Source organism: Streptopelia decaocto (assembly GCF_964273445.1).
Source record: "Streptopelia decaocto genome assembly, chromosome: 1".
Classification (NCBI taxonomy): Eukaryota; Metazoa; Chordata; class Aves; order Columbiformes; family Columbidae; genus Streptopelia; species Streptopelia decaocto.
In genome coordinates, this window is record NC_138663.1 from 114,157,063 (window position 1) to 114,409,170 (window position 252,108).

A 252,108-nucleotide genomic window follows, 5' to 3' on the forward strand; every position below is an offset into this window, starting at 1 on the left:
GACCCTGAATTTTAAATCTTTAAAACTAGGCTCACATCCATCTTTATTCGTCAAAATAGGAATCATTACAATCAACACAGTTTTGCCAATGAGAAACAAGTTTGTTTCTTCCTGTAGATTAAAAATCCAACCTTCAGGATCTGATGAATTCTTGGAAAGCATTTTCTGCATCCTGCTGGTTGTGGAAGCGTTTTCCCTACAAGAAGTTGTGAAGATGCTTGAAGAAGCGGTAGTCTGTTGACGAGAGGTCAGGTGAATACGGCGCATGAGGCAAAACTTTGTAGCCCAATGTGTTCTCCATTGTCATGGAGAAGAATCAGACCCTTTCTGTTGATTGCTACCAGCTGCATGCATTGCAGATTTTGGTGCATCTCATCCATTTGCTGAGCATCCTTCTCAGATGTAATGGTTGTACCAGGATTCAGAAAGCTGTAGTGGATCAGATCAGCAGTGGACCACCAAACAGTGACCATGACCTTTTTTTGGTGCAAGTTTGGCTTTGGGAAGTGTTTTGGAGGTTCTTCTCAGTCCAGCCGCTGAGATGGTCATTGTCTTTTGTCGTATACAATCCGCACTTTGCACATTGTTTCTTTGCAAAACTTCTTGAGCCAGATACATACTCAGATTTGTTTTTTGTCTAACATCATTTCCATAGTCTAAAATAAATATAAGCAGCAAGTATTAAGTCAGTAGCAAAAAAAAAAAGTCAAGCAAGCAAAGCGCATTAAAATGATATATAACATAACCACATTTACTTCAGAAGGTAGTCCAATATTGAACGGCAAATGTCAACAATGCAAAAACCACAATTCCTTTTGCACCAACCTAATAGTTTTATGGAGCTTTCTCTCAGCTACTTGTAATTAGAATTTGTTTCCTGCAATCTTTGTAAACTCAAACAGTCTCAAAGGCAACCTGCAGGACACTCAAATGCGTGAGGAGAGCAAGTAATTTAAACTTAGTTTCAAGTAAAAGAATCCTTCAAACCCTCACCTTGATTCAGCTCCTTGTCTGACTGTTTGCAGGGCTCAAAAAAGCCTCTTCCCCTCCTTTTTGTATTAAGAGAACCTTTAACACGATCAATATTTGTTATCTGTAAAGCCAGAAAGTCTATTGCAGTCATGTGGGATGGCTTTTTGGATAGTTGAAAAGTTGTGTTCCCACTTGATGCTAGCTAACATTGCTATGACAGATCTGTGGATCACTTCAGAACTGCCTTTTTTTTTTTTTTTCTTTCCTTTCTTTGTATAATTCAATTTCTCTCATGCTTGTCCCACAAGCAGGTTTAGCAGAAATAATCCTGGGGTTCTGTAGGGTGTGGAGTCACTGCAGCACTTTTAGTGAAATAACTGAACAACCAAATCTTCTGCAACAATGAAAATCTACAAATAGTCCCAATGCAGCAGGTGGATGTGACATCTGGCTACAAGAAAACTAGACTGAACACATGAAAAATGAAATTTAAAACAGCACTTGTGAATGCAGAGTCATTTATTTGAAAGGAACAAGTGTCACTGGTCAGTGGGAAATGCTTCCTTTCACTAGTAGCATTTTCCCTAAAAATTTAAGCATTTAGGAGAGGCTTAAAATGTGGTGGATGTTAAGAGGAGTGGTGTGCATAGTACAAAATAAAATTCAGTCTTCCCATAATCTCAGACTGGGAATGTCAGTTCATAACCGTCTGTCACTAGTTCACGTATTTTGTTTTCTCTGCCCCATGGGGAGAGACCTTCCCTCTTCCCACCCCCCCCAGTTTTACCTTCAAGTGCTACCGCTCTGACAGCAGGGGAGGCTTTGCCATGAGCATTCGCCTGCCCCTGAGCACAATGAACGCAAAGCTGCTTTCAGGTATGGGAATGCTCAGACCTTGAATCCAGACTAGTAGCCAGCAAGACAGTCAGTCTTTTTCAGACGTACTCACCTCACCTCACAATTTTAACATCAGTTAAGCTGTGAAAAGACAGAAATAGAAAAACCTTTCCAACTGAGTTATAGAGGTGTCTATAACTACAAACTCCATGACAGATGATTAAAAGTGCTTTCTTCCACTAAACTTCTTTATGATCATAAGAAATGAAGCATCTTTTTAAGTAATTACTGGTTATTTACACAATAAGGAAAATGAACAAACTCTGGTTTCCTATGACTTGGAACAAATCAAACCCGCAGAATAAATAAAAAAAAACACCCACAAACAACCACAACCTGTTTGTTTGTTTGTTGTTTTTGTTTGGTTGGTTTTGTGTCTTCTTTTTCTTAAATTAGCAGCACATGTGTGCGTGTGTGTGTGTGTGCGGAAACAAGGTCGCATACAGACAAATCCAAGTAAATATGAATACAAGAGATCTGGCCAGTGGCTACAGTGGAGAGGAGTAATATTTAAGGTTATACAACACCCAGGCTAAGATTTTTTAATCCAGTTTATTAAATATTGCTTTTTGGGGACATGTTTACAACAAGCCCAAATAAATTGTCTAAGGATTCAAAGCAGTCATATTAAAATACAGCTTCAATATAAAGTTTGTCACAGTTTTACAGTATTCAAAAATGACAGACCTGCCTTAAAAAAAGACTATTACACCAAAACATAAGAAAAACAGAAAAACAAACAAGTTTGGCATTTTCATAATCTTTATAGTATAAAACAGAATATTAAATCTATTACCAGCAAGCTGATACTTCAATCTGTTACCTAGTCTGAAGTGTCTCCCGTTAAAACACACTATACAACAGCACTATACAAAAGTCGTGGTGATACTCATTTGATGAAAGTGCATCCCTGAAAGTTTGCCAGTTTATTATAGTTAGCTCTTAAAAAAGGTAAAATTAAAACGTCCTCTTTTAACTGAAGGCTTTATAATTTTTTTTTTTTTTTCTGTTTTGTCTCACTTTCAGCCTTCTTTTAAAAGTGTCTAGGGACGCCCACCAGGGGGCAGCGTAAGATTAACCATCAAATCACGAACGGCTGCAAATATTGTGCATTCACCTGGAACAGGGAAAAGAGACAGGTTAGCATCGCTCCCCAACAGGCCGTCACGCCAACAACCTCCCCAGGCAGCGCCCGACACCGGCTCCGACCGCACCGGTGACCCCAGACGGGCACGGGCTGGCCGTACGCACAGTGACCGGCACCCGCAAATCCCAGTGACCGCCAAGGATGCTGGGATTTGCAACTTATTTTATACTGAAGTAACTCCGGCTTTCCCAGCAGGACAGCTCTTGTGGGCCGTGACATTGCAAGAGGCTCTTAATGTTTAATTCCTTTGGAATGTCACGTTGAATCTATACGAGAATTTATCATACGTGGCACTGCAATCTGAATTTTTCTGTGTGTTATTAATTAAAAGGACTATAACTTATAGAGAAAAAACCCCAATTTTTTCAACTTCTATTTGTTTAGTTTCTGCTTTTAATCAATACATTTCAAAAGACTCATGTCTGAAGCAGCTGGAAGATGTTTTCTGTCCTAAGCCTAGTTCTAGAAGCATTTCTAATTCCAAGACTGGGCAAAAGGCAGAAATCTGTTTCTTCCAACCAAATTGCTCTGGCTATACCCTTGACATCTAAAATGCAAAATAAAATACAGAGAAAATGGACTTTTATTTCAAACAGCTGAGATCTGATACACAGAGAAAAAACCAGCCACAGCCATCTAAAGATCTGAATACCAGCATTTTTTTATAAACACACACACACATTCAGAAAGAGCTTAAAAAAGTTAAAACCAATAGCATCAAAAGGGTTTGATTAGAACAACAAAAGGTGAAGTACGAGGCAGCTGTGACTTTCATCTACTGAGAATACAATTAATACCCAGTGTCATACCCTGGTCACTGTAGGTTGAATTTTTCCTGTGTATTTCAAGAAACATCAGTCAGAAAACACTGAATTTTGTTGCTGAAGGAACAACAGTGTGAGAAAAGGGATGTGAGTAGAGCCTGTTGGGATGCATCAATCCTAACTGCCAAACTAGGGATTCTCAAGATTATTTGGGGCAAGTCATTACCATATCAAAGCTACAACTCTGGGCTAAATATCATCCACTGCATCACTGAAAATCAGACACCGAAAAATGCTTAGTCGTGAAGTGCTTTAAGAAATATCATGAGTCTCTTGAGCTCCTCTCTAAGGGTCACCTCCAGTATCTGTAGGGATTTACATTTCCTTACCAGATTGATGTCCACTACATAATACAGGTTGCAGCCTTACAGCTCAAATTTAACCCTATTATTCCAGGGCTTGATTCCACCTCAGTTCCTATAATTACTTCCCCAAATAAAATATTTTTTCCCATGGAGACACAGGTAAAGTGATCTGAGAAACACAACATACTCACAATGAGTCAACATTTTACTGTTAAACTGCCCACAGATCGGAAAAGAAAACTCTTCCAAAAGAACTTACTTTTCAGGCACTACCATTTTATTAAGAGGAAAATTAAGCTGAATACAAAATACTTTCTCACAAAGAGAGAAAGGTAAAAAAAGATACAGCCAAAATGAGGCAACACTGATTACGGGTTACAATGAAAGTGCCAGTAATATCATACGTGCATGATGGGAAGCCCTGGTCCTTTCTGACTGAAACAGTGAAAAATTCACTTAACCAAGCAAATTGCAATTAGTGCAGCAGAAGAGCTAACACAGGTAGGAAAATCCTGGGAACAGCACAATAGCATCAGGAGAGAAAGGATACGCATGTGGGATCTCCCTTGTACTCCTGTTGTAAAAGAAGTCTCCCAACTATCTACTTGGATCTGTTGGCTCTGCTATCACCTTTCAATGGCAAATAAGGTATCTTGTTCTCTTTTATCAGATAAAACAACATACGTTTTAATAGTAAGAACACAGGAAATTGCATTTCAAGTGTCCTCAGGGAAAATCCTACTTCAGCTGGTGGTATGTAAACAAATAAATAAATAGATAGATAGATCCAGACAGACTCAGCCTTTACTTTAGAAATCAGAGGAAAGACTACTAGAAATGTCCTCTGCTCAGCTAGGTACACTCTTCCTTGCCTGGATAAGGTCCTGCTTGGGGATACAAGATCTTTTTATACACATTTTTTCCTGTCTCTACTCTGCTTCCTGTACCGCACTCCAAAACTACATAAAAACTTGTGTGACAAACACAAATTGTCTATCCTGATCTATCTAATGATCATCAGAAGACACCCCACCTGGGGTACTCAAAAGCAGCTTGACGATTACTCCCTATGCTGCAGCACTTTTACCTTGAAGCATAACTTAGTGCAATAACAAAGAGCAAAACAAATTATTTACCCCTCCCCACAATAGGGGAACTCAATGGGGAAGCACCTTCCAAAAGAAACACCTGAAGCTTAGTTAACATATCTTGAAAGAGAAATGCTACACAAACAACAGTTCTGTACCACATACAGAACTCTTACAGGTAACCCCACATGCCCTGAAGGCTATTCTCTCTCTCCTATTTACCTATGCTATTACTATATGTAAACCAGAAAATGCATGTTAATTTAAATCTCACAATTTTCAGAAACGTATGCATATCCACATCAATTTAAGATAAACATTGCTCATTTTCTAGCAACCAAAATAAACCATCAAGCATAGTTAAAATTACCGCATAACAACAAATAATTATACAGAACAGAAGCAGAATTCAACTTCTGGATTCACAGCTTCAATCTGTTCACTGGATTACTGAAAAAAGGCTTTGTTCTTCAGCATGTCACTATAGCAGAACTGAAAGGTACTGTTCTTATGAGCCATCTATGTATTAGGACCCCACACCACTGCTTAAAGACAACATGCTACCCAAAGAACCTGTCACCATTGTTCAATGTTTCAGATATTAAAAAAAATAAGTAAAAAGCATGACAAACAAGAGGGAAAGCAAAGCACACCATCACTCACAGCACGCTACCTATAGGCCAACGAACATTCAGAACAACCTATTTAGATCTAACACTTCACAGCACATTTGGTGGACAGAACTGCATGCGCCTCTGTTAGTGTACACACTGACAAAGGAGTATACAATCGCTCCAACTACATTTTAATCATTCACAGCACGTGGACAAGTTCTCATAACTATTTTAACATCCCTTCATATTCTACTGTTAAGCTCAATAAATTAATAATTAACCATGAAATCTGACACTTAACCATAGCATATTTCTTGTGACTCATTCTGGGCCCATTTGTTAAAAAGTATGACTCCTACTGCACAGCAAGAGCTGGGCCAACAAAAGGTGCATTCTATCACTTGGGCAGAACAGCAAAATCCAGCCTGAATCATCAGTATAACCTTCTGCTGCGTTGCCAGTACCTGCTATTAACTTATGTATTGCCTGTTGCATCAGGAGTTTGTAATCACTTAAGAGGTATGATAGAAACTGAGAAGAATTCAGACTCAAGAGAGGTTTAGTTTTACACTGGAGATTTGTCACAGATGTCTGGGTGAAGAGAATATATCTACTGGACATGTACAGTACCTGGTCGTGATGAATTCAGTTCAGCAAACCTCTTTAGAATATTGCTAACCATCATTGGAGCAGCAACAGAAGAGTTCTGTTGCCTCGGAATGTCAGCCTGTTGCGTTGTACCCGAAGCCATATCATAAATAATTGGGACAATAATACTAACAGCTTCCTGTGGGACTGTTGTTTTCTGTGTTAACTGGAGCTGCGAGAAACAAAAAGTGTGTTAAATTGAAAGACCACGTAGTTCAGCACAACTTCAGATAAACATTCTAGGCCTACGGATGTGAACTTCCACCCCCTCAGTTTTCACACATCAATTCTGTAACAGAGAAGTTATCAATCAGGTGTAGACTATTTTCTTCTCAAAAGCACCCTACAGTGACCATTGCCTCAGGGAAGACACTAATATAGATTTGTTCTAAACATCTCATTCCTGCTGTCCCTTCTCAGCACCACTGGTGTGTGTATCACTTACTCTAGGGTGGTTAGTGCCTCAAAGAAGAACAAAACACCCAGAGGTTGAGCATCTGAAGATATCCACAGCCCAGAGGGAACTGAATTTATATATTGGCAACTTCTCACCAAGAACACAAAACATGAAGAGTTGCTGGGCTTTTATAGGAAGGAGAACAGGAATACTAACTGAACTCATTACAAAAGAGATGAACACAAATCTAGGCTTCCAAACAGCAGAACATTTTTAGCTATTACAGTTGTCAGATACAGCCTGCTTATGTTTTGCTACTAACTTGTGATTATTTCAAAGACATGCAGCCCACAAAATTTTAAAACAGATAGCTCTACTTACAAAAAACAACATTTTGGATTTCAGCACAACAGCAGGTGTTCCTGGAGGCGCAATTGGCGGTGCACTGGGAGGAATTGTTAAACAAAACTGCACATTCCATTTCAGCTGACTTGCCTGATCAGGGAACTATTTAGAAAGAGCAGCACAGAGAAAGAGCAGCAAAGGTTTCATGTCAGTAACATACGTTGATATGAAGTAGGGAAGCATTAAAAAGTAGCATGTATCTCCCTAGCTAAACCTGCAGATGTTGCCAAGTTTAGCATAAGTCAAAATAACTCTGAAAGAATTGAGCACAGGATAAACAAGAATACGATGGGAATTATTCCAGCCAGCCCATTCATGTGCCTATAGTGCAGCAATGTGGCTGCAGTTTCTCAAAATCATCAGTTTAAAGGAGAAATTTTGGGAGTTTCAGGAGAACTAGCGGTAAAATGAAATCTTCTGTATTAACACTACATAACTTATATAAACTTAGAGTAATTTAAGTGTTTACAGATAAAGATACAGTACCTTTCTTAAAAAACATAACAACCGAAGTTGGGTGAACTAAAGGGAATGGTTAACTTACCAGCTCAAGTTTCATGATGTGGACACAGTCCCTGAGGATATGCGTTGGAGCCCCTAGTAATTTTGTGAAGGCTATTAGGGTGTTTGCTTTAAAAGGTGGTCCTGCAACCTAAAGAAAGACATTATTTAGTACTGCCTGCTTAGCTAATAACTATGTAATATAATATGGTAACCAGCATACATGGGTGTTAATTTTATATTTTGCAGTCCTTACTGCCAATGACAGTCAGCAGTACCACTCACAACACCACCAGAGATTAAAAGCAATGCACAAAAATGTAAGCATTACTGATCTGAGTACATACCCTTGTTTCAAAGAACTTCTCCAAAACCTGTAACTCCTCCGATTTCCACTGTCCTGTATTTTCAGGTGTTACTTTCAGTTGCAAGGTCTGGTTGGTTTTGGGATTGAGAGCAACCCTGCACTTCAGTGCCTCCGTCTTAAACATAATTACACCTGGTTCATTGGAGTTTATTAACTGTAGCTGCATAAAAAGAAGTATCACTTTCAGTCAATCATTCATTAAATAGCATGAACACACACACACACACACACACACACATTCACTTCCAAGACTGTAATGGTTAATCTGCTCTCTTTCCAGAAAGAAACATGCTATGTTTGTAGACAGGTAAAACTGCCTTGAGAATGAAGCTTATGCAACATCTGGCTTATTTCTCAGTCACTGAATCAATGCCAAAGAAGTGAAGAGGCACACACTGTCTGTCCCAAACCCTAAAGCAACATTCATGACTGAGTAGTTCAGTTATTGTCAGCTAGTAACTAATTTTTTGAACGTTCCTTGCCAAGTAGTGGCATCCATAGTAACCCTGTGGCTATTCTATTACAGTTCTTATATTTGAAGCATTTCAGTTTGTGCCTGATTTGAAAGACGCGGTACAGAAGCACGGAAAAGAATAGTTGTGAAGTCATACTTGCAGGTCAACATTAAAACAACATAAACCATACCGTTTCTTGTTGTATGATCCTTTGAAGATGCCTCCTCATAATAACTGATCCAAGGAATCGCTCAAGAGGGGAGCAAAGATAACTGCCAGCTAGTCCCGGCACAAGCCCAGGGGTAGGAGAGGGCAACAGCAGAATATTCAAGGCACTGTGGGTGAGGATTGTAGGTATGGATGCAGCCCAAGAGCGCTGAGGTAGTTTACGAGGTGGAGGCATGCTAGTCGGCATTGCTTGGGAACCTATTGATACGGAAAAAGTACTTGCAGTAAGGGAGGATTTAAGCAGAAACATAAGATGTGTTCACTTTATTTGTTGTCGCTATACAAGCAATGAGTTCTCTGGGCCAAAGCTAATCCTTCTTATTCAAGAAATTTGGCTGCCTAGTGACAGGCAGACAGACAAAGTCAAAGAATTAGAGTTTTGACCCTCCACCTGTGCAAAAACTCTCAATAACATTAAAATCCTACTCTCTTCTCTTTTTGCAGCATACCAGCAGATAGCAGGTTTGTATAAGAAACTCAATGAGATGCAAAGATGGCTAAATCAATCGTGCAAGAGCAGCATTACAATTCTGTGATGCGAAAAGTTAGTTATTTGTTTAGGCAAATATGCCTATCATCGCTTTCATTCTGAAGAATTTTCTCTCAGTCATAGAGCTCCATAGCTTAAGATTAATTTCTGCAGTGCAACAAGAGGTATCAGTCCTGATGACATTTATACTGTATGATCTAACTTGTTTTCCATTTTTTTTAATAGAAGATTTTAACTAGGGCAGAATAAAGGCTTAATTTCATTAGGTACTTTACTGCACAGGGCAGTAATGACTGTTAGGCTGATACACAAAACGACCATAAAGAACAGAACTAGCGATGTTAAATATGAGTGTTTCACAGTTATAACACCGATAGAGAAGCCTACTTGTTCCAGCTCGTGGGGAATGAGAGGCATCTGGGACAGGTGAATGAAGGGAAGGGTTGGCTGGTGACATTCCAGGCATCCGTGCTGCTGGTGATGGACCAGAGACCTGGGGAGATCCTGGCCAGTTCCCTGCACGCTGACTGGGTGACATCATGGTGTACGGTGAGCTTGGGTCTATGGTACCTACAGATGTTACAAAACCGTTACTATTTTTAAAATAAGTACAAGGTTTTCTAATCTAGAAATCTAAAAAGAGCTTACCAAAATCTGTAAAGCATGCAAGTGTCTGCAAGCTTTCAGACTATACTTTACAATCATACAGAAAACATAATTGGGAGGGGGGGAAGGAAATCAAGATACAGATTAAAGGGTTTTCTGGTTTCATTTTTTAAAAAGTACAATAAAATTGAAGGTTAAGGCGAATCAGCATGTTCAGTACATAATGGGATCTAAACTAAAAAGAGCTCTTGCCTATGGACCTGGACTTCTACTGCTCCTTAGCAAATAAAAGCCTCAGCTGGACTGTTCCTCATCTATTCAGTATCTCGCTGTTATTTCTGCTATAAAGACTGATCAGAACAAGCTTCTTAAAACACTCTGTTGTATCTCTGTCTCACTTTGTTCATTCTGACAGTTAAACTTGTGTGCTAAAATTACAATCTGAATTGTTCATTTATTGTGCTCTATGGAATGGTTTCCAATGCACTGTGATTACAACAAACAATTGTTTTGGCAGATTTCCAAAAAGACTTAATAAAGGAAGCAACCGAAAGCCATGTTGCTTGGATATAGGTATGTCAAACCAGCAAGACACTGACAATGTTTTCAAATTGCACGTATTTGAATTTCTAACCTGTTCCAGCTATTTTTCCAGGAAATGTAGGCAGTGAAAAATCATTCCCTAATCTAACAAGAGACAATGCTCATTAAAAGCCGCAGCTGCTGTTCTGCTACAAGACCACACAGAATTTCCCCACATTAGTAAACATGAAAGAGGGACTGACAGTCAATTTTTAAAATGTTAGGGACACCTCAACGTGCCATGTAGCTACTTTTGACTACTGTTAAGAGTTACAGCCACAGGTATGAAAACACCTACTTAAGCCATTACAAAACACCAATTTGAGTTCTCAGTTAACTTAGGTCTGTTCTGGAAGACTTGAAGAAGCAAATGTGCCCTCCCTGTCACTACAGATACACCTGCCAGTAAAGAACTCACCATGTGGGCTGGCAAAGTTAGCTGTTTGTCCCATTGTGATTCCAAGAGAGGAAGGTGAGGGAGTTGGACCAAAGGACGCTGGTGATGGTGCTCTTAGAGCTCCACTAGGTGAGCTTGCAGCATGCAAATTTCCTAATCAAAGACATCATGTCATTCAACATAAGCATTTCCCATTTTTCTCTGATATTTTTTTCAATCAACTGCTATAGCTATCTCCTTTATAGGGAGACAGCAAACAAGATTCCTGAGAACTTGGTTTTGCACTCAAAGGCTTTATTTTGTGCATGGATGAGTGTTATATTTTCCAGATTGATTCGCCACACAAAGGAAACTCTCCAAGATATCTGGCTTGAAGAATGGCATTTCCCACATGCCCAGCCCTTCCCCAAACTTAAATATTTTTCAGCTGTTGCTCTATAACAGCTGTGAGCAGAAAGCAGAGCTTTGGTGATTCAAAGTTTTTCTGAAGAAGCATGTATTTAAAATTAACAGGTTTTGATCTGAGCAAGTTGTAAGCTGTAAGAGTGAAACAGTCCCAAATATCACACAGCTAAAGATAACAGTTTCACTGAATTAATTTTTTTCTTTTAGCTTCAAAATGTACTTTCCAAAACATGCATAGCATGACTTTGCTTTGCTATTTTTCCACAATATAAGGTGCATTTTCTTGGCTAACCCTGAGTGAAACACAGCTCAAATAACAGACAAAAACATCCACATTTCCAAAAACGTGCACATTTCCAGCACATGATCAGCACACAAGCTCTCAGCCTCTTACCTGGTGACTGTGTGTGCATCATAGAGGGAGACGGTGTCACTGTGTTGTGATAGGAGGTGGGTGGAGAAGTGAGAGGGTAAGCTCCCGATGCTCCAGCCTGTTTTGCAAATGGCTGAAATTGGCAACACAGAACAAAAACTTTTGATCATTTTGTACTAAAACTAAAATTAAGTATGTGCAGAAGAATACTAACGAGAGTTCAGTCACCAGATATGAAATCTTATAGGTCCATCAACATGGTTGTTTAATTCTCTCTATCACACTGTTCAGTGCTCACTATTTTTTTCAGTGACTTTTTGCAGTTTTTCCTTAACATATAATATCTTTGCACCTCATTCTATCTGCCACCCTATAACAACAAAGCCTCCTGACTCCCCTCCTCATCTTTTATCTTAACCAGTCGTTTCCCCTCCCTCAGTCCTTTGCTTCTAAGACAGCAAGTCTCATGTGACCTTCCAAAGCTGCTGTTCATATGCCATGGGCTGTTTACACCGGAATGAGAAATGGCAAAATAAATTAATACATTTTGCCCCCAGGGGAATTCCACAGCAGAGCAGTTTTATAGTCTCGCTTCCAATTTTTTACTGCTAATCCTTTTAGAACATAAGTTCTTCAAAACCTACAGGTGTGGAAGACAATAATGTTTCTTATTTTGCTTGGAGGGTACCTGTTGTTGTGGTTGCTGTGGTTGCTGCTGGGGTTGAAGCTGCGATATCAAAGAATCCATCATGTCTCCTCCAATAGGAGAAGGTGGATTATCGTCCTCATTTACAGATCGTCTTCGTGCATCCTGATTGCTGTCAACAAACATGTTCAGGAATGTCTGTGGAAAAATCAGTTTTGTTAGCAACTTCCCCATTTAAATTTTATTTCATAAATGAGTACAGTATTTGCGGAGCTGTAATACTATCTTTATCAGCTACAACACATAAGAAACGGGCAGGTGTCTAGAACTGAATACTAGTGGGCATTCATTATATACAGTATGAATAGTTTGCAAAATGTATCACTTCGTAAACAGAGCTTCTCAGTGGATTTTTAATTCCCTTTTCCTTTTAAAAAGGGATCTTGCATCACCACCAAACAAGAAACCTTGCTCACTGACACAAAATATCTCTAGTTAATTGAAATATGAGCATCTTTCTTTTTCCTGAGAAAAAAAAAAAAAGGAAAAGCCTACACTTGGAAACAGCTGTTCCAGAACAATTCATCAGTATCCATAAACTATTGAGCTGTGGTATCACACCTACCACTGCTCTGTTTGGGTAAGCATGACCAGGTACCCTCCTCCATAGTATTCTCTTGTACCCAGAGGAATTTGCCAACCATCTTGTATTTCCTCTTCTACCTTCCCATTTTAATTCTCTTATACCTTCCGCTGGTATCTACAATCCCCCTTCTCTTCCCATTAGCCTTCCACTTGTTACTTGTGAAAGAGAGAGATGCTTACGATCAGCTAAAAGCAGTACCACAGAATCAAGCGTTCAGTTGCAACTGTCAGAAGAAAAAATTAGCAAACTATTTTGTTTTACAATGCATGCAACTTTCCAGTATTTCAGTATAACTAGCACTGGTGCAAGCTGTCCTCAGCTAAAGTATTGTGTCAGTGTGCACAGATTCATTTTTCAGGCCAGCACTTTATTCAGAAGCAAAGCCACAGGCTCCTGCCACACACCAATGGAAACTATTTTAAAGCAGAAGTTTCCATCTAGAATCATCTGACATGAAGCATTTCCTCATCTGCAACATAGGAGCACTGTCCTGCCACACAACATAGTTTGTGAGGAACAATTATTGTCAATCCTGAAGAATACATGTAGTCTAGTCACAAAGCTTCATTAAGTTTTAACAAAAGGATGCCTGAACTCGCCTCTATGTTATTTTACATAGAAAAGAAAAAGACCCCTTACACTTGATGCTAGTTTTCTTAAAGGAAATATTTTAATTCAAAAAAAGCTTCACAAAGCTCTTTGCATCAGATCGGTACTTCAAATTAGAAGCTCATTTATTTACACCATGCCAGAAAACACAGAAGAGGTCACCTTTAATCCAGGTGCAGGGTAAAAACCTTCAACTATTTTGCTGTTGTCAAAGAGACTGTACGCCCCATCACGTATTGCTACGACGCCACGACTCCGGCAGTAGATGTCAATGCAGTACATATTCCTGAAAGCCAGCCTGATATGCGTAGGTGACTGTGGCAGAATTGAGAAACACTGATAGGCAGTGTTGGTGCGTTGAGTCAGACCCAGCATGGGCACAGTTGGAAGTTTGTTGATGGCATTTAATGGAGCCTGAGTGTCAAACAAAACCTGAAAGACAACAGATAGTGAGAGATCAGGTAGCTTCCTTTTAAGTAAGGTCAAGGAAAAGGGGGCACAGGAAGGAGACAATCTTCCCCAAGCCACCTTCTGCCAATGAGATCTATAAACAATCATAAAATATACAAGTAATTTTGAAGACAACAGTTTAAACAGAATTCAGCTCTTAATTATCTTGTACTTCTCTTGAGAGTAGTTTTTAAAACATTACCTGTAACAACTGCACCACATTTGGTGTTTTATTAAACATCTCCTGGAGCTGGTGCAGAATTGTGTTGTGACAGTTACTGCAACCTGAGTTTGGGCCAACAGTTCCCAGCGAAATGTGGAACTTCTGGAGTATGGAGTTCCACTGAATGCTGATCTGCAACATCAAGAACATAAAGTGGTCTTGGAAACTAGAACAATTATGAAGTTATAACGAGAAAGCTGGTTGGCTGTCATTTTTAATCAAACCTCAACAGATTTCTAACTCATCCTCCTCAAAAGTTGTTGAAGTTCTGAAAAAAAGTGCTGCTAGCTTTAACATTCATTTAGCTAGCTGGATTGTTGGCAACCACAAAACTAGAAAATTATTTAGCAAGCCAATCAGAAAGAACAAAAGCTTTTTCTGCCAAAGGTGAGATAGAGAAAATTGAACTTCAGAGATTCATGCCACAGAGAACCGATGGTCTGCTTTTCTCAGCTACAGCACACAAACCCAAGAACTGGACATGCTAATATGTAAGGAAGTGACCTCCACAATCCACACTGCTCCTCCTGCTACTTATTCACTGTGCCAATATAATGCACATAGAAATACTCTCAAAAATTCAGCTTAGAGCATGATCCCAAAAGCCTTCCAGGAAGCAAATTTCAAATGCAGCAGCTACACACAAAAGTACATTCTCAGTCTGTAATAACCATGCACACGCTTTCTCCTCTACCTTGCATTTAATGCAAGGGTGTGACCAAGTACACATTTCAAGTAATTAATAAGATGTAAATTCAAACACTAAAGAGTAAGCTAGAGTTCTGAACAAGGGAACATGCATTGTTACAAAATAACTAAGGACCACCTCATTTCAAAGCACAGTACTACATCTAAAACTTTAGTGTCCTTTCTTCTAAGGCAGTATTAAGCACACAGCTTAGATATATCCATATACCCCCAGTATACAACAGTGACCAGTAGCAACACTTGCCATAAGTTTGTCAGAAAAAGGCTGCCACACTAGCTTTCATCAATCAGCAGCACACAACTGTCCTTCCACACATTTTGAAGCATCTTATACAAATTCTCAAAAATTGTGAACATCTAGTAACCTAGCAAATGAGTAATCTGGCACTCTCTTTCACTCGTTTCTACATTTTTCAATAGTAACTCCACAATAATGCAATACAAGGAAATACGTTGTAACACAACTCAGATCTCTAGGCCTGTCCATTTTGTTTTCAAACATACATTTTAAGTGTGCTTAGGAGTTACTTACTGAGCTCCCCTTGGTAGTTCCATAACAAAGGATAAGTTTTCGGTAGTTGTAGATACGAACTTCTGAAAAAATGTTTAAGTGGTTGGGTATGTCTTTGAAGAGAGACGGAAAAAAGAGTGAGAAAACCATAGTAATCTGTACACACATCATTTCTACGAAAAGGAAATGATTTCTGTACCTGGTAAGGATCGTGCAAACTCCAGGACACATTCATACAGGCGAGCAATACTGTTCCAGTCATTAAGGAACATCTCGACAACTTTGCGACCTCCAACTGGTTCAGATAACTGGTTTTCATACGTCAGGTAAACATGACGGGTTGGTCCTGCAGTGTTAGGAGGTGGTAAAGACTGATTAAACTAGCGGTTCCTAAACCGTGGTTTACACACTATGAGTAAACTGTGGCAAGTGACCAGAAAGCATATTTTAATAATAAAAGTGCATCAACTCAGCAGTCAAAATTTTGATTCAGATACATTGTGGTTTATTAAAATTTTAAGAGCAGACAGTTGTCCAGTAACACCAAAGTAACACCAAAGCAAAGAACTACTGGAATAGACAGTGTAAACCACAAACAAACAAAATTCACCACTCTTCCTAAATAAAACTTACCTTGTTCCCTGGATGAAGTGCTATTAAGTGGACAGTTTGCAAACACCAGCTCAGCCACCCACGTGCGGTTATTTCTACCTTGTAATCGGAAAGTGCAATCAAGAAGAGATCGGTCCAGAGCCTTCTGCGTTTCCTCGTTTACACCTTTACAGGGAGGAATTCTATTCATGAAAAAAAACAGATCTCAGTTATACACAGTACAATTCCAAAACTAAAAATACTACCTTATAACATTTCCTGAAGGACTTCCAAGTCTGGACATGAAAGAATAAACAAAACAACAGCAAAGATAGCTGGAATGCACAGTGAGATATCCTGTTCCCCTTCAAGGACTGTAATAAGTGTGTTACAAAAGCACTCTGCGTTAAGACCAATTTTTATTTGGATTTAACAGCTGCAAATTACAAACTGTTAAGGGATCTGCTGAATTGCCCTGATCTCCTGGTGAAAGAGGACAGCGACATAAAGCTTTTATACAGAGAAACAAATAAGAAAAAAGATGAAAACAGATAAGTTCTGTGGCAAGCTGAATTAATAAATAGGTTTGCTTCTAGAACAAGCTCACTCTAAATGCAATGAACCACCCGGTTGTTTAGTACCCACTAAATTTATTCATATCTCAAGGTGAGAATTGAGCTCAGGGGCACAGACTAAATAAAGTTTAAGTAAAAATATGCTGAACTTTTTCAAATCCCTTGAGAGTCTATCAAAGAAATTCCATGTACCACCTTTAACTTCAGCTCACAAGTTCTCAGTACTTCTCTGCTTATATGCAAAATTAAAAAGGTAGGTCCTGATGCACTTAGAGACTCATGCCTTTATATCACTGTACATTTCTGCAGCACAAAAGAAGAGGCTTTTACTCTAGAACATATCTTTGTTGTTTTGGGGTTCTCTCTTCCTTGTGTTTTGGGGTTTGTTTCTTTTTTTTATGTTTTAAACGGATATAATCTGTTTCAGTTTGTAACACAATCCCAAGTTTAACTGGTGAGGCTTGCAGTAGGCTCCAAGAAATGTGAAAAACTGGCTGGACTGTCAGGCAGAGACCACTATGGTCACCAGTTGCAGGTCCAATTAGTGGCTGGCTGTGGCTGGCATTCCTAGGGGTTAACACAGGCCAATACTGTTTAACAATTTTAATAACCTACGTGATGCAAAGGAATAGCAAGTTTGCAGATGACACCAAACCGAAAGGAGCACTTAACATGCTGGAAGACAAGGCTGCTATTCAGAGAGAGCTCAGTGGGCAGGAGGAACCTTGTGAAGTTCAATGCAAAATGCAAACTTGCACTTGGGCCCAAAGAACCTCAAGCAACAGCACAGGGTGGGGACTGACTGGCTGGGGAAGAGCTCTGCAGAAAAAGAACTTGGGGGCCTGGGAGCCAGACTGAACAGGAGTCAGCAGCGAGCCCTTGCAGCAATGACAGACAGACGCATCCTGTGCTGCACTAGCTTGGCAATCAAGTGACTGCTCTCTCTAGTCAGCATTTGAGATCGCTGTGCCCAAGGAGGGGACAAAAACCCTTGGAGACTGGAAATGCAGTTGATCAGTCCTGCTCTAAGCAGGAGGTTGGACCAGATGACCTCCACAGGTCCCTCCCACTCTTAAATTACTGTGCAATTCTCAGATGTTTCCTCTGCAAGTTTTTTAGCATGCACTTGTCTTTTCTGGGATTCCTTACATTTTTCTTTGCAGTATCCCATACTAGTAATTGTCAAATAACATATGGAGTATGTAGGCCTCTGATCTGATATTGCAATTACATGTTTGTCAATCATCACCATATCTTCCTTAGCACCGCCTCGATTTTACGATTGAGGACAGTCAGACTCTTTTCAGAGCTCCCCAGTTTAGGCTAATGACGGAAGCAAATTATAGTTGGCTCTGTGTCTACTCTTAATTCTCCTTTCTCCAGCACTGCTTCACAAGAGAGTGCAAGACACACAATAATTCAAAAACAAACCAAAAATCCAACCCCCCCCAAAGTCCCCTGCCCTGATATTTTTAGTGTTACTCTCCAACAATCATTTTTTTTCTCTCAAGCGTATTTAGAGTAATAAAATGAAACACAGGAGTATATCCTCTTACTTTAATAAACGTATTGAATGGCTGAAGCCATCTCCTTCTACTTGTACTCCTTGGTGGGGAATGTCCATATTAGATAACTAGGAATGAACAAGAAAAATGTTACGCCAAGCAAAAAGTCCAGCAAAATAACTAACTTTCTCAAGGATTCTTTTTTTCCCTTAAGGGTGACAGATGTTTCACATCGTCAAGCATTGGAAAGCCAAAAAATAGTCTGTGCAAATCTGGTACAAAGTTGTCTCCCACCCCCTCCCACAAGTGTGTCTTTCATCCTCTCATTTTCCCTTTTCCCACAAATTTTCAAGCTTTTTGCAGCACCTGGTATTAGAGAACGAGCTCTAGCAAGACAAGACCAACCCAATGGGGAACATCAGTCACCACAGCTCAGCTGGCGGGGAAGCTCCAAAGTGCACACATGACCACAAGTTTGCCAAATAGTCGCATCCAGGCAAAAGAATCAGAAGTAGTAGAGGGGAGGAAGGGAACAAAATATTTAAACACATACCTCCAAACGAAGCCCTATAAATGGCATATTTGTATCACACATGGCTACAATATGAGCTAGCACTTTGTTGAAGGCACACATTTCTCCCGACCGTTTTGGTTTCTTAGGTTCTACGGAACATGGATCACCAGACAACTAGAATTAAAATAGAGATAAATGTATTTGCACATTTGGAGTAAAGATTTTGAAAATATGGCAGAAAATCACCTCATTCATTTAAGTTTTAAATTAATCACACCCTGAGCACGAACTTCTCACAGGATCTGGTCTGCTTCAGGACTGAAGCAATTCAGTTAAAGTAATTTTACAATCACCTCCTTCCTTAAAACAGTATTTACCTATCACTAAGCCGTGTCAGCCTGACCCCAAGAATTAATTTGTATCAGCCCCTGCAAGTCTTTCAAAGACTACACAAAGCATATCACATAGATACCAATGCTCTGTGTATACAAGCTACTCCGGCCACCTCAGCAGAGTGCTCTGCCTGGGCTCTTTAGAACAGCTGAGAAAGCCTGGCATGAATTAAACGACAACTGTTGCAAAATAGTTTCCCAACATCTCCCTGGGGAAGCAGTCAGAGAACCAAGCCACGATATAAGTAAGATGTCAGCCATAGAAACTTTTGAAACAACACTACCTGGTGTTGGTGCTCAGAACATGCATTCAGCTTTCACACTCTATAATGAGCTCGGTGGCTTTTGAAGCACGTACCTTGCGCTTGACACCACTTTTCATTTGTTTCCCACTTTTTGTGTCTAGTACCAACTCTTCAATGTTTGGTTTGAACTGCTGTAGTAGAAGTGCAGTAGCAGGGCTGTCATCTCCTTCAGCATAGCTCACAGAGAGAAAATGGTATTTGTACTCTAGTTCTGTGGGGTTGCCAGGAACATCAAACATCTCCACAACCTATAATTAAATGAAGCAATAAATTGAGAATACCCTCAAGCTAAGAATACATCTACATCATTTCCTATTACCCCCCGTCAAAGAAAAGACATCAGTCTTCTTGAAGATATTAATACTGTGGCTAGGAGAAGGATCCAAGGAGAGAAGGAAGACTAAACTTTCATGAAACAAAGAGAATGAGAAGGTTGCTGAGTAATAAACCTTAAGTTCCCTCCTCCCTATGAGCCTGACTGCTTAACAAAACCACTGCATGCGAGAAGCGAGGGAGAGAGGAGCGTCAAGGATGACATTGGTCCCTTGGTTCCCATGTTAGAGTTAACAGTACAACACAAAAACTGTCTGGTATATCCAGGCCTAGGAGTAAAAGAGAAGTATTTTTCAGTTACTTACAATGTAGTACTGTGGAAGGCGAGTGAGCTTGATAAACAATTTGTGTTTGGAAAGGTTTCCCACTGGATGGCTCGCATAATTAGCTAGTTGAAGAGTTTCACTGCTCACGGTAGGCAGATGTTTTATAGACTGTTTGCAACGTTGCTGTCCAAGCCAGAACCTTACATTGAAATAAAGGCATTAGTAGCCTGAGACTTTTAAAAATTATTCTAATATAGTGCTGTGTAGAGCATTAGTGTCAAATTAGAGTCAGTCATATTCTAAGTCAATATCTATCATTGCTGCACAAGTTATACATGGAACATTTCAGTAGTTTATATTTTGTTATTCCTATCATTACATATTGCTTTCATCTTGACAGCTGTTATTTTCAGAAGAAAAGCTCTGAATAATTTGCTGAAGGAATAAATACTTTTTGTACACCACAATATAAAATTACAATATAAAAGAGAAGGGACAAATAAAACCACATGCAGATTACAATTATTTTACCATTTGGAATCTTTGATTAGTTTTTGGTACAGAAAATAAAATCTTTGCTCCCATATGCTCGTAAGCAATATAATAAAAAAAAAAGTCACCGAAGCTGGATTAATGTCTCTCCTGTTTATGTTATAAACAAACTCATTCACCTGAATAAGTTTGGACACAAAGAACCACATGACGACACCAAATTTATTCTAATGTTTGGAATTAAACTTTTTCTACATCAATAGATTTCAACTACAGTGGCGAGGTCAGAAAGCATAGCTAGGCTTGAAAGGGGCTCAGAAAAGTGTGGCTTGGCTTTTCAGTGAAACTTCCACTGAAAACAGTAGTAGAAAGTGTGGGTGCTCAGCATCTCTCCATCATGACACCCCATTTATTCTTGCAGATACATGTTAGATATAGCTGTCCTAAAAAGACATTTTGTGGAACTGTTTAGCTTCCTCAAAACCTGCAGCGCTACCCAAGCCATTATCTTGAGTACATTATTTATAACAAAGGGAGGTTGATTACTTTCTCCAGGGTGCCAATGCTTCATGCGTCATCACGCTTCTTTTATAAGCAAATTCCTCAAATGGAGGTTTCACCCTGCCATTAGCTCAGAGTACAGGGAATTTCCAAAGCGACAGAGCAAGTGGAAAAGGTTTTCATGCAGATGCAAATTGTATTTGTATTATTTGCTACAATCTCTTATACAAGCCAAATGTATCTTGTGCCTAAATCTCAGAGCTTTATGGAAGGAAGATTAGAGGTTTAAACCAGTAAGGGCTGAAGTGTTAGAAGAAAAACAGATATTTAAATCATCCTAGGCCACTTCCTGGTTTTCCCTCTGTATTGTGAGAAGGGAGATCATTCTTGCTGAGAAACAAGCAGAGTTCAGCTGTAGAAACAGAGTGGAATAAAGGAGGTGAAAAGAACATGAACACAAAATGAGATACTCAGTGAAGCAAGTGGTTTGCTGCTGACTTAAACTGAAAAGACTTCATGCAGAGTGTGCACACAGCAATGCATGAGGTGTAATTTTCCCCACCCATTTAGAGGAGATGACAAATAAAGTTGGTTAGAACAAGGAGAAAGTATATTCCCTACTGTAGTAAAAAACAAAGCCATGCAGGTGTGATCATCCAAAATAAAAATATGGTGATTCATTCCATGTAAACTAAGTGAATCATTCCAGTCACTTACTTGAGTTGCTGGAGCCAAGGAATGATACGCTTCATATCATCATTAACAGACTTCTCTATGTCATCGAGTGTCAGTTGATCTGCAAGAACACAAGGTGAGTGAATGATCTTAATACCTGCTCTTCACATAAAATTTTCACCTTTCCATCAAAGTGTCTCATCTAATCTAACAAACAACCACACAATCATAGAACAGGCCAGATGGGAAGAGACCTCAAGAGAACATCTGGTCCAACCTTTTGTGGGAAAGGGAGACTAGATTAGAATACCTAACACCCTGTCCAATTGCATCTCGGAAACCTTCAGTGATGGGGAGTCTCCCCCAACCATGGGGGTTGTTCCAGTGATTGATTGTTTTCACTGTAAAAAATTTCTCTCGTATTGAGATTAAACCTCTCCTGTACACCTTGTAGTTTTTGCCCCTTGTTTTCCCCATGTGGCTCATCATAAAGAGATTAAGACACATTATAAATTATCCATAATGCTTTAAAACCACAGCAGCATGTTATAAGGCAAATAAACTAAAATAACTCCTTTTCTTAAGTAATCTGAAACCTGAAGTTATATTGAACAGTAACTCGTGATGCATAAGGTCACATAATACAATTTTCAACCACGCTCATATGAAATGACTGCAGCCATTAATAGCACAACCCAGGAATCATAAGTTATAAAGAATGTGCCTTGCAATGATGCCTAACAATATTTAGCCTGCTGTCCTCTTAAAATACACCTAACTGAACTGTGACTCTGAAGCACAAAGATCCACTTCTCTGTTCCTCAAATGCAAATACCTAGATGATGACCCAAGTGTGGTGTTCATTTGCATTACCATTATTTACCTACAGAACTTCTCAGATTTGACAGAACTGTTCACATAAAAATACCTCCTAATGCAGGATTCTTGCAAAATATTCAATAGAATGTGGTTTTGCACCTACTTACCAACACCATACAGCATCAGTTGAAACATGCCAGAGTGGAGATCAACAAATACATGTAGGCACTCTGATCGCCCACATGGTTCCAAAATTGGAATTACAAGAGTTGGAAGAGCTGTCTCAATGAATGCTAAACAAAAAATAAATGTTAATAATTTGGCACAAAATTCAAGCTCATCATATTAAAACTTAACCCATTATAATCACAAAACCTGTTTGTTTTTATAGAAGCAATCTTCACTGGCACAGTATTATACTGTTAACATCATGAAGAAGGAAGTAAATATGAGAATTTATCTGCGAAAATAGTGCTAGTAACAAATCAATGAGAAAAGATAGACCAAATTTGGAGGATGTTATTAATCCTTGAATATGTTTTAACTCACTGCTTCACAAGTATAAGCTCAATTTGAATTCAATAGTTTCAACAACAGCTTAAGCAAAGTCTTATCAAAGCTAGCTCAAGACAGTGAAGAATTTGCTTGCAATTCTGAACACATAGAAGTTTTCCAGGAGACAACTTTTAACCCTTCAATCCAGACTATAACGTTCTATCAGCTTAATCTATTATACCTCATTTAGAGGTATGAGTTATTTTACAGTTATCAATGCAGAATAATTTAAAGCTAAGTTGTATTAATTCTGAATGGACCTCCCTTTTTTTTTTTTTAAATTTATTTAAATGAAGGAAAACAAGAAATACCAGAAAAAAAGAAAATCATTCCTAGGCACAAATGGAAATTAACTTGAAAGTGGAAAGCACATACAATTGTCATTAGTGTTGTAGCTCTTTAGAATGGCTTTCAGCTCCTGGAGTTTTTGATGAGATCTTGCATGGACACTGTCTATTAGGAGTTTTTCTATTGATAGGTGGTCAATCTGTAAAAAAGGAATGTATTTGAGCAAGTTTAAATTCAACGTGTAGACTTTATGCATTAGCACACTAGAACAAAGCTACTTGACTTAACAAAACAATCGCTTAAGAAAGAAATTGCATAGAATTGTGGTGACCCAAAGGAGCTATTAACATGAGTATTTAGATCACTATAAAATACAACAAATTAACATAAGATTCTGTCTGTGCAGCAGGCAGTGGGAGGGTTTTTCAGAGAGGACTAGAAGAAAGTGTAAAAAAAAAAAAAAAAAAATAGTTTCACAAACAGTGCTGTTACCAGTTCATTTGCAGACATACTTGCTCTGGATCAAGGCCAGAGTATAATATTTTCCTGCTTAGCATCCACCTGTTTAGATCTACCCTAAGCTAAGGGATAAAAAACAACCAACCAACCCAACCAAACAACAAAAAACCCTAAGCACCCAACAAAAAACACCAAAAAACCCCCACCACAAAACAAAACAAACACACAAAGAAAACCCCAAACACAAAGCAAACAAACCCCCCCCCCCCCGCCCCCCAAACAAAAACAAGCAACAAACCAACCAAACCGCGCCCCCCCCCCCCAACAACACAGTATTAGGATATGATTGCATCTACGCAAAACACATATGTAGCTATAGCGTGAAATACAACACACTACTTCTAGTCCTGGTAACAGGGTGACAACACACTGAAGATGCAGTGGGAAGACAGTGAATATGAGCAACCCTACTGAACCTAGGAGTGTCTAGAGGCTTGTTGCGCAGCCAGCACTGAAGTTTATGCCACCACGTATATTAACTGTAGCTTACCTGTGCAACTTTGTATTTATATCCCTTCACATTACAGTCATATTATTTACATAATTTGCAGAAGCAAAACTACAGATTACTGCAACACCTTTCTCTAATTAATCTCACATTGCTTTGAAAACTATTCAAGGTGAGCTGACGTAAAATTTTATTCTAGCATAAGAGATAAATGCAGAAGAGGTTTATACCAGAATTTCAGCACATGCCATTGTGCATACCAGAATGACTTTCCCCTAAATAGTAGCTTTCCAAGACAAGGACTTAAAAATCAAGTGTTTATCCATCCACAAGAGCATTTAAACTCAGCAGCTGCTACGAGTTAAATCTTCCTCAAAAACAAATGACTACAGCTTCTATAGCTACATCCAATTTTCAGTAGGTTAATGTATAATAACCTGCTTAGACAAACATATTTGTTCATGCCACTGTTTTATATAGTATCTTAAATAAACAGAAATACAGTGCGCTATCTACGTCATTACAGCTGAGATCATTATTCAAACACTAGAACAGCAGTGTATATACCATAGCTGATAATTTTTTTTAAGCTCAGAGCAAGTAATTACAAAAGGAGTTAGCATTAACTTTGATAAATTTCAAATTTACAGTGGCCTCATATCTTAATCTACAGACTGTAGACATGATTTATTGAGCTTAGACTGCATCAGCTCCAGTGGAACTTCAGCAGATGTTTTAGATAAAGCACATTTTCCTAAATTTAGGCATAAATGCAGTATCTTAACTAAACGAACTGTCTATTTAGTAGCCTAAATATGTTAATTTATGCTCTTAAATTAGTAAATTTAGTTAATACTAAAATTTTTACTCTAGAAATAGGGTAGAAGGCTACTATGCTCCACTAAGTTTCCCACATTCCTCTGTTGCCCAAACAGATGAAGTTCTTGACATTCACCATACAGAGACTTGTCTGTCAGACATGGTAAACAAGATGGACCAAGAGGTTCAGATACAAAGTGTGTATAGCCAGTGAAGGCTATGATCAGTGGAAGGTTCTGCAAGACAGGTGAAGCACCTGAGGTGGAGAGTTTGTTCCTGTGCAAAAACTGTACTGAAAGTTTGAAAACTACACCACTCACTCCAGTTTATGAACTCTCTTAAAAAACTCCAATACTGCAAGAAATAATGACAAACACACATACTGATATATCACAGCCAGACTTGCTGAGGAACTTACGGAAGACTTGTTATAAAACCTAAAATGCAGTGTCTCTTAGATATCATTAACCAAGGTCAGCATTATCACCAGTGAAGCCTTATCCAAGTAGGAAGCTGGCTGCATTGCTCATTTCAGATCATTTCAACAATTCCACCTTTAACCTATGGGAATTTGATCAATACAGGCACGTGGAGGCACGTGCAAATAGGCCACACAACATAATGTGGTTAATGATAATGTAAAATCAAGCTTCACCTAACACTTGCAACAAGCAAACCAATTAGCTCCTTTACACGAGATTTCCAAACCATAATGTAAGATTTTCTAAAGTGAACAGCACTGCTGGGTGGTGAACTCAAGCAACATGGGGAAGCTGATTTTCAGAGGAAGTTTGCACATCAGCTTCGAGACATAAACGGGAAGAACTAGCTCTCTGTAAAGCATTTCAAGCCAAACAGAAACCATAACTGAAACTTTGCTGTTGTTTCCTCCCAGTCTCAGCACTCTGTCTCATATGTGATATATAATGCACTGCAAAGTAGGTGTAATTTTTAAGATGAAGTCAAGGCAAATAATTTCACATAATCACAGAATGGTTGGGGTTGGAAGTGACCTCTCAAGATCATCTATTCCAACCCACCTGCTAAAGGAGGTTCACCCAGAGCAGATCACATAGGAATGTGCCCAGGCAGGTTTTGAATATCTCCAGAGAAGGAGACTCCACAACCTCTCTGGGCAGCCTGTTCCAGTGCTCTGGCACCCTCAAAGTAAAGAAGTTTCGCTTCCTGTTGTTTGTAACAACAATATAAGGTCCAAATATAAACACAGCACAACCTAGAGTAAGTGCGGACTAGAAATGGCTCTTTAAAAAGAATCAAAGTGAAACAAACCAAAAATGCAAAGCATTTTTAAGTTTTTGATTTACAAAACTCGATGCCTACTGCAAAGCAAACCTTTACCTTCATGGCTCTTTCCATCAGCTTGGAATCACAGGCTGGCAGTGGAGGCTCATGAGATATTTGTAAGGGTTTTGAGACATCAGTCTCATCAATCTTAATAGTGACCTTATGAACAGATGCAGTCCCTGTTTTCCTGCCAAGAACCTGTTGACTTAAAATAAAGAGAATAATTAAACCATATAACTGGAATAGAAGAAAATAGACTTTTTCAGCAGCTGATCCTTGATTCTGAGTTATGCATAAAAATAAGATTATGTCAGCTGAACTGAAGAAAGGCATTTGTTTTAGTCTACACTTTAATGCAGAACTGTTGGTAAACTATAACTACATGAAGAAGTTTTAGATGGCTGCAAATTCAACACAGAATCAGATTGCTTTTCAAAGTTTTTTCTAGTGCAAGTCAAACAGTAAATACAGTGAAAGAATGGCAGAGAATATTCTAATTCACTTTTTAAGTTAGATATCCACAAAAATACAAGCTGATTTACGACCGTATCTACTGTTCTCCTGTACATTAATGTACACCCCTCTTTGCACTTCAAGCAAAATGTTTAGATAGTTACAGGAATTTAGGAGTCTCACATCAAAAAGAAAGTACAATTCTGAAAATTCTGGCTCAAGCTTAGTAAATGAAACCCTCCTACCACTTAATTTATTGTTTCTTAATAGCCCTTTTACAATTAACTTACTTCCAAACAGAGAGTGAGAGACATTTCCCTGCATGATATCGCTCCACTTGCACAAGGTCGCCCCAGCGCTCTCGAATCAGCATTAGTGTTTGTGAATGCAAGACTTCCAACTGAAGTGCTAAGCAGAAGGAGTCTAACGAATGGAGTTAAGAAAATATAAGAGCTCCAGAGAGTCTGTACACTACACAAATCCATTCCCGTACACTAAATAAATCCATTTGTCACGAAAGTCAGATGAGACGCTGTCTGAAAACACACTAATGTATTAATAAAAGATAAAGACAGATAAAAAGCATCAAATATTTCTCAAATTTTTTTCCCCTTTTAATTTAAACTCTTATCTAGGGCAGAGTCTAAGACAAGTGTGGCACAATAGCTTTGTTTTATAGATTTTAACTCTGATCACCTTTTACAGAAAAGAAGATTACTAACAAAGAAATTCAATTCACCTGATAGTTAACACTAACCCCACCCTTCCATGGTCACCCTAAAATAACATGATTGATTGTTTCTGCTGAACCTGTTCCACTGAAAACCATTTCACATCATCAAGTAATTTGCCTTTTGCACACAGAAAGTCACTGCACTACTTCGTGCACGTGCTATATCCCATTTTATTATTCACACAGGTACAGTGCAGTTAACACACCATCATCACCTCACTGTCATTCTTGGTAGTAAGAATTGTCAGCTCTGGTATCTTCCAGGTCAGCACTGTGTTCTCTCTCCAAAAATCAGCACGTGCAGTCAGCTGCTGCTGCACTGACTTACCACACAACCTGCTGTCTTGAGTACCCCACCTTTACCTTTGCTGATTAAGTGTAGAATCAAATTTTACATACTGCCCCATGAGATTGTTTCCAAGGTCATCATGTTTACTCCACATCCAGACATTCCCCCCCTATCTTAACAGGCAATCCATCATACTTGGCTTCCAGCTACTAGGAAGAGTAAGGCTAAATTACACAGCTTATTTGGAAGCAACTTTCAGAAGGATACGCAGACAGTTGTACATGTCCTGAAGTGGTTTTTCATCAGCAAACAGCCGTGACTGGACCAACTGATGGATGAAGTTGATCTGCATGCTGTGAACCAAGGCTCGGCCATCTTTCATCAATTACAAATAATTCACATTAGACATCATGAAAACAGGTATTTAAAATAATTAAATAAGTTAATAAATTACAAAGGAAAAAAAGATACAGCTGTACTGAGCAATTTCCATACCAGAATTTCTAACAGAATAACAAAATCCTTGGTTTACTCTGCTTATTTCAGTCAGTCTACTACACTGTCACAGTCTACCATTATTAAGGTATCAAAAGTATATAGAGCAAGGTGAAAACAGCACAAGTATATAGAGCTTCATTATCTTAAGTTGTGACATGAAACAGACCCTGTATGAAGAAACCTTACACAGCATCAGAGATGGACATGATAAAAAGAAAGTGTAAAGGTTGGATTTTTTTACCACCAGTTTCCTTGTCTTCAACCAAAATTTCCAGTTTGAGAAGGCGCCAGGGGATGTCAGGGTCATCACCCATCACTGTCAAGGTGGCCTCAAACTCACCCTCAACTCGAAACTTCACACGGCCATTGGCTAAGGAAGAAAAAAAAGTTTTATTTCACTCACTCTCCAAAGGTGCTTCAAAATATCAGTGTGGTAGCTCCTGGCACTCACAATATATTACTTCCCTACAGTTTCCGCTCTGTTGCATAAGTTCCTGTGCAACTGTGAAGATTTGCAGTTGTTTCTGCAACAGAACCAGTGCCAATAAGCAGTATTGACAGACATCCCAAACTGTCCTGAACAGCACTACTTTAGTTAAGGTAAGTTGTTAACACTTGTGCTACCATAACATTGAGCTGAGTAGCAGCCTGACAAGTTACACCAAAACCCCATCCAGCTTAATTTTTCAAATTCTTTGTTGTATCAACAATGAATACCTTAAGCAAAAGAGATTCAGAATGCAGATCAGTCCAAGCTGAAATCTAGCACGCTGGAAACGTATCTCACTGCAAACCATTTATTTAACATTAAAATAACTCCTTTTGCATGTGAGGAAGATAATATTTTGCCTAATTCATATATATACACACAAGCAAATATTATGCACACTTTATCTAATGGCCATACATATCCTCACATTTTTGTGAACACTACTATCAGTTTCAAGAACTGGGAACAAAGACTTAAAACTATGTAAACAAGGTCATAAAGAAAATGAGCATCAGAGCAAACAATTTACTTTAAGTCCTTACTATAAACTGTGCATCAGCATTCTTCTCAGTCACTTAACAAAACATGCCATACACCTTTACAATTATAGACATATGAAATACTCCTATAGAAGTTTTAACCATTTAAACTCATGCAGTTTCATTTTCAAAAGAATCACAGACATGCTCTTAAACCAAACCAAATGCCAAAACAGAAACTAATAGTCATTGAAATGATTAGTTAACTGAGAAATCTGAAGAGCTCAGACACATATTCACTTACACTTCTGTAAGACAAAAATGGCTCTAATACTGATATTGTGAGCATTAACATAGGGACCAGCGAAAACTACTACCAAGATTTTTCAAAGACATCTTTGATCTAGGTCTGTGGTGCATGGTTTACAAATAGCTAACCTTGTCCTAGTTAAAAGCATGGACTATGTCCATTCCAGTGCTATTATCTGCAATTCTGCAATAACCTAGTCCAGTTTATAGCCATACTTCCTGTAAAAAAGGTCATCTGAATGTCTACCACTACTTGGTCTAAATGAAGACAGAGATCTGAAAACAGATTAAGAGATCTGGCACTGTAGCGAGCCACAGAACAAAAGGCATGCATAAATATGAACAGATTCTGTGCATGAAGATGAATATCAAAACAAATTTTAAAAGCAACATTAGAGTGATTTAAGCCAAAGTTCAAAGAGTTTCTACAGAAACACCTAAGAGTTTAATTAAATTGCATTTCTAAATTAACTTAAGATGCACTTACATTGTTAGGCTTAAGATTCTTTCACAACACATTTGCTAAAAGAGCAAGACAATGTCTACGACCTTTTGCCATTAGCTGCACAGGATTTCTTCTTGAAAGTAAATAATATTTCAGCAATATTATCAGTGTCCTCACTTTTTAAAAGACATATTTTGATGTCATACAGAGACAGGATCCCAGTCTTAAGAGATTAAGTATGCCTAATCATCTCACTTTAGGTATCTTTTAGTTTTGCTTTAGCACTAAACCAACAATTTTCAATCAGCCTGCAATAATGTATTCTTAAAAAAGTAATTCCAGTTCTTACCAACTGTAAGATTTGCCAGCTGTGGAGGGAGATCTGTAGTCACTAGTCGATGTCGAAGAATCTGGTTTAGCTGGTGAAGTGTGGTTTGCTTCTCACTCTTTGTTATTGGGTCAGGAGGGATTATTTTATCCTGTTAAAATAAAGATGAACAAGTCTATATATCACAAACATGTATAATACATTGACAGTAGCAATGGTAAAAACTAACCAGACTAGAAGTCTAAAATAAATACTACAGGCCATTAAAGACAAGTGAAGTTTTATAACTTATATTCAGATTTGTTTTCTAGTTGATTACATTTTACCTGAAACTGACCACTGAATAAAATTACTCAGTTTGGATCAAGTAAGTAAATTCAAGGCCTTCTATCAGGCTAAACTTGTTTTAAAATACTAAGACTTGAAAGCTAATCCTTATTTGTAGCTATATCTCTCAGTCACAAATATTACTGTTTCTATCATTTCACAAAATCCTGTTATTCTGCATTTTATCAGCAAGAAAAGGCAGCAGCATTAAAGAGAGCTGTAAGTATTTCAGTATATTTTCAAATACAGGCAAAACCTCTTAGCACAACAGAAGTCAGTATCTCCTTTTCACACTTCACTTTTCTAGGATGGTGGCTTGCCACATGCAAATACTTAAAGTACCAATGAAGAAGAGTTGTTACTATACACATCGTAGAGCAGAGCTAGGTTTAAATGGAGAGAATGCTTTACTGGGAGAGCATAACGTTTAAATAGGAAGTGCCCTGCATGAGAAACTCACACTACAGAGACTTGGCACTAGGCCTGTGTTAAACTACAGTTGCATTTGCACATAGACAATTAATTTCATATGTTTTTGATACTGTACAGGGGATTCCCCCCACCCAGACACACAGTAGCATTATTTACCCTAATGCAGGTTGGCAGACGTGGGTATGATCCAGTTGTCAGAACATCAATAGCATATGGGATAGCAAAACTAGGCAGACGAGCGTGAACCAAAGCATCTCTAGCTAGCGATGCCAGACGATCAGCAGTGTCCACAAACAGAATAGCTTGCTGATCTAAAAAACTTGATATCATCTGTAGAGGACAAGGAGAAAAAAAAAAAAAAAAGGTCCAAAAATGCATAAATCAATGCCCCTTTATATTCAGTTCATCTAGTGCACATGACTTAGATGACTTCATCTATCATTTCCAATTCAAGTAACCACATCTATAAAACAAAGAATGAACATTCTGGCCATTTCTTATGTTTGTATGCAAGGACACTTTAAAACTACATGCCATTTCTGATGCTGTGAAGGATCTGTAAAGCTTCACAGCTCTTTATCTGATGACCGCCACTGGAATGCAACCATACTTGTTTGTGATCACTTGGGGCCATTTTTTTGCAACATTCTGGACTTCATTCTTCTTTAACCAAGAGCAGGATGAAAGTGATAATAAGAGCTAACACACTGAGATCACTATCTTCCCTGTCCTATCACCTAACCCCCCAAGCACTCCTGAAACTATGTGCAGACCATCCTTTCATTTTTTGCCACTGATGAGTTTTTGGGAATAAGAACTGTTAAAAGACAAGATTATACAATTCCTAAATAGGAAGAAACTGTTTATAATCTAATATTCATCTGCATATGAAGTAGTATTTTATGTAAACTTCTAAAGTAAGGAGAAGCTTGAGTATACCAAAATCTCATATCACTTAGAGATTACTTCATATCAAAGTCTGTTGTTAACTTACCGCACATTTTTCCACCTTTCCAGCATTATTAGCCCATTTGACTAAGGCTAACAAACGCACAAACAGTTGACGAGTGCGACTTGCAAACTGCACTATTTCTATTTTTCTGGGGAAAAAAAAAAAAGTACATTAGGCTAGTGCTCAGACATATAATAAAGCTGCAATTCAACTCCGTGTCAATAAAAAAAGCTGTAATGATAACTCCTAATTGTGTTAACGGAGGCATCACTAACATATGGTTTGTTTGATTAGAACATTTAGAAAAAAAAAAAGCTCCCTGTTTTGAATACCTAAATGCTAACAACATATACGGATTCTAACCAACCAAGACTGTCTGGGGAAACAACCCCCCCCATACTTACACAAATTAATCACTGATTTTAAGAGAAACAATTCCATAGTGAACTCAACCAAATTATTGTTTACTTTTACAGGATTTCCCCAGAGTTTACGATTAAGTTTAAAGTAGACAAGGCAATATACCTAAGTGTTCCAGGACCTGGTAGTAACATTACACTAACATTCACAAAAATAAACAAATAAACAAATAAATAATGCTAAAAATATCACCTTAGTAATTTTGAGATGTCTTTACACAGTATGTTACAACATGCTACCATTTTGCCAGGAAACAGGGTGTGGTGGGGAAGACCACAAAAAACCCCCCCCCCCATTTTACCTTCTTCTCCATCCCTGCCTTGCAAAGAAATTGGGATAAGGAGAAATAACTGATAGCAAATTTTCCTCTCACCATGCTCTGTATGAGATAGTCAAAATAGTCAGTATCTGTTTGTATGTATTAAGACTTTTTTTTGTCTAAGAGAACATAATAGGGGCACTCCCAGCTTTTCCCCCTTCATTACAGTTCTACGTTGTAGATGCATTAGACCAGACACGCAGCTCTACAATGTAGATGTGTAATACCACACACTGAAATATGAGTTCATCTACTGTTTATAGAGGTTTTCCTCCCTTTCTACATGTTCAATTCACTAACTTTGTCATGGTTTTGTAGTTACTTTGAAAAACAAACAAACAAACAAACAAACCAACCAACCAACCAAACCCAAGATGTTTCCCTGATAAGATTTTCTAGAGGAAAAAAAAGTATTTGGACAAAAAGAACAGTAATCAGTGCAATAAATATTGGCCTCTACCAAAGAAAAGATGCACCTCCTTCTGATTCTAATCTTTAAAACACATATTCATAATATAGATAGAGCCTGTTTCTGCTGGAAGCATTAGTGTAATGAGGTTAACTCTTTTGTGTAACATAAAGCATAATATGCTTGTAGCAGATGAACATTTAGGCCAGAAGCACAATACCATCTGGTCCAGTTTCTTTCATTACATCCTAAAAACCTCATCCAAAAACTTGGGCATTGAGCCAATAACTTCTCGACATTCTATAGCATATGTTTTAGAATGACATTCAGCACAATATTAAAATTTCAAGTGGTGGACAAGCCGCTATATGTATATACTGCTCTTATAAGTAACTACGCTATGAAAACAAGATGTTGAGAATTTTGAAAGATTCAGGAAATCTGCATGGGATTTGAAAGATGTCTACAGTGAGACTTCAGAAAGCCAGTAGTCGCTCAGACAAAGTCCATAAAGAAGGTGCTGAAATCTAGAAGTAGCTATGTCCATCAAACTTCTGTGGTGAAAACAGCACGATAACAAGAAAAGCTCTAACTGTTGTTCTGTGGCCAGAAATTAAAGATAGAAAAAAACTAAAAAAATACCCCAAACCACACAAAATGCCAAAGAACCCACCCAAAACCAACAAAAACAACAAAAACCAAAAAACAACTACCACCAACAGCCCAGAAAAAAGTATAGCAATTTAATAACAAAAGTTATTAATAAAACTAGACACAGGACTCCAGTAACTGTTCCAGTAATATCACACATATAAATTTACAGAAGACTTGTTACTTCTACTTGTCAGAATCCTGCTTCCAGAACTACCACCATCACCCCAGAGTGACAATTGTGTTGGGAATTCACATCCATCTACTTCTCTACTACAAATCCAAGTCTTTCAATTTTGCTGTGTTCCTTTGTCCTTCATTATAGATATAGGACCTTGTGCTGAGCTGCACAAAAAAAAAAAAATCAAGGAAGATGAAACTTAAGGAAAGAGTACATTTACAAGGCCTATAAAAGCAAAGCACATTTAAAAACTTTTTACAGACCACAGTACTCCGTGCATTCTTTACCTTGCTCTTTCTTGGTAAGTTCTGATTTTGGATGTTTCAGATCCTTCAGCCTAGTGGCTGAGTCTGGGGGAATGAAGCATTAGCTACAGGAGAAGAATATCAAGTTAAGGACCACTTAGGCAAGCTTGACATGTAAAAGTTCATCAGAGTAGATGAGATGCATCCAAGGGTGCTGAGGGAGCTGACCACTATGAAGTTGCTCTCTCTAATTTTCAAAAGGCCATAGGGATCAGAGGAGATCTTGATGCCTGAAAAAAGGCAAACATCATGCCCTTCTCAAGGCCAAGAAAGATCCAGGAACCTACAGGCCAGTTGGCCTAAGCTCAGTTAAGAAGAAAATGAGTGGAAGAAATCTTTCCAGAAGCTATGTCCAGACAAATAATGAACACGAAAGTAGCCTGGGAACAGCCAGCACAGCCGCTGAGGGCAAGCCATCCCAAATCAATGTGACTGCCTTCTACATGACAGAGAGCTGTAATCAAGAGAAGAGCAGAAGCCACATTTGCACTGACTTTTGCACAGCTTTTGATATGCTCTCCCATAGCATCCTTGTAGCCAAACTGGTGAGATATAGCATGAATAAGTCAACTACAAGGTAGGTGAAAAACTGGCTGAGATTGCCAGGAATAAAAGACTGGGGGAGCTGGGTCTGTTCAGCCTGGAGAAGACAAGGCTGAGAGGGGATCTCGTCAATGTTTACAAATATCTGAAGGATGGGTGTCAAGAGGATGGGACCAGACTCTTTTTAGTGGTGCCCATCAATAGGATGAGGGGCAACAGGCACAGACTGAAGCACAGGAAGTTCTATCTGAATTTGAGGAAAAACTTCTTCACAGTGAGGGTGCCAGAGCACTGGAACAGGCTGCCCAGAGAGGTTGTGGAGTCTCCTTCTCCGGAGACTTTCAAAACCTCCCTGAACACATTCCTGTATGATCTGTTCAAGGTGAATCTGCTTTAGCAGGTGGGTTGGACTAGACAGAGGTCCCTTCCAACCCCAAACATTCCTGATTCTGTGAAAAGGTTGTAACTGGACACCAGCTGAATTTCTGTAATGCTGGTTAATAGTGCTGTTTCTTAAGGGTCAATACTGGGGGAAATACAATTTAACACCCCCATCAAAAACCTGCGTGATGCAAAAGAATGCACTCTATGGAAGCCTCCAGGTGATGTCAAACTGATGTCAACAAGCAGAAGGACCTCAGCTGACTGGAGCAACTGGTTGAAAGGAACCTCACGAAGTTCAGCAAAATCACATGCAAAGTCTGGAACCAATCAGTCTCATGTAACAGCACAGGCTGGATACTACGCAGCAGCTGGGGAGCAGCTCTGCAGAAGTGGTCCTGGAGGTCCTGGTGGACAGGTGAACAGGCATCAGCAATGTGTCCTTGCAACAATGACAGCCTGTATAAGCACCAGTGCAGCCCAGGTCAGGGAACGTGACTGTTCACCTGGAGCCAGCATATGTGAGACTACACCTGAAGCGCTACATCCAGTTTTATACTCCCTAGGCAAGATAACACCATATAAAAGTGGGTTAGGAACACATGACACGCAGGGAGGGACTGAGGGAGCTGTGTTTGCTTCTGCTGAAGAAGAGAAGGCTACAGTGAGATCCTACAGCCACCTTCAAATATCTAAAGGGGTACTGTAGTGAAAACAAAGAAACACACAGTCGGGCAGTGAAATACTGCAGTAGGTTGCCCAGAAAGGTTGCAGGATTTCCATCCTCAAAGATATTTAAAACTCAACTGGATATGACCCTGAGCAACATGAACACCATCTTTTACTTTAAGCAGAGGGTTGGAGTAGGTATCTCCAAAGTACCATTCCAACCAAAAATATTATCTGTGTCTATGAAAGTAGTGTAATAACAGTCATTTTATAATCAGAAGAGAATGGAACTCAGTGCTGCACAAAAATTAGGTGTGCTATTGCACTGCTATTGAAGTCACAAATAAAATGCTTTTACATGCAAAGTCTTTATAATTCAAGATCCAGTTAAATTTTATACAGCCTTAACTGTATTTAGATAAAAGTTTCCCACATATTACACTTTAGAGTATATTATAAAAAGGAAAAGCTAAAGAATACTGAACAACAACAACAAGGTCTCCACTATCAAGCAAGCCCTTAGATTTCCCCCAAAACTCAGCACTACTAATTTTACACCACAGTACTAATGTTTTTTTAATCCAAACACTTCTTTCTTTTTTGCAAAAGTTATTGATTCCCATCATTGATAACTAACAAATGACCCTTTACAAAGAAAAGCCATATTATGCTACGATCCATAATTTCCTATCAGTTTTTCTTACCACATCATCTTTTAGCTAGGCACTGTGGAAATGAATGTAGACTTTATGTGAACTTTATTAGAGGATAATATTATCATATCTTCACCAAAGTATGTGAGACAGCTCACCAAGAAACAGAGCTTTAAGCCCAGCTACTGATGCCAGTACAGCTGTCGAAGTTAGGAAAAACAGAATAATATGGATAATTAAACTACATTTCTTACAGATTTCTTCCAAGAGCTGGAAAGTCGCTTCAACAAGAAGTATTGTAAGTCAAAGCTAACAAGGATGTGAACAATTAATTTCAAGACAATTTCATTGCAGGATATTCTTTGTAACCATTGAAGGCTGTCTTAGTTTCTTTTATCTGTAAACCGTTAGGACTTCAGTTGCTGCTCCAGACCTGTATGCCCCACAAAGCAGATCCCAGCTTCACCAAGAAATGCTAGATGGGAGAAGTCCCGCCACCAGTACGAGGGAGCTCTGGACCTCAGCAAATAGAGTGAAAATTTAAAAAACAAACAAACACCACCAAAACCAACTAAACAAAAAAACTCAACAACAACAAAAACCCCAAAACCATTTCAGACCATTTCTCTTCATAAAATATTATGCATAAGGAAAAGCTGCACAAGGAATCATCCCAGATTATGATTACTTGAGAATGTGATTAATTCTACAACACGTTATGACAGTTTTGGAAGATTTGAGATAACTGAATTAATGATTGTCCTGGTACACAGAATTCTTTATTAACATTCTTAGGAATATCATAGCTGTTACATGCCTCTAAAGAAAATGAGGTCAATTAGCATGTCAAGACAAATAAAGGAAACAATTTTCTGACAACTTCCATAACATTTCTTCAAAGAAACAAAAAAGTAAATAAAGTTATTTCATCCGGGGGAGGGTGGGGTGGGAGTGGAGTAAAAAACAAAACAAAACAAAAAAAACCCAAACCATAACATAAAAACACCAAACCTGCCTGGTCTCTTACATTTGTTCTCTAATAATCTTCATACTTCAAAAACCCATAGAACAGAAGAAGAAAACAGTGCTCATGATAAGATAGATCAGGTAATATGGAAAAAAGCAGAAAATAGGTTTTTACCTTGTTCTCATTGTTGAACTAATTCTTCTGGACAAAAAGTTTCTTTATCACACTAATTAGAATCTATTTAAATTCTCCAGTACCATTTCACATCAACTTTACTGTCACTTCATTGCTTCAAGATTCATTAAAAGAAATATACCTTTAACAGAGTTCACCTACTATAACAGCAACAGTATGTTACTGAAAAATGCACCCAAAAAAGCCCAAACAACAAAAACAAAACCCAACAAAAACTAATACTGCCATTGAGGCTGAGAAAAATCTTGAAACTACGTAGTGACAGCACAACAGACAAGCTTATTTTCTTACATAAAATCTAAAATTAGGAGAAAAATACTTTATTTAAACATTTCTATATTAATCTTAACACCCTAAACAAAGTGCTATGTTTTAACATGCATTACAGATTGCCTTTGTGTAACTCACCTTTCCATATCAGTCTTTCTTGGTAATCTACATTAAAAAGAAAAAAAAAATGCATATTATATATTGTTCTACTACATTTCAGACTACCAGAAATTTTATTACTAACCTTCAACTACATACAAGAACTCCTACATACATATAAATAGCATTTCAAAATTCCTACAATTGTAACTGTTTCCTAAATACAGCAAAATTACATGTTCGATAAAGGAAGTACTTTGACAGCTCTAGAAAGCAGCCTAGTGAAAGAGGAAAAATCAATACAATCAGGTATATAATACCACCACAGGACACCTAACACTACTCTGTACCAGGTAAGATGGAGCTAGTCAAATTAATTTAAAAGCTTGATGAAGGGTGCTGAAATCCCAACATTTCTGTTAATTTAGTGAGCCTCATAGTATCAGTGCCTGTGCTTTGTGATTGATTCTCACTAAGCATCCATGACTGGAGTTAATTAATTCATCGTAGCAGTTCCAGAACATCTGCAGCAAGTGTTAATATTGGCTGTTTCCTGAGTTGCCTGAAATGAGTTTCTCTTCCCTTTTTAATCAACCTAAAAGTGGAGAAATGCCATACTCCAAACTTTATCAGTGACCTGTGTGACAGATACTACCGCAGAGATGGGACTGTACTTCTGTAATGTTCTACAAGTATCACAGGTATCTCATTTTAAAAGTTATTTTTTGTATTATGGGACCAGCCTGATGCTGGTAAAAAAATTAGAAATCATTTTGTTGGAGGGGAGGAGAATACTTTCCAGCTGGGCTTTCTACCAGCCAAATCCATACTTTATGGGGAAAATAGAAAAACCTAGCTCACTCTGCTTTTGGTGGGGACATCATATAGCTTATAAACTACTTGGTGAATCAAAGTGCCCAAAGTATTCCCCATGTGTTGTTCACAGCACCAATTTTCTTTTGTACCTTAATTATGTACTTAAGTCAAAAGGAACTGTTCTACACGTGAAAACAAGAATAAAGGACATCACAGGCACATGCTCCTACAAGAACACAAACAGCATCTATTACTGTTTACACATACCATAAACTACACATACCAAAAACTTCTTGACTGCATTTGGAAGCTCTTACAAGGAAAACTAAAATTCTAAAACTCCTTGTCCTTCCCAGAGTTTCAACACTCTTAACCCCAAGTAAAGCAAAACTCTGTTTGCATACTCAGCAGATACGGTATTTTACAAGGGCTATCCCTATTTTTTTTTCCATTTGTGCCGTATGTCACTTCTTAAAACATACAGGTTCCTCGCAAGAACCTCTAAGGTTAAACAAAGTGAAAGGAAAACAGGTTTATTCGGAGTCCACATGCTTTCAGGAAGGTATTTCTTGGCCCAAAAACATTCCTTTGTTTTGCCACTTCAAACACAACAACGTTAGCAGAGCAGATCATAATGTAAGTGTAAATAATTTATTTCCCCCAAAAAATCAAACGGTATTTTACAAAGTACACAGGTAACTCAAGGAGCATCTGAAAATACCTGTGTTTCTCACATCTCAGTTTCATGTATTTTGATATCAGTGCAAGTACTACAATTTTTTTTTTTTGACAGTAACTTGGTGGCAAACTTAAGCACTAAACCAGAGTGACTGCACTCGGCTGCTCTGTGCTCCTCACAATCCTTTTATTTCTTTATGGCAGATCCCTCAGGATCTTTCGCTAGGCACCAGCAGAGATAAACTTGCATGAACAGGGCATTTATTTCCACAGGGTGGGAGAAGGGAAAAAAGCAACCCCTTCCTCCCCACCGCAGCGCTGGCCGGAGACCAGCACTGATCCCTGGCGAGGCCGCTTCATCCTGCCGGGATAAGGGGAGGCGGCACCGCCACCTCTGGCTGCAGGACAGGGAGAGGCGCGGGCCGGGGGAACGCGGGGCACTCACAGGTCGGCCAGCACGGTGAGCTCGGCGTAGGTCCGGTGCAGCAGGAAGTCGATGAGGGTGCTGAGGCGGTAGCCGGGGCTGGCAGCGGCTGTCACGGCGCCGGGGGCCGGCGGGGCCGGGGCTGACGCCGGGCCCCCGCCGGCCGGCACCAGCTGGTTGCTCTCCAGCTGCACCGGCGCCATGGCGGCAGCGGCGCCTCAAGCCCGGGCAGGAACTGCTCGGCAGCCCGGGGCGGCCGGTGCTCCCGGCGCCACCAGCACCCGGCCCGGCTCGCCTCCTGCGGAGGGAGCGGAGAGGCCAGCGGCGGGGCTGGGCGCGGGCCCCGGCGCTGGGGCGGCGGCACCGAGCGAACTCCGCAGCGCTCAGAGCCCGCTTGGCGCAGGGACCGCCGCCATGTTGGGGGCACGGAACCGGAAGCGAACAGCTGTGGCGGACCGGAAAGAGAACCTTTCCGGGAAAACCTCGCTCGGGGTGGGGAGGAGGAGCTGGCGGGAGGGGCGGGCGGGATTCGGGACCATGCTTGAAGCGGGCGGGACCTGTAGGTGGCGGCGGTGCGGGGCGCGCGCCAGACGCGTAGCCGTTGGGGCGGGGCCGTTGGGGCGGGGCGTGGCCGCCGCCTGAGGGGCCGCGCGCGGCGCCAGGGGGCGGGGCTGTCTCCTTATTCAGCACCACCGCGCCGGTACTGCCGTGCACGGGTGGCGAGGCTGGAGGGGCTGAGCCCGGCCGCTTCGTGTTGCGACACTGTGGGGGCGGGGGGGAAATGGCGGAGCCCTCGGATGAAGGGCTGGGAGCCCCCGGCTGCCTGCTCTGGAGTGCTTCGCGGCAGAGCCGCGGTTGAAACCTGTAATAGATAATGGAGGGGAAGCAGGGGGTGACTCCGCCATTGTGTGTCTGCCCGCGATAATGAAATAGGGGGTGCGGGAGAACCAGATTCCAGATTCGGTGTCTCAAAGAGCCTTTGATGCGGCTCTTCGGGCCATGAAGGAAACAACGGTCTGTGTTAGGCGCTGGGCTGGCTAATCCCTTTCTAATGACTTGGGAAATGCGAAGCACTTGGAAAGGGTGCAGAGCGATGCTGGGTAGTCGAGACTAGAGGTAGCTACCTATACGTGCTCCTTTGGAGTCGCTGTGAAAGCTCGGGAAAGGAGCAGCGAGCAGCAGGGTGGTTCACGGGGTCTGGTGGTCAAAGTATGGGAACGTTTGTCTGTTTCCATCTTCCAGATTAACCAGCGCTTCTGAAGGGAGAGAGAGAAGATCTGTAAACAGTTGAACGTGTTTGAGGTTTTTTTTGGTTTTCTGTGTGTACTGGTTACCGAACTGGACTGCGTGAGGGAAGAACAGAATGCATCCTGAGTGCTTTGTATCGTGATTCACTCAAGTGTTAAATCATAATTTCTTGCCTTATGTTCACAAGGAAATTCGCAAAATAGGTACGTTGTAGGCAATAAATATCAAAACTCCTCAAAGTTTAGTAAAAGCAAGGTCCTGCTTGTATTGTATAATATTACATGTAGTCTTGTAAAAGCCTCTTCTTCTCTCTTTCCAAGTGGAAAGTAAGCAAGAAAAGGAAACATTTTTTTCAACGTGAGTAATGCGTTATTAACAGGTTAATTATTAAAAACAAAACAACACCAGGGAATCTACACCACCAACAGAGTAGTCAGTTACATTCCTTCCGGGAGCATGTTTCTCGCTCCAGGTTAGGAGTCAGTTTCCTGCTGATGAGGAGCAGCTTGGCTGGCAGGCAAACTCTCCCGTAACCTCTGTGGAACGTAAAAGGGTGTATTGAGCAAGGTGGACTGTTGGCTCCATGCTGGCACGTCAGCTTCTGCCTCGCTGTACGGGCTGCCAGCCTGTGCCTCGGCTCTGAAGAGGGAAGAGGCACTGGCTGTATCAGAGCGCTGGTCCTCACCTCTCTGCATGGGAAGAGGCGTGATAGTGACAGATGTCAGCTGTGCCAGCCCGCAGGTTTGCAGGCTGCTTCCATGGCCCTGAGATGAACCTGTGAGCCTTAGGGCAGGGGTGGGTGCTGGTAGTGGTTTGAGGATTTTTTACTCCTAAAGTCACTAAAATGTGTTTAGACCTAAGTTTCGCATTTGTCTTTTTTTTTTTTTTGGTTGGTTGGTTTGTTTTTAGATTAATGGAAGTTTTTTTCACTAAATATGAAAGAAATGTCTACTTTGTGCTGTTTAAAAAAAAAATCAATCTATAAAGGATGGAATGACTCTCTCTGGAGCATATTTTGCTACAAACAAGTTATTCATTTAGTGTGTTTTTAGTTCTTCCCTCCCTATTGCAAAGATGTGTTTTTCCAAATGTATGACATTTTTTTTTTTCCTTTATATGCATTAATAAATGCAGTGTACCCATTTAATGGCCAGCTAGTTGCATGGTTGAAGAAATTGCCGACTTACATGCACTGGAATTCGATTAGGCTATCTATAAGAATTATAATTTAGACATACAGAGGTTTTTTATTGTTGTTTTCCCTTCTTCCCATATCTTCCAATTCAGTCCATAATAAAATTCTAACTGATTTCACCAGCACAGTCTCAGAATTTGTTGAAGGAAAGGCAGGTGGGAAATTGTTGTAATGCAATTTGCCTCTACCCCTGTTAGAGCTGTTGTTGCTTGGAGATGCTCTGGTCTTGGTGAATTTTTCAGCCTTGGCTGGGGAGGGGGAATGTCCTCAGCTTGACCGCCTTTTTCCACTTCTCTTGGGGAGCAGAGGTTCATCAGAGCTGTAGCAGGGATCATGCTGAGCTCTCCTCTCACATGGTTGTGTAGCAAAGAAGCTGTTGATATTATTTTCAAAGAAAGGAGGAGCAGCCACAGAGAAATTTCAGAAGCTTATGCTTGTATGCATACAGCAATCAAGCTGTTGGGAGACTTGGCAAGATTAGTTGTTCTAACAATAAAATGGAGATAAGAATTAGGAGATCAAAAATCAGGTGACTGGCCTACACAATACTAATGTAAAAAAATGTATGTTTGTTCCTCCAGCTTTTCTGAGGTTGACAGTGCTACTGCTCTTTGATAGAAGTGCTTCTAAGAAGGATGAGCAATGTGTCTGAATTCAAAACCCCAGCTTGCAGGAATTGTAAATAGGTTTCAGAAGGGGGGTTTCAGAGGGGCCTGGAGCACAAGTCTGATGAGGAGCGGTTGAGGGAGCTGGGGCTGTTTTGCCTGGAGAAAAAGAGACTGAGGGGAGACCTTATTCTTCTTTACTACCTGAAAGGAGGTTGTAGCAGGGAGGGTGTTGGTCTCTTCTCCTGAGTAGCAAGTGACAGAAGAGGAAATGACCTCAAGTTGTACCACGGAAGGTTCAGATTGGATAGTTGGAAAGGGCTGTCAGGCATTGGAACAGGCTGCCCAGGGAAGTGGTAGAGTCACCATCCCTGGAGGTGTTTAAAAGACATTTAGACGAGGTTCTTAGGGACATGGTTTAGTGCTAGAGTGGTGCGGGTGGCCCTCAGGAATCAGAACATCAGCTTCTCCTTCCAACATTCTTACTAATATACTTTGTGACTCCAGGCAAGCCATTTCTTCTCCACGCTTCAGTTTCCCCACTTGTGAAATAGGTACAGTAGTGATCGCACCCCTCTGTATGTGAATATTTATCCAAGCGTGCAGCCAAATATTTTAAATTGGCTTCTTGTTATTTTATAATGGGGAGCTTAGAAGCCTACCTTCAGATAGGGATTTGTTGGTTGATCAAAACCTGTTGATATTTAGCTGTGGAGCTAATGGGAAGGACAACAGATGACTTTCTATTTCCAGAGAGGTTAAACATTTACTGTTCTTTGGAGATATGGGACAAATGTTCAGTGGGAGGGAAGTAGACGTTATCACGCTTTATGAGACAACCTCATGGCTGTCCTGTGTGTGTCTTTTAGAGCTTGGTCATTCCATTTCTCTGTCATTTTTTTAATCAGAGAACTGTATAATCACACAGGCACCTCCTGGGCTTGACATTGAAGCATTCTTTTAATAATAAAAAATAATAACACACAAATATAGTGCAAAGATTTCTTGTTAATCACTTAATTTATAAAGTGTTGTGACATTTAGCAATGTTATATCCAAATGTCTATACATATTATGAGTAATAAGAGTTTGATATCTTTCATCCTTTTCAGAAGATGTCAGAGAATCAGATATGGTGTGGGAGAGTTCCCACGCATATTAATTGCTGCGATGCTGCATATTATGAACTTACAAAGCTTCAACTTTGTATTCAATAAAAATTAAGGTATGCATTTTAATTCTAATGAGATATCATGCATCACTATATATCAAACACACACCAATAGCCAAAAAATATTTAGACTTTTTCCTTTGTAACACTTGCATAAACATAAGACTTTTTCTGTGATGTTATGATAAAAGTCCAGTTGAAAAATACTGATGACCTTTTAATCACAAATGATTTTATGGCCTGTATCTTTATTACTGATTACATTATTTGTTGACAAGTCAGTACTTCATAACACAATTGCTGGTTTGGGAATTATACAGGGCTATTGTACTTATAGCAGAGCATTCTTTGCAAAAGCATATGTGTGTATGTTAGAGGAAGGAGGTTCTTCGCTGGTTACTGCACAAGTGCTGTGCTTTTCTCTGTTTATTGAAAGGGATACAAAGAGAACCAGTTAAAAAAAAAACAAGCTTTAAGTTTTAAAATTATAAGTTGCTGTTCGTTTTTGATCTACTTTGTTCTTAAGATTAACTTTGGCAACTATTTTCTGAATGGTAGAAAACAGAGTTCTCTGTCAGTCAGTCATGGCTTGTGAGACAGCATGCCACTGTGACACAGAGAATCTCTTGTGCAGTGTGTAGTAAAGTACACTACAGTTTTAATTATATGTAATGAACAACTTAAGAAAAGAAACATTCTCTAAGTCATAAAATAGAATCTTTGATTTTATTTGAATTTACAAAAGTCCCTTTTCTTATGATAATGCAAAATGGATTATTTTTTTAGATGCTGAACATAGCTGTATTAGTCCGAGCTTCTTTTTGGTCATCTTTACTAACAATGTTGATATCCACTGTAAATTTTAAATTGGTTTGTCTCTGTCTGACTGGAACCAAAACTAGCTAAAGGCCTTCCTATCCTTAAAAGAGTTTATTTTCATTATTATTGTAATTAAGTTAATTACAACTCAATCTACTATTTCAGCCATACAAGCTGCATTTTCTTCTGTGGGTAAAAAAAATGCTTTGTTCACAAGTAATTCTGAAATAGGAGCAAAACAGTAACATCCTTTCTGGACCCCACATCTTTGAAAAGCTAACAAAGGGGAAAGAACCCCTGATGTACTGCATGGCAGTGAAGTGATGAATTGCACTGTTCAATCATTGACTTGAACAACTTGACAATACCATCCATAACCTGTGATTTTTCCTGTCTACCAGTCCCTGAGTGTTACAGAAACTTGAAAAAAATATACATATGCTGGAAAAATACAAAGTGAGCACTTATTTCAACATGAAAGTACTTCTGACCAAAAGGATTTATCTGTGCAAACACCTAAAGAGATGGAGAGAATATCAGGGAAGTAGATCTGATTAGTCATACCCAGTGGGAGAAGGACTGCAGCTGTGAAGTATTCTGTCCTAAACTTAGAAGTAGACAGCTCAATTGTACTTAGCTGCTGCTGGCTAATACATTCAGACAGTGCAAACTCTCATGCTCTTCTAAAGACAAGGATGGGCACCAGAACATGCTTAATTGCAAACGCTTTGTAGATCTGCAACTGTGGTCAGATAATGTTCAGACGCTGACCCTTGCTCTCAGAAGTGAGGACACACAGAATTATGCCTGAGCTGCCATTCTCCACGCAGACTTTGGATGTGAAGGGAGTTGGGGAGTTGTCCGAGTTTCTGGGCTAAGATAGTCTCTGAGAAGTTTCTTTCTTGCACAGCTTCTGGAATGAGTGTGGTGGTGGTGGTTTTTGTGGGGTTTTTTGTTTGTTTGTTTGGTGTGGGTTTTTTGTTTGTTTTTTCTTTCCAGAAAGGTTAAACCAGCACTTTTTGTAGCAGCTTGGAGAAGCTTACCTGAACTTCACCTGTGTTGTGAAGCTGAGAGAGGTCAGCTTTGGTAGAAGGGGATGCTAGAACAGGTTTGGCTCTGGGTACTGAAGAGCTGACTACATGTTTAGTTGTGTGACTGCAGACTTGGTTGATTGTTAGTGAACTTTGGCTACTCCTCACTGTCCTTTAAAATTGGAAGAAAAGTACGGTGAAAAGGCAGAAGGTTATATCTGCAGCAATCCTCTGGTGGATTACATGATTTTTTGCATATGGACAAGAGGAGCAGATTGCTCTCAAGTGCCATAGGGTCATGCACACAGGCAGAAATTCTGGCCAGTGCCAGTTTTGAAATATCAGACAATGTGGGTTGAGGGTGGAATCACTTTTGTGTGAGTATCCTAGTTCTCCTGGAAACAAGCTTCTTATACCTAACTGAATACTGCATGTTCTGCCGGAGGGATATATATGCAGCGCTGCATGTGGGGTCAGGCAGCACCCGGCTGAGCAGTTGTTCAGAGATTTTTGTGGGGCACAGAGCACATCATGAGATCTGCATATAGCCTACAGATCGTGTAACTTACATTTCAGCTTGGAAGAAGGTTCCCAGCCCGACTGATTGCAAAGGTAATTGACAGCATGTGGCTTGTTGCAGTGCTGTCCAGATCTGCAAAATTTGAAAAATTGTTACATTTCTGCACAGCTCTAGAATGCAGAAGACACAGTAGAAACTCAGTAAAGGACAACAAGAAGGGCCTCTTCAAGTACATCAGCAGCAAAAGGAAGGTCAGGGAAAATGCAGGTCCGCTGCTGAATGAGGAGAGTTCCGTGGTGACAGATGATGCAGAGAAGGCAGAGTTACTGAATGCCTCCTTCACTTCTGTCTTACTCCTAAGACTGACCCTCAGGTATTCCAGACCCTAGAGATGGGAGAGAAAGTCTGGCAAATGGAAGTCTTTCCCTTGTTTGAGGAAGATCAGGTTAGAGATCGTTTAGACAAACTGGACATTCACAAATCCATGGGCCCCAATGGGAGCTGAGGGAGTTGGCAGATATTATCGCAAAGCCACTCTCAAAGATGATGATCTTTGAAAGGTCTTGGAGAACAGGAGAGGTGCCTGAGGACTGGAGGAAAGCCAGCATCACTCCAGTCTTCAAAAAAGGCAAGAAGGACGACCCAGGAAACTACTCGCCAGTCAGCCTGACCTCCATCCCCGGAAAGGTGATGGAGCAGCTCATTCTGGATGTCATTTCCAAGCATGTGGAGGTAAAGAAGGTTATTAGGAGTAGTCAGCATGTGTTCACCAAGCGGAAATCATGTTTGACCAACCTGATTGCCTTCTATGATGGCATGACTGGCTGGGTAGATGAGGGGAGAGCACTGGACATTGTCCACCTTGATTTCAGCAAGGCTTTCGACACCGTCTCTCACAACATCCTCATAGGCAAGCTCAGGAAGTGCGGGCTGGACGAATGCACTGTGAGATGGATCATGAACTGGTGGGATGACAGAGCTCAGAGGGTTGTGATCAATGGTGCAGGGTCTGGTTTGGGGTCTGTAGTTAGTGGGGTTCTCCAGGGATCAGTGTTAGGTCCAATCCTGTTCAACCTGTTCATCAATGACCTGGATGAAAAGACTCAGCAGGTTTGCTGATGATATCAAACTGAGAGGAAGGGCCAACACAGCAGAAGGCTGTGCTGCCATTCAGTGAGACCTGGACAGGCTGGAGGACTGGGCAGAGAAGAACCTGATGAAGTTCAATAAGGGCAAGTGAAGGGTCCTGCACCTGGGGAGGAATAACCCCAGGCACCAGTACAGATTATAGGGGCAGACCTGCTGGAAAGCAGAACTGCAGAGACGGACTTGGGAGTTCTGGTGGACAACAGGTTGACCATGAGTCAACAATGTGCCCTTGTGGCCAAGAAGGCCAACGTTATCCTGGGATGCATTAAGAAGAGTGTGACTAGCAGGTTGAGGGAGGTTATCCTCCTCCTCTACTCTGCCTTGGTGAGGCTGCATCTGGAGTCCTGTGTCCAGTTCTGGGCTCCCCAGTTTAAGAAAGACAAGGAATGACTGGAGGGAGTCCAGCAGTGGGCTACAAAGATTATTAGAGGCCTGGAGCATCTTTCTTATAAGACTGAGAAAGCTGTGTCTCTTCAGCCTGGAGAAGACAAGGGTGAGAGGGGATCTTATCAATGTTTACAAATATCTCAAGGATGGGTGTCAAGAGGATGGGACCAGACTCCTTTCAGTGGTGCCCAATAAGAGGATGAGGGGCAACAGGCACAGACTGAAGCATAGGAGGTTCCATCTGAATTTGAGGAAAGACTTCTTTACTTAGAGGGTGCCAGAGCACTGGAACAGGCTGCCCAGAGAGGTTGTGGAGTCTCCTCTGGAGACATCCAAAACCTGCCTGGACACATTCCTGTGTGATCTGCTCTGGGTGAACCTGCTTTGGACTAGATGATCTACAGAGGTCCCTTCCAACCCCAACTATTTTGTGATTCGTTAAATCCTAGCATCATTTTAAGTTGAGGTTCAGCTGGGAAAGCTGTAGCTCCTTCTGTCTTTCATTTGTTTTTTAGGAAATGATCTGATTCTGAAAATGAGCACTTGTGAAAATGCCTTCTCAAAAGAAAATACAGCACTGTGCAATGGCGCTGTAGTGCACACAGAATAAATCACATGGAGAAATAACTGAGCTTCCCTTCTGTACGTCACTTATTAAAATTGGTTCCTTCAGGCTTGAGAGCATGATTGGCGAGAAGAGCAACAGCAAAGCTATCTCTCTCCCTCTAGTGCCTACAGAGCCAGACTTTTCAGAGTGTGACAGCTCAAAGCAAGACTGAAAGAGATGCAAAAAAATAAATGGTGTCTCTCTGCAATGAATTTAGGGCAAGTAAAATCACATTCACAGCTAATTTTAAGCAGCCTTCAAAATGCAGGATAACACCTTATTAACTCTCTTGTACTTAATCCTTGCATTCTGGTATTTTTAGAAGCCGTCATGCAATTCAGCAGTACTTTCAGCCCGTATCTCTTTTGTAATGGATGACACTGCTCTATTTCTCATTTTAATTTAGAATTCGCTTTCTGACAATAAGCCTTGCTCACACACAGAAGTTATACTGATTTAACTAAAATAGTTTTGAAATTTAATTAGTTAAACATGAACACTCTTCCTTTTCCTCCCCTTCATGTGGCCTTTTGGATAAAGAGTGCCCTTGGTCACAATTTAGGTTAACCTGGTGAAGGCCTGCCCTCACTGCTGCCTTGGCTGATCCTCAGCAATATCATGAGAGTTTGGTCTAGTTGAACCTTTTACCATCTGGAACTGTAGGACGGTGAAGTCACCTTTGCCATTGAGCAACCTCCTTTGACCAGTTATGTGGTGCAAGTGCCCCTGCAAGTACTGGATCACAGCAATTTGAATGGATGGAGTTTGAGACCTTTGAAGACAGTGCCTCTGCCTTTGGTGGCTTATTATTTTTTGATCACATGGGAACTCAGGGTACAGCTGTATCAAGTGTAAACAATCCTGTTTTGTCTGTGCCTGGTTTTATCTTGATCCAGTATCTCCCAGTCAGGAGGCTTAAGTTAGCTTTGGGCTGCCTCTAATGAGCTGCAAATGAAAACAAGTCCTCTAAACTATAGTTTCTATTATGTATTATCTAATCAGGACTCTCTGGAACAGGCCTTTGCTACCCTGTTCTGTGCACAAGTACATGAACTGGACTTATCAGGTAGTTTGTGTTAAGGCTGCCCTGGAGCAGAAAGAAACTTAAAGAGGTCTCTTTATGTGCTTAGTTACAGAGGCATACACACAAAAAACTCCTTCTCTCTTCAGTGTCTCATAGAGCACTAGTCAGAGGTACAGTACCTAAAATACCAGTACAGAGGTAAGAATTTAGAACAAGGGACAGTAATGCCCCACTGAACATTTTCTGGAGGAAAACAAGGAATGCAAACCAAACCCAATTCCTATTCCTTTAGCTTGCTAGAATGCAGATTAAAAGAAAACATTTCTAGGAATGGGTTTGTGTACATGAGAAAGCTACTGGGAAATCAGCCAACATATGTACTTAAAACATAATTATTCTGCACCTTTTCCTCCACAGATCCTTTCTCTCTGTATGAAGAGTGCATTTTTGCACTTTAGCTTAATCTCTTTCTAAAAGGTGAAAGAAAAGAGACCACATGGTCCACTAGTGCAGACTATCTGCTGCAGAACAGCTGGTCAGACCCACTTCTCAATGCAAAGAAGTTCTAGCTTAATTGTAGTTAATCCAGTCAGAAAAGAGCAACAAATAGCTATGCATGAGAGGTATTTATCAGTCTAAAATGTGACAAGAAAACAATGAAAACTTCCCCACAGAGTGCTGAGTCTGAGCCCTAGTCTGGACTGCTCTCTTCATTTTACCCCAAAGTTAATCTGTTAAAGAGATTCACAATTCCTGCTTCTATTATATCACAGCTTGCTTTGTTACGTTACATTAGATGAGGAAATTGTTTCTAGGACTTCACCATATAAGTTGTATACCCACCTCCTGGAGAGGGAGGTAAAAGGACAAGGGAATGACAGGGCAAGTGTTTATCAATTGTAAGTATTTTACACGGGTGCCTGAGCGTGGGAGAACTTTGACTCTTCACATGCTCGAATCTTGGTGCCCAAAGGAGCTGATGTGACCAGAGCTGCTGTGCCCATGTGCAGACACAGGTAGTGCAGGTGTGTGTCTGTGCACACAGTACACAGCAGCAGGGAGGGCTGAACCTGAGCAGGGCCATTGTTCTCTCCTATGGTGAGAGTCATAAATATTCAGAAAGTGCAGGAGAAGTAGCAAAGAGTACTGAAGATGGGGGCTGTCATCCTTCCCACCCCATGCCCAATGTAGGAAAGCCTGTCTTCTAGCTCAGAACAATTTCATTCAGTAGTCTGTTTAGTCCTTTCCTTCAGAGCACTGTTTCATTTTCAAACACAAAACACTCAAACTATCTTGAAGTGATTAACTCCTCTAGGCAGAGCAACCTGCAAATGGTATTTCTCCCATTCAACTCCAGCATCTCAGTATGTCAGAAGGCCTTCCCTACTCTCCTAAGTTTATAAGGAGTCATCTGAGCCCTTTCTCTCAGTGACTGATAATCTACAAGCCACAAATATCTCTTCTTAAAATGGGTCCATCTCTGAACAGATGTGGTTTGCATTAATACATGTGATGCTACAACAGCAAAACCAACTTGTTACAGAGCCAAACTTGCTATTGACAATAGCCCTGGACCATAGATGGCAACTTGTGACAAATTTTGACTTAAAAAAAACCAAAGTTAGTCACAGGAAAAAGGGAGAAACAGAAATTAAGAAACTGGAGGAAAACAGAAGAAGCCAGGCCGCTTTTAAATCAAGGCAGGAGAAATGTGATCCATAACTTGTCATGACTGATGGGATTGAGAGCTCACTAGGATACTGATTAGACCACTGGAGGACTCTGGTTTAAGGAGTATTACAAAAAGGTGCTTTTAATCAAACCTATTGCTAGGGCAGGCACCTATTACTTTAATATCCCCCGTTCAGACTATATTTTCCTGCATGCATTCTGGATGTAAAAAGTTATAATGAAGATAGGAAGTGAATGTATTTCTGCTTAACCCATGAAGAGAGGCTAAGTGTCTTACTGAAATAAATTATCTTCTACAGATTTTGTTATCAGAACAGAGATTATGTTTTGAGGGACTCAGAGGTCTCCACTTAGTGTGTGATCATGCACCCTTTGGAGTGTGCACCCTGCATGTGCTCCTGTCACCATGTGAGTGTGAAGGGCTGGGGCAGAGCACGTAACTTCTTACTGTCATGGTAGGAGCAGAGATGACAAAAGCATTTACAGTATATTGCTAGGAGAATGCTCAGATGCCACATGCACATTTAAAAATGGCTCTTCTAAAGAGAGAGAGGACCTGCAATTTCTGTAATTGCTAGTCTGGTGCTCGTGTCCACAGAAGAAAGGAACTCTCCTCCTGTTAGGTAAGGGAGGGTGGTGGTATCAGGAGGGACAAACTACTAATCCAAGATGTTTTGGAAGAACAATGGGAATTTTTTGTGCTCATTACCCAAAAAGTCTTGCTTTAATTTTTTTTGTGTGTGTGTGTAATCTGCACTTTACAGATTTACTAAGATTTACTTTAACCTCCTATATATCGCAGACCCTTCAGTTTCACTGAACTAATCCTGTTACTAAGCATAACATGTTCACTGAAGAATACCTTGTCTTTGATATAGAATATCTTGAAGAATGTGTCCGGTCTTGGTCTGAAGATATTCTTGGTCTGAAGATACCCTTGGTCTGAAGATACCAAAAGGTGGAGCAGCCGAGGTTTCATTTCAGAGAGAAATCACTTTCACAGTTAGACAGTGCTGCTGTTCTTCACTTATGTGCTCCTCCATGTGACTCCATAACAGGGCAGGTTGTAGCTGATACTTAATGGGTTTCAGTGTTTCACATGTTTGCTGCAACATCCCGAGAGGCAGATTTTCCTAGAGGTATAGAGTGCTGTGCTTGAAGGGAGTCTGTAACATTCTCATACTATGAACTGTGGTAGAAAAAAAATGAAATATAAATTTGTTACTGTATAGCTAGAACAGTGAGGATAAATTCCCTCTGTTTACAGGCATCTATATTACATTCCCAAATAGGGATACCATCAGGGAGACAAACTGAGCTCATTTGATCACTTTCTGCTGTGAAAAGGGTTGATCCTCCTTGTTCTTCACACTCCCTCCTACATGATCCTGACTCACCCTTGGACCGACTTCCAGATTCACAGGGCTGATCCAGCTCATTAACCCATCAGAAAACTGTCCCTTTTTTACTTCTCTGGATTTATTTTCTGTCAGTTCAGTGAGCTGAATCAGCTCAGCGAGGGGTCAGCTGAGTGTCAAAAGTGCTGTAAGGAAATGTAAGTGGGCAACATAGAGGTGCAATTAGGGGAAGAAAGAGGAAAAAGACAGGAAAACACACAAGGTGAAGGAAGAAAACTGTGGTGCCAGAAAGCCTTACAATCAGCTAATCTCACCTGGTCTGATCACATCTTTAGGAAGGTAATTTCCTTAGAGTTCCTGTGGATTCAATGTAGAAAAGAGAGTTTCTGTAGAGTGTGGTTAAAAGGGAAATAAAGGGAAGTAATCTGATTTGGACTTATGGGCTAGGCAATGTAAATATGCTTGTTCTTTACTGCAAAGCCCCCTGTGGATTAAAGCTTTATAACACAGTTATTGATTACATGACTTAATGCTGGGAAGACCAAAATAATGGTGTTTAAATGCAGAAGTAGTGTTCTGAGAGCTCTAAAAGGCCTCAAGCACAATCAAAAAGACTGTGTAAGTCCAGAGAGCAGAACATGGGCACCAGGTGAATCAGCTGTGTGAGGTCAGTGTCGAGCAAAGGTTGGCGAAGCTGATGTCACTTGGAATTTGCTCGGGCTCTGCCTGAGGAGAAGACCAGGAACGATTCTCCAGCGTACATCTTGTTTTCAGCAGAATAGCCTTTCCCCTGCCATTCTCTGTATGCCACCAGCTCTCTCCCTAACTTGTTTTCTCTCTTCCTCTTTTAACTTCCGACATTATTTGTTAAACTACTACTGGAAATGACCTACATAAATAAATAAATTGAATGAATAAATTATGAGGGAGAGAATGAATATGTGAGTGTGTGTAGGTGGATGACACAGAGAACCAGGCTGGTGGGAGCAGCAGGAGCTATCGGTTCATTTGCTGTCAGTGGCAGAGCCCCAGGGAGGGTAAGGACATGAAGTACCTGATTGTGCAAGGTGCTGAGTGCCTTAATCTTCTGTCATTTTTGGAGGTGATTGAAACCACTTCCATACCTTGCCAGTAGAGGCTTCAAGGAAGGAAGGACAGGGCAGCAGCTTAAACTTGTGATTTTCAGCCTTTTTTTTTTTTTTTTTAGTTTGTAGATCCCTAAGGTTTTCTTCCCTGTAACGAATCTTTTCATAATTACTTTTCATGGAGCCTTTTAAAATAATCAATGGACCCTCAGGGGCCTGTTCAACTGAGTTGCTGGCTTTCAGATAATGCAATACAGGAGAAACTTCCCTCTTGGAAGAGCAAGGATGTAAGTGTTATCGTGGTTTAACCGCAGTCAGCAGCTCAGCCCCACGCAGCCACTCGCTCACTCCTCCCCAGTGGGATGAGGGAGAGAATCAGAAGAGTAAAGGTGAGAAAACTTGTGGGTTCAGATAAAGACAGTTTGGTAGGTAAAGCAAAAGCTGCACATGTAAGCAAACCAAAACAAGGAATTCACTCCCTGCTTCCCATCAGCAGGGAGGTGTTCAGCCATCTGCAGGACAGCAGGGGGTCCATCCCATGTAATGGTTACCTGGGAAGACAAAAATCATCAGTCTGAACATCTCCCCTTCCTTCTTCTTCCCCCAGCTTTGATTGCTGAGCACGAGGTCCTATGGTCTCAGATATCCCTTTGGTCAGCTGGGCTCAGCTGTCCCAGCTGTGTGCTCTCCCAGCTTCTTGTGCACCTCCAGACTGCTTGCGGGTGGGGTGGGGTGAGGAGCAGAAAAGGCCTTGACCCTGTGCAAGAACTGTTCAAGCATTGTTCCATAACTAAAACATCCCTGTGTTATCAACACTGTTTCCATCACAAATCCAAAACATTGCCCCATACAAGCCACTGTGAAGAAGTTTAACTCTATCCTAGCCAAAACCAGTACAATGTAGTTTCGGAGTTGATACTGGTTGTATCCTCTCAGGCACAACCTTTTCTCCATGGAAGACACCAGCCATTATGTTAGTCAAAGAGCTGAGCCACTGGCCTCTTGCCACGCCACCAAACCCCGGGGCATTTTCTGTACCAGAGCATGAGGTAAACTCTGCGGTGCAGAAGGGATGCGATGCTCCCTTGAGATTTGCCACATCTTGCCCCAGAGGTGAAATACACCTGTTGTGTTGTGTTGTGTTGTGTTGTGTTGTGTTGTGTTGTGTTGTGTTGTGTTGTGTTGTGTTGTGTTGTGTTGTTGTGTTGTGTTGTGTTGTGTTGTGTTGTTGTGTTGTGTTGTAGAGCCATGCGTGCCAACAGCTTTACTGTTCAGGATGGGCACATACAGCTGGAATTCAACTGGCTGCAGAAAGATATTTGTGTTATTAAATGGATAAACATAGAAAAAAAAAAAGGTTTAATTATCAGTGGCGTTTGCAGTAAGTACTTAGTAATCCTGACGCTGCAGCAGTCCTCTTTTATTTATTTTTTTTTTTCTGAAGTACTTAAAATCTTTGTATGATATATCCAGAGTTTAAGATGATATTACTGTACCTGGTAGACTGAGCAGGTTTTTAAAGAATCCTTGGAGATGTGTGTTCATAGCTGTGTATTTTATAGGCATACAATTTCCTCTTGCCTTTTCTAAGTATGTGGCTCTACAGCACTTTTCATAGGAATTTAGGTATCCCGCATAAATGGTAAATTATAGGGCTAGAGCTAAGGAAATAAGTGCCTTGAATTTTCCTTCAAAACAAGTGTAGCTTGTTCCTGATCACTTCTAAAAGATCCAGTTGTTGCCCTGACACAAACTCTTTATAGTTGTCCATTGGAGTTCTTGTGTGAGATCCAAATGACACACTGTGCAGCCAGCTCTCAGGTAGATTATCCACTTCCCTGGAGAGCACTGGGAAGGAAAATAGAATTTTTCTCTTTTTGCAGTATTCAGGGTAGCAGCAGAGGAGAGAAGAGGACATAAAGGATGAGGTATTGTTGGTTGCAGGCTGTCTTTGAGAAGATGTGATGTTGTGAATTGATTTTCACTTTAAACTTGGCGATTATATATGCAGGAATAGGGTATTACAATAATAAAGCCTGGAAATCAGAAATACACTTACAGCTTGGGTCAAGTTCAAATCCCTCAGACAGGAAGAAAGAGGCATGGGTCTGCCTATCAGTCACAGGTACAAGAGTCTTTACAGATTCCTCTACAGTGATTGCTCTTAATCAACCTTTTATTCAGCCTCAAGGTGCTGTTAACATGTAAAGTAGGGCAGGTCATCATCTGACTGTTCTTGACAGCCAGTCCACCAACTGAGTCTAGAGTTTGTTGCAGGTGTATGTGTTAAGTCCAAGGTTACCTAAGTTAATGCAAGAAGGAGACAATTAAAAGGAAAATCTGGGCAGTTGCACCAGAAACCTCATAAATGTGGATCTGGGAGCCTCCAGAATGACTTGTGAATCACCATCGATTCAAAGGATGTCACCCTCTACTCCTGCTGAAAATACTGCTTTCTCTAGGACCTGCTTTCTCAGCATCTCCTACGTACCACATGGGCTTGCTTCGTGCCAGGGTGACCGAAGGGCCTGTGCAGCAGCATGGTCAGCCCTACCAAGTAGTTTTAAGCCTGTGATCATGGGCCATGCCAGTACTGAGGCAGAAGCTGTGCTCCTTGCTGCCCTGTATGTGCCACCACCTTTCTGTATTTTTCCTTGGACGTTTTCTATTTATCCTCACAGCATCATGTCTTGAAGCAATGGAAGAGGAAGTAAATCTTGGACGTAGGCTGATATGGGCAGCAGTAAAAATGCTGCTCTTTTAGAGATTATGTGCGTTATCTTCAATTTGATTGCTTATTCAGGTGTCTGAACACAATAGAAATAATAAAAGTAGATACATGATACAGAAACCTGCATCCCCTTTTCAGAGAGAACTGGGCCATACAAGTACTTAAGGCCTCACTGACAGTGGGCCAGATCTTACTGAATATTTAGAGGGGAGACCAAACATCATGCTGAGTGGGATTTCTAGATGGATTTAGTTCCTTAAAGTTTACATTTATTTAAGAGTAGGTGCCTAATAATGTAAGCACTTTTATAAACCTATCAAGTGTGCATTTGTATGTGTAGATGTCTAAATATTTATTTTTGTATGGCACTTAGAAACTCTGAAAATAAGGCTTTGGTCCAGAAGCCTGTACAGTCATGTAAATGTGGCACTGCGTCTCAGTAGGGGTTATTAAGTCTGGCACTACATGGCGCTAACTCAGACATACGACTTCTCAACCAGAACTGCACTTCGATGCTTTTAAAAATGCTACCTCATTCAGCTAGAACAACAGAAATGGAGTTAGAACACCACCCTGTCAGTGCCCTCTGCTCCTTTGGGTAAGGATTATCATCATGTCACTGTGTTGAATACAGCATCCATGGGCAACAAGAGAGGCAACTGCTCTGTGCTCTTTTCCAAGTATATAACTGCAAGCTTCCTTTTATGTTTCTCAGTTCTTGAATCTAAAAAAAAAAAAATAAAATAAAATTAAAAAAGCTTAAAAGGATCAGAGATAAAGTGTTATTTACACACCTATTTGAAGTTAAATACTTCACACTGCCGCAGTTACCTTGCTTGATAATCAGGACAGCAATATGGAATAGTATTGCTTCTCACTTTCACCTCTGCTCTCTCCATCAGTGCTGCAATTGGGTACCCAGAGCACCATCCTGAATACAGATTTTCTTTCTCCTGCTACGTTTATTTTCTTTAAGGTATTTTTTCCCCTCTTGTGGATTGATAGACTTATCAACACTGGCTAAGATTCATTTAATATGCCTAACATAAGCCCAACAGTATCCTGTCCTGTCACTCCATATTCTTTTCTCAGAAAGAATTGGTTTTAGCTGCAATTATTTGCATTATCTGCTTAAATATTTAGCAAATGCAGTAGTTTGGTAGTCGTGCATTGTGGTAATCTTGTTTCAAATTTCAACTCTATAAGCCAATTCCACAGCTGCCCGGTTGGATTTTTGTCTTGTTTTTCCTCCTGGCTGTAACGAGACCCAGGAAGCAGGAACAAGGTGGCACCTGGGGCTGGATGCTGCGCTCCCTGTGCCTGTGGCCCCGGCAGAGATGTAGAGGGGGATCCGCACCCAGCAGGCCTGCAGAATCAATCCCAGATGCCGAATGTGGAGATCAGTATCACACAGCAAGGCTTGGAATTTTCATTTTTCATTCACTAAAAGGCAGGCAGAAAGAAATAAACTCTATTCTCATCCTCCTAAGTGCTGTCACACTCACCCATTTGCAAGCACATACACTGCTGCCTTTATAGTTAATGTTGAGGGATGTAACAGCACGGTAAGGAGACAACCTTACCAAAATCACTTGGATTATGGAGTATATTTTTGTACAGCCTGTTGCAGAAGGGTAATTCCTTTTTTCATTTTTATTTTTTTTTAGGTTTTAGTATCTTGCAAAAAACATTTCTTCTCCTTTCTCTGTTCATTTTAAAACCTCCTCCGACATTAGGCAAAATGTTTCCCTTATTAATCCCACAGGTATAGTCCCAGTTTGCTGCAGATTCTCTGCTGGCTGCCCTGGCTTTTCCCAAAATCATTGTAAACTGTTATTCTGAATGTGCTTATCTATGTGTAGGAGTACACTCCCAGGCTACTACAGCCTTCCTACGGGAAAGACTCAATGGAGCAGTGAGCTGTCGGGCAGCAGCGTGCCCGAGCGCTTTAGAGTCATCCCTTTAATCTGAGGCTACAGGCCACCTGCAAGTGCTGGTGGACAGAGAACAGGGAAGACTGTCAGAGGTGCCAGCTGAATGCAGAGCAGTCACATGGATATCACATCTTGGTGATAACAGCAGAGGAAAAAATGCCTTTATTCACTGTAAAGACCATGGCAAGGCATGCCAACTCACAGTCTTGAAATCGAATGGAGAAAAGGAGGGACTTGCATTTCTTCCCCCTTCTTGCTGTTTATAAAACCGCCTCTAACACACGCCAGGGCTCCATGTTCTGTTTCTGATAGATACGTAAAAGCCTGCGAAGTGTAACTTTGTCCAGCTTCCAAGCTAACGCACGACCATATCTGGGACATCCTGGTTTTTATGCCCTTGATGTTGGCACATGAGTCTATGTGACATCAGAGGATATCCTGCCTGCAGCTGCTCAAAGTTACTGGGAAAGCTCTGTGGAAGAATGCATCTTTTTACAGAGTGTGTCACCGACAGACAGCGGTGACACTGTCACTCTTACGGAAGTGACAGTGTTCATACCTCAACAGCATGTTCACCTTGGTGCGTGTTCTGACTTAATAGTTAAAAAACCCTTCTTAGAGAAATTCTCTCAGTGCAAAACTGATATTGGCGCATCAGGAACACAATTAACATTCTGCTCACATGGAAGCGAAATGTTAAACAGAGCCCTTCAACTCATTCCTAGTATTTTTTATTTATCATTCACCAAGTGTACACTTCTAAAATTTTAATACTTCCCTAAGTGTAGTATGGTTTTTAGATTGTTTTTAAAGTTGTTTTTTTTTTCCATGTCTATGGTTATTTTATCACAATTTGTAAACAAACTTCATTTCATTCTGGTGGACTATGCCCAAATTTAGTGGGCATCACCTGGCATGATGGAGCCACTATCATTACGTGTGTATATATATGTGCTTCATTCATGAAAGCAGCAGTCTCAGCTCTTAGGAACAGCCCTTTCTCTGCCCTTAGACAAATGGCTGGGGAAAGTGCCCACACAAGGTAAGTCTCTTAGGAGCGCTCCTTGAACGTTCAGAGTTACAGAGCAGCATTCACCTTCTCTGGCAAAAGCTGCCTCTGATCTTCAGGACAGCACATGTCTCATTGGCTATTTTTGCTATCATCAATGTTACTCTTCTACTCCCTTCTCTCTCACGGGTACATCCTTAACATCTCCAGATACTCCTTTACTCCCATCTTTCTCACGGGTAGGCCTTCATATCTTCAAGGCTAATTTCTGTTCCCATGCCCTCTGTCAGGGAATCCACAGACCCACCGTAGTCCCCCACAATCAGGAAAACATTTTTTTCACGCATTTTTGCATCTCCATTGGCTTCAGCTGAGATGATAGGTCTCAGATTAGAATCAAGCCAATGGCTGAAAAGTGTTTTGTCAGCACAAGCAAATTTTATCTGTTCCTTTTTCAAGTTGTGTAACTCTGCTGAATAGCCTCCATAATCTATTTCACCATTAAGAAGCAAGTATAAGCCACATACCGTGGATTATATGCTCCATTCTGGTCAAAGGGTGGCAGATGGAAATGAAAGTTGGTTCAGCAACCAATTAAGAGAAGGTGCTTGTCATATAACAAACAGAACTGACTCATACAATGTCCCCTTCCCCCTCCAGTCACTGAATGAATCACCTCACCTGCATCCAAGGAAAGGCCAGTTCAGTTTCTCGGTTCTTGAATGAGTTTTCAGTTTAAAAGTATCGCAGGATCAGGGCATTATTTAGTGTGAAGAGCTGTACAAGCTGTTATTCAGTTTTACCATGCGATTGCAGTACAATTCTATTAGAACTGTGTCTCAAATACACTTAGTGTGATAAACACACATCTTGACTAGCGCTCTCACACACTGCTGGCACAGGTTTTCCTCTTCCAAACTGTTTTGTGCTCTGTCTTGCTCTGCCTTGTTACTTTGAATTGTTTGCCTCTAGAAATGAAGAGTGACGAAACAACATTTTTCTTCCTTTTGAAGGAAGTTCAGACTCATTTTAAGAGGACCAAGGAGTTGGAATTAATAAAATATTACTCTTCGTTGTATCAGCTGCAAACCTTCCCCAACCCAGTTAAGAGGGGCATTCACTTTTTTTCTTCTCCCTCACATTTCGGCTGTACTGACCTCTTCTCTGTATCATTCAGAAGATAAAGGGAGAATAAGTGCTGCTCTGGAAAACTTCAACTTGTCAGAAGTGACGCAGTGTTGGTACCAGGAGGGCTTCTTTCATCCCATTGCCTGGCTTTTCCATGACTCTCCTCCTGCTCCCAGCCCCATCTATTTCTATATTACATGCCTGTTACCAGGGACTAGAACAGTACAGGAAGAAATTCATCCTAGTACGGATATATTTCAAGGTAACTTTCTCTCATTCCCATTTTGTCTTGATCTTCTGTTAACTGGCATAAGATAAAATCAGGCAGCTTGACATTTTTATTGTGTTCTCTGCACAACAGGTTGGGTTAACCTATATGGGATTCTTGTACGCAACTTACCCAACTAATTTATGTGGAAAATACCAACTTTGTTGTCCTAGCTTGGATTTGAGTTTGAATTAGCTACCACAGTGTAAGAACAAACCTCATTTCAAAATGAAGAAATGCTTTTCCCCCATCTGAAGTAGTTTGTGTCCTGCACAGATGTAATATAAAGGAACTTATATATCTTTCTACTGTTTCACTTTCCTTTATTCAGCTGTAGACTCAAAAAGCAGGAGGTGAATAGAAAAGAGATGTCCTGGCAAATCTGGCCATTGCCATTACCATACACATCAAACGAATAAGGAGGCAGTCAGCCTTTTAAAATAAGGTGTTTAGATTCTATACATATGATCATGCTTGATATTTGAAAGAAAATCCATGTATTTCTGTCTGTATCTCATGTAAAACTGCACACATCCTGGAAAAAATCAATCGAAAGATTTCTGTGTTATACATAGGCATTTTTTAAAAAAATTATTGCACCTAGCTTCAGGCTATGCTTCTCTGTGACTGCTTAACCTGGATCAGTTAAAACTCCTTTACAAATAAGAATTTAACAGCATTAGCAGTTTTGATTGCATTAAGTTGTTACTGGAAATGCTTGTGCTGAGTCTGACTTCAAATATAACTAAAGCAACCAGAATGTAGCTCTTCCTATTTATTATTTAGCCTGAATACAAATTAATAAGGATATAATCCTCCCTCTTTATGTTGGAAAAAAAGAAATAAATGAAGTGGAAAGAGCACTTTTGCCCATTAGACTAGTGGTCTGAGATTGAACAAAATCATTGACAGTTGTATCAAGCAGGTTTGAAGAAGCCCATCAAAATGTCTGTACACAGACTGGCCCTGCAGCGCAGGAGCAGCAGAATGCACTGCCACAAGGGAGATCTGTCTAGGTATTTATACCATGCTCATTGCCATGGTAACAGAAAGCCTTATGGCATGTAGACGTTACATACAGAAATGTTTGTGCTTTTCTGCACTCAGTCCTTCCTCCCCCAACACTGGAGCTTTTATGGATGCTTTTATAGCGAGGACGCTCAGTGTCACAGAGTGACTTGCACTGATTCCCACAGCCTTGGGATTCCTGGGGCAGACTGGTCCAGTGCCCCCTGAACTGTGTCCTTCGGCACTGGATCCTCCAGTTCTGCAGCCACCCACCCATCACAGGTGCTTCTGAGCCCCCCACACGTGTGCCTGGTGATTTCAGTGTATGGTAAGAAGTCCTTCAGCAATGTCTGAAGGGCATAACTGTGGAGAAGGGTCACCAAGACTTTGCTCATAGTGTGTCACCTGCCTCCCTGGGGACGTGGGGCACAGCAGCCACAGGCAGGACACACAGACCTCAGAGTTCAGTGATGGGCTGTCTGCCAGATGTATGGAGCAGTTCTGAAGGGATGAGTCTGAGAGACATATCCTCACTCCTATACTGTGAGGAAAAACTGATGTAACCCCATGCTGCTTTCCGGGCCTTAAAACAGTTTAGAGCACGGATGTACCCACCCCACGCAGATGAGCATGGTTTTCAAACCTTGGACCAGCACACACCCTGGATTTCTCCCTCTTCTTTAGAGAAAACATTTTCTATTTAAGCAGCCATACTCCAGAATCATTCAAGGTGGGAACTCTTCTTTCTATGGTCTCATTTGGCACTGACTGTGTGAATTTTACATAGGTATTAATCATGCTTTTGCAGCTCCGTACCTCACTGGCATGCCTTGAGACTTTTTTTCATTAATATTACCATTAAGTGCTTGGGAGCTTATCGAACGAAGCCGATATCAATAGAAGTATCCTAACTGGCTTTAAAATAAATTAGTCTGTTTCTACTTCTGTCTATAAATGAGTTCCACCCTAAGAGTTGGTTAATTGTTAAGCATTGGCCCTCCTATACCCATGTCTACATAATTTGCAAAGCTGGGCTTAACACAATGCTTCAAGTTAATAGGCTGATACAACCTCGTTTTCTAAAGAAAAAGGCTGACTACAGTCTTCAGAAGGAAATATTTAGAAATGCTCTGCTTAGTTTTATGGCAGTCTGTTGTACTAGGCAAGAAAAATGCAAGACCAGGTTTTGGGCATTTTGGAGCAGTGAGAGTCAGGAGTGCTGTGGAAGGAAAATGCACATTACCTCTTGCTTCCCATGGAATTCTTCTCTGTGCTATAAAATATTGCTGTGATGGGTTTCAAATAAATATACCTCACTCTCCTTGACCAGATGGAGAGTTTATGAATGGCAGGCAAATTAAGAATCCAGGAGATTCTGGAATGGGGACTGGAGATATCTAAAGCCAATGGAAATGTGCATTGCAACTACAGTATATTCTTATTTTTATTAATCTGTTGGTCTATTGGTTTAAAAATCGTATTGTTAACATAGTACTTCTTTTGCTGTAGCTACACAGTTAAGTAGGCATGATACAACACCAGAAATTACTACCTAGAGATCTGGTATTTTGTACACAGTATGATTTCTAATTGCTTGAATAATACTGCACAATGGAATAATTTCTTGCTCAGTGAGAGCAGTTTCTCACTGCTTGAGATATAATAACCTCTTGGGAAGTCATGGAGCTGCAAACTATAATGATCTATATAGAGCATTTTTGCTCAGTCTGTGCTCTTAAAATGCTCAGCATTCAGAAAAAAATGAATCAGGAGAAACTGGTAAAGTAAGTTCCAATGACTGAATGAGATGGCTCTTCAGAATTATATATAGAACCCTTTTTAGACGCCCACAGTCCCTATGTTAAAAACAGTGATTCAGAAAATCAGCCAGCAGATTCCTGAACCAAAGTATTGTGTTTAATTTTTGCAGTTCACATTTAAAAAGACACATTGTTTACAAGAATGAAATAAGCATTACAAGACACTTTTTCAATAAAGCCATTTTGTGGTATGGTCTCTTTACTTGCTAAGAGCTCTTTGGATGTTGCTATTTTTAGGATACCACTTTAATTTTTTATATGCATCCATGCATTTGTAAAAATGAATTTTCTTCTCAGAAATATATATGAAACAATTCACCCATAAATGTACACAGTAATATTAAAAAAAAAAAGCGCCAACATCGAGTGAGCCTGAAAAGAGTAGCAAAGTCCTATATGCAATGCCTACAGGAAAGCACCTGGAGTTAGGAAGCTATTGTGGTTAAGCCTGCCAGCAAGTTAAATATTTGCCATCCAAATCCAGAATCACCTTTTGCTTTTTAACAGACACATACCGCACTCACTGAGCAGGGCTGAAGGGACTCACTGCAGCCCAAACCCTGTGCCTCACTCTTCCAGCTGCCATTACAGGTGAGGGGCCACTTCAAACATTTTGGTTTGTCGGTCAAACCACAGTAGGGAAATGTTAGTTAAACTCCCTGGAGGGACAAAGGTGTTTTTTTCACATCAGCTGAGTTGAGCTACAGGAGAGGTATTTCTGAAATTATACTACCTTGTCCCTGGGCACAGGACCTCCCAGGGCTGGGAAAGTGCCAAGGACCTGCTTGGCACCAGGACCAGGTACAGGGGCAGCAGCTGCGCTGGCCCCATCCCCCAGCAAGATTTAGGATGCAATCTGGAATAGGAGCTGTAAAATTATTTAGAAAGCTGCAGCTTTTCTGTATTAAGGTGTTCTTGCTTCTTACCAAGCAGCAAGACAGATCAGAGCAAGAAGTCTCCTGCTGCAATACACAGCAAACCCTAAAGGGCAGGAGTGCTGCCAGGGAGACCCACAGACCCTGGCCTGATGCCAGGAGTCAGGCGGCAGCTGCTCTTTGCACAAGGAGCCCAGGGAACTGTGGGTCCTTTCCCTTTGCTTCTTTGTCATTTACGGCAGGGCGAGGGGCTGCTGATCCAGTACAAGCAACACCGATGGTGGTTGTGCACATTACACAGGCACTTTGGCAGACTGGAAGCTAAGGCAGTCCAAATGCGAGGTAATACATTTTGAAAGGTCATGTGCCTTGAAACAATTTTATACTGGTGTATATTGATGAGCCTAGGACTACTTTATCCACCTGCCTATGAGCACGAGCCCAGGTTGCAAAGCTCTGAGCAGACTGGTAGCTCAGTCCCCACAGTGGCCACCCTGCTTGCTCGTACCATGAATCCATTGTGCAAGAGGGCCAGCAGCTGCCCGGAGTGAGGCGAGAATTCCCCGGAGGGACGGCTCCTTGCTCAAACCCTGCTCAAAAGCCACAAGAGAGGAACTACCTACCGCAGAAACCCCTCTTCTCCACCAGAGAAAACCAGCATGTGACCTTTTTAAATGCCCGTGCTGTGCTGAGAATTCCTCTTCTATTCCAAGTTATATTTTAGACTCAGTATAGAGCAACATCGATTGTGGCTGTGCGTATCACACAGCCATGTAAGTAGACTGCAAGCTGAGTAACAATTCAAAAAAAGATACACCCTAAGGACTTTTTAGGCAATTAGTGCTACCTAGTTGGAGTGAAAAACTGTAGCTATTTATTCCTTTCCTGGCTCTGCTGCTCCAATAGCAGTGGAGGAACTTTCTAAAATATCAGTCAGTGTTTCATCCACTGCTATGTGCGATGTTTCTCTGGGCAGAATAAATGGTGGAAAGGGCTTTTCTGGATGGAAACTAAGAGTAACTCTAGTACGTCACAGAAACAACAAGCCTTTGTTTCCCTTCTAATGTTAGCAAGGAAGAGAGATCTGACATACAGGTAGCTCTCATAGAGGATGAAATAAGGTCAAGAATAAGGTACCTATTCACAATAACTTTTTTTGCTGTTTCAGACTAGAAATCAGTGCTGTGCCATCTTCTGAGTTAATGTGGAGATCAGACTTTGCTGGGCACTAATATAAAGGGAGAAACCGTAGTGCAAGGGCAATTCCTGGCAGAGTTCCCATAGACGTTAAGGAAAGGCAGAACTCATACAGAAGGAATTTAAAGAAGTCGGTTATATTTTGAGTGTGGCCTCTTGTGTACTATTTCTCCAGGGCTTTTCAAAATGAAGCTGGTGCTTGCAGAAAGGGCTGTCTTGCAGGTCTCAATTCCCCTGCAGAAAATCCCCTGGCCATGCACTAGCAAGACAAGGTGTCCTATGCAGTCTCCTCTAAGCCTGTCTCAGGTCTGTGCTAGGGCAACCTGCTTCTAAAGTAAGCATTAGACCCAGTCAGCAATTGACCTCTCTGCAGAAATGGCCAGCAAATGGAACCACAACTTAGACAATTTGGCCCAGTGGAAGTAACTCAGGTAAGATGTGAGACGGCCATCTGTGTATGAACAGTCCAGGAGGGTTTCAGGAGGCAATGGACTACGTCCACACTGGTGGCAAAGACAGTTGATGGTGAGTTTTGTTCTATCGCCATTATGTGGGGAATTAAAACCCTTAGAGGTGGTACTGAGAAGAAATGAAGTGTTAGCCCTCAGAGAAAGCCGTATTCAAGGAGATGGAGATTCCCCTAATAAATCTTTCACTTGCTCTCTCTGAGATCCTGTCAGCCTGCCACAAGTCTGCAATACTTTTCTCTAAAACTCCATATAACCCAGAGCTGGACAAACAGCACTTCTACCAAATGCATGAGGTCCTAGCAAGTGGCAATTAATTTTCTCATTCATCCTATACAGAATATATCAGAGGTATCCTGCCTGTGTGTTGATTTGTGGGAAGGGTTGTGTTTAAAACTGTATGAGCTGACCAATGTGGGCATTGTGCGTAGTTGTATAATCTGAATGAAAGACCTTATTGTAACGGGTGCTGCTTATGGCATAGAAAATTGTTGTGAGATTTTCAGGCTGAGGTCTCCTGTTAACACTGTCCCGACACGAGGCTCTTTGTGCAGAGATTTTGCTGTGTTCCCCTAAGGAGATAGCGGAAGACAATCCAAATGAAAGATGAGTATATTGAAAATGAAAAAAAAAAGAAGAAAACCAGTATATGGATTCCAAAAGTAGAGGTATATTGGGAACCCCACCATCTTTTACACTGGCCTTTCTATAACATAGGGTTACATCCACTGAGCATAGCATTTTTTTTCTTATATGTTCTTACCCAGTAATTTTGTATTTAATGGTAAGTACATGAAGAATGTTAATGCATACGTATATTAGGAAAAAACCTCAGAGTTGATAAAGCCTGATGTAGACAGTCTGGAGCATTAAAGAAGAAACCAAGGGAATAAACATAAAAGATCAAGACCTGAGTTGGACTAAAAATGCTTTAAACCTATGTCTGGATTACCAAATTATCTACAGTTACACTAGATCACATTTCAGATATTTGGAAGCAATACAAAGTTTCCTCTGTTAGTAAATTATTCCCTTAACTGTCCACTACAGGGTTTCTTTCATTTCCTCTCCCAAACATCTGGCAGCAGATGCTGCAGAAGCCCACAGTCAGCAAGATACGCAAGCAAGGGCCTAACTTTAGTTCATGAGTCATCTCTGTGGCTCCAGTGGGACAGTTCAGGTGGTTAAAGTTAAGTATGTACTTAAGTGCTTTGCTGAAAAGAAATGAATCTGTGCCAGAAAGAGGTTACTGACGAGGTGAACTGATCGGCTGCCTCATGGCGTGTCCTTAAGCGTTTATAAAAGGGATTCATTTAAAACATAATGAAAAGACACGCCTCTGCTGTGAGAGCAGTGATTCCTAAATACTTTATAAAAGCGAACTCCTGTCAGTCTTTACAGTCTCTTGCAAGTGCTCTGTTACTACTGAGCTGTTAATTGGAAAGACTTTTATCAGGTTCAGCAGAGCAGGGAGCAATTGCTCACCCTCGCCTTACAGGGCTCAGTGAGCCTGCAGGTCACGGACAGAAAACCACTGCTCCAGAAGCACTTCCTTTCTGCCATCCAAGTAATGGAGCTTAAAAAATCCTTTTTAAAAAAAAAAAAAAAAAAAAAGTTCTGTTTGAAGCCATTTTATCTAGGCCACACTAAGCATGTTCTCTGAAGCCCTGATCACTACCACACCTGTAATTAATTTTGCTCAGGCTGGGGCCCTGTCTCCACGACACCCCAAGTGTTTGCTTTCCACCTGCTCTACTGCTGCAAACCCAACCACAGGTAAGCAGCTGGTGTGTTAGGTGAGCTCTGGGTTTTGTAGTGGGCACATCTGAGTTGCGCTCTCTCAGAATATGTCTTGTATTATCATGCCTACACAAGACCTGTATGATGCTTCCAAATAACCCTTGTAATAAAATTGAATAATTATTTGTAACTGAAAGAATGGCTTCAAAACTCTTTCTGAGAGTATCTGTGTTACCAGTAATTCCTTTTTTTTTTTTTCTGAATATAAAAAATTAAATTTAACTTTTACCAAATACAGAGCAATTTTTCCTAAACCTTAATATCTATATAATATTTCTCCTTTCACATTTCCCCCCAACCTGTCAAGATCATAAGACTGAAAATTTTTAAGCCAGCAGCTTTGCTAGAAAATGTCAGGCAGCCACACATTTTTCAGAAGAACAACAGAGTCTATTTTATGCTGGGCAGCATTGTTTAAAATTGAGTTTTGAAAGTCCCCAATTTTTCATTTCCAAGTCAAGACTAATGGAGAAATCCAACTTCCAAAGCTTAGATATGGAGCAACTGAAACCAGGGATTTAGAAAAGATCTGCCACCTCAGCAATTGTTTTGAACATTCGTAACTTTTGACATTTTAATACTGGTGGCAGTGATTCACCTAGAAGAGAGACTTAACTAGGATTTGTTTACATGTCTTTCAAATACTAAGCATCAATCATTACTCTTTCATGTCTCCGTTTTTTCCTCCACAGGGTCTCTATAAGCTTTCAGGCTTTCATCCATTGAATCATCATGTGATGTGGACTTTATTATCTGCTCCCCATTCAGCAAACTTTTTCTTCCTTCATTAGTTCTATTCTGCACATATTGAGCATGGCCTGAATTGGAGGGATATTCCTGCAGTGGAGGGACCCAGCTAATGCCATGTGATGGTGACTCCATTTCTACCTGACTGTAAACTCTACACTTGCTCAGAGGCTGAGATCATGCACATGAAAGGCAGATCGTAGCACAATGGGTTAAGAAAATGAATATGAAGATAAGTAACAGCATTAGTAGAAGCTACAGAAGGAAGTTTTGAGTTCTCATCCTTAGAGAAGTTTGCTCAAGGGGACTGTTTTTTCATACAGTACATGGAAAGGTTGCTTTGGCCAGATCCTAGGGAGAGATGCAAGAGAGCATTGTCACACACTAATGCTATCCTGCTGCTAAGCAAATACATGGCCTTTATTTGAATACACATGCATAATAAATCTTTGGTAAACAACCTGCAAAAACTACCAACAGCTTCCTTGAAATTAAGAACATTCAAGTGTTTCTACACTTCCAGAAATTTTCACTGCAACTCCTCTGTTCTATATGAAGAGCCTTCTCCCATCCTGCCCCACAGTGAACAGCCCACCTTCCTTTCAAATCACCACTTGCAAAACATGGGTGACAGCCCTTGCCATCCTGGGCTGGGGAGGTGCCTGACTTCATCACAAGGCAGGCAGAGGGAAGACAATTCACACTGTGGGAGAGGAGCAGCATTGAAATGGAAAAAGGAAATTACCTACCATGGCAGAGAAGCTGAGTGGTGGAAACAATAAGTGGGGCCATTCTCTGTATGTGATCATCATCTACACCATTTAAATACATACACAGTCATAGAATCATAGAATGGTTTGGTCTGGAAGAGACTTCAAAGCTCATCTAGGTCAAACCTCACTGCCACGGGCAGGGACACCTTCCACTAGACCAGGTTGCTCAAAGCCCCATCCAGCCTGGCCTTGAACACTTCCAGGGATGGGGCATCCACAGCTTCTCTGGGCAACCTGTTCCAGTGCCTCACCACTCTCATGGAGAAGAATTTCTTCCTTATATCTAATCTAAATCTACACTCTTTCAGATTAAAGCCATCACCTCTTGTGCTATCACTACATGCCTTTGTAAGAAGTCTCTCTCCAGCTTTGTTATCGGTCCCTTTTAAGTATATGATAGGCCACTATAAGGTCTCCCTGCAGCCTTGTCTCCTCCAGGCTGAACAGCCCCAACTCAGCCTGTCTTCAGAGGAGAGGTGTTCCAGCCCTCTGATAATTTTTGTGGTCCTCCTCTGGACCTCCTCCAACAGGTCCATGTCTTTCTTATGTTTGGGCTCCCAGAGCTGGACACAGTACTCCAGGTGTAGTCTCACAAGAGTGCAGTAGAGGGGGAGAATCACCTCCCTCGACCTACTGGTCATACTTCTTTCGATGCGGCCCAGGATACAGTTGGCTTTCTGGGCTGCAAGTGCACATTGCTGGGTCATGTTGGGCTTCTCATCAAACAACACCTCAAGTCCTTCTCCTCAGGGCTGCTCTCAATCCATTCTCTGCCCAGCCTGTATTAGTGTTTGGGATTGTCCCAATCCCTGTGTAGGACCTTGCACTTGGCCTTGTTGAACTTCATGCGGGTTGCATGGGACCACCTCTCAAACCTGTCAAGGTCCCTCTGGATGTCATCTGTTCCCTCCACACATGTCAACCACACCACACAGCTTGGTATTGTTGGCAAACTTGCTGAGCGTGCCCTCATTCCCACTGTCCATGTCACTGACAAAGATGTTAAACGGCACCAGTCCCAAAACCAGACCCTGAGGAATGTCCTTGCAGGGGTGTTTCCTGCTTATTTTGGCTAGAGGAAATAAGGCAGCAAGGAATACGAAAGGCTCCAGAAAAGCACCTGCCTCAAATTGCAGCTTGTACAGCTGTCCCTAGAGCAAGACTAGGCTGCCCAAAGAAGACTGCAGAGAAGAAGGTTAGTCTCATAGAAGAAATTCTTCTTTCTGCTCCCTTTCTCCAAGCATCCCTTTTCCCTTCCCATACCTTTCCCCTGACGCTTCCACTCTGCTTTCAATCCTTAGGGTAACTTCAAAAAAGTTCTTGTAGTTTGTTACCAGCCTTGTCACTATTTCTGCACAACCAAGAGCACAGCCCAAGCATGAATGCTGAGCGTCTTGCAGCACAGTCTGGAATTACTCTTTAATATTCCTGATTTCCTCTCTTATCCCTACACTGTCCCCATTTAGGTCCTTCAGACCAAATGTGTCTATAGCATGGTCACACATGCTGCTGCTGAGAGCTGTCAAAGAGCTCTTCTTCTAGCAGTCATTTATCTATAACCCAACAGGCATATTCTCCATAAAACTTCTTCTTTAAAAGTATTTTCCTTTACATTATCCAAAGGGATTGTTTAATAGTAGCCTAAGATTACTCACCTGAAATGCATATCTGAACTTAGGCATCTATCACATCTGCCACAGACAGAATGATAGCAAACTGCTGAAATACTGGTCTCTAGAGACATGGTTTATCACTCCAAACACTTGAAAATGCCTCTAAAGACCAAAGACTTATATCCAGGCCAATTACTTATCTAATGAAACATTTTCTGAAGATCACTTCCATTTAGAGAAGAGGTCAAAAAACCTCAAACCCAACCCTCTAAAAAAATTAATTTTCAATTGCTCTATGCTAAAGGAATGCAAGAATGTTTGACACAGCAGTCATGTTAATGTGGTCTGTAAGTCTGTCTGGAATAGGAAAAGAACATAAACAAATTATTTCATACAGTGTGGTTCTGTCTCTGATGGTGAGGAAGTGAAACTGTGCAATGATGCTATTTAACCCTCGGAGGATCAAATATTAGCAGCCTGGCTTAAATGACAGCATTGTTTTGCATGTTTTATTGTCCCAAGCAGAAGTAGAGGCAAAGGGATGCACACTCTTCTCAAGGAGAAAGAAGCTCTGAGAGCATATGCCCACCTCCTTTCAAAAATGTTACAGGAGTGCATGGGGTTTTTTTGCAACCAGATAAATATCATTATACTGTGGCCAGTTGTGCCCTCTCATTTAAATAACACAGCAGATGAAGCCCAGATTTCAGGAAGGGGAAGAACTTGTTCTTAAACATACATTTTACACTTACATAAGCATCTCAGACATATTAAGAATAAATGTAATTTGAATAGACTGTATACTATTACATAAAGTAAGGCAAGGCAAGTTTAGCAATCTGTGATGAAGTGTGACTGTTTTGAAAACTCTCTGGAGTGTTTATTGCCATTATTATGCTAAGTAGGTCCCCACCAACAGATCCAGAATGAGTTAGTCAAAATTGGCAGGCAAAAACTTTACTGAAAGAAATAACATGTACAGACATCAAGGTCAAGCACAATAGGTACCACTTCAGGTACCACAGCTCTACCAAAGTCTAACCTGTTCACCCTGTTGACAGAACATCCCTACTGTGGATACTGCTACATCGACAAACCTTCCTTTCTCGCTGCTATGGCAGAACCTTGGAGGAACTGAGAACTATCCATGGAATATGTTCTAGTTGCTGCTAGTATGTTGTTAGTATAACTGTATCTGAACAAGAGATTTCTTCTGGCAGCAAAGAACACTTTGCCTCTTTATACGCCCCAGGAGATGTAGGTGTGTTGGCAGTTTCTTATAGCTGGCAAAACGCTGGAGCAGAGGCCAGGGCTTCCACACTGAACAGTACAGTGCTATTTCTGAACAATCATCGCCTTGGGTGTTTACACAGCCCTAAATGTAGATTAATGTTCAAAATCTACATCTACTTTTGCCTTTAAGGGGAACCAAGCAACACTTTTCTAAACAAGAAATAGATTTTAAGACGCTAATGGCAATACAAACCAAAACAAACCTCATTACAGGTGTCAAGGCTCAGCTGTAAAGAAGCAGCTGTGTGGTCAGCATCACATTGCATAGAAATATCTGTGTTAGTCCAGAACAAAGCTGAATTTGTGGCAATTTTCTTCTTCTTCCAAAAGCTTTTTGTTCTTTGTCCTTCAGAGAATGGAATGCAGTTCCTTCTTTCATCACTACCTTTCCCTCCAAGTCTGATGTAATTTTTGGTTGTTGCTTTGTGATGAGAATGTGTTTATGATTCTGCAAACATGGAGAAATATGTTGTTCACATTTCCTCACCCTTCAGGTCCTGGAATTCTTCTGGCCAAGTGTGCGCTCCAGCAACCCACTGAAGGCTCTCTGCAGTGTTAGGCTGGAAAGAAACAGGCCCTTGTAGGGCACCACTGTCTCATTTCAAAATAGCTGCCTAAGCAGAATTTAGCCCTCTTAAAATATCAGAGAAGTATGTACCACCTTTACATGTGTGCATCTACACCAGGATGGGATGAACTGTGTCCTGTAAGGCCTTGCTTCTTTCCAGTTGACTCCAAAGGGAGACTTGCCAGCTACATCAGTGTAGCTGTCTACACTGTAGGGATCTAAAGTTCGAAGACACCAGTCTTGTCCCAAAATGTCCTCCTGCCTCAGCCTCTTCAGTAACACCGTTGCACAGGCATGCATGCTTAGCGTGTGCTTTATATTTTCCTAATTCTAGCTTAGTATCCTTGACTGCATTTGACAAGAACCCAGCTGCAGGCTGGCCTGCACACAGAGGTCTAAGCTCCTCAGGTCTGCTCCTGCAGATAATGGGACTCACCCCATGATGGGAACACATCCTTTAAGGCTGCAGATAAATCCAGCTTTGAAGGAGAAGGCAATTGCATTAACAGCATGACAATAAAACGGAGCCATGGCAGATGGCCATGTTACCGCCCATGAGGTAGCTGCCAGTAACCCATCCCACACACTCACCCAGCCAGACTCAGAGGTGGCACACTGGGACTTGAGGTGTGGTTTGACATTATAGCGAAGCCTGTCAAACAACTCGGTGCAGCTGAAAAGGCAGTCCCGCTCCCCTTCTGCTGTGCCCAGCCTCCATTCCCACCCTTCCTCCTCCTCACTAACACTGGGGCTCCTACAGCACTGCTGGGAGTCACCTAGAACTCACCCTTCAACAGAAGGGATTTGCTTTCTGCCATTTTGGCTCCATGGTCTGGCTCATGTCGGTGTCAAAGGAGCGCTGATGGAGAGGGGAGGAAGACAGAGATGAGGCCAGTAGGATGGGAACAGGCAGGGACTGCCCTGGCTGAACCTCCAGGGAGAGGTTTTGTGTCAAGGCACAACAGCTTTCAGTTGAAGCATGCTCAGAAAAAGTTACCATAACTCAGGTGAAGGGAAGTAACATGTTCAACTACAGTAACTTTATCTTTTACCTTGAACTTCTACTTCCCCGACTCCTAAAAATTTTAGAGAATTTTCTCTGAAGGAGGCCAGTGCTGCACTTTAATGTGCTAGATATGCTCTCACTTAGCACAGGAAGCCTTCTTCTCTAAGACAGAAATAACAGGCAGAATTCAAAACCCTGAGACATACTCATCTGCTGCCTTTTCTACTTCAGAACTTGCACTGACAATAGATGGATACCTACAAACCCTACCTAGGCCGTCCTCTCAAATTCCACCTGCCTTCAAAATGGCAATTTAGTAGAGCTAGCAGGTGAGCCATGAAACAGCAGTGATCACTAGACCTTTCTTCTACCAAAATGGGTTATGGTATTCTGATTGCCCCTAATACTAATTTACGATTAATCAATAATATTGTCAAGTAACTGTTGCTTTATCACCAGTTTTTCATTCATTTCACTATAGAAGGAGATTCATTTGATTACTTTGTATTATTTGAAATTGTCAACTGTTTGTGGTGCCTTTTCCTATCCTGTTACTTTGATGTCTGGAACTGATAATGGGCCAACAAAGTAGTTGGTAGAAAAACTACATACAAGAACCAGAGCTTAGTTGAGTGAAGACTAAGTGCTGTCCCAGGGACCTCAAATAAAACTTCAATAAAAAGGCAGGTATGGGACAAAAGATCATGGTGATTCAGAGAGGTCACTGCTGTTGTCATGGTCATTTTCATGACCATCACTTCTCTGCCCTCATCCAAAGAGCACCAACACAAAGCCCGCATCTGGCATCTTTTTTTGTTCAATGATTTAGATGGCCTAATTTCTCTTGTATCTATGCATGTAATAAAGCCAGTCTGAAAGACTTTTAACTTCATTTGCTGTGGAGGTCATTTGCCGACACTTGGTTCTCTGGCAGCCCTGAGGAAAAGAGCACATGCCCCCACTCTGCTTCTCGTGGGGCTGTTCTGTCTGTGCTCAGAGCAGACAGTGGTGGGGAGGCCCTCGCAAGTGTCTTCTCCTGCTTGAAGGAGATGAGATGAGGCAGAGCTTGCCCTCATCTCAGGAGGATCCCCTCAGGTCCCAGGTTGCTTGGTAGCAGTTTATGATCAACTCCATTCCTGAGCAACACATCCATATTCTTCTCAGGAGCAGCATCGCCAAATCCTCCAGGCTGCCCTAATTGTCCTGTACCACTTATTAATGTTTACAATTACAAATTAAGTGGGCCTGCTGAGTTTGTAGTGAAGGCACATTTTTAAATGCTGTAATCAAATAACTTTCAATTGGATTAAGACTTCAATGTGCTAGTGGTTTAATTACAGGAACTTGTAAGCACAAATAAGCTTTTGGTTTACTCCTGTCTTTCAGATAGGCCATGGCAAATTCTTTCTGCCCATTTATTATTGCTGAATATTTGATGCCAGGACTCATATGTGGCATCTCAGGCAGTGGCAGTCAGCCCCAGACATGCTCAGCTCCCAGGATGCGATGCCACTTTATGCACCGAACTGAAAGATTTAGTGTTTGACAAACACTCAAAGTCAGCACAGCCGCTGAGAGTTGTTGTCCTGCTCTCCCCTCGCTTTCAGCCATCAAACTCAGATATGCTGCCTCCTCCTCTCTGCTGGTAAAATTGGTTCTATATCCACATGGTAAAGTAGCATCAGGAGACTGATTTGGTTGAAAGCGTGAAAGCAACCTTTCTGCCCCCTCCCCGACCCCTCCCACCATGCAGCTATATCAGTTCCTTGAGCAACTGCACAAATATTTACAATAGCATGAAGAAACAGGGAGCCCAGGGACAGGGGAAAGACGCTACGGGTGAGCAGAACCACTTAGTGTGATGGGAGTACCAGCACCTGTCTGCTTAAATATTGGTCAATTTGAATCCAAAGGAAAAAGGTGAGAATGACTGTCAGCAGAAGTTTAAAGGAGACTATTAAGCTTCAGTCCTATACAGACAAATTGTTGCTAGAATTTGGAAAATATTAATTACTTACGCACTGCGGGTCTAGGAAGGGCAATGTATTTAAACAGCAGTAGAAAACGTGGTCTATCAAACAGGCTTAAACGAGTCCCTGTTGGCAAGCTTCCTGATTTGGGGCACAGTGAGATGATGTACTGCAAAAGAGGTCTGAGCAATAAGCAAAACACATTGGGACTTCAGTTTCAGTTCTGCTCTATGTTGTTTGCAGCCCAGTCCTTTTCTAGTTACAGCATTTGAACTTCTCCCAAACCCGCACAAGGACTGGTTGGTAGGCAGGATGTGCTGCAACTGCCAGAGATTAATTGAAAGAGAAGTGTAGATGAACACCACCAGCCTCACACACACACACACCCCCACGCACACACACACATGCACGCACACACACACACACACACACACACACATGCACGCACACACACACACACATCAATTAACTATTTCAGTTTAGAAAAGATTGAGATAAATTGGTACAGTCTTTGTTTTGGACAAGATTAGAATGTATATGCATATGGCTTGTCAGGTGCAAAACCACAGAGCTTTTGAACTACACCACCACCAAGAAAGGGAAACTGCGGCTGCGACTCTACAGAAGTTATAAGACGTTGTTATAATCAAATAGGTATAAAAATAGCTAAGAGCTGCCCATGTTTTTGCAGAAATACATACATACAGCATACTAAGTTTAATTGTAGATTATAGCATTTTTCTAGTAGCAAAGTAATTGTTTTATTTTGCTGCGGGGTGTTTTGCTTCATCTATCTGGCATGTATCTGTGCTGATGAGGAGCAGCTGAGGGAACTGGGGCTGTTCAGCCTGGAGAAGAGGAGGCTGAGGGGAGACCTGATTGCTGTCTGCAACTACCTGAAAGGAAGTTGTAGCATGGAGGGGGTTGGTCTCTTCTCCCAAGTAACAAGCGATAGGACAAGAAGAAATGGCCTCAAGTTGCACGAGGGGAGGTTCAGAGTGGATATTGGTAAAAATTTATTAACGGAAAGGGTTGTCAGGCATTGGCAGAGGCTGCCCAGGGAAGTGGTGGAGTCACCATCCCTGTAGGGGTTTAAAAGACACGTAGATGAGGTTCTTAAGGACATCATTTAGTGCCAGAGTTAGGTTGGACTCGATGATCTTGAAGGTCTTGTCCGACCAAAATGAATCTATGACTCTATGTCCTAGATGCATTGCAGCCCCTAAAAAGCTGTCAGTTATTTCAGAATGACCAGGAATTCACATTAAATTATTAACCACAATGCAAAAATTATTTAACGAATGCAAGTCTGCAGTCATTGAATTTTGACTGGTGTGTAATTCCTGAGATTTCACGGACATCTGTATTACATTTACTCAGTGTACAAGTAAGAGGTACGAATAGAAGTGTGTTACTTTTTCAAACAGGAAAAACAAACAGTCTTGACCAAGCTGAAGCATCTATCAAAGCATCTAAATGCAATTTCTCTTCATTATAAAGACTCAGCATTGAAACATGGGTTCTCTGCTGATGAGCACACTAGAAGTTATGCCAGCTCCATTTTCAGATATTAATAATAGTGATGCACAATTATAATTTGATCATATTATATCCTATTATTAAATATTATATTTAAAATATTAAAATAATAATGTAATAGTAATAGTATATAATGTTTTATATATGCTGTACAATATATAAAATAACTACAATAATATTATTAATTACATATTTTGTCTATCTTTGAAATGAAATAAAAGCTAAACGGTGGTAGTCATCTGTCCAGCTGTAGAATACATGCCGCCTTCCAAGAGAGGCCTTTTGGCTGCCTTTAGGCAGCACAGAGATGGCTGCCATGGGAGTGATTGCCCTCAGTCTAGAGCAGCTCAAATGAACCTACTTCACCAGTTCTTACACTCCTAAATGCCCAAAGGGACATCACCCAATGTTTTATTTACTTAGTAAATTTGAGCAGAGATCAGACATTGGTCTTTCCGAGAGGAGAGAAAACCGCAGTTTTGTCAAGTGTAACTGCAAATAGGAAATTATGATGGCAACAGCTGCTCGGTCTGACCTCTGTAAGTGCTGCCACAGGTATCCGTGAACACATTTAGGGGAAAAGTGAAAAGCAGTGTTTGTTAAATTGATTTATTTGTGTTAGCTATGCCATATAAAAGTCTCGGCAGACACATTACCTTTCTTAAGAGGGTAGTGAGAGTGCCTGTCCCCTGAGCTGCTGAACCAAAATCATCACCTTCACCCAGGAGCCCCTGAGGGGATGTGGGGAAGTTTCAAACCCATAGACAGCTGCTGGAGGGGATGTTTAAAAAAACTGTGTGCTTCCTCAGCACTAAATCCTCCTGCTCATGAAATGCTGGCAGACAATAGAGAATCAGATTTTTCATGAAGCTAATGTCACTTGAAGGATTCGTGTGAATACTTTATGGGTTTTGCTTTCATTTTCAGTATTACTTTATAGTATAATCACATCAACTCTTTCATTTTAAATTCAGTTTCAAGTCTTGCACCAAGGAATGGTTTATATCACTACATCTATAGTTAGTAAAAGGCAAGTTTACCCTCTACGCTGCACAACAAACTGACACAACACTTTATAGACCCCATTTTCCCTTTCACAATACTTCATACCTCAGACAATAAGCAAATGCATCACTCTTCTAGAGAGGAGTTTCATTTCCTTCTTATGTACATTACCTCAAGAATGATTAAACCTCAGGGTTATTTTGCAAAATGCAATTTCCGCTTCGTCCAGCAGGTCTTGGTGGCTTGTTCACGGGGTTGTGTGGCACAGGGCTGGTGCTGGCAGCCCTGCCCACCCGCCAGGACGCCCCTGCCACGTCCCCAGGGGCACAAGGAAGAAAGGTCCTCCTGGGCAGGAAAAGAAAGGGCTCACAGCCCCTCTCCTTGAAAGAGCAAACAAGACATCACTTGCTCCCTGAGGTCTCCCTGGGAAATGCACAGCTCGTAGGAGCTCTGGGTATCACGGTTACTCCCCATAAATGTTGCCTAAAAATAGAGCTGAAATGTGACTGTTCAAGATACAGCCTTGCAGTAAACAAGGAAATCAAGCACACAGCCATGCAAGGCTTTGCTTATTTTTCTGTCGTGATGGGTAACTGTTAAAATCTATTGATTGTCACTTCTTACTTCAGGGCCAGTTGCCAAGGAGTTTAAGAAAAACCTTCTGTTGTGCCACTGGTCTAGCTTGCTGCAGATCTCATAGACTACTTGCACATTTAGAAGCTTTTTTCCAGTAGGCACTTCGATTTGTTTAGCTTACAATGTAAATAAATTTGAACATATATGCCAAGTAGTATAAGCATTTGTATTACAATTGCCTAAAACTGCCCATTATAACTTAATTTTCAGTTTCCTATGACTTGGGCGAATATTTTCCAGCTTTTATATTAGATTAAAAGTAGAAGTCCATTTTCAGGGCAAAAGCAACCCCAACAAAAACAAACAAAAACCCCACAAACAGCTCAGCCATTTCAAAATACTGAAACCCAAGCAGTCTAACTAATATCAACCATTTCTCTCTTAAAAATTATGTTGCTTAAACATTTCTAAAGATAATACAGAATCAGCAACTGTGGACTTAAAAATATATTTTACTTTCTGTAAGAAATCCTATTCACAGACTTGACAGACTCATAAGTCTTTGCTAAGACTTTTGCGTGTGCATGATGGACTCGTTCAGAGCCACAAGGATTATCACACACTGGACCTGCCACAAAGAACTGAGCGTCTTGGGGAGGACATACATAAAATTGATGATATTTTTCCAGGCTTGCAGTGCTGAGGGCAGCCATGGTTCTCACATTTCCAAACCCTTGAGCATCTGAATTTGCAACCTGTAGGATCCCTTAGCTCACCTTGCAAGCGTAGGCATAACCTGGTGCGTTGGCATGTAAGGCCATAGCTGTTTGCTGTCCATACCTAAAGCCTTCCTAGGACACCTTGGAGAAAGGCTGCTCAGGGGGGACTGGCAGGGCAGATTCTTCAGGCCCTGACAATAAGGGATCTAAAAAGCCTAATGACCAACCTCCCTCCTTTCTCAGCTTCCTCTGGATGTGCACAGCTGCATCCTTCTCAGGACACAGGAGTGGGAAGATGGGTGAGACAGAGATGTGAAAGACAGGAATTCCCCTGACATGCAGGTAGCTGGTCAGGAGATTCTCAAGAGTGAGTAGAACAAAGACTCCAGGAGCCCCATTTTTTTGCCACACCACCACTGGCAAGAGATTAAACGTGTTGAGCAGCAACACAGCAAGGTGGAAGCTACAAACTGGGCTGCTTTCCTTCTCTAACAGCAAAGCATCACAGACAGCCCAGAAAGGATAGAAAGAGGACAAAAATGAGAGCATGGAGACTTGATCAATGAGGGATTCAGCAATGTCTGTGTGGAAGGATTGTAAAAGATCAAGTGAACCTTTAGAGACAAGTAATGTCTCACTCACAAAAGCTGTTTTGTGGAGCCTGTATCCCATATCTTGCTGTTGTGCCTCCTCTCAGTACGCTTGATATCTCTGACATGTTTCCCACCTCTTGTAGTACCTTTGGCTTCCTCATCACCACTTCCCTTATGGATATCTTCCAGTAGCCCACAGCTTTCCATAAACCCCTTCATCATACTCTCAGCTTCATGTTGTTTCTCCCACATCTGTGCTGTTTCTCCTCCCAGTTTGGGGAAATGATGCCTGCACATTTATCATGCAGCAGGGATGTCAGCCAGTCCATGAAGGTAGCCAGGAGAGCAAACTTTCTGGTTTTTACTGTGCAACTGATTGACCCTTGCCCTCACTGTTTTTTCAGGCTTTCATCTGGCTCTGAAAAATCCTGTTTGAGTATTACAGTAGGACTGCACACCAGTCCCAGATGCCTTTACTTTTGCTTTCAGATTTTTCACGGACATTTGTCTTCAGTGTCCCACCTGGAAAAGGATCTAGGACCTAACCTTAAAATTAAAGCCTTGCTATGTACCACCCAAAACTTGTGATATGGACAGCTAACTTTACCTTTAAAAAAATCACAGTGCAGTAATGTTTACAGAAGTCATTTTACTAAACTTACACCTACAGCTTTTGCACAGCCAATCTTACAAATGACAAACATAGGCCTCCTAAAAACACTCTGAAGACTGCACAGACGAAAAAGGATGGAATAGAAAGGATTTTGTTGCTGTTGTTGTTGTTGTTAAGGACGGTGTGAATGAAGGGAAGCAATGAACATGCTGTCTTTCATTGCCTCATCAGGACAAGAGCTGTGAAAGGACCCAAGCATGCTCAGGGCAACAGAAGAGGAAATGAGAGGGCTGCTGATGACTTGCTCCCTGGCATGCAAAAGAGGAACAGAAACTATATGAAGATGCCACAAGGCAGGAGGAAGTAAACACAGAGATGGTTGGAGAGACTCTGGAGACCCTGGAGAGGAATGGGAAGGTGTGAGGCTGGGAATTCACTGAGTTCTCTGTGCAGTCGCTCCGGTCACAGCTTCACCTCTCTTCTCCCTGGGGGTACAGCAGGAAACTGGGTTATGCTCCCACAACTTCTGGCTGCATGGACACATGCTCAGGGAGACACTGCAGCTAGACCAAGCAGAGAACATATGGGATGATGCAACGTGGATAAATGGAAATTTTGCCCAGTTCAAACTGTCAGGATAGAAGACAAGGTATGTAAGGGGATTAGACATACTCCTGACTACATACAATATGTATGTTTTAGATGCCTCAGTCCTGCTCTGGAGCCTTCAGCACAAGAAAGACATGGACCTGTTGGAGAGGGTCCAGAGGACACAGAAATGATCAGAAGGCTGGAACAGCTCTGCTGTGAGGACAGACTGAGAGAGCTGGGGTTGTTCAACCTGGAGAAGCAAAGGCTCCCTGGAGCCTTATAGTGGCCTTTCAATATTTAAAAGGGATCTGTAACAAAGATGGGGACAGACTTTTTATCAGGGCCTGTTGTGATAAAACAAGGTGTAATGGTTTTAAACTAAAAGAGGGGAGATCCAGGCTAGACATGAGGAAGACATTTTTTTACCATGGGGGTGGTGAAACACTGGTGCATGTTGCCCAGAGAGGTGGTAGATGCCCCATCCCTGGAGACATTCCAGGCCAGGCTGGACGGGGCTCTGAGCAACCTGATCTAGTTGAAGATATTCCTGCTCATGGCAGGGGGTTGGACTAGATGAGCTTTGAAGGTCCCTTCCAACCCAAAATATTCTGTGATTCTAATACAGCATTGTGAAGGCATGCTGTAAGGCAGGAATCAGAACAGCTATTATCCCTTGTCCTTTCAAATGGGCAGACCTTTTCAGCAAAGTCCTTCCCTTGGCAAGTGGGGCCAGAAGGACATGAGAAACTAAAGGTCCAGGGCAGCTGCAGTGAAGAAAGGGAAACCAACGAAAGAAGAGGGATCCCCACAGCGAACCACACGTAACGGAGGCAGAAGGGCACAAGGGATGAGTAGAGGGGAGAAAGGGATATAAAGTTATGATTAATGGCACGGGAGATGTAATTGTGTCATTGAAGGTCAGAGAAGAAAAGGTTAAGTGCAAAAAGAGGCCAGCACAGATCAGGGAGGGGAGGACCATGCAGGAAGAACAGGGCAATGGCATCTTCTTGGAAAGACAAGTAGAGTTGGGGTATTGGCTTTCACAGCACTCTGGATTGGGAAGTTTGATTTACAGCTCTATGACTTGCACTTACATCCAGAAGCTGAAACTTCCTTGGCGGTACAAACCTGTGTCTCCCAAGTTGTGGTTATTTCCTCTGAACAATGGAAAAGCTCAGAAGGTGTTCCTGTTCATGCTGAGGAATTTGGCAACGGCAGTGGTTGTTATCGTGTGCATTTATAAAGGCCCCCAACACCAACAGTACCCGAGCACACAAGGAAGTTGACAAAGTCGAGACAGCCAGGTGCAAACCTGCTCACAGGATGTAATGTTCCTTGCTAACACTTTCGTAGCTCACTTGAGACAGCCTCTGCCCATATTGCTGTACACTATGTACTCAAAAGAAAGCTTCCAGCACACACATTTAATTCACATTCGTAACGGGAGATTATAATTTTTAAATATTTGTCAGGATTTATCAAGAGCTATGCCAGAAATTATTTGTACATCAAAAGCATTTGTAAAGTGCAGGAGGGTGCCTGGAAAAGCTGATTTTTAGATCGCAAATACTGTGGTATCATGACAGCTTTTCACTGAGAGTCGTAGCACGTGCGTTCACACTTTTATTATAAATCCTAGTTCAGCTGCTGAAGTAGCTAAAGCCATTCTTAGGTTCTCTAAAAGATCTTTTTAATTTTCAGCTCTCCCTGGAGGAGACTGGAGGCCAGCTATTCTTTCTACTTGGAGACTAGGTACCTAGAATTCTTGACAAGTAAAGTTCTTTGTAAGCAGACAAAGGCAGGCTCGAAGCAAATACATTTGTTAGGAGTTATTTCATTACATACAGAAATTAAGAATTGTTGGTTCTTATCCTAACTTGTTGCCCTACTTTTAACATATGTGATCATTCTTGAAGAAAAGACGTTTTTCAAAAGTAAAAAAAACTCATATTTACATGGCTTTTAAGAGAGAAGAATTCAACAAAGCCAACTAATATGCTTAAGTGTTCACCTATGGAAATTCAAAATATTCAATCATTTCATGTATCAGTGTATGAAAAGTAATTCCTCTAAAATTAAGTTTATAACAATCTTTTCCTAGTTTTGTGCAGAGGGTGTTCTCGGGTATATTTTGGACATAGCTGATAAATGTAATGGGCAGTGTGATTCTAATGCAGAACCAAAACCTTTGTCCACAAGATTGTACCCAAGGAAAAGTCATGCCTGCAGGCCATGACAGATCAGAGGAGTTGAAAAGAATCCCTGAAGAGCCAGTAACTTAACTCAGTCATCATTGCAGAGCTAAGCTTCCGATAGAGTTTTCCAAAACATCCAGCCTCCCCATAGAATAAAAATATGGCAAAGCAGCACAAAACAACCATTCTAAATCCTTAATACAAGCACTATTAAACATTCAGATTTCCCTTTTAAATACATCTGATTTTGGTTTTGTAGCTAGAGTGTGTTTCTCAGAGCTTAATTTTATCTCAGGAGACTTAGTCACCTAAATCAATATTTACTGCAATAATTCAGTAGAACCACAAAATAAGACATATCAATAGAATCACAGTGTCTTACTTTTCTACTTTGAAAAGACATCAATTCTAAGAATTGGGATGTAAGAAATATAACCCTGAAATTGCCCACCCTAATTTAAGTGCACCTGACAAAGTTTACTATCATAAATCACAGAATATTTTGGGTTTGAAGGGACCTTCAAAGCTCATCTAGTCCACCCCCCCTGCCATGAGCAGGGACATCTTCAACTAGATCAGGTTGCTCAGAGCCCCATGCAGCCTGGCCTGGAATGTTTCCAGCGATGGGGCATCTACCACCATGATGCTACTTTTATGATTCTTTAAAATCGCATTAGATTAACAACAGTTCAGGAATCATTCACCACTTGTCATCCACTAATATGTTTTTTAGGTTGTGTAAAAAAGAGGAGAAATATCACCAACACTATCCACATGATACACTTCTCATGCCACCAGCTCTCCATTATCTAGGACAACCTGGGCTTGAGAGACATCGTGGACAGGAAAACCCAGTGCCAGTAGGGTTGCAGACCTAACAGCCACTCTGGCATCTCTGTACCACATTCCAGCTTCTGCAAATGCTCATTTGTCAAGCCGGTTCCTCACAGATAAGATACAGAAATATGGCTGTACCAGTGACAGTGTCTATTCATAGCTGAACAATCTTCCTACAGGCTTTGGGAGTCTAACTCATAGCAGTTAGACTCTGAGAAACTCAATTTTTTAAGCCTTAGTCAATGCTCTTGACAAGGTAGCCTTGCCAACAATCCAGAAAGAAGTGGACCCTTTATTTTGTAATATTTTTATTTATTTTGCTGCTTTTACCAGTGTTACATTTTAAAGTGGTCTTTAAGTTATGTATACAGTTGCATGTATACAGCAGCCATATATGTAACTTGTATACAGTAGCTATCCTAGAAGCAATGAATCCAGCATGTGATTTTTCTTATTTTAATTACTGTTTGATTTTGATTTTCATGATCTGTTTGTTTTACATTTGTTGAGGACCATTTAAATTATTGTTTAAGCTGCAAGGCACTGCTAACATGGCATAAAATAGTAAACATGTTTATATTTTCATAATGTAATATGAATCCCCTTTCCAAGCCAGATCCTGTCTGTTAAGACAAGATCTTCCTAGTGTACATCCACTTTTAAATCAGGATAATCAGAGATTGCCAATCCCACCCCAGCATCTAGAGGCAATGAGAAGTTGTTTTCATGTTTTAGTGTGCGATTTGTACAATACCCAGGGAACTAATGTAATTTGATTTCCTGTGGATTTGTGTCCTTTGTCTTCAGATCCTTTTTCTTACTAAGATAACCTCAGGCAGGTAGTCCTCTGGTCTATACAGCCCCTGCTAACGGGACCACCCAGGGACTGCCTGCTGGGCTCCTGGCCTGGTGGTGCCAGGTGCCTGCCCTTAGGGACGGTCCTGTCCAGCACGGCCACCTCCCCACCACATGACGCTCAGATAATAAGAGGGTTGCCGTGAACACTCAGAGCAGTGCTTTTGTAAAATTATACCAAAAGTGCATGCTCTGCACTCTTGGTAAGGCCTGCTTGGATACAGCTGGAGGGTGACGTGGGCCTGCAGGGGCTCAGCCTGGTAGGATCTCATTCCTCCTATTGGTAGTGACCTGCTCCTGAAACAAGCTATCCCTGAGCCTCACAGAGGCTTTGTCTTAGAGGAAGCTAGTTGGTTCACCCCAAAAAGAGAGCTTCGGAGAGGACTAAGGTATGTGCTGCATGGGGTGGCCAGGGTAGCAGAGCCCAAGAGCATTTGGAGAGCTGTGTGATGAATGGGTAACACAAACCCAGTTGAGACCCATGGTCTTCACCATCACACACTCAGCTCTCCTCACCACCAACATCCCATTGCTTCACCCCAAACACCCTCCACCCTCCTTGGCTGCTGGCTGAGCAAGAGGAGACCTGCAGTGGGCCTGGGTGTGAGCCATCACCAGCCGTCGCCTGGGACAGGCGTGATAACCTGGTCCCCTCTCCCAGCAGGATGCTGAGCTGGTTGCTCTCTTCTACCCAATCATTCATGATCTCTGCAGGAACAAGATATCTTCCTGACGTCTTTGGGCAGCAGGTTTCAAATACAACTGAGGGAGCCGGGGAGTAACAGAACAACTGCATATATCTAAGTTCCTTAGAAAAGTCAAACAAAATTAAGCCAAATAAGATGGAAATTAACTTTGTCTCCCCCATGCCCTAAAAAAGAAAAACACAGGACCCCCAACTGTCTTGAAGTGACCTTCTCATAAAAGAACACCTTAATGATAACCTTAATAACTCATGTTTTTCTTTTTTTTTTTTTTTTCAGTTTTTCCTGTGTTAGTGAAAGTCAAGGAGATTTTAGAACAAATTACTTATTTTTTGTTTCGGTGTTTGTTAGTCAGTTCCTTCCCAGTAGCCGACATTTTGAGCTTTTATATTTTAAGTGAGGTAATTTTGTCATCTGCAAGTTCATCGCATTAATGCTTTCATTAATAAAAAGGCAAAACCTGATACATTAACTTTTATGGGTTTTGAAGTGAATTATTCAGGATAAAAAAGTCTTGCTGGTTGCATTAGCAATATTTACCCCTTCCATTATGTTATTTCTTATTAGTGTGTTTTATCACTGGCAAAAATACAGCAGGAGTGCAGCTGGTGGAATTTAGCGTTTTTTAACCAAATCTTTGGTTTTTCCTTTATCCTTATGCAGAAATATATCTTTAAAGCAATAAGCATTATTTTGAAGAGACACTCGAGCACTATGTGGGGAGAGTTCCCTTTGGTGATACACTTCTGACAGTCGTGCACCATTCTGCCTTGTCATCTATCCATAAAATCATTAAGTCCTTATGTCCTGCACAGGAGAAGATTTTACTTGACCAGGAATCTCCACAGCAGTGTCCATCCCAGCCTTCCAACCATCCTCCAGTTCCAGCAAGTGCATGATGAGAAGCTAATTCTTTGTGGTCTAAGGTATACCACTTACATCTAGAGTGCATCTAATCAAACAGTGCGAAACTCAACAACTTTCATTTGTCACAACTGCAGAGGAAATACCAGCTACAGCAGAATAGTCCTGGATCCTATCCCTGAGTGTCCAGGAATGTAATATACTTCATCCAGCGCATGATAGCAAGCAAAGGAAACTAAATAACCATTTTGCCCCAGGAAGGTTTCACACACAATATAAACAAAAAATTCTATAGAGGAAGTGGGTGAATGTTTCTAACAAAAGGGTCATTTCATCCTAATCCCTCAGACCTGATCATCAGGAGAAACCTCTTGAAGGTGGGCCTGGGAACTATGGGCTCATTTATAACTCTGCACAGTCCCAGAAGCCAGACACTTAGCAGAGGTAAGTTTTTGACATTTTATAAATTCTCTTCTCTACTGTTAACCTCTCCATGTTCTACAGGTTATAAAGTATGAGTCTCTCTTTTTTCCCTCAGAAGGTAGCAAGCTTGAAATTTCTCCATCTCTTATGCATTTTACCCTCTCCTGCAGTGTGCCCCACACTTGACAGGTACCAATTACCTTTATTTTTAAGCAATGATCTAATTGGTACATAACCAGCTAAACTCCAAGCAATCAGTCTGAATTATCTTATAGACTCATAGAATCATGAATAGTTTGGGTTGGAAGGGACCTTTAAAGATCATCCAGTTGAAGCCCCAGATCTTTGAGATCTGTTGCTTTGATTTCAGACCTGAAGACTGTCTTTGTACATCTGAAAGTGTGTCTGTATTCTTCAACTATGACAGTTGGCATGTTAAAGAAATATTTCCTCTTCCTACAAACCTTATAGCTGCAGCAAAATGTTCTATCATCTTTATCTGATATTTCATAATCAGTATATCTGTGCATTGTTAAGGTGCTAGAAAAGCTACACTATGCCGTATAATTATTTATTAGTTTATAACTAAGAACACACAGAATGTAAACATTTAACAATACACTACATACACCTGTATGACAGGGAGGAACTCAAGGCTGTGTATTTTTTTTTCACATTTACTCCTGTGTGAACAGCTGTGAAGTTGTACCGTTGCATTATGCACTTTTACATATTTATTTAACACTTCTAGTAACATTGACACTAATAGCTCATATTTTGATTACCATGGGATATTTTAAGTATAATTTGCATATTTTTGCTGTACAAAATAACATAATTTATAGATTATTTCACCTTGCAGTGCTAGAGATATCTATGAAGTCAAGGCAAGTTTTCCGTATACACGGAAGGAATAGCAAGTCAAAGCTAATTAGCACAGTGAGAATTTGGGAGGAGAATTTGCTTACTGTATTTGAAATTTTCCACATCTCAGGTGAGCTGATCAAGCAAAGAGTGCATTGTGACAAGCTGCAAGGCTGATTATACACTTTTGTATTTGTTTGAAATAGTATTTCCATGCAAATATGCAGTAGTTTCCTAAGTGAATGTCTACTGCTTACTGAGACAGGAATAATACTTTTTTTTTTCCTCATTTACAGACAGTTGGTTTCAAAATTTTACATTCAGAGAAGCTGAGTAATGCATTCAATGTAAGCAATTTTTTGCCCCTTTAGCTCTACAGTAGGTTTTAGTGAAACTTCCTTAAAAGATATATTCCAGAAGGGAGAAAAATGTGCTGATGTGCTACAGTTATGTGGTAAATGATTAGATAGGTAATTGAATATTTTTTAAGCTTAAGCTTTTATAAAAGCTAAAACTTTTAGCTTGTATTTTTCTTTAATCGGGTAAAGAAATAACAGATTTATTAATAGCAAGAATAGCAGAGCTTTCTAGCATACTCAAAATTCAGCATGTTGTGTTCTGCTGTACCAAACTGGAATATGGGATGAGAGAATCCAAGCAATATTCATTGAAAATAAGAAACTTAGTTTATATTTTTTGTATCCAGCCAATATGAGAGTGAATATTATCAATCAGAAATTTAGATGGTCTTTTATGAACACATGAAAGAAAGATGAGAAAGGCAACAACATCCTATTTTTTCTCTGTTTCTGTTGCTGTTCCTCTGTATAATATGCAGACAACCTAAAATCTGGAAACATGCTCCAAGTTAAATTCAACAGTGTTACAAAAGTAATCCTCATTTTCTGAGATATCTCTTTGGTCTTTAACTAGGAGATTATGGAGTTAGAAAACAATATTCCTTCCAGAAAATTAAGAAACAGAGTTTGAGGAAACTATTTACCAGACGGTTTTGAATTAATCAGGTATTATCTCAGAGAGTACGTACTAATATGACCTAAAATACTTGATACTACATTTTGCCACTGAGGGCCTCTATATGGCTTTCAGGGATGACCCTTGTTCACCATTAAAAGTAAGTAAACAAAAAACTATCAGCCAGATGTAGAAACTGAAAAAAAAAACCCCAACCAACAAAAAAACCCAAAACCCCCAAACATAATCTTGATTAACGCTTCGCATGTATGAGACTGAGCCAGTCTGTCGTGTATTGGTTCTTGCAAGCACCATCATCATCTAAATTCAGCACCCTTAAGGCAACTCCAAGATGCTACACCTGAAAAATGTGTGCAGCATGATGAGCCCCACATTTCCTGAGTCCAGATGACAATTTAAAAACAATTATTTGAATAATAAACTTATGTGTGGCTACCAAGAACAATTTGGACCCCAAATTTTCAATCTATATATGAAACAATGGTCATCTTATAATTTCTACTCCCTGATACAATGAACTAAGCCTTTCAAGGAGGGAAATGAAGAATAATGCTTGACTGAAGACAGTGAGTATCTTCATGTGCAGGATAGATACTCACTTAGAAGATTAGCCATTTCCTGAACAGCTGACCAAAACTTGAATCATCCATGAACATTAAGCAAAGGGCATAAACGTAGTTGAATCAAACAGCTGTTTGCTATTAGAATGAGTGTTCTCAAGTACTATGTAGGTAATATTTGGACAATGTATCTCATTGCTTAGGATAAGTTAAAGAAACCATTCTCTGGAAATAATTGTTTCTGCACAGACTCCCATTATCACATTTCTCACCCTATCTTTCTCTCCCATTAGCTGCCGTGGCACCTCATCTATGTCTGGTAAAACAGATAAGTGGTTGTCATCAACCCCACTACACAAATTACTCATTATATCTGCTCTCTCAATACTTCAGATGCTCTGAGCAGCACATTTCTCTTCCTCTGGCCCAGGCAGTTTGTCATACCCTTGCTGTCTGTGTGCTGACTAAGGGAAACGAGAGTTGCAGGGTTCCTGCTGGCCATGACAGCAGGCACTCCCTTCTCAGTGGGCTCCTTGCTCAGCTCGCTCACAGATGCAAAACTCGCTTCTGGGCAGACATTCTCCTGGTTGAGAACCCACATTTTGTATCTCCTAATTGTGCTAGTACACACAGCACTGCTAGCTGGGCGAGGGAGGTGATTGCCCTGCTCTGCTCTACACTGGTGTGGCCTCACCTGGAGCACTGTGTGCAGTTCTGGGTGCCACAGGATAAAAAGGACATAAAGCTACCAGGGAGTGTCCAGAGGAGGGATACAAAGTTGGTGAAGGGTTTGAAGGGGAAGCCGTATGAGGAGTGGCTAAAGTCACTGGGTTTGTTCAGCCTGGAGAACAGGAGAATGAGGGGAGACCTCATGGGGCTACAGCTTCCTCACAAGGGGAGGAGGAGGGGCAGGTGCTGAGCTCTTCTCTCTGGTGACCAACCGCAGAACATGAGGGAATATCAGGAAGATGTACCAGGGGAGGTTTAGGTTGGACATGAGGAAAAGGTTCTTCCCTCAGAGGGTGGTGGAGCACTGGAACAGGCTCCCCAGGGAGGTGTCACGGCCCCAAGCCTGACAGTGTTCAAGAAGAGACTGGACAAGGCCTCAGATACATGGGTGTGAACTGCGGGGTTGTCCTGTGCAGGGACAGGAGTTGGACTCGATGATCCTTGTGGGTCCTTTCCAACTAACGACATTTTGTGATTCTATGATAATGCTGACAGACTGAAAATTACGGAGCCATTTGCACTTTCTCCACGGCTGTGGGAGAAAGGAAAGCAGCTCCAGGGGCAATGGAGGAGCGGGGCCAGTTGTGCTCGGGGAGCCCCTGCCCTTCCACATGGCCTGCCGAGGGACACCAGGTAGCCACATCCAGCAAGGTGTGCCATTTGTAGGTGGTTGCAACGTAGTGAGATGTACCCAGTTGAAATGACTATGGTTTGGCAGGTCAGGACCCTAATTCTCTTTTGAAATAGAGAAGACTTACGGTGGATTTAGCCCAGTAAGCGGGACCTAGATCTGTGCTAATCTGCAATCAGCCCCAGTCTTTCAGCCATATGTTTTTGATACTTCTAACATTCCTTGAATAAAGGTTCAAGGAAAACTTCAAAGTCTACTATTGCTCAGTGAAATGAATACTAACTAATGACATTAATTTATGGACTTCAGTCAGATTCTTCACCTGAGTAAGGAATTAATATTTTGTAATGATGTATAGTCACAAATTAAAATCCTTAAGAACTGCTGGCATTTTTGTTCATCTACTAAAAAATCTTAGAAGATGGTTGCACGATTCAAGACTTTTTTTTTTGTCATTTCAGAAAATAAAGGAGTAACTATTTTGTCTCTGGGAAGTTAAAATACATAATTTTGTTCATTTTTGTTTGGGTCGGTATATTCTAGTAAAGATTTTCAGGAAAAAAAAAAAGTACCCCTAAACATGTATTACTTCATGTGCATGTAGAAGTACAAACACAGGAAAAGGCAAACATTTAAAAGGACATTATGAACTGAAATTTGACTCTCATTCTAACCAAAGAAATAATTGGTAATAAGTTTAAAAGTACAACTACAGAATTCTAGTAGTTAAGATTTCAAAAAGAAAAGTAATTTGTTGGTATCAAATTTGTCCATTTGGTCTCAATTTGTAACTGGGAGCAGTGCAAACATTAGAAATAGTGGCAAGCCAATTGGATTTTTAAAGTGTGTTTTGGCTAATATTAAAAAAGGCAAAACATAGAAATAGACTTTTGTTTACAGCCTAAACTTCAGCTTTTGTCCCTTGATGTTATTTCCATATATTTAGATCTTGAATTATGCTTACCTTCCCAAAATGATAGGATAAAAAACAAATGAAAAAGAATTAGTATGCTGAGAAAAAGCAGATTGCCTCACAAGTTCTGGCTTTCTTATTGCCTTCTACCATTCTGGCTACAAAGACAGTGCTATTGCTCAAACGTTACTGCCACTAACCTCCCAGCTAAAATAACACTACTATGGCAAAAGTCCTAGTATGAGTTACTCCATATTTACCAAACATATTTTATATGTATGTAATCCCTCAGAAAGTCTACAGGGCTACATAAAATTCAGTATGGCATAAAGTTAGTCTGTATTATGTTCTGAAGTACCTGTTGCAGTAAGATAATGGAATAGCAATATAATAGCAGTTACCACAATTCAGTCTTTACAAGTCAGCAATGTGAACTGACATTTGCTTATAATAATGTTTTACGAAAAGACAAATAATGGGTTTTTTTAGAGAAGTTTTTTGACAATGGGAACTATTTTTGCAGGTGACTGGCAATCAAATACAGACAGCCAAGAAAAACTTCTGGCAAAAAAGAAGAGTGGAGTGACAAGCAGGTAACTAAAGGTTCCAAAATCCTACTACTCTACATCCTCCACTGTTAAATCCCTCTTTAGACTGGAAAAAAAAAACCTTCCATCCCAAGAAAGAAAAAGAAAACTGGTTTTACAAAATTATGAACTTCCTTCCTGTACTTATTTTTAGATTTAAGCTTTTCTGACAAATTATTTTATAAAGCTCAGATAAAACTATTGACACAAGATCTGAAATGGATCTGTGCTTTGGTTCAAATCATGTTACCATGCTTGTTTAAAATACTCTTAAATAATTTTTTCCCCTATTGTTTCTTTCTCTCTGATCACACCTCTGCATCCCCCCCCCCCCTTTTTTTTTTACATTTCAAAACTGCATAGTAGCCTTTCTTCTATCAGACTACCCTGTTTTGAAATCTTTAATGGTTTCTTGACAATACCAGTTCCACACGATCCTGTTGTCTAGCTGTTCCTCTGCCTATCAGTTCCCCTTGAGCCTTTCAGACAATTTCAATAAACTTTGAACAAGGGACAAGGGTTTCCAATAAGAATTTCATTCCTACAGATTTTGGGAAGATTGTTAGCAAGAGGAGGAAGAAACGCAAAAGACGTACCCACTATTAGAAAAGCAAGTACAATTTAGTTATTACACCTCCTGGTTGCTATTAGCTAATTAAGATCCTGACTAGTCCAGCACATTTCATAGACTCATAGAACAGTTTGGGGTGGAAAGGGCCTTAAAGATCATCTAGTTAAAGTAAAACAGGCACTTTAGCACATGAGGGGTGTAATTCAAGGTTGGAAGGGAACAAGATGCTCAGCCATAAGAAAACAGACCTCTTTAGTTCTATTGCGCACACAGCAACTCTTGTGTTTAGGAACCATATGTAAAGGAAAATAATCATCACATAATATGTAGCAGATAGAATTATGTGAACAACAGCCTCCTTCAACTTTATACCAGTGCAATGACAAACACTCTGTGTGCAGAGATGCATTCAGAAAAACTAAGAAAATGGCAGTAGTTTGTAAATCTACAAAATTTCTTGCAGGTTTTTTTTACAACATTCTTATCTAGCACACTTAGGAATAACATCATTGACAAGTTTAAAGAACAGTTCCGTTCTTCCCTTACTCTAGTCCTAAGGCTGGAAGGAAGTCAGACTTCTTCAAGGTTCATGTGAATGAAGAGGACCATATGCTTGTCAAATCAATTTGTTAAACTCTGTCCAAAGCCTATGAAATGGATGCTTTTCACATGGACATCACATGGTTTATCTGAGGACAGTTCGGCTAAGAACCAACTACACAGGAAAAATGAAGTATTCTGAATTTCTCCCTCTCTAAAAGATATGCTTTTGGGCCTGTAAACAGTTGTTTTCATAACCGATCTCTTCTAAGCGTTTGGTAGACATATAGAGAATTTCTGCTTATGCTGTTCATTTAACCCTTATTTGAACAACTAAGCAAATAACAGGAAAATGCCACACCATTTTTCCCGTCATAAGAATTGTTCCTAATACAAAAACATCCTTTCTTCAATGTAAAAGACCACAGTTCCCTACAAAATATTTATCAAATTTCTAGGATTTCTACCTAAGCATGCATTCTTTTGTATCTACAAGTATGGAGCATAAATTGGGTTTAACTGCTTCAAAGAAACTTTCAAGAGTGAAATTACGCTCACTCCAACATCACTGTTAACATCTCATACAACCAGAAATCAAAAGTGGAAAGACAGAAAGTTACAACTATGAAGGGAAGTCTTATACAGATGTGAGGAACGGAGAAACTAAAACGAAATGTCGATATTCTACCTCTATTTGTAACATAAAAGATTTGGCAACACAGAACAGTGTTTGCAACTCCTTGATACGTTACTTCTACTGGATTTTTTTTCTTAATTTTGAATGTTAATTTAAATGTTCAGTAAGTGCCGTTTGAGACCTCAGGGTGACACACCTCCCCTCTGTTCCCAGGATTGTATGGAAGGTAGAGACTACAGCTGAGTTTCGGAATAGATACACTATAGCTAACTTTAAAAATTTACTGCATTTGGATTCTAGCTTTGTTCCAAGTAGAAAAGCTTAATATATGGTGTCTAGATACAGTAATTATATGCTGAACACGTTAAACTCATCTTAATTATTTGTCATTGCAATAATTTTATTGGGTTTTACTTATCAATTTGAGGGATACAGAGAGCAAAGTTCTCACTGAGCTGCTTGGCATTTTCTCATCAGATACACTAATCACCTGCCATGATGGCTAAAGAATATAGATGTCTCAGGGCCCTGAAGGCAATAATGGGGTCCCTTGGCAGCCTCCCCCAGGGCCTGCCCGCACCCCTTCCCAGGACCCCATTTCAGCCCAGCCAAGCAGTGAGGTGTCCGATGCCCAGGACTGGGGCTGCTCTGGTGGCCCTGGCTGCTCCTGGCTGGTGGGTGGGATGAACCCAGGCTTCCAGGGCCTGATCGGATGCCCTGGGGAGGCCCTGATGGTCAGGGCCCCCAGGGAGAAGATGAGGGGGCCTGACAAGACCTGTGACATATGGGGAACATCTCTGCACATCTCTTGAATCCTCTTTCATTTTCATCTTGTCACCCAACCGATGGTGCACAACAACCTCTGCTCTGAGAGCAAATGTGGAAGTATCAGACACTGCTCACCATTCATTATTCCCAGGATGAAAATATCATCTATGTAATGTTTTGTGACCAGTGTGATATAATTATGCTTAATATCTGAAATGACAATTGTGAAAAATAAGTTTTATTTCCACACATCATTATTGCCAAAATAATATCCAAAATATACACTGCATAAACCAAAGACTTGGGCAAGTGCAAAGGACTCTCTTCCTTACTGGCACTTACGTGAAAGGACAAATAAGTCAATGAAAAAATATGTAAACCAAGAACATTACTCATGTGCTTAAGTGATTTACTGGATTGGGCCCAAAAATACTGAAAATGTTGCAACATTGATCCTTGATGTGATCCCTTACAACAAATCTTAATGTCCAGGCAGTAACTTGTTTGATTTCCAAGCAGTCTTTCCTTTTTAAGAGAAACTGCTGCTTATTTATTTTCTGGGAGCCGGTAGATACTATGTAATGCAGTGTCTAAGGGGCTGAACGAAAAGGAAAAAAATGATCTTTCAGACGTCTGTGGTAAAATTCTGCTTTCTCCCTTCTGTTAGTGCTCTTTTACGCTACCAGTTGCAAAGCTCTATAGCATTACTCTGCATCAGCAACATCCTAAGTTTCACTTTTGTCTACGGAGCAGTGTGGCAATACTTAAAGTTTAACAACTGGGGATAAATGCATGTATTAACACAGAGTTTTCCTTATTTCTGAATCATTCCCTTGCCAATATGTTTCATTTTTCCTTTCTTTTGGGTTAGTCAACGAACAACATAATGAGCTAGTTTGCAACTGGTCTCACTTTTTGTTTGATAGGCTGGGTGGAGTGCATGAGCTGGGAAGCCTGAACAGAAATGTTTCCATTTCCCACATTTTCATACTGAATTAAAAATGTTGCAAAAGCATTTCTAATCATACCAAGGATTATGTACAGAGGGGAGTTAAACAAGAAGTACCAAGGAATATATTATTCTGTCATAGTTCTCTGAGTTACCACTTGTTTTAGAACAATTAGCAAGTTTTGCAAGTGTTTACTGTCTCCTGTCTTCATACCACGGATACCTTTAATCGGGACTTTATCTCACTCGTATCCTTTCGTTTCCATAGTTGCTGGACAAAGGTAAACTGGTAACATTTATCTGTAATACTGGAGAGGGCGGAAAAGAAGTTACAATCTTTTCCAAAGGCATCGCACCAGAGGAGTCACAGCAACACCCCTGGAGATCTCTGCAAGCCCGAGTGAAGAGTGATGGGTACAGATTTTTGTTTGGGAGAAGAGCGAGAATTCCCCAGTCAGAAACCTGGTGTGCAGTTTGCTTGTTCAGTAACCACAAAGTGTCATTACCGTCCCAATATCTTCTTTTATTTGGTGCCATAAATAGCTGTCTACTTCAGCCTATTGCGACCTTTGATTAGCATGGCCACAAGCAACCGCCACCCTGCCAAAGCACTTCAGAATATACTTTTAAAACAGGAAGGTCAAATATAAAAGTAAGGGAATAAGCATGAAGCCATTTTTTCCCCCATACAAGTGCAAAATTCCTCTTGTATCTCGTTCCGCTTCTGCAAACTGTATATAAACTCTAATCTAAGATCATAAAAGTACCACCAAAGCTGAAACTACTGGAAAGCTGAAGAGGAATCAGTTTGTTCCAAACCTAAGGTTTCAATTAAACTAATCAGAGCTTCCACTCCTCTTGGGTGAAGGAACCCTTCTTCACAAGAGGGAATACTTGCTACAAGTTGTAAGAGTATTGTTTCTACAAGTATTGTTCATATGTTGGTTTTTTGTTGACTTTTATGTGAACTGACAGTCAATTTCTTGGCAGATGGTTGAGCACATTATAAAAATCCACTGATGTGTCACTGTTTGGCTCTGCCAAAAAAGCCACAGTAGTTAGAAGGAACACAGTATTTGGGCTGCCATTAAGACAGGGGTCTACTTAACAATAAAAAGAAATGAACCTCAATAAACACAGCAGTTAATTTTTAAGGATAAGAAGTGTCAAAAAATATACAATTGTTTGAGGTGCCATTGTGGCTCTAAGTCACCAAAACCAACAAAGAGCTCAAGGGAGAATACCGTGGCAGGCAAGGAAAGTCAAATGCATTATAGTTGCCGTAGTTTAAAACACTCTCCCAGGAGAACAAACTAAATAAATTGCAAATAGGAGAGAAAATTGATAAAGAAATTGATAAAGGACAAAAAAGGAGAAAGGAGGCCACAATAACATGCTCAGAGGAATGAAAAACAAGATAAAAGTGCTCTTCTTTTTACGATTACACATATTTCTAACCCAAATATAAACAGGCTTACACAGATTTTCACCATAGTTACGGCTTTTTGTTGTTGATGAAGAAAAAGCATGTAAAAATATTCTCAGTAAACAACTGCTACATTTGTGCAGTGATGATGCAGCTGCATCCTTTGTTAACTGAGTGGTTAATGTAGAGATGTACTTCAGATTTCCTTCCCAAAGAACACTATCTAATCATTAGCAAAAACAAGGACTAACTCTAACTTTGATAAAATAGGAAATAACAGTAGATATCACCACTTGGTTTTGAGCTCTACCTTTTTACAGAGAACAACCCACCCACAGCTCCTGCAATGAGCAACTGGTATTTTAGTCTTTGTCAGTGCATGGTCCAAAAGAGAAACTTTTTGCACAAGAGCTAAGGCTGTTAGCTCCAGCCTCTTGGGCAAATTCCAACCCATGCAACACAAATTCCACCCGTGTTTTCAGCTGGATGCTGTATTTTTCACTTCCTGCTCTGAAATTCTTGAATAGTGCTGTTAAAATGAGACTCCAACCTTGGAATACAAACAAAACAAAGAATTAACCATTATTTCAGGTATCCTCCAAGACCAAGTTTCCCATGTCTGCTAAACTTCTGTCCTTCCACAAGGCACACTTTCGCATTTTTTTCCAGGTTCCAAATCCAGGTTTAAAGTTTCCCTGGTTACTATAACATACAGATCATCTACATAGTGTGGGATTCTACTGACTTGACGCTGTATAGCAGTCACGCACGTGGAAGGAAGAAACGAGCAACAGAAGATTCGTTTAGCTTTTTAAATGCTGCCATACCCATACCAGGTATCTGTGCTGAGAGAGGCAGCGTTTCACTGAGGAATGAGGTCACCCCTGCGTGCACACATGTCAGCTCCGAGGCCCAGCCCGAAGTCCGTTCTCAGACGCCCAGCCCGCGGCCTAGCAGGAGCCAGTGCCCGAGGGACGGGACGGCCCCGCCGCCGTTGCGCTGACCGCTACGACATCCGCAGCGACCGCGCACGCACTGGAAAACCCCGCCTCCCGCCTTGCTCGCCCAGGGTGTTCCCAGCCCCGGGCGGCGAAGGGGCGCCCCGTAACCGCCAGGGCTTCCCGCCCGCCTCCGGCCGCGAGCGGGAAGCCGGGGCGCCTCTGCCTCCCCTTCCCCTGGCTTTGTCCTCCCGCCCTCTCGCACGGCGACCCGAGAGCGGAGCGGTGCAGCCCGCCACCGCTTATCGGCCGCCACCGCCAGGCCCAAGGGGACGCGCCGGCGTAACGGCCCCAGCTGCCAGCCCGGCGAGGCCCAACGCGGCGGCAGCGGAGGGGAAGGCCGGGCCCAGAAGGCAGCGGCTGCGTGACGTCATTATCCGGGCCCTCCGCGCGGTTCGCCCAGAGGGTCACAATGGAACCCGCTCGAGCCCAACCGACGTGAAACAGCCGCGCGCGCGCGCGCACACACACACATACGCACGCCACCGTCGTCCTCCCCCCCCTGCCTTCCTCGCGCGCGCTCCCCTTCGCACACACGGGGGTGGGGGCAGGCGGGCCGCGGCCCGGGCCTCGCCGCTGCGGCCTGAGTGACAGCCCGGGGAGACGGGGGCGGGGAGCGCGTCACGCCGTTGCGGTGGCGGAGCCGCTGCCGCGCTAGGTCTGGGCCTGCGGTGCGGAAGGCTCTGCCGGGGCCGCCATCTTGCCCAGGGCCTGGCCAGACGGAGGTGCGCCGCCGCCGTCGGGAGCGCGAGCAGCCGCCGCCGCGTCTCGCCTCGCTCCCTCCCCCCACCCCCCGCCCTCCCCTGCCCCCACACGCACGGAGCCGTCAGCGCGGAGCGCTCCAGCCGCCCGGGCCGGCCCCTCCGCTGCCACCTTCCTTCCTGCTCGCCTGCCTGCCCCCGCGCACAGCGGCCGCTGCCGCCCAGCCGAGCCCCAGGCCCCGGGGAGAGGCGCGGGGTGCGTGTGCGCCCCCTCCCCCGCGTGCGCCCGGTCCCCGGACGGGGCGGAGCGGAGCGCGCAGGCCCCGACCAAGCCCCAGCCAGAGCCGAAGCCCAGGGCCGCCGGGCAGGAGCTGGTGACGCAGGAAAAACGCCCCAGCGGTGCCGCCGGCGCCGGAGAGAGCGGAGCAGCCGGGTCCGAGATCTGAAGCGCGGGCAACGGCGGCAACTTCGCCTTCTTCCCTCCCGTCGCAGTACACGGAACCTGCCCGGGGGGTCCCGTGGAAAGCGGAGCCGCCCCCTCAGTCAGCCGGCTGCACGTCCGGGATCGCGGGGCCTGGCATGAGACTCTGCCCTGCTGGCTGCCTGGGATGAGGCAGTCTCCGGCCCTGTTCCTTCGGCAGCATCCAGGAGGGCACCGGGCCGTCGCAGCAGCAGCCGCGGGACAAGGGGAAGCCGTGCGGGGGTGAGTGGCGGAGCGCTGTGCCCGGGCGGGGCCGGAGCCGAGGCCGGGGCCGGGACGCGGCGAGGCGAAGCGGCTGCGCGGGGGCAGCTGTTCTGTGCTGCAGCCGGCGGCCGCCGCCGTGCAGAGCGGAGGGGAGGTGCTCCCCGGGGATAGGGCTCCCCGGGTCGGGGTGCGGGACAGCGGGGTGCGGCGGGGAGGAGGGGGCGAGCCGGGCCCCGTGGGGCGGCGAGCGGGGGTGGGGATAACGGGCGGCGGGTGGCGGCAGCGCCTCCCTCGCAGCCCCCGGCGTGTGGCCCTGCATCGCTGGTGTTTTGGAGGGCAAGGGAAAATGGCTGACGGCTCCTCATCCTCTCCCCGGCTGCCGGGGAGTGGAAGTGCTCCGCGCCCCTCGGGGGGCTCTGCCAGCCGCCGGCCGGCCTCTCCCGTCGTTCCCCCCGGTGCCGCCGGGCGAAGAGGGCCCGGTGGCTCCCCGCAGCGCTGCACCCAGCTTTGCCTCCCCTGGTTCTCGCTTCCCTTCGCACCGAACGCCATTACTGAGGTGGAGTGATTGGAGCCGTGTAGGCCCGGGCGACGCCTGGAAATAAGGCCCTGCCGAGGCGCTTTGCCTACAGTCTCAATGAAAACCACCAGCACCAGCTCCTTCACGCCTGCTGTAAACATTATTAACACGTAGGCCACTCCTCTAGTGTCGGCTTCCAGCAGCCCTATTTCGATGCACAAAAAGCGTTCGTGGCTTTTCTCATATTCTTCCTCCAGTTCGCCCTGCTGCTTATTCTCAAAGTTATGTCTTGGGGCTTGTCTGTTGCCATTTGTTTTAGGCAGTATAACCCTCTCCCCTTGTCCAAGGTGTGTGTCAGGGGTAGTTGCATGCAGTTTGGCCACTGATATTCTCTGTTACTGTCCTCAAGAAAACCAAGGGTTTCACCAGCTGGATGGGTTATTGGGGTTTTTTGTGTGTTGGTAATCACGTTATTTAACATGTGCTGTCCCACCTTGTGCAGTATTGTTTGTATACTGAGAGAATAGCCTTTGAAAAAAATCTGTTTTATTCTTAAGTGATTTTGTTTTCATAGAAGCATCCAAAAGTGTTGACGTTGTTCATAAGACGTCATATTTCATTTTCAGGTTGCTCTCTCAGAAGTATTTTGGAATGTGTAATAATACACAACACAGGAGTGTATAGGAAAAAGTTATTTCACAAAATAATTGTTCTTATTAAAGGCTCAAGGGACTCCCAAGCTCACTGTAGACATATTGTGTCTATCTCAGCTGTCTTCGTGTTGTCTGTACAACTAGATTTATATTCACAGTTCTGCAATTATATTAATATCCCTGGAAGTCTGTATCATCCTGAAGACCCTCTGAGGTCATAGGCTCAAAGCTAGCACAAGGCCCACTTTTGCTGACCTAGTTGCAGAACTAGGACCTGTATTTTTAAAAAGTTGTTGAATTTAATATGCAACGTTAAGTGTACTAGTGGCAACACTTGTTACGACAGACTGGGTAACCTGTGTTTTCCAGGTTCTCAAATGCCTGACAAATGGATGTTAAAATTGTTAAAGTTTAGGAAGAGACTGACAGGTGTTTGGAGGATTGACCTTTATTATAGAATTGAAATAGTGTCTTTAGTAAGAAATATGTAGGGTTTACTGAAATATGCAGGCAGCTAACTTTATTCTTCATCTTTTAAGGTTTTACTTTGAGAAACTGGCAGGACTCCCCACCATAAACATTCCTGATCAAGTAACATATTTATTTCAGCAAAATCTAAGTCGTACAAAAGGGTGTTGGATTTTTTGTTTTTTACTTGTTTGTAGGTTTAGTGTTGTTTGGTTTTTTGAATAATGCTTTTGATTCTTTGAGTTTAAGTAATGTTGATTCTTTGAACTAACAAAATGTAGTAGGAAATATCTAGAATTTTGGGGAAGCATATAAAATACATGTATTGATTATTCTGTTGCAATACACTGGACAATAGTGATTTTTAATGGTAGCTTTGAATGAAAAACAATCATAAAGCTGCAGTGGAAGAAACTCAAGTATCAGCATTGTGGGGGGGAGGAAGCTAGCTAAAAATAAATGAAAAATAAATGTAAGATTGTATCATAGCATATTTTTAACTTTTTTCCTTTTTCTTCAATATCTTTTGTACTTTTGTGTATGTTTTCTTAATGTTATTTCTTTTGGCTACCCTCTTAGTCTTTCCAGGCTGCAACTGCTTCATGTCTTGCAGAATTTGCCCTTGTGGTGATGCTTCTGCTGATTGAATTGACAGGAAGACTACATCTGGAGGTGGTAATCAATAAGAATGGTGGTAGCAAAACTATTTACTCTTTCTCTGTGAAACACTGTCACCCTTATATAAACATTTTATTTCCCACATTGTGGTGCATTTGTACTCAGAAGTAGAGCAGTGCAGCTACTCTCTGTTCACACTTTTAGGTTTATACATTTTATTAATATTCTGGAATTTTTACAGGTGAGACTCAGGATAAACAAAAATAGTGTATTAGTGCGTATTGACAAAATTAAGTAGGCTTCTAAGAAAGCGAAGGTACCTGTAATACCTTTGTTCCAAGACATCTTGCATTTAATATAGAAATTAATTTAGGACTTTCCAATATAATACAGCTTTTGGTAAAATAGGTAGGAATTCAGTTATTTATTAGTTGAACAAATTGCTTTAAAGTAATTTAAAGTTATGTTCCTATCAGCTGTGTATTGAAAATATATTAAGTTCAGAACTTATTTCAGGTATTTGAATGGCAAGTGCTTTTGTGTTAGGCAGTACTCTGAGTGTTTGCATATATATATGTTATTTATTTTCTCAGAAATATTGTTTTATATATACTAAGACATCTACAAACTGTAGGTATATTTTGAAAACATGCTGAGCAGGATAGCCTCATTTGTGAAGTAAATAAATCAAAGGTGTTCCTTACTGTTTTTCACTCAAAGTGCATTTTTTTTTGTTGTTTTAAAAAACAGATCGCCCCCCAGCTCCAAAAACTATTACACTTACTTTAATTCTTTTTCTTGTAACCACAAATATTGTTTAATTAAATCAGTAGTCTTGCTTATCCAGTGCTTGCAGAGACCAGTGTGAAGTGGTTGTCTGAAGATGTAAGAAACTTTACTGGGCTTTCTGTTCACTTGAAAAGCTGTGTATGTGAAGGCTTTTGTGTCCTTTAGAAAATTCTTTCCTGGATGCTAGCATTAGCATTAATGTGAACATGTGTACATGGTTTCTCCTGTTCAGGAATCTTAAGTTTTTCTTACAACATGGATGTGTCTCCTCTTGAAACTCTGTGTAGCTGCATCCAGTTTTTATTATCCATATCACTCTTGTTTAAAATCTGAGTTCAAAATTTAAAGCTGTACTTAAAGGTATGTTTTGGGAATATAGCTTGATAATATCTGTCTTCTATTGTAGTACTATGCCTTTTGCAAAGCTAGCAATGCTGTGTGGTGTTGCTGTAGACTTATCTTACATCATCCACAATGTTTGTGGCATATAAACACGCAACTTTTTTTTTTTTTAAACATATCTGAACTTTGTTATGCACAGTGTCTCCCTGACACAAACCTAAAGAAAAAAGAATTAAAAATTAAGCTACACCGCTATACCTGCACCTTACCATCAGTGTAGAACATTCACCACAATCTTTATTTTGCTCAATTTTTTTAAGAGGTTCTTATTCTGCAGTATCCAGTAGTAATGAATGTCAGTTGCTTAGCTGTCTTGCCAAGCAATTTGTTATGTTTAGGAGGAGTGGTTTGGTAAACCTTTGTATTGCAGAATGGTAGTTAAAAGAAACAGTCTTTCCATAACAGGGGCAAGGGATGGAAAGAAGGTCTTTCATAAGCATATGCTTGCATGCAGTAAGACTTGAATTTCTCCACTCGAGAAGTTTGAGCTACTTTGGATTCATGTGTTAGAAAAATGCAGTGACATTTTCCACATATTAAATCCAGTTTTTGTTTTCTTATTAATGTAGGAACATCTTCAATTTCTCACAGTTATAATGAATTACAGCTTTGTAATGAGTTGACGTATCGTTTTGAAACAGTTACGTCGTGTTGGCTGTCTCTGTTATGCTAAAGGGTATAGCATGACTTGGGAATATGGTTAACAGAAGTTCCTTCTGCACTCATGACAGAACCTTGTTTTGACTTGAGATTTTCTTCTTTAGAGTCTTGATTAGATAATGGCAAAAAGCTGTTCTGTCATGACTTTACACTCTCAAAATGTCAACTATTGCATTTCTGAGACATTGCAGTGTCCTCTTGAGCCCATTGTGTGCTTTGAGCGCTTTCTATAGATCTAGTTTAGTAAAATAATTTAAAATACTGAGTTAGCTGTTAATATAGGAGAGCTGTTAATAACTTTCCTCACAAGAGGAGAGGAGGAAAGTAAGGTCCGTCCTAAAGTAGCCAATTGTGACTTAGTGTGAAATCTTTTTGCTTCTTTTCTTTTTTTTTTTTTTCTTTTCTTCCTCTGAGGGAGCTTAACAGCACAACTGGTTCCTTTTGCATTTTCTGTTGTGAATTTTCTGATATTTGCTTTGTTTCATAAGAAGCCGTTAGTTTATTCATTTTATTTGAGAGTTGTATTCAGTCTGCTTGATATGAAAGCCTTTTGGTTGCCAGCTGTTGATGTGTTCAAATAAAAATTAAAATGCTGGGAAAAAAAACCCATTTTGATACATCTGTGTTAACAGGCTTGCTTTCTAAAAGAAACATTACTGATGTATGGTTTTCTTAAAGGATTTGTTAGTATTAACTGTGAGAGTGATTACTTGCTTTTGGTTAACGTCTTTTTGTCAGTACACCTCCAAAAGAGATTCATGGCATGTAAATTTAAATCTAGTAATGTTTTGAATTTGAATAATGTTTTAGTGGAACAGGTTGCCCAGGGAAGTGGTGGAGTCACTGTCCCTGAAGGTGTTTAAAAGACATATAGGTGAGGTTCTTAGGGACGTGGTTCAGTGTTAGATTTAGGTTATGATTGGACTCAATCTTGAGGGTCTCTTCCATTTAAAATGATCCTACAATTCTATGAATGCTAGTATTTTCTAGTTTTTCATCAAGTTAAAATGAAGTCTGCTTTAGAAGTAATGGATCGCTATCAGGAACATTATTGTGGGCAACTTCTATTTGTAGCATACTTGATCTGCTTGCAAAAACAGCATGTAACCCTGTTTTGTGATTTACACAATGTAATTGCCAACAGAAAAATGTTATTTTCTTGCATGTAGATCTTTGCGTGGACATCTTAGCAAATCATACTGTTTGGTAGTTAGAATTTAGCCATGAATTTACTCATGGGGGGAATTCCACATTGCATCATTCCTTAAGGATGTACATCTCTGAATGGAGAGTTCTTGCAGAAGAAGCCTCTTTTCCAAATATTAAAGAATTTCAGGCCTACCTTTTTATTAAACTTTCATGTAAAGTACCCAAAACTCGAGTAATAAAAAGTTGTCCCTAGAAGAGCCTTTGTTTAAGACAAGTAATGCTATTTTTGTAATAGCTAAATGGCAACATGGAATGACACGGAAATGTACCTGATAAATTCCATAGACTTCAATCCTTAAAGCACTTCATTGCTTCTTAACCTTTTGTCTAGCTTCAGTAAGACTAGGTGTGGGAGGAGGAAAAGGTGGTGGTTTGCATTAGGGTCCCCTGAAATGGTGAAAGAAGAAAAAGGATGTTATTTAGAAATATATTCAGTAAAGAAAAAGACAGTAGTGATATGTACTAGGTAGGGTCCCTCTGTTACTAGACAGGCTTTTTTGGTTGGAGGAAGTGTCCTCGCCAGCACTGTCGTGTGGGATAGTGGCGACAGGTCTGTATTGACAGTGGGTGGGACTTCAGTTTTCTTGTCCAGAAATGAAAATTGACAGTGAGGTGAAGAAAAGCCTCTTACTTTTCTAATATGAGAAAGAACATTGTTGTCAAAATATACTGGCATCTTAGAAAATGAGCCTTGCATCTTATGGTGTTTAATTTTTTTCTACTGTCTTAGCAGTGGAGTACTTCAGTGTGTTTTTGTGTAAGTTTCAACGGAACAAGTCCATGAATTTAAAAGTTAAATGAGAAAGGTGGATCTGCTTTGCTTAATTTTTAGGTGAATAGGTTGGTGAAAGACCAAAATGATGATTAACTAAAAGCTTAAACTATATTTTAAACTCTATTTTATATTAGACTTCGTATATTTCTAATTTAGAAATAAGATGTTAATTGTTTGGTGATTTATAACATTTCCTTTTAATGCTTTTTCCTGAATCATTTGCCTGTGAGGATTTCAGTTGTTTTCTTTTTAACTGTGACATAAATTATCTGGAGCTTGGAGGTGAAAACTCCAGGTACTTGTTCTGCAGTTTCAGGCCCCACTTTTGCATAGCCCTCCATTTGCGTTGACCTGTCTTCCAGACAGAGGTTTATTAATCACAATGGGACCTTAAAATCCCGGGTGCTTTTCCTTGCTGCTTATAATTGTATGTGAATGTGTATACATGCACGTGTGGGTGTGCGCATACAGACATGCAATGGGACTTTTTTTAAGGTGATGTACTGACTTTTCCCCTGGGTGAGGTAGTAATATCAGATTTCTTAAGTGCTTTGTAGCTCCCTTGCTGTCTTGGAGTTTCTTTATGATAGTTCTGGTGATTAGGTAGGAAAATAACCTCCAGATTGCCTGAAAATTCTTACTGTTCTTGTAGCAGTTTAGCCAGATTGCTGCAGTTGACAGTTTGTAACGTGTCCAGTGAAGATGTAGTTCAAAACATGGATTCCCCTTATGGCATTTAGAAGCCATTAATTTCTTTCCATTTCCTTCCATGTTTTAAGACTGGGAAAAGAGATTTTATTTTTTTTTTCCATAAGATGTAAAGCTTTGAAATGAAATAAAAAGCTTCATTTTCATCATTGTCAATGGATGCAGCAAGGTTAGCATAGTGGTAGTGTGAAACCTTGCTGTAAGTTAATTTGTCTACAGTCATGGGAAAAAAAAAAAAACACAACACTTGATCTATGTCAGCGTCTGGTTAGCAGGTATATGACTGAAGTTTTTCACTTATCTGCACCATCCTAAGATTTTTGACCAGGCAAAGAAGAGTTTGGTGATGCATCCTGTCATGAATTTTCCTTTTTCTTTGTATCACTTTCCTGATAATGGAATGAATATTTAGAACCAGTAGCAAGTTCTGGATGTGATGCCTGGAGGCAGCTGGATGAGGATAGTCAATGACAGACATGATGTTAGTTTTGTTTTGTTACTGGCAAGTAGGTAGCAAAATGAGAGTTTGGAGATTCAAATGCACTGTGTTGATTGATCCCTAGTTGGTACTTCAGAAGATCATTTTTTTCTGAAATTGAAACTGTACTCAATACTTTATGTGCTGTTTGTCTATATGCTTTATATATACTTAGATGTGAATATCACACAGGAAGACTGAGATGTTGTAGAAGTTGTATACATTATCTAGACCACCAGCAAGTAACTAACAGTTGAGAGCAAAGAATCAAAATCTCTCCTGTGAGAGCTGCTTCACCCTTTTTAGTATGTACTTACAGTATACTACACCTTAAATACAGTTTGAGGGATTTTCAGTATTGATGAGCCACTGTGGTTGTTTATGGGTCTGAAAATACAATATATAGTAGTATTTCACACTTAAAATAAAGACTAACCCTTTAGTTCCACTTCAGTTTATTCCAACAGCAAGATTTTGCTTTAAATGTGAGTTAATAATTGTATGTCATTTAACTGCGGAGTAACAGTTGTCCGTCGGAATTCTGTATTCCATATCTGTTTAACACAATCAGTTCTCCAGTATATTTGACAAATTTATTTTCTCAGAACTTCTGTGCCAGAAATGGGGGGAGTGGGGAGGGAAAAAGCCTTAAACGACTATGTTGACGTTTAAACAGTTCAGCTGTAATGGTTTTTACATCTATAAGAATTATGAAGACATTTTGGGGTTACATTTCTGAAGACTGGTACAATAGGCATAAAAAACTTTGCTTCTTTCACAATCTGTTTGTTTTCTCTTAAGATACTTTAAGATGTTTTCTCCTAAGAAGAAATGAGGATTTTTTTTGTTTAAATTTTTGTAGTTTACTCCTACTTGTCTGCTTTAAAGAAATGTTGTGGTGAGATTTTATCGATCTGATAAAATCAGGGTCTATGCATTTACCTTTTTTCTTTTCCTTCCTGGATATCTTCTGTTTAATTAATTATGTATTTTCTTGTGCTGTTTTTCCTTGAAAATATTACTTACGAATTCAGAGTGCCCGATTATTTTAGTGGGTCTCTTCCTTCAGACTTTTTCTTTCCCTTGCTCTCATATGTCTGGGTAGCTCATGCTTCTGGGTAACTAATGTTTTGTTTCACCAAAATTGGTGAGATTAGGTGTATACTTTGAATAGACTTCCTTGCTTGGAATACAGTGTCTTCTTTACAGACAACAGCTTGTCACAGGGTGTGCATAATCAGGTTTGTGGTTTTTTGTGTTTTGTTTTGTGTTTTTTTTTTTTTTTCTTTGCTGAATCTGTGAATATGAGGTTGATGTTTGAGGTACCTTACTTTTGCTGAAAAGCTTGATAAGTGCAAGTGAAAAACATTTGGTTCCTTCCCACCCCAGTTTAAAACATAAATTGAATTTGGATAGGAATGTTACTTTTTTTTTCCCAGCTACAGTATGTATTATTTCATCAGGACTTGATATTTGTAGTACTTCAGAGCAGATTCCTCAGCAGACCTAAAAGCTTGATTTTTTTTTTTTTAATTAATTTTTCAGTTGAATTATCAGATGGCTCAGTGAAGTTGCTTATAAATTGTGTGCAGTCGAAAAGAAATGATGCAAAGAGCCTTGGAAGAGATGCACAAGCCATGATCTATTTAAGTATTTTACCATTTAAGGGGGATATTTTCACTTGAACCGGAGGTAATTTAAGAAGATTCCTCTAAGTTCACATAAAGGTGGAAAATGGGGAAATGTGAGAATTAAACTTGTCATTAAACCTGTGTTGTGTAGTGTCGCCCCCCGCCCCACTTAATGGTGAACTCTTCCTCCCTTTGGATCTTTCACTCATTCAGTTTGGAAGATGGATTGAATTGGATTGTCATTCAGTATTTTCTCTTTGGAACTCATTCTGTAAATGCATGTGTTACATCAGTCTAAATTCCACACAGGGTAGAATTATTACTCAGTTAATAAATTTGATAGGTGCTTTTCACTCTCAGCCTGTATGTTTGCCAGACATTAATGTATTCTTTCTTACATCACTCTGTAAATTAAAAGATTTGTGTTATCTTTTGGTTGATTGGTGAAGAATTGAGGCACAGAGGCTGTAAACTTCAAAAGTACCTCCTGTCATAACTTTTCAACAGATTTTTGTTAGATGTTCAGGTTTTACAGACAAAGTAAACCAGTACCCAGAAAAACAATAGGAGGGTGAAGAGGCTAATCTCAAAAATCTATGATTTTTCTAGCAACATATATGAGCAACACACATACAGAATTAACTTCTCGGGGGTTCTGTATAGCTGCCTTAAAACCCAGAGATTTCCCTTTGGCTTCTGCAGTTCTGTTTTCTTTTCTTGTAAAATATCATTTAACTTCTGCAACAAATAACATATGGACAATTTTTCTTTCTGATACCTCAGTTGATTACTGTCTACCTGTGGGACTTAGTTTGATGGAAACTAACTTTAGTTTGATGGAAATGAAATTACAGTGGAAACCAGATTACTCTGAAAAACCCAAATTATTTAGGAGAAAAATGACAAATCGAGCCTTTGATAAATCTAGAGAGCAGGCTCTGTCTCACACAGACACAAAATTTTGTTATATGAAAATTTCCTAAAAAGTAGTAAGATATTGACTGTCACAGTGGATACAGCTATTGTACTCAGTTACTGATACTGTGTCATCTCTCATTCCAGTTTTTGTGACCTGAATTTCCAGATAATATTTGAATTGTGCAGTCTTGTTTACAGTTTCATAACTCTGGCCTTTTTTTGTCAACAGAAATATTATTTTTTGCCAGCTTCTGTGTTTTACATCATCTGCATTACCCACTGTAGCTTTGCCACTGATTTATGTACTTGTGGTCAGATTATTCAAATTCTTACTGCTAAGTTAATTTTCCCGACTCACTGTGATCGGTTAAGCATTCTGCTGGCTTTATCATAATTTCCAGGGCAAAAACAGTTTTTTTGCTTTCACCTTGTTAGACTTCTCACACTTTGCCTGATTTGCTCTGGCTACTTAATGTTTCTTTCATGAGTGAACTTGTGCTGTTCATGAACTGACATTCCTGAAATTTATCATATACTGAAGAGCTTTCTCTGCCTGGGTGTTCTTGTGATATGCATTACACTTGAGAAAAAATTTGGTCTTTTTGACTCTTCTGTGTTGTCAAGACTAATTTCTGCTCCAATGTATGTGAACCTTGGTTAATATCATAGCTCATATCTGCTAACTGTAATTACCCATATTTTGTTTCCTTCCTTCCCCCTCCTGCCCTCTCCTTTCAGCGTGTATTTGATGATGGATTTGCACTGGTGCTAGAAGAGTTGGTTCTATCTATGGTTATGTATTCTTCCTGTTCCTCATGCCGTTGTTAGTGCTCATATGGCGTGTGATGCAGCTGAAAACTAAAATGATTTTTATTCCCTTCCCCCAGTTACCTTTCAGCCAGATTGACTTCTTAATCTGGCTGAGTATGTGGTGACGCAAGGGCTAATACTAGTGTTGAGAAGGTGGCTGGGATGGAAGTGAGCAAGATGGTCCTTCTCGAGACAGTGGAGACTTACCTGATTTCAGACAGACTGTGAAGCTGTACCTTCAGCTAAGGCTTGTCCACGTGCAGAAATACAATGAAACTTCTGTTTTAAAATTTGTCAGGGTATGATACTCCTACTGGGGAATAAGATTGCTGTTTCTCACCAAGGTTCCAACAATGGAAGCAGAAAAGACCCATATACGCACTGTGGTGGCAAAACTACCTTATGAGAGTTCAGACACTGTCACTTTGTGGTAGCTTAAGCACTGCCCCTACAAAGAACATTTACAACTTTTGCCTTCTCCCTCTTGGCCTGTTGGTGGATTCAGCTGAAAACTGCTATCTTTATTTTGTGTACTAAAGGGAGGTGCTCTTTAGCAAGGGCGTTTATGGGATTTAGCAGTTAACCATTTTCAGTGCAGGGAGATTAGTAGTAATGTGTGGGTTTGGGTTTTTTTTGTTTTGTTTTCTTGGTGAGGTTTGTTTTTTTTTAATGACACTGGTTTTCAGACAGAGCTGCAACAGAGTTTTAAAATCCATCCTCAGTCTTTAGGATGTGGTAGTAATTGATCATTATCTCCTGCATTTCTCAATAAAGAAGGTTATGACATACTTCTTGATAGGTTTTATAGATACAAGAATATTAAGTTTCTGGGACAGTAGAGTCACTTTCTGTTTTTGTGAGGGAATGGGTATAATGGAAATAAGTCTCCTGTTTCCAACCCTACTTTGTTCTTAGTATACTTTCTAGGGGCTTCCTTACTTGTTCTTATCTAACTTCCTCTGTCTACTGTTTACTTTTTTTTTGCATGTATATCAGACTACGGCCTTCATCGTGCTGGCAAGAAGGAGCATTAAGACAGAGAACAGAACTTCTGTTCATGTTGCCACTTCTTATTTCCCTGCAGAGAGGCCAGGATTTTTAAGGGGGGTTATTATACAAGTTCTCTGGAGCAGACAGATCGTTTTCAGTGATTTTTTTGAGCATTCAATCTGCTTAGGCGGATGGCTTGTATAAGTTCAGTTGCAATGAGAGCACATATAAGGCAGTCTTAAAAAAAAAAAGCTATCAGCTTGTAATACCTCTGGTGAGCTTGTGCAAGCTTCATTTTTCAGAGTGAGTATCTAACTGAAATGGTTGTAAGGCAACAGGAAATGGCAAAATGTTTATTTGCAGGTAGTGAGCATGGAACCATACAAAAATCTCCAGGCTGAGTTTCGCAGTTTGTATATTGAAAACTAGTTGGAAGTTTGGCGAAGTTTGTTAAGCAGCTATGAAGAAACTTATTAAAACATTACTTTCAATGCTGATAGCACTTTCTTCTATATTTGAGACATTTTAAATTATGCTTGATGATGATGGTAGTGCCTGAGTTCCTGTGGTTGATTTGTGCTTACCTAGCATTAGATGAAAAGCAGAGTTTAAGAAAAAAAAGTGAAATTAAAACTAGTACAGTAACGGGAATACTTAGATTATTTGAATTTAAAGCATTGCAAAATATCTGGGTATTTCACAAAGTTAATTTTGTCATGATTCAAGAATGTAAAATGCTTCCAACTTAATATCTGGTTTAGATGCTGTACCGTGCTTGAATTATTTGCAGTTAACCAAGCAATAATTTTATACTTCAAGGGAAAATTTCTGTAATGTATTGATAATGTCACTGGATGGTAGGGATATAGATTAATAATACTACTTATTAGTTAATTAAAGAATTTTTTTTCTTTTTTTTTTTTTTTTAGTGTAATGTTTAACATAGTGTAGGGAAGCCCGTAAATTCTCCATGGAGAAAACATAAAGGGAGTCCTAAGGGGCTAGCCTGATTTTTGCAAGCTAACTTTAAACTTCATTTTTCTAACAGAAGATTTATATTAATACTGTAATTGTGGTAGTGGCGTTGGGTGCTGCACGCTATGGTGATACATCAGGTGCTATGTATAAGCATGATTTGACAAAGAATAGTGTGCAAGTAAAATGTAGAAATAACATTGTAGTAATATCCATAATTCATTGGCTGAATGGCTTTAGACAACATTTCAAATATTTATAGTACTGAGTTTCATAAAGCCTTAAGTGCAGTATACTATAAATAATTTTATGTCTTAAAGCCAGAAGTGGAACAAACCTAGAAGGTGCTATTATGCTTCCCTTGAAATACTTGGAAAAGAATGAAGGTAACAAAAGCCGTTCAGCAACTACCAGTAGCCTGGTAGAATGTATGAATCCCATCAGAAATCACAGAAGCCATGATTATTTATGTATCTCTGGGGGAAGCCCAGGCTAGGGATGCCACTGAACATGAGAAAATATGATTTGGGCATTGGAACCGTTCAACGGGATCTTGAAAGCATGGAACATTGAAGTGTTACTTCCTTTTTTGCTCTATTTCCTGGGAAGAATTCAAGTTGTAAATAGTGTTAAATTGCTCTAGTATAGCAGATCAAAGGGAGTGTTTTGATTTAAATTTCTTTCATTAAGTTTTTAGATTGTCTGCAGTTAATGTTATCTGTTATCCCTGGACAGTTGGACTAGATAATAATAGTATGTCCCTTCCAGCTGAAAAATAAGTATATTCTTAAGGATTTTATTCTGTTCCTCACAGGAGGAGACAGGTACTTCATAGTTGTAGCTTCATCAGCCAGCCTACAAAATTGCACTAAAATTGTCTGAGTTTTCTTTGTGCGCCCTGCAGCAAAAGAACACAACTTCCAAGGAGGTTTCAAAGGTCAGCTGAGCTAGAGGGTAAAGTTTCTTAGCAATTATTAAGAACAATTATTAACAACTTCCCAAAAGAAGTAAGATATTTGTGGATAATTTTCAGAATTTACAAAACTCATGTTCATCTCTAGTTAACCTTAGGACCTGATTTAGAGAGAAATTATAGAATCTAATGCAACCTAAAAGGAAAATAAAAACTTCCTGTGTAAGTTGTGGAACTAAAGTTCTGGATATGTATCAAAGGTTTAACTGTCACGCTGACAATCTCAGATACAAAACCAAAAGCTTTTACAAAGTTGAAAGTCCGAAGGACTTGGTTGTGAAAGAAGGAAGAAATGTCCATTCTTAAAGATGGAATTGAAGTAGCTTCTGAAGTGGTTAAGAAACTGGAGTTTACAGTTTGGAGGAAAAATCTGCATAGGTGCATCAGCATTTCTTTGTTTTTATCAACCCGAGTGTGAATATTGCAGACTTCTTATGGCAAATCTGAAGAAAATGTCAAAAAAGAACCAAGAAACAAGCAAAAACCCCACATTTGCTGTGAAATGGTGTAATGCCCAAACACAAACAAAATCAAGTAGGCTTAAGCTACTGTAGAGTGTTTAATTGGTGACATTCATCTCCCAAAGACAAAACAAAAGTGAAACTGTTAGCTTTTTACAAACAGAACTGTTGGCCTCGTTTTAATTTGCTTTAGTACTTTAAAAATTGATACTGCTTAAGACAAAACTGTAAATGTAATAGACCATTTACTTGTGTTAGTGGAGTTGTGTGAAAGATTACATGTCAACAAAATCAGATTTGATTTGTTTGTTTTAACATCACCTTGTAGAAGCTAGTATACTTCCTGGGTTGTATGAATTTACTTTCAAGAAGACTAGACTTTGGTAAAAATGGTGTTTACTGCTCTTTCTCTGGCATGATTGAACTGCTTTTAAGACATTTCTGCTGAAGTGCTTTTTTGTTTGTGTGTTGTGTGGGTTTTTTTGTTTTGTTTTTGTGTGTGGTTGGTTGGTTTTTTGTGTTTGTTGTTTTTTGTTTTTTGTTTTTTTTTAATAGTGTTGAAGCCTTACCAGTATTCTTTCCTCTGCATAGCTGGTAGTAATTTTTTTGTACCTGACTATTACTGATTTTGTTTGAAACCTATTAAATCTAGGCCTTCCTCCCCATTTAGTTCTGTATTTTGCCTATATGTCTACTGTCTGCTTTAATTTCCAAGCAAAACTGTAACAGTGTCACAGCACTTAGTTCATCATATGCTGGAAGATACAATTCCTAACACCTCCCTCTCAGTGGGAGAACGGCAGTGGATGAAAATACTATTTCAGTGTTGCTGGTGTTCTGGCAATGCATTCATCATCCTCCCTTCTCACTTAGTATGAAGAATAGTGTTACTGAATATATTACTCTTTATCCTTTATGCTTTAAAAATAATGTTTAAAGATGGTTTCTGTGCATGGACATTATTTTTAATTGAAAGTGTAGCTATATATAGTTGGTAGTGGTATCATTTAGTCGTCTTAGTTCTATATGCTGTTCCAAACAGCCAGTAAATGTTTTCTTGTGTGACTAGCCAAAGATCTGCAAAACACACATTTTAGATACATTCGTACTGTTCTTGAAGTCTACACCTTAAAAGCTCTTCGCATGAAATAATATTATATTTGTAACTTTGGGCTTCAGAACTGAAAGGGAAATATTATGTCATTTAGAAAATTGTGTATCTCTTCTCAGTAGGGAGAAGGCAGGTCCTCACTGCTTTTTCTGATTTTGTTCATTTGCTTGATTAGCAATTACTGCTTTTTTTTGAGAAGAACATGCTAGTTACAAATACAGCTCATATGGTATTTGCCTGATGGCTTCTCAATTCTTTTTCTTCTTTGACAGGCCAAAAAATTGAAGAAGAGAGTAGAACAGCAGTCTTAATGGACATCTTTATGCCCTTATGTCAAGGAAATAAGATAAATAGCAGTTGAAAACTCCAGAACAACTAGGCTGCCTTGGAAGTGGATGGTCTTTGGTGTTCTGTCCTGTGGCCAGTCTTGTAATGCATTCAGTTACTTGATTCAGTATGTTACACACTGATCTCACTGGGCAGCTAATTGGTGTGGAGGGCATCTTTGTTGCTACTTACTTTTTTTTCTAGATGTAAAAGACTGTAATTCACAAGTTTCTTATCAGTTCTGCAACCAAAATTATATGCTTCTGTAAAAAAAAAATGCAGTCCTGAGACTTATTCTTGCTATAGTCATGTTTCCCAATGTATGCAAAGTTTTCTGTATGTCCTTTTTTTTCTAGGTAAATGACCTGACACTTGGCTATGTTAGTGCACATTTTATTTTACCAAGTTTATCAGATGATCCAGATTACTCTGTGACATGTTCTAATTGTTTATCACCCCATTATTTTGTGTCCCATGCACAAAATTTATTAGCAATTTTATAATTTTGTTTATGTTATTGTTAATATTGGGTAGTATGGGATTGAGAATTGCTATGTGAAGGGTTTGGCTAGGAATGTTGTCCCTGTTTGTTAAAATCATGTTAAGCTGGTGTAGATCAGTGGAGATTTTTTTAATCTGTTTTGTTTGCTCTAAGTTTAGTCAGACAAGCATGTAAAAATGTGGTATGGAAATTCAGGTAGTCTCTGACATCTTTCACAGTTATGGTAAAGGAAAGTATTAAATTGATTTAATTTATTAAATTGTAGGAAGTTGCATTAGTGGCTCTGAGTTTCACTAAACAGGTTTATGCCCAGAGATGGTAGTTTGATTTCTACTCTCCATTAGTCCTACTCCTCCCCACTTCCTTTCTGTGCTATTTTGGACTATATCCTGTTTTTCAAGTTCTAGTAGAAGTTACGTCTGTGCATTTCTCTGGATTCTTGGTCATATTGTATGCAGTGCAGCTTGAAAATATTTAGTATAAGTTTTTTATTTTTAAATATATAACATTATAAATATTGGAAACAGAGTTTTTTGTTATGACATCGATGCATCTTTTGCGTTTAGATTCAGAGCAGAAATACTACTTACTATCAGGGTGTAAGAGTCGGAGATGTGTATATAAATATAAATTAATGATTTATATGGTGGTTGATAGGATGTTTTAAATGTATTAATTATGAATGATAGTAATAGGTGTGTCCTAGGAAACATATATTAGTTAAAAAATAAGGATAATCAATTAGAATAAATTGCATTAAATGAATTGCATTAAAAAAAAATTGGATACATCATTCTCTTATGTTAGTATATTGCAATATGTTTATCAAAAACTAAATTTTATCCTCAAGTGCAGGCAAAATGCGGTTTCATTTTCTACAGCATTAGTTGCTCCTTGTAGCAAAGAGGCAGAGCAGTTAAGTTGAATATGAAGTAACATTGAAAGTTAATTATCCCTTTTTTAAATGAAGATTTTTTTTTTTTTAATAAGCCTAATAGTGTAACATCTTGCAACTATTAGCATTTGGATAATACTTTAAGGAACAAACAGGGTTCTTGAAGTTTTCTGGAGTGAACTTTGTTATGTAACTTGGAGAGGTGCAACTATTGCATCCATTTTAGAACTGAATGAACAGCTTGAAGTATTTGATATGGCCAATGACCAAACTACAGATTTCCTAACCAGAAATAAGGAACGAAGAGCATTTAATCAGTCTTTGGTGCAAACTTCAGACATACTGTTTTCTTAAAGTAGTGTTAAGTAGCCATGATATAATAATAGTTATTCCATAGATGGTATACTATCAACTGCGAAGGTGTGTATTCCTTTTAGTCTAGAATATGATTTAAATGTAAACATTAGACTATGATTTGTTCTCCCTCATAGTGTTCTACTGCTGCCTGTAAAGGACTGAGGTTGCAGTTGGACCCAGAGTATCAACTCCATCCTAATTGGCTCCATGCTAATTTGGGTTGCAGAAGGACAGCTGCCTGCCTAAATGAACTGTAGCATAATTGGAAAAAAGTATAGCATTTTGTTGCTTAGCAGCATGAGATTGAATCTGACTCTGTCTGAAACAAATGTACATATTAAAGTTCTAAGTTCTGGGTTTTTTAATTTTATTTTTGAGGTTTTCCTGTTGTAGCTTGTTCTGTTAATACAAAGTGAAAGGAAGTCTTTCTCACTTGTTTGCATGTTCCTTTTGAGTTCAAGAAAAGGGCTGCATAGTAAGTGAAAGTCATAGTTCAAAACATTTAAGCATTTTTAAGATAGATGTTAGTATTTTCCAGATAGAAGTTACTAAGTTTGCTTTCCTTATGGTGAACACATATATTAGTGCTTTTTTAATAATTCACTTGGCTTCATGCTGTTCTTGGAAAGTCTAGTTTGTTTTACTGTTGTGACCAATATCCTCATCTCCCAGCATAAAATCCCACATTATGTAGCTGCTTACCAGTGCCTTCAACGTAGTATTTTCATCACTTGGAAATGTTGAAAACAAGAATTTAAATAATAGAATTGCAGGGTCTGTAAATTTTATGTCACTCCTCCTTCTGTCATTGAGATACATTGAATATTGTTGAGAATACAGTTTTGTGCTAGTTGAACCAGTGTAGCTCCCACTGAAAGCTCTGGAGTGATCATGCCGGGTGAGAGACCCAGTCTTGCTCTGCACTCTGTCCGTGTCAGCGGCCTGGAACAGATGCGTTCAGGAAAGCTTGGCAGCAAGGCCACAGCTCACTGGGGGTGTACATGGTTAATCATCTTAACATTGGCTGGTTTTGTATGTAAGACATTGACTGCTCGCTTGGTGCTGTGTCTTTGGCATTGTTCTCTATGTGCTGTCACACCAGCAAAATACTTTTCCTTCAGAACAGGAAGCGAAATGGACTTTTCTGTTTGGTAGCCAAAACTAAGTGTATGATCCTGAGACCTGACCTCTTGTTACATTATCTGGGAAAAAGCATCATGTACCTTAGGTAACCAGTGGTACACTGTCTGTTAAATGCATCAGGAATTGCTGGCAAGTGGAAGTCTTTTAGAGAAAGACAGTTTTTGCTGATGTGCAGTTCCACTTTGGGGCCTAACCTTCATTGATAATTGCCTCGAAGTAAGACAGCTGAGTGGTGTAAAAGATTTCTTTTTTTCCTATTTTTTCTTTTTTTTTTTTTTTTTTTTTTTTTTTAGTGAAGTCTTTTGGAAAGTTATTCCATGTGGAAGCAAGAAGTTACTACATTTTGAAAATGTCCGTTTTGTTGCCTTGACATGCAGGGCCAAATACCGTGTTCTCAGCCTTAACCTGAATACAGTTTGCTTTGGTTAGAATTTCCTGGCCTCCAAGCTTGACATGTCAATAAGAATTTTATATCAAAACTGAGAAACTTCTGATGGAAGGGGGATCAGCTTTTAACCAGAGAAGCCTGAGGAGAGACTTCTAATCACCTGAGAAGGGAATCTCAGAACCATAAGCTTAGGATACCTGAAACAGTTAAGTGTAGTCAGATTCTGCTCTTTACAGTATTTCTCAAGTCAGGTTACATGAGAAACCAGTACTATTGTCTAGTTTTCTGTTTGGAAATTTTTTTTCAGAAGATGAAATAATCTGTGTGGCTTTGCTCTAACAGAGCTATATTTTTAAAAAAATACTCTTTGTATCATTAAGCCTCCTATGTCTAGTTGCTTTTTTTTGTTGTTGTGGTGATGATGATTTCTTTTTTAATAGTGATGGGATAAATACTGAATTCTCTATCCCTATTCTTGAATTATGTCCCATATGTCAGTGTTTTAGTTCTTTTAACACAGGATTTAAATACGGCATTTTCATTTCTTAGCGGTGGTTGAACTTTGTTTCCCTTAAATCTCATCCATATTAAGGCTTCATTCTTTGAATGTCCTCAGAAATTTAAATTTCCAACCAGACCTTTGCATGACATATTCTCTAATGCTCTGAAATGTGGGCAGAAGACAACAGGATCAGACTGTCATACCTCTAAGTCAGTATCTCTAATACTGATAATATTTGTCACTCAGGAAGGAGGAAACATCATTGATTAAAGCTAGTATTTGTGGCAGCATTCCTTTACAGTCTCTTCAGCATAGAATGCTGTGTAGCTGGCATTTGAAGATCTGAATGCATTTAGATGACTCCTTTGAGGTCATATTTATGGGGTTGAGAGTTGTGGTCCCTCTGCTTTGCTCTTGACCTGACAATAAGCAGCAATGCTTTCTTTTGGAATTCCACTTTCTATGCTTTTACTGCTTGCTTAGTGAATGGTAGCTGCAGAAGCATCTTGTATGAAGTGAAGTTGAATACCATTAAGTAGATGTAGCTTAGCTATGCTTAGTCTCAACACTAAGCTTTGAAGTTAAAATCCTGAAAGAGCTGGAGTGTGTTTCAGGTCATTCCTCTTTTTAATTTTTCATGTGCTATTGAGAGCAAATAGAATGGTACATTTGCATGGATGTTCCCAATGCTCCAGAAACTTATGCTGCCAAGTGTCTTAATTTCAGATGTATGTGGAAAGATTAAAAAAAAGATTACCTGAAGTAACGTATTTTTCCATGAGAATAGTTTTAGTTCATAGCAATTATAGTTACTGACAATTTGTCTTTTACTGTGTCACTTATAAATTTACTGCTTTGAAACAATGTGTTGGAGTCTAATGCATGAACACTGACTACTAGGAGAGGGAATCTAAATTAATTGTCTTTGTAATGTAAACTATTTGAAATAACCTTTTCTGTGCTGCATATCAGGTATTTTTTAAGCATTGAAAGTTAGACACTTCTTGGTCTACTGAATAGTAGCCTAGTGACAAGTCTTTCATTAATCATTGAATGCATTTCAATTTTAGTGCATGTCAATGTTAATGAGAAAATTGCTGGGACCACCAGTTTTCTATTCTGATTATATAACTAATTTCTTCCTTCCTGAAAGATACAAGGAACAGAGAAAGAAAGATAAATGTGTGGGGGTGTGTATAGATTGTAACTACTGAATTAGGTCAGTGTTACAGTTTTTGGGGAGATGTTTCCAGATGAGAAGGTGTTTTGATTGAAATAAAGGAACAGGGTAGAAGGTTAGACTTCCAAGTCTAGAATTTTTAGACTAAAATCCCATAATAACCCTTGTGATGAGTCGGTATTTATGAGGATGTTAAGAAGACAGTTCCCAAAATCCTATATGAAACAAATCTGTGATGCCTTTCATCCTAAAATTTATATTGCTGCAGTTAAGCTTTTTTTGCAGTATGACACTTATGGTGAAAGAGCATATGATCTGTGAGATCCCGTTCATGCAGGAATGTCATACTATAAATAATGCTGGACAAAAAATAATTATTTTTTCTTAGCATAGCTGTATGATTTTTTTAGAAAGCTCTGTTTTTACATGTTGAGTAGACTGGTATCCTGGCATACATTGTTACCACACTGCAGAATAGATTTTGTGGCACGTATCCTCATTTGTATATAACCAGAAGACTTGAAATAAAGGAAAAATAGGTCTGTGTCCCTATATAGGTCCTAGGTTATGTACATGTATAATGAATTGTATGTTGAGGTCTGCTACTGTCATCTGTCACCTTGTATTTGCCTTTTTTTCTTCTTCCTGAGACTCTATAGTATAAATAGCTAATTTAGGAGAAAGGCTGTATGTATTGGGATATTTCCATTACTTTTGAGGAGGTGACTTTGAGAAACTCAGATGAAAACTATTCTAGAAGTCAACTGTATTAGAAAATTATGATCCTGGATCATTATGTGCTAAAATGCCATCATTTGTATTCGTTGTTTACTGTAACAGAGTAATATGTACATACAAATACATTTGCTTCTCATCTAGCTTTTATCCAGGAACCCATGCCTGATTTTTTTTCCTGGCTTTTGAAAAGGTGCTTGATTTCTTTTCTTCCTCAAGCAAAATTAACCTCTTCTGCCACACAGGTGGGAGGTTGTTGGCTGTGGAAGCTGAGGTGTGAGGCTCATATGTGCAGCTGCACTGAACGCTGGAGCCTGGAAGCAGAGGCCCATTGCAGAGGGCAGCACCTGCCCGGCCGCCTCTGGGCTGTCTGCTAGTCCTCTGGTGGGATGCTGCTTGCAGCAGCTGGTGGCTTCACAGTAGGGAGCATGCTGAGGCAAAAAGCCCTACAGTTGTCTTTTGCTAGTGTTACTAAAATGGCAAGAAGTTGGGGGAAGCAAAAGCTGACTTTCACTTATAATTTATTGGTGGATCAGGGTGCCATAAGGAGATGGGCATTCACTCAGTTGGCAATCAAAAGCCAATGTCAGTGGGACTCAGTCTGCATAGCCTCTGTAGTGGTTTAAACCAGGACAGCCTTGTAGATCACTTGATAAACAATGGAGTATTTAGTTTGTCATTTAACGGGTGCCTGTCTCCATCTTGACACTGTATCAAAACATCCATTCAAAGCTTTGGGTAACGGTGATAATTTTTTTTAGCATGGCTTACTATAATGAATCAAAAAAATCAAATATTGTAGAAATGAGAGGTATGTAAAAATTAATATAGTCTCTGTTAGAATTCAGCTGAATACAGGCAGTTTGAATTTTTTCTGTTGGGCTGTCTCTTTACTCAAAACAAAGGTGTCACTGCATCAGTTTACATTTGTTTATAAAAAAATCACATTAAATAGGTGTAAAGGCTATTTTTTGAGTGGAGACAAACTGCATTGGTGAGTTTTAACTGTAAAAAACTGAAATTGAGTAGTCTCAATTAAAGAAGTGATGGGTATTTGAAATTTCATGGGTAATCAGTTCCAGAGATATTAGAACAGCAGTGTGTTGTTCTCTGTGGGCATGCAGTTTGATGTTTTGTTTAAAACATAAATCAGTGGCTGAAAACTGGACTGGTAAATTATTCCCTTCTAATAATGTTTAAAATGCATTAAATGGATGATGATTTGTGCTTATGTAAATATGTTTGTATACTCTGTAATTAGAAGGAAAATACCTGAATGAGGATATCATTGCAGTTTAGAATATCACAGTATCACGCAGTATGTTTGGGATTGGAAGGGACCTCAAAAGACCATCTAGTCCAATCCCCCTGCTGGAGCAGGAACACCTAGGTGAGGTCGCACAGGAACATGTCCAGGCGGGTTTTGAATGTCTCCAGAGAAGGAGACTCCACAACTTCCCTGGGCAGCCTGTTCCAGTGCTGCTACACGCAGCAGTTGGGCTATTTATTAGGGGTGGAGTGGTTTTAGTTAGCTGCAGCATAACTTGAAGTTGAGAATATCACATGAATGGAGAGAAGTGATGAACTCGCTTTAGAATTTGGCCTTGTCTTGTGCACATGGCCAAGCCAAGTGAATTTCTCTGGAGGCTGTCAAATACACTTTTCTGTGAATGTAATTTAAGTAACATATATAGAGTATCGTGATTAGAGTGTTAAGCAAACAGTCACTAAATAAGAGGAAGAAAAAGATGGATTAGTCCTTTATGTAGATTTCTTGTATTTACTAATGTCTACAAAATTCTGTATATTTTTGTAACACAGGTTTTTACTCAGTGAATTTACAAGATTTTGAATAAGTTGATTATTTCAGTAGTAGTTTTCTTGTATCTCCTGGTTAAATTATGTCGCTTGCCTTGAGCAGAAAGGAATTTACAAGAAGTCTTTGACCAGATCCTTCAGCTAAGCATAGAGGCAAACTCTGAGGGTAAATCCACGGTAGTGTAAGTCAGTCTACCAGGAGAGCTGCAGTTTTGTCGTGGCTCCCTGGCTGGCATTAGGATGAGTCCTCTCTCTGGCAGTCCAGTACACTAGTTAAGGTAATTAAAGAAACTGAAAATTAATTACAGTCTTTGAAAGTTTGTGGGGTTTTGTTGTTGTTTACTTTAGTACTCTGAATTGGTTCACTTCATGATAGTTCAGCCAAAAGCATTAGAATAAGAAAAATGTGAGACTGAAGTAGCTTGCGCTTCATGTAAATTAATGTGGAACCACAGCTGCTAGTGGTCACTTGTTTATACTGTTAAAGCAAACCTAGAGCAGCAGTGCAGCTGAAAGGAGCTGTTTCACCATTTTCCTGCTGCTTTACTACCTCATTCCTGTTATGGTGGTGATTGAGGAAGGTTTGTTGTGAGAAGAGTTGACTTGGGGCTGTTGAAAAGTACAATAGGAGTTGGCAGAAGTTTGATTTCATTGGTTTATGCAAGTACCTAGAAGGCTCAATCAGGTAGTGCAGAGGAAGTGACTGCATTGAACTGCAGCAGACTACAGTGTGTGTGTGTGTGTGTATGTATATATATATATATATATATATGGCAGGAAACTTAGTTTTGTTAAGATTTTCTACCTAGTGATCTTTCTAAACATCGACAGAAAATAAATACTCAAAGAGGAGGGCATTTTAATAGGTGCATTGGTTACAGTTATTTTTTTAAACTGCATTTAAAAAATAATTTTCTTCCTAAAGAAAATCTGAGTTGGTAATGCCTTTGTTTTGAACTTAGCAGGCTTAACTAAGCCCTATGAATGTGAATTCTGAAGGGTGGGGATGAATTACAATTGACTGTATTCAAATAATATTGTTTTATTCAGAAGTGAGCATTATTTTAGTGACAGTATTCAAGAACTCCAAATTTGTTGGTGCTGTTAATATTGGAGACTGGGCAGGGGAGGAATAGCGTATTCAGGCTTGCAAATTTGAACAATTTAGGAAAGGATTTTAAAGTGTTTTGGAGAAAGATAACAGCATTGAAAATTAATTTGATATGAGATTGCATATTTGTAACTGGTTTATTATGACTAGTGTTACAGCAAAATTTTCAGTCTAACTTGTTAACTCAAAGATTTTGGTGATTGAATCAGGAACTTAGCACTGACAAATGAATGTTGCTGAGAGCTCATATAATTCTTTCTACCACCCTACTTGGCTTTTGAGCTTTCTGAGTACTATTGTTGGTTTATGTAGTGCTTGGAAGTCTGAGCTGCTTTGAAAATTGATGTTTCGTCTTCAGTTGTTACACAGTGGTATAGAGTGGAATTGCTGGTATAATTTAATGCAACTTTTTATTTCTGTATTTAAATGATGCACAGTGAAGCTGAAGTGCATAGTGATTATTGAAGTGTTGGTATATCATGATTATAAAATCAACAGATAAATCTGATGTCACAATTTTCTTCATATAATCCACTAAAATACTTGGTGGGTATGTGATGGGCTTTGTAGTGGGCCTGAAAGGCCCCTGGACCCAGTCTTTCACAGGCATGTGCTGGAGGAAGGGAACACAGCTCAAATGCCCTGGGTAAATACTGATGTGCTAGTAGAAGAAGTTTGACTGCAAGGTCTCTATTAGTCTTAGCTGAGGTAAACATCTCCAGCTCCCTCTCAGACATCTGCAGTTGGACAGTGTCAGGAGGAGAGTATGGGAAAAGATGACAAATTTGGCTGTTTATGGTCTTAACCAGGTCATTTTGTACATCGATCAGCACCCTTGAATTCAAATTGAAAACTTACTGTAGCAATTCAAGTACAATAGAGTCTGCTGCATTTTGGATGTGTGTCAGTTTCTCAGTGGTTATAGAGGTAATTATCAGTTTTAAGTTTACCTTAGAACATTAAAATCATCCTGAATATTTGGAACGTTACCTCCTGCTGATGTCTTATCATGTTATATTTTCCAGGTACAGATTACTTTTGTATGTATGCGTCAATATACCATATTGTCTTTTTTTTTTTTTTCCAGGTTATGCAATGGTCTCTGCAAGATGGCGTGTTCTTGAGTTGGAGCTTTTTAAAGCAAGCATATGCTGGTACTTCAACTTTACTAAGTGGACTATAATTTCTTCTCTCACAACAACTACCTAAGCAGACAAAATTGCAAAGATCTGCCCTGTGTCGAGTATGACAGCCACGACTCGTGGCTCTCCGGTAGGAGGGAATGATAGCCAGGGCCAGGCTCCTGATGGACAGTCCCAGCCTCCCCTCCAGCAGAATCAGGTATGATGTTAACAATCAATTTGTCTAAAAATAAAGGGTTCAGTTCTTTAGAAAAAATGTTTCTGAATTATTTGAGTTTGTGTATTCCTAGAGATATCTAGTTAAGTTAGGTATTTTTGTGTGTGTCTGGAAGTACAAAAAGATTTTGAGGGATGAAGGCAGTGCTGTTGGCAAACTAAATACTGTCAGGGAGCACTGCATTGCAAAGATACTCCTTTTTCAGGCAGTGGCATAGTTCTTTCAAGCATATTTATTTTGGATAAGAAGCCCTCATAGAATAGTATCAGAAGCTTCCTCAGAACCGTATTGTAGAGTTACCTGCCACAGATTGGTAAAACTATTCTCTGGGTCCAGTTTGATGCTGAGTTCTGTAAAAGCACTTATTGGATAAACGCTTACAAGTGGGTATCAGCTCTTTAAGATCAGCTTCATTGAGGTCTCTGTTCATTGTACTAGAATTTCTGAACAACTTAGTATGTTTCTGTTGAAGAGGTTATCCTGCTTTCAAAAGACAAGCAAAAACTTTCAAATACTATATCATAATGTGATGATTCTTTTTTGTTGGGGAAAAAATACCAGAAAAGATGCATTTAAACAGTGCAGGCAAACAATATGTAAAAGAAAAGCCACACTTTGTAATTTAATTATGAAGATGATAATTAATACCGTGAGGTTTAATTGTTGTTACTTGCTGAGAATGAATTGTTTTTTGGAACCTCTGTGGTGAGCTGACCTTGGCTGCCAGGTAAGGTCCCACTCTGTTGCTCACTTCTTCCACCTCAGTGGGATGGGGGAGAGAATCGCAAGGGACAAGTGAGAAAATGTATGGGTTGGGATAAAGGCAGTTTAATAAATGAAGGTAAGGTGGAGAAACAAGTGATGCAAATGCCATCACAACTAGCTGATGGATGCCCAGGTAGTCCCCAGGCAACAGCTACTTTGGAAAAAAACTTCTGCCCCTGAGTGTGACACTGTATGATATGGATTATCTCTTGGGTCAGTTCAGATCAGCTGTTGGGGCTGTGTTGCCTCCCAGCCTCTTGTCCACCCTCAGCCTACTTACTGTTGGGGGACACAGTAAGAAAAAAGAGGCCTTGAATCTGTGCAAACACTACTGAGCAACAGCCAAAACACTGACGTGTTATCAGTACTGTTTTGGTCACAAATCCGAAACCCAGCACCATACAGGGTGCTGTGAGGAAAATTATAACTCCATGCCAACCAGACACAGTACAATGTATGAAAAATGTTCTGGAAGGTTTGATCCTCCCATGTTGTCCTAAATTTTGCTGTTGTGATTTGAATCTTTACTGTCAATTCATACTATTTCTATATAAGAATAAGTGTACACCTACAAAATGCATTGTATTTTGCATGGCCCATCAAAATGGGCTTAACTGTTCATGTTCTTGGAGGTTGGTTAGTAGCCAGCTTTAGTAGCATGTTACTTTTTTTAGCAAACTTTTTCAGAAAATGATTTCTTCTGTGCTGTTGCTGAAGTTTGTCTTTCCACATAAAATAGTCATATTTTCTGCAGAAGGCTGATAAAAACTAGAGCATCCATATAGTCTTTATTTTCACCTTCTGGGTAGGTGGTCTCCTTAGAAGTCTGTTACAAAACAGCCCACTTTCCTCACTGGAAAAGTAACTTGATTTTTAAACTGTCAGGATAGGAAGCATATAGCACATTTCATTCTCTGCGATTTTTTTGTTCAGAGACACAAAATCGAATTATTTTCTTATATTTTATAATGACAGGTACTTACTTCAGGTGATTCTTTGAAACACAATGTGAAGGAAAAATGCCAAAGTAAGTGGCACGTAAGTGCAGACAGTATTTAAAGTATTTTCCATACCAATTTTAGACTTCTTCACCTGATTCTTCCAATGAGAACTCCCCAGCTACCCCGCCTGATGAGCAGGGCCAAGGAGATGCTCCACCGCAGCTTGAAGATGAGGAGCCTGCATTTCCACACACAGACCTGGCAAAGTTGGATGACATGATCAACAGGTATTTTCACACATTTTTCAGAGGGTGTAGATTATTTGGGCAAATATCTTGAGAATGGAATCAGGATTCTTCCATCTTTGATTCACTGGATTTCTTGAAATACTTTTTTTTTTAATTGCGTTAGAGTTGTGAAAAGAGGCTCAAATCAGAATTGTTTGGTGTTTTTTTTTTAATGGAGTGCTCATCAGGGCCTATAGAAATGTATGTCCTTGCCCTATATTAAACATTACAAAAAGGAAAGGATTCTTCATTTCTAAGAACCACAATTGAAATACAGTGGGGTTTGTTCTGTTTTTGAATATAGGCCTCGATGGGTTGTTCCTGTATTGCCAAAAGGGGAATTAGAGGTTCTTCTTGAAGCTGCTATTGACCTGAGTAAAAAAGGTAAGCTGAAAACACAATTAATGATTATTGGGCCAGTGTGTAAAGTCTTTTCTTGTTCTTTTGAATGCCTGGTGGAGGCTTAAAAATTCTTAATTATTTCTGTTAAAATGCTGGTCCTGAAGATTGTGTCAGAGTGGTTTGCAAAACCTTCATAGATCAGGAATTTTAGAAAGGCATCAATGTAGTTTGAAATTAGGTGCCTTAGCATGAGTAGTGAAGTTGAATAAGCGCACAGCAATAAAAATCTTGTCAGTCCTGTCCTACCTGCTTTCTGTATTTGATATCAGACCTGGTGGGTTTGATTGTTGTAACAGATACTAAAACTTAATTCTAGTTTTTTAAAAATAAGATTTCCATATATCCTGCCATAAATTTTTGTTAAAATTTGGCATGTACATACTTTTGAGAATATTAGAAAAAAGCTAAAATTTTACACAGCATGACTTAATAATTCTACCATATTGCTTCTGTGTCTGACTTGCTTGGAATTAGGACGGTTCTGTATCAGGACTGCGTATGTGCTTGCTAAATTATACTAGTCAGATTGACAAGTTTGTTATGTGTTCTGGAAAGTTCCTTATCCTAGAAAGTTGCAATGTCTCCTGTTCAGTGTTTGTTGCCCTAGTACTTGAGTAATACCAGAAGTCAGATAAAAATATTTTTCAGGGTTATCTTCACTTACCAGCTAGCTGTGTTTTAAATATAGTGAAATACAAGGTGCCTGTTCCTTACTTCTATAGACTGTGATGAAGGTGTCTGTTAATAAGGATTATTCTTAGGCAGTTTTAAGAATAAAATGCTGCTTGTGGTCATGATTTACTGGGTTATCTTGATTGTTTTCTGTTTTGTTTTGTTTTTTTTGTTTGTTTGTTTTGCTTTGGAGCACTCTCTGGAGAAATAAAAGTTATGGTGCACCCTTGTGATGCAAAACAGGATAATGACATGATGTTGCCAATGCTGATTTATCAGCTGTAGTTGCTCTTTGAATTGGCTTCTTTCCATGTAGCCATGTCTAACAGGAATCCTAGGTGAATGTAGAATTTTTCAAGTGATCACATTTGTTCAAGGGCAAAAGAAATGCCAACTTAAGGGAAGAAAATGCAGACATCTCTGTGTCTGGGCTGTTGGAATAGCGCAGTAGAAGGAAATTTTCCGCTTGTGATTTATGAGAGTGGAGATGTATGTACTGCCAGCTGTTAAGTCATCTTAAAAAAAAAAAAAAACCAAAACCCAAAAACAAACAAACAAACAAAAACAACAACAACAAACCCAAACCAAACCAAACAAACCCCACAAACAAACCCTACCAAAACCAAACTGTCAGTGCAGTGAAGTAGTAAGAGTATTATGAGATTTTTGGCTACTCCTACCATCAATGTACCTCTTCAAAGTGTCAGACTTAGTTGGAAGTTTGCAAACAGTCTTCTCTTTTTCCTCTTGAAGTTGTGACAGAGAGTGGAAACCTATTAATATGCTTTTTGCACTTCAGTTGTTATTATTCTGAAAAAGGCTTCTACGTTGCTATCGAATTATTCTTCGTCTTGCCCTCTACGTGAAGTCCTGTGTGTATGTAGGGATTATTGGCTGAGTAGAAAACAAGGAAAGCCATTAGAAGTAGTTTTTTGTTAACTTTGTTATCTTTACAGTTGCATCCAAGTTGTGTGGTTGTTTGTTATTTTTCTCCTTGCTACTTGAAGTTACATGATGGCCAAGGTGCTGCTTTTTTAAATAACTTCCAGTGCTCCAGGAATATGATAGGGTGCTCACTTGGTGTAACTGACACTGTTTTGGTAGCTCAAAGCTTGAGGGACACTGTTTCAGAGCTGTGTGCATATAGAGAAGTAATATAAGTGATTCTGTTGTGTATATTTCTTAACAGATAAAAAAATGTGTTCCATTGTCTCAGTAAGATCTAAAATTGGACACCTTGCTACCTGTCTATGGGCCTTTTTCTTAATCTGAAGGGTTCTGTTTCCGAATGGAAGAACTTAAATGAGAAATTGACAAATAACCAGCTTTTAAATTACATAAATTCTATTTTGCAGTCTGTTATTCATTTAGATTGTGAAGCAACAAAACCTAAAAGCAGCCCACCATATTTTTTTTTATCAAGCATCATTTTCCAGTGGTTAGGATTCTTAAGTGTCTTTTATTCCTAACATTGCCAGTGGCAATCAGCATTGACATTCTGGAGTGACTTTATGGTAACTGCTTTGTTTGTGACCGTGTCTATAAAATAAGAGTGATATTTGCATCCTCTTTAAATCTTTTCAAGAACTGACATTAAAAAGGACATAACAGAATTGAAAGTACTCATAAGAATTAAATGTTGTTATTACCATTTTCAAGTACAAGGAGCAAATTTTACAGAGTATTATGAATCCTGTCTAGACTGTTACTTGCATTGTTGCTGACAGATGCATTTGTTTATGGAAGATTTATCTTTATGTGTAGGCATCAATGTATTATTCTTTGTTAAGCAAGCCATAAGACTCTCAAATGATTGTCTGGAGTTACTTGCTAATAGAAGAAAACCTATTAGACAAATAGTTTTTAATAGCAAGACTGATATTTGTCTTCACAATAATTCTGAAATACTTACGAAGTGTTTTGAGAAATGAGATTTGCTCCAGAGATAAATGTCATAGTGAGTTGGATGCCATAAATTTAAAAATAAAAAATCAAAACAAAACATGGTTTGTTTGGGGTTTTTTATTGGCTGGAATATTCTCCACTCTTACTTTCAAAATCCCCCCAACAACTCTGCACTGCTTTGCCTTCATTGTGGATTTTATTGCTCCTAAAGTTTAAGTTCAATTTTTAACATGCTACCAAAACTTTCCAGTGTGACATACTGGAAAGATGCAAGGCAGCTTTTAGAATTTGTAGCTTATTTAAACTGAATTGAGATTTTACTACACAAGTTAAACTTTCAACCCTGATCTGAAATATTTGGTTTTGATTAATTACAGGGGCTTAAAGAGTGGGAGAGAATAGAGAGGCAGGCCTTAGAGCCTCAAAAAAAAAAAAAAAAAGGCATATGTGTACATGAGCACATGTGCATCCAACAGCTAGGCAGCCTGATAAAGAGAGTTGTTTCCAGCATCCTCTCTAAAGACCATCTCTGTCTGGATGATCCAGATCCTGCATTTCTGTGGGACCACTCCTGAGTTCCTTGCTGAAGCTTTATCTTGTGTGTTTTCTTGAAGTGGTTATTTTTAGCCATCTATCCAAAGCAAGGACAGTAGGCTTGTGCTGTTGTGTTCCAACATTTCTCAGCCAGGTTATTGCACTAGAACCAATTAAGTGAAATGAACTACAGCAGGGCCAGTGCAGTATCTTGGTGTAGATACAGTCTCTTGATGATTAAGAGTTATTAAGAGTTATTGAAAATCTACCAGAATCTGAGAGTGCCATGTGTAGCCACTCTGCCTATGGGCAGGTGTGGGTTTCCCCAGAGCTTATTAGCTTCAGATCACTGTCAGTTCTGCAGGGTCTGCAGCAGCCCTTGCCAAGCTGCTGAAAGCTTTTTGTGCTGCACCTCCAGAGGCTCCAGCTCTGGGGGGGGCGCTTCCAGTTCTGCAGAAGAGGAGCAGGGTGATTTTGCTTGTTGTCATGGTGCTCTGATCCTATACTGCTAAATACTCTTCAGATACAGAAGACTTTCTTCATATACAGTTGCATCTGGACTGACAAGTTTTGTGGATGCAGAATGTTTCTGCTCTTGCAACGGGGTTAATACACTCTCTGTGGTTTATCTGGCAAATTGACCACTTTTAAGCACAGCTACAGAGATCAAATGTCCCTCTGTTCTTCCTCCAACCCCATAGTTGGAGCTCCCCTATACTGTTGTGTCTCACCTTTTCCTTTCATATTCAATTTTTTCTTACTGCATAATCCATTTCCCTAACTTTTCTCAAAATACTTAGCTCAAGGCTGCATGCACTCCCCTTATCTCTTCTAGTCGTCTTTATCCTTCTCAGCCGTCAGAATCTGGATAACATGCAGAGAAATGGCTGTTTGTGGTCTTGCCTAAGAGTTAGTGATACCGAATCTGATTCAAGCTGTAGATGCCAGTGTCTAGTATAATTGCCCTTTCTCTTCTCACTGGCTTTTAATTGTTCTTGCTTCTTCTCCCAGCCTGTTGTCTTCTAGGACTCCTCTACCCTGATTTTGGTGTCTTTGTACACACTTAGCCTTGGTTCCTTCTGTGTCACCTGTTGTGTCAGCAGTATGCAACATTGTGGGAGAAGGCAGAAGGTGATTGTATATCCAGGAGTCATCTAAGTATCTTCTGAGGTTCTACATCTTCCCTCTCTTTCCAAGTTCAGTGAAATACAGAAAGGACAGTGTATTTTGAAACATACTCTGTTTGGATACTGGTGAACTTGGTTTGAAATGTCTTGCCGACTGAAGCTGGCCAACCATTGTGGGGGGAGATGGTCCAAGAAGTACTTGAAAGCTTGAGACAGATTTCAGTGCAGTATTACTGGTGCTCTGAGGAGAATTGAAATCAGTTGAGTGCCTGCTTTAAATTTTTATTCAAGAATTAAGTTCATTGTTACATTTGGGTTCAGAAAGGAGCATTCCCCCAGGTGAAGCTGATGACATTGGATGTGTTCCCTGTCCTCTGTTTTGTATAGGGTGAAGCTGTGGTCTTTACCTCCTTAAGGAGTTAATTTAACAAAGTCCTTTGTTTACTGCAAATGCCTAAGTTTTAGGCAGTGTCCATCTTGTTCTTTTGTCATGTCATTGCTGTGGCTTGTGGCCTTTTGTTGCTGGTCTTAGCACTTACAATATAGTGTAGGGATGTCAGCTAATCCAGACTGAAAGCTATGTAGGAAGATAATGGTGGAGTTTTTTATACTTGGCCACTTAATGTGTATCATGTGCCTCTGGTAGTGATAAAAAGAGTGAACACTGGAGTAGTTTTCAAGGAGGTGACCGGGGATCTCCAAAGATTCCTGCTTTACTTGAATTGCTTGGGAGTTGCATCCACCATAAGAGTATTGGCTAGCAAGCCTTGTTACCAGGAGTCTGGAAAGCCTTTGAAGCGTGTACCAACAAGCAGGGCAGGTGTTGTCTGACAGCTTTTGAAAGGAACCTGTGTTGTACAGTTGTTTTTGACCATGAGGAACTTTAATTTGATAACCCAAATCAGTCTTTCCCAAACCAGTGGAAGTTACTGTCCGAACATCTCATTAAGGAGGTTGCAGGGGGAGGTGTGGTGGCAATAATTTTTGTGAATCTGGATGGTGTGGACTTGTTGAATGCTCAAATTCCCTGTTTGAAAATTGAACTTGTTCTGTAAAGAAACTGTGCAGACAGGTCACAGTTTTCTTTTTATAATGTGTCCAGTGCCTTTCATTGTTTCCAATGTGTACATTAACACGTTCAGTGGGGGTTTTTTTGTTGTTGACTTTTAGCCCTATTTAGATTTTTTTAAACCGAAATTTTGAAGGGGAAATACAGATTTATTGAAATACTGGTTTATAAATAACTCCAGAGTTTTAAAATAGCTAAAAGAAAAGTATGCAGCATTATTCTTTAAAATTAAATTTGATGTATGGTTTACAGCAGCGTTGGGGTCTAGATGTGTTGGGTCCTGGCAGCAGAACTACAAGAAACTGTGTAAGCCAGGGTCAGAGACAGAAGGATTCGTATTTATTTTTGCAGGTTAATTGCCTGGGAGGTTGAGCAGGTCTCACCCCTTCCTCGTCTTCACTCACTGAGTTTTACTTGTAGCAACTAAATAAGAGAGAACATAAATGCATGTATACCAGAAGAATGGAAGATAAAGACTGTACTTACTGTTCTTTTTGCCACTATATCTTCAAGTGTTGCATGTGTGGGAAAAAAAGCCCCTATCATATTAAAAAAAAAATTTAAAATTATCTGTATGAGTGCAATTTTTGAGGTGACTTTACTAGAACATTAATCTGTCGGGTTTTTGTCCATTCAAGCTTACATAATCTTGTTTTCATCCAAGGCTTCTTTTTTAAAGTAATTCAGAAACTTTGAATACCCCACCTTTCAAGTACATATCACTATGTTCTATTTTTAAAAGTTAATGTAACAACTAATGAAATTGCATATCTAATAGTGTTTTTTTCTTTTCTATTTTAAATAGGCCTTGATGTCAAAAGTGAAGCATGCCAGCGATTTTTTCGAGATGGGTTAACAATATCTTTCACAAAAATCCTTACAGATGAGGCAGTGAGCGGCTGGAAGTTTGAGATCCATGTGAGTTTTAAAGTTGTGTTTCTGAAAAGCATAGCAATTTAAATGAGGAAGGGCACTGCTTTCGTGAGTATGAGGGGATGGAAGAAACTGAATCTCATTTTGAAACTCATCTCAACAGAGATCTGGGAGAACTCTTGTATACATGGCTCTAAGTGGGGAAAATTCAGCCTTCTATTATTATTTCATCTTATTGCCTCTGGTATTTTTGGAAGGAAGTAAAACATGAGAGGTAATATGGAGAGGAAGTGAATTTTGTTCAGTAGTGCAGCTCTTGTTAGGCTGTCTTTGGCCAGGTGTCTATAGAGACTTGCTTATTCTTATGTGCAAAGTAGGATGTGAAAACTTGCTTTCTTAGTAAAAGCTTTTAGCAACCTGCTAAGTTCCGAATGTTTGTAGCAGCTATTTGAATATAAAAACTACTTGTTGGACAGTTAGTCACATGCCAAAATGAGAAACTGAAGATCTTCATAAACAAATTAAAATCTGTGAGAGAAATGGGTGAAAGAATGAAAAGTTAATAGTTCAGTGGTGATTCATGAATGTCTCAAATATATGTGTCTGTTTCCTAAATTTAATCTTTAGGTGAAAACAGTTTAAATTTTGTTTAAGGCCTTTATTGGCAGAAGTACAAATTAAAATGCAACATTGTGAAACTCTTACGCAGCTCTGCATGTTAGGTAAAAATCGTTCAGAGTTTATAGTCCATATTCATCCTACAGTCACCTGCCATATTTTTGACTGTTGTGGTTTTTTTTTTCCTTTATAGAGATGTATTATTAACAACACTCATCGACTAGTGGAACTATGTGTGGCCAAGCTGTCCCAAGATTGGTTTCCCCTTCTTGAACTTCTTGCCATGGCCTTAAATCCTCACTGCAAATTCCATCTGTACAATGGTACTCGTCCCTCAGAAACAGTTCCTGCAGGAGTCCAGCTCGCCGAAGATGAACTTTATGCCCGTCCTCCTGACCCACGATCACCAAAGGTATGAGAGCATTTTCAGACCTGTGCTTTTAATTTTATGCTATGGTACTTAAATACACAACAGCCATAGAGAAGTGTTCTAGAGGGAGAAAAAAAAACCAACTTCACTGTCTATATCACTAAGATGTTCTGCTGCTTTTGACTTGTGCATTAAATCATCATCAGTTACATTTCCCCTCTAACTCTTTCAGTCTTTAATCCACAATCAAACTGTACCATGTTTCTGTGGTAAGCTGGCACAGCTCTGTTGGAATGCCATTCCTGCTGTGTTAATTGGCTTGCTTGTATTTACCACTTACTGGATTTACCTTCTCACTCAACATGATTTTGCAGGTGACATATTTTGAGAAGATTATGTGATAGAGTAGGAATTTTCTCTCAGTTTTCTTATAGTTCCCAGTGATGGGAGAAATGTTTTTAATGGGACATGACTTGCTAGTGTCAGTGTGATTTTGGGGATCGTTATTTGGTTTGTTTTTTGAGAGCTTTGGTGAGGAGTTTATTGGTGATGGTAGGTGTTGGTTGTTTTGTTTTGGTTTGTTTTTGTTGTTGTTCGTGGTGGTGCTGTGTTTGGGATTGTGTTTTTTTTAACTGGCAGTGCAGATTAGTAATCTATTCTGGTTCTTGGGTCTGTTTTAGAATTGTGTTCCAAGTGGCATTGGTACAACTTCAGGAGCTGAGTTACGTTTTTGTTGCTTTCTTCCTCTTATTAATTTCTTTTTTTGTAGAACTGATACATAAGAACAAAAGATAAATAACTCTGTGTCCTTGGACTTCCTTGCATTGCTTACTGTGTTTAGAAGAATGTTATTTTGCATTCTTACTTCTTTGATATGCAGCATTGTCACATCTGGGACCAAAAATAAATGCCAGAATCTTCATGCTTTCTGTAGTAACTTAGCAGCCAAAGAGTGGCCTAAAGTGTAGTCATTTTTATTCCTATATATTTGATAAAATTATCTGAATAACAAATAACATGTTCTTTGACATGATAGTGGGAAATATAGTGTTGCCTATTTGTAAGGATCTTCTTAAACCTGAATATTTAAAATATATCGATATGTTCACTGTCAATTCTTTTACCTTTTAAGAGTTTATGTGTAGAGGCTTTTTAAAAGCAAGGTTTGTTACTAACAGGTACTTGAAAGTATTTCTAGATGATAATATGTAAATGCTGATAAATAACTGTTTACTATATTGCAGGGTTGGCTAGTAGATCTTATCAACAAGTTTGGCACATTAAATGGATTTCAGGTCTTGCATGATCGCTTCATGAGTGGATCAGCATTGAATGTTCAGATAATTGCAGCTCTCATCAAGTAAGTTTTCAAAATATGTAATTATTATTTTTAAAAAAGTTGGACTAAGTAAATTATTATACTAATATATTATTAATATAATTAATAGCTTAGTCTTTTCTTAAAGTGCTTCCACTTGCTTCATCTCTTAACTAGTTTTGTTTACTTTCAACATTTCATATGCTTGTAAATAGACGACTTTCTTGAACGAATTGCTCCTTACTATCTTGATATTACACAACTACTGATTATGGCACTTTGATCCCTTTTTGTTTCTTTTTAGGCCATTTGGACAATGTTACGAATTTCTAACATTACATACAGTGAAGAAATATTTCCTTCCAATTATAGAAATGGTTCCACAATTTTTAGAAAATTTAACAGATGATGAACTGAAAAAAGAAGCAAAGAATGAAGCCAAAAATGATGCTCTGTCAATGATAATCAAATCTCTAAAGAACTTAGCTTCAAGAGTTCCAGGACAAGAAGAAACTGTAAAAAACTTAGAAATATTTAGGTTAAAAATGATACTTAGGTAAGATGCTACTCCTAATATGATTTGCTACTTCTGACTTTTTTTCCACACTTCTTACATTTAATTTTTATTACAGGTTGTTACAAATTTCTTCTTTCAATGGTAAAATGAATGCACTAAATGAAGTTAACAAAGTAATATCCAGTGTGTCATATTATACTCACCGGCATGGTAATCCTGAAGAGGAAGAATGGCTTACAGCTGAAAGAATGGCAGTAAGTTCTCATCTTCACCAAAATTTGTTGAATAGATGTTCTTCCTCCTTATTACTTTAATTTTGGAAGTGGCTATATACTATGGATGCTGTACACATTGCTCATTTTTGTATTTAGTGTTGTAAACAGTGTCACATCATGTTAATAAGTCATTTTACTCATAGTCTTCCTGTGAAAAATTGCTGTATTTGTTTCAAAGCTGTTGTTGAGAATTATTTTCAGTGCTGCTAAAAAGGGATCCTTAAATAACATGTTTTCTATATAGTGTTTGATAAAACAAAACTCCCAAAATAGTGAAAACAACACACCAACAACAAAAACTCAAACAAAACCAACCAAAAATATCCCAAACCTATATAGAATAGGTGTGATTCATTTGAAACTTTATTGCCACTGTACCTAAAAATTAAATGTTCGTTTAAATAAGAATCCAGTCTGGGTTTTGTGCCTCAAGTAATTTTTTTTTCTCATTAGAGCTCTGACTACTCTGCTTTTCACATTCCAGAAGCTGGATTTATTTGGTACAGGAAGTTCTAGATATCACATTTTCATTTTATTTAATATTTACATACTTTGACTACTGTTTCACGCTTGAATGCATATGTAGGGTACTATTAAAATGAGCATTTTTAAAGTTAAGGGAGGGACAGTTTTTCTCTTCATCTTTCTGAAATTTAGTTGTGGTATGTGATTTTTGCACTGTTTTCGTGCATCTTTGTGACTGGCTATCTGTTGGGAGCTTTATAATCTGTAACAGAACTGAAAAAAAAATATGACTAGAGTTTGATGTTTTAAAGCAAGAGGAGGAAATGGGTATTTCATGAGACTAGCTTGAATATTTTAAGTCTATAATCAAAACATTGTTGGAACGTAATGCTGTGTACGTTTGTTTTCTCTTTCAGTGCTCAAAGCACATGCTGCTTTGTTTCAGTCAGAACAAAAATTACATGACCCTACTCTGACTGTGTCAGTGACACCACTGAAAAAAATTGCATCTACTTAAACATGGCTTGAATATTTTGCTCTAATTCAATTAGAAGCATTTAAAAAACCCCTATAAGTGGCAGTACTTCAGTAATCTAACCTGTTTATATTTCACTCCTTGCTCGAGCCCTTTTTATGTGATATGCTGTAGGCATACCAGTAAAGATGGAAGTGTTTTAAACAATTGTGAATTGGAATAGAAAGGATTTGTTCCTTGAGTAGAAGAGTTGGCTGTTCTTCCTATTGGCTTTTTATGCTTGAAGTTGTTTGAACATTTTTATGCTTTGTGTTCATTATTTCAGCATGCCTGAAAAAATACTTCCCCCTTAAGATATGACAGTGACTAGCATATTGGTTTATTTAAAATGCTGAGGTGTTTTTTAAGGAAAATAAAGACTATAAAGTTAGAGATAAATACTTTCCTCTTGTGCTGCCTGTTTCTTACTTCACCTAGTTAGAATATTGTATATAAAGTCATTAATCTGTAACAGGTTGAAATTTTTCTTTTTAGCTTAAATATCACTAGCAGCTCTTTAATAATTTGAGATGGCAATACTTTCTTTTTATATTCAGGAATGGATCCAGCAGAATAATATCTTATCAATTGTGTTGAGGGATAGTCTTCATCAACCTCAATATGTAGAGAAGTTAGAGAAAATTCTTCGTTTTGTCATCAAAGAGAAAGCGCTCACTTTGCAGGATCTTGACAACATTTGGGCTGCACAGGTAAAGAATTCAACTTCTTGTCTGCTACTGTGCAGGCGGGATCTTGTTCTATGTCATGTATTGTGAAGACGACAGCTAGTGCTTCTTATGCTTGGTGTCAGACAAACCTAAAGAAAAAGTTTAAATCAAATTACGTTTTAATTTGGGGTCCTGGACCTCAAAATAGTCTTCCCAAATGTCTTCAGTAGAAAGGGTCTACTACACATGCATGTAAAGTCTAAAGGAACAGCTCGGAACATGGTGCAAAGATTATCCTTTTTAAGCATTAAGGAACCCTCAACATTGAGCAAAGTCTAGATTATGAAAGAATATGGTCCATTATGATTTAATATTTTAAAATGCATTAAGAATATGTATTGCTAATTTCCAAGTTCACCACTGTTGTACAAATTTTTCCTGGACAGGTGCTGTTGATAAATCTTACAATTCTTTCCTTCATTGTAAAGATTATGTTTGAAAAATTATAAATTATAGATTTTGCAATGTTTTCTTGCTTACTTAAATGATCAGCAAAGCTCAGCTTCCTAGCTGTGGGCTACATGAGTTTAGCACACATGAAGAGCAGCTGAAGAGACAAAATCATTATTAATTATCGAGTAGACAGAAAATAAAAGGTTATTTTAGGATAGAAACAAGTGTGAGTGCATATATCCATGTTCATAAGTAATTGGTAGTAAAACTAGCTTAATTGTGCAAGTAAGCTCTTAAGCCAGTCTTTCAAGTGTGGGAAGGCTAATATCTGGTTTCCAAGATGGAGGGCTGTACCCGTTTTGACAGGGATAGATTTCATAGTAGCTTATATGGGACTGTATAGGTAAAAACGGAAGATTTACCCGTTAAACTCTTTATCTCAATCCGCAAGTTTTCTCAGTTTTACTCTTATGATTATCTCCTTCATCCCACTGTGAGATGGAGAGTGAGGAAGTGCTGGGTAGTACTTAGTTGCCAGCTGTGATTATATCATGACAATGTAGGAATTGGGTGTTATTATATACCTAGTTTGTGTGTTCATGTTCTGCTGAAACTGCAGCAGTTTGGCTTAAGTGGATTTACCCAGGTGTCCCTATTTTCAGGCACATGCTTAAAACATTTGGGACTACAGGTGATGAAGTGGAGGGTTGACTTGAGATCTCTGGTGTTTCAGCTAACTTCATAATCTCTAGACGTCAGTTCCATCATGATAGTAACTGCACAGGCTGAAATTCAAGAAAATCTTTATGCTGAAGTCCTGTTCAGAAAATTGCATCATGTAACAGAGATTATTTGAATTAAGGTCTGTGGTCATACTGTTAGTTTTCAGCTTGTGGTCTGTAGACCATTCCAGACTGTCTTTGTAAGAAATCTTTGTGGAAAAAAATCTTTGAGAAGTTATTTTGCTGTTAGTAGGCTTGTATTAGCTGTATCAGAGGCTCACCTTTTATAAGAAAAAAAAAAATCTGGAATTTGGAAAAAAGTCTTCCAAGCAATTATATTACTCATAGTGCTGGGAAATGGGACATGTGGATAAGCTACTTTAAACCCAACTTTTTACCCTTCCAGAAAAGTGAGAAGTCTACCCCAACAGTTGGGAAAAAAAAAAAAAAAAAAAAAAAAAGGAATAAATCCCCCGTGCTTTCAAATACCTGGCTTCCAATTAGGTAGCTGCCATAGTGCACTTGCTACAGTTTTGACCTGTATTTTTTTTTCTGTGTCAAAGTTGAATTCACTGTGGCTCTCGCCATGGAATTAAAATAAACTAAAAGATAAAAATCTACTAATACAGAATGATTTTTACTAACTTCACTGCTCCCTGTGTTTAGTAGTTTTTAGAAGTCCTTATTAAATGACTGCTTCGAAGAGCAGTTGGAGCATGAAATTCAGTAGCAAGGCGTTGATTTACTGTGTAGTTTTATATAACAGGCAGGCTATTTTAGCTCTGGCTCAGCACAGCAATGGTGTGGTTTTGCTTTCAGGCTGGAGCTGTTACATTGCTGCCTGGGTTTAGAGGGTGCAGCACACACAAATTCACAGTTGATGGTATGGAAGTGCCCTGAGAATCTTAGGATACAACTAGAATAAAAATAAGTAGTTTATGAAAGGTAATAAAATCATACTGGTTTTGCCTGTAGAAGGCAACATAAGTTTTAAGTTTTATCAAAGTGTTTTCATGTCTTAGAAAACGAATGCTGAAAAAAATAGAAGTATATTTGATTCAAGGAGTAGTGTTTGGAGTCTTTAAAGGCAAGTGTTAAGTTGCAGCCTGTTGAGTGGCAGGGAAAGATCCAGCTGGACAAGAAATGAAATTGCAGAGATTAGTGCTGGAGTCTCATTACTTATATTCTAGAGTGTTTAACTAGAACTTGACATGCATGTCCCTGTTTCAGCACAGCAAGCTGACAGTTCACACACCATGTTTCTTACCTTTTCCTGCTGTGTGTTACTGCTTCCACAGACTTCTTCCTTCTTAAGGGCTTCCCTTAAGTGTCTCTTACAAACCTCTCAAGACAAGATTGTTATATGCCTTAGTCTTCTTGCCCTGCCCCTCCCCCAGCAGTTATGCATACTTCTCCTTTTCTTTGTTACTTTGTAGTTGTTCTTTCTGGCCTGTATGCTCTCAGTTTTTCCTTCTATTCAGGAAATGGTCTGATCAGAGAAAAAAATTGTACCATGTTTTGCAAAATCAAGTGGAATAAGTGGTTTAGTTATTCCCTCTCTTGTAATCTGACTCATAACATGAAAACAAATGCTACTTTTTTTTAAAGAAAAATCCATGGCCAACAATAAAGTATTTACAGCACAGCATGTAACAAGGCTGTTAGTCTCTTTTTGTTTTTAAGTGAACTTCTGATGCAAGTTTTAGAAGGAAATGAACTTCGGAATTTCCAAACTGCTCATGCATGCATTTTTAATACTGTACAAGATTAATCACATCACAGTTTTCTAGGTACTTGTTTCTCATGTTTTATTCTACACTTACGGGAAATTTTTCTACAGTAAATTGGCTATTGATTCACATAGTCCAAAATGGTTGATTTTGATGCATTTTCTAGCCTGGCATATAGGAAGGAAACTTTCTTCTCACCCAGAGTTAAAACTGAGCTAGCTGTTTTTTCCTTCTTGTCTTTCTCCTTAAATGTCAAAACTGTGGTGTACACCAAAATCTCATTTAAGAGTGTCTGGCATATAACTCAACATCTTGCTACTGGTTGTTTGATTGTAAGACTTCCTAAGGTTATAAGCTGCTGGACTCAAAATGCTGTCTGCCAACAGCTTGTTTGTAATAGAAGGCTTTGATTGTCCATGACTCCACTAGCACGAAGGCAGTACTTCAGTCTGAGAAACTATGTGGAAATACTAAAAATTGTTTTACAGCTTAAAGCACCTCAAAGAAATACATTGAATAACTGGATTTGGAGTCCTTTTTTAAAAACTAGACAAACTAACTACATTAAATTAAAATACTGATCGGTAAAATACGTTTTACACTTTATTGTCTGCTGTCCCAGCACGATTTTGTTAAAGAAAATAAATATTGTGACAGTATAGTATTTATATTCCAAGTAAATACTTGTGTGCACACACAGAGCACACTTATATACTTAAACATACAAGGGAAATCTAAATATTGTGACTTCCCAGTGAACTAAGTATTCAGTTTGCCACACTGTTCCCACAGCTCCAGCTTTTCTTGCTGGCCACCTTGAACAGTTGTCTTGTAAAAATGATGTAGGGTGTCTTGCTGCTTGACTTAATACGGATTGCTACAAATGTTGGTGGATTCTTTTTGTCTGACAGGCAGGAAAACATGAAGCCATTGTAAAAAATGTACATGATCTCCTTGCAAAATTAGCTTGGGATTTCTCCCCTGAACAGCTCGATCACCTGTTTGATTGTTTTAAGGTAACTATGCATGTTTGACTATATTCAGAAAATGTGTTGTTAGTTAGATACAGATTTGTGATGCTTTCAACATCTGCTTTCTACTTATTTTAGATATAGGCAGTTTTCATGTGTTAAAAAACTGCTTAATGTATATAGCAACAGTCTACAATATTTAATGATAGAAATGCCAGATTGTGCTACTCTTTAATGAGTGTTCATTGTGAGATTTTCAATTTACTTCCAGTCTAAAGCAACCATTTGTTATGCTAGTTTAATTGGCTTTTATTTTTATGGTTTAAATACTTTTGGATAATGCACATCTATTGAAGCCTGTGGTACTGAAGTGACATTTAACAGTCCTAGGAATACTGAATTTTTCAAATAAAATAAGTTACTTATCTTAATTAACTTTTGGTATTTGTTTTAAATTATTAAGTGTTGGCGATTTAGTCAACAATGTTTTTCTTCTATCATTAAAGTAGGTTTCATCAAGTTTACCGGGCATGGCTACTTTCAGTCTTTGAGTGGAGGAGATCAAGGGTTTCCATTCCTGTCTCCCCCAGCTTCCTCTTTATCATGTAGTAATTTTTTTGTGGTTAACAAACATATAGAATGAAATGGTCTCAGGAAGATAATGTTGAATGTTTATGAACAGTTTCTTTCTGAAAGTTTCTTATTCATTGGCTTTTTATGGATGCTAAGATTAACATTTGTAGGTTCCAGTAGTGGTGCTATCCAGCTTGTTTTCATATTTCACTTCTAGGAGGTGGTCCGCTGCACTAGAAAATCCAAGTCGGCTTTGTAGACTCAGTTTTCTGCTTTTAGAGAAATGTGTTATAGTCATGTTTTGGCTTACACGCAATTTGTGCTCCAATTAATGGGGGTCTCCTGGTTTGGTAAATATGGGTCTAGTGGTCTATAATATATGAATAGATAGTCTTAAGTTGAATACACTTTAATTCTAAACGCTAAAAGTGCTATTCACTTGTGTATGACTTATGTATAGATCTAATGTGCTGTTTATTTTTAATGCAAGTAGGTGATGTGGAAGTTCTTTATATAGTTGCACCACTTTATTGTTGCATCGTTTGCTAACAGTGCAGGTTGTGTGTGGAATTTTTTTTTTTAAAGAGACTGGTTTTCATATCAACTAAAATCTTCTCTTAGGCAAGTTGGACAAATGCAAGCAAAAAACAGCGTGAGAAACTACTTGAGTTAATTCGTCGTCTTGCAGAGGATGACAAGGATGGTGTGATGGCACACAAAGTGCTGAACCTTCTGTGGAATTTGGCTCATAGTGATGATGTGCCAGTTGATATCATGGACCAGGCTCTTAGTGCCCATATTAAAATCTTAGACTACAGCTGTTCACAGGTGAGTAATTATGTTCTATTGTGAAATCAGTCACTGACAGTTTCCTTCAATTCTACATGGAAAGTTCAAGCGACTTGGTAATTTAGCAAAAGTGTTCCTTTTGCCAAATGACCACATTGGAGGAATTAGGAAAGAACCCTACCAAAGTAAAGATGGAGAAAGAGAAGTAGCCCCGCTTCCGTCTTTGCTCTTTCCGAACTTGATTGTGCTAATCTGTTTGGGTGGGGTGGTTTTTCAGTAAGTCCTTACCTGTCTTGTGTAATATTAGAAATGACTTAGCAAAGGTGTGAAAACTATTAGATGCTCTTCTTCCCCACCTGAACTTCTGTGGCAGTCTACCAGAATTATAGTAATAATAATTCATTGTGGTTTGAAATTAATCCATTATCTGTCTTGACAGCCACTGTCAGGTTTTGTTTCTTGGTTGTTAAGAAACAGTGTGTCATTGTTTCTTGATATTTTATAGCAATTTACACTTGAATACCAGTGAATAGAAATAAATGAAAGAGGGGAATGAGCAAATGATTTAAACACTGATGATCCTATCTAGCTACAGGTCTTCTTAAATACGAACTGGACACTTGAATGCTTGAAGGCAGAGAGTTTGTAACACACCGGTAGCTTATGCAAACATATAGTGCTGCTCAGGTACTTTTCTTATGCTTGTGTGCTTCAGAACTCAGTTGATCTAGTATTCATGTGGCTTTGTACATTCTATTCTATCTTGGGAAAAAAAAAAAAAAGAGTGATGATAGTTTCCGCAATATACTTGATTTTGATTACATACACTTGTTTTTAAGGATCGAGATACACAAAAGATCCAGTGGATAGATCGTTTTATAGAAGAGCTTCGCACAAATGACAAATGGGTCATTCCTGCACTGAAACAAATCAGAGAAATTTGCAGTTTGTTTGGCGAAGCACCACAAAACTTGAGGTAAGAATGGAATGCAAATAAAGTTTTGTCTGTTAAAAGTTGAATAGGTTGGAATGATGCAAATTTTCTTTTTTTTTTAACAAGAGGCAGGGAAAGCTTAGGTGAAATCAGAACATGTGTTCGAAGATGTTCTTTAGTTTGTTTTAGTGTCTTTAAATAGCCTCTGAAAATTCAGACACCAGAGTTCATTATACAACATTAACTATTTCACCCAACGTGTCGAATTTTTAGAATACTAGTCTGATTTGTGGAAAATCTAGGTTTGTTTTTATGTTATCCATGGACTTCTCTGCCTAACAAGGGAATTAACTTATATTGTGTGTGCATATATGTATGTATGCACACACACAAACATAACCACCTATCCCTATTCTTCAATGGTAAATGTATACAGGTCATATAGTTTATTTAGGCGAAATCAAAGGTGATGTTTTTGGTCTGGGAAAAATACTCTATTGATTCTCTCTCCTGAATGGAAGAGATTAGAAATGTATTGGGTTTGTTTTATTGTGGGTTTGTTTTTTTGTCTTTTTATGTGGGAGGTTGGTTTGTTTTATTTTATTAAAAAGAAGAAAAGAGAAATAAGCAAAGCTGTTGTCTGTTTGGGCTTGTTAAAATATATGTGCTTATTTTCATTATTTTAAATGTCTTTTTACTAGAGAAATGTCTGAGATTCTGTGCCCCTAACATTATCCACATCATAGCTCTTACAAACTCCAGAAAAATGTTCCCTTATCAATATTGCACAATTGCTGTAATTCTTATAATCAGGTAAACTATTCAAATCAGTATTGCTGTTACAGTCTACTTGCAAGAAGGATCAAGGCAGGGAAAGCTGAAGAAAAGAAGCCTTCAGTTTACAAAACGCCGTCTTCTTACTGATTGCGCTTTAAGGAGCTGTGATAATATTGCATTGCTGGCTTTTGGAGATTTCTTTATTAATTTAGATTGTGACATCTTTCTCAGCTTTCCTGATGTTTTAATCCTTTACAGTTTCACATTAATGATTGAGGGTTTTGTTCAGTGAGATTTTGAAATTACCTGCTTATTAGCAGAGAAGTCTGTTTTCTGCCTCTTGGAGTCATTAACCTTTTACATGCTGTAAGATCTTGGTGAATATATGCTATGTGTACAGTTAGATGGCTTGAATATCTCTCCTTTTTTGTGTGTCAGACAGTATCTTCCATTCTTCAGATTTCAGTGAAGCCTGCACTGCAGTATGTGATAATGCTTCGTTTTTACGCAGATTTTGAAAACACACAGCAGGAAAATAAACTTCAAATTAAACATTTTAGTCAAGGGACTTGCAAAGACCTCTTCCCGTGTAGAGCCTTTATTAGCATGATGCTGTTGAGGGAGTTTTTTTGTAGTTAGGTAGTGTTACTGCCTAGGTGGTGGGAAACCTAGTGAATGAAAACATTGTAATCAGTGATTTTTTTAGTCCTCTGACTGTTCTGGTAACTCTTAACATCGAACACAGTTTGGAAATTGTAATGCCTGCATTTAATTGCTGTATTCCTGTTCCTATCAGCTTACCTTATCTGACTTTAAAAGTTTAATCTCTAGCATCCTTCTAGAATTCAGATCAAAAATAGATCAAAGCAAATGTTTGTGACAACTGCCTCAAAAATGTTTCACAGGGCTTTCTATGTGTAACATATATCCCATAATCTGTATTCTCCTCTTCTGGAGTGATTCAGTTGATTGGCATTGGCAATTAAAAGTTTGGTCCAGAATGACTAAGGCTGCTGATTCTTGGCAAAAATAAGTGTAAGTTATCTTATGGCGTTGGCACTGTAGAGATTATTTTGAGCAGGAGGATTTAATTATTGCTAGTTATTCATGCAGTTGAGCGAAGTGATGAACTGGTTATACAGTTGCTTTGGCAAAATTTAACTCCCTGACTACAAAGAAATGCTACATGTTTTGGGAAGTTTAGCTTAACCTGAATTGCAACCCCATAAGAAAATAACTCTTACTTAGGTGCAAGGATTTTTATGGGTGCAAAGGTCCTTATTACAGAACAGTCAACTTTATTACTCAACATACTGACCTTTAGTGTACAGATAATTAATGATATTAATTTTCTGTGTGTTGACTGATGGAGGTAGAGTGTCCTGTAGACCAATTTCAAGCACTTGATTTTGACCTGTATCTGCCCAAGCAGTAGAAGATGGGTCTCCTAAATTACTTTCTCAGAAGCATTAACTGAACTCTTCTGTAAGAATTCAGGGGTTTTGTTTGTGCTTTAAGGCAACAATGATGCTAGCTTCAAGTCACTTTTCAGTGTAAACAGTAGAATTTGCTGGCTCTGGTCATTACTATTTGGACCTTTAATGGCTGCATTTGTTCGTTTAGTAGAACTCCTCAACTTCAAAAGCTGAGTTACATGTGCAGTATTACGTTGGGCAAGTTATGTGTGCAGATAAATAATTTTTTAAAAATCCATTTAAGTTGTTTGGAAATTTGCCTTTGGCATGTTGCCAATATTTTTCTAGCAAATAAGCTACCCAAGATGATGAATCCATGTGTCCAAATTTACTATTTATGCATGTGGTTGAGAAAGGAGGAAAAGTAAAAAAATGTCTGGAGCAGAAGATTTATTTAGTCTTCTGCTAGTAATGCTTTCATTTGGTGATACAAGATGGATACAAATGCATAATATTATGAGGATATAAATGTACATGCCAATAGCTCAATTCAGCAAAATACCACGTCTTACTTCTGCTTGTTCCTTCAGTCCAGGGGTGTCAGACCCATTTTCACTGGGTGTCACATCAGCCTCTCAGCTGCCTTCAAAAGGCGGAATGTAATTCTGTGACTGTATAAATGTAGGAGTAGTTACATTGGTATAGTCCCTGGTTTTGGTTTCATCATATGTATTTCCCAAATAGTCTGTGTTCTTATTTACTGTTATGCATTGTAAATGCATGTCTCTGTCTAGAGGTAACATCTTGGGTAGCCACTAAAAAAGAGGCATCCAGTCTTTTGCTGTTTTTGCTGCTGGTTTCTGCTGAGCAAGGAGGGTTGATGGTGGAATGAAGTGTTAATTGGAAAGTTTCTCAAGGTGAAAACAAGAGTATGTTCTTTCTGGGTATACAAAGTCCTGTATGATTTATTTGTGCTTCCATCCATTTTGTTTTCTCTCTGACAAATGTCTGGATTTTTTTTTTAAACACAATTTGTGTTTTAGGTGCCTCTTTCAAGCTGTTTTGGGAAGCTCTGCATAGTATGAAATTTAATTTTCTGAAGACATCTATGCTTAGCAGGCCAAATTCTGTTGGTTGCAGATAGCAGAATTATTGGAAGGGTGTTGATGGCTTCTGTCTTTTAAACCCAGATTGACAATGATCTTTGGCCCAGTGAATCGATTTATCTGTTTTTGTTACGTGTACAGTGAAATGTGGTTATCAGCTGCAAGGTCGTTATCAGCTGATGCTGGAACTGGTATTTCTTGCATTCCCTAATGTCCTCAAAAGTTGTGGTGTTGCAGCAGAGTGCTGTAGGCATCTAGTATGGAGACGCTGTTTCCTAGGAAGAATGAGAATTTCTACCTGTAATCCACTCAGCTAATTCTGGGATCTGGTGTTGAAGGAAAGGAGAACAATTCTGAAATCACAGTTAAATTTCTTCAGGGTGGGCTATGGGGTCAGCTGAGTGGAAATACAAGGAGGAACACCTTTCTTTTTCTCCCTCACCCTCTCCCTTCCCTCTTTTTTTTCTATTTCTATCTCTTTACCATGGAAGAGCAATGCAAGTTTGTATTGTTTATTCAGCGAAGATCAGTGTTCCGATCTACAGAAGCTGAGACAAATTGAGACTCTTCTGGAGAGTGATTAGATCTCAGTTCGAAAATTTGATTGTGTTCATGGGCTTTGAACCCAAGCTCTGTATTTTCACTTGCAGTTTACTTTTGTAATTTAAATATGTCTAGTATTGTTTGAGAGCAGCATTTTTGGTCAGATCTTGGTTACCGACTTAAACTATCATCTAATTATTTTTTTGAGGTATTTCTTTTCTTAAACTTTTCTGGTTTTTGTTAGACTATATGCTCTGCATAACTATGCTTTTTATGTTTGTACCAGCATTTTTTTCAGCTAGATATTGTTAGAAAAAAAAAATGCAGGGTTGTGCAGGGTTGGGTTTTTTTTTTAAGTATTGAAAAAATTGTTATGTTTATTGGCTAGTGTTCTTTTGCTGTAGTTTTAAGAACATGAGCTTTCATTTTGAAAATCGACCTAATTTTACTTTATGTTTTAATATTAAATTTAGAAAAGAATATCAGATGGGTGTGGAAGAAACTGTGGTTATGCATTATAGTACAGTCGAGGGTCTCTGTCCTTACTATAGTTTGTGGGCAGGTATTTCTATTCCTCTCTTGCCGCAGGTATCCTCCCTGCAGCATACTGAGCTGCTCAGATTGCTTTGATATTTTTCATACATACTGTAACTGTATAATCCTCATTAGTTAACTGCTTTCAATAACTGATAAGAACTGTTGATGTGTAAGAAGAAAAAAGAAAAATTTTGTCAGAGGCTTAATATCATTTCTCTCGAAGGCCTTTCAGGAAAATTTGGAACTTGAATCAAAGATGAGTTTCTTAAATGGATTTCTGAACTGTTAGGTGCCAAGACTTCTTCACTTTTCTTATAACACTTGTATTTTAATTTCAGTCAAACTCAGCGAAGTCCACATGTGTTTTACCGACATGACTTAATCAATCAACTTCAGCACAATCATGCCCTAGTTACATTGGTTGCAGAAAATCTCTCTGCCTATATGGAAAGCATGAGGCAGTATGCTAAAGGTAAGTTTTAAAATTAAAATTGCCTCAAAGTGTATGAAAACTCCAGTTGAAAGTGGAGTTAAAACCAAATTCTCATAATGAAATAACTATTAAGTTTGTTTAATTTTCAAGCATCTGTGGGATTGATAACCTTCATGTCCGATTGGGCAAGAAAAGCTTAAAATGTTAACATTTTGTCCCATGATTGAAAATGTGTGTTTTACAGCAGAATATGTGGAAGTGACAGCTCTTGTTTATCTGTGATCTGTGGATTGATAAACATAATCTTTTCCTACTTAGGCTGGGCTGATTATTTTTGAGGAAAGTCCTAATAATAATTTTGGATTTTGCCCCACTTGTCATTTTGAATTTTTGTAGACTCCTTTGAGAAGTTTTTTAATCTCTATTTGAAGCCAGTGTTTGGAATTTGTCAGGGAGAAGGACTTTAGACCACAGGGATGCTGTTTCTTTTTAGCAACTCCATTTCTGTTTCGTTCCTTTCTCACTGCATTTGTTATCAGCAGCACTTTGACAGCAGATCATGTTAGTATTTCTGTATTTCAGGCTAAACTCAACCCTTTGCTGATGAGTTTACACTCTTATTCTGGACCAGCTTTTTAACTACTGAGGTAGAAGTAGGGAAGTGAAGGAAAATGGTGGACCAGGAAACTCCTTGTTACACTGGATCACAGTACTTTATTGAGTTATGCCAAAACACACCCCCACCTACCCACCCCATCTACTTCACTGACTGGAACTAGGGACTGTTCTACCCTGGCATCATAACATCCTACATTCAAAAAAGACATGGTATGTCGTGCAGGAATTCAGTGTAGATTGTTCAGAGAGGACAGGATATTCACACATTGTAAAAGTGTATGTATGTCTTCCAGTGCTTAGTTAAGTTGCCTGGATGCCCTTAATTTTGGAATTAGTTTAATTTTTGGGTACTTTACAAAAGATATCCAAAATATATCCTTGAAAACTTGTTTGAATAGTGGCACTACATTAAGATGATAGCTTCAGCCACAGGTACAGGTCAATGAGACATTTAAGCTAAATCTGCGTACTGCAGCTATATTTCTCTATTCAGGAATACATGAGGGGAGTTATCCTAATTTAGTTTCCTTAATTAATGATAGCATTGCACTAATTAATGTTAAATAATACTAAATGCTTTGTTCTTTTCTCAGGCAATACTGTCTTAGGCTTAGCTGTCTTCAGAAAGGTGGAATAGAGCAAATATTATTTCATGTAACTTTTGCAAGCTATTGCATTGCTCTTTAATTTTGCTAAAATGCTGCAAAAATGTGATTTCATTTATAATAAACTTCACATCTTAACTATATGGATAGCTTAGAATCTGTGATTCTCCCTTTCTCTTGATCTTTGGCCAGCTATGAAATATGGGATCTGGCCTCAGGGTTAGGAAGGAGACATAATCAACAACTGTATTCCAATGCAATGTTGTCTTTGTCCAAAAATAGCCTACACATACTATTAATGTATAAACTATTATTATTAATTCCAATTATTTTTGACAATATTGTTTACCTATCAAACTGCTGATGACTTGGGCAGAAAAAAAAATTAGGCAATGTCTTGTACCAAAACACACATCCCGTTGCCCTGTACCTCCCCAAATATAATGACTCGGTAAAACAGTAATATAAATATCTTCAGAATGATAGGAGTTACAAGCATGCAAAGAGTTTAAATTGAATCTAATTACAAAGCAATTAAATTGTGCTCTCTTGAGACAAAGCTGCTGCAGAACTTATATTTGTTTGCATCAGAGTACAAAAACAGATTAACAATAGCATGGATTTTTTATTAGATGCTTTATTATGTGATTAAGGGCAGCCAAAAAATATCTTCTAATGTTCCAGATACTGCACTAAAACTGTAATACACAGTTCGTGTGCAACTTCTCTTTCAGTTTCAGTTTTATATTCTAAATAGAGCAAAACATAGAGCACCATGTAATTTGCCTTCCATGGAGGAGGATAAAAGATGCTGGGGAGATGTAGGGCAGGGAGTGGTATAAATGAAAGAAAGATTATTGTGATTGCAAGGGCAGAAAGAACAAAGTGGGCAGCTGTAGAATTAAACTGAGCTGGTGAATGAGACAGAGGGGGAAAATTCAAGGCAAATATCCAAACAGCATAGGTCAAACAAATGCCATAGAAAAAAAAAAATCCAATTGCCCACAGATTTTTTCGGCAGTAAATGCCGCAATTACTCTGTGATTTGAGATATTTTTAAAATTAATTTTGAATTTGCCATATTTTTAATTTCCCTTGAAGGCTTCCATAGTTGTGTTTTGTGATGGAGAACAATGTTCCTATTCTCCTGTTATTCACTAATGCATATTGTTTTCTATTATACTCCCTTTTATATGTTTGCCATTTTAAGGCTAAAGAAAGCCTTATCTATGTTTGAGAAGTTTTTCCGTGATCTGTGACTCTCTTGTAGTGAACTTACCCTTACCTACACCTCTGCAGAGTCCTCCATGAGATGAGACAACTGCTATTGCATTTTGTAGTCCTGAAGGAGGTCACAGTTTCATCTCCTTGACTATTTATCGAAGACCTTTTGAAAATCCGAGGAGATTGCTAGCGAGTTCTCCTTTATCTTCTGTTTTTCTGAAGTGACAAAAAAATCCAAAGTGTTAATGAAATGTAATTATTCGTAGAAATTGTGCCGTATGATCTTCTATATGTGTTTATCGCTAATTATACTTAAATTTTCAGCCGGTCCTTTTTTGATGTATAGTTTCTCTGTCCATTCTTCTGCTCCTGCATGTAGAAAGAATTTTTAAGGAGGTCACGCGTGGAGTTGCAAGATCCACAGCGTGGAAGATAAATCAGGCAAATGTAGAAAGAAAGTGAGAGGGAGGGTATTAAGGGAGACTGAATTTTTTTGTAGTCCAGAGTTTTTCATACATACTGCCTTTGGGCAACTGACTGGCCTTTAATACCTGAATTATTTTTTCACTGCCACTAAGGACAATCGTGTCTGTGAATTAATCTGTAATCAGGAAAAAAAAGACCAGATTGTCCCCAGAGTTAAAACAAACACCATCACCACAACTGCACCACCCCCGCCCCCCACAAAAAGAAAAGCAAGCAAAAAAACCACACAAAACCACCAACACTTGGAAGTTATTAGTTTTAATTTCTTTGCAATGTGCTTATCTATTGTAATAGTTTCTTCTGCTAAACCCACAGCATATATTTCAGGTTTCCTACTTCTAATACTTAAATTTTCATTCTGCTACTTTTATGTTCTTTCTTCAGAATTTTTTCACAGTTCTTGTTTTGGTAACTGCCCATTTATGCTCACTACATTAGGACTATAATTCAAATTTTCAAAGGATTTCTGGTGAACATCTCCAATTTTGTAGACATCAGTTAACTACTAGTCTTCTGTTTTCCCTTTTATTGGATTTTTAAGCTAACATACCTTTTGCACTTGTATTTAGATTGCACTATTTATGAGAATTGTTTTTGATTTTGAAGTACCAGTGATGCAGTTCAGCTGTTAGACTCATTTGTGGGGTTTTTTTTGCTCCTTGATATAATAGGAGATACCGATTTTTCACTTCTGAAGATAGATTTTACTATTAGTCTGGATGTTGTCATGATACAGTCTCCTACAGCTGGGTCATCTTGGTTAAATGCGATCTGTATACTTCTGAAAATAAGAAATGTAGCATTAATTAGTTTATAATGGAGCTGTCATAATGAAGATGTGTCGTGGTAAAATATTACTAGTACAGATCATGGCAGTGCAAGTACAGATATAGATTGTTTCTCTCTAATTTAAAAAACAAAACAAACCCCAACAAAAAAAAACAAACTACACACACACACCAAAAAAAACCAAAAACCCAACCAACCAAAAAAAAAACCCAAAACCAACACCACCAAACAAAACCACACCAAACCCAAGTTCCTATGAAGCACTGAATATTATGGTGAGATTTGATAAAATGCACGTAAAAGTTTGATTTCTTGCCTTACTTTAAAATTACTCAACTTACTCTGTTTCAAGCGTGTCACTATTACAGGCATTTGTTTTTTGTACCTGGAAACTTGCAGTGAATGAATTTGTTGTATACTTTCCTCTTGTAAGTGATGTCATGTATGTAGCTACTTATAAAGGTGTTAAAGGACCAGAGTCATGATTTCCTCTGGAGAGGGAAAACCCTGAAGATGGAAAACTGAAATTTTGGAAAAGATCCTGTGTAATGAAATTAAGCATCCTCAGAGGACAAAAAACCTTAAACAAACAAACAAAAACACAACAAAGAAAACAAACAAAACCCACAAAAACAAAAAACCCCAAACACACCGGATAATCTGAATTATATGCTTGGTATACTTTTATTGTACCTACTTTCTGACTTCAAACTGACTACTCGAAATAAGGAGAAATTGAGAAATTGATATGAACAAACAGAATGTAGGTTCTTGACTGTTCTGTAATACTTCCATTGTACTGAATGATGAGCATACGTAAGTGTTTATTTGATTATAGATCTCAGTAATCTTTGCCTTTACCCATTTTAATCTATAGTGAAATATTAACTGGTAGCAGGCAGCTGAGAATTATTTTCATATACCTTACTGAAAATTTATTGGGTTTTGAGTGGTTTTAGTTGTATTCAGACTAATAAGTCTTGAAACACATCCTGTCTTTTAGGGTCAGCATGTTTTTTCTGAATGTATTGTCTAATAAAACATTTTGTATTTGCAGAGCATGGTGAATATGATCCTCAAACTGTAAGACCAGGAAGCAGATACAGTCATGTGCAGGAAGTACAGGAGCGACTTAACTTCTTACGGTTAGTTTAAACATAATAATTTGTTTAACTTCTGTAAGAATACTTTAAAGAAACAAATAAACAAACCAAACAAACAAAACCCCACAACCAACCAACTAAACAAACAGCAAGACCAAAGCCCGCCCTGGTATCTCTTTCTTTTACCTAGCTTCAAGTTGCTGTGCTAACTTCTTTCAAAACTCCAATGCAAAAATACACCAGATGGTTTGGTTTGTGTGTGGTTTGTTGGTTTGGTTGTTTTTTTTCTTCACAGAGGGCTTCTACGCAAATGTTGCAATATTCAAATAAAGTTTATTAGGATATTTGCAATCCAAGGCTCTGATTCTGCACTGAGATTTGTGTTGACTATTTCTGTCTATGTACAAAGCTCTGTGTGTATACAGTTACATACATGTCAGGAGAACTTAGCTGAAAATTGAAAGTATTCTATGTAGGGATATGTCCATGTGTCCTTAGTTCTTGTACCACACCAAATTTAAATCTGTGATCATAAAGTGACATGTACTTGTGTCAGACATTATTAGATTTTCAGCAATCTTTTAGAAAGAGGTTAGAATAATTAAAAAAAAAAAAAAAAATCACTTGGATGACTTATAACCAGCTGCTGTTCGATTAGAATAAGAAAACAAAGGATCTCTGCTCATCACAGAGCTGCAGTATGTTGATGCTTTTTAAGCTGTGTCTCTCTTAGCTTCTTCTTACTTGATTTTAACCTCTTTTTTTTAAGACAAGTGAAAATAGATGAACTGTCAAACCATCAAGTTCTGAAGTATTTTTTTACTTGTTTTCTAAGGGAGATGTTTTACTTTTGAAATTTTACCAAGAATTTTTGTGAATTAAACTGAAGCGCTAACGGTTTAATGAGATTATACAATAGCATATGGATAGCAAACTTAATTTATCACTCTTGTGTATTAAAAATTGTAAATTGGTTACATTTAAGTTCACTAGTTGTTAATGTAAAGGAATTTATGAAGTGCTGTCGCTGTCAAATGTAGAATATGTAGGTAGCAATTTCTGAAAAGCAGCGCCATAATTTAGTCCCTGATTTCTTTTACATAGAAAAGATTTTGAATGATGTAAACGATTCTGAAGAACTTTATCTTCTTCCCAAAACTTTCCTAGTATTAGCTCTCAGAGTTGAAGTTCTTAATAATTCCTTAATAATAATTTAACACCAATGAAAAATGTACTTAAAGGAAAAATTTCCAGTTCGTTGACGACTGCTTCTGGCTCTGTTCCATAGAATTCAAACCATATTTTGTGATTTTGCTGAAGTGAGTGTTAAAACATAGTTAGTGATTGCAGTGGTAATTTAATCTCTTATGTTGTGACCTGATTTTTAAATAAATGGTTTACATTAGGGAATGTGCATTTGTATATAATATGTAAAAAATGTTTGGTATTTTTGCGTAACACTTTTATTGCTGAATTTTATTCCTTTTTTGTTTGGACTTATAAGTTCTCGATCCATTCAAACTTACTGAGAAATTGTAGCCTAATTATGAATGGACTGATGATGCAAATTAAGTTTTTCAGGGTCATACTTCTGACATATACATGTATAATATGCATATTCACCTTTTTGCTGAATTGTAACTCTAGATGTCTGTTAGACAGTGCTGTTAATTGTCTGTTTGTTGTTGCTCAAGGTTTTTGTTGAAGGATGGTCAGCTGTGGCTCTGCGCCCCCCAGGCAAAGCAAATATGGAAGTGTTTAGCTGAAAATGCAGTTTATCTTTGTGATCGCGAAGCCTGTTTTAAATGGTATTCCAAACTAATGGGGGATGAACCCGACTTAGACCCTGACATTAATAAGGACTTCTTTGAAAATAATGTGCTTCAGCTGGATCCTTCCCTATTAACAGAAAATGGGATGAAATGTTTTGAACGTTTCTTCAAAGCTGTGAACTGTCGAGAAGGAAAACTAGTAGCAAAGAGACGAGCTTATATGATGGATGATCTGGAATTAATAGGATTAGACTACCTTTGGAGGGTAAGTTAATTGGAGGAAACATCTGAAAGGTTAACTGCTAAGTCTTAGTCTCTTTTTACACTTTTAGGGTTGTGTACTTTATTAGTTGTAGACTGAAATTACAAAAAACTACCTTTTCCAACTAAACCTATGGGCATTGACTCCACTGTCTTCCCAGTGAGTATGCAAGTTGGTAACTTTGTAGGCTGATGTTTAATGGAAGGTTATTTGAACCATCAAGTCTATTTGTGTATGCACATGACATTAAACATTTCCCTATACTGTTTAAGAATGATCCAGCCAGGTAAATTATCTGTAAGCTTCTTTCTCTCTCACACACACTTTGGAATTGAACTTTATTTTGTGCACTTTATAAGCTGGTTCATGTCATTCATTCTAATATGGTAAACTGGAGTGATTCAAGATTAGACCAAGTGATCAGCGGTCTGAATTTTTTTTTAATAGCCACAACTTTTTGCCTAAACGTGGTTATAGCTTTTCAATAGGAAGATGGTAGCTTTCTGAAGCTTGCCAAATCTATTGGTGAAAAACATCAGCATCTAATTTGATAACTGGATTTTTTCAGAGTATTTCTAGTTTTCAAGAGCTGTGTTAGAACCCGCAGTAGCACATTGTGATATGATTATCATGGCTGTGTTTTGTAAAACGTGCTGCACCAGTCTTTGGTAATTTTGGTTGTGGTTTGTTGAAGGGTTAGGTATTTTAATCATGGTGATAATAGTTAAAACCAAAGTAGATCACAATTTTTAGACAAAGAAGTTTTCACACAGTGTTTGCGTACAAAGTGCCCACATAATGCTAGCATGTTTTAGTTGTGGTAATCAACTTATGTGGATCTCCCCAGCCATTTGGCAGCATGACGGAATTCACGAAGCCTCAGCCCAGTATCCTGCAGGGGTTATATGGAGGGGCTTCTTTCAGACCTGGTGACTGGTAATTACAATTTAGATTATCAGGTTAGAAACAGAACTCATTTGCCTGTCCCCCTTCTACCCACTTACAGCCATTTAAAATTATGGTTTTGAATTCTGGTAATGTAGATTATTTAAGCAGCTGAAAAAATAGTTGCCTTATTCTCTGAAACTAGTGAAAATGGAAATGTAATGCGAAGATGAATATATAAACACTGCTTTTATTCTTTTCATAAAGCATTAGGGTTTTTTGCTAACTCTGAACTCTTTTGAACTAGTTAATTCTTAATCTTGACTCATATAATTTCAGTCTAAGGTGCATTGGTTATATTTTGTAACTAAGCATTTTAGTCACTTTCACCTCATAAAATAATTAGACACACTGTTGTATCAAGATACTAAAGTAGTTGTTTTGGTCTTAAATTTTATACCGGAAAGTTTTAAGAAGTTCTAAAGTTCTAATGCCTTTTTTTTTTTTGTTATGCTAGGTTGTGATTCAGGGAAATGATGACATCGCGAACAGAGCAATAGATCTCCTTAAAGAGATCTATACTAATCTTGGCCCGAGGTTACAGGTTAATCAGGTAAAAAACAAAACAAAACCCAACAACACAAAACAAGCAACAAGAAGCCTGGAATATAACATGACAGAAAAGTAGTGATAAAATTCAATTTGGTGGTAATTTTGTATCTGAAAGCTTTGAAAACAGGGAATGGTTTTCCTATTTTGGAGAGTATACTCTTGAGTCCAGCCGTCAGCTTCTGGTCAGATGCAAAGTTAAGAGTTCTTTCTGATATTTGCAGACTGAACCCTGATAAATTTTTCATATTAAATTGATCTGTTGTATTTGCTCTTTCTACTCAGAAAACAGCTCATATCTTATACTTAGGTAAGGCTTTTGTTGAACCTCCAGTTTTGGTACTTCTTGTACTAGTATGTTCACTGGATGGGTCTGTTGAGGGTTGTCACAAGCTAATCTAGTCTTTATTGAGGTCATGTCCCTTAGAAAGGGTCACAGAGTTTCCATATAATGGCCAAACTGAGCTCTAGCAGATCAGATATTTTCTCCCTACATTGATAGTTGCTGGGAGCTGCATTTCAGCAAACTGACAACAAGTTTCTGAAAGGACAGAGGAAGTGAACTGTTGGGATTTCAAATTTTAAGGGGTAGGGGGATATTGTCCTCCAGACAATCTCCAATTGGTAGCTTGCCAGTTATATTTCTTAAAGCTTTTCATACTTGTCCTCAAAAACACTTTCATAGTCTTCAGAGCTGCAAGTTGCTAGATACAGCACAGCTGCTCTGAGTTGTACATTTACAGCCATTTGAGTTGTATCTTACTGCAGTGGCAGATGGGCTGTATGCTTCTTTCATGCTATAGGTCTGGGCTTGCTAAGCACACATGTATCTGTCCATCTGCACGTGGTTGGGTCCAACACTTTCTGGAAGTGTTGGATTTACTTAACATGCACACAAGTATTTTGTTTCAGTGTGCTGATAGCTCCTCTGTTCCTCAGCTGCCTGTAAGAAAAGGGGCTGCTGGACTGTGATAGCTGTGTCTGTAAATGCTTCTGTTGAAGCTTTTTACAGTGATTCTATAGGTTATATGTCAGTCTGGGTCAGGTACAAGGACATGTTAGATATGAGGCAGAAGGAAAAGATTTGCTGTACCTGCCACTATTCTGAATCTAGATCAAAACCCATTTCTTAGTTTATACAGCAAAAGTGTGTATCTGAAACAGAGTGATTAGAAGGGAGTGTGGAAGGGTGGAGATAGTTGTTCTGGCGGTCTGTAAATGTTCACTCTTGGTGTAAAGTAAGTTGACCCGTCATAGATTGTCAGCTCGAGACATAGTCTAAGGAAGTGAATAAGAGAAAGTTCAATTTAGTGTTCTCTGTGCAAACTTTCACTTATTCTTTTAAAGTGCAAGTTTACACTGTACAGTTACAGCTACTGATGACACAGAAGATTTTTACAGCACACACTAAATTAAAGCTATTTATCAGTAAGAGTTTATTTTAAAGTGGAATAAAACAGCTTTATAGAGTAACTTACTTGGTTTTGTTTTGGGTTTGTGTTTTTTTTTTATTTCTACCATTGCATTATCCTAGTGAAAATATAGTTTTTAATATTTCTTGTAATTGAATCAATTTTTTAATGTAATTAGGTAGTGATTCATGAAGACTTCATTCAGTCCTGTTTTGATCGTCTGAAAGCTTCCTATGATACACTATGTGTGTTGGATGGAGATAAAGACAGTATCAATTGTGCAAGACAAGAAGCAATACGAATGGTGAGAGTGTTGACTGTTTTAAGAGAGTATATAAATGAATGTGACAGTGATTACCACGAAGAGAGAACTATTCTACCTATGTCAAGGTATGTGTGAAGGTGCACTACTGTGATTTTTATTTCTATTAACTAAAATATTACTAACGTCTTTATGATTTTTACATTCTAAAGGGTTTCTATTCAGTGCATTTATAGAATATTAAAATTCCATTTTCTTTGCTAATACGTGAAACTCTGATCTGTAGTTAAAAAAAAAAAAATAAATTGAAATATCAGACAAATACAGGCATGTATGAAGAGGACAGCAGGCCTGACAAGAAACTTGTTTCTGATGTTTTGTTCTATAACACAATGTACCTTGTGGCTATATTGTTTTGGATGTATTTATTTTTTTCTGAAAATTATTTAAAAGCAATATCATTCTTTAAGTTAGCGTGGGAAAAGCTGCTTTGTTTTTCTTAGTCCTGTCACAGAAAAAAAATGTTAGTTTATATTTTCATTTTCCAGAGATGCTAATCTTAATTTGCAAGCTTAAATATAGGATTATCTCTAAGTGAAATATTCTGTGTAAATTCCTCATAAAAAGGGGAAGAAGAGAACAGCACTTTGAAAGTGTATTTTCTGTATACCTTCAGTCTTCTTGTCCTTGAGTAGATACTTAGCTTAAATCGTAGCTGCTCCTTCGGTAACTATCTTTGGTGTAAAGAAAAAGGAGACGCTTAAATCCCATATTGTGTAGATGTTTTCACACACAAAAAACCCCAACGACAACAACAAAACCACCTTTATTTCCTGGGAGAGGAAAGTAGAACAGAAAGCTGTTCAGATGTCCCAGTATTAGTAGCTGCTTTCTGTGGGAAGAAGATCTCAAAAATATGTAAGGAATACACTGAGATTTCTATAGAATTATGATGCAGCTAGATTTTTTTTAGACGTGGTGGGGATTTGTTGTCCTCTTATTTTAAATGCTGTCTTGTCAAGAAAATCAATGAGATGGCTGTTTCTTCATAGTCTGTCAGTAATTTGCAGTGCTCTTAGAGCATTTTTATTGTATATGTTGGTTGATGAGTGCTAACTTCTCTTGTCAATTGTGGGTGCATCTTTTTTATATGGGCTGCTTATTTGATTAGGCTTTTTCCCAGGTCTTGTTGGCAGTGAGCTTTTGTGGAGAATTTTGCCTTCTTTTGTTGCATGGGATTAGTTTGTTGGGCTTATCTGGCCATATCTTTCCTAATGAGTTCCCTGCCATAGTGCAAAGTATGACCAGTGCTATTGTGAAAATGTTTTTTCTTCTTTTAATTTTTTAAAGCATTCTGATTTTTAAAATTGGAATTCTACTATAAAACTTTTAACAGCTTATGACAGAGGCATTAAGACTTGGTGACATGATGTTTTTTTCTGGTTTTGGTGTATTTAAAACTGAGTTGTTTTGCTAAAAGAGCAAAGCATAGTTGCCAGTCTGACCTTTATTTGCACATTTTGATCAGGAAATTACAAGCAAGAGAAAATACCTCAAGCTTCATAAGAGACTTCTTAAAATTCTGTCAGTGTTCCTAACCTGACAGTAAAGCTGACCGTATGTTTAATGCACTTGTGCTGAGTGTGGCTTCTTGAAAGTTTCTATGTATGTTATGTGTGCGTAATTGCCTGGGCTTTCACAAAATAAACTCATGCTGGAGTGTATCACTGTATGTAAAGATTTGATGTTGAAGTATCTGCAGCACAAAATGCAGCAAGAAAAATAATTTATTTCATGAGGGCAAAAATAACTTTATCTCATTTATTTTCAGAGCTTTCCGTGGTAAACATATCACACTAGTAGTTCGTTTTCCAAACCAAGGCCGGCAGGTAGAAGATTTAGACATTTGGTCTCATACAAATGACACAATTGGCCAAGTGCGGCGTTGTATTCTGAATCGCATTAAAGCCAATAGTGCACATACGAAAGTAGAACTGTTCATCGGTGGTGAGCTGGTGGACCCTGCAGATGATAGAAAATTAATTGGGCAGTTGAATCTCAAAGATAAAACGGTAAGTGTTGCGGTTATTTATGTCAGTTGGGGTGTCACTTCCCTTTTATAAATACTTGAAAAATACCATGCATGGAATCACTTATTCTTTTGAAATATTTCCATTCCTCCTGCTTGTATTAAGCCGTTAACGTTGTATCAGATGCTTATTTAATAAAGAATCTTCATTTTTGCGTATTATCAAAACTGTGACTCTGTTTTTCAGCTAATTACGGCTAAGCTTACACAGATAAATTCTAATATGCCCTCAAGTCCAGATAGTTCTTCTGACTCTTCAACTGGTTCTCCGGGCAACCATGGCAATCACTACAGCGATGGTCCAAATCCAGAAGTTGAAAGCTGTTTGCCTGGAGTGGTAAGCATATGCTGAAATGAGCAGTTTAAAAGCATATTTTACCTATACTTTGTCTTTAATTAATGATTTTAATGTTTTTTTTATTTGCTTATTTTAAGATCATGTCACTGCATCCTCGATACATCTCTTTTCTTTGGCAAGTTGCAGACTTGGGCAGTAGCCTAAATATGCCACCTCTTAGAGATGGAGCACGTGTTCTTATGAAGCTCATGCCACCAGGTTAGACTTAATTTTATTCTGTTTTATCTTGTAATATCCAGTATAATAATTTCTCACGTGTTATATTAAAATAAGGAAGTATTTTCTACTTTCTGGTAATTTATTGATACCGTAATTTATGACATCCTAATTAGGATTGTAAATGTATTTTTTAAATAGTTAATTCTTGTCTGTCAAATGAAGTTGTGTAGTTTGCAGTTGGTACTGGGGTTCAGTGGCTCAGTGCATTGAAAATGGGAAAAAGTATATTTTGAAGTGATCTTGTAGCTCTGCTTTAACAGGATCACTTTTGTACTGACAGAAATAAAAATTGCAGAATGCTTCATAGTCTGATCTTGTCTGTCAGATTTTTTGCAATTTTTCTGAAACACTTAACGTTTTTCAGATTTATAATTGTAAATATTACTGTCTTGTTCTGGAGTAGTTTTGTTACAAAATATTTATAAGTTCTGTTTTTATTGCAGATAACACTACAGTTGAGAAACTAAGAGCTATTTGTTTAGATCACGCAAAGCTTGGGGAAAGCAGCCTTAGTCCATCCCTGGATTCTCTATTCTTTGGTCCTTCTGCCTCACAAGTGCTGTATTTAACAGAGGTTTGTGATGCTTTGCCTGTTTTTTAAAATTCTTCAGCTCTCTCTTTGGCAATCCTTTCTGTAATAGTATGGAAGCCTAAGATCAAATTCTGGTTTGAAATTTAACAACTGAAAATACTTAGCAATTTACTAGAATAAACTGGTATATGGCCAATTCTGTCAAAGCATTGCTTAAGTAGTATTCCAAAATAGCCTCATGTTCAATCATCTATATTTAAGCTAGAGCACTTATGTTAGTTAATGCTGTGTTTTGTTCTACAGGTAGTTTATGCCTTGTTAATGCCTGCCAGTGCACCTCTGGGAGAAGATGCCAGTGACTTCCAGTACAACTTCTTAAAAAGTGGTGGTTTGCCTCTTGTATTGAGCATGCTGACTAGAAATAACTTCCTGCCAAATGCAGATATGGAAACTCGAAGGGGTGCCTACCTTAATGCTCTAAAAATAGCCAAATTATTACTAACAGCAATTGGATATGGCCATGTTCGAGCTGTGGCAGAAGCTTGTCAGCCAGTTGTGGAAGGCACAAGTACAATTTCACCGGTAATGTAAATATTCCTTGCTAAAGATAGCAATGTATTCTGATTTTGCTCTTGTCTGCAGCAATATTTATATGCTTTCTGTTGACATTCTATTTCACTGAGTTGCATGTTAAGAACTCATGGTACTTTCAGATAAGGTTGTCTGATGATTCTAAAAAAAGAGCTCAACTAACTAAACAAATCCTGTTTCTTTCTGACAGTAGAAAAGTTACGTGTGAGATTCACTTGCTCTATATATGATTTTCAATGGTTTGCATCATTGTCAGTACAGGTGACTTTCCATTTTCAAGTATGTCTATCCCGTAAGTGTGAATTCTGATTCTTTTGAGCTGTTGAGTCTGCTGAAGGATGTGCTTCTGAATTTCTTGTATCTCCTGTTTATGATTAGAGCACAAAACAACAGAACTGATGCTGAGTTATGCCAGCCCTTTTTCTCAGAAAAACAAGTCCTTGGCTTGCTAAATTCCTAATTCCGTCCATTGCTTGTAGAAAATTCTTGCAGGGTACAGCTAGGCACGTTGCAGAGTTTAGTGCTGATAGTTGAAAGGTGTTCTACCCTAAGTTTTCTCAGTTGGAAAACTGTAACACAGGTGTTCTGAACTGTGATCTCACATGTCTATAATATTATATCTTATACATGTGGGTCTGTTGCAAACAGATTGGTGCTGACCACTTAGGAGGTGTAACACTTGTCCATGACTGCTGACATTCACTGTTTACTGTTGCAAACATCTAACTTTATTATTAAATGATTTGTTGGCAAAATCATCGTCCTGTTTGAAGGACTTTGGTCTTGATACTTTTTACTGCTTCAGCACAAATAAGCTTATACCTTGGGATGGAGGTGAGATTTGTAAATACCTTTTCATTTATCTTATTTAAAGGATAAGTACTATAGCATAAACTTCTGGCTTGGCTTTCTATCAGTCCTTAAGAGAATGAGATAACCAAGATTGAGTCTGCAGTCTTCTAGTTACTGGTCTCCTGCTGTCACTAGGGCCTTTTCAGTTTTTATTTTCTTCCTTGCTTTCACAGAAAGTTGAATCAATAATGTTGTTAAACGTCATATTCTGGTACATAGATCCTGATTTGCCCCATGCATATTGTGTTTGATCACTCACAGCTCATTTCCAATAGCTAATTGACTGTGTAAGCTCTATTAGTCTTAAGTGGGAGTTCTGTAGTTTTGCTCCCCAAATTAAGTGTTTTAGTGAAGCTGACAAAGCAAAAGGGATATGACCAGCACTAGGTGTTACAGAACAACTTCACAGTGTCTTTTGAGCAGCATTTGAGACCGGTTTTTTGGATGAAATGGTACTAGAAAATGAAGAAACTCTTTTGTACAAGAAGTTTTAACTTGTAACCCACAGCATACAGTCCTTTCAAGCAAGTTTGTCTATGAGAAGGAAACAGCCATTTCAGATCTGAACTGTCAAAACTACAGAGCTCTGTCAGCCCAAGGAGAAGAAATGCTGTGTTCAAACCAACGCAGAAAAGATAAAAACTTAACTTGCTACTGTTCCTGTTGTAAAAGCATGATAAAGAACAGGAGGGATAATTCGGAACAGAATTCTTCAGTAGTGGTCTAACTCAGATGTTTCAAATGTACTCAACTATAATGGACACTGCAGCCGTGTTCTCTCTGGACACTATTAGCTAGTCCAGAGGGAGACCCATTTTTTTAGCAAAGCCTTTCTTTCCTACATCAACAGAAACGGAAGGAGGCATTGTAATTGTCAATGTTCTGTTAACTTGAAATAATCTGATCAATAAACAATCCCCCAAACATAAGTAGCTTTGAGCAAGTGCCTCTTCTGTTAACTACTTGTACTCTGTGCTTGTACACTGTAGCATACAGAGTCTTCAGATGTGATGGTATCTATTTGAAAATGAGGGGGCTTATTTTTCTTGGTGTTTGCAGTTTCTGTAAGTAGTTTTCGTTCCGAGATCTTATCTACTTCTATCAAACCTTTCCAAGTAACTTTAGATTTTCATATCTTCTTGCTTGCTTTTTTCCATGTAAAAGTAAGTACAAGAAATACTTTCTTCCAGATAAACCAGGCTACGCATGACCAGGCAGTGGTGCTACAAAATGCCCTACAAAACATTCCTAATCCAACTTCAGAATGCATGCTGAGAAATGTAGCAATACGTCTTGCACAGCAAATATCTGATGAGGTTAGTGAATTCCTTTCTGTACCACATTTTATTTTTTTCTGTAGTATTTTTTTTTAAATCACTAAATTTATTGCTTTTTAAGACATGGATTTTCCTTCTAAAATGTCATGAAACATTTTAGGTAATGTTCATATGGTTCGTAAAAGTAATTAAAATACTTAATAGTTGTTTCCATATGAAATGATGAAATTCAGTGTCTAATAGCATGAAGAGGCTTGAGTGAACTAGGCAGGTTCCGTACAAGCTCTTTAATGGCTTATGAATATTGTTACATTTAGGTCAGAACTTCAGAAAATTGATGTAATAGACTTAAAGAAGCTAATGGATATTTTGAAAACATTTTTGTGGTATATTCTTCTCGTTTTGGTCTTTTATGTTTTGGTTTCCGAGTAACATTCTCTTCCTGAAGAGGAACACAGAAAAGGGGAGGAAGCTTTTAAATTTTCATCATGATTTTCAAATGCTGAAAGATAAGTCTCACATCATTGCCAGTGTATCTTTATATATTGAAAATGCATTAATGAAACAAGTGAAAAATTGGACTGGGGAGCTCTGTAAAGTTAAACAATGTGCTTTAGAAATATAATAGTCTTATCTGTGTGGTACTCTGTGGTATGACCCAACCTCATTTGGATTTGGAATTATGAGTCATGTCAGCAAATACATTAGTTAAATCCGCTGAATTCTGCAGAAGACAATATTGGAGCTACTTCAACTGCCTCTTCCAGGGTGAATCAGGATTCCTCAGTTTCCAGTATGGAAGCAGGGAATGTTGTTTTTCTGGACTCCATTGACTATAATCTCTGCAAAGCTATCTCCAAACATTTCTGAACAATCTAAATAAAACTAGTCTTGTATTATCATCTTAATGTCGAAAAGTATGCTATTTCTTCCAAACGACGAACAGTGTCTACAGAGAGCACAATGTCCTAGGCTGCAAGAATGAACCTTCTGCCTTCCATTAGTGGTGGTACTGCATCTATTGGTGATTTTGTGCCTAAAATCAGCTAGTTGAACTCTGATTTATTTAAATCTGTTCCACAGAAGAGATGTCTTTTGAGGTGAGGTATGAAGAAAGGTTTTTAGTTGTGGTGTTGTCCTTTTTGGGGGACTTCTAAAAATTTTTTTTTTTTTTTCTTTGACCGGGCACATCAAAGCAAACAAAATCTGAATATTTTGACAGTATTGCTCTTAAAGTATTGTGTGTAATTTTCTGAATTTATGAAAACTGCTGTAGATAAAAATTTAATTCATATGTATTTTATTTTACCTTTTGATTTGTTTTTTCTCTTAATGTTTTGATTTCAAAGCCTCTTTTCAATAGACCTCACAATTAAAAAAAAAATCTGACATGGTTTCCCTAGGCTAGACATAAGACTACAGCACAGAAAGAAGTCTTTCACCTTTTAAAAAAAAATTAATACTTCAAGATTTTAAAACTACAATGAGATTTTTAAAAAAATAAATACATTTCTGTGTGACAAATTTTTCTTGTAGTGCTGTTCCCGTACAGTTGCTTTGTTGTTGACAAAGTTGAAATACCTATTATTTGTCCTGTAACTAGTGTTCATTTCCATATCAGCAGCAAGTTTCCTGATGCAACTAGCTTGTTAGTTAAGCCTCTTAGAGTCTTGGTTTCTTATTAAGCCTGCGCATTAGAAAAATGAACTGTGAAAGTTTGGAGAACTGTCTATCATCTGCTTTTAAAGGTTGCCTGTTATTTGGACAGTTCTACTTCAAATACAGGCTGCAAATAGGTTTAGGGTTTTTTTAAAGTCGATGCAAACTGTTAAGTAGTGGCAGTTGTATATTTTTCTAATGTGTGTATCAGCAGAAACTATTGGATGTTAACTCAGACCATGCCCAAAATACTGAATAGTGATTCTGCATTCATAAGATACATGATCTGTGTTCTTATTAATTTTAAACCCTCTGTAACTTGAATATAGAACAATTCTTTATATATTAATCACATACTTGATAAGCATTAGTTTGTCTATCTAACGATGAGCAAGCAGAATAAATACCATGGAGGGGACAAACCCCAAAACAGCTTCAACTTGTAACATTACTTCAGAGGTTGGCTGCCCTTCCAGATGCATGCTGCATGGGTTGTGTTTTTTTTCACCAAATCAAGAATGTTTTAGCATTGAAGTTGGTAGTTTCTGCTATTTCTTACTCAGAAGCAGAGTTGCCAGTTATTTAACAGAAATGCTAACTTTCTTGTGATTCCTGGTACTTGTAGCATTGCAATTTAAGATTCTCTAGTAATCTAACATACATTCTGCTTTCATTTAAAAAAGGAAGTTTTGCATAAGTGAAGTACAAATGCTTTTCAACATCTTTCTTTTTTTCTATTTAAGGAAAAATTGTATGATAAGTTTTAAAATTTTAAACTTTCTATAAAATACATTTGTTAGAATTTAGTATTCATTGTAATGTTACTTGCAACTGCATTTACATCTTGCTTTGGTTTATTTATCTTTTTTTTCAGGCTTCAAAATACATCCCTGATATCTGTGTTATTAGGGCAGTACAAAAAATCGTTTGGGCATCAGGCTGTGGGTCAGTTCAGCTGGTTTTTAGCTCAAATGAGGAAATCAGTAAAATCTATGAAAAGGTAAGAATTCCTAAGCAACAACTTCTCTATATAACTGTTCCTTTGTTTACAAAAGGAACAGGGTCAATGAAGTCAGGCTTAGAGTGTGATGAGCTTTTAGGTAGGTATCTTGGTGATTATGTATTTTGGAGTCTGGTATATGTCGGTTGTCATATCACAGTTTAGTTTTCTATTTCTTGGTAACAATTTAATTGTACCTTGAATCTGGTGTCAGTTCAAAAATGCACTGGTACTGTAAGCTTCTGTAACATGTTTTCAGCCCAGTTGGATTCCGTATCTAAATAAGAAATAAGCATTTCTTGCAAAGCGAATTTTTCTAATATGCAAGCTTAAAAGGTCTCTTCTACAGAAGTTGATTTGAAGCATATGTGTAGTCTAGAATGAGAAACAAGATCTAATTGATCTGAAATTAGCACTGAAGCACTGATAAAACAAAATAATTGCTAATCCTTTGTAGTTTATTTCCTTTTATTATGTAGATATGTAAAACATCTTTGTGGTTTCACAGGTGGTTTACGCAAATTATTAGATTTTATAACACCTTGTGTTTAATGAATATTGCTTACAGTTGTAGGAAATAGTAATCTGTATTTTGACAGTGATGTAAAAAAAAAATAAATAGTTCTCTAAACATCTTCTTGTTCATCTTAAAATCAAGTTTAGTACTCCCCAGTACTTATCTGAGATTAAAAGGGATGCGACTATATAGGGAAGTTTTATTCTTGGTGTATTAGCTGTTGTGCTTAAACAATCAGTTAGAGGAAGAATATTTACTTCAGCAAAATGCAACACCTTTCCATTTAGCTTTTATAGTAGTATAATGACATTTGTTTCTATTGCTGTGAGAATGACTTCTTCATTAAATAAGTTGGGGGTTTCTTGAGGTGATAAACTTGAATATAAAACATGGTTTACTTAGCAAGGCAGTCCAGGCATATGAGGGATATGAGGCATATGAGGTGCTGAGGGAGCTGGCTGAAGTCAGTGCTGGACCGCTCTCCATCATCTTTGCCAGGTCTTGGGAAACGGGAGAGGTGCCCGAGGATTGGAGGAAAGCAAATGTCACTCCAGTCTTCAAAAAGGGCAAGAAGGAGGACCCGGGTAATTATAGACCAGTCAGCCTCACCTCTGTCCCTGGGAAAGTAATGGAACAGCTTGTCCTTGGTGCCATCTCAAGGCATATCAAGGATAAGAGGGTTATTAGGGGCAGTCAGCATGGCTTTACCAAGGGGAAGTCATGCTTGACCAACCTCATAGCCTTTTATGAGAATGTAACAAGGTGGATGGATGATGGCAGAGCGGTGGATGTGGTCTACCTTGACTTCAGTAAAGCCTTTGACACAGTCTCCCACAGCATCCTCACAGCTAAGTTGAGGAGGTGTGGTCTAGACAATAGAGTAGTGAGGTGGGTTGCAAACTGGCTTAGGGAGAGAAGCCAGAGAGTGGTAGTCAATGGTGCAGAGTCTAGTTGGAGGCCAGTATCTAGTGGAGTGCCTCAGGGGTCAGTGCTGGGGCCAATATTATTCAATATATTCATTAACGATTTGGACGAGGGAATAGAGTGTACTATCAGCAAGTTTGCTGATGACACCAAGCTGGGAGGAGTGGCTGACACGCCGGAGGGCTGTGCTGCCATCCAGCGGAACCTGGACAGGCTGGAGAGTTGGGCGGGGAATAACCTGATGAAATTTAACAAGGGCAAGTGTAGAGTCCTGCACCTGGGCAGGAACAACCCCAGGTTCCAGTATAGGTTGGGAGATTACATATTAGAGCAGTGTAGGGGAAAGGGACCTGGGGGTCCTGGTGGACAACAGGATGACCATGAGCCAGCACTGTGCCCTTGTGGCCAGGAAGGCCAATGGCATCCAGGGGTGTATTAGAAGGGGGGTGGTTAGTAGATCGAGAGAGGTCCTCCTTCCCCTCTACTCCGCCCTGGTGAGACCACATCTGGAATATTGTGTCCAGTTCTGGGCCCCTCAGTTCAAGAAGGACAGGGAACTGCTGGAGAGGGTCCAGCGTAGGGCAACCAAGATGATTAAGGGAGTGGAGCACCTCCCTTATGAAGAAAGGCTGAGGGAGCTGGGTCTCTTTAGTTTGGAGAAGAGGAGACTAAGGGGGACCTTATTAATGTTTATAAATATATAAAGGGTGAGTGCCATGGGGATGGAGCCAGGCTCTTCTCGGTGGCAAACAATGATAGGACAAGGGGTAATGGGATCAAGCTGGAACACAAGAGGTTCCACTTAAATTTGAGAAGAAACTTCTTCTCAGTAAGGGTGACAGAGCACTGGAACAGGCTGCCCAGGGGGGTTGTGGAGTCTCCTTCTCTGGAGGCATTCAAAACCCGCCTGGACATGTTCCTGTGCGACCTCACCTAGGTGTTCCTGCTCCAGCAGGGGGATTGGACTAGATGATCTTTTGAGGTCCCTTCCAATCCCAAACATACTGTGATACTGTGATATGAAGATGTGCTCTTATACATGAGATGTTTTAAGAGCAGTAGTGCACTAGAGAAAATACACCTAAAATAAAAAATACCTAAGTGTTCTTTTCTGACATTTTTTGGGTGAAAATTGTAAGTTAAATTCTGTAAAAATACTTTCAAACAATTGAAGTTTTAAAATAGGTGGAATTTAAGCTGTGCGTTATCAGTCATCCTTCAAAGGTTGTGTGTGTATGTGGTTTATTTCATTCTTATTGACTTTTATATGGACATTTGTAATAAATGGCAGCTGCATTCAATTTATGCTAGGCAAAAGGGAAATAAAAATTCAATGGAAAAACTGGAAACTAAAAAGAGGAACAAATTGCTGAAGTAATAAGAAGAGGAAATAAAATGTACTTTGTTGAAATGGCATTAAAAGAGAGGAAAGTATCACAGAAATAGAGAAATACAGTGCAAGAAAAGACGTTCTTAATTTAAGGAATTGTATTTGGTTATAGATGAGACAAAGTAACTTCAATGGTGGTTTTATAAATACTGAATATACTGGTGACTGGCAAAGACTGGCTTAGGGCAAAAATTATTTTAAGAAAAATGCTTTCCATTTTCTCAGTTGACCACTAAACCTTAGACTTCTAACTGATAGGTTGTAGGAGCATTTTGCTAAATCTGTGGGGTAGAGATTTATCATTAAATGTTAGTTTAAGAACAAAAGCAGACTGATTTTTGTGGAATCGGGAACGTTGTGCCAGGATTCCTAAAAAATATCAAAGGCAACTGTGGCAAGTGTTTTTTAAGAGGTACTTGAGAGTGTCCCATCAAGTATGACTTCTGAAAGAGTGTTGTGAGCACTTGAAGAAGCTTCTGAACTTAAATGGTGAATTCAATTGAACTTTAAAGTCAAGAAATTACTATGAGATCATAATTCTTACGAAGTCTCTTCTGCCTCCTGCCTCAAAAAATTCTGGTATGGGAGTTCTCTTGGTGGTTAAAGAACACTCTGTGACTTTCAGTGTTGCCAAATAGCATTTTCCCTATTAGTTTGGAGAAGGCTCAAATGCACCTAAAATACTGCAAGTGCTGCTTGTACAGACCCATCAGCTCTTGGTGCCTGAGTACAAGGGAGAATTTGTTGAGTTTAAAATGCACTTTGCCTTTCTACTAGATCCCTGTGCCTATGCAGAAATAACTGTCTTTTCTAAAAAGGGTGCCAGTGCAGAGCGTGTGCAGTCCTGAACTAGCTGAAGGCATTCTGCTTTTACTTTTATATCTTGAGATGTGTCAGAGTTACCACATCCTACTGCATTGCTAGTGACTGTCTCTGATTTTCATCTGTTATGCAAAGACAAAATACTTTCTGTTGCCAGACTGAGACATACATTGTCATCTGCTGCTGCTGTTTACGATTAGTTATTTCTTCCGCATTGTAATCCCTTCTTTCTGCCTACTTAATCTTGATACTTTTCCATATATAAAACAAATATTTGTTTTATACCTCTGGTTAATGTTGCTAACCTGCAGCCATGATTACTGATGAATTAAGATTGGATCCTGCTCACATTCAATTTCTTCAGAACTTCTTCAAGCTAGTTAATTTTGGCTTAGATGGAGGAGAGGGCTTGTTTTTATTCTCAAAGTGTTTATTATGGAAAAGTATACCAAAATCCACTCACTTGATTCAAGTGTTTAATTGAAAGAGTAACTTATATACCGATTAGAAATATCCTTTCATATATCAAAAGTCACCACAGAAACTATGGTTTAGATTTAGTTCAGCTGTTTCATTTATCTGGAAAACAGTGATGAATAAATTCTAGCAGTATTAAGATGTTTTTGATCAAATAAGTTGTGATTATCAAAGCTTTTTAAAAGTATAGCCTTTCTCTGTTTTAAGTAGTAACTGTTTCCAAAGCTTTAAACCCCAGGGTCTGAGTAGTAAAGAAAAGCATTTATTTTATTTAAAAATAAAATAAAAATTCATTTATTTAAAAATAAAAACAAACAAAACCAAATACAAACCAACAAAAAAACCCAACAGTACTAACTAGTGTAACTTTTGCCTACAAACTTCCTGTTTGACTTCTGGCTCCCTAAGTTCATACTTGGAATCCGCCTTTGAGAAGCACAGTACTGGAAGTTCAGGTCATCCCAGATAGTTCTTTGAATCACATCTGAGTGGAGTGCATAAAATACTTGGCACTGATAATCACCCAGTATACAAATTTGTGGTTTGTGTTTGTATTTAGTGTATATACCTTGGAGCCACTTGGGTTTCTTGTTGTTTTCTTTTTTCTATATCCACTTTGTGCTCTCTTGTTTATTTTCATAGACAAATGCAGGAAATGAACCAGACATGGAAGATGAACAAGTTTGCTGTGAAGCACTGGAGGTGATGACCCTGTGTTTTGCTTTGATTCCAACCGCACTGGATGCACTCAGTAAAGAAAAAGCATGGCAGACATTTATCATTGATTTGCTATTGCACTGTCACAGCAAGTAAGTTTTGGTGGTGTTTTTTTAATCACATGTATTTTACAATTCAAACTTAATATAAAGCCTAAATGCAGAGCAGTGACTTCCTGTTGAAGTGATTTTTTTTCTGTAGTTGTCTTAATTTACTGGTTAGCAATATAAATCTGTAATTTGAATACCTGTTGTAAAGTGGTAGCTATATCAGTCCCATCTTCTTTGTACTCCTACGGAGAATATTGTCAAGCTAGATGGATACCTGATAATGTGCTACTGATGGCTTTAGAAAAATGCATTTAAAATAAAATAATAGGTACTTTTATGTTTTTTGGAAACTATGTGAATACTCACTACATTAGAATGTTTATTTAGGTATAGGAGAACTTTCATGCCTTTTCTGATACATAAAAACAAGATACAGTACCAGCAGTTCAAGGAAAGAGGAAATTAAGGAAATTAAGACTTAATCCTCTGGTTTTCTTGCATTGTAATGGCACGCTAGTGACTCCTCACGAGACTCACATGTATTACATAGAGCTGTCACAGTGGAACTGTCACCTGGTGCAGCAGCAGGCTCTTGGTGGAACCCTTGGCACTGTTGGGGGATGGACAGACAGGGAAAACCAGCAGGAGCTGCCAAGAATGATGTGCTTTAGTTGCCCTGCAGTCTAGCTGTAGAGTTCAGGGATCTCTTGATGTCTCCAAGCTTTTCCTACAGTTCTCCTTAGGCAGCATCTGCGTCATACAGCATCTGTGTGATGTATGTCCTGGAAATTTAGCCCATCTGAAATTGTGAAGTATTTGAGGGTGTACTTCTAGAAGCCATCCAGGTGGAAAGTTTTTCCAATGTTGTTATTCAATTTAAAGTTAGCAGTGCTTTGAACTGCTACCAAAGATTAAACTTCAGTTTTGTAAGGTATTTCCACTGTTGTTCCAAAAATATCTTAACTTGTCTTTGAGAAATTACAGAGATCAGACATTTGCAAGGTTGTCTAAGCCTTTCAGTACATTTTAAATGGAGTCAGATTATGGTGCTTTCAGATAACTGGGGTTAGAATTTCAGCGCCATGTTTTGGGTTTTTTACTTTTCCAGATAAAACAGGTTGAAAAGTCTTACGTTCAGGAATATTTATATAACAAAAGGATCAACAATATCATCAGAGCATATCTTTACAATGAACTACTTGCACACGTTGGTGAAATTGTGGAGTGTTATTATTGGAATCAGACAAGCTTTATTATTTTGCAACCTCTGATACAAGGTGTTGAATTTTCAGCTTCACTGGAGCTTGTTATTATCCCTTAAGTTAGATAAGTTTAACAAAACATGCTGACAAATGTATGTTGTAATCTTACACATAAAAAGAAACAAGCTGTCTTTCACTGGTTTTGGTAACTTTCAAGGGTGATGAGTAAGAAATAACTAAATTTTATTTTTAAAACTGTCAACGATTGATGTCAAGTTACGCTTTTGGCACTAAGTGCCTGTTGGACACATGTAAAATTTGGAGAGCCAGTACAGCTGAATAGCAGGGGCAAGTGTCAGTGCTGCCTCCTCTTTTGATTTTTGATGTGAATCCAAAGATTTGTCAGATTTGTGGCTTTCTTAATTGTACAAATATAAGTAGTGGTTGATAATTTTTATAATAAATTTCACTGTAGTTATGTCACTTTCTGGTGTTTTATTCAGAATTTACGTGACATTTCTCAAGAGTTCACCAGCATTTGTTTATATTTCAGTTAATGTTTGGTATCAACACTTTGCAAATAGAAGTATTCCTTTGCAGATTAAGTTCAGTGAGTAGTTCTTACTTTGGGGAACTTAAAGATTATTATCTAATATAGTGGCCAAATCTGTGTGATCTCCTTGCTTATTTATTTGCAGTATTACAACATTAGAACTTCTGAGGCTGTTTCTGGTGTGACATGTCTCTCATGAAATTGTCTTAAAACCTTTCTTTAAGATCTGAATATCATAAACTGAGATTCTTGTCATTTTACATCGTCTGGAAAGCCGTCATCACAGTTAGATACCTTTCTTTTATCACTACCACCATTTATCAGGTGTCAGAGTTAAAAGTTTCTTATTTGCTATAACTTTCACTTGTTTGGATTAATAGGCCAGGATTTTGTCATCAAGAATAACTGAAAGGAGAAAATACTGGGATATTAGTTTTTTACTATTAATCTATTTTGTGATCCTTCTTGCTCTAAGAATGCTGTGTCCATAACACCTTTTTTGCTGCCAGAACTGACAGAATAGCTGTGTTAAAGTTTACTTTAAAAAATCAGAATGAGCGTATTTAACTGTTAATTGGTTAAAAAATAATTAGTCTGCTTTGGTTTACTGTTATGGTACAGTGTAAAATATAGAAGTAGTTACTAGCAAGATAGTAATGTTTTGTTTTTACAAACAGAATAATGCCAATGACAAACCTACACCGAGGATGACCTGTTACCACTCTTTTACTTTGAAAACTTCAAATGCTCTTTGTGAGGATTTTTCTGTTCTGGTCATATTTCCCTAAGGAAGTGAACTATTGGTTCAAATCAGGAACTTCTATAAGTCTTAAACAGTTTAGTGTCTGAATTTTATTGTCTGGGTTCTATCTAACACAGCTTGTGATAGAGGTGGAACGTCTTTTTAGCAAAACTGACAATCCTGATTTACAGATGCAAATATATGCCCTGGATTTGCCAGCCTCTTCCACTGGCTGCAACTCTTGCTGTTTTGAGCTTTGTTGACTAGTACCAGCTATTTCATATTGTTATGGTTAGTGAATAGTTGACCGTTGTACTTCCTAAAATACTGAAAGAAAATAGATGTGTCCCCGGGCTGCGGCTTCTCTGTCCACATGCTTTGTTGGCATGTCAGCCCAAGTCTGAACAGCAGTGGCTTAATTCCCCAGTTACGTTAGCTTTTTGCTTTTCAAAAATAAGAGTAGTATTAGCAGATGGAGTTGGGTTTTGTCAGAGGGAATAGTTTTTGAGGGCGTCTCTTATACAAGTGGACTGCTGCTCAGCACCTTATCTCTGCTTTCTTTCTCACCAGAATGTGAAATGAGCTGAATTTATTGTATGGAAAAATGGTTCTGATTGTCAGTACAAGAAGCTAACAATTCAGCTCTTTTCGCTCATATACTTGTGAAACTTCTGGTGTTGACGATAATCTCACTTAGGATGCCACTGTTGGTTATTACGTGATGGTTAGAATAGCATAAACACGAGTAGAAACAGACACCACTTTGAAAATGAAGACTTTGAAGTTGGATTAAGCTTTAAAAAGTTCTTCTTCTGAATTAATGTGGAAACAAATTAGTGTTCATAGTGCAGAGAAAGCTTAGCAAATACCAGACAGAATTCTGAATATCCTTCCATTTTCAACTATTGTTCTCTAATCTCTTATCCTCAATCAGAGAACAATGTGAGCAAAAATACATGTGAGAAAATCTTTTGGTGCGCCATAAAAGACGAAGAAGATTATCAAGTTCAGATCTCTTTTCTGGTCTTTCCAGAAAAGATCGGATGGATTAGGGCTTTTTGTGGGTTTCTTTCCAAGGTTGAGATTGCATGGGACTTCTACTGTTTCCTCATAGTGTAACCACGTGTGTTGGTTTCACTGAAAATGAGTTAATTTTCTTCATGCAGTTAGAAACCTTTCTTTTTCATAGCTAGCATGGTCATTATTTGGACTTAGTTTGAGAACAAGAGAGAACAGCCCAGGACAGAGTTAATGTTTTTAATTGCTCAGGTCTGAGAGCCAAGGCCTCTGAGCTCTGCCCACAGGTGTGAGGCAGCGAGGAAGGGGGACATGGATGGGGCAGAGCTTGACTGACATCCAAACTAATTAATAAGAGTATTCCGTGCCATTAGTGTCATGCTTCGTATTTAAGAAGAGTTGGGATCTTCCGGTTTTTTCTTCTTATCTGTTGCTCTTTTTGTTGGAGCCAGGATGGAGACCTGTTTGGGGGAGTTCTGTTTGTGACTTTCCTTGGTTTGGCCTTTTGCGATCCTGCCGTTTGCAGAGGCCTCTGGTCCTTTCTGCCTCTTTTCTCTCTCCGGGATCAGCTGGTTGGTGCAGATGGAGTGAGGAATTCCCTTGAGTATCTTTTATTTCTATTTTATATATATATTTACTAATAATGTGTTAATATTTTGTTACTTTATTAAACTGTGTTTATCTCAGTGTAAGTTTCTCCCTTTCCTTTCGATTCTCTGCCCTATTTGGGGGTTGGGGGAGTGAGTGGCTGTTGTGGGTTATATTGCTAGCTTGAGTTAAACCACGACACCATGCTACCATGAGAAGCAGAATGCAAAATGTTTAATATGAAATACTAGCTCAGTTCCTACTCTCCAAGGTAGTTGATTTTATGGTGGTAACCCCTGAATACAAGACTGACTCAGTCAGCAGCAGATAGCTGAACAGTCCTAAATGATCCTTAAAGCCAGATGTGCTCCACTGATGGCTGCAAAGTGTTCGGTGGCTCAAAGAAATAAAAATTCTTACTGCCTGTGTAAAGCAATGGCCCTTATACCCATTGAAGAGGCTGACTTCTGTTAAACAGAAATCTGTGTCCTGGAGCTATCAATCGGATGGGGTTCAGGTTGTCTGCCCTAATGGAGGCATTTGTTCTCCAGCTGTTTCCCTGGGTGTGAATTCATCATGCACCTCATGTCCTGTCTGCCAGCTCCTGTTGTCATGGTGTCTAATGTGGCACTAGGTGACTGCATTTAGGCAGCTACATCCCTCCCACGGCTCCTGAAGAGCTCTTAGATTGTTATAGCCACATGAAAATATAATACCTGTGTTCAAATATTGTGTACTCCTTAGAAGACATAACAGCGTGAAGTGTGCGTTTCCTTGGTCGCATTTCTCACTTTAGGAAAATACCACCTCTATTTCATTCTGCCTTTAAGTGTGTGAACCTGACCAATGTCTGTGTAATGCGTCCCAAGCACATGAAGGGTTGCATCTTAAAAGACATTTCCGTGAGGAGTTTTATGAAAATGTCAGCTCAGCAATCAGATCCCATTAAATGTCAATTATTACTGAGAACAAAACAGACGCTCTCCACCCCACAGTCTTCTGCAACTAAAAGCAATGTAGTAGAACTTACAAAGATCAGAGAAGGGTGACAAGGGAGATCAGAGCTCTTGAAATTACTTCCATCTGAGGAACAACTGAATAGCTTCATACTGGAGAAGAGATAAATGGTGGAAGAAGAATACCACAGAGACCTTTAAAATTAGAAGTAGTCAAGGGAGAATAGATAGAGAACAGTGTTCTTTGTGTAAGAACATCTTGAGCATGATGTTGAAGCAGTGTAAACCTTCAGTTTGGAAATCGTTTGAAGGGTTCTTTTATGAATTTGTCCACCGAGAGCCATGAATACTGCTTTTGGTAGTCTTCTGAACCACAGATTGCTAGAAGCTGAGAGAACATTCTGGAGTAGTGTCACTGCATGCTTCTCACTTCTTGTGCGCTTTTCTAGGTGTATACCAGAAAGAGCGCTCAACCAGGTGCATCTTTGCTCAGACCACATGGTCATTCTTGCATGTCTTTCAAGCACAGTTAACCATACATGAAAGACCCCTGAAGGAAATAAGATTCCTTTTTCGTGCTTTCCACATTGACCTCCTGGGCAAAAAAACAACACCCGCACTAAAACGACACTGTAAAACTCAGTTTCTTGTATGTTGAGATACTTTCATAAAGTGTAGAATTCACTTATATTCTGTCCCCACCCAAGAAGAGTTGTTTCTCATGTTTCTTACAAGATATAATGCCCAGACAATCTTAAAACTTGAAAGAGTAGGGTTTGCCTTATTTTTTTTTCCTTAAGCTTATGCATTCCCACATAATTCCAGTGATTAGATTGCATTCTTAAATAGCCACTTGAATTTTCAGGGGTCATTTTTTCCTCATTTCTTACTAATGGTAAATTTTGGTCACTCTGTAGATGCTCAGCAGACTGCTGTAGTGATACATAAGAGCAATTTTACTAGGATTGTTTTATTTTGTCTTTCAGGCACAACTGGGGCTTGATGAGAAAAAAAATATTTAGGGTTGCAAATTGCTTGTGTTATGGAGTATTTGCAGGCAGTTGCAAAGGTTTAGTGGTTAGGTGCTGCTAAGTTTATTTTTCTTTTACTTTTAAATGTTTGATTTGTGGAACAGGTTTGTAATAGTAATTCGTGTGTCTAAGATTTCACTGCAAGGAGAAACTATGATGGGTAGTGAATTATTAAAGTATTCTTGTTTCCTGCATTATGTACAGTTTCAGAAAATGGCATTAAGCAGATAAGCACAAACTGAGTTGTTTTTTTAGTGTCCTGTTTGGATGGGGAGATTGTATTTAATGTTTCTGTTAAATTATTTCCAGAACTGTTCGTCAGATGGCACAGGAGCAATTCTTTTTAATGGCTACCAGGTGTTGCATGGGACAGAGACCTCTTCTTTTCTTCATTACCCTGCTGTTTACTGTTCTTGGGGTAAGTTTCTAGAGGTAAAGGGTTCAGTACAATGTGGACTTCTGTAAAAAGTAATAATAACAACTATCTGCAAGAAAAAGCAAACTGCTATTAATAATAGTCACTATAATAGATTCCTTTTAACCTGTAGGCAAGCAGCACAGTCAATTTCCATTTGAGTTAGATAAGGGGGAAAGGGGATTTTTTGTATGTGTTCTGTTAAGAACATGAACAATAAGCTTTAGTAGTGCATTTCGTTTTCAGTCAATGCCAACCTTCAAGTAAAAATAATTAGCAGATTAGATAGATGCCTACAGTTACTGCCACCTTTTACTGGGCCTGCCAGGGCTTTTCAATTCTGTGTTCTCGTGGCTCTCTTGAACAGTTGATCACTTCACCGTTTCCCATCCAAGTACAGAAATTGCTACTAAAATAGTCCAGAAGTCTTTCATTAACACCTGTACACAATTATAAACTTCTGAAAGGTTGAAAATTACCTTATGCTTATTTTCTTTCATATTTACTGCCAGTTTTAGGGAAAATATGTTAGTGTTGCACTCCAAGTAGAAGCATCTACGAATTCTATATAATTTCTTTTTGGTTTACATAGAGTACTGCAAGAGAGAGAGCTAAGCATTCTGGAGACTACTTCACTCTCTTAAGACATCTTCTTAACTATGCTTACAACAGTAATATTAATGTACCCAATGCTGAAGTTCTTCTCAATAATGAAATCGACTGGCTTAAGAGGATTAGGGTAAGTTTTAGGATCAATTTATTTCTGATAATCAGCTTTTTGCTACTTTCTTGTAAAATACAATTTTAAGCTTGGAAAATTTATATTATGTAGAGTATTCTAACTTTCCCTTAAATGGCAGGATGAAGTAAAAAGAACAGGGGAAACAGGTGTGGAAGAAACTATCTTAGAGGGTCACCTTGGAGTAACAAAAGAGTTGTTAGCATTCCAGACACCTGAGAAGAAATACCATATTGGTTGTGAAAAAGGAGGTGCTAATCTCATAAAAGTAAGTTAAGATATTTTGACCTATGGAATTCTTGTTTTGTTTTGGGTTTTTACTATAAATAGTTTAAAAGAAATTTTGTATCCTGTGGTCTGTAACCATAAGTAGTCCCAATTTAACTGTTTGACAAAGGCTTCTATTTGGAGTTTAATGCTTTCTTTATTATAAAAAGATTTTTTTTTTTTAATTACATGTTTCAGTCATAAGGTTACTTAACATTTCATTCTATGGAACCACTGCATAATAGAGTTGCTATAACCTCGTAAGCTGTTTTTCTAAGACTTGGCAAACATCACACAAGGATAGTGAGCTAGATACAGCATATTCCTGCACAGGACTGATTTATTTCATTACCCCTGTATTGTCTCTTCTCCACATGTTCTTAATCAGTGCTGTTAATGTTTATGGCAGGTTTGTACAAATGTGTGACATCTGAGCATGTCTTTAGTCAGTCATGTTTTCTTTGTACTTGTGATATTATACAGCAGCAATGTTGAGTTTTTTTAGCACTAATTGATAAAGACCTTTGTAGCTAATTCTGGCTTGGCAAAAGAAATTTTTTATCAATCAAGAATAATACAGTTTTATTTTTAACTTGCAGTGAGGGGGTGTATTTGCAGGGAAACACTTTAGAATGGAGTTATTCTGTTCTAAATTTAAAACTTGTTATGGTGTTGGTCTCAATTTTAACTCTTGAGCTTTTATTAAAGTACTTACGGTTCTCAGATATTCTTTTAGGTAATAACTCTTATCCTGTTCTAAAATAGTGTGCATTTCTATGGTAACAGGTGTTTTATCTATCTTTTTTTTTTTTTTTTTAGGAGTTAATAGATGATTTCATCTTTCCGGCATCCAATGTTTATCTACAATACATGAGAAATGGAGAATTGCCTGCTGAGCAGGCCATACCAGTCTGTAGTTCACCAGCTACTATTAATGCTGGCTTTGAGCTACTAGTTGCACTAGCAGTTGGATGTGTCCGAAATCTCAAACAGATTGTAGACACCTTGACTGAAATGTATTACATAGGTACAGCAATCACTAGTATGTAATATTTTTCATTATCTATTTTCTACTTCTTAATGTACATATTGTGTATAGTTTTTGTTTATCAACTGAACTAGGTGCTGAGTTTTTTAGTCTGTGGTTTGTTTGTGGCTGCTTTTAATATTGCAAAATCAGGCTGTCAAAATCTAGACAAGTTTGTCAATGCAGCCTTGATTTTTTTCTTCTTTATGCAGTGTATATTCTGACTTGCATTACATGGTTGCATTCAAGTTCCAGCCCCAGTCACAGTCTGACCCTTCCTACCCTGATTCTGGCTACTCCCCTTTGTCCCCTCCAGCTTCCAGGAACCTCATTCTGTCTATATCTTCTACTTTTGTCTCATTGTTTCAGGCTCTGCCTAACCAATCCCAGAACCTCATCAGGTATCTTCAGCTTAGTTTTAGTGCCAGTCTCTTGGTTGCTCACCTGATTTGTCATCATTGTCCATACACAGACACAGGTCCACTGCCCTGCTTCCCTTTCTAATTCTGTACTCATTCTCTGCTTGTCATAGTCCTTTCTCAGAGGTTTGTTCTCTCAGTTTTGGCCTTATCTTGCACAGCCCTGCACTTGGAGAACTTTCTCCTTCTCACTGGAGAAAGATTATAGCAATTGTAGGATGTCTTTTAAAAGCCTATAGTCCAATGAAACTTGGGCTGATTTTCACAAGGATGGCAAAAGGCTCATACTTAACACAGATTTTGTTACCAATACAAAGCATGTAATACTTTTTAAAAAGCAAGCAAACTAGCATATTTTCTGCAGCCTTAAATTGAATAGTGAAACTATTTTGACTGTAATATTGACAGGGAAAGGGTTGGTAGAGGGGGAGAGCCCAAACTGAGCAAACCCAAGCTCATATGGGAAGGAAGGCTGGGAGAGTTAGGGTTGTTCAGCTGGAGGTCTCCAGGGAGGCCTTGTTTTGGCCTTTCTATACTTAAAGGGGGCTCATAAGAAAGATGGGGAGAGACTTTTTTCCAGGACCTGCAGTGTCAGGACAAGGGACAATGATTTTAAACTGAAAGAGGGTAGATTTAGATTGGACATAAGGAAGAAATTCTTTATGATAAGGGTGGTGAGACACTGGAACAGGTTACCCAGAGGAGTTGTGGATGTCCCATCATGGGAAATATTCAAGGTCAGGTTGGGATGGAACTTTGAGCAGCCTGATCTAGTGAAAGATGTTCTTGCCTGTGGCAGGAATTTGGACTAAATGTTCTTTAAAGATCCCTTCTAGCTCAAATAGTTCTGTGATTTAACAGAATGTTTAATCTTGTAGAGCTTAGGAAAACTATAAGCAACTAGAAATAGTATCCCATAGTGGGAGTTGTCCAGTACCTCTCACAATGGCGTTGCTACTTGCCCAGTTGATGGTATCTGTGGGTTGTTCGAGGTTTTTCAGTCTCTTCCTATTTGGCTCCATCTCAAATGAATAAATGAAAAGGGCAGTTTAATGTTTTTTTCCCGTCTCGTCCTTTTTTTCTTCACCCTTTTCTACTGGGAAGTAGTGTATTTCTTATCACCTCGCAATTAGAAGGATTTTATGACATTTCCTTCCACTCAAATATTTGATAAGCACAATAGAATGCCAGATCTCTCTGATATGTCGGACAGAAGAGAGAACACATGTATGAACTGTGCATGCTGTGTGTTTCATTTACCAAGTAAAGCTTGCTTGTAAACATGCATGCTCTCTTACATTCTTTTCCATCAGATTTTTTTTCAGTCAAAACTACAGAACAACAGGTTAGCGTAGGAAATGTGTGATCATAAGTGTATTCTGAAGAGATGTGAGAGGACTGAGGGTGAAGACTCAGGAGGAAAAACAATCTGTCAGAAGTCATACAGATAGCATTATCTAAAATTGTTTCCCATCCTGGCAGGGAAGAGTGAGAGATAAGGGAAATATTGTAATTTTAAAAGGATTATAAATTTGCGAAAGGCTTATAAGCCGGTTATATATTCTACATTCATTCAGCTGAATTCCTTGGCAAAGAAGCTTGCAGGTATTGAGGAAAGACTTCTGCTTGATACACAAATAGACTGAACTTTTGTCACACCACCTTTTTAGTTATGCAGCAAAAGAAAATGGTATAATGTTAGGATTACAGCTAGAATTATTGTTTTAGAAGTTGTGTTCATTTTAGCAATTAAATTTTCTGGTGGAACATTTGTTTTATTAATTAAACTGCAGTGTGATATAGACTAATGCTAAGTTTATGCAATTTCTGTTTGTACTGCAGTGATGGTCTAATTCCTTTACAACAAAATAGTTTCCTAATCATATTCTGCTACTTTCTTTTAGCTTGTGAAGCGCTTACAGAATGGGAATATCTGCCACCTGTTGGGCCTCGACCACCAAAGGGATTTGTAGGACTAAAAAATGCTGGTGCCACTTGTTACATGAATTCTGTCATTCAGCAGCTGTACATGATTCCAGCCATCAGAAATGGGATTCTTGCAATTGAAGGCACAGGCAGTGATGTAGATGATGACATGTCTGGGGATGAAAAGCAGGACAATGAGGTAAATTTAATTACATAGAACTTGCTTATCTTTAAAATAGATTGGGTTTTTTTATTATTTAAAAGGTTATAACAAATTTAAATTGCTAATCACTTTACTTTCCATGACTAGCTGTGGGGACAAGAGCGTAATTTTTTTTTACTGGAATAGGCTCATTGCCGGAAAGGCAGTTCAAAAGACCCAAGGGGGGCAGGGTTTGCAGATTTCCTCCTCATGTATTTGTACTTGAAAGCTCCATACACCACTTTTGCCACCAGAACTCTGTTAATGCATACAAAGCCATTGTTTTTTCTGATGGGAATGCGAAATAGATTGTTGAATTAAACAATGGATAAAACTAGCTATGAGACAGCTACATAGCAAAGTTAATTGCACTTTTTTTTTTTCCTGCTTTTCAGAGCAATGTTGACCCGCGAGATGATGTGTTTGGTTATCCACATCAGTATGAAGACAAACCAGCACTAAGTAAAACAGAAGACAGAAAAGAGTACAATATTGGAGTTCTGAGGCATCTCCAAGTAATTTTTGGTCACTTAGCAGCTTCCAGGCTACAGTACTATGTACCAAGAGGGTTTTGGAAACAATTTAGGTAAATAAAAAATTTAGTATTAATGTCTGTTCACTGGACCACTGAAATGCAACAAAGCTAATTGTGTAGTAGAAGAAATAATAGTGATGTTAAGTGTAAATTAGCAGAACTTGTGCAGCACTGTATCTATTATCCTACCTTTTCGCCATTCTGTAGAAGTCTTTTAATAGACCAGAGTTTACAGCAAGATGGTTATTTTGGATTATAGCATTTCTTGACCTTGATACTTAGACTTTGAATTAAGTATGTTATACACAAAAACTAGTTTTTATTTATTAGTAAGTAAGTGTCAGGGACATAGTAACAGTTGGTATACTACATCACAAACCAATAAATAGTTTTGCCCAGTAAGAAGGATGGATTAATAGCTTAAATCATATTTTTTTAGAAAAGAAATTGGAGGACAAACCAAATAATATTTGACATGAATGTGCTTTGGTTTTCAGACTTTGGGGTGAACCTGTAAATCTACGTGAACAGCATGATGCTTTAGAATTTTTTAATTCCTTGGTGGACAGTTTAGATGAAGCTTTAAAAGCTTTGGGCCATCCAGCAATGTTAAGTAAAGTTTTAGGAGGGTCCTTTGCTGATCAGAAGATTTGTCAAGGATGCCCACATCGGTAAGTGTTTTAAGATTCTCCTCTCTTACAGAAAAAGAACCTGTGTTTATATCCTTGTAAAAGTGACTAAAGAGTCAAGAGTGGATTTTTTTTTTTTGTGTGTGGTTTTTGATTGGTTTTTTTTAAAGCTCATAGAATTTGCTACCTTGGTTTTTCTACAGCCTTAATATTAGTTTGTCTTCATGTGCCTTGAAATACTTGACTCTTATTGCTTCTACTTAGAAGGGGAGGAAGATACAGCTTTTTTATGTTAAAAGTGAAAACAACTTAGGGACAAAATGCAATGTATAAAATTTTGAGACATGGCCAACAGCTGTTGCTGTCTTCTGTCTTCCATAGTATGTGGATAGAGCTGACTGACTGAAATATGAATCTTCAATTCCAATGAGTAAAACTCTGTTCATACTGTGTAAGCTGTAATTATGGAGGATTATGTAGCAAGTTTATATTTTTCTTTAAATTTTTGCTGTATTTATAGTTAAATTCAAATGTGAATACTGAAATTCAGCTCCATAAAGGGTATGTAAAAAAGAAATAATACTACTCATAGCAAGTCAGACAGAAAGTCTGTAGCCCATTCACTATCTTCATGATGGTGATCGAAGACAAATGCCTAGTGAAGGAATAGGATTAGGCATTGTAAAGTTTACTTCTCTATGCTTTTTCTTCTGTATCCCATATGATTAAGCTTCTAGATGTCCTAATGATGGACTTGTTCTTTTTCAACAGTTAACTTTTTTATTATTGTGTTAGATCCTGTGCACTAACAGTTGGCCTTCTTCACTACATATTTCAGATCATGTGTGCTTCCTAAAGGATGTAGATCTCTCTGCACATTACCATTGCAAATTCTCTTTATTTTGAAAGCTGACCATTTATCGTTATCCTTCAGTTAGTAATTAAAATACAGTAAAAAATGCTGGTACAAACTGATTTAATTGTAGTAATCTTTCAACTTCAGTTGAGCTCATGTGAATTAGAAGAACTTTAAGTGAAACATCTTAAGTTTCGTAGGTTAAAATACGTGAGCAGAAGTAAGTTGAAATATTGCAAGATAATGTGAAAGCACTGGTTATATTTTATATGCAGTGGGTAATTAAATGGAAGATACAGATGTGAAGCAACCTGAGTTACCATTCATTACTGATATTATGTAGTATCATAAAGTATTATCTGTCTTTTTGGAACCTTACCGGGTTTGCATAATTGTACTTAATAGAAATGATACCCTGATTCTAGTTTAGGGAGGAGAAAACTGATGATAAACTAAACTATTGGATTGGAGTATGACAGATTAACAGTCTTTCTGAATTTGTAAGTTATTTAACAGATGAATGAATATTACTGTTTTGGTTGAAGTGTTTCTAAATATTAATTTATTCACTGTTGTAAAAACCTCTGTATGCTTGATTGCATATGAGACAAACACAAAGCCCTGCATGATTATGTTGCAATAGATGCAACTTTTTTAAGGTACTCATTGCTTCTTTATCTTAAAAAAAAAAAAAAAAGTTTCGAAGATGTCTCTAACTGTTTGTGTCTCAAGCATTGCTGGCTCATTGCTAGGAGTTTTTTAAAGGTTATACACAGTAAGTCAGAGCCAGTCACAAATATGCAGTTATTTTATGGAGTCAGTTGTTCAGTTTTTTTCAGATAGAATGAAAAGGCTTTGTTTTTAATGTATGTCTTTAGGTATGATACAGTATTTGTGTTTATCAGTCTAATTCCTGACAGTAAAGGTCAGCAATGGAAAAAATACTTTGCCATCTCTGCTTCTGTACTAGCTTAATTTAGCCAAGAGCCTGTTATGCTACTCTAGCTACTTTAAAAACAAAAGATGTGCTAAAATGTTCAACTTCCCCAATCTCTTCAGTGAACTTGAGAACTTGAGACATACAAGTCATAACTATAGTTAGTGCAGATAAAAACATACAATATGCAGATACTGTAATGTATTTGTAGGAAGACTACAATAAAAAGGAGTTCAGGGGTTTTTACTGCTTAATTCCTTTTGCCAGAAGTTAACTTCAAATGCTGAATAAAACTTCCGCGGTCAGGTGCTGTGTGGCACCTGTAAAACATAAAAGTTGAACACATTTCTACCTTTCTCTTACATCTGTCTGTTCATCGATAGGTACGAATGCGAGGAATCCTTCACAACTCTGAATGTAGACATAAGAAATCACCAAAACCTTCTTGATTCTTTGGAACAGTATGTTAAAGGAGATTTATTGGAAGGTGCAAATGCATATCATTGTGAAAAGTGCAACAAAAAGGTAGGGATTCCTTGTATATTAAATTTGTGTACAACTGTGATGTTATAGCTGTGCGAATTCCAGTCTTAGTTCACGTTGAGGGAAAAAAGTTATCCTTTAATTACTGAATTTGGTTGCTGGTTAGAGTATATGAATGGAAGCTTAAGAGCAGGTAACTGTTTGTGTCCTTTTTTTAGGTTGATACAGTGAAACGCTTGTTGATTAAGAAGTTGCCTCCAGTTCTTGCGATCCAGTTGAAACGATTTGATTATGACTGGGAAAGGGAATGTGCAATCAAGTTCAATGATTATTTTGAATTTCCACGAGAGCTGGACATGGAGCCTTACACGGTGGCAGGTGTAGCTAAATTGGAAGGAGATGATGTAAATCCTGAAAATCAGATAATACAAAATGAACAGTCTGAAAACGAACACTCTGGGAGCACAAAGTACAGGCTTGTTGGTGTACTTGTACACAGTGGCCAGGCCAGCGGTGGACATTACTACTCTTACATTATCCAGAGGAACGGTGGAGATGGTGAGAAAAATCGGTGGTATAAATTTGATGATGGAGATGTGACAGAGTGTAAAATGGATGATGATGAAGAAATGAAAAATCAGTGTTTTGGTGGAGAATACATGGGAGAAGTATTTGATCACATGATGAAGCGTATGTCCTACAGACGCCAGAAGAGGTGGTGGAACGCTTATATTCTTTTTTATGAACGTATGGACACAATAGACAAAGACAATGAACTAATAAAATATATTTCAGAACTCGCTATCACCACTAAACCCCATCAGATTAAAATGCCATCAGCCATTGAACGAAGTGTACGGAAGCAGAACGTGCAGTTCATGCACAATCGTATGCAGTACAGCCTAGAATATTTCCAGTTCATAAAGAAGTTGCTTACTTGTAATAGTGTCTACTTAAATCCTCCTCCAGGTTAGTATGGCAGTCCAATAATTATGGATTAATTTCTTGCAAGAAGAGTTTTGATTTGTGTGGTCAAGAATTTGTCTAGCCAGTGAAAATTTTGTGCATTCTGCTTTGAATACTCTGTCTCTCTGGACTTCTGCTGTTAAATATCTGTTGTTTAGTTGTTCATCAGTGATAACATTATTCAGCTTATGTGCTAAGTCATGTTAAGATACTTAAGTTTGTGGGCTGTTCTACTGAAGACTGTTCTCAAAGGTGAGACATTGAATTTCTAAAAATCAAACATATGTTAGCCTCCAGGTACTTGTCATAAGGCTTACGTATTCAAAAGATACTTTGTTGAATCTAGAGGCTGTTTTGATGTAGTTTCTTGTTGGAATTAGAACACAATCTTAGACAAAATAGTGATCTGGAATCAGTTAAATTATTAGAAGTAAATTGCTTCTACCTTGTCTACATGTGAGTGTTTTGATTTTTCTTTAGGACAAGATCATCTGTTGCCTGAAGCAGAAGAAATAACTATGATTAGTATTCAGCTTGCTGCTAGATTTCTCTTCACCACAGGATTTCATACAAAGAAAATAGTTCGTGGCCCTGCTAGTGATTGGTATCTTGTCTTTTAACAACAATTACCATTTTGCAAGTTTGATGTCTGTTAAATGATCCCAGTTATGTACATAGGACAATAAAAGGTTGTAGTGGTCTTGTCCCGTTTTCCCCTCTCCCAAAAATACATGGTCAAGGTGCACATGAAAAGGGAGGGAAACTCAAACAGAAGGTACTGGGAAGAAATGGAGCCTTTAAACTACTGAGCTGAATAGCTTCAAAATTCCTTTTCAGAGCTTAAATCTACCTTTTGACTGTATTTTAAAAAGAATGAAGGAATAGAATCTATCACTAGCACAAAACTAATAGATTATGTTTTATTATTCAGAATGGTTTGTTCATAGTTTGAGTAGTTTTAAAGAAAGCTCTTTTCAACCGGTTTTTGCAACTTTTATTTGTATTTTGTTTCTGAAACATGTATGTGGTCTTTTAGACTCTGTTAGCAGAGTACTTTATGTACATTGCTATGGGTCTGCAATTCAAAACTGTAGTATAACAAACAGTACAATCGTACTCATAGGACCACAGCATTTTAGTCTTTAAGCTAGGTTATTCTGTATTGGGGAGAGGAGTGTGGGTTACTACTGGTAGAACTAGAGAGAAAATCTAGTATTCGTTATGACCAGTGGTTTAACAGCTACTAATAATTAGTTGTGGCATGGCAAATACATGCCCCCTTTTTTTTTCTCTAATAGTAACTTGCAGAGTAGCTAAGTTACTCCTGTTATTTTAAGAAAACAAGAGGAGTTCAAATATTGCTGAAGAAGGAGGACAGAGTCACATAAGATCCTCTTTGGAACAGATGTTTCATTCTTTGGGGTTCCAGGGGGTTTCTTTGTTGGTTTTGTTTGGAGAGGGGCTGGGTGGTGGTTTTTTTGGTTTTGTTGTGGTTGGTTGGGGTATTTTTAGTTCTGTAAATGAGAACATAAATTCCTGGAAGGCTACATATTTAGTTACCTGTCTTAAACACAGCTCATGAAATCCACCTCACATATTCTCCACTGCTCACCCTCTCTCCAGGTTTCAATACAGAGGCAATGATGGCTGCTGCTTTAGGGCATGCTTTAAGTAGTAGTTTGGGAGCTAGGGGATGTAATCCTGTCCTAGTTCGTAAGGGTGGTAGAAGTGCTACACTTTAAATGTTAGTTTTTAAATTGAAGTATCTTTTAAATTTGTGATTGGTAGTAACAGACAGTATCCCTATAGGAACAACAATTTAGCTGATTGTAAGCATTTTGTGAGCAAAAATGTTTGGGGAATCAGCTTTTAACATGAGTTTTCTTAAAATTCTTCAAAATAGTGTCCGCTAAAATTCATTAATGTCTGCATTTGCTCATAATCTCTCATTTGTGTCATTTTCTATTTCAGGTATGATGCATTATGCATCCTTCTTCGTCACAGCAAGAATGTACGCTTTTGGTTTGCACACAATGTCCTTTTTAATGTTTCAAACCGCTTCTCTGAGTATCTTTTGGAATGCCCTAGTGCAGAAGTGAGGGGTGCATTTGCAAAACTTATAGTATTTATTGCACATTTTTCGTTGCAAGACGGACCATGTCCTTCACCTTTTGCCTCTCCTGGACCTTCCAGTCAGGTATTTAATATTCTAACAAAAAAAACTTTTGAAACTTATTCTTACTTCTTCATTATAAGCATTTAATGTAAGTTCTGGAATAGATGCATCAGTGTTGACAGGAAAGCTGTACAGTCCATTTTGCACTACATAACATGATGTAGCTCAACCAGTTTGTGTGAGAGTCTGAGGGGGTTCAGTTTCCCCTCATCAGTAAATCTCTGTGAAGACTGAGTAGTGAGAATTTTGACTTGTGAGTGTGAAATCTGCAAAATAAAAGTAGTGCTTCATAATAACGTGTAGGGGAGTGAACCCTTGTTTTTCATTTAGAATTAAATAAGCAAACAAAGCAAACAGCATGAAAACATCCAGGAGTTCCTTAAGGTTTCTTCCCCTGTGTCCTGCAACACTGAAATTGTCAAAAATTGTAACTTTGCATAGGAGTACACAGTGAATTTCCTAATTTTATACACCTAGAACTGTCAAAGAAACAAAAGAAAAGTCTTAATTTAATACTTGTTACAACAATATTTTTGTTTAGGCTGTTTTAAAATTTAAAAGATCAACCTTTTCAAGCCTTTGGTTTGTCATGTTTTTGATGTCTACAAAGACATTTTTTATTTGTATTGTTCCACTTACTTCTCAGAGTGTTCTTCAGTACTGCATCCAGGAAAAGAATTTGTATTAAGTTAAAGCTCTGCATATGCTTTGACAGTGTTTTTTTTCATGAGGTATTTGAGATACACCTGTTGAGGTGATTTGGTTGTTTTACTTAGACTATAAAGTTCACAGTGGAACTTCATGTGGTTTTCTGAGTATTTAAGTCTAGATAGTGTTGGAGGAAAAGTTCAGTTAAAAGCATCTGTACTTGCATAATTTCTAGGGCTTGCATGGTATTTAGTGACAGGAGTCTTATTCCCTCTGCCTGTCTTTGAGATTCAGGAGATTAACCAGCTGTTAGTATTTTGGAGCTGGTATGAATCCCATACCTTTTAACCAATTCTGTTTTGTGCCATAGTAGAAAGTATGAACTAAATAAAGGTTTGATAGATTCAGCCACTAATATTAAACCTTTTTTTAATAGGCTTATGATAACCTAAGTTTAAGTGATCACTTACTGAGAGCGGTACTAAATCTTCTAAGAAGGGAAGTATCTGAACATGGGCGCCATTTGCAGCAGTATTTCAATCTGTTTGTGATGTATGCCAATCTAGGTAAGCAAATTACACACACTTTTACTGATGACACTAATAAGCTCGTTCTTATTAATGATCCAGTTACACAGGTAACAGCAGGAGAATCCAGTTTTTTCAGCCTCAGGTAGATTGTTAAAATGTCACATAAATGTTCTCTAGAGCATCTGTGTTCCTCCAGTTTGGAGTTCGGGGCTTTAGTCTTTCTCCCATCCTTGGATGATGAACATGAGAAGCTTGGAGCAATAAGGCAGTGTCCTTCTGAGACATGTAGGGGTGTAAAAATGGCAAGAGAGATGATGCTTTGTTCAGGGCTCATTTGCAGGGAGGTCGTGAGACTGAAGAGACATGTGGAGCTGTCAACTGGTTTGAGCCTGAAGAAGTTGAGGAAGATAAAAGTTCAAAAAAGAGAGAGATGCATGATTCTCCTTTATGGAAATGTCATGCTTTGTCTGTATATTCCAACTGTGCTCTTTCAATATTAATTTCTTTATTTCAACTTTGAAGTTCACAGCTACAAATGCAAAACACTGATTCCATATCTGTATTGCCTTTTAAAGACTCTTTGGGAGGCTGAGGAAACAGTTCAATCTGTATATGTTCTTAGATATCTTTGTTTGCCAGGATGAGGATGCTTTCACTGTAGACATCACATGAGGTAAAATAATGCAAGAATCAGGGATTTCTTTTCATAAAGACTAGAGTCCTCAATTTTCTGATGAAAGGTTAAATTTGAGATAGAATATGATTGCAAATGAGTATTTATTTTTGGCATCTGTCAGTACCAGACTAGTAGAACTACCCATTATATGCATGGTGTAATAAAATTGAGATGAAGTAGCTATCAGTTTTGTTGTGATGGACATGAAATACAGGCTGTGGCACTTTCAGCATCACCCGTTTTTTGTCAGGATTTAATTGTATCCAGCATTAAAGCAAGCAAGAGATCACTTTTACAAAGATGTAACTAAAAAACTGTCTTAACATAATGGTGGATGACCTCAGCCTGGTGATAAAGCTGAGAGAAGTAGAAAGGTTAAGAGGCATTGGGGAGTCTGAGAAGGAGATAGACTAGGATCATGCTCTGGCCTCCCTGAGACAGGAAAGGCCACCAGTAAAAGAAACAAGATCAAGGGAGTTCTATGTCCTCCCCCTGCCAGACTGAAGAAGGCAGGTCAAGGGAAAGGAATGAATGGAAGCAAGTCTACACGCAGGCTGACAGGCGAAGCCCCCCACTTGCCCACCTCGCACTCCCAGGTGCCTTTGTACAACAGGCATGAGGCTCTGGATGTGGAAGGCCAGGCAGTGGATGAGACAAATGGAAGGTCTGTCTACACCACAGGTGTTGACAGGATCAGAAAGGCCTACCCCCTGTGTTACAGCCACCTCCATGAGGAAAAAAAGAAGGGTTATAGTTGTAGGTGACTCCCTTCTGAGGAGTACAGGGAGTCTAATATGCTGGGCAGGCCCTCTTCTTAGGGAAGTCTCCTGCATTGCTGGGGCCCAGGTTAAGGACATCACTAGGAAATTTCCTAGCCTGCTACAGCCCTGGGACTACTGCCTGTTACTGTTTTTCCATGTGGGTGGTGATGAAGTTGCAACTGGTAGTCTGAGGACGATCAAAAGAGACTGCAGGGCCTTGGGATGGCTGGTGAGAGAATTAGGAGCACAGGCTGTTTTCTCCTCTCTCCCTCTAGTTGTTGGTAGTGACATTAGAAGAAACAGATGGACACAGTCTATTGATACATGGCTCCGTGGCTGGTGTCACTGCCAAAATTTTGGGGTTTTTGAGAATGGGGTGGCCTACACAGCACAAGGTTTGCTGACGTCAGATGGAGTTATCTTTCTCATAGGGGAAGAGGGTCTTTGCACATGAGCTAGCAGGGCTCATCAACAGAGCAAATTGTATCTTGGGCTGCATCAAATGGAGTGTGGCCAGCAGGTCAAGAGAGGTCATTCTGCCCCTCTGCTCCGCTCTGGTGAGACCCTGCCTGGAGTCCTCTGTCCAGCTCTGGAGCCCTCAGTGCAGGAAAGACATGGATCTGTTGGAGAGGGGCCAGAGGAGGCCACCAAGATGATCAGAGGGCTGGAACAGCTCTGCTGTGAGGACAGGCTGAGAGAGTTGGGGCTGTTCAGCCTGGAGAAGGTTCCAGAGAGACCTTATTGTGGCCTTTCAGTACTTAAAAGGGTCCTATAAGAAAGGTGGGGACAGACTTTTTAGCAGGGCCTGTTGCGGTAGGGCAAGGGGTAAGGGTTTTAAACGAAAGGAGGGGAGATTCAGACTAGACGTGAGGAAGGAATTTTTTTCAATGAGGGTTGTGAAACACTGGAACCAGGTTGCCCAGAGAGGTGGTAGATGCCCCATCCCTGGAGACATTCCAGGCCAGGCTGGATGGGGATCTGAGCATCCTGATCTAGTTGAATTTACTGGTAAGCATGGTATGTAGTATGTTTTTGTGGTGAAACTAGCTGTATGTTTGGATTTATTTTTTGTGGTTTTCTCATTTTTATCTTAAATTGTTTTTGTCACTCTTATTTACACTTACTGCATAGCGTGGCACAGTTGGAAATGTATTAAATTTTTAATTGATTTGTCTAGGACATGATGAAAAAATAACAAAATATACTGGGCGGGGGGGGGTGTTCGTCCTGTCCCGAGCCTCACAATGAAAATGTTGATTCTTTGGCCAAAAGACTTGCTCTTAACATAGATGCTGGTTACCGAAGTGCTAATGAGCACTGTTAGATTGTAGTCATTTAGAGCTCTCTTTCAATGTGATTTTTCAACTGAACACAATTTTCTTGTGCATCTTTACTGATTTGATTAGGATTTTTTTTCCTCAGAAAGCATAAATGATGGTTATAATAAAACCCAGCAACTGACAAGTTATGAAACATTGTAAACACTAGTTATTTTTCTTAAAAATAAAAAGTATTGTCTGAGAAACAAGCTGGATCTTTTTGTTCTGTTTTGTTTCTTCCCTGTAAAGGTGTAGCAGAAAAGACACAACTTCTGAAACTAAATGTTCCTGCAACCTTCATGCTTGTGGCTCTGGATGAAGGTCCAGGTCCTCCAATTAAATACCAGTATGCTGAACTGGGGAAGCTGTACACTGTTGTGTCACAACTGATCCGTTGTTGCAATGTGTCATCGCGGATGCAGTCTTCTATTAATGGTATAGTGAATTTTAAATTTTCTTTAGAGTAATTGAATATATCAGTAAATGTCTTTTGTATATATTTAGCTACTACGTGTAAAATGGCTTAGCTGGAAAAATGTTTGTTTTTTATGTTTAGCAACTCCTTTTTGTGTAAAGACAGAAAGCTGTTCTGTATTTTATGCTTCTTGCCTTATTCCTTAAAGGTACAGGAAGACAACTGAGTAGTAGTTTGATTACAAAATAGTAATAATTTTAGAATCATTTAAGCTCATTGTAAAGAGTTGCAGAAAGATCTTTTGATTCTGAGTAGGCAATAAAATAATAGTTACTTTCACGTTACCAGTACAAAAAGTAATCTATACAGAAAAAACACTCTTAACAGGCTCTGAAATAGCTAAAACTGCGTATCAGTAACAGGATCTTGCATTGTTGTGGATAGCTCTTGAAAATTATTTGGTGCTTGTTTGCAGTCAAGACAGCAAACAGAAGCCAGCACTTTAATTTTTAAAAGATAAAGAATCAGCTAGAAATTGGTCAACCACAGTATAAATCATTAATATCTCTAGTAGTTGAATAGAGTGCAGTTATCTTTGAGAAATGGTGACAGAATATTGGGCTACGTGGACTTTATAGCCTGTATATGTACATGTTCTATTAAACATATTTTAGAAACCCTAATTAGGAATCTGTAGAGAGGCTATTTAATGGCAAACTCATTACAGCTTGATGTGTCAGGCTATAAAGTCAATAGGCTAGAATGTACTATAGTAAGATTAATGAACTGAAAATATTACTGTGCTATAATAAGCTTCAGAACCATTTGGCAATTTTGATTTGGTTTTGTTTCCAGTGTATTATTTGAGGCTTACACTGAAAAGATGATTTACCTATGAAAAATGATTGCATATTCACAGTATTCATAATTTTGTACTAAAAAAAAATTACTTTGTATGAACATTACTCTGACTACTAATTATGATTAGTATTTACAGACTAAAGTTATTTTTTGCTTCAGCTTATTAATTTAGAAAAGTTCTCACCTGCACTTCTGGGCCTCTTCAGACAATGAAACACTGCTGCATTTAGAAACATCAGGAGCAAATCAACAGTCCTTCATCAAACAAAATGAAGCTTACTAAATCAGATACATTCTTTTTTATTCTTTCAAGAGTATATGACTTCTCTCTACACTAGAGATTCAGACAGGACTGTTTTGACATAGGTATTCCTCTGAACCCTTTCCCATTGCCTAGTGAAATAAATAGACCTTGCATCCTAAAAGACAATTGATTTGGGCTTTGTTACGCAACCAGTGAAGCAGATAAATTCAGGAGATAAGAGAATTTCACTGAGGAAACTCTCAGTAATTTATCTTCTTGCATATGAACATGTCTCCAGCTCTTCTGCTTTGATTGTCACCACATAATTGTACCTGAGAGGGACAAGTAGCTCTCTCAGGCAGCAAGTGTCAAGCTTCACAATCAGAAAACTTAGTTACTTCATACCACCATATTTTTCAAAGAAAATCAGCTGTTAGGGAGGCGCTGGGTTCTTTTTCTATCTACTGTTTTTTGATAAGTTACACCAATTTATGTTTTGTTGTGTCTACACTGACAGTACTTCAGTACCTTTTCATCTGTGACAACTGTTCCAGGTAATCCCCCACTTGCCAACCCTTACGGTGATCCTAATTTATCTCAACCTATAATGGCACTTCAGCAGAACGTAGCAGACATTTTGTTTGTGAGAACTAGTTATGTGAAGAAAATTATTGAAGATTGTAGCAACTCTGAAGAGACCATCAAGTTGCTTCGTTTCTGCTGTTGGGAGAATCCTCAGTTCTCTTCCACAGTCCTCAGTGAACTTCTTTGGCAGGTAAAAATAAAAAGCAAGGAGAAAGATGGGAATATAAATGTGCATGATGTAAGATTCTGTATTTATTTGTTTATAGAAATGTTGTATTTAATACTGAACAGGTGCTTGATAAATAAACTTTACTTAAGATGGCATCCTCTGTCAGGAATTACACTCTTAGGTCTATACATCATGTTGGAGTACTATGAGAAGTCCTCTTATGAGTTCAGGAGAGCAGTTGACCTTTTATGAGTTAGGAATGCTATGCTATGCTAAGGATGGAAAGTAAGTAGACTGAGGTGGTCTTTAGGTGCTGCAAGAGCATTTCCTAAAACCTTTTCATCATTATCTGTGAAAGAGCTTCTTAGGTTGCATGGAAAGTTAGAAGCATTTCCTAAGATCTCCCATGTTGGGTTTTTTTGGGTATGTTCATAAGGTTCTTTTTTAGAAGCCTGCAGAACATACTTGGCTTCAGATTCAGGAAAGAATCTTTGAGACTGTCTTGTTTTTAATTTGTAATCTCTGTAATGTTAATCATACTTTTCCACTCTAAATAATATTTTTGACTTCTGTTAGCTCATCTTTGTATTAGCCCATTTTTTCCATGTAAACATCACATTGTTCTATGTATTTTTGTTTGACACTTGAAAGAATCATAATAAAAATCACTTTATTGCTATTTTGCTAGCCATGGATTTTACATTTTAGGGTAACTTTTGAACATACTGTCTAAAAGTAACAATATCACTGAAAAATACCTTTTTGTAATTTTGCTTTTCTAAAGGTATTTTTTAAGGTAGCTTCTTATCATCTCATGCTTGGAGCTTTAGATCAATTGTGTTAGAAACTCATGGGGAAATGTCATTTACAAAACGTTCTATTTTTTTTTAAAAAGGCCCAAAAAATCCTGACACAATCAACATTTTTTAAAAACAAGTATGCATGGTATCTTGAAATACCCTTTACATTACAGTAAATTTCATTTCAAATTCATTTCTTGTATTGCACCATATAATCTGCATGCTTCAAAGAATGCTTTCTTATGTTCTGCATTTTCACTTTTTAAGGTTGCATATTCATATACATATGAGCTTCGACCTTATTTGGATCTGCTTCTGCAAATCCTGTTAATTGAGGACTCTTGGCAAACTCACAGGTTAGTATATACCTGTCTTTTTATAATTCAAGATTATTATATTTTGTATAGGTTGTTTTCCCAGCAGTTCTGTTGCTAATTCTTTCAAAATGTTTGTTGTGAGTATACAGGGTGTTTCAAAAAGATGAAACCAATTTGAAATCACTGTGCTTTGAAGTTGTGTCCATCTTTTTGAAACACCCTGTATATCACGTGAAAATACAGGAATAAAGCATTTTTTTCTGCTTCTATCTCAAGTTTTGAGATAAATCTACTTTTTTTTTTTCTTCCCTTGACCTTCCTTACTATAGAGAAATCTGCTACTTAGTCCTATAAACCCAAGATAAGATTTTTCACGTACAAGAGAATGTGCCATTTAGGCTAAACTCATTTGTATTTACTGTGAGATGCTCATACTGATTCTTAGAACCGTCTTACTCAACGGTCTAATGTCAGTCATAGTAGTGATACCAAGAGATGCATGAAGTGTCAACTTGGGAGAAAAGCATATTTCATACATAAATATTTGCTATCTGATCACATTTCAAGATAATTTTAGGTTCAATACATGAAGTATTCATCCAGTATCAACCCCTATTTTCATATGTCTACAGAATAAGGCTTTTGAAAGTTGAGATTTAAAAAAAAAGTAATTATTGCAAATGCTGACTATTTGAGAGAACAGTCAGTTTTTCAGAAGTTTTTTGTAGAAGTAGTAGGTGGGGTAACACAAAACAAATGTCATCAACATGATACCTATTTCAAAATGTCACTGATTCACATTAAGTGAATATAGGTAGTAATGGATTTACTAAATAATTTGCAACCATGTCTCCTGTGCCATTTAAAATACTTTGAGTTAAGAGCACACTTACTGCCTGCAATAAGGGTATTGGAGTGAACTCATGTACTTAACCTGTAGAAGTAGTTTGTGCTCTTGGATGTTATCAGTTGCTTGGCCTTACTTTAGAAGATGCGCTAAGAGAAGGTGGTGGTCTGGCCTACCACACTTCAAAACATGAAAGCTGAGTTGGAGGGATTTCTTCATTTTCTTTATAGGAAATACAGCTTAGATAAGGGACGAGAATACCCTTTATACATTGGCTTTTTGGTTTTGCATATACATGTATATGTAATGCATATATAATGCAGTTTGTTTCTTGTTTTCTTCCTGATAAATACTTCCATAAGATGTCTTTAAGTCCATATACTTTAGTAGATGTGAAATAAAATAATATATTTTAGAGTGCAAACGCAGGTGGGAAATCATGGAAGTGGTTGTTTGGAATAGGGCTATGTTTGAAGTAAAGGGTTATGAAGGAGGTTGACTGTTGCAGTATGGCTTTCACTATACTGGGCGATGTACATCACTGCATATTCAAGGTTGCAGTCTCAGGAATAGTAGTGTTCATTGGAGTGGTGTTAGGCTTCAGCAGAGGGCTGTTAAGTGGCCAGCTGCAGTTATCCTCCAATTTCTTGCTGCCACTTCTGGGAGTTGCTTGGTCTCTGTTCTTGGTTTTGCTGTGATAATCATAGACTTCTATTTATCTTTGTCTTCTCTTTCAAAAAAAAAAAAAAAAAAAAAACCAAAAAACAAAAAACAAAACCAAACAAATATAGTGTAATTGTCCATAGTAAATGGTAGTATCTTCTAACTTATAGAAAACAAGCATCATTTGATCTTATACAAGTGCTGCTTGTATTCTTGCACTGTGAGATGGCTGCTGCTGCTCTATGGCATCAAACTCGCTCTCATAAATTTCTCTTGATTTGACACCTTCAAGTGCCAAGTTTGGGATAATAGGGTTACAAGTACCATTAAGATAAATCAGCTGAAGTAAATCTCATTGTCATTTTATAGATGGAGCCTAGGTTGGCAGCTGCCTTGAGTCCATTCAGTGACTGTTGCCAGGGCTCTGGAGAAAGAGGGCAATTGATTTTTCCTGCAATGAGTGTAGTAGCTCTTCCAGATGTCAGTGTCAGTTCCATGCCCTTCTGACTTTTTTTCCAAAGTCAAAAGTATGGCAGTTCTCATTCTAGCACAGTTTCAGAGTGGCAATTATTTCCTCCACCCGCTATTTGAGTGCAGAAGGCACAGAAGATGGGCTTAGTTCCAGGGAGTGCCCAAGTCCCTTATCCCCATGCACAAATGTGAACCATTTGTCTCTCTTCAGGGGAACTGCATCTAAGAGAGCGTAGCTTTGAGAAGCATAGCTGTTAAGTAAGTGAATGTTCTGTTGTGGATTTAACTGTTCCAGTTCTGTAAGGACCTATTGGGTTAGCAGGTCTATTTTGTAAATGCAGTTGATTTTAAAAATAAGAAAGTTACCAGTTGAAGTTGATTGCTGTAATTAGAACTAATCACACTTACATGCTTTATATATCTTATTCTGAGAGTTTAAGTATTATCATGTGTGGTAAAATTATGTTATGTGTGTGATGTGTCAAGTTAGTTTTTTGATTAAAAAAAAACTCTTACTAAAACCAGAAGCTAGAATATGAGCTATCCTTTTATAATTACATTGAAAATGAAGCCTTAATTCAAACACTAAAACTCTAACACTTGAAGTTTTCTGGGGTTTTTTTGTTTGTGTTTAGGATTCACAATGCACTTAAGGGAATCCCGGATGACAGGGATGGACTATTTGACACCATTCAGCGCTCCAAGAATCATTATCAGAAAAGAGCTTACCAGTGTATAAAGTGCATGGTAGCTCTCTTCAGCAACTGTCCTGTAGCCTACCAGATCCTTCAGGTGATGCTTTTCATTCTGTTTCTTTCTGCCTTTTTTTCCAGTTCTGTGTACTTAAAAAAAAATTTAAAACCACCATTATTCAGTTTTCCTCACCTTGATGAAATTAAAACTTTGAAGTACAACTCATTTGAACCTTCCTGTTTCAGAAGGTCAATAGGTGGGATTGAAAGCAGTTTGATTAAACTTGCAGTCATGATTCTGTGATGCAGCTGCAAATCCACAGGCTTCATATCAGAGTTGAAGTTTTCTCTGTGCAAAAAAGGACTCTCTGAAGACTCTGAAATAGAGTCTTTTAAACAGCAGCTTATGTGTTCATAGTCTGTTCTCTGGTAGCTGATGTATAGGCAGGGAAAAATAGATCTGTTTTGAAGAATAGAGAAAATAATTCTGAATTGTTAATTTTCCATATGCAGAGCAATGGAGATTTGAAGAGAAAATGGACCTGGGCAGTAGAATGGCTTGGAGATGAGCTGGAGCGTAGACCATACACTGGCAACCCCCAGTACACCTATAATAATTGGTCTCCACCAATACAAAGCAATGAAACTTCAAATGGCTACTTCCTAGAGAGATCTCACAGTGCTAGAATGACTCTGGCAAAAGCTTGTGAACTCTGCCCAGAGGAGGTAAAGAATTAATTTGACTTCTGGTAATAAAATTGAGAGAAGTGCTTCTATAAATAATTAACTTTAGCAACAGCCTCCAGTCATTATAGAGGTAACACATTTTATAAATAAGGATTTCTGGTTTTGTTGGCTTCTGTTACATACTCTTGTGCATTTTTCCACATTTATTACTGTTTTCATAGGCATCTGTCACTTAAAGAATTCACAGTATAGAATTGAAATTCACCATGTAAAATAGATTGTGAATGGGTCTGTTTTCCCAATAATACATTGATGCGGGAATTTTTATGTAGCACAGTACAAGCTTTGGGTGACGTGATGGGGTGGAATTTTTCTCCGAGCATGTCTGAAACAGTCACTTGCATGTAGGATTGGTTCTGGAGAGTATAATCATAGTATGTTTTACTTAATTAAATGTTTTTTCAAACTTTAGGAACCAGATGATCCTGATGCCCCAGATGAACATGAGTCTTCTCCACCTGAAGATGCCCCACTGTATCCCCATTCACCTGGTTCCCAGTATCAACAGGTAAAAGCTCAGAGCTGAAGCATTTGTTCAGAGTTTGAGGTTAACGTTTTTTATCATTTGTGGTAACTTAAATTACAGGTACTTAGCCAGAAGCATATCATGTCAAATATCACACTTGTAGGAATAAAGATTCACATCCATTTTGCCAAGAACAGTTTCACCATCAGAGGTTTCAGGTGAAAATTTTAATGTTACCAGATCAGAGATTAATCGTTCATAGAAGGAGCAAGGGGACAGATGTCATCACAGCCTAGTGCGTAGTGAATTTGATGCTGTTGTATTTGTTGACATCGATAATATTTTTTGAGTTGCTTTATTGTTTTTAAATACAAAATCAAGCCTCAAGGCCTGAATTTCAGTTTAGGTAGTCAGAAGGCTTTCAGAAAAATGCAGATGGCTTTGTTACGTGTTAATTGTGCTATGAACCCTGATCTTTAATTTTTCAGTACATATAGAATCTAAATCTGTTAAAAGGCTGCTTTGTTAATATCTCTCAGTGGAAAGGCAGATCTGAAAGAAATCATAACCATGTTTTTTACTGAGTTAACTAAATTAGTACATCCCCCACTTAGTTGCCATTTTTGTTCCAATTCATTTTATATATTCCAAATCTGCTAATTTAATTTCCTTTCCTGCCCAAACCCATTTTTCCTCCATCTTGCTTTCCTTATTTGATGTTCTCAGCAGAGCAGTTGGTAAGTCATACAGATTTTCCCACTCCTTTCTGAGCTCCTGAGTTCAGACGCGTACCGTAACCTCACCATGACCCGTGTGATGTGTTCACTTTCTTGCAAGAGACGGCCTTTCTCACTAACACACACAATCTTCGTAGTCCTGGTTTCTTCACAGTTGGTTAAACTCTGCAAAACAATAGATAGATGGTGGGATGTTTTCATTTGCCAGATGTGTGTATGACTTTTTAAACTGAGACAGAGCATCTGGAGAAACCACTGGTCTAGATTTCATTCAGTTCTGTAACATTAAAGTTTTCCCTCTTGAAAACTGAAATATGCTGCATAAAGGCAGGTATGCTTTTTCCATTGCCATAGGAAAAAAATTTAAGCTGGTTGAATCTGTTGGTAAAATACGTGCACAGTTCAATGTCTGCAGCACATAGGCAGCCTCTTTTTGTCTCCCTTTTTTTCTTTCTTGCTACTTTTGCTTTGCATGTAAATGTTTGTTACTCAAAAGCTGAGATTACTATTTTAACTAATCCTTTTATCTTTACAAGTTGAAAGTTTGCTTACCGTCTGTGTAAATTAAAAGGTAAGTGAACGATGTGATGCAGAGGAATGAAGAAACTGTGATGTGTGTTCCTGTGGATATTACTACACAAGTTCAGCGTGCTTGAGAATACTTTTCAATAGTCTGAATGTCAAGGGGTTAGGAAACGGTCCACAAGTTTAATGTCCCTTTAAAATGTTTATGCTTTATTCCAGAATAACCACGTGCATGGACAGCCATATACAGGCCCGGCAGCACATCATATGAACAACCCTCAGCGAACTGGCCAACGAGCACAAGAAAATTATGAAGGCAGTGAAGAAGTTTCCCCGCCTCAGACAAAAGATTAGTGAAATGCACATAATCAATTAACTTGCTCCATCAAGACTGTGCACCCAGGCCTTACAGTCCAACTTTTCTCTGTGTCTGGCTAATATTTAAAACTAGAAAAAACTATTCCTAATCAACATGGAGTGGAGAGTCTATTCACTGTCTTATCTGCAGAAAATTGCTGTCAATATATAACCCGCCTGCAGTGGAAAGTGTATAGTGTTTTGTAATAAATGGCCTGATGCTAATGTGTAAATGGCAAAGGTGTATATAGTATATTAATGTTTGACTGTTAATTCTTGAGCAAGAAACATTTTTTTTGTCTTGATGAGACTCACAGATCTACAAAAACAAAAAATAATTTCTTGGTATATCTGCTGCGCTCTGCAACCAGTGTTGCCTGCCTCATGGCAGTCGGATCAACTCCTTTACGAAAAAAGCCTATCCATGTCAACCACAAAAATAGTTTCATGTTAATTCTTTGCCACTGAAGTCGATTTTACTATGAGCAACGTAATGGCTGGTAACCTTTTAATTATTTGGTTGATGTGGAAAATTGGTGATGTAACATTGTTTCTAGATCTTTTTTCATTGCCTTTTTCATTCTGGTATTAGGTTAATCACTTTGAAGCTATAGTTATGCTGTAACATTTAGCATGGCTTCACACCAAGTTAGTGTAGCCAATGAGGGGGAAAAACAAACAAGTGACAGCAGTTGTCCCAATGTGACAACTGGATTGCTCAGAACTTTTTCTTCTTACACCTAGACTATAAAAAGGGGAGGGGAAAATGTGACAAACAAGTGGTTTTCAGTTTCACATATGTTCCTCGTATCTGATGTTTGACAGTTCTGTCTCTGGGTGGGATAAAGAACACTTAGTTTTCAGTAATAGGAATTTAAAAGATTTAAAACAAATATGCAAAAATTTGCTATGCCAGGATGCCTGGAGCATAATAGACTGTATTTGGTGTGCTTGTTTTGTTTCTTTGGTAGAGCTTATTAGATAAACTTCTAACACTTTCCTTCTACTGCATCCCAGTGAAGTGGAAGTCAACAAAATCACACAGTACTCGTGAGTGCCACTGCACCAAGTTAACTTGCTGGTTTTCTGCTCGTTCACAGTTCTACTTGGAAGCGAGAATTGTCTTAGCTCTTTATCCATTATACAGGAAATCTTAACATTAGAAGCAGGGTTTAATGATAAAAGAAACTACTGGTTAGTCAATACAATTCTGAGGTATCTCTATTCCAGAATAAACATTTGTTTAAAGACTTCAAGAAACGCATCAGTAAATACTGTATTTAAATGAAAATTGGTAACTTGAATGTGTGTAATTTTTTTGGAACCTGTCTAAAAACCAAATACCCCTGCAAAACAGATACAGCCCACCCTATACTATTTAAATATTTTGCTGTTTTATTTTATAGAAATTATTTTGCTGAATTCACAAATAGAATTTGATTTAAGAAGAATGTTTTGTCCTGTGGTGTGTGTTGTTTTTTGGGTTGTTTTTTTTTAAATGGACTGCACAGGAAGGTGAAGTCTGTGCAGTGGCACTATGCTGAATTCTGGAACAACAGTCACATTGAGATTCTGTGCACAAAAAAAGAAAATTGGCCCTTAAGAATAAAATAATCAGGACAATTACACTGTAAAAGTTTCTTAATGTGATTTATCTTGTACTTTTTGTATGTTTTTATATATACATATATATATTTAATGAGCACAAGCTTGATGGTGTTTTTTACAAATGAGTTGATAGAAACAAAGCTGCTTATCGAATTAAAAGTCTGTAGTTTTGAAATGAATGAAGGAACATTCAGTCGCAAGTGCATTCTTATGCATTTAGTGTAACAAGGAAGAGACACGGAAGACTTTTGGATAAGATCACTTTTATGCTTCCATGTTTTCCCTAGTGCTCAAGTTAATTCAGATTTTTTCATAGTTTTTTTAGTAATACCATTTTACCTGGACTCAGTACTAAGCTGGGTAAAGTTTTCCCGTTTATGTTTGGGAATGCTTGCTGGAGGTTTTAACTCAAAAGTTCTACCCTGAGTACTCAAATTGAAATAGTTCATATTTATTTGAACCAGTAATTGTTACACAAGCTATCTCAGAGGGGATTATTATGTATTTTTTACTAAATCGGTAAAATATATAGTGCGCTAGTTCAGCCTTGCCAAATGTCTTAGCTTTTAATAGTGCAATGATTGTAGAGAAGTGTCAGACCTGTGACACTTTCAGGCTGTGACTCTTCAGTCATACACACCCCTGTCCCTGAACTGGGACCAACTGCGGTGGCAGTTGTTTTTCGGGTGGCAAATATTGTGCATTTTGTGACTTTTAAAGAAGGATAGCTTGTATTGTTTGCAGCCGCTGCTTTTAAACAGATAGTGCAGGAAAAGTTGCAATGTTTTCTTCGCTCTGGGCAAAACAATTTCGAATTGTACTTAACAAATAGTGTACAAGCAAAAAGTTTCATATGCATGTTACTGTCACAGCATTTTGGCAGTGGTCATTTCCAGGCGATACACAGTACCTCATTGTTGATGGCACACTTTAAAATAGTCGTCCTCAAAGTGCCTGAAGATTTCATTCCCCCATCACTAATTTCAGTCCTCTTTTCTGTTTAGGACAGTTTCTAGGGAATCTCTGGTCTTCCATAGAATGAGCCAATAAATAGGAAAGCAATTGCTCGTGTTCCTCACCGTGTAACATCAAATACCCAGGAGCTGAACATTCATAGGTTGATGTTATATGGTGGTTAATGTGTAGTTTGACCTACGGGGAAATTGGTAACCTGCAGAATTTCTCCCTTTTGTATTATTTGGTCTTTGGCTCTTTGGTGACTAAAATAAGCTCTTAACACTTTGGTACCCTTGGTGTTAAAAGATCAGCACAGCCATATATAAAGGGAGTTTAGTTACTGTTTGCGTATCAGGAAATGTTCTGTTTTGGTCACAAAGTGGGTCACCTACACGTCCGTTATCCCACTGAGACCAATGAGGTTGAACAAAGTTGAATTTGCCATGCAGAACCTGATTTTGTGGTGATGCACAAGCAGAAAAGGACTCCTCTTGACTTGGAATTTTTCAGATTATTTTCCCTGCTGACTGCCAGCTCTGAAAATTTAAGTTCTCTGTTTTTAAAGCTAGTGTGTCTTGCTGAAATTGAGCTAGAAAGAAATTAAAATTAAAATTTCACTTTTTTTTCGTATTAACTTTCCTTTAGACAATGTGAGAAAATTGTGTTAGGGTAAGTGCTATTATGCCTTCTCAGCCACTTGGTTGTGCCTGGCTTGTGTGTTCTAGCATATGTATCATGAAAAAGCACTTAAGGTTCCAAAACTTCCTATGTATTTCTTCAGTTCTGGAGGAGAATGAGATCAGCCATTCTGCCAAAGCTAAATGGGCAAACAATTGGCTGCTGTAGCAATTTACTTCATTTTTTGTTTCAATAAATTTTGTCTACCTCCAAGTCTTTTGACAGAAATGAATAGGCCGATAAATTATGTCAAGGCAAAATGGCTCATTGTTTTTGTTGGCATGTGTTTTGGTTCCTAGGCATTGCAGTGAGGCTTTCAATGCAATGAATTTAACTTCAAATGAAAGTTAAAGACTATATAAATCAGAGGAAGAAATGGCATGTTGGGAAATTTGCAGAGTGGCCAGTTAAGTGTCTAAATGTCTCAGTTAAGCCTTGTTAGTCCATGCTTGCAAATCCACATTGAAAGCAAACTCACCCCTGTGGTGAAAGACACACACCTTAATTTTGGGGAGGGTGAGATGCTGATGCTGACCTCACATTTGTTAAGCCAGGTGTGGGAGTTCCCTGTTTGTGGCTCTGCTCCAGCAGTGTTATCAGAACACCAGTGATTTTGGCTCCCCATCTTCTTACCTCCTGTGCTCTCCCATCGTGTTTGTGATACCACTTTTCTCGCAGCCATGAGGCCTTGGAAATCAAGTCTAAACCTGACTTGTAGAGCAGGACAATAGAGGCTTTCTGGAAGAGAAGTAGGAACCGTCTTGTAAATACCGTGTGCTGCACAGCGGTACTAGAATAAACAACAAGGTGCGAGAAGCCCAGCTACGGCCTTCTGCATGATTTCTGTTCCTCTTGCAAGTGGTCTCATAAAGAGGATGACAGCAGACAGCTCTGTAAAGCTCAGGGTGTTTTCTTTCTGGCTTGCAGCTACAATCAGTCTACACTAGCGCAGTAAAGATCTCTGTGCAGCAGCAGCACAAGCAGCACTCCCAGTCTGTACCCCCCGTGCTGTTCCAGGGTATCCATTACACCTTCCTGCTGTTGGGCTTTGGGGTGGTCCCGTTAATACACGCATTTATGCTGAGACTTGTCCCCAATACAGACCAGACAGCTCTACTGCACTAGAAGGGCTTTAACCCAGTCTGAGCACTGTCACTTTTTACACTATGTAAATTCCTAAGATTCGTACTATAGATGTCCTTCTATTTCTAAGGTATAAAAATTTCTCTTGGGCTAACTTTTACAATGTCAAGTAATAATTCTTTTGACCTTTTTTTACAAGAGCGAGCGTTCAGTCCTGCCCCTGTAGTGTCTGTTAGGGCAGGCTGCTCACAGGAGCGTGTTGGCATAGATTCCAGCACTTAAATTCCAAGATCCTCATCCTGTAATCTGATTTTCCAAAGCAAGCTGTGGTGGATCCGTGGATTTCAACACCATTTCTATGAGTCCTGTTGATTTCAGCACCGAAAGAGTTGCTGATGTGTTGTAGGGTTCAGCACAGATGAGTCACCAGGTGGCACAGAAGAGGGCTCTTACTTGCTTTATTTACACTTTTTTTGCAGACAATGAAATCAGGACAAGCACAGGAGAACCAGTTGCTGAAGGAGAAAACCACTCTCTTGAATAAGGGCTAACTTTTCATCAGATTTTAAATACCTAACTATTTTTTAGCTTTAGAATTCCTTAAAGCCGCTTTTTGATAATAAAACTGACCCGCAGGCTGTCTCCATAGAAGAATTTGATATAGCCTTAACTACATCAGCACAATTTTGAAACGACAAGGTCATTCTGTAGTGGTCAAAATAATAAACAAACGTCTTCTTGTTTTTAACAACAAGCTAACTATGAATAATGGGGGGGGGGGAATTAAACAGTTTCTACTAATTCATCAAAAAATCTAACCATAGAAAAACATCCAGTGCAGGAAAACAAGATCGTTCCCTCTCTTTCTGTACACTATTTAAAGTTTCTGATAATGCTTATTTTTAATTTCCAACTGCTATTCCAGCAACTTGCTTTATATTGGCCTAAGCAGTGTCAGCTGCAGTTCGTGGCTTCCTGATGCATTTGCAGTTACATCCCCTTCAGTCCTTGCCAGAGCAAAATCTTTAAATGTTTGTTTTTCCCATAAAAACTAGTTCCGCAGTGCACATTTTCGTGACATGTTGTTTCTGTTTTCGTACAATGACCAGGACAGGAGGAATGCTTTCCAAGCGTGGTTTCACCTGAGCCATTAAGCAAGCAGTTTTGTTGCTTTTCTGTAATGATACCTCTGTGGATGCAGCTTTTAAAGGTATTTGCCTTTTTTTGTAGCTTTATTTATTGAAATGCTGCTCAGTTCTTGTCCATCACTTCTAAATTTCTGTTCACATTCTCTCACCATTCTTCCTTACCAAGTTTCTCACTCTAGACTGCCAGGATCATTTCCTATTTAATATTTTCGTATTTTCTTGGAATCAAATCCCTTCACTTGCCGTGATGGTTTTGTTCAGTTTCACCTTTTCTATCCACACGTGCTGTTGTGCTGTGAGCTGCTACAAAAGCACCACGTTTGCCGGGCTGCCCGGTGCTCCCAACCACAGCCGTTCAGTCTGCAGTAGCAGCAGCCACAGGCTTGACCAGGTGGGCTTCGTCATCTCTTAAATCTCCTCAGAAGTTATGTGGGATATGAAAGCCGCATGCTGCTGACAGCACTCTGGAATTAAGGAGCTTGTAGCTTATTGGGGTTTTGTCTTCTGCTTCATTTTCTATCTTGAACGGTTAGTTTCTACAGGCGAATAAAAATGGTAGGTCTCACTGGAATCTGCTTTTGAAAAGAAGGCTGATCAAAAACCTGGATATTTCTTAATATATTTGTTTGTATTTAAATATCTGGTAGGTGCTTTAGAGTATTTAGAAAGTCACAGAATCACAGAATGGTTGGTGTTGGAAAGGACCTGTGGAGATCATCTAGTCTAAACCAAAGTCGTCTGGAAGCAAATTCAAAAGCTTAGAAACACGAAGACTAGGTCTTCAATATTTGATGATGCTCACAAATTCTGTGTATGGGTCCTGCTGTGTGATGACCAGGTGAAAGAGCAGAAATGGAAGTATTTCACTGAAGGGAGAGGTGATGCTTTATGACATCCCTGGGGATGGGACAAGCTCAGGGTGCTTTGCCTGGGCACACACCACTGGTGGCCACAGGAGTGTGAACCCTCCTGGTGTGACCTTGCCTGAACCACAGGCTTCCCCAAGGACTGATTTCCAGCAAGATGTTGATGAAGTAGCATATGAAGCATTTTCCATTATTTTTCTTCTCTAAGATATGTCTACAGAGTTGAATCCTCTGAGCAAATAAAGATGGGAGTGGGCTGAGCGAGAGGCTTCGCAAGTTGCTTCTGTTCATGCTTTCTACCTCTTGACATCCATTGCTGAGCCGCCATGGGCTGACATGCCAGGAAGCGGTTTGGAGCAGCATGACAGTTTGTGCTGGGTCAGGCTGGTATATGGGTGCAGAAATACCTGGTCAGACATCCCCCAGGGGTGTGTGAAATCATTTGAAATGTGACTCCAAGAGTAGGTACATATGTTGGCATCGAAATGAAGGATCCCGCATTTTTTCAGGTGGCACTACGTGGACTCGTAAGCACTTCTACTCGGTCTCTTGTGCTCCCTCCTTACCCAAGGGAAGCAGCATAAAATCCTTTCACAATGAATATTGCTCAAATAATGCAGCTGCAGGGAGGTGTATGTTTTCCTAGCGATGTTGATGTGGTTAGAAAGGGAGGGGTGTCAGAATGTGAAAAGCCAGCATTCTGCAGATCAGCCCAGGTGTTTGTCTAGAAAGAAATGTTACTGCTTGCGACCGTGGTTGTGTGTAAGACTGAAATGCTGAAACAGAACTGTGTAACCCTCCCACTCTTGGGTCTGAGAGAGACCTGGCATTGGCTTTCTGAGCACTTCTGCAACCTGAACCAAAAAACTGCTGTGGGAATGTAGACTTACCATATAGCTGTGGCAAAAAACTTCAATCGTGTCACTTCTCTCGCTCTTCAGAGCAGTCAACATGATTTTGATGTAGGTTTTAGATTATGTGTATATATAAATCTGATTGAAGTACCAACAGCAAACCATGAATAAAATGTGGACTTAACTGAAGAATGGGCTAGTGGAGGACTCTTGTGTTGAATTTATTAAAATATGAGGTAATGAAGTCGTTGATAGAAGAGACGTGCTGCGATGAAGACAGAAATAAAGCTGGGGTGTCCTCCCCTCGGGAAGGCAGCCAGGTTCGCTGTTGCCTTTGAGTCAATTACAGCACATGAGGATCGACTCAATTGCGCTGTAGTCACTGGAGGAGAGTTGGCTGCATGGGAACATTTCTCGGGTCACTCCATCCTCCTGCCTACCTGTAACTACACTTGCCTCTCCTTGGGACCCAGTGGCAGCTCCAGGGACAAGTGCCCTTTCGCATTCCTGATGGTCAAAAGCCAGTACAGGCTCCTGGAGAGCTGCTCCTACCCGTGTATTCCTAACATGCCAGTTACCTGGTTACTCTGCTCTACCAGAGCAAGGGCCAGCACCTAAAATGAATTTGAAGTGGGTGTAATGCAGAGTGACTGGAAACCTTCGGTTTCTGATGTTTGCTCTTGGCACTAGCTTTGGAGGTGTGTGAATGAAAATACAAATCAATGACAAATTACTGGGAATTTGTAGTACTAACATTAAGTAAAAAACAGTTTAAACAAGCCATCTCTGGGAGCAGGTAACACCGAGGTTTATGATAGCTCTACTCAGTTGATGTAACTCATCTGAGTGGACATGTGTGTGAATTTTCTGGACATTGACACGTTAGCACAAATAAGAATTCAAGATAAATTCGGGATATATCCCGATAGATCATTACCGGTTGGGGGTTGCTGTAAACTGGGAGAAGAAAACTTTTGATTAAGACAGCATGAATGTAAAGCAACTCCTGTGAATGTGCTCTGTTCTCACATTTCTCTGAGAATTTGTTAATGCCACAGGACAAAAAAAAGCCAATTTAACTTCTATGGAGACTGTGAAATATGTAATGACTTATTGATCACCCAGTTCCCTGAAAACTTGTACGATTTGACCTTCTGTGGTTTTTGCACTAGCTGAAAATATGGCCCAAAGCATTTCTCTTGGCTTTGATACTCACCTGGTAACTTCTAACACACAAAGTCAGCATCATCGTTTTGTTGCTGACGTTCATTTCCCTCTTCTTTTTTCAAAAACTCTCTGGATGGATTTGCTCTGACCTTTTTCTACCATACACGGTTTCATTGCACCTCCCTTTGTATTTCCTCCCTCCCTGCACTGGTGCGTAGCCGGCTGTGGATCCTCCAGAAACACATTCCCCTTCTGATTGACCAAGGGCGGGCAGTTACTTTGGGGGTGTCATAGTAGAGCTGGGAGGCTGTGGTGTGGGAGCACTGGGGAGATGAGTCTTGCCAGTCTCTGGATGAAATGTGGCTATTGCTGTGCATCTCGGGGCAAGTTAGAGGCTGTGAAACAGCCATTGGGCTGCTGAGGGGTCAGCGGAGCAGTAGATCAGAAAGGAATAATAATGTTAATTAACATGTTATAATGGGAGAATTTGCAATATGTGTTGACGGTTAGATAGAACTTGATGTTGCACAATACACCCTTAAGAAAGTATAAAGAAAATACTGCTTGGTTTTTCAGTCGGTGGAAATTTGAAGGCCTTCTAAAGGAAGAGTTTTTAGTGCTTCACTGGTATGTATCTTCTTTATCTTTTTTTTTTCTTTTTTAGCAAGTAAAGCCTTAAACTGGAAATAACCACTGAAATTCCTGCATGAACACATAACATCTTTCTTCAAATCAGAGTTTGCTTCATTTCAAGATTTATGATATCCTTGTAGCCATGATAATGTTCAAGGGAGATTATTATTAGTATTACTATTACTATTACTATTACTATTATTTTAATAATAAGTATGGCTGTAGTTTTTGAAGTTGGGCTGTGTGAATAGTGGCTCATGTCCTCTGTGCAGCATTAGGGCTGGAAATTGAGACACTCCTCCATGAAGTAAGGAACCTGGCTATATAAGCAAATCACCTGTGTATTCTATCACGTTGGTAAAAACAGCTGGTTTGAGCAAGAGGTTGCTGAATATGATGTACATTAAAATATAATTACTAGGGGTGAATATAAAAGCATACAAGGAGTATATGGGGGTAGGAGAAGAACAAGACCATGCAAGGACACCATTGTTTTCTATTGAATGTGGTTTGCGTTTATTTTGCTAACTTAGGTTTGAAAGTGTTTTTGTATTAAAGCCTCTTCAGTAAAGCCAGGAGCTCATAAATCCATCCACTTCACCACCAGGTTCTTCACCTCTCCACAGAAAGGGGGGTTTAGAGCTGGAGGGACCACCCTGCTGGCTGCTGGGGGTGGGGGGAACTGGTGCCTGATGCAGACACAGGGGAAAGGGGCAGCGGGGGAGATGCTTGAGCTTTGGTTTCTTCTGTTGGCACTTGATGGCTTTAGTGGTACTTGAGTTGACCCCGGAGCGCAGCAGGTATCGGCGCACTGCACAATGGAGGCGATACCAGCCAAGGTGGGAAAGAAGGAAGGATAATTTCAATCAGTTTACTTCACTGTACAGTTAAGCTCTCCCCCTTGAGGCCCAAGACCACCCCTAGATCATGGTTAAATACACCAAATCCTGGTGTCAAAAATGCTCGCTTTATGGATTGTTCATATTGCCGTGTTTGCACCACGTTTTTCTTGTTTGAAAGGAGTAAGCCTACACCAAGGATCCTCCCAGACAAGGTGGTAAAGGAAGGTGCCTTCCTTCTTCACAGGGTCCCTGTCGTGTTTAATTTCTGATTTCTACAGTGTTAAATTCAGAAGGATCTGCCACCCTGTTCAGCTGAACCTCCTGCCTGCCACAGGTGGCTGACACTCCATTCCACCCACGCAGAGGCCGCATTGACATTAACTTCAGTCCCATTTTCATTTTCCATTCAGTGTATGCACAGGTCCTCCCAGGCTGAAGTAACTTATTAGTAAGTCAACAGTGTATTTCGATGAGTATTTTTTTTTAATTCCTTCCTTGCCACATTGTTAGTTCTCTTAATTCACCCAATCGTGTAACCTGCTGGAGTTCACCGTGTATTCTACAGCTTGTCAAGTTAGACCTTCAGTTTGGAAAACATTTCAGTGTACTGATGTTTTTAATTTTAAGTTGGTCTCTTTAGAGCCTACTTTGTTTTAGCCATTCACTTTATTTAATTCCCCCTTCCCTCCCACTTCTTTTCAGAAATTTCTAGCACCTGTGGTGCTAATGCCTGAGAGGGAGCATTTTGCCCCTGGAAAATGTTTGTCTTGTGCTGTGGTCGCTTGCTAATATCACTGTGGCTTTTTAATTTTAAAAGTTATATGTTACTAGGCTTAAAGTAGTTTCTCCTTCAAAGAAATTAGTTTCTGCTGTTGCTCTTCTATATTTTGTCCTGTCAGATCATTTGGCTGCCTGGCTGTAGGTACCCACTGTTTCACTAAGCAGCCGCTGCTCTCAGACCTCTCCATTGTGCACCAAGGGGCTTGGCTTGGTGTTGCTGGCCTTTGTACCACCTTCAGCACACTCATGAATTGTGCTCTATGTGTACATGGACAGAGGCTCCCCACAATTTTTTCAAGCATCATCTTGTGTAACATTCCACCTCTGACTTCTCCTCCTCCTCCAGTTCATTTTGTCCGACTTAGTCCTGTCCTACTGCTCTGAAACGTGTGTTGCCCCAGGGACCAATTTATTACCTATTCACATGCATAAAGCATTTATGTGTGGACAGACGGACATCCTTAGTTGACTGGCATAAACACCCTGTTCAGCACAGCTGGGGGGTGATGTTTGGAAAACACGATGTTTCACAACCCAGTCTTTCATCTCCAGGTAGTCTTTCCAAAGGAGCAGTTAGAATGCGTTGTGAGCGTTCAGACCTATAGGATGCAAACATGAAAGGTAAGCCTCCACTTCATAGCAAACTTTACAAGAGCCTACGCTTTAATAACAGTTAGTTGCCATCAGCAGTTATTTCTTAATTTGGTGAATGGACTCACATCTTCAAAATCTTCATACTGCTGTGTGAATTTAAAGTGCATCCTATATATTTATATTAAATGCATTTGTAGCTGCCTTCAGCACTACAATATGGTACTTATTTATGCAATTATTCCATACCTGTAGATTTAGCGCACCGATACTCCAGCTGTTGGCTGTGAATGTGGGACAGTCTGTGGCTACTGCTGGAGCCTGGGACCAAGGCAGCAAGTGGTGTCAGTAAGAGTCTACCCCTTCCCTAGAAAAATATGTGGAGCCAACAAACCCAAGTGTGGATGGAACCCACGGCTTCTGCAAGTCCTTTAGATGCATTTAATGCAAATTGCTCTGAAAGTTCTTTGTACCGATGGTCTGAAAGAACAGGTTTCATGCAAAAAAACTTCTGTATTGAACATATTGTGAAATCTTTCTTAACTTGGTTCTTGTCAAGGTGGTCATCTGAAGATTGAATACTTAACTGTTTTTCTTCTCATCTTGTTTGAGAGTGGGTAAAATTGAAATCCATGGCAGCAGCATACAGGCACATAAGCAAGAGCTCCTGACCTCATGGCAAAAACATGAGACATGAACTTTCACAACCTCTGATGGTATGGCAGGTATTGCTTTTTAGATTTTTTTTTCCCCCAAATGTGATATTGTGTTTCTTCAAGGAGTGTGGTTGGTTTTTCTAACTATGTTTTCCTCCCTAGACATGTGGCCAGCTACAGTATTATTTTTGTGAGTGGATATGGAAAATAACTTCTTGCTTCACATTCAATGGGATTCTTTTCAATATAAGGTCATACTCGTACATGCAGGTGTGTCACGGGCATTTTGGTTGCTGCGTGAGCTACCCCAAACCCTTAGGGAAAAGAATCTTTTGCTCAGAGGAGCAAATTTGCTTTTGCATTCCCTCCACCTTGTCATGTCTTCCAAAGGATCCTTGCTTTGCCATGTTTGGGACCATCTCACCCACCTCTTCTGGTAGCACTTTGAGCTGTGTAGGAGTTATCACAACAGGCTGAATGAGATGAGCAAAGGCCACCTGGGATCTGACCCCTTCCCTCTACCACTGGCAAGAGCGGCAGAGCTGCAGTGGTGCCCTCAGCACTGCAGTCTCCAGCAAAGCCAGAGGTGCTGCAGAACATGAACAGGAGTCCTGGCTTGAGTCTGCTCAGAAGTGAACTTGAGCTCCAGCTCCTTGGTAGATTGATTTTTTCTTTTTACCTCCAAAGGCCAGTTCAGGAAGGCTGTGAATTAAGCTATTTTGTAATAAGCTCCCCACACCTTTTATCTAATTCCCCACCCCTCCAAAATGCCAGCTTTTCACAGGACAATCACTTGTAGGAGAACACAGCTTCCTCACAGGAAGCATCAGTGCCATCACCTGTGTTAGTGCAGCACCTCATGCTGTCCTGCCATGAAAAGCTGGACCCCCCTTTGCTGAACCACCTACACAGGAGAGATTTTTAAAGCCGTTTGCCCTTTCTGAACACTGATGAGGAAAGGTGGCAGGTTGCGTAATACTTCAAATTTTTGAGGAGTTTTGCTCAGAGGGAAGGATCTTCAGTTGAAGTTTGAGAGTTCAAAAAGGAGACCCCAACTTGACAGTAATAGTAGCTGAAACACTTCTGTAGAGCTCTAAAACTCTCACAAGCTTTTCCTCCAAAGAAACATCACAGGTAAAAAATGAAAAACAAGTGCTAGGATCTATAAACTTCAAAAACTGAGCACCCTTTAACCATTTCAGCTTGTTTCCTAAATTAAACCAGGTAACTAAGGGATTACTTCAGCCTAAGGAACTACAGAACTAGGCTGGTGTTAACATCTCACCTGGGGACAAGAGCTTCTACATAAACTGCTATTCCAGCCTGTAAGACCAGCTTATAGACTGAAAGCGCTGGCTGAAAGAACTCCTGCTCTTGAAGGTAGGGGAAAAAAAACTTCATCTCCACTCACAACTTCCCCTGTTGAATATTATCCCTGTTTTAGCCACACTTCAACAACAGCTTAAGTTAAGCTTCACACAAGAGTTATGTTTGAAAAATTTATTCTGTAAACTCCACACGGGGTCTTCAGTTCTCCTTCTCCTGCACAGTCTTTGTTCCACGCAGTCTGCCTGTACGACGGGCAGCGATGAGACCAACTTTGCGCCCAGCAGGAGCGTCCCTCCTGATGGTTGAAGGCTTGCCAATGTGCTGATGGTTACCACCGCCAAAGGGATGTTCTACAGGCTGCGGAAAAGGAAATCAAGTCATCAGTGTAATTAAACAACAAAAATGAGTAATGACGTTAAACAGCAGTAAACTGATGCAAGGGAACAAAAAAATTTAACTGCTTCATTTTTCATACAGTGCAGCAACCATGGAGTGCTGCTAACTACCCTAATTAACTGTGCAATCACAGTAGTAGTCTGTGGAGCTTTCTTTCCAGACACATGCCAGACTCCTCCCCATATCAAACAAATCCTTTCTAAACTGTAAAAAATTGAAGTGAAAACTCGTAAGTGCAAGGAGACTCACATTCATGGCCACACCACGGACACGCGGCCAGCAGTTTCTCTTTGCCTTGTATTTGTGATAGGCACGGCCGGCCTTCAGGATGGGCTTGTCAATACGACCTCCGCCAGCAACAATTCCTGAAAAAAAATTACAGGAATGATCACACGCAAATGTAACAGACACAAGTGTGAAAGGAAGAGATTAAGAACAAGGCTAATTCCTAATAATATTCAAGGTCTAGGAACAGGCTTCTGAAGACTAACTGCAAAGTAACCCAACTGTATGTTCATCCAGTGTTTTCCAGCCAACAAACAGAAGATGAAGCTCACGCTACCTGCCACACATCAAGTGATCCGCAAGGAGGCACACACTTTAATTACAATTTTTCAATCCATGCATATAGGATTTAGTGCTTTTTCTAAAGCATTACCCATTTTTTGCTATAATGTCTTCAGGAAAAAAAGTTTTGTTAGTGTTACCACTAAAGAAAGTGTGAATGTGAAGAGCTCAGTGGCCTTTAGAGCCTTTCGAGGTTTAATAGCTCGTTATCTCTGTATTTATTCAATTCTACTACAGTAACAGACCACAGACTATTAATTTTGATGTCTTGTATTTGGATGTAAGGACACTTGGTAACTTCTGTCTCACAGAGACAAATAAAACTGTTTGAGTCTAATGTTGCTCGCTCTCTGCTTGCACCTTTAATGCTTTCCCAGGACTACATCAAATGTCAAAAAATAAGTACAGCTGTCAGTTAGGTGTGTAACAAACCTGGTAAGAAGTTTCCTTCTTAACAATGGTATTTTTATACATTGTCAGACCTTCCAGAATACATCACATAAATGACAACACCTATAGGAGCCTGAAGTACTACTCCTGTAGGCTTAGTCACTGTATCAAAGGCAGGCAGCCATCAATGCCATTTTCTGCAGATGTTCCTCCCAGAGGACTGCAGATTTTGCAGGCTGAGTGATTCCATCACAACCTGAGGACAATCAGCATCTCCTTTTCTGTCCTCTCACTAGGTCAAACTATCTCCAAGTTTAAGTTCCCATTAACAAAAGTAAAGTATAATATATCCATGCTAGGCACCTGTACACAGACTGTACCTGTGCATAACCCTAACTCCAACCTGTACATTACACTATTTTCTAGGCAGCATTGGGAACTGGGGCCCCATTTGAAAGCTTGCTTAGCAGTATATAAACTCAGTGGCAAGTTCACAGGTGTCACTTCTTACCAACAACAGCTCTGTTTGCAGAAGAAATCACTTTCTTGGAGCCAGAAGGCAGCTTCACTCTGGTCTTCTTTGTTTCCGGGTTATGAGAGATAACAGTGGCGTAGTTTCCAGAAGCACGGGCCAGCTTTCCACGGTCACCAGGTTTCTCCTCGAGGCAGCACACAATGGTGCCTTCTGGCATGGTGCCCACAGGCAGGACATTGCCAATGTTCAGCTGAGCTGCAAACAGCAATCACATCATCTACAGCTTCATTCAGGCTCCTGTACTTATATTGCAATTCTATAAAACATGTGTCTCTGTGCATAGAAAGGGGGGCACCACATAAACACTTAAGCAGCAACAGGCGGGCACTTTTTGACTTGAAACATTCTGCTTAACAGAAAGGCAGCCAAAACAGGATTCTAGATAGGACAATCCAAAGACAAGAACTGCAATTAGGCTTGTTAATCAAAACAGGCTGCTTGAGGAGATAGTCATCTCCAGGAAAAAAAATCTAGGTTTGCCTGAAACCAGTGGAAGCTGTGACAGCTCACCACTGCCCTTAACCATCCTGAACTTCACATGGACACATTCCTGTGTAACCTCATCTAGGTGTTCCTGCTCCGGCAGGGGGATTGGACTAGATGATCTTTTGAGGTCCCTTCCAATCCCTAACAGTCTGTGATTCTGTGTATGCAAATGACACCCGCCTTAGCCTTCTGAACCTGCCCATGCAACACGCTTCTCATCCTAACTCACCTTTCTTGCCGCAGTAAACAAACTGACCAGTATGGATACCCTCAGCAGCGATGAAAAGCTCGGTTCTTTTCTTAAACCGGTATGGGTCACGGAAGGCAATCTTGGCAAGTGGAGCGCCACGGCCGGGATCATGAATGATGTCCTGTTGGAACGCAGATGGGCTTTAGAAAAGGATACCGCATTTGTTGCGGGTTCTGCAGAAATGGAAGAACTAGAAAAACTAGAGATGACTACTGCTGAGATAATTCTCACTAGGGTCCCCTTTTCTCAGAGAGATCTTAATTTCTCCTGACATGAATGAGCTGAAGATTCACATTTGTAAGAATACAACCTCAAATATCTGTATCACAAATCAATGACTCTAGTTAAGTGTGCTGCTTGAAACTAATGGTGTCTGAACTGTTTTATTCCTGACATTCTGCAGATATCAGATCTCTCCGTACTAAGCAATTCACTTTCACTAGTTGCCTGATCACCCTTGAGTGGAGACAAAGTTGAACACAAACAGCAGCTTCTCCAAGTGTCTTCTTCAAATTGAAGCATTTCTAACTTTCTGATATTAAGTACACCAATGTTATATAAGTCTCTATGGAAGCACAGAGTTACCGTTTCTTTTTCTCCTGGAAAAATGTCAATTCTGTTCCTATAGTACATTAAGATTCCAATACACAACCACGCATTTAGATTACAGCTAAGTGATTAAAGCTCTTTAAGATATGTCTGTTCTCTAGGAAAGCTCACATGTTGTCCAGCATTAATGTTTTTTCTGCTGTTTTCAACCCTATCAGGCAAAAATCCCCATGTACTAAGTAACTGCCTGCCTACCTTTTATCACCAAACTCACCTATAGTAAGTGGGAAGAGAGTTCTTTCTCCAGCCTGAAGATGACCTTGCTCTTAAAGGCTCAGAGCACCCAGCCACATACCGACTGGTCCTGTTTGCAGTCTAAGTTGCTGACACCCAAAAAAACCCTACAGCATACCTGAAACACTCTATCATACCCCAAATAAAGGTATTGCCTTGCCCCCACTGCTCAGAGTTATGACAATGGATTCTAATCAGTGTTTATGAACACTGTTGGAATTTTGTTTTTTCTTAAAGATGCAATGAACTATGGGCACAACTCTCCCCACCCATGTTTCATGAGGTACTGGGAGATCTCAGGTGATATAAAAGCACGCTGGTATTGCTACATTAGCAAAGCTCTCACAGAAAATCGTACTGACGCCTATGTGCTGCCACTTTCTTTACTAACATGCCGTTATAAACCCAAAGCGGTTCGGCGATTCAAGGAACCCGGCTTTAGCAAAACATGAGAAACCTGAACAAGCAACAACCAGAACGGTTTTCAGCACGGGTGACAGGACTTCACATCGCGCACCCAAGCGAGGGGCAGAGGGACGGGTGCCCGGGCTGCTCCATGACGAGGCCGCTGAGCCCCCCTCCCAGCACCCGAGGCCGGGGACCCGTGCCGTACCTTGACGATGCCCTTGATGTACCCGTGCCTCTCGGCGAAGTCCACGGCGCGGAGCTTGGCCGGGCCCTTGCGGTGCTTCACGTGTGCGCGGAACACGGACCCCGCTCCCTTCCGCTGGCCCCGGATCACGCGGCCCATGGCGCCCTGTGGGCAGAGGGCGGCGGGCGCCCGTCAGCGCCGCCGAGCCCCGGCACCCGCCCCTCCCCACTCCACAGCCCCCGCCGCCGCCGGTAACGCCCAGCCTGGCCGCACCGGGCCGCAGCTCACAGCCCACCCCGCATCGCAGCGGCCCGGCCGCCCCCGCGCGGGAGGGAGGCGCGGAGCAACGCCGGGGCAGTGCCAGGGCAGGCGGCGGCGGCGACTGCGCCGCGGGCTCGGGGCGGATGGCGGCGGATGAGGGACGCGGCGGCCGCGCTCTTACCTCCTCCGCGGCCTGCCTGGGAAAGAAGGAAGCGCCGACGTCACCGCGGCGCCAAGGCTCTTCCGGCGCCGGGAGGGCGGGCGGGCGGCAGTCGCGCAGCCGTGACGTCACGCCGCTGGCAGGTAATGGCCCTCTCCGAGGGGGTGGGGTTGCTCCTGCGCTCGGCCCCGCTAGTGACGTCATGGGCCGGACGGTTCCGCCCGCCCGGAGCCGCCGCGTCCTCGGGTCCCCCTGGGGCCGGCCCGGGCTGACCTGGCGGTGCCGGGCTGAGGCGGCCCGGCCCGGCGGCGGCAACGGGGAGCCGGGCGGGTTCACCCGACACGCCCGCCCGGGGAGCGTCGTGTCGGGCGGAGGCGCCAGCCCTGGCGGGAACCTGAGGCAGATGCCCGACGGCTTTTGACGCGGCTCTGAGGGGCTCGGGGCGAACCGCCCCCGCGCTGCCGCCGAGTGTCTCACAGGTCATTGCTCCGTTGTTTTTGTTTTGTTCTGTGGTGGAGTTTTTTGGTTGTTTGGTTTTGTTTTTTTGAGGCAATTACCGTTTAAAAATTCGGAGGGCTGATAGCCTGTTTCCTGGGAGACCTTGCGTAAACAACCAATTCCTCGGGCCGAGAGCCATTCCTAAAATAAGCCATCATGCCAAAACCTTCCTTAATGAGCCCAGCTGAAGATGCTGTTTGCAGAAAAGAGGCTCGTTGGCTGATTATGAATTTTTTTAAGATTTCTGTGTTGTGCAGTTTAACAGCTACAGATTTCATGTTAGGAAGTGACTGAAAAGGAAGACCCTGCAGCCACCCTAAGCTGCCTTTGCCGGATTTTTATATTAATTAGGGCGTAATTTGAGAGAGAATGCAAAGCAGCGGTAATCGTCTTAGTGCTCCTAATCAACTTGTGCTACGCCCTGGAAGGGGAAATGAAAAGTGCCTTAACTGCTTTAACAGTTGGTTAGGTTTCAGCATCAGAGGCCCTTTTCCCCAAAGAGGTCAGTGCCGATGACCCAATTCGCTAGAGATGGACTTATTTGACTTCAGATTGACTCACTGGAAATGAAGAAAAGCTCATCAGTGTAGGCTCATATACACAATGTTCTCCTTGCCTTGAACTGAGAAGCAGCAAAGCATTCTGTTTTTCCTTGACAGATAGATGAGCTTTCCCACATGAGGCTTCCCAGGACAAATGGAAGTCATACCACTCATTATAGGCAAAAAAATCCTAAAACTAAGGGCTCTGAGTCACGATCCTTGTCAGATTCAGCCACCGCAGGTAAAGAGATGAGCACAGCCAGTTGTCCACCCTCCCCATCTGCTGGAGGTGACTATCCCTCCCAACAAACAGCTGACACGCCACCTTCTCAACCTCAGTCCCATTTGACCTATTGCACCTTGATGGATTACAACAAACTGCCACTTATTTTGGTTTACATTGATACACTGAGTGAATAACTAGAGACTTTGATTTATGCTTCCTGCTGGCTTTGGTTGTGGGGGCTGGAGTGTTGTTAGATTTTGCTCTGACAAGAACCAAAGCCTTAAGGAACTACCTGAATTTCCAAATAATGCCCAGATATCCACCAAATTACCTTGGTCACTTCTCTTTTATGTTCTTTGTAGCAAATCAAATAAAGGACTTAGTAACCAATTACATAAGAAGATAAGCAGTTGTGTAATGTGCACTCATTCATTTTATTATCCTGTATCAACTGTACTTTGTATTCATTTTGTTTTTAATCCATGGTGCAGCCTTGTGTGCTGCTGTCACCGTCCGTGAACCTGCAGCCCCTCAGTCGCCTTGTGGGCTTGCTCAGCTGCCCTGCTGCAGAGGTGTTGCTGCAACACAGAGGGTCAGGCTGAAACCAAAATAATCCTTTGCTCCTCCCTACCAGCTTTTTAGATTTCTGAATATTGTTAGAAACATCCATACAGGTTGAAGAGTTCTGAGTTTGTCATCCCAAAAGATGCTGTTTCAGCCTTTCCAGTGACGCTGAACGGTTATTACCTGTTTGTATCACCTCAGGCTGTGTTTATGCGCACCTCAGGATCACAGCACGCTGCCTGCCCAGGGTTCCACTTGGATGATACCATCCAAGCTGGTTCTAATGTGTTTTTTTCATCAGAGAACAACAGGAGAAGGTTGGGAATAGTACATGTCTAGGTCTCATCTCTGTATGTGCTTTTTATTTCCTTAGGGTACGCTCCCAGTTGTAAAAGCCTTCCATGTTTTCTAGCCCTGATGGAGTTCAGGAATCCCAGAGAAGACATGCCAATAGATGACAGAGCTGCATCAATGATGATGTAACTTTATAACTGATTTCTCCTGCTATAAGAGACAACTTTAATCATTAAGGAATAACAGCACTGTATTACTTGACCCAGCCAAGCACGCACTCAACTCACAGTAAGGTTAAATATTTTGTCTAGCTGTGCCTTCAAAATTTCAGGGATCTAAAGAAATGTAAGGAAGTGGTTCACACCTGATTGCAATTAAAACATACTGTCCAGGGTTCATCAGAACAATGTTGCTATGTGTGATTCCTTTTGCATATTGGTGCTGGAGAAATACGATTGTTGGGCACTACCAGCAGTCACTATTCTGTTAAACTTCTAGGAGGTAGAGGCAGTGCCATAGTTTGAAATGAGGCTGTTCCCCTCCTCACTAACCCCCATTCCCCAGGCCGACACTGTCTCCCCAGAACCCATCCGTAGGGGATTTTGTTGCATGAGGAGGAGGTGGCCATGGCAGAGGTGCAGCAGGACAAGCCCACGCTGGATGACACAGTGTGAGACATGGGGCTGCCAACAGCATGACAAAAGCATTGCCTACTGTTAGAGAAATTCCTTTTCCCCAGCTTTCCCATAGCAGAGACTCAGGCGTGCATTCCAGAAATTATTCTAAAATAAATACTTTATTTGCAAGGTTCAGCATAGAGCAGCTGAGCTGGGTGCCTCCTGAAGAGGGACTCTCAGCAGGAAAAAAACATAGACCTTTACACCCTGACAGTCCAAGCCCCCCACTGCCCTGTGCATAACTCTGAGCCAACTGCAAACTCAGAGCCTGGGGTCTCCCTGCTCTTCATTGGATCTCTTCAGGCAGACTGTCAGTTAAAGCTCTGACCTTCAGCTGCTATTTTCCACCTGCAGCTGGAAAAATCAGTTCCTGACAACAGCCAACACATTCTTCTGTTTAGTCTTCTGTTAGGTGCAGTGCTGTTCCTTTACTCATCTCCAGGGACACAGCTCCCTTTATCTTCTATCTTGAAGTCTCTCAGCCCTTTTTTTTTTTAACTTTATGAAGCAGAAACTTTCAAAGATTCACAGTTTGCAGAAGTTATGCTAAGCAATTTCTATATTAGCAGTTTCTAAACAAGTTCTACAAAAAGCAGTATACCACATAATTCAATCAGCTAAGGCAGACTGTTTTCTACCACCACCAGTATAGGAATTGCCCAGCACTGCCTCCAACAGCGCTGCTGTGCAGCAGCTGTTCTCTGGTGCAGCCTCGAGTCCTGAGATTTTGGCCTTCAGTACATCATCTGTGGTGACCGCAGCTGCTTTGGCTTCAGACATTACTCCCTTTACTGGCTGCCTTGCCTCTCTGGCAGGACTTACAGCCACATGGAGGCAGGGCCAGCGTGCTGGATTTTCCCAGCCAAGGCTTCTTTTCCCACCAGAACTCAGGCTGTGCTAGACCTGGGGGAACTGGCTCATCTACCTTGAGGGTTCTCCAAGGCTGGGCAGCAAGCGCAAGGATGTCTGGATAACCCCGGCACGTCCTGCACATCTGCACGGATCAACTCTGCTGTACATGGGCCGGTGTCTAAGGCTCTCAGGAAGCCTCAGGGTACATGCATTATGCCTCCTGGCCATGTGCACAGAAATCTGGATGGAAGCCTGACAGTGCTAGGGAAAATAGGGGAAGTTTCCAAACCACAGCTGCTGCACATCCCAGCCTGATATTTTGACAGCAACTTCCTTCTTTGGCTGCTTAAATCACAGCAGGCAGCTGAGATGGCTGAGGCATAGCCCCACAGCCTTGCTACCAGGGCAGTGACATCCAGCAATAGGGAAGCACCCACACTGCTGGGGAAGGCCAGGTCTTATATCACTGTAATTGCTTCCACAGGGCTGTGTCTGTCGAAGCCCCTCCTCGCACATTTCCCTATGGCTGGCAAATTTGCTAGGATAATGCAGAAAGGTTAAAAACTATGCCCCCCTGATTCTGGAAGGGTTTTAGCAGAGTCATGGGTACACTGCTGTAAATGCAGCACACCACTTGCAAGGAGGGAATAAGTCAAGGGTGTGTTGCCTTAATTAATCCTTTCATGACAATCACAGGCTAATTTGCTAAAGGTTAATTGCACTGTAAACAGCAAAATAGGTGGTGTTCTGCTTGCTACAGATGGTAGCCAGGGTGAAATTTTGATGAGATTGCTGTTAGCAGAAAGGGAAGAAGCAGCAGGGTTTCCCTAGGACCCCACCTTGAGAAGGGAACAGATAAAGAATGGAAGCCCCTACCTCTATCTATGCATCTTTCAAAGGGAAAGAAAATAAAGTATGGTCATAGGATTCATCTGAGCATTTCCTCTTGAGGAGTGATATGCTACAATGAAAATAATCCTGATCTCCTTCAGGTGGGCACATACCTCTATTTACAGTCTTGCTGACCTCTCTGGGGCTTTGCATGGGATTAGGAACCAACATTCGTTCTCCAGCCAGCCTGCAGTGTCACAGTTCCAGTTGGCAAAAATAACACACCTGCTAATCCACAGCAAACAGACTCAGGGCGATCCTATTACTGTGGAGTGCTGCTCCCAGAGCAGGACAGCAGGGGTGCAAACCACCTGCTTCCACTGAGGCAAAGGAAGGGCCACAGAAAAGAGCTACCACAGAGGCTCCTGACAGGGCAAAGCCTCACCTCCTGATGTTCATGCAGAAAAACTCCATTGGGTCTCTAAAGAAACACCCTGGGCCTACAGTATCCTGTATCTTTTTTAGAATCCACTCACAGCATCTCCCTTATGCTATCCTCAGCATTCCTGCACAGGCTGCTCATCTGTATTCAACTCTTCTGGCTTTTCAGAGGAGACAAAAATCCATCTGCTGAGACACCACAGGCCTCTATTCCAGTGATTGCTCCCAAAATAAATACCTTTACTCTCTTCAGAGGAATTTCTCCTGAAAGGACCGGCTTCTGTTTGCTGTCTTGAAATAAATATTCTCCCTCAGCTGTACCCAGCTCCCTTCTCCCCAGCATGGCTCATTCCTAAACCCTGGAAAGAGAGCCAGGAAAATTTCATGAGCTTTCCCTTCTGCTCTTGCATGAAGCAGATGAGGTCTCTGGCCTCTTGACAACCACTTAATTATAATTAAATTGTAGCTCTTCTCGAAACCTTCCCTGTAGATATATCACTGGGAGACCTGGAAGGAAACCTTACTCTTTACAGGGTTCCGCATGTTTGCAGATCATAATTTGCAAAGCAAAAATGTACGTAGAAAAATCCTTGCCAATTACCTCATCAGCACGCTCAGCCTGCAGATATAACTCCCTTTGGAGTTACTGCTTTCATGCATCAGCACAAGAGGAAAAAACTGGCATCCCTCTCGCTTTGGTAATACTCATGGCATTCCCTGGGCTTACAAAGGTGTGGCAAAGACGTCACCCATGGGGCACAAGAGACTTACAGCTGTCAGGGCAGGTTTTATCACAGAAGCACTCAGGTGAGATTGGAACCACGTGCAGAGGAGAAGATGCCAAGCAGGTGACTCGGCTTTCTCACCCAAAAGAGGAGTTGACGTCTGTATGGCCAAGCCTCTGCTGGAGGGTGTGGGTTTGCAAACATTTTTAAGGACAGCCTGGATTCCTTGTGAGAAGAGAGACCCAGAGCTGCAGAGGTGGAGAGTCCCAATCAAAACAAAGCAATTTACACTTCACAGATGGGTTCAGCAATGCCTTATTAATTAGGTTCTGGTGACCTCTAGAGGCTTTTACCCCAAAGCACCTGATTTCTCATGATCTTTCCCGTTATGAAACAATAGGCACAACAACAGTTGTGCTCCATTTTAGTTTCAAAACAAGATTCATTTTAGTCTTAACGGGAAAAGAATTGGAAAACAGTAACTGATGGTTATTCTTTTCCTCCCACTAAACATGGTAATAGGAATTCCCTGTATGCAGCAACCTCAAAGTCTGCACAGTGACTGTTGTAGGCATTCTGGAGATTCCCATTTTGCAAGAAATTTGCTTTGTGCACTGTCCAGTAAGAGAGCAGACACTTCTCTCCCTTCATTATCTCTAATGATACATTCAACAAATCACCGATCCTGGGAAAAACTACCCACCTATCTGATGAGGTAATCTGTTTCCTTACATGCATCTAAATTATGTGTGTTTAAGATACAGGCGTTATACATGCATTTAAGATACATGTTTTTGCAGAACACAGCCTTTGTGGACTAGTCCTTGCCAAGGGTGTGTTCAAATACTGTGCTAGTTCTCTCAGACTGGAGTTTGACCATCTTTTCTGAACAATTATTTTCAGCTGGGAACAGGGAAAAATTGACAGCTCACCAGATTCAGGGCCAAGCAACACTGTATGTGGGAAAATTACCTTCTATCTGTATTGTAAAGCAAAAATAAAATAATCTGCAGGGAAAATTATGCAAGAAAGTGTCTAAGAAAAAAATGCAGTGTTTTAATTATGCATATGGATAAGCTTTTTTTCTTAATGAGATAAATAATAGAGGCAGCTGATGGAGAATTGGTGAAATCCACTAAGCTAATTTTCTTTCCTCTTGAGCAGCCGACATACGGGATTGAAACTGTACCGAGGAACTAAGAATTGGAAGGAGAGACACAGGAGGATTGAGACACTGCCCAGAGAGACATTAGGGAGTTAAGAGACACTTAGAGCCGTAGAGAATCTTAGCAAGAAACAGATAGCAAAGCTGGAGGAGGAGCAGAAGCATATCTGCAGCTATGCACAGCTCAAAAAACTCTTTAGCAAACTTGCAATTTTACAGGGTTGTGTGGGAGACCTAAAGGTTTCTAATTTAAGAGCACCCGGCTGTACTTCCAGATTTAGCTATTAGTTGCTTTTCCTACCCACTCCCCCCCACCCCCCAATTGTTTTTGCCTTGGCATTTCCTAATGGGGCTCCTACACTTCAATGGCAGCATTTGTATGGTGACGACATCTCTGGAGGCTCCAGCTCAGGGTAGTTTGTGCATCCAGCTTAGAAAACAAATAGAATAGCACAGGATTTTTTTTCTTGCTTGATAGATGTGACCCATAAGAAGGGGAAAAAAGTGTATGTTTTGGGGTTTTTTTGTTTTCTTATGGTATAATGATGGATGACTTTTTTTAAAAAAGAAATTTTAATTATTTTCTTGTGCGATTTTTTTAATAATCTCTCACTTTGTTCTTGCTCTTTTTGTCATGTAGGCAGTAGAGCTGAAGGGATTTCGCGCCTTGAAACAGAAAGGAACCATGAACTACTGAGGGGAATTAAAAATGGAGTAAGGGGCAAAGATTTAAAAAAAGGATTGTAAAATAATTTTTATTCAGACTGTATAAAAACTCTTCTGAGATTTTTTTTGAATCAAAACTCCTGAGCAACACATGGGAGAAAAGCTCAATTTGTTAAAGATCTTTATTCTGCTGTATCTTCTAAGTGCAATCTACAAAACTGATTTGATTTTGTCAGTCCTTTGAGAAGTCCTCTAGCAAGAGAAGGCTGGGGGTGGGGGGAACCTCTCTTTTTTATATTTGTGAGATAAAAGAAAATGAAGCTCTAAGGCCACTTGCATAAGCTTTGTAAAGCACCATGAAGTAAAAACAAAACAAAACAAAAAGGCATTTCTTTTGTAGTTACCAAGAAATGCTGTCTCTCTATAGTGCACAAGCATTTTTAATTTACATAGGCTTGTTGTCTGGGTTCTTTAGATCAATAGTACAACAGTGCTAATCAGAAAATGACAGTTACTTCTCCTGGGTAAAACCTTTTGAATTTTTCTGATTTCTTAATGAAAAATGAGAGAAAAATATTGCTTTGCCTTTTCTCCAGATACTGGTTTTCCTTCCTTTTTTAGAGATAAAATAGGTGAAAAAGGAAAGAAGGGAGAAAGAAAACAAACATAAAATGGGAAAACAGAGAAGTGAAACTCCTCCTCCCTCTAAGTAATGTTGGGTTTCTTTTCATTAAATATGCATTTAAGATTTCCATTTCCAAATGGAAAAAATGTGACTGGCTCCAAATATAAGAACAATGCTTAAGGGCAGGCCTAAAGAGAGCAATAAATCAGTGCAGAAAATATTTTGCTTGGGGAATACATCATGATTAGAACATAAATAATCCTATTTTCTTCTATATGCAACATAAACACAGCTGTGTGCACAGGCACACGCACATAAACATGTTCATATATGTACACACGCCTCGGCCCCATTTCCCCAGGGCAGTTCTCTGACAACACGAGAGGTGAAGGGTTATGATAGAGGGGTCGCTGACATGGTGTTTGCTGAAAATCTCAAGTAGTGGAGACAAGCTCTCAGAGAGCGCTTAGAGGTGCCACCAGGAGGAAGCAATCCTTTGGCTGGCAGCCAGCAGGAAACTCCATGTACCAGTCCCTGTAATGAAATACTGCTTATTTCTAGGTAATAGTGACAGTCCAAAATCATTTGCTTCTCTGTGGTAGGATCACACAGTGGAGGATGGCTTTAAACTGGGGCTGTGCTGGGAGAGAGGCTTACCAGGGGACGTGTCTACTCCAAGCTACTCCAGTGCTCAGGACCGCTGCACAAACCATGCACAGGTTAGATGCTTATATAGGGCTGATTTAAAGCACACTGTCTGAGGCTCCAGAGACTTCCACCCGGCCTGGACTCTCAGGAGCCTGTTGCTAGCACACAGCAAATGTAAGCCTCATGCTGCTGACAGTGGACTGGATGCAGGGCCTATGCACAAAACTAGCTCATGGCCTACAGGAGAGAGGTTGCTCTCTGGGCTGGGCAAATCCAAAGCACTGCAGGTGCTGCAGATGTGCTTGTGCACATCCACAGGATCCCTGTGCCCTCCCAATGCTCAGCCCAGTCTGAAGCACAAGGTAATGGAGAACAAGTTTTCTGAGCAGCTGGGGGAACTGGGGCTGTTTAGCCTGGAGAAAAGGAGGCTGAGGGGAGACCTTAATCACTCTCTACAACTACCTGAAAGGAGGTTGTAGTATGAGGGGTGTCCATCTCTTCTCCCAAGGAGCAAGTGATAGGATGAGACAAAATGGCCTCAGGTTGCGCCAGGGGAGGTTTAGATTGGTTATTAGGAAAAATTTCTTCTCAGAAAGGGTTGTGAAGCCCTGGAACAGGCTGCCCATGGATATGATCAAGTCAGCATCCCTGGAAGTGTTTAAAAGATGTGTACATGAGGTTCTTAGGGACATGCTTTAGTGCCAGAGTTAGGTTAATGGTTAAGGGTCTCTTTCAACCAAAATGATTCTATGATTCTATTTTATCATTTGTTTTCTCCATTTTAGGTGCCCTCGCTGGCCTTCCAGAGTTTGCCCTCCAAACAAACATGTTATTATTCTTCCTTGTCCATTGAACAGTTTCTTAGTTATTTTTAGCACAAGAAATGAGTAGAGAACTTTTTCCATTAAAGACTCCTGAGGCAAGGTAGCTGACTTCAGTGTCTTCAGGGACACTTCCAAAATCCAGCACATGTACACATGGAGGGGGCCACACAAGTGGGAGCAATGCTGGGGCAGCTGTTTTCCTTACCAGTCCTGAGGAACTTCCAGGATGAAAAAAATCCAATTCAAAGTGAGTCTGAGGCCACCTAAAGGGATTCTGGGTGGGTGAAAGCTGTTTTCCAGGGAGAAAAGCAAGTTCATACACCTTTCAGCAGAAGTTGCTGGGCTCTGTGTGGCAGTTTCCTCCCTCTTAGATCTTCCAGTGAATTTTTCCATGACAGGGATAATCCAGCCTAATCACTTCCATTTGACCCAGTTTAATCACCACCTTCCTGAAACAGAGTTAATAGGTGCTTAATGCTAACCAGCAAGTGAGGAGGATGGTGCATAAAAGATCTCGGAAAATTACTCTGTAGTTCCTAACACACTCCATTTTTTCCTTTTATTATCCAGAGTTGCTAACTTCTGAGGCCTAAACCACAACTTATCTTGAGCTCCCTAAGCTAAAAATACGAACTTGCCAATGACTGAATACTCCTCCACAGGAAAACTAATCTGTCATTTCCCTCCTCACAGGAACACACACAAGTGGTTAAATATCTAAAGACTGTGCACAGCCTCTCTGCCTGTAGCATTGTACACAGAGATTTTGTTTCAGGTACTGTAGGCATATATTTTCCTTATTTCAAGATTTGGTTTTGGCTTATAATTCCACATCTGTCATCCTGCAATAGCACTAATTTTAATTATGCTTTGCAAGGATGACAGCATTCATAAATAGAGCCTCTGCTTCTTGAGATGGTTTGGTTTTACTCTTAGAAAAATGTCAAGGAGTAGCAGGAGTGGGGATGCTCCATGCATTGGGACAAGCCAGGAGCCCTGGGTAGCGCCGGGGCAGGTAGTGCCCTCACCACCATGATCCAGACCCAGGCATGGTGCTCCTGGGCCAGTGTGTGGGGGTCCAAGGTCAGGCTCCTCGGGGCAGCTCAGGGCTGTTATTGCACTCAGGGCCCCACTGATCCCACAGCAGGACACCAGTACTGTCCCAGTTAAAGCTGAAGGCTGCTTCTTGGTTTAAACTGTACTGTGTTCTCTAAAATTCACATCTGTGATGTTGTCTTGAGATCTCTTCTAAGTGAGGGAATAATGTTGACATGTCATTCGAGGAACCTCCTCCTTCTCCTCTCCTCCTTCCAAATAGGTCATTTTATGCATATTTCTTTGTGCTTCTTTGAGTGACAACATTTGTAACCATTGCACAATGGTGACATGTGCACTCTAGGTGTGTGAGCTTGGATAACTGTATGTACATGGTATACCACACTTAGTGCTAAGAGCACCAAGTTCTCTGCAGTTCACCTCTACTACTTCTTGAGATGGCAGCTTCTTGCTGCAGCAAAACCACTGCTTCATAGCAACTTTATGCATTTGTCATCTAATTAGACAAAAAGTTGTTTTTCTGCCTTCCCTGCTATCTGTTGGCACCCTTTTTTGGCTTGTGGATCTTCTTTTCCTTTTAATTACTGCTTATTTTTTATTTGTTTGTTTAGGCTTTACACATGGATCTTAGAAACAGTAAAGACATCTAATGCCTTCACTGCCTGGAAAAATCTCACATCCCAGGCTTGGGGCCCTGGTGAACTTACACTGCAGCAATCTCAGTTGCCTCTTGTCTACTCATCTCTCACTGATCATAGAATCATAGAATCATTTTGGTTGGAAGAGACCCTTAAGATCATCAAGTCCAACCATAACCTAAATCTACCACTAAATCATCGCCCTAAGAGCCTCATCTATATGTCTTTTAAACACCTCCAGGGATGGTGACTCCACCACTTCCCTGGGCAGCCTGTTCCAGTGCTTTGCAACCCTTTCTGTGAAGAAATTTTTCCTAATATCCAATCTGAACCTAATATCCATCAAACCATCAATCCTAACACCATCAGCCTCTCCGCCTTCAACACCAAGCTCACCTGCTGTTCTACTGAGAAAAGGACCTCGGCATCATCTGTGGACAGAGTCCATTCTCTCTGTTCAACTTCATCATCAGCATTAGGGGGGAGTGTGATTCGGTGTTCACATAGATATCCTAGCAGGGGACTTCTCTCATGCCCCAGCCAGAGGCAGGTATCACAGAAGAACTGGAAGTCTTCCTATTGAGTGCAGTTCCTGGCTCCTTGCTACTGGAAACTTATTCATTCATGACATGCGGCAGTTTAAGGCAGGAGCTCATAGCAGATTCTTATCTTACCACGCTAAGATCCCTTGTGTATTACTCCTGTCTTCCCCAAAACCAGTGAGACTGAAGATGAGAAAGAATTCAGGGGCAGCTCAAGGACCTGTGCTGGCTGTGCATTCTCACCACAAGGACCATTGCCAACAAATGGGAGGCAGTAGAGGTGCATGGCTCGGCTCTGATAGATGTTCATCCTGAAAAATGACTATTTAACAAATAAACAAACAAGACATTATATCCCCACAAGCACTGTTAGCAGAGAAGTGGGTTGCTTGCAGAGCCTCACTGCCATCTAGCATGTGAAGACAGTCTCTATATAATCCTTTTAAACTTCCCAAGAAAGAATTCTTTTAACATGAACTGAAAGCTCTGACCACCATCAAGTACATGGTAAGGTTACATTTTCTTGCTTCCTCCTTGTTGCCGCAATACAGCCTTCATACTTCTGTGTTTGAATCATCAGGTTTCTAACGCCAACAAACGCCCTGTCTCCAGCATTGTTACTACACAGTAGGGAAACAGAACACGTGTTAGACAAAACCTGACAAAGCAACACTTGGATTTGGGTCAGTCACAGCAAACACGAGTTACTTGTACCTGGCTCCCATTCAAATGCAGAGCCTGATGAATTCATGCTAGTCCGGACATGCAGAATGGTATCTGATTTTTTCCTTTCCACATTGCTTTCTTTTCAAGCAGTTACCACCAGCTCCTCACTTCTGTGCCCCACAACAATCATTCACATAGACTACCTGACCGCTGGCCACCCCAATGGGAAGCAGGCACACTTGTGTTGCTGCTATGATTAACACAAACTGCAGAATTCACTGCTGACATGTTTGAACCCTCAAGATACACGTGTACCTCTCTTTGTACTGCAACCAGAGTGCTCCCAGCATGCTGAAACTCGCTCACCCATTTACCATTCAATACTGCTACAACTACTGTAATAAAGCAAGCAGCAAACCGAGCTGAAACTCCATTTGCACATCCTAAGCCATCCAGATTGTCTAGCTTGGGCTCCTGCATAATTCCAACCAAGAAAGTCTCTGCTGGATCTGATACCTTAGGAAGGACTATCAAGACTCACAGGGCATGCAGCCTTCATTTGATGATGCCTATGATGGCAAATTCACCTTGCATCCTGATACTCTTTCAGCTTTTGTCCCTCAGCCTACTATTTCTTGATCCCTTTACATTTTCTCCTGGCTGCTATTGCTTCCCAGTGGTAGAAGCAGACTTCAGTTTCTGATCCAGAATTGGCAGAGACTTCTAACTCCGCATTTTAGTCTGGTTTTGAAGAGGTTTCAGTTTGAAAAACCTTAACTCCTCATTTGCTGGTGGATGGAGTTGAATTTTGTCCTTTCTTGTCTTCTGGACCAGCTCAAGGCCTCCTAGTGCAGCTCACTCTGGACAAATGTTACAAATATTTTTATTAATTAAAGATTATTATTTCATAATAAATGCAGGATGACCTTACACATTTATAGAGCTCACCTTTACTTATATTTTATCTTCAAAATAGGAAAGTACAAATATCACAAACACATAAAATGTGCTGAATTTAGCCATAATGTATTTGAGACTAAATCAGACTGAGAATGTAGTAACCTCACCTACAAACTTAAGACTGATTTGGTGGTAGGAGATTACATAGATACTGGTAGTTTTTGTGGGATCACTTGGAATTATGTGGTATCTTGAATATTTTGTCAGGCTGTACCAGAAATCAATTTAGCATAGCTCTATTTGTTCTTCATCTTATACTTGAAGCTTAACATGTATAGCCTCAATCTTGAAATGATTTTCAACATTTCTGTTGAAAACATACACAAGCTGAGATTCCTGAGAAGCGTTCAGGCTGTTCTGAAGGGAAACACACAGCTCCTCTCTACAGCACATATCCCTCTAGCTTCTGGACCTGTGTGCAGGTCTGGAAGGCCAAATTCATAGAATGCAATAACTCTTGTCCTCTCAATTGCTTTCTGCTCAGGGCTTTAAAACAGGTAACTGCTCTGGGTTTTCTTCACATTGCTAATTCTCTGTTGGCTCTTATATGCTTGGGCATCCCCTCTGTACCAGCCAGAGTAACTTCCCAGGCCTGGTATTTTCAGTGCACCTCTAGAAGGCTGGAATGGGGCAGTGAATTTGGAGCCTAATGGTTCATCACGCTGTAATTTTGCTTGGGACATATTAACTTCTTTCCATTTCTGCCTTAACCGTGTGTTTGTATAAAAATCAAGAATCCTGGCAGATATTTTTAATGTAGGTTCCAGTGACTGTGGCTTTTTCTTAAGGGTTTAGATGCGGGAATCCAGGTTCTTTGTTAGCCAGTGTGTTGTTTGTACTGGTGCCACACATTAAAGGCGCTGGAATAAAACTGGTGCAATATCCAGCTGCACCCAAATGAGGTTGTTGAGCAGGATCCAGATCTGTATCCACACAGAGCAAACACAGTATTTAAACAGAAACAAAGCCTGTGATTTATTTCATTATTTACTAAGTGCTGTCATGGTGCTTAGTACTATATAAACATTCTCTGCCCCAGGGTTACTAATACTACCAGTCACAAGCAGGTTCAAGACTCAAACACTTTACATGAAATACTCCCAGAAAAAAACAAACTCTAAGGACAAGCTAAAAGGACAAGTTGTCCATAGAGGAATCATGTTAAGGAAACTTCAGGCTTCAAAAATAGCTACATGTTTCAATAATTTGCATTTGAGGACCTAACTCTCCACCTATCCCTGTAGAACTGCCTCCCACTGACTACTGCTATAATATATTGTCTGCCCTGTTGAGTGTGTGAGTGATGCCAGTCTGGTCCTTTTGTTGTATGATAAGGAACATTCACTTCTCCAACATATATGGAGAACTAGTAAGAGATGAGATTTTGGCGGTTACACTACATAATTCTCTCATTTAAGAACAAGAAGGTTTTGGTCTTTAGCCTGCTTAGTTCTGGGAATGCTGGGGAGTCACTGCTGGGTCCCCAGCCTGTGGCATCACTGGGTGTACAGTAAAATGGAAGATGTTGTGCTGGAGGAAAGACATTATGAAAGGGCTGCTAAAGGGCATGTCTTTAACTTTTACAGAAGAACTAAAAGAGACATGCTATTTGGAGGCATGCTGGAAGAAGAAAAGGGAGGAGTGTTTTACTGAAAGATAATTTAAAGACATTAGAAAATCTTGAGAGAGGCTGGGAAAACTGTATTTTTACCTAAACATATCAGGTTGAAATAAACCCAAATGTATACGATTCCTTGATGAAAACATCAGTGAGTATTAAAAAATGTGTCTGCATGCTTAGGTCGGTGAATATTACATCCTATGTAAGGCCACTTAAAAGACAGAGCTCTCACAAGAATTACAAATTATTCTGGGCCCATGAAAATCATTCTGGTTTTAATTACAGCATTAAAGACAAACCCACAAAGTTATAAGTTCTACTGGCATAGCATGCAATCATAAATCTGGACAAGGGATCACACAGAAATTGTAAATAATGACTGTGAGAGATTTCAGTACTAGCTATTTTTGTCTTCAGAAATGTTTTTCATTTCAAAAGTCATTAGCACTTGTGCTCAGCCAAAACTTGCTCGGTAAGACTAACCAGGATTTCTTAACATAAGCTGTTCTTAAAAGGATACTGTCAACTCCCAACTAGTTGGTTTTTCAGAAGAATTTTAAAGATGTTTCAGTACATGAATCCCTGGGGCAATGCCTGTCTTTTTGTCACAGTACTTTACTATATTTTTCAGTGCTTTACCTTGCTCTGTAACAGTATCAAAGGCTTCGCACAAGCTCATGGAACCAGAAAATAGGGAGGAAGCAGTAAAAAGCACTGTCAAAGCTGAAAATATGCCAGAGGAGCTAAACAAAGAACCAAAAAGGTGTATCTTCTTTTGTTAATTTTCAGCCCCAGGAATTGTTTGGAAAAGAGAGAAAAATGTCAGATAATGATGTCTCTGTAATTTAATGTTTAATTACAGCCAATACTGCAACAAAAAGAGGAAACACAGAACGAAATTTCTCTTCAGATATTAGGACGATGTTCTAAAAATAAAAATATTTTTCAAAAGACAAAAATTCAGCCAAAGCAGGAGTGCAGCCTGTTGTGGAGGAGCTGTACAATACGGATCCTCTGTCTTGGCATTCTAAACCCAAAGTTTGTTATGAATATTGTGACCCAATGCCAGGATGAGTCGCTGGAGATAGTTACACTGAAGTTGCAGATTAATGATTTGGCGTCCTGTTTGCCGCAGAGCAATGTTTAGATCACTTAAAGAAAAGTGTGATATAACAGAGTTCAATGGCACGGTTCACTATATTACTTACAGCATGGAGGAAATATGCCAAGCAGAATCATGTGTGAGGTGTTCTAGAGTGATGTCTATGGGGACAGGAGATGTGAAAGGGTAGAAGGAGGCCCTCTGTTGAGTCACAAGGTTCAGAATGGACCCCCCCTGCTTTCTAAACTCCTTCACAGAGAGGAGTTTACGTGCAGCTGGATCCAAGTTTAGTCCCACACTTGGTCAATGGTTCATGTCTAAGAGACATAGAGAGGAAGGGAAAACAGGTCTTATCTTGCAGGGGGTGTTGACAGTTTTTGTAGCTACTTTGTCTTCATTAAGTAGATAGAGGTTGGTAAATATGGGTGGAACTTCACAACATACAGTTTAAGATTTCAGCAAATTCAGCTTACTAAGTAACATGAAGCAGATAGTATATTAAAAATCACATGACTGTATAATTCTAAGTGATAATTCTATTCGAAACACACTTACTTAAGCTAAATGATTAATGTAGAACTTAAATTTGGGTCATCCATTGATCTGTGATTTGTAAAAGTTCATCGCCATACAGCCAAGCTTGTCCAGCGGAGAGAGCTCAAAGTAGGTTCACCCAGGCTGTCATATTTTTGGAATAAAGAGGTTGGCTCATAGTCAAATGACACACAGTGGAAAAAGCATGCACAAGGCTACTTGCACTCACAACTTACTGGCATTCAGTGTGCTGTTCTGCTTTCTTGTGGGTTTGCTAACAGGAGTTCTTGGCCCCTTGGCCTTTACCTCCTTTGGAGCCTGAACCAAATTGCTGCTGGTTTGGCTGAGGGGCATCGAATGTATCTGTCACGACTGACTTCAGTGGGTACTGTGGGATAAACTGGGAGAGTGGCCCCTCAGATCCTCAGACAAGAGTTGGAAAAGTCTGCAATGCATTTTGTTTCACTATGTTTGTTTCAGCAGCTCTATCCTGTCAGTGGGATTTGTGTAGCTGGGCCCTGCTTGTTGCAGGAACCCTAAACGACAGCAACAAAAATATTTCAGTAAGGATGACACTATTAGGCTGAGGCCTGAGATGGTGGAACAAGGTAGCAGTTGAATAGGATGGAAAGCCCTCTGAAACTAAAGCTGCTGAAGTTTAAACTATGTTGCTTCTGCCGGGTTTATCTCAGTACTAGTCATATAATTAGTACCACATCAGAAGAAAACTTCTGATTTTCTGATTCTAAATATAGTGTCATTTTGCCTAGACTGTAACAAGGATAACTGCATGTTTATCCAGCTTTTGGTGATGACTTCTTGGAAAGTTATTTGTGAGGATGGAAAAACCCTAACTCTTTGCGTTTGTGGGAACAGAGAATAGATGCCTGGAAATTTGCGACTGACTATGCAGAAACTTACACATCTAGACCTGTGTAAATAAGGAGCATTAACTATTACCATGTCCTGATATGTGGGATTTCACACCATTAAAATACCACCCAAGAATCAGTTCCTACGTGAGTGGAAGGCAGAGGTGGGTGAAGAGGTAGAACTGCTCAGAGAGGGATGGATACTATCTGCTGTATAATCCTTTCCTTTCTCCCAGACCCTTTTCAGCAACTTCCCTGTCAGAATTCAAACACTGCTGCCCTGTGATTCTGTGTGCTTCTGGTGCTAGATTTGCTTGAATGTGAATCCTGATGGGACCTTCATTTGGCCTTTTCTCACCTTCTACATTTGCTTGAGAAGCGCTACACGAGCGCTCTGAAAAACAGCTACTGCAAGCCCCTGCCCAGTCCAACACCAAGTTTACCCAAATGAAGAGGTTTGGATCTGGTAATACAGATCATCCATGCAAGATGAATTTCATGCATAAATGAGCACACACATGAGCCTATCATTATAGCCTCATGCCACATAAATTTAGCTGCCTAACGTTAGATGACAAGTAGGCAGAAGCACCCTTTGGAGGTGCTTGTGTCTCCTGTTGACTCAGCAAGATGACTAACCTCCTGCCTGGTGTCTACAGCCAGGCTGGGCATGTTCCTCCTCCCACTGTGCCAGACCCCCACTATGCAGTTTTCCATATACAGCAGGCAACTCACATGCTACATGCACATCACACATGGTGTCTGCTGATATCTTAAGACAAAATTAGAAAATAAATATTTGGAAGTGGCAATTTATTAAAAAGACAGCCAGAGTTAAAGCTTGGGACACAACTCTTCTGCTTTCTTTTTTCCATTTGTCTTCTCAGCTGCTCTCATTGTCTAGCATTTGTTACTGCTATACAAGTTGTTGTGCCAGAGTGTTTCAAAAATAAGATAACCTTCTGCCATGTTTTATACTGGGTCCCTTCATGAAGACCAGAACTTTCTATCCTGAAATGGCCAAGAGTTAACATCCTGAGATATTCTACAGCTGTAAAAAAGAAGCCAAATCAAACCTAAAAGAATTTAGTATGAAAAACATATTCCAGCTTTAATGACACACTGGGATTTTGTTTAGGTTTCTTTATACGATGAGTCATAGTATGTAAAGTTCATATGCAGTTACTGGAGTCACGTGTCTGCCTTATTTTAGCTTTGGGAACAGCAGCAATGCCAACATCCTTTGCTGCCTTTGAAGGGGAACTAAAGACAACGGTGTTCTGGTACCCTAATAAACCATGTGTTGCTTTTTCAACTCTGCTGGTGTCAGCAATGATGGGACTCCCACTGGGGGTGGTCTGACAAAAGGATGTCTTGTTCTGTATCCACCTGGCCTGCCTTAAGCAGAAGTGAGCCATACACAGGTAAAATCAGCAGAGCTCTGTCAGTCCACTGCTACTTGTGCTGCACCGATGAGAAATCCCTTCAGAGGGGCTAGGAGTCCAAAACCACGTCCCTACTCCCTCCTTACCCCTCAGCTAGGCCCTACAGAAGACTTAATTTAAGCAGATAAATTTCCACTGTTCTCATTTGTCAGGTGAGCTTCCTGCAGCACACCTCTGCATTCCTGCAAACAGGCTCACAGAGAGGGTGGAAAGGAGAGAGGAGACTTCCCTGGTTCAGTAAGTGCAATGCCCATTCTTGCAGGTATAAAAGGGCAGCATGCAGTCATCTATATAAAGAATGTTCTTCAGATGGGTTATGTATAACTCCCTGATGGCAAGGGTATCAAATAAAGGTCGAACATCAGAGACCTTTAGGCTATTACGAAATATGACTCATGGATTAGTTAACCGCTGGTCAGATTTTCCATTATGAAACTTTAACCACAGCCCATATCTGCACGGCACCAACACCTGTAGAAGTACAAACAAGTGGTTATGTATGCATTTACACTGAAATGGGTCAGGAGATCTGCTATGGTATCAAGAGAACCTTTTTCCTTAATTACAAATTATTAACTAAGGAATAAAAATTAGGGGGTGTGGGAGGAGGCAGAAAATTCTATGGTACTAAAAAAGACTATTTTGAAGTACATGTTTTCCGAAGATTCTGCAAGCTAAATCTGTACAGTTCAAATGTATCAGATGAATCCAACCTAAAGAATACCCTTTGCAAAGTGTCATTATTTTAGCCATGATGAACATGAGTGCTTCCTAATCCAAGCATTCGCTTTTCCAACTCCACATGCTGGCATGAGCAGAAGTGAAGAAACAACTATTCCTGTCCCAAAAAAGAATTATTTAAATACAAAACTAAATAGAAGGACTTTTTTTTTTTTTTTTTTTTAAATCAGTAAGAAGTTTCAGCCATTTGGGAGAATACCCTCACAGGTCTCTCAGCAGCCATTACATCTGACTGTTTGGAGGTGACTGTAAATTCAAAAAGGCAGAAGGTGTGCTCCAAAAATTCACCCAGGAAGTGGGGCTTCTGACCTGTGTGTCACCCGTTTCATGGACTCCACAGGTGAGATTCAGTTCACCTTATTTTAGATGTCTACAGTGTCTACATCTGAGCCTGTTGCCCCATAGGCACTTTAAAGGTATGTCTTATCTGATCTGTTTTAATTATCTACCTTAGGATGAGATGATTCATGACCTCAGACTCTTTTTCTCTAGTGTGGCTGTAATAGGGTCCTGAGGAGACTAGCTTGGCTGCAGAGCCTTCCATATAGCCATCTACAACTGATCAGATGAACCCAGCTTGAATGCTCTGCCTCTACAGGGCTGGTAATTCATGTGAAATGAGTTGGTTAACACCATTCATTGCTATTGCAGTGTTTTGTTTGTATCACAAAAACGCTACCACATCTGGCACAAATGAGTCCTAGCAGGCTGAAACAGCCTAGAGGCTACTGATTAAAGAATAAATCTGAACCACTTAAACAAATTTCATCACTATATTATCTTCTTGCCTCTAGAGATATTCTAGATCACAAGTTAGGTATGGAGTTCTCACTACACCTACCGCTGTCGCATCTAATCTATGAACACAGAAGGCTCTATTTCCATGTCTGTTAGTCCAGCTCTTTTCATAAACACTATATTCATTTAAAAGTTAAACTGCTGCTCTAGTGGAAGTTTAAAATATATGAACTATAAGACACAATGAAAAATAATTTAGTCTCAAGAAGCAAAGTCTGAGGAGAGGCAAAATAACAGCACACAAATATATAAAAAGTAACGGCAAAGAGGAAGGAAATGAACTACTCTTCCTGTTTATTATGAATAGGGTAAAACATGATGAGCTTATAGTACAAGGAGACTTTAGTTACTCCAAAGTGAGGTGGCATGCAGCAACAAGCCAGGCAGCCACTTCTTGGAGCTGAAGAGCAGCATTATGCCATCTTTTAGGCACAGGGGAAGTCAAATGGAGCTGCTGTCTGGCAGAGGCACCGGCAGCTCCTGTGTCCCTGAAGCCTCTGAGATGGGTGAGAGGGTCACAGCTCCACCATGCTTGTGGGTGTTTGAAAGAAGTTGGGAGCCCTTGGCTCAATAACCAGCTTTTCAGTCTCAGCATGAAGCAGGGATTCCTGTCTGGCAGCTGAGGAGCGGTGGCTGTGGTGACATGGCAGCAGCCTGGTACTCTCCCAAGAGGTATCTTGGGAGAGGCCAGTTGCTACCAGGGTTGGGAGCCTTCCCCCAGTTTGGGGATTCTGTTAGTGTTCTGAAGATCCAGTCTGATGAGCATCCATCCAGAATGGATGGATATATATAGTCTTAAGGTGGTGTGATGGACTAGCAGTCTCAAAACCCCTTTACCTTATGTGGTATGTTGTAATGTGCAAACTGAAGCCTGAGCTAACCTTCTTATAATGGAGTGGGCAAGAGCTCCAGCTGCATGACCTGCACTACTGACCAAAGCCAGCAAAAGAGACAAGGTGGTCTCTGAAGAACCCATCTAGAAAAAAAGACTCTATTCTGACACAACTTTTTTTTTTTATGGTTCTTTCTCTGCTGTCATCACAAGAGATATGACTGAAAGATTATGCACCTGAGTGCTCCTATCTACTAGTCCTTGTTCCTCTGTAGGAAATAGTGTTGCAACACTGCATCAACAATATAGAAAATATCAGGGGGTGAGGGGGAGGCACAGAGGGGCCATGGAGCAGGTTGTCCTTTAGCAGGAGAAAGTGATTTCATTTAAAATAAAAACTGAAAGAAAACGTTTCACTGAGCCACATTCACAGTTTCACACTTGCAAGTGCAACCACCAGGTCAGCATGTTCAAGCCATACATCCAAAATACAGGCAACGTGAAGATTGTGCCCAGATAGTAGCTCCAAGGTCTGTTGTGATGCCATGAAGAACAAGGGATGCCAGAATTCAAATCCTCCTTGTGTCTCTTGGTTTATTCTTGGGTTGTGACCATGTGCAAGGTTTGGATATCTTTTTGTATCTATTTGGAGCTGGCAGTATCTCCATCCTGCCCCAACTCTGGCAGTCATCAGAACTAATCATTGCCAACAGATCTGAGTGTCTTGTGAAACAGCAGGTAGATGCCCTGCAGTCTTGATGACCTGCTAATCCAGGTGTCATTAACAAAAGCCATTCAGAGAGCCCTTCCCCTGCTGAATGCTCCTGCAGGTGCCTCCACACCCAGGCCCTCCCACTTCTTCTCCTTTCACACCAATATGATCCTTTGCATTCACACCACTTCCGGTCCCTTGTGGTTGCTGGAGATCCTTCACTGGCCAAGGGACAGACCTAATGAATACTTAACAGCAACAGTGAAGAAACTAGAAAGGTGGGCCTTCTTCCACCTTTCTCTTGAAGACCAGTATTTGTTTTGGTTCATTTGCCCCTCAGGCTTTGTGATTGACGTCTTTTAGTTCCTGGCATGGCATAGAGAGGGCAGCAGCTCCCTTGGGGCTGGGAGCTGGGACTACAGGGGCTCCCCAGGGCATGAGGGCAGGGCATGTCTGACCCCCCAGCCAGGAGAAGCTGGAGGCACCAGGGCAGTCCCAGCCTTGGGTATCAGGTACCTCCCCAGTTCAGGGACAGCCAAGGCTGGGCCAGGTCTTGACCCCATGGGCAGGCAGAGCAGGGCTGTGGAGAGCTGGAGACCGGCCCAGCTGCGACAACACTGGGGCAGGAGCTGACGGCCCCCATGGGAGTGACGTGGGGTCCTGGACTGCAGGCAGGTGGTGGGAGCCCTGAGGGGCTGCCAAGGGACAGTCAGGGCTGGTGGTGCCCCGAGGACCATGATAATCCAATGGGCATTTTGAGCTGTCATCACCATTGTATTTGGTCAGTGACCCTCTAGAGGTTTTTCAAAGAATCTAATGTGACACAAAAGTTATGTTTGGTATTTAGAAATGGTAACTGGAAAAGGTTTATAAAAACCAAATTGAGAAACACTAGTGCCTTCTTCAAAGAGTAATACTAATGCTGCTTAATATATTTATAGGAGCCATCTTGAATAGGTGCCTATTTGGATTTAGGCAACTACTAGCTTACTAGTTCAAACCAGTTCGCAATGAGAATGCACAGCACACTAGATTTACTGATGTGCTTCTTTAATTTCTTCTTGCTGGTATATGTGTCTCTTCTGTTGTCTTCACCTTCTGTTACATTGAGCTTGCCTCTGCCAGAAAAAGATACACTCATAAAATTAAAAAAAATAATGTTGAAATTTTTCGAATTCCTGACAAAATTTTTGAAATCCTGGTGAAACTTTGAAAATTCTCACTAAAATGTTCCAAATCCCCGTCAAAATTTTTACAATTTCACGTCACAATTTCTAAAATTCCAGTTGAAATTCTTCAAATTAATGTTCAAGTTTTTAAAGTTCCCTTCAAAATTTCTGAAAACCTGTTGAAACTTTTAAAATTCTCTCTAAATTTTCCAAATCCCCGTCAAAATGTTTACAATTTCACATCAACATTTCTAAAATTTTAGATGAGATTCTTAAAATTAATGTTGAAATTTTTAAAGTTCCCATCAAAATTTTTGAAATTTAATGATTATAAATTTAATGAAATTTAATGTTTATAAATATATAAAGGGTGAGTGCCACGAGGATGGAGCCAGGCTCTTCTCGGTGGCAAACAATGATAGGACAAGGGGTAATGGGATCAAGCTGGAACACAAGAGGTTCCACTTACATTTGAGAAAAAACTTCTTCTCAGTAAGGGTGACAGAGCACTGGAACAGGCTGCCCAGGGAGGTTGTGGAGTCTCCTTCTCTGGAGACATTCAAAACCTGCCTGGACGTGTTCCTGTGCGACCTCACCTAGGCGTTCCTGCTCTGGCAGGGGGATTGGACTAGATGATCTTTTGAGGTCCCTTCCAATCCCAAACATACTGTGATACTGTGATAAAATTATAATCTGCTTGTAAACCAATACAGTTAACTTCAGCCATTCATGCAGTGTTCAAAGAGGAGCAGTAGACAGATACCCATTACTTTTTCCTATTGACCATTAGCATACCATATTTTTTTTTCCAAAGGGCTACATTTTTAATACCTGTAGGAAAGCAGCAGCAGCCAATACCTTGCACAAAGGCAAAAGTCCCTCCTCCTGCTCTGAGTGCTGTGGACCAGGTTGCCGTGGGTGGGAAGAAGCCAGTTGCTGCAGCGCACAGCAGCCTGCTTCACAGTACATGCCAGAACTTAATGGCAGCAGTGGCTGCTGCTTTGGTGGGATTAGCTGACTGGTAGTACGTTACCTCTGTCCAGTTGATTGTGGCTCCTGCTGAGGTCAAGATCATTCCCCCAACCTTTCCTCCCATTTGGAGGACACAGCCTGCAGAAGAAGCTTCTGGACTCTCTTTGTTCTGGTATAAGAAAATGTATTGCTTTGCAAGTTCTTCCTGTTCCTAATTGACCTGAACTAACCTGAAATAAGCCATTTGTATTCCTGCAAAAGAATACCAGGTTATCCACATGGCCTTTTGCCCAGGTTTAACATAATTTCTTTAAAGCAAGCTGCAAATTAATAGTAGCGTAACTTTCCTGTGCAGGCAAGCCCTTAATCTAATTGGAACATGGAAAACAGCATTTGGGAAGACAGCAGTACATAAGCTTGGGGAGTGAGAGAGGGAGGCAATGTAATTTGGAGTCCAGTGGGGATGATGGAGAGACATGAATGAAAAGAGATAAAAGTGATTACTTTTTTTTTAAATGCAAGGAATCTGGGGATATGAAAAACAGAGCCCAATTCAGACCTTTTCAGTGTTCCGAGAACTGCCATACTCCTGTTTATTCTTCCGCTTGGGACAACAACCCTTGCCAGTTTAGTCTGAAACCACTCTCCCTTACACTCACTTCAACCCTGAGCTATGGAAAAAGCCCACAATGGTTCTGACAGTGCACAAGCTAAAGTATATGCTAGTTCTAGCTCTAAGTAACAATATTTACTACTTCAAAATCTCTTTCTCACTTAATGAGTACTAGCAACTTTGGGCATTCCTCAGATAGCTGAGGCCACCGCTGTTTAACCTGAACACCCCTGGCAGGGGCACCATGTTGCACAACCACCACCTGCAAAGGTCAAAGCTTGTCAGGTGTTCACACCTGGCAGCAGGAGTCAAACCCATTCACACAGCAGCAGAGCAAAGCCCTTCCTTGAAACCACAGGACATATCTGCCCCATCCCGTATGTGCAGTATGACCAGGACAAATCTCCCACAGCCAAGAGAGGTGCACAGCAGGGTGAGGGACTCACTGTCACAGCAGGGACATTAGCTGGGACATAGGCCAGAGGCTGGGAATGAGGGACTGGATATTGTATCACAAATATCAGAGATACTTGTATCAGCAATAGTGTGGCCAGCAGGACTAGGGCGGTGATTGTCCCCCTGTATTTGGCACAGGTGAGGCTCCACCTTGAATCCTGTGTTCAGTTTTGGACATTGAGGTACTGGAGAAAGTTCAGAGGAGGGTGACAAGGCTGGGGAGGGGTCTGGAGCACAAGTCTGGTGAGGAGCGGCTGGGGGAACTGGGGCTGTTTAGCCTGGAGAAAAGGAGGCTGAGGGGAGACCTTAGGGCTGTCTACAACTACCTGAAAGGCGATTATAGCATGGAGGGTGTTCATCTCTTCTCCAGAGTAGCAAGTGATAGGACAAGAGGAAATGGCCTCAAGTTGTACCAGGGAAGGTTCAAACTGGATATTAGGAAAAATTTCTTCATGACTTCATCTGGCTCTGCTCTGGGTTATAGCTAGTAGCAGCAATCCCTGCTAGACTGGTCTGAACACAGTTTTCTTCAGACCACAGGGCAGGGACTTCATGCACACAGGAGGCTCAGGGAGGAGAGGGTGAGTGATACAAGCCTCTCCTGGTACAGCACTACACTCACTCTGGACCCAGAGGAGTAAGGCAGCCCTGGTAAGACACCAGGCCAGTCCTTTCTTGGGTCAGACACATAACATTGTAGGCTCACAGCAAGCAGCACGGGTGTATCTTTGCTAGTCTGCTTTGCCTTGAAAAGGACTTACTCCAAGACTCAAGCAAGAAACACATAGGAAGGCAATGCCATTAGGAACTATTCACCTATAGCAGAGAGGTAAAATGAACTAGTTCTTGTCTTGTTTCCCATCCTATATTCTTGTTCCTCTCTTCTGCCATTTCAGTGGCATCCTTGGGCAGCACTCAGGTCTCTAGCTCCTGGGCCCTAACCCCACTTCAAGAACTATCTGCTGTGTGAAATTCATTATCTCATTCTTCCCTGTGTCTGATCCTAGTGTAACAGAAGCAATAAGGACAAAACTAAGCTTGTACTTCCTCAGTTTCCACAGAAGCCTGTGACTATCTTGTCACTAAACCACTACAGGAAAGAAAAAGTGGGCTTCATTAAAGAAAAAAAACAGAGAGTCTTGAGTGCTGTCTCAGATAAGAACTTGCATATGTTTGAAATTGCCAAATCTTCTCTGTGTATCTAGAGTCTAAGAGTCACAGCTTATAAAACTTTCTGATTCTGTCTGTCCTTTCTGTAGAGTCTCTGCTTTCTGTAAACAGTCTTCTGTGGCTTTTCAGGACAAGATGTGAATGTCTTTGAAGTTTTCAAACATGCTCTAGGCATCTTTTCAGAGAAACATTGTGAATCTGCTCTTCATCAAGGCCTCTCCAATCAATTATGTATGTTTTCTCAGCCTCTACCAGTCTGGGAGTGTGGAGAGACAAGGGAAGTGGAGCCAGCAAAGAACACTAGCCAAAGAACAGAGAAGCTCTTAAGCAGACTGCCTTTTAATTCTTCATGTAAGTTAAAGGCATAATGTCCTCTCCAAGACTTACGATAGAGGTGTACTCAGCATAGGCAAAAGTGTTGCAGCATAGTGGAAAATTTTGTAAGTATTTTGTAAAATGCTGTCCAGGCACAGTTTAATAATAATATTTTTTTTTATTATTATTATTAGCAACTTCCTTTATTCCTTAGAGTAAAATTTTGAATGAAAACAGAGACAAAAGGACCCACACCAGAAAACCAACTGTGTACATTTTGGTTACGATACCTAATGTGATTTTACAGGCAACAGAAAACACTGCCCAGACTTTCCTGAGATCCCACACTGACTCCCACTGTTTGTGTAATGAGCACTACAGTGCATCCCTTTCCCGAGAAAACATGGGTGCACACCCTGCACTCTCCTGTTCTGCCCCTGCCCCTGCCCCGGCAGCTGTGGCTCTGCACAGGCTTCTTGAGCTGCAGCAGCTTCCCTGCCTGGGGCCAGCTACCCCACTCTTGTTGGACTGGCCTTTGTGCAGCCACCCCATCCAGAACGAAGGACCGATCCAGGAGAAAAATAACACCATCTCCCCAGTGGTTTATTTGAGAGGCTGAAATGAGCTGGGGGTGCAGACTGTGAGGTAGGGATTATGTAAACTGGCAATGCCAGGGAAAGAAATGCTTGGCTTAAGTATACTGGCTTTGCCCTGCACACAGAGTTAAGGCATGTGTTGCAGGAAACAGTCACTAAATTGAAGAAACTCATGGACTATGAACAAATACCCCACAGGCATTTCTCTGGACAGAGAGTTGACTTAAGCAGGTTTTTTCTACCCCCACACACAGAGAAGAGTTATTTTAAACTCAGATCAGTTCCTTCACTTGCTGCCCGGACTGGCATCACTAACAGCTATACTGGGACAGCCAAGGGGACACCTTGAGGAGAGGAACAAATGGGAAGTGCTGGGAACTGCCTACAGAGAAATGCCTGAAGAACAACAGCCTCCCAAATGTAAGGACCCTTGGAAGGCCATCCATTGCAACAGGCCTGGTTGTATTTTGAAGCTAAAAGAAGGGTGTCAGCTTTAAAAAATGCTTTTTCTGTTTATTCTGCCACATGAATTGCTTTTACATAGATTATTTTAAAACTTAGACATAGGTCCAAAGAGTTTTGTAGTCACTGTTGTAGAGAAACGCAGACTTTATAGTGAAGGCTTCACTAAGAGTATATCAATGGTTGCATGTGGTTCTTCATGTTATTCCTCCAAATCTGTAAGGCTCTGCCTTTTGATGCCTAAAAATGTCTCCTGAAATTTGGGAAATTATCAGATGCAGCATTTGAAAATTGTGCTGTTACAGACAAAACTGTGATATTACTGAGATATACACTGTTGACTAAAGACTGCTTCTCGGTCTCTTTGTTAGTTAGTGGCTGAACAACACTAACTTTATATTTTTTATTGCCCTGCCAGTTTGCAATATGAAAGACTCACAAAAATATGGTATGTGGTCTTAGTCTCATAGCTAGCTTGGTAGAACAAGAAACAAGTTTTCAGTACTGCGACCTGAGAATTATATCCATGGTAGGATTTATTTTTTATCACACTGTGGACTTCAGGGCTTAAGTCTTGAGTTGCCTTACCATTAGTAAAATAACTCCTTCCCTTAGAAGTAAGCTCATAGTTCTGTAAGATGGGAAATCTGCTTGTTTAGCTGTCTGGTACCGTATGATCTATTGACAGTGTCTAAACAGATAAGAAAACTCATGTATACGAGACCAGCATCTATCAGGTTTGGGTAAAAATATTCTAAGAGACAGCTACAACTTCATAAACAGTGTTGACTTTACAAGCCACACTGGTGGCAATCGGGGATACTGCTTTCCTAAAGCACAGCAACAATCTTCTCAGTACTTTGAAAGCAAGCTGTATCTCTAGCTATTTTGAGGCTAACAGTGTAGCCTTTTCAGAACTCCAACCAGATGAGGCTATGAGGGAATAGCAACTCTGGGAATCCTGATAGCATTTAAGAACAGAGTTTCCAACCAACCAGCACTGTCAGGTTTTAAGCAGTTGTTTTGGGTCTATCAGCAAAAACTTACTGAGTTTAAAAGACAGGGAGCAAGATTTGTGAAGACTCCAGTGCTGACTTAATGCTTGACTCAAGTACTCATTAGCTGCTCAACTTCCTCCAGCAAATTGTCTCTGAGTCAACTGCAAGAGAATAAAAAGTGAAACTGAGAATATACAGTCCTGCCTCATGCAGATGCGAAGTTAATAGCAAAGGGAAAACTGACTTCCCTAAGCAACGGGAGTGCTTGTGTGCCTGCAGCAGAAGACTCCAACCCTCTTATTTGCTCTGCCTTGGGTGAAGTGTGTGGAAGCATGCTGCCAGCGTGACACAGTATGACACACACAGGCCCCTCTACTAACCTACTGTGGAGGCCAGTGGACCTACCTGCTTTCCTGACTGCAGGACTAGGAATTAAATCACTGCAACACTTCTAAAAGCTGTACAGTGAAGAAGGATTAATTGTCATTTTCTAGTGCATATGAATCATATCAAACAATGCTCTTGTTTACAAAAGCATTGCAGACATTGTAGGGAAGTAAACATCGCAGAATTGTTTAGAGTTTAGAATTGTCTGCAAAGTTGTAAGAACAAAGGGGATTAAAAGATTTATTTGAAACTTTTCTTTTAAAAAAACCCACAAAATTTGGGCCTAGGTCCAGTAGCAGCTTTTTGTTAAAATATAGATTTTTTTTTTCCTTTCTTGCTGAACACACCTGCAAGCATTTAAACAATACAAATAGGTACACCTGGAGAAGAAATACTAGTATAAACCTTTAACTCCAGAGCTGTAGCTGCCTAAGGAAGCATTATGGAAGATCAAAATGGAAGAATGGTAAATGTTTTGTTTAAGGACAGAACCTGCCCCATACAGAACTGGCTGGTTTGTCTGTGTGAAGGAGTATGTGTTGCTCATTTAAGGATTTGTTTGTGAGTGTTTAAAAGGGGCTTAATTTCTGGAATGGAAGGACTTTAGCTCCAAGGCTCCAACTTTAAGGGTAGCTATGTGAATTAACTCTGCGTTCAGAAAAAAAAAAAACAACAACTAGGTAGAGGTAGCTGTTTTTAAGTGTGAGTACTGTGGAAAAGTTTTGTTTTGCTTTTAAATGCCACAGTGAATCCAGCCATGCTTTTAGAGTGTGACTCTTCCTTATACTTTCTCCTTGGAAGAGGCAGGAGCCTGAGGCGGGAAATGGAGGAATAATTGCTATGTGTGGATCAAGGACAACCAAATCCCATGTCCTTTTCCTTGTGACTTAGTAGCCTCAGAGACATCCTGACTCTGTAAGTGTGTTTGTCAGTACTTTTACTGACCCAAATTCAAGGAAATGGCTCTAGTGTTTTGTTTTGTTTCTGTGTTAGCAGGCTGTGGTGCGAAGGCAGAGCTTTGCGGATGTTTCTCTTTTTGAAAAGTGATGAGTAGCTTAATGCTCATTATTTGACCATCATTTTACAGACTAACAGTAAACTTGAGTTTACTTGATACCTAATAAGCCCAAGGTGGGGCTTTTTTATGGATATAAAGGAAT

At 39.8% G+C, this 252,108-nt stretch overlaps 3 protein-coding genes across 5 annotated transcripts; 1 reads left to right on the top strand and 2 right to left on the bottom strand.

Annotated features, from left to right (window-relative positions):
- Window positions 1–2,402: 2,402 nt before the first annotated feature.
- Window positions 2,403–40,531, bottom strand: MED14 (mediator complex subunit 14). The gene is made up of 31 exons (XM_082075999.1): window positions 40,133–40,531; window positions 38,233–38,259; window positions 32,174–32,279; window positions 31,336–31,509; window positions 30,442–30,571; window positions 28,611–28,739; window positions 28,139–28,246; window positions 27,140–27,272; window positions 26,451–26,601; window positions 23,393–23,504; window positions 22,630–22,755; window positions 21,686–21,764; window positions 20,015–20,174; window positions 19,430–19,624; window positions 18,719–18,853; window positions 18,217–18,293; window positions 16,128–16,288; window positions 15,694–15,840; window positions 15,516–15,607; window positions 14,255–14,407; window positions 13,765–14,034; window positions 12,390–12,545; window positions 11,723–11,834; window positions 10,945–11,076; window positions 9,726–9,908; window positions 8,811–9,046; window positions 8,146–8,325; window positions 7,842–7,949; window positions 7,274–7,399; window positions 6,478–6,667; window positions 2,403–2,986 (listed from the first exon to the last, which is right to left on the bottom strand). Exons 1-31 carry the CDS (start codon window positions 40,312–40,314, stop codon window positions 2,913–2,915), a joined length of 4,344 nt encoding a protein of 1,447 aa, XP_081932125.1. The 5' UTR covers window positions 40,315–40,531; the 3' UTR covers window positions 2,403–2,912.
- A 55,227-nt stretch (window positions 40,532–95,758) lies between these two features.
- On the top strand, window positions 95,759–205,669 carry USP9X (ubiquitin specific peptidase 9 X-linked). Of its 3 annotated transcripts, none has more exons than XM_082058246.1 (45): window positions 98,818–100,296; window positions 125,470–125,723; window positions 127,589–127,734; window positions 128,039–128,118; window positions 134,249–134,361; window positions 135,128–135,346; window positions 136,549–136,664; window positions 136,927–137,178; window positions 137,255–137,393; window positions 138,951–139,103; window positions 142,878–142,982; window positions 144,132–144,338; window positions 145,139–145,275; window positions 149,950–150,083; window positions 154,824–154,911; window positions 156,564–156,906; window positions 158,306–158,401; window positions 159,988–160,199; window positions 161,903–162,143; window positions 162,348–162,497; window positions 162,596–162,716; window positions 163,181–163,311; window positions 163,573–163,851; window positions 165,903–166,028; window positions 168,523–168,648; window positions 173,421–173,587; window positions 179,944–180,052; window positions 180,642–180,788; window positions 180,910–181,056; window positions 181,875–182,082; window positions 184,406–184,626; window positions 185,025–185,215; window positions 185,662–185,835; window positions 187,970–188,111; window positions 188,288–189,038; window positions 189,516–189,639; window positions 191,007–191,232; window positions 192,296–192,425; window positions 195,395–195,580; window positions 197,220–197,440; window positions 198,487–198,575; window positions 201,153–201,309; window positions 201,723–201,935; window positions 202,369–202,464; window positions 203,904–205,669. In XM_082058246.1, exons 2-45 carry the CDS (start codon window positions 125,628–125,630, stop codon window positions 204,036–204,038), a joined length of 7,644 nt encoding a protein of 2,547 aa, XP_081914372.1. In that variant the 5' UTR covers window positions 98,818–100,296; window positions 125,470–125,627; the 3' UTR covers window positions 204,039–205,669. The 3 variants fall into 3 exon arrangements, with proteins under 3 accessions (XP_081914373.1, XP_081914372.1, XP_081914371.1); XM_082058245.1 differs by having other exon boundaries at window positions 98,820–100,296; window positions 181,875–182,097; XM_082058247.1 differs by lacking the exons at window positions 197,220–197,440; window positions 198,487–198,575; window positions 201,153–201,309; ... (1 more) ...; window positions 202,369–202,464; window positions 203,904–205,669 and adding an exon at window positions 196,581–197,204 and having other exon boundaries at window positions 95,759–100,296; window positions 181,875–182,097.
- An 11,720-nt stretch (window positions 205,670–217,389) lies between these two features.
- On the bottom strand, window positions 217,390–221,858 carry RPL8 (ribosomal protein L8). Its single transcript, XM_082058271.1, has 6 exons — window positions 221,735–221,858; window positions 221,314–221,457; window positions 219,837–219,978; window positions 219,098–219,316; window positions 217,879–217,994; window positions 217,390–217,590 (listed from the first exon to the last, which is right to left on the bottom strand). The coding sequence occupies exons 2-6, from the start codon at window positions 221,449–221,451 to the stop codon at window positions 217,432–217,434; spliced, it is 774 nt and encodes a 257-aa protein (XP_081914397.1). The 5' UTR covers window positions 221,452–221,457; window positions 221,735–221,858; the 3' UTR covers window positions 217,390–217,431.
- Between the last annotated feature and the right edge of the window lie 30,250 nt (window positions 221,859–252,108).

Coding starts and splice junctions, on each gene's coding strand:
- MED14 (XM_082075999.1), bottom strand. CDS start 40,314: ATGGCGCCGGTGCAGCTGGAGAGCAACCAGCTGGTGCCGGCCGGCGGG. Junction 19,625..20,014: donor GCCTTCCACAGTACTACATT/GTAAGTAACTGA, acceptor ATTTAATTATAG/GTTGTGGAGATGTTTGATGT. Junction 6,668..7,273: donor AATCCAAAATGTTGTTTTTT/GTAAGTAGAGCT, acceptor TGTTTCTCGCAG/CTCCAGTTAACACAGAAAAC.
- USP9X (XM_082058245.1), top strand. CDS start 125,628: ATGACAGCCACGACTCGTGGCTCTCCGGTAGGAGGGAATGATAGCCAG. Junction 134,362..135,127: donor GCTGGAAGTTTGAGATCCAT/GTGAGTTTTAAA, acceptor TTTCCTTTATAG/AGATGTATTATTAACAACAC. Junction 135,347..136,548: donor CTGACCCACGATCACCAAAG/GTATGAGAGCAT, acceptor ACTATATTGCAG/GGTTGGCTAGTAGATCTTAT.
- RPL8 (XM_082058271.1), bottom strand. CDS start 221,451: ATGGGCCGCGTGATCCGGGGCCAGCGGAAGGGAGCGGGGTCCGTGTTC. Junction 219,317..219,836: donor TGTTTACTGCGGCAAGAAAG/GTGAGTTAGGAT, acceptor TGCTGTTTGCAG/CTCAGCTGAACATTGGCAAT. Junction 217,995..219,097: donor TGCAAACAGAGCTGTTGTTG/GTAAGAAGTGAC, acceptor ATTTTTTTTCAG/GAATTGTTGCTGGCGGAGGT.